The sequence below is a fragment of the Procambarus clarkii genome, chromosome 90, assembly GCF_040958095.1.
Source record: "Procambarus clarkii isolate CNS0578487 chromosome 90, FALCON_Pclarkii_2.0, whole genome shotgun sequence".
Taxonomy (NCBI): Eukaryota; Metazoa; Arthropoda; class Malacostraca; order Decapoda; family Cambaridae; genus Procambarus; species Procambarus clarkii.
Genome location: NC_091239.1, coordinates 19,585,108 through 19,823,316, shown reverse-complemented (window position 1 = coordinate 19,823,316; position 238,209 = coordinate 19,585,108). Strand labels below are relative to the sequence as shown.

The following is a 238,209-nucleotide window of genomic DNA, read 5'->3' as shown; positions in this document are numbered from 1 at the left end:
TCTATTTCTTGTATATGTTAACGACATGTTTACAGGCATAGAGTCCTACATGTCGATGTTTGCGGATGACGCAAAGTTGATGAGAAGAGTTGTGACAGATGAGGATTGCAGGATCCTCCAAGAGGACCTGAACAGGTTGCAGAGATGGTCAGAGAAATGGCTACTGGAATTAAACACGAGCAAATGTAAAGTTATGGAAATGGGACTAGGAGGTAGGAAACCAAAGGGACATTACACAATGAAGGGGAACAGCCTACCTGTGACGACGCGCGAAAGAGACCTGGGTGTGGAAGTAACACCTAATCTATCTCCTGAGGCACATAGAAATAGGATAACGACAGCAGCGTACTCTACACTGGCAAAAGTTAGAACATCATTCAGAAACATAAGTAAGGAGGCATTTAGGGCGCTTTACACTGCCTACGTGAGGCCAGTCTTAGAGTATGCCGCCTCATCATGGAGTCCCCATCTGAAGAAGCATATAATGAAACTGGAAAAGGTTCAGAGGTTTGCAACGAGACTCGTCCCAGAGCTACGAGGGATGGGTTATGAGGAGCGCCTGAGGGAACTGTGCCTTACGACACTAGAAAGAAGAAGGAAGAGGGGGGACATGATAGGAACGTATAAGATTCTCAGAGGGACTGACAGAGTGGACATAGACGAAATGTTCACACAGAATAGTAACAGAACGAGGGGACATGGATGGAAGCTTGAAACTCAGATGAGTCACAGAGATGTTAGGAAGTTTTCTTTTAGCGTGAGAGTAGTGGGAAAATGGAATGCACTTCAGGAACAGGTTGTGGAAGCAAATACTATTCATAATTTTAAAACCAGATATGATAGGGAAATGGGACAGGAGTCATTGCTGTAAACAACCGATGCTCGAAAGGCGGGATCCAAGAGTCAATGCTCGATCCTGCAGACACAACTAGGTGAGTACCACCACTACTACACTAACACCATTACCACACTACCACACTACCACCACTACCACACTACCACCACTACCATCACTACCACCACTACCACACTAACACCACTACCACACTACCACCACACTAACACCACTACCATCACTACCACCCTACCACACTACCACACTATATATCACCACTACCACACTACCACACTAACACCACTACCACACTACCACCACTACCACACTAACACCACTTCCATCACTACCACACTAACACCACTACCACACTACCACACTAACACCACTACCATACTACCAAACTAACACCACTACCACCACTACCACACTAACACCACTACCACACTACCACCACTACCACACTAACACCACTACCACACTACCACCACTACCACACTAACACCACTACCACACTACCATCACTACCACACTAACACCACTTCCATCACTACCACACTAACACCACTACCACACTACCACGACTACCACACTAACACCACTACCACACTAACACCACAACCACACTACCACCACTACCACACTACCACCACTACCATCACTACCACACTAACACTACTTCCATCACTACCACCACTACCACACTAACACCACTAACACACTAACACCACTACCACACTACCACCACTAACACACTAACACCACTTCCATCACTACCACACTAACAGCACTACCACACTACCACACTAACACCACTACCACACTAACACCACTACCACACTAACACCACTACCACACTAACACCACTACCACACTAACACCACTACCACACTACCATCACTACCACACTAACACCACTACCATACTACCATCACTACCACACTAACACCACTTCCATCACTACCACACTACCATCACTACCACACTAACACCACTACCACTACCATCACTACCACACTAACACCACTACCACCACTACCACACTAACACCACTAACACCTTGAGGTTACCATGAGGTGCTTTCGGGGCTTAGTGTCCCCGCGGCCCGGTCGTCGACCAGGCCTCCTGGTTGCTGAACTGATCAACCAGGCTGTTGGACACGGCTGCTCGCAGCCTGACGTATGAGTCACAGCCTGGTTGATCAGGTATCCTTTGGAGGTGCTTATCCAGTTCTCTCTTGAACACTGTGAGGGGTCGGCCAGTTATGTCCCGTATGTGTAGTGGAAACGTGTTGAACAGTCTCGGGCCTCTGATGTTGATAGTTCTCTCTTGAACACTGTGAGGGGTCGGCCAGTTATGTCCCTTGTGTGTAGTGGAAGCGTGTTGAACAGTCTCGGGCCTCTGATGTTAATAGTTCTCTCTTGAACACTGTGAGGGGTCGGCCAGTTATGCCCCATATGTGTAGCGGAAGCGTGTTGAACAGTCTCGGACCTCTGATGTTGATAGAGTTCTCTCTCAGAGTACCTGTTGCACCTCTGCTTTTCAACGGGGGTATTCTGCACATCCTGCCATGTCTTCTGGTCTCATGTGATGTTATTTCTGTGTGCAGGTTTGGGACCAGCCTCTCTAATATTTTCCACGTGTAAATTATTATGTATCTCTCCCGCCTGCGCTCAAGGGAGTACAGATTTAGGCTCCCTTGAGCGCAGGCGGGAGAGATACATAATAATTTACACGTGGAAAATAATTGAGGGGCTGGTCCCAAACCTGCACACAGAAATAACATTACACCACACTAACACTACTACCACCACTACCACACTAACACCACTACCACACTAACAACACTACCACACTAACACTACTACCACACTACCACCACTACCACACTAACACTACTACCACACTACCACCACTACTACACTACCACCACTACCACACTAACACCACTACCACACTAACACCACTACCACACTACCACTACTGCCACACTACCACACTAACACCACTACCACCCTACCACACTAACACCACTACCATCACTACCACTACTAACAACACTACCACACTACCACACTACCACCACTACCACAGTACCATCACTACCACAGTACCATCACTACCACCACTACCACACTACCAGCACTAACCCACCACCACCACACTATAATTATCACACCACACCACCAGACAAGTCCACCACACTACCACACTACCACACCACCACACAAGCGGGCCTGGTAGCCTGGTGGATAGCGCGCAGGACTCGTAATTCTATGGCACAGGTTTGATTCCCGCACCAGGCAGAAACAAAGGGGCAAGGTTTCTTTCAACCTGAATGCCTCTGTTACCTAGCAGTAAATAGATTCCTGGGAGTAAGTCAGTTGTCACGGGCTGCTTCCTTGCGTGTGTGTGTGTGTGTGTGATGTGGAAAAAAAATAGAAGTTAGTAAACAATTAATTGACAGTTGAGAGGAAGGGTTGAAATGAGCAAAGCTCAACCCCCGCAAACACAACTAGGTAAATACACTACCACACTACCACACCTTGTTATCACACTACTACACTATCACACCACCACTATACCATTTCTACCACACCACACTACCATACAACAGCCACGACCACCATCAATCACTACCACCAATTATGACCATCACTCACCACTGCCACCAACCATAACCCACCACCATCATGGATTACATTTTGTGAAAATCAATAAAACTATTTGAACCCACATTTATTATCCTCCTGTTTTATTTTACCAAATGTAGATATGTATTTTTATATTTCTACATGTTTTTATTTATATAACATCACACAAACTACTTTAATGCAACATTTAAGGTTGCCACAATATCTCACAATTGTGTTTGGCCAACGTTTAGTGCCGTAAGTTGTGGCAACTTATTTACAACCACAGACCTTAACATTGCTAATATGTGAAAACAAACGTTGCCACAGCTTTTAAACACTTCCCAGGTACTTACATTGTTTGCTGGGATGAACCCTGCATCAGGTTTATGTGAGGGAAAGTTGTGCTGGGAGTTCACCATCTAGTACGGTTCTAGGTTCGTTCTCTAACAAACACCTGATGTAAACTTCATTGTCAAAGAACAACCACGGGTGCAGAGCTATTGTGGCTGGAGACCAATGGCCTCCAACTATACTATTTTACGCAATTTTGATAATATATTTACCTGTTTCCTGTTCGCGCTGTCTATGCTATGTTTTTGAACTCAAAAGCATTTTTTGACATCCAGCAAAACACGAGATCAACTCAAGACAAGATGAAGACGTTTGTGCGTGCGATCTTTATAGGCCTGGCCTTACTGGGATTTGGGTCGATATGATTTGGGTAGAGAGAAGAGCATGCAAGGTTACAAGCATATTTATTGTAAAATCAATTAGTTGAATGGCGCAAGAGCCAGAGCGGTCTCGCTCATCTCATGAAGCAGGTCATTTAAACCATCAAAATATTCCCTTCATAGCCTACGTGGAGCCTTTCCACTTTCCTCAAGGAAGAACCGGAGCCTGAATGGGGTTCGGTGCCCTTAGTAGGGCCCGTCTTGCGGCGCCAGCAGATGCTACTGAAGGCAGAACGCCTCAAGATTTTCTTGGAAGGGCAGGGTTTGGAGCCCACTACATAACCCCTTCCCTTGTGGTGTCGGTGGGAAAGCGTACTGGTTTTCATTATTATATTTTTAACGTGTTTATACTACATACGACCACGCAAGACCCGCGGATAAAATGAGGAACAGCAGGAAGAACATGGTCTTCATCTTGACGAGGATGAGCTCCGGGGAGAGGTGATTGATGAACACCGTGAAGAGGAGACTGATGAACACCATGAAGAGGAGACTGATGAACACCGTGAAGAGGAGATTGATGAACATCGTGAAGAGGAGACTGATGAACACCGTGAAGAGAATGAAGATATTAATGAAAAGGAAAATAATGAGCCCTTGGACGACAACAATGATTGCGATCCAGCCGAAACACTAAGGTGTTTCGCTCAGGACAAAACAGGCTCCTCACAAAACCCTCTTGCTCCTCTCAAGGAAGAAGAGCTCCCAACGGAGCCAAAATCTCCGACAGAGGAAGTGTCTCCCAGGGAACTGGAAACCATTCACAAGACTGGGTCTCACTACATCATCACCCTGGCTTGTCCAGCGCAAATGTGTGAATTAGTTATCGGGTAACACGGTACTTAGCATCTGGCCTTCGAGACGCGACACAATGTTTAAATTTTCGTCTCTTGTGACACGGAGACGGTAACCATCAGGGGGAAAGATGCTGCAAGGGTGAAAAGCTGCAAAAGATCTGTTAAAGATTTTATATAAGCACATTCTACAGATCCGAAAAAACCTACTCAAATATAAAATAAATCTCCCGCCAAGTCAAAAACGACCCGTCAGAAGGAAAAGCCTCCAACTTCTAAGGATGCGAAAGAGAGCCATATGGTCACCCTGGCCTGTCCCAACGAAAATTATGGCTTGATCATTGGCAAAAAGGGCGAGACCATCAAGTACTACGAACAGCAACATTTAGTACGGATCTAAATGTCTCGAGATAAGGAAGAAGTGGTGATAACTGGGAATGACGCTGCGGGGGTTGAAGGATGTAAGAAAGCGATTAGCGCCCTCTTGGAACAAGGGCGTTCCCATAAACCCAAAACAGCTCCTCCCCAGAAGACAACTCCCACCACTACCAAACCCGCTCTTCACCAGAGGACAGCTCCCCGCACAAGTCAAAGAGAAGAAACGATGCCATGTTCCCTTTGGGATTATGTTGTACAAGACCATCCCAAACTGGATTTGTCTTCCGAGTTGACATCTAAGAGCCAGCCAGACGATTAAACGACGTAGACAACAGAAAGCCAGCTGGCCGCAGACGATTAAACGACGTAGACCACAGAAAGCCAGCCGGCCGCAGACGATTAAACAACGTAGACAACAGAAAGCCAGCTGGCCGCAGACGATTAAACGACGTAGACCACAGAAAGCCAGCCGACCGCAGACGATTAAACGACGAAGACCACAGAGAGCCAGCCGGCCGCAGACGATTAAACGACGAAGACCACAGAAAGCCAGCCGGCCGCAGACGATTAAACGACGTAGACAACAGAAAGCCAGCTGACCGCAGAAGATTAACCAAAGTAGACCAAAGAAAGCCAGCTGACCGCAGAAGATTAACCAAAGTAGACCAAAGAAAGCCAGCTGGCCGCAGACGATTAACCGATGTAGACCACCGACCGCATTATCTGAGGGCCTCTCGCCCGCCGGGTTTAGCGGGCCTCTCGTCCGCCGGGTTTAGCGGGCCTCTCGCCCGCCGGGTTTAGCGGGCCTCTCGCCCGCCGGGTTTAGCGGGCCTCTCGCCCGCCGGGTTTAGCAGGCCTCTCGCCCGCCTGGTTTAGCGGGCCTCTCCTCCGCCGGGTTTAGCGGGCCTCTCGCCCGCCGGGTTTAGCGGGCCTCTCGCCCGTCGGGTTTAACGGGCCTTTGAGCCCGCCGGGTTTAGCGGGCCTCTCGCCCGACGGGTTTAGCGGGCCTCTCGCCCGCCGGGTTTAGCAGGCCTCTCGCCCGCCTGATTTAGCGGGCCTCTCGCCCGCGGGGTTTAGCGGGCCTCTCGCCCGCCTGGTTTAGCGGGCCTCTCGCCCGCCTGGTTTAGCGGGCCTCTCGCCCGCCAGGTTTAGCGGGCCTCTCGCCCGCCAGGTTTAGCGGGCCTCTCGCCCGCCTGGTTTAGCAGGCCTCTCGCCCGCCGGGTTTAGCGGGCCTCTCGCCCGCCAGGTTTAGCGGGCCTCTCGCCCGCCTGGTTTAGCGGGCCTCTCGCCCGCCGGGTTTAGCGGGCCTCTCGCCCGCCGGGTTTAGCGGGCCTCTCTCCCGCGTGGTTTAGCGGGCCTCTCGGCCGCCGGGTTTAACGGGCCTCTCGCCCACCAGGTTTAGCGGGCCTCTTGCCCGCCTGGTTTAGCGGGCCTCTCGCCCGCCGGGTTTAGCGGGCCTCTCGCCCGCGTGGTTAGCGGGCCTCTCAGCCGCCGGGTTTAACGGGCCTCTCGCCCACCAGGTTTAGCGGGCCTCTTGCCCGCCTGGTTTAGCGGGCCTCTCGCCCGTCGGGTTTAGCGGGCCTCTCGCCCGCCGGGTTTAGCGGGCCTCTCGCCCGCCTGGTTTAGCGGGCCTCTCGCCCGCCTGGTTTAGCGGGCCTCTCGCCCGCCTAGTTTAGCGGGCCTCTCGCCCGCCGGGTTTAACGGGACTCTGAGCCCGCCGGGTTTAGCGGGCCTCTCGCCCGCGGGGTTTAGCGGGCCTCTCGCCTGCCTGGTTTAGCGGGCCTCTTGCCCGCCTGGTTTAGCGGGCCTCTCGCCCGCCGGGTTTAGCGGGCCTCTCGCCCGACGGGTTTAACGGGCCTCTGAGCCCGCCGGGTTTAGGGGGCCTCTCGCCCGCGGGGTTTAGCGGGCCTCTCGCCCGCCTGGTTTAGCGGGCCTCTCGCGCGCCGGGTTTAGCGGGCCTCTCGCCCGCCGGGTTTAGCGGGCCTCTCGCCCGCCGGGTTTATCGGGCCTCTCGCCCGCCGGGTTTAACGGGCCTCTGAGCCCGCCGCATTTAGCGGGCCTCTCGCCTGCGGGGTTTAGCGGGCCTCTCGCTCGCCGGGTTTAGCGGGCCTCTCATCCGCCGGGTTTAACGGGCCTCTCGCCCGCCTGGTTTAGCGGGCCTCTCGCTCGCCGGGTTTAGCGGGCCTTTCGCCCGCCGGGTTTAACGGGCCTTTGAGCCCGCCGGGTTTAGCGGGCCTCTCGCCCGCCGGATTTAGCGGGCCTCTCGCCCGCCTGATTTAGCGGGCCTCCCGCCCGCCGGGTTTAGCTGGCCTCTCGCCCGCCGGGTTTAGCTGGCCTCTCGCCCGCCTGATTTAGCGGGCCTCCCGCCCGCCGGGTTTAGCTGGCCTCTCACCCGCCGGATTTAGCGGGCCTCTCGCCCGCCTGATTTAGCGGGCCTCCCGCCCGCCGGGTTTAGCTGGCCTCTCACCCGCCGGGTTTAGTGGGCCTCTCGCCCGCCTGGTTTTGCGGGCCTCTTGCTCGCCTGGTTTAGCGGGCCTCTTGCTCGCCTGGTTTAGCGGGCCTCTTGCCCGCCGGGTTTAGCTGGCCTCTCGCCCGCCTGGTTTAGCGGGCCTCTCGCCCACGGGGTTTAGCGGGCCTCTCGCTCGCCTGGTTTAGCGGGCCTCTCGCCCACGGGGTTTAGCGGGCCTCTTGCTCGCCTGGTTTAGCGGGCCTCTCGCCCCCCGGGTTTAGCTGGCCTCTCGCCCGCCTGGTTTAGCGGGCCTCTCGCCCACGGGGTTTAGCGGGCCTCTCGCTCGCCTGGTTTAGCGGGCCTCTCGCCCACGGGGTTTAGCGGGCCTCTCGCCCGCCTGGTTTAGCGGGCCTCTTGCCCGCGGGGTTTAGTGGGCCTCTCGCCCGCCTGGTTTAGCGGGCCTCTCGCCCACGGGGTTTAGCGGGCCTCTCGCTCGCCTGGTTTAGCGGGCCTCTCGCCCCCCGGGTTTAGCGGGCCTCTCGCCCGCGGGGTTTAGCGGGCCTCTCGCCCGCGGGGTTTAGCGGGCCTCTCGCCTGCGGGGTTTAGCGGGCCTCTCGCCCGCCGGGTTTAGCTGGCCTCTCGCCCGCGGGGTTTAGCGGGCCTCTCGCCCGCCGGGTTTAGCGGGCCTCTCGCCCGCCTGGTTTAGCGGGCCTCTCGCCCGCCGGGTTTAGCGGGCCTCTCGCCCGCCTGGTTTAGCGGGCCTCTCGGCCGCCGGGTTTAGCGGGCCTCTCACCCACAAACACAGGATTGTGGACACAGTGGACAATGTTTCACTGGAATAAATCTACAGGTGATATCTTGGAGGCCGCGCGTCACCAGTAATACTCAGCCAAGCAAAGTAGTTCTTTCTTAGCGGGAGATTGTTAGGAATAATGTGAAGTGGAATAGCCAAACTATATGAGGGAAAAATGATCTCATTGAAAAGCATGCATGGGGGATTATGGTAAATATAGTCAATAATATTGTTCCTGTTTGTTTGGGAATGTAAAGAATGAAGTATTAAGGGGCGATGACGCAAGAGTGGTGGACGCCATCTTTGACTTAAGGATCTTTGATGCCTAGATCATGCTTACTGAGAGTTTTATCTCCGTCAGTACAGTCGGATAAGGTATCATATTTTTTTAGCAGTGTTGGAAGATAAGGTTTGTTGTTGATGTTTAAGATTCACTCCTTGGAACAGAAAGTTCCAAGTAGCACGGGCTATGGTGAGCCCGTAGACTGATGTTAAGATAAGGAAGATTACTCAGGCAGTCTTTGGTGATGTTTTATAAGAGAGAATCCAGGGTTCTTAGAGGTTTATGTGTCTGTACTCGTCAATTTGTACTCACCTATTTGTGTCTGCAGGGTCGAGCATTGACTCTTGGATCCCGCCTTTCGAGCATCAGATGTTTACAGCAATGACTCCGGTTCTATGTCCATGTGTGTGTGTGTGTGTAATTACCTAAGTGTATCACACTTACACTGTTACACTAAGTGTAACAGCGTAAGAAGCTGTTACACTAAGTGTAACAGTTTCTCCCCCGAATCAACCTACCCAGGCTTTGCGCCCTGGTGAGGCCACTCCAGAGCGACAACCAGAGCGCAACTCCATAGTCTCCTGAGACTGATGGATGCCTACTAATTACCTAAGTGTAGTTACAGGATGAGAGCTACGCTCGTGGTGTCCCGTCTTTCCAGCACTGTTTGTCATATAATGCTTTGAAACTACTGACGGTCTTGGCCTCCACCACCTTCTCCCCTAACTTGTTCCAACCGTCTACCACTCTGTTTGCGAAAGTGAATTTTCTTATATTTCTTCGGCATCTGTGTTTAGCTAGTTTAAATCTTTAACCTCTTGTTCTTAAAGTTCCAGGTCTCAGGAAATCTTCCCTATCGATTTTATCAATTCCTGTTACTATTTTGTATGTATTGATCATATCACCTCTTTTTCTTCTGTCTTCAAGTTTTAGCATATTTAATGCCACTAACCTATCCTCATAGCTCTTGTTCTTCAGTTCTGGGAGCCACTTAGTAGCATGTCTTTGCACCTTTTCCAGTTTGTTGATGTGCTTCTTAAGATATGGGCACCACACAACCGCTGTATATTCTAGCTTTGGCCTAACAAAAGTCGTGAACAATTTCTTTAGTATATCGCCATCCATGTATTTAAAAGCAATTCTGAAGGTAGAAAGCGTGGCATAGGCTCCTTGCACAATATTCTTTATGTGGTCCTCAGGTGATAGTTTTCTATCTAGAACCACCCCTAGATCTCTTTCTTTAAACAGAATTCTTTAAAGATTTCTCACATAATACATAGGTTGTGTGGGGTCTATGTTCTCCTATTCCACATTCCATAACATGGCATTTATTAACATTAAATTCCATTTGCCAAGTGGTGCTCCATATACTTATTTTGTCCAGGTCATCTTGAAGGGCATGACAATCATCTAAGTTTCTTATCCTTCCTATTATCTTAGCATCATCAGCAAACATGTTCATATAATTCTGTATACCAACTGGTAGATAATTTATGTAGACAATAAACATCACTGGTGCAAGAACTGAACCCTGTGGTACTCCACTTGTGACATTTCTCCAGTCTGATACATTGCCTCTGATTACTGCCCTCATTTTTCTTTCAGTCAGAAAATCTTTTATCCATGCTAGAAGCTTACCTGTCACCCCTCCAATATTTTCCAGTTTCCCGAACAACCTCTTATGTGGAACTCTGTCGAAAGCCTTTTTCAAGTCCTGATAGATGCAGTCAACCCAACCATCTCTTTCCTGTAATATCTCTGTTGCTCGATCATAGAAACTGAGTAAATTCGATACACAGGATCTTCCTGATCGAAAACCATACTGTCTGTCTGATATAATATCCTTTCTTTCCAGGTGTCTTCCCATTTAGTTTTAATTATTTTTTCCAATATTTTGACTATTACACTTGTCAATGATACAGGTCTATAATTAAGGGGGTCTTCCCTGCTTCCACGTTTGTAGATTGGAACTATGTTAGCCATTTTCCACACATCAGCTACAACGCCTCTAAACAGGGATGCCTAAAAAATCAGTTGAAGTGGAATGCTGAGCTCAGGTGCACATTCTCTCAGAACCCATGGTGAAACTCCCTCTGGACCAACGGCTTTGTTCTTATTTAGCTCCTTGAGCATTTTTTCCACTTCGTCTCTAGACACCTCTATGTGCTCTAAGTTGTTCTCTGGAATTCTTATTGTGTCTGGTTCCCTGAAGATTTAATTTTGTACAAACACACTTTGGAACTTTTCGTTTAATGTTTCACACATTTCCTTTTCATTTTCCGTGAATCTATTTCCTATTTTCAACCTCTGAATATTATCCTTTACCTGCAATTTGTTGTTTATGAATTTATAGAATAGACCTGGTTCTGTTTTACATTTGTCTGCAATCCCTTTTTCAAAATTTCTTTCTGCCTCTCTCCTCACTGCCGTGTAGTTGTTTCTCACATCTTTGTATCGCTGGTATGTTTGGGGGTTTGGCCTCTTCCTGTATTCATTCCATTTTTGTGTCTTTTGGTCTCTGGCCCTCTCGCAATTTCTGTTGAACCAATTCTGTTTCCTAGTTCAGCATCTCTGTTTTGGTATAAAAAATTTTGTGCCTTTATCATATATTTCACAAAACTTGACATACATCTCATTCACTTCCTTGCCTAGCAACAAGTCTGTCCAATTATACTCACTAAAAAAATTTCTAAGGTGGCCATAATGTCCTCTCCTAAAGTCAGGTTTTTCAATTGCATCGACGATCATATTTTCTTCCAGATTATAACGCATTGCATACTTTATTCCCAAAAAGACATGGTCACTTTTACCCAAGGGAGGAAGGTACTAAATGTCAAATATTTCTTCCTCGTTCCTGGTAAATATCAAATCTAGCATGGAGGGAACGTCCCCTTCCCTCATCCTCGTAGCTTGTTTAACATGTTGTTACAAGAATGTTTCCAGGATGAGGTCTACAAATTTACAGGTCCAAAAATCTTCTGTTTTAGCTTCATATGCTTCCCAGTCTATGGATTTCAAGTTGAAGTCGCCGACTATCAACAGTCGTGATCTATCGTTATCCGCTCTCGCTATGATCTCTCTCATTATTGTTATAAGACCTTCTCGTTTACTATCTAGCTCCTCCTTTGACCATGTGCTGCTTAGCGGTGGACTATATGCATTTATGATCATTAGTTTATCATCCACATGGCAGATCTCTAGTGTTATTATGTCAACTTCTTGTGGATTGGCAGTCATTATTTCCTTCACCTTTAGGTGTTCTTTCACCAGCACAGCAACGCCACCGCCTTTCCTGATTTTTCTGTCCCGTCTCCAAATTGAGTAGCCCCTTGGGAATATGACCTCATTTAAAATAACATCTTCAAATAACAGTGTGTGTGTGTACTCACCTATTTGTGCTTGCGGGGGTTGAGCTTTGGCTCTTTGGTCCTGCCTCTCAACCATCAATCAACTGGTGTACAGGTTCCTGAGCCTACTGGGCTCTATCACATCTACATTTAAAACTGTGTATGGAGTCAGCCTCCACCACATCACTGCCTAATGCATTCCATCCGTTAACTACTTTGACACTGAAAAATTTCCTTCTAACGTCTCTGTGGCTCATGTGGGTACTCAGTTTCCACCTGTGTCCCCTTGTTTGCGTCCTACCAGTGTTGAAAAGTTTATCCTTGTTTACCCGGTCGATTCCTCTGAGGATTTTGTAGGTTGTGATCATGTCTCCCCTTACTCTTCTATCTTCCAGTGTCGTAAGGTGCATTTCCCGCAGCCTTTCCTCGTAACTCATGCCTCTTAGTTCTGGGACTAGTCTAGTAGCACACCTTTGGACTTTTTCCAGCTTCGTCTTGTGGGAGGGGGAGCCGCCCACTAAGCCCCCACACGGCGACAACGAGCTGAGCGGGGAGGGGGGAAAGAGTCAGAAGACGACCCCACCTCCCTCCCTTCCTGAGCATTACTCCTCCCACCATAAAGCACAGCACTAATTATCACCACAATCTTGCAATTATCAGAATCTTGGTCATTTTTATCACAGTCAGGGGTCTTCTCTAATAATATCATCACTAAATAATAGCAAGTTCATATACAATATAGTGTTACACTTTTGTTACAGTTACAGCTTGTGAACACGTTATGTTCACAAACTGAACAGCAGCGCTGTTAGCTCACGCTGCATGCACCAGCCTTGGTTACTCACTCAGTACTGAGGCTCTCACACTCGGATATGTTACCCAGAAATTTTTTTTTCAAGATCTGTTTACTATCGGCGGTGGCTGGAATATAGCTGCCCCTATCTCTCGCGGGGTATTTTAAATCGTGCGCGAGACCCTCAATCGAATATGTACTTTGTGCATGATTTTGTGACAGTTACTCCCATCGTATATGTATATATTTCGCGGTTTAAGGGTTAATCTAACAGATAAATTTATGTAGGTAATTTGTAGCAAAATTTATAAATATTACCAGGCACATTGTCAGAAAATTTGAAGAAAATTATTAGGTACATTACAATGAAATTTGAAGATTGTCAACAGGTACTTTGTAGCATAATTTGAGGATTATTTCTAGGTACATTGTACTAATTAAATTTGCATTCAACATAACAACCATGATATAAGATGATGAGAGTGAATACAACAGTGAAGTTGTATGGCTTAGGCATATATTTTAGGAGAGTGGGTAGCACAAGATACAGTGCGAGTTTGAAGCACTAGGTAGGAAACTACGAGGATGAAATTACGTACTTTTTGGTTTTGTTTTTGGATGAAGCAAAAGTTGGACAGCTTTTCCATTCATTAGGGAGTGAGTTCCATAGACTGGGTCCCTTTATTTGCAGAGTGTTTACACAGATTAAGTTTGACTCTGGGAAAATCAAAGAGATATTTATTTCTGGTGTGGTGATAATGGGTCCTATTACATCTGTCCAGGGAGAGTTTCAGAGCATGGTTTGCATTTAAGAACAGGGTTTTGTAAATGTAGTTAACACAAAAGAATGTGTGGACCGAGTTTATCTTTAGTATCTTTAGCAATTTAAACAACGGGGCCGAGTGTTGTCTGAAAGCAGAGTTTGTTATTATTCTGATAGCAGATATTTGCTGGGTGATGATAGGCTTGAGGTGGTTTGCAGTGGTTGACCCCCATGCTGTTGGGATCGAACTGTTGACAACCCAACATATTTAATTTAGGTTTATTCTGGATGTTTATCCTTGGCTTCGTTGTCCCATAACGGGGTACATGAATCTGAACAGGTGTCAGCCTCAGCCGGACCTATTGTCAGGTGCGACACTTTGTGCTGAGGTCTGACAAAGGACAAGAAAATAAGATGGTATGAAACTTCATCATGGATATATTCGGATATATCTCTAATCGCCTTATATACAATATATTACATATATATATATATATATATATATATATATATATATATATATATATATATATATATATATATATATATATATATATATATATATATATATATATATATATAAAGAGGGTTTATAAAAAACCTCTCTATATATATAGAGAGGGTTTCACCTCTCTATTATTCTCTACCCTTACTCTGGGGTGAGCAGTAGTTATGCTCAAGGTAACTCACCGTAGCCCTGTGGGTCTTCACTCGATCCTCACGGCGCCACTGCACGCCAGGAGAGTCTCCCAGTCGATCTTAACGGCCTCTTATTAAGAAAGAGTGAGAACACGACTCGTTCACTTGACTGTCGTGTGCCCTCCCCAACAATCGGGCTCTACGGTTAACCACAAGGTCGCCAACTGGTGTTTTAGGTGGCCAGTAACACCATCAGTGGACTGGTGGAATTAGTGGTAGCCTTGGCAAGGTCACACTCAAAAGATCAGGAATCAGGCAGGTACTTATTGTTATCACTCAATGCTTTCAGTCTAATATAGCCACAAGATCAATGGAGGGAATGATAAAAACACAAAGACAGTTTTGTATTTTACTTAAAATGTATGAAAGATGTCACAAAGGCCAAACAACAACAAATAAATCAACTGATCCTGACGCGGCTGGTAATTCCCACGAATAGTATGCGATCACAAGGGGGCAACACCTCCCCCCCTCATCAAGTGTCAAGAACAGCTGATCGCCTGGCCCCCGCGCAGAAGCTCTTTGCTTGTTTTCAGAATCACGCGCGCTGTTTCTTTAAGTTCTCCAATATTACTATGAACTCGCACACACGATATTGGCTACAATAGCACGTATCACTTGGTTACACTGTACTCAGGCTCACACAGTCTTTTCTACAATCAATGCTATAATGACTCACTGTAATGGCTTTACTTTGTTCTTCACTCAACAATATATTATGAACTATTAACACTGGAGTTTTCAGTACTTTCTCTCGTGGGCGATAACGCAATAATTCACTGTACTCACAAATGACTCATCACTGCATAAACATAGCATATACAATGTAGATACATCAAATATCAATACATGGAAAATAAATGATTTCTGGGCACACAGCCTAACTTTCAAATACTGGCATAATATTATGTATAATTCACCACTATATGTTCATACCAAAATCTATAGAAAGATATACACAACACAGTAAATTTATCACTGGTTCCTGGTGCCTGTACACACCAATAATCAACATGAATATTACAAGTACTCTTGATAGTACTGTCTAGCACACTGGTGCTTTACCGTGACGTGGGTGAGACTTGCTCACGACATATAAAATCCTCAGGCTAGATAATATAGCTAACTAAAGGGGAATGGGGAGGGAACTAGAAACACCTACTTCACCCTATCCTCCGATGAGAGTCGAGATGTAGCTCCTGGTCCTCGTGTCGGGAACGCCCCCACACTACACGTCGTCGTGTCCTATCAGAGCCTCTCGTCGTCCCACCATTTAGCGCGTCGTCTCCGTGCCTCCTCACTGCAGGTCCGTCCTCCTTCTTGACTTCTCGAAGGGTTGGAGTCGGTCTCCTGGCCGTCGTCTTCTCCCAGCAACGGCTGTCGCCTACGTCTCAGCTACAGTCGTCCGGTTTCCCCAAATAGTCCTCTCTTCCTCAGCTACCCAGTGGCTCTGTCTGCCACTACGCTGTCATGAACTGGTGAATTGCCACAGACCCCACATACGTCACTGCACGGCTTCACTGCTTCTTGCACAGCACCTGACTGGAGCACTTGTTGCTCAAATAACCGTCAATTCCCTCTTCTGGTTCAACACATGAACTAGGGAAGACTTCTCAGAGTACTGGCGAACTTCAGGTGACGCGTAAATCCACGGGAGCGGGAAACAACTGTCCAACTGACAGGACCAACCGTCGCACGTCCGACTTCTATGACGTGTCGTGTCTGACTGATGGCGCCAGAGTGGCGCGCGGCCTGGACCCCCTTCCTTCGTGACGTTACTTTCGCTATGGGAAGTTTTCATTGGCTCCCGGTGCCACATTGCTGTCGGTGACCAATCCGGTGCCACTGACGTCACACGTTTTTGGCGGGAGATCAGGGAGGCAAGCGCCATCTTGGCTCCCTAAAGGGCCTAAACCACAGGCCAAAATATTACTATTTCACAAATTTCTCGGCTCTCCGAGAACACTTCACTCTCTCCCATATATCAATTGTAGCCTGCAACGTAGAGAACGCTTGGGAAAAGTAGACATGACTCTTACTGCAGGCGTGGGAGAATAATAAGGGGGGGAACTCCGTCACAAAATATATATATATATATATATATATATAGAGAGAGAGAGAGAGAGAGACACACACACACACACTCTGCGACCACGAAATGGTCTCTAATCCGATTGTTCTTTCCACTTATAAATTCACTTGTCCGTAATTTTGGACCACTATTCGGAAAATCAGCGCGTTACCTCCACGCCGACCTCTAAATCTCAAAGCTGTTATCTTCCATAACTTTCAAAAACGTCGACCATGCCTCGAGGTCCTCTTCCTTCGTGAGGGTGGAGCACACTAACAGTTGGGTCCGTTGGTCACACATCCAAACGCGACGACAGCCTGTTGACTCAATGGAGGGGAGGAGATGTCTGTCTCTTCACATGCTCCGGCCAGCACACGTTACCTTGCCCGGTGGTTCTGATTGGCTAACAGAAATTCCCGCCACCGGACGAGTCATACCGTGCTGACCGTTAACGACCTCCACGGTTGTTAACCTCGTTCTTCCTGTAATAATGAACGTATGGCTTAAATAATCGTGTCTTTGTGCGATGAAATAACACGATACGATATATCGTAACACTCCTCCCCCCTTAAAAAAGTGTTATTTCGGAGCATCCACACTAATTTTCTCTACCGAATGTAGCATTATTCCTTTTTCGTCCATCCTACAAAGATTCAACTCATTCTAGTAATGACATGTCTTATCAGACATACCTTATCATTTATGTAGACATGGTGCCGTACCTACTGACCACTGATCTTTGGCGTACAGGATCTCCTTTGCCTCCGACTGCACACAAAATCTGTTTTAACAACAAATTATCTTTAAGTATATACAAAAAATACATATGTACATTTTCTGAACACACCGCTTTGGACGGTGTGGCTGATGCAAAAGTACTTTCCTGAAGTCTACCGTCCTTCATCACTTCACTCCCTCGTCTTCACCGACGATCCTCCCTTTCGTCTCCTCATTTATCCGAGACCTCATTCTGTTTGACTTCCATCGAGTCCTCGGCCTTCTTCTATTCCTCCATGCTTGCATCATCATCCTCCTCCCACACTTCTCACCTCTATACAACTCCATTTCTTCTCCTTCAACTCTTCTTCGTTCCCTAAAAGTTTCTCCGAGCACTGTACTACAGCCAACAGCACTCGACCGAACATGTCGCTCTACCTCTCCTAGAGTGCTCGTAAGCATCTCTCCACACACACTGTCTCTTCTCCTTTCACTTTCTCGGTTACTACTCTTCTTCACTATCTTTTCTCCACGTTTTCTGTGAAACATGTCAACTCCTGACATCTCAAACAACTTAACTCCACTATCCATATGCCTCTGTGCTCGTGGACAACTTGACGCTCTACTCCCGTCCTCAGTCTGTCCACATCCTTCCTCATTCCTACTCAGCACAGTTGCATTCGCCTTCCGACTCTTAATTTCAGCAGTCTGGGCTCTAGTCAGGTCCGCTCTCTTCACATGATTCTTCTTCGGCTGGGCCATCTTCACTTTTGACCTCACCGAGACTTCATTCTCCTGGGCTGGACCTTCATTAAACAGCCACGCTATATCTACGTCGATATCTTCTACCGGTTAAATCGACACTGTCTTATATTCTCCAGCGTCTCCCTCGTCGGCCACCTCTGCCTTCGTCACTACCGAGACAGGGTACTCAATGGCTTGGCGGTCTCCTGACTCATCTCCTCGGTTGTCAGTCAGGTTCACAATCTCAGGTGTCCCACCCGTGCCGTGGCCTTCTGGGCACTCCTCTGGCACAGTCTCCGCTACGACTCTCGGCAACACCTTTGTCCCACACAAGTCATTCCTCAGGATCACTTGGACTCCTGGAACAGGTATGTCATGGCACACTCCCAACGTCACCTCCGCCGACACATATTCCGACCTTAGCTGGACAGTACAAACGAGCATGGCACTCTCAGAAAACAACCCATATACTTTCATCTTACTCCTGCCAGCTAATCGTCGATCATTCCCAATCAGGCTTCTCGTAATCAAGCTCTGATTAGCTCCGGTATCTCTTAAGATACCAACTTCTACTTCAGGTCGGCCTCCTATACTGATCCAACCTTTACTCATGAACGGCCTATACCTCTCGTTCACTAAGTTCGCTCTCTGTGGTTTGTCTCGGAACACATTAGTATATTTACCTCGGGGGTCACACATGGCCAGGGTCACAACTCTCTTGCCCTGTCTACAATCTCGCATCACGTGACCCAATCCGTTACAATTGTAACATCTCATCTGGGAAAAGTCTCTTCTATATGTACCAGAGTAGCTCTGACTGCCCGCTCGTATTGGAGTTCCTCGGGCCAGACGTACTACTCGTACTCTGTGGAGCTTTACTGGACTCTTGATTCCCTGGATAACGATTAGTTTCTCGTTTGGCTCCTCCATCCTCACTTTCAGACGAAGTGCGCGACCTACTCTTCTGAGTTTTAGGGTACTTACTTTTATCTGCCCATTTATCAAAATTCTTCTCACCCCAGACTACTCTGGGTCTTTCATAATTTCTTCTTCCCCAGACTCCACTGGATCTTCTATTGCTGCAACTCGCCTCACTTCTCACTCTGTTCTCCCTCAAGCTCTTGTATGCTTCCGTAATCATATCCGCCCTATCTGCGGCATCTTTCACCTTCTTTATCCCTGCTTCTTGCACCTTAAACCTGGTGTCTGGAGTCACCATCTCCAAGAATTTTTCAATTAACATCAATTGTTTCAAGTCTTTGAAAGATTCTACCTTTTCGGAACCCATCCATCTTTGGAATCTACGTTCCAAATCTCTGGCTGTTTCAGCATATGTGCTCCTTTGTGTCTTTACCATTTCTCTGAACCGCTTCCGGTAAGCTTCAGGTGTCAGTAGAAATGACCTTAATACGCTGTTTTTCACAGTCCAGTAATTTTTACAATCTTCAAGAGAGAGCTGGGTATAGGCCTCTCTCGCTGCCCCAGTCAATCTTATTTGCACCAATTGGGCCCAATCCTCCTCTGGCCACTGCCTTAGTGTAGCAACTTTTTCAAAATGCTCAAAAAAAGACTCAGACTCTTCTGGACAAAATTGCGGAACCTCCTTTTCACGTGCTTTGTGATCATATGCTGCAGGCAGAGGTGTGCTCTCTGAGTGTACCTCTCGCTCTCGCCTCTGAGCTGCCACAAATTTATTTGCTTCGATTTCCATTTGCTTCGTTTTCTCCTTTTCTAATTCTACACGCGTTTTTTGCTCACTTTCAAGTCGCACTTTCTCTTGCTCCAATTTCAGTTTCTCTAACTGAAACTCTCTCTCTTCCCTCTTAATTTGAGCTTCCAGTTTCAAACGTTCCAATTCATATTCAAACTTCCACTCCTACGAGACGAATTAGAAGACACTTCCTCATTATCTTGTTCCCCACTTTCCTTTGCACTCACATCTAATCCTACCGCTCCGACGTCTTCGCGTCGAGACCTTACTTTATTTCCAAGTTCTTGTCTCATATAGACCACTTTAGTCGACACTAATTCTATCTCATAGTGTTCGGCGATTTGCTTCAGCTGTTCTTTCGTACAGCTCTCCAAAATCAATGGGTCCTTATCCAGCGGCATATGCTAGACTGGCCAACATAAGAACTGCCTTTAGAAACTTGTGTAAGGAATCGTTCAGGACCCTGTATACCACTTATGTCAGACCAATCCTGGAGTATGCAGCTCCAGCCTGGAGTCCATACCTAGTTAAACACAGGACGAAGTTAGAGAAGATTCAGCGGTATGCCACCAGACTGGTCCCGGAACTGAGAGGTATGAGCTACGAGGAAAGGCTAATGGAGCTGAACCTAACGTGTCTTGAAGACAGAAGAGTAAGGGGAGACATGATCACTACCTACAAAATTCTCAGAGGAATTGATAGAATAAACTGAATACATGGGTGGTACTCGAACAAGGGGACACAGGTGGAGACTGAGTGCCCAAATGAGCCACAGGGACGTTAGAAAGTACTTGTTCAGTGTCAGAGTAGTTAACAGGTGGAATGCATTAGGCAGTGATGTGGTGGAGGCTGACTCCATACACAGTTTATAATGTAGATATGATAGAGCCCAATAGGCTCAGGAACCTGTACACCAGTTGATTGACAGTTGAGAGGCGGGACCAAAGAGCCAGAGCTCAACCCCCCAGCAAGCACAACTAGGTGAGTTGTGTCCAGGACCATAATAGTGACGTTGGCACGCCATTAGAGGTCTCTAGGGTTACCGCGACAGGAAGTTAAAACGGAAATTCCAACCATAATTAGTGGAGGGGCGGCGAAGGGTGTACTTGTGTTATTCTTACTCTGAGATGGGCCTACCTGCTAGTCCTCAGTCACTTGTACTTTGGTTCTTCTCAATCTCACTTTGTTTTTTTTATTATATTTAAAGATATATTATTGCCAAGGTAGTTTATATCTTCAGTCAATAGTCATCTATTCGTCCAGTTGATTATAGGTAAGATTGATGGTTCATTGTCTTAGGAGGAAGCAAGGTTAGCAATTCTGGTTGTGAGGGAAGGTAATATTGGCAATCCTGGCCTCCAGGAGTGATATTACCTAAGGTTGGCAACCCTGACCTCCAGGAGAGAGATACTAGCTAGGGTTGGCAACCTTGACCTCCAAGAGAGAGATACTAGCTAAGGTTGGCAATCCTGACCTCACGGAAAGAAGGTTGGCAAGCCTGTAACAACAACAACATCAACCATAGAAAACGAGTCAAAATGTGGAAAAAATTTCAAATTTAAGGGGAAACTCCTTAAATATCACACACCCCCTCGCTGCATTTCTCCTAGCTTTTTCCCCCGTCCATCAGCTGGTGACAGCCCCGGTGACTGGTTGGACGAGGGGAGAGGCTAAAGGGGCTGAGGGGAAGTAATTCGAACACTCTACCTAACGACGTGTCACCACCTGATTGGTGCAGATTGGCTGTTGAAGCCCGTTAGGCAAGTAAGTCTCTCTCTCTCTCTGAACAAGACTGAACACTGAATACCCAATTGGTAATTCGTTAATTAATTGCGAACAAATAGCCTTATTTAAAAAAGTATGCTCTTATATATACGAAATTTACCCTTATTTACAAAAGTATACTCTTTTTACAACAAAAATACCGTAATTTACAAATGTATACAGTTATTTACGCACGAATAATATCTTTATTTAAAATTTTATCTACTTATTTACGAGCAAATAACCTAATTTACAAATGTATACTCTTATTTACGAGCGTTTACCCTTATTTACGAACGAATACCCTTATTTACGAACGAATACCCTTATTTACGAATATAAACATTAATTTACGAACGTAAACTCTCTTGTATCAAACAACGAACTTATACCACTAATATAGGGCTCCCAGTAGTACAGTCGGCTTCGTTCTCGACGCACAATCGAAAATTCCGGAGTTCGAATCCCGGGGGCGCGAGAGAAATGGTTGGGCGCGTTTTCCCTTCACCTCATGTGCCTGTTCACCTAGCAGTGAGTAGGTACCCCAGGAATTAGTCAGCATGTTGGGAGGGGAGACCCAAGGTTTATAAAGGTATATCCAGGTGCCCAACCACTGGGAAGGGGTCAGGATAAGGATTAGGGATGGGACGGGGAGGAAGGAATGGGGCCCAACCACTGGGAAGGGGTCAGGATAAGGAGAGCTCAATCGGCGCACGTCCGCTCTCAACGAAGCGCCAAGTATCTCTGAGCGCCTGGCGCTCTGCAGGCGGCGGGCTGGGTCTCCCGGTGATGTCACAGATCCAGAGGCGGGTTCTGATTGGTCAATGAAGTGTGACCTCAGCCAGCCAATCACCGACCGGCGGGCGCCGCACACAAAATGGTGGATTCGCAGGCCAGAGGGCGCCATTTTATTGAACCCAGGGCGCGACTACCACATTACCACCACTACCAAACTACCACCACTACTACACTACCACTACTACCAATACTACCACACTAGCACACAACCACCACTAGCACACAACCACCACTACCACACTACCACCACTACCACCACTACCACACTACCACCACTGCCACACTACCACCACTACCATCACTACCACCACTACCATCACTACCACACTAACACCACTACCCCTACTACCACACTACCACCACTACCACACTAACCCCACTACCATACTAACACCACTACCACACTAACACCACTTCCACACTAACACCACTACCACACTAACACACTAACACCACTACCACACTACCACCACTACCACACTAACCCCACTACCATACTAATAACACTACCACACTAACACCACTTCCACACTACCACCACTACCACACTAACACACTAACACCACTACCACACTAACACCACTACCACACTAACCCCACTACCATACTAACGCCACTACCACACTAACACCACTCCCACACTACCACCACTACCACACTAACACACTAACACTGGGAGAATTGCCCAGTTGCTGGAAGAAGGCAAATGTCGTGCCGATCTTCAAGAAAGGTGATAGGGAGGAGGCACTTAACTATAGACCTGTATCACTGACAAGCATCCCCTGTAAAATACTGGAAAGAATAATTAGGCTACGACTGGTTGCACACCTGGAGAACATTAGGTTTGTGAACAAACATCAACATGGGTTCTGGACAGGGAAATCGTGCTTAACAAACCTTCTGGAATTCTATGATAAAATAACGAGGATAAGACAGGACAGAGATGGTTGGGCAGACTGCATATTTCTGGACTGCCAAAAAGCCTTTGAAACAGTACCGCACATGAGACTGCTGTTCAAGCTCGAGAGGCAGGTGGGGGTGGGGGGAAAGGTCCTAGCATGGATAAGGAACTACCTAACAGGAAGGAGCCAAAGAGTTACGGTAAGGGGCGAGAAGTCGGACTGGCGAACAGTAACAAGTGGAGTACCACAAGGATCGGTGCTGGGACCAATTCTATTTCTTGTATATGTTAACGACATGTTTACAGGCGTAGAGTCCTACATGTCGATGTTTGCGGATGACGCAAAGTTGATGAGAAGAGTTGTGACAAATGAGGATTGCAGGATCCTCCAAGAGGACCTGAACAGGTTGCAGAGATGGTCAGAGAAATGGCTACTGGAATTCAACACGAGCAAATGTAAAGTTATGGAAATGGGACTAGGAGGTAGGAAACCAAAGGGACATTACACAATGAAGGGGAACAGCCTACCTGTGACGACGCGCGAAAGAGACCTGGGTGTGGAAGTAACACCTAATCTATCTCCTGAGGCACATATAAATAGGATAACGACAGCAGCGTACTCTACACTGGCAAAAGTTAGAACATCATTCAGAAACATAAGTAAGGAGGCATTTAGGGCGCTTTACACTGCCTACGTGAGGCCAGTCTTAGAGTATGCCGCCTCATCATGGAGTCCCCATCTGAAGAAGCATATAATGAAACTGGAAAAGGTTCAGAGGTTTGCAACGAGACTCGTCCCAGAGCTACGAGGGATGGGGTATGAGGAGCGCCTGAGGGAACTGTGCCTTACGACACTAGAAAAAAGAAGGAAGAGGGGGGACATGATAGGAACGTATAAGATACTCAGAGGGACTGACAGAGTGGACATAGACGAAATGTTCACACGGAATAGTAACAGAACGAGGGGACATGGATGGAAGCTTGAAACTCAGATGAGTCACAGAGATGTTAGGAAGTTTTCTTTTAGCGTGAGAGTAGTGGGAAAATGGAATGCACTTCAGGAACAGGTTGTGGAAGCAAATACTATTCATAATTTTAAAACCAGATATGATAGGGAAATAGGACAGGAGTCATTGCTGTAAACAACCGATGCTCGAAAGGCGGGATCCAAGAGTCAATGCTCGATCCTGCAGACACAACTAGGTGAGTACAACTAGGTGAGTACCACCACTACTACACTAACACCATTACCACACTACCACCACTACCACACTACCACCACTACCATCACTACCACCACTACCACACTAATACCACTACCACACTAACACCACTACCACCACTACCATCACTACCACCCTACCACACTACCACACTATATATCACCACTACCACCACTACCACACTAACACCACTTCCATCACTTCCACACTAACACCACTACCACACTACCACACTAACACCACTACCATACTACCACACTAACACCACTACCACACTAACACCACTACCACACTACCACCACTACCACACTAACACCACTACCACACTACCACCACTACCACACTAACACCACTACCACACTACCATCACTACCACACTAACACCACTTCCATCACTACCACACTAACACCACTACCACACTACCACCACTACCACACTAACACCACTACCACACTACCACCACTACCACACTAACACCACTACCACACTACCACCACTACCACACTACCACCACTACCACACTACCATCACTACCACACTAACACTACTTCCATCACTACCACCACTACCACACTAACACCACTACCACACTAACACCACTACCACACTACCACCACTACCACACTACCACCACTACCACACTACCACACTAACACCACTTCCATCACTACCACACTAACACCACTACCACACTAACACCACTACCACACTAACACCACTACCACACTACCATCACTACCACACTAACACCACTACCACACTACCATCACTACCACACTACCACACTAACACCACTACCACACTAACACCACTACCACACTAACACCACTACCACACTAACACCACTACCACACTACCATCACTACCACACTAACACCACTACCACACTAACACCACTACCATCACTACCACACTAACACCACTTCCATCACTACCATCACTACCACACTAACACCACTACCACACTACCATCACTACCACACTACCACACTACCATCACTACCACACTAACACCACTACCACACTACCATCACTACCACACTAACACCACTACCACACTAACACCACTACCATCACTACCACACTACCACCACTATCACACTAACACCACTAACACCTTGAGGTTACAATGAGGTGCTTTCGGGGCTTAGTGTCCCCGCGGCCCGGTTGTCGACCAGGCCTCCTGGTTGCTGAACTGATCAACCAGGCTGTTGGACACGGCTGCTCGCAGCCTGACGTATGAGTCACAGCCTGGTTGATCAGGTATCCTTTGGAGGTGCTTATCCAGTTCTCTCTTGAACACTGTGAGGGGTCGGCCAGTTATGTCCCGTATGTGTAGTGGAAGCGTGTTGAACAGTCTCGGGCCTCTGATGTTGATAGTTCTCTCTTGAACACTGTGAGGGGTCGGCCAGTTATGTGTAGTGGAAGCGTGTTGAACAGTCTCGGGCCTCTGATGTTGATAGTTCTCTCTTGAACACTGTGAGGGGTCGGCCAGTTATGTCCCTTATGTGTAGTGGAAGCGTGTTGAACAGTCTCGGGCCTCTGATGTTGATAGTTCTCTCTTGAACACTGTGAGGGGTCGGCCAGTTATGTCCCTTATGTGTAGTGGAAGCGTGTTGAACAGTCTCGGGCCTCTGATGTTGATAGTTCTCTCTTGAACACTGTGAGGGGTAGGCCAGTTATGTCCCTTGTGTGTAGTGGAAGCGTGTTGAACAGTCTCGGGCCTCTGATGTTAATAGTTCTCTCTTGAACACTGTGAGGGGTCGGCCAGTTATGCCCCTTATGTGTAGCGGAAGCGTGTTGAACAGTCTCGGACCTCTGATGTTGATAGTTCTCTCTTGAACACTGTGAGGGGTCGGCCAGTTATGCCCCTTATGTGTAGTGGAAGGGTGTTGAACAGTCTCGGGCCTCTGATGTTGATAGAGTTCTCTCTCAGAGTACCTGTTGCACCTCTGCTTTTCAACAGGGGTATTCTGCACATCCTGCCATGTCTTCTGGTCTCATGTGATGTTATTTCTGTGTGCAGGTTTGGGACCAGCCCCTCTAATATTTTCCACGTGTAAATTATTATGTATCTCTCCCGCCTGCGCTCAAGGGAGTACAGATTTAGGCTCCCTAGAGCGCAGGCGGGAGAGATACATAATAATTTACACGTGGAAAATAATTGAGGGGCAGGTCCCAAACCTGCACACAGAAATAACATTACACCACACTAACACTACTACCACCACTACCACACTAACACCACTACCACACTAACAACACTACCACACTACCACACTAACACTACTACCACCACTACCACACTAACACCACTACCACACTAACAACACTACCACACTACCACACTAACACTACTACCACACTACCACCACTACCACACTAACACCACTACCACACTACCACCACTACCACACTAACACCTCTACCACACTACCATCACTACCACACTAACACCACTTCCATCACTACCACACTAACACCACTACCACACTACCACACTACCACCACTACCACACTAACACCACTACCACACTACCACCACTACCACACTAACACCACTACCACACTAACACCACTACCACACTACCACCACTACCACACTACCATCACTACCACACTATTACTACTTCCATCACTACCACCACTACCACACTAACACCACTACCACACTAACACCACTCCCACACTACCACCACTACCACACTACCACACTAACACCACTTTCATCACTACCACACTAACACCACTACCACACTAACACCACTACCACACTAACACCACTACCACACTAACACCACTACCACACTAACACCACTACCACACTAACACCACTACCACACTAACACCACTACCACACTACCATCACTACCACACTAACACCACTACCACACTACCAGCACTACCACACTACCACACTAACACCACTACCACACTAACACCACTACCACACTAACACCACTACCACACTAACACTACTACCACACTACCATCACTACCACACTAACACCACTACCACACTAACACCACTACCATCACTACCACACTAACACCACTTCCATCACTACCATCACTACCACACTAACACCACTACCACACTACCATCACTACCACACTACCACACTAACACCACTACCACACTAACACCACTACCACACTAACACCACTACCACACTACCATCACTACCACACTAACACCACTACCACACTACCATCACTACCACACTAACACCACTACCACACTAACACCACTACCATCACTACCACACTACCACCACTATCACACTAACACCACTAACACCTTGAGGTTACCATGAGGTGCTTTCGGGGCTTAGTGTCTCCGCGGCCCGGTTGTCGACCAGGCCTCCTGGTTGCTGAACTGATCAACCAGGCTGTTGGACACTGCTGCTCGCAGCCTGACGTATGAGTCACAGCCTGGTTGATCAGGTATCCTTTGGAGGTGCTTATCCAGTTCTCTCTTGAACACTGTGAGGGGTCGGCCAGTTATGTCCCGTATGTGTAGTGGAAGCGTGTTGAACAGTCTCGGGCCTCTGATGTTGATAGTTCTCTCTTGAACACTGTGAGGGGTCGGCCAGTTATGTGTAGTGGAAGCGTGTTGAACAGTCTCGGGCCTCTGATGTTGATAGTTCTCTCTTGAACACTGTGAGGGGTCGGCCAGTTATGTCCCTTATGTGTAGTAGAAGCGTGTTGAACAGTCTCGGGCCTCTGATGTTGATAGTTCTCTCTTGAACACTGTGAGGGGTCGGCCAGTTATGTCCCTTATGTGTAGTGGAAGCGTGTTGAACAGTCTCGGGCCTCTGATGTTGATAGTTCTCTCTTGAACACTGTGAGGGGTCGGCCAGTTATGTCCCTTATGTGTAGTGGAAGCGTGTTGAACAGTCTCGGGCCTCTGATGTTGATAGTTCTCTCTTGAACACTGTGAGGGGTCGGCCAGTTATGTCCCTTATGTGTAGTGGAAGCGTGTTGAACAGTCTCGGGCCTCTGATGTTGATAGTTCTCTCTTGAACACTGTGAGGGGTCGGCCAGTTATGTCCCTTATGTGTAGTGGAAGCGTGTTGAACAGTCTCGGGCCTCTGATGCTGATAGTTCTCTCTTGAACACTGTGAGGGGTCGGCCAGTTATGTCCCTTGTGTGTTGTGGAAGCGTGTTGAACAGTCTCGGGCCTCTGATGTTAATAGTTCTCTCTTGAACACTGTGAGGGGTCGGCCAGTTATGTGTAGTGGAAGCGTGTTGAACAGTCTCGGGCCTCTGATGTTAATAGTTCTCTCTTGAACACTGTGAGGGGTCGGCCAGTTATGCCCCTTATGTGTAGCGGAAGCGTGTTGAACAGTCATGGACCTCTGATGTTGATAGTTCTCTCTTGAACACTGTGAGGGGTCGGCCAGTTATGCCCCTTATGTGTAGTGGAAGCGTGTTGAACAGTCTCGGGCCTCTGATGTTGATAGAGTTCTCTCTCAGAGTACCTGTTGCACCTCTGCTTTTCAACGGGGGTATTCTGCACATCCTGCCGTGTCTTCTGGTCTCATGTGATGTTCTTTCTGTGTGCAGGTTTGGGACCAGCCCCTCTAATATTTTCCACGTGTAAATTATTATGTATCTCTCCCGCCTGCGCTCAAGGGAGTACAGATTTAGGCTCCCTAGAGCGCAGGCGGGAGAGATACATAATAATTTACACGTGGAAAATAATTGAGGGGCAGGTCCCAAACCTGCACACAGAAATAACATTACACCACACTAACACTACTACCACCACTACCACACTAACACCACTACCACACTAACAACACTACCACACTACCACACTAACACTACTACCACCACTACCACACTAACACCACTACCACACTAACAACACTACCACACTACCACACTAACACTACTACCACACTACCACCACTACCACACTAACACCACTACCACACTACCACCACTGCTACACTACCACCACTACCACACTAACACCACTACCACACTAACACCACTACCACACTACCACTACTACCACACTACCACACTAACACCACTACCACCCTACCACACTAACACCACTACCACCACTACCACACTACCACACTAACACCACTACCACACTACCATCACTACCACGCTACCACCACTACCACAGTACCATCACAACCACCACTACCACACTACCAGCACTAACCCACCACCACCACACTATAATTATCACACCACACAACCAGACAAGTCCACCACACTACCACACTACCACACCACCACACAAGCGGGCCTGGTAGCCTGGTGGATAGCGCGCAGGACTCGTAATTCTATGGCGCAGGTTTGATTCCCGCACCAGGCAGAAACAAAGGGGCAAGGTTTCTTTCAACCTGAATGCCTCTGTTACCTAGCAGTAAATAGATTCCTGGGAGTAAGTCAGTTGTCACGGGCTGCTTCCTTGCGTGTGTGTGTGTGTGTGTGATGTGGAAAAAAAAATAGAAGTTAGTAAACAATTAATTGACAGTTGAGAGGAAGGGTTGAAATGAGCAAAGCTCAACCCCCGCAAACACAACTAGGTAAATACACTACCACACTACCACACCTTGTTATCACACTACTACACTATCACACCACCACTATACCATTTCTACCACACCACACTACCATACAACAGCCACGACCACCATCAATCACTACCACCAATTATGACCATCACTCACCACTGCCACCAACCATAACCCACCACCATCATGGATTACATTTTGTGAAAATCAATAAAACTATTTGAACCCACATTTATTATCCTCCTGTTTTATTTTACCAAATGTAGATATGTATTTTTATATTTCTACATTTTTTTTATTTATATAACATCACACAAACTACTTTAATGCAACATTTAAGGTTGCCACAATATCTCACAATTGTGTTTGGCCAACGTTTAGTGCCGTAAGTTGTGGCAACTTATTTACAACCACAGACTTTAACATTGCTAATATGTGAAAACAAACGTTGCCACAGCTTTTAAACACTTCCCAGGTACTTACATTGTTTGCTGGGATGAACCCTGCATCAGGTTTATGTGAGGGAAAGTTGTGCTGGGAGTTCACCATCTAGTACGGTTCTAGGTTCGTTTTCTAACAAACACCTGATGTAAACTTCATTGTCAAAGAACAACCACGGATGCAGAGCTATCGTGGCTGGAGACCAATGGCCTCCAACTATACTATTTTACGCAATTTTGATAATATATTTACCTGTTTCCTGTTCGCGCTGTCTATGCTATGTTTTTGAACTCAAAAGCATTTTTTGACATCCAGCAAAACACGAGATCAACTCAAGACAAGATGAAGACGTTTGTGCGTGCGATCTTTATAGGCCTGGCCTTACTGGGATTTGGGTCGATATGGTTTGGGTAGAGAGAAGAGCATGCAAGGTTACAAGCATATTTATTGTAAACACAATTAGTTGAATGGCGCAAGAGCCAGAGCGGTCTCGCTCATCTCATGAAGCAGGTCATCTAAACCATCAAAATATTCCCTTCATAGCCTACGTGGAGCCTTTCCACTTTCCTCAAGGAAGAACCGGAGCCTGAATGGGGTTCGGTGCCCTTAGTAGGGCCCGTCTTGCGGCGCCAGCAGATGCTACTGAAGGCAGAACGCCTCAAGATTTTCTTGGAAGGGCAGGGTTTGGAGCCCACTACATAACCCCTTCCCTTGTGGTGTCGGTGGGAAAGCGTACCGGTTTTCATTATTATATTTTTAACTTGTATATACTACACAGGACCACGCAAGACCCGCGGATAAAATGAGGAACAGCAGGAAGAACATGGTCTTCATCTTGACGAGGATGAGCTCCGGGGAGAGGAGACTGATGAACACCGGGGAGAGGAGACTGATGAACACCGTGAAGAGGAGACTGATGAACACCGTGAAGAGGAGACTGATGAACACCGCGAAGAGGAGACTGATGAACACCGTGAAGAGGAGATTGATGAACATCGTGAAGAGGAGACTGATGAACACCGTGAAGAGGAGACTGATGAACACCATGAAGAGGAGACTGATGAACACCGTGAAGAGGAAATTGATGAACATCGTGAAGAGGAGACTGATGAACACCGTGAAGAGGAGACTGATGAACACCGTGAAGAGGAGAATGATGAACACCGTGAAGAGAATGAAGATATTAATGAAAAGGAAAATAATGAGCCCTTGGACGACAACAATGATTGCGATCCAGCCGAAACACTAAGGTGTTTCGCTCAGGACAAAACAGGTTCCTCACAAAACCCTCTTGCTCCTCTCAAGGAAGAAGAGCTTCCAACGGAGCCAAAATCTCCGACAGAGGAAGTGTCTCCCAGGGAACTGGAAACCATTCACAAGACTGGGTCTCACTACATCATCACCCTTGCTTGTCCAGCGCAAATGTGTGAATTAGTTATCGGGTAACACGGTACTTAGCATCTGGCCTTCGAGACGCGACACAATGTTTAAATTTTCGTCTCTTGTGAAACGGAGACGGTAACCATCAGGGGGAAAGATGCTGCAAGGGTGAAAAGCTGCAAAAGATCTGTTAAAGATTTTATATAAGCACATTCTACAGATCCGAAAAAACCTACTCAAATATAAAATAAATCTCCCGCCAAGTCAAAAACGACCCGTCAGAAGGAAAAGCCTCCAACTTCTAAGGATGCGAAAGAGAGCCATATGGTCACCCTGGCCTGTCCCAACGAAAATTATGGCTTGATCATTGGCAAAAAGGGCGAGACCATCAAGTACTACGAACAGCAACATTTAGTACGGATCTAAATGTCTCGAGATAAGGAAGAAGTGGTGATAATTGGGAATGACGCTGCGGGGGTTGAAGGATGTAAGAAAGCGATTAGCGCCCTCTTGGAGCAAGGGCGTTCCCATAAACCCTAAACAGCTCCTCCCCAGAAGACAACTCCCACCACTACCAAACCCGCTCTTCACCAGAGGACAGCTCCCCGCACAAGTCAAAGAGAAGAAACGATGCCATGTTCCCTTTGGGATTATGTTGTACAAGACCATCCCAAACTGGATTTGTCTTCCGAGTTGACATCTAAGAGCCAGCCAGACGATTAAACGACGTAGACAACAGAAAGCCAGCTGGCCGCAGACGATTAAACGACGTACACCACAGAAAGCCAGCCGGCCGCAGACGATTAAACAACGTAGACAACAAAAAGCCAGCTGGCCGCAGACGATTAAACGACGTAGACCACAGAAAACCAGCCGGCCGCAGACGATTAAACGACGTAGACCACAGAGAGCCAGCCGGCCGCAGACGATTAAACGACGTAGACCACAGAAAGCCAGCCGGCCGCAGACGATTAAACGACGTAGACAAAAGAAAGCCAGCTGACCGCAGAAGATTAACCAAAGTAGACCAAAGAAAGCCAGCTGACCGCAGAAGAATAACCAAAATAGACCAAAGAAAGCCAGCTGGCCGCAGACGATTAACCGATGTAGACCACCGACCGCATTATCTGAGGGCCTCTCGCCCGCCGGGTTTAGCGGGCCTCTCGCCCGCCGGGTTTAGCGGGCCTCTCGTCCGCCGGGTTTAGCGGGCTTCTCGCCCGCCGGGTTTAGCGGGCCTCTCACCCGCCTGGTTTAGCGGGCCTCTCGCCCGCCTGGTTTAGCGGTCCTCTCGCCCGCCGGGTTTAGCGCGCCTCTCGCCCGCCGGGTTTAACGGGCCTCTGAGCCCGCCGCGTTTAGCGGGCCTCTCGCCCGCCTGGTTTAGCGGGCCTCTCGCTCGCCCGGTTTAACGGGCCTCTCGCCCGCCTGGTTTAGCGGGCCTCTCGCTCGCCGGGTTTAGCGGGCCTCTCGCCCGCCGGGTTTAACGGCCCAATTGAGCCCGCCAGGTTTAGCGGGCCTTTCGCCCGCCGGGTTTAGCGGGCCTCTCGCCCGCCGGGTTTAGCAGGCCTCTCGCCCGCCTGGTTTAGCGGGCCTCTCGTCCGCCGGGTTTAGCGGGCCTCTCGCCCGCCGGGTTTAGCGGGCCTCTCGCCCGTCGGGTTTAGCGGGCCTCTCGCCCGCCGGGTTTAGCAGGCCTCTCGCCCGCCTGGTTTAGCGGGCCTCTCGCCCGCCGGGTTTAGCAGGCCTCTCGCCCGCCTGGTTTAGCGGGCCTCTCGTCCGCCGGGTTTAGCGGGCCTCTCGCCCGCCGGGTTTAGCGGGCCTCTCGTCCGTCGGGTTTAGCGGGCCTCTCGCCCGCCGGGTTTAGCAGGCCTCTCGCCCGCGGGGTTTAGCAAGCCTCTCGCCTGCGGGGTTTAGCGGGCCTCTCGCCCGCCGGGTTTAGTGGGCCTCTCGCCCGCCTGGTTTAGAGGGCCTCTCACCCGCCTGGTTTAGCGGGCCTCTCGCCCGCCTGGTTTAGCGGGCCTCTCGCCCGCCGGGTTTATCGGGCCTCTCGCCCGCTGGGTTTAGCGGGCCTCTCGCCCGCCGGGTTTAGCGGGCCTCTGAGCCCGCCGCATTTAGCGGGCCTCTCGCCTGCGAGGTTTAGCGGGCCTCTCGCCCGCCTGGTTTAGCGGGCCTCTCGCTCGCCGGGTTTAGCGGGCCTCTCATCCTCCGGGTTTAACGGGCCTCTCGCCCGCCGGGTTTAGCGGGCCTCTCGCCCGCTGGGTTTAGCGGGCCTCTCGCCCGCCGGGTTTAGCAGGCCTCTCACCCGCCTGATTTAGCGGGCCTCTCGCCCGGGGGGTTTAGCGGGCCTCTCGCCCGCCTGGTTTAGCAGGCCTCTCGCCCGCCGGGTTTAGCGGGCCTCTCGCCCGCCAGGTTTAGCGGACCTCTCGCCCGCCAGGTTTAGCGGGCCTCTCGCCCGCCTGGTTTAGCAGGCCTCTCGCCCGCCGGGTTTAGCGGGCCTCTCGCCCGCCAGGTTTAGCGGGCCTCTCGCCCGCCTGGTTTAGCGGGCCTCTCGCTTGCCTGGTTTAGCGGGCCTCTCGCCCGCCTGGTTTAGCGGGCCTCTCGCCCGCCAGGTTTAGCGGGCCTCTCGCCCGCCAGGTTTAGCAGGCCTCTCGCGCGCCTGGTTTAGCAGGCCTCTCGCCCGCCGGGTTTTGCGGGCCTCTCGCCCGCCAGGTTTAGCGGGCCTCTCGCCCGCCTGGTTTAGCGGGCCTCTCGCTTGCCTGGTTTAGCGGGCCTCTCGCCCGCCTTGTTTAGTGGGCCTCTCGCCCGCCGGGTTTAACGGGCCTCTCGCCCGCCGGGTTTAGCGGGCCTCTCGCCCGCGTGGTTTAGCGGGCCTCTCGGCCGCCGGGTTTAACGGGCCTCTCGCCCACCAGGTTTAGCGGGCCTCTTGCCCGCCTTGTTTAGCGGGCCTCTCGCCCGCCGGGTTTAGCGGGCCTCTCGCCCGCGTGGTTTAGCGGGCCTCTTAGCCGCCGGGTTTAACGGGCCTCTCGCCTACCAGGTTTAGCGGGCCTCTTGCCCGCCTGGTTTAGCGGGCCTCTCGCCCGCCGGGTTTAGCGGGCCTCTCGCCCGCCGGGTTTAGCGGGCCTCTCGCCCGCCGGGTTTAACGGGCCTCTCGCCTACCAGGTTTAGCGGGCCTCTTGCCCGCCTGGTTTAGCGGGCCTCTCGCCCGCCGGGTTTAGCGGGCCTCTCGCCCGCCGGGTTTAGCGGGCCTCTCGCCCGCCTGGTTTAGCGGGCCTCTCGCCCGCCTGGTTTAGCGGGCCTCTCGCCCGCCTGGTTTAGCGGGCCTCTCGCCCGCCTGGTTTAGCGGGCCTCTCGCCCGCCGGGTTTAACGGGCCTCTGAGCCCGCCGGGTTTAGCGGGCCTCTCGCCCGCGGGGTTTAGCGGGCCTCTCGCCTGCCTGGTTTAGCGGGCCTCTTGCCCGCCTGGTTTAGCGGGCCTCTCGCTTGCCGGGTTTAGCGGGCCTCTCGCCCGCCGGGTTTAGCGGGCCTCTCGCCCGCCGGGTTTAACGGGCCTCTGAGCCCGCCGGGTTTAGGGGGCCTCTCGCCCGCGGGGTTTAGCGGGCCTCTCCCCCGCCTGGTTTAGCGGGCCTCTCGCGCGCCGGGTTTAGCGGGCCTGTCGCCCGCCGGGTTTAGCGGGCCTCTCGCCCGCCGGGTTTATCGGGCCACTCGCCCGCCGGGTTTAACGGGCCTCTGAGCCCGCCGCATTTAGCGGGCCTCTCGCCTGCGGGGTTTAGCGGGCCTCTCGCTCGCCGGGTTTAGCGGGCCTCTCGCCCGCCGGGTTTAACGGGCCTCTCGCTTGCCTGGTTTAGCGGGCCTCTCGCCCGCCGGGTTTAGCGGGCCTCTCGCCCGCCGGGTTTAACGGGCCTTTGAGCCCGCCGGGTTTAGCGGGCCTCTCGCCCGCCGGGTTTAGCAGGCCTCTCGCCCGCCTGATTTAGCGGGCCTCCTGCCCGCCGGGTTTAGCTGGCCTCTCGCCCGCCGGGTTTAGCGGGCCTCTCGCCCGTCGGGTTTAGCGGGCCTCTCGCCCGCGGGGTTCAGCGGGCCTCTCGCCCGCAGGGTTTAGCGGGCCTCTCGCCCGCCGGGTTTAACGGGCCTCTCGCCCGCCGGGTTTAGCGGGCCTCTCGCCCGCCTGGTTTAGCGGGCCTCTCGCCCGCCTGGTTTAGCGGGACTCTCGCCCGCCTGGTTTAGCGGGCCTCTCGCCCGCCGGGTTTAACGGGCCTTTGAGCCCACCAGGTTTAGCGGGCCTCTCGCCTGCCGGGTTTAGCGGGCCTCTCGCCCGCCGAGTTTAGCGGGCCTCTCGCCCGCCGGGTTTAACGGGCCTCTCGCCCGCCGGGTTTAGCGGGCCTCTCGCCCGCCGAGTTTAGCGGGCCTCTCGCCCGCCGGGTTTAGCGGGCCTCTCGCCCGCTTGGTTTAGCGGGCCTCTCGGCCGCCGGGTTTAACGGGCCTCTCGCCCACCAGGTTTAGCGGGCCTCTCGCCCGCCTGGTTTAGCGGGCCTCTCGCCCGCCGTGTTTAGCGGGCCTCTCGCCCGCCGTGTTTAGCGGGCCTCTCGCCCGCCGGGTTTAGCGGGCCTCTCGCCCGCCTGGTTTAGCGGGCCTCTCGCCCGCCTGGTTTAGTGGGCCTCTCGCCCGCCTAGTTTAGCGGGCCTCTCGCCCGCCGGGTTTAGCGGGCCTCTCGCCCGCCGGGTTTAGCGGGCCTCTCGCCCACAAACACAGGATTGTGGACACAGTGGACAATGTTTCACTGGAATAAATCTACAGGTGATATCTTGGAGGCCGCGCGTCACCAGTAATACAACGCCAAGCAAAGTAGTTCTTTCTTAGCGGGAGATTGTTAGGAATAATGTGAAGTGGAATAGCCAAACTATATGAGGGAAAAATGATCTCATTGAAAAGCATGCATGGGGGATTATGGTAAATATAGTCAATAATATTGTTCCTGTTTGTTTGGAAATGTAAAGAATGAAGTATTAAGGGGCGATGACGCAAGAGTGGTGGACGCCATCTTTGACTTAAGGATCTTTGATGCCTAGATCATGCTTACTGAGAGTTTTATCTCTGTCAGTACAGTCGGATAAGATATCATATTTTTTTAGCAGTGTTGGAAGATAAGGTTTGTTGTTGATGTTTAAGATTCACTAGATTAAGATTCCAAGTAGCACGGGCTATGGTGAGCCCGTAGACTGGTGTTAAGATAAGGAAGATTACTCAGGCAGTCTTTGGTGATGTTTTATAAGAGAGAATCCAGGGTTCTTAGAGGTTTATGTGTATGTACTCGTCTATTTGTACTCACCTATTTGTGTCTGCAGGGTCGAGCATTGACTCTTGGATCCCGCCTTTCGAGCATCAGATGTTTACAGCAATGACTCCGGTTCTATGTCCATGTGTGTGTGTGTGTGTAATTACCTAAGTGTATCACACTTACACTGTTACACTAAGTGTAACAGCGTAAGAAGCTGTTACACTTCCCGAACAGTTTCTCCCCCGAATCAACCTACCCAGGCTTTGCGCCCTGGTGAGGCCACTCCAGAGCGACAACCAGAGCGCAACTCCATAGTCTCCTGAGACTGATGGATGCCTACTAATTACCTAAGTGTAGTTACAGGATGAGAGCTACGCTCGTGTTGTCCCGTCTTTCCAGCACTGTTTGTCATATAATGCTTTGAAACTACTGACGGTCTTGGCCTCCACCACCTTCTCCCCTAACTTGTTCCAACCGTCTACCACTCTGTTTGCGAAAGTGAATTTTCTTATATTTCTTCGGCATCTGTGTTTAGCTAGTTTAAATCTTTAACCTCTTGTTCTTAAAGTTCCAGGTCTCAGGACATCTTCCCTATCGATTTTATCAATTCCTGTTACTATTTTGTATGTATTGATCATATCACCTCTTTTTCTTCTGTCTCCAAGTTTTAGCATATTTAATGCCACTAACCTATCCTCATAGCTCTTGTTCTTCAGTTCTGGGAGCCACTTAGTAGCATGTCTTTGCACCTTTTCCAGTTTGTTGATGTGCTTCTTAAGATATGGGCACCACACAACCGCTGTATATTCTAGCTTTGGCCTAACAAAAGTCGTGAACAATTTCTTTAGTATATCGCCATCCATGTATTTAAAAGCAATTCTGAAGGTAGAAAGCGTGGCATAGGCTCCTTGCACAATATTCTTTATGTGGTCCTCAGGTGATAGTTTTCTATCTAGAACCACCCCTAGATCTCTTTCTTTAAACAGAATTCTTTAAAGATTTCTCACATAATACATAGGTTGTGTGGGGTCTATGTTCTCCTATTCCACATTCCATAACATGGCATTTATTAACATTAAATTCCATTTGCCAAGTGGTGCTCCATATACTTATTTTGTCCAGGTCATCTTGAAGGGCATGAACATCATCTAAGTTTCTTATCCTTCCTATTATCTTAGCATCATCAGCAAACATGTTCATATAATTCTGTATACCAACTGGTAGATAATTTATGTAGACAATAAACATCACTGGTGCAAGAACCTGTGGTACTCCACTTGTGACATTTCTCCAGTCTGATACATTGCCTCTGATTACTGCCCTCATTTTTCTTTCAGTCAGAAAATCTTTTATCCATGCTAGAAGTAAGTAATTATCAAAAGAAGGCACCAAACCGGGAAGGCTATGTAGCACCATCAAATACGCAAAATAATCAGAGGGCGCTAAATATCACCAAGGATGCCAATACGAGAACAAAAACGCATAAGGCGAACGATATCAAAAGTATCCGAGTCACCAAGAATTCTATCGAGGGACAGGTGACCGCGAGGGGCGGTCGGAAAGCAAGACACACGCTCGTCCTGGAAGTCAGGACATTCAAGAAGGACATGCACGACCGTAAGAGGGACAATGCAACTAGGACAATAAGGAGCAGGGCGGCGCTCCATCAAGTGACCATGGGTTAAGCGAGTATGGCCAATACGCAACCTCGCCAGAGCTGTTTCCCACCGCCGGTTACGGTGGAAGGAGGACGGCCACGAGGAAACACAACATTTAAGAGTACGTAGCTTGTTACCAGTAACAAACAACCAAGAAGCCTGCCAACGGGTAAGGACTGAGGAATGGATAACCGGGTAAAAGTCGGAATACGGAATGCCTTTACGAGAGATGGGACAAGAGCGGACAGCTTCCTTAGCGGCAGCATCCGCACGCTCATTTAAAGACACGCCAATATGGCTGGGAACCCAACAAAACTCAACCGACTTAAATTTACTGTGAACGAGAAACAGCCAATGCTGGATCTCGACAACTACCGGATGAACTGGATTAAAGGACCCGAGAGCCATGAGGGCACTACGAGAGTCAACAAAAACCACAAAGGAAGACTGACAACGAGAAAGCAGGAGACGAAGAGCATAGAGAATAGCATAAAGTTCCGCTGTAAAGATGCTAGTCTCCGGAGGCAAGCGACACATATAAGTGCGATCAGGAAAAACAACAGAGTAGTGTTACGGTGCCCTCTCCTATTTCTTTCGTTTGCCGGCTTAAAGAGTCATATCAGCTCTCCCTACTGATTCTCTGAGGTTCAGGGAGTCTAATGATATATGTGGCGACCAGACTGGCTGCCATTTTATGGAAGGAGGTTATATTATAAGTTGTAAATAAAGGAAAATTGGCGCCCTGTTATAAATGAAACAGTATCCCCTACGGCAGATGTGACCTTGTGGAAGGGACACTATGCCGATCGCGGATTGGCCGACGTAGGTCGCGGGCGACAAATCAGGGCCCGCCATGACGTCACCGAGTGCCCCGGGCGGCGCCAACGTCAGAGTTGTACTGACCGTGGAAGCGACAGGACGCGCCTCGGTCTGCTCTCAAGGATTGGAGGCTCTGCAAGCCTTGTTCAGTGGATTGAGCTGGCCTTCGTTGCCCACCATAGTTATTGGAGACCCTGCGCTTCTGGGAAGCAAAAGAGGAACCAAGTTCAGTGAGCAGAGAAGTGCCCAAACTTGGAAAATAGTCGGCGACGACGCTGGGCGGCGCCGCTGGCTGGACGTTGAGGTCTGGAAGGTGGGCGAGCAAGCTAGCTGTGACTGGGGGTCACATCCACTGAGAATCTTTGAAGGACGACACCGTGCCTAGGACAAGGAGCGACGCCCTGTGGGAGAGGCGAGTGTGGGAAAAAAAAATAGTGATTGGCTCAGCGCCCATCGATGAACCAGGATTGGGGCAGCTGAATCTCAGGGATTGGAACGGCGACGACGCGAAGGCTTCACGACACCTGAGGACCTGTGGAACGCCCTGGATCGTCGAGGATCGACCCAAGGAAGCGTGGGAACCTCACACCATCGAGGGACAGGCGTCGTGAGCCAGGAGTGTAAGGTAGATCATTTTTCCCTCCCATTACCCCTTGTATGAGTAGGCTAGTTAGGCCACAATATTTACTTGTGTATGTGGCAGCAAGACTTTATTACTTTAATAGTAGAATAGGCTGCAAGGCAGCTTGTGTCCAGGACTGTCAGAGAGGGCAGTGTGTATGGATGACAGGACAGTGAAGAAGAGGTGCCGACGTGGTGAAGAGGCCCTCCTGTGAGAGTGCGAGACTCCTGTCTTCCTGCCCAGTTGAAGGAGAGTTGGAGGTCGTGGAAGAAGAGGCTGACGATCTCCAGACTCATCATCCATATTCCATATTCATGTATTACTTGTGATTGTGTGTGTGTGTTCATGTAATTTGCGTCAGTAAATCCACACATTTTATTACTGTGTTTGAGTGTGCCTCCATTTGTGATATTTCTCTATGAGCATACATTTCTGGCTACAAACGATATATGATACACCCACTGAACTGCATTGCTGGGGTGCAGATAAAATAACCCAGCTGGCGACCTTGCTAAGAGGAAGATAGAGAAGACAGGCGGGAAAGGAGTTCCTGCAACCTTTTTTTTTGTCTGGCAGGCAAGACTCAGGGAGGTTATGGTTATAGGTAAGCCTGAGTCTTCCTTCACTCCCCCATGGGTCTAGGCCGGAACTGTTAACAGCAGTTTCCCCGTGGTTGACTGAAGGGCTTCCAGGGTGAATCAGTGGCACCCCTTTGTGGTGGAAGCAAAGACCTGCGGAGGTGGGCATTGTTGGTCCTATCTTGTGTGACCAAGGAGACTCCGGTGAATCCAGGGAGTCGGAGGGGCTGAGTATTTGGGCCCTTTGAGCCCCTAGCAGCCGAGTGTTAGCAGAGCCCCGGACCGCCCACCCCCACGTGACAGTAGCCAACACCGTCCGCTGACTTAGACCCATCGGTGAAGACAGAAACGGAGCGGGAGTGAGAAGAAAAGTGCTCGAGGAAAAGGCGTTTTAGAACTGTAGGAGGGGTAAAAGCTTTAGTGATACGAGTCAAGGATGTACAAAACCGCGGAAGAGGGACCCTCCACGGGGGCAAAGAAGGAACAACACGAGGAGAAACATCAGAAATACGAACGGAAAGAGAATCCTGCAGGCGAGATAACCGGACAGAAAGAGGGAGGTGGTGAAGAGGAACAGGAACCGCAGGAGGGGTAAAAGTTAAAGCACGACAGAGACGAGAGGAAGGATGTTGCAAGGACCGCGCAAGATAGCGAAGACAGTAGCGATCACGGCGGTCCTGGAGAGACAGGAAGCCAGTGTCAACATACAAGCTAAGGACGGGAGTCGAACGAAAGGCACCAGAACTGAGGCGCAACCCAGTATGGTGCAAAGCATCAAGACGGCGAAGAGTAGAAGGAGAAGCAGACGAGTAAGCAGGGCAACCATAATCGAGCTTAGACAGGACGAGAGAGGAATGTAAAGCAAGGAGAGTGCGCCTATCTGCCCCCCAAGAAGTATGGGACAAGACCCGAAGGAGGGTAAGGGACTTAGAGCACTCAACACGGAGGTAAGAGATATGGGGAGACCAAGACAAACGAGTGTCAAGGAATAACCCCAAAAGCTTCGCGGAATCTTTGTATTCAAGGGGATGACCATAAAGTGACAAAGAGGGACGAAGAACAACCCGTTTCCGCGTAAAAGTCATGGCACAAGTCTTAGAAGTAGAAAACTTGAAGCCATGACCTGTGGCCCAAGACGACACGGCATCAATCGCAAGTTGAAGCGTGCGGTGAAGGAGAGGCGAATCATCACCCTGACAACAAAGGGTAAGATCATCGACATAGAGAGCGGAGAAGACACCAGAAGGAAGAGAGGAAAGAAGACCATTGAGGGCAACCAGAAAAAGAGTAGTGCTCAGAACACTACCCTGGGGCACACCTTCGTATTGCTGAAAAGGGGGAGAGAGAGCGGTACCAAGGCGCACCCGAAAGGAACGACGAGAGAGGAAGCTGCGGAGAAAGAGAGGGAGATGACCACGAAGGCCAAAAGAATGAAGTTGAGATAGGATATGATAACGCCAAGTGGTGTCGTAAGCCTTTTCTAGGTCAAAAAGGACGGCAACAATGGAGGTCTTCGCAGCAAAAGCAGTACGTATATAGACCTCCAAGTTCACCAGGACATCTGTCGTGCTGCGGCACTTGCGGAAACCAAATTGAGAAGGGGAGAGGAGGTGATGGTGTTCCAGGAACCACATCAGACGAACGTTAACCATACGTTCAAAGAGTTTGCAGACACAACTTGTGAGAGCAATAGGGCGAAAGTCCTTAGGGGAAGTACCCAGAGACCCTGGTTTGCGAACAGGGAGGACAACGGCATCGAGCCAGTCCTCAGGGACTGACGACGACTCCCAGATCCGATTATACAGACTCAGTAAATACTGAGACGTGCTCGGAGGGAGATGGCGAAGCATCTCATAATGAATACCATCGGAGCCCGCCGCCGTAGAACCGCAGAGGGCCAGGGCAGAACGAAGTTCAGAGAGAGAGAAGGGATCATTATAGGGAAGCTGAAGATGAGTGCAGAAATCTAAAGGACGAGACTCAAGGACAGGTTTACGAAGAAGGAAAGATTGGGGAAGATGAAGACCAGAGCTAACAGAAGAAAAGTGGGAACCCAGTTCGGAAGCGACCTGCAACGGGTCCGCCACAAGAGTATCATGGAGGTGAAGGACCGGTGAAACATCGGGAACGAACTTACCCGCTATCTTGCGGATACGCTTCCAGATCTGGGCCAGAGGGGTTTCGGACGTAATTGTCGAGACATAAGATGCCCAACATTCACGTTTAGCCGTACGGATGGCCCTACGGGCCACCGCACTCGCTTTCCGAAAGAAAAGAAAAGAATCGGTCGTCTGCCTACGGCGGTGCTTCTTCCAGGCTGCACGCTTACAGCGGACAGCCCGAGCACAGTCCGCATTCCACCAGGGAACGCACTTCCGTGGACCCCGAGAGGAAGAGCGAGGAATAGAGCGGAGGGCAGCGTCGAAGACAGTGTCATGAAAAAGGAGGAGAGCGCGAGAGAGGGGCAGAAGGGAGAGGTCAGAGAGAGTAGCACTGAGGGAAAACAGGGTCCAGTCCGCCTTAGCAAACTGCCACCTAGGGAAAGAGAGGGAAGGGCGAAAAGAGAAAAAGGAAACAAGGATGGGGAAATGATCACTTCCATGGAGGTCATCAAGAACCTGCCATGTGAAATCTAAGTAAAGAGAAGAAGAGCAGAGAGAAAGATCAAGACAAGAAAGGGTGCGAGTTCGAGAGTCCAAATGAGTGGGCTCACCAGAATTCAGAAGAGACAGGGAAGAAGAGAGGAGAAACGGCTCAAGGAGGCGACCCCGGGTATTCGTCAGAACGTCACCCCAAAGAGAATGACGACAATTGAAGTCACCCAGCAGGAGCACAGGCTCCGGCAAGGAGTCTAGGAGGTGTTTCAAATCAGGAAGAGAGAGCGGGACACTCGGGGGGAGATAAATGGAACAAACTGTGTACCATTTCCCCACAAAGATACGAGCAGCAGAACAATGGAGAGGCGAAGGAAAAAGTAAAGGAATAAAGGGAACATCAGCCCGAATCAAGAGAGCAGAAGAATTAGAAGCCCCAGCAATGGCTGGGGGGGGGGGAGAGAAAGGAATAGCCACGAAAACGACCAGGACGAGCACCAAGCATCGGCTCCTGGAGACAGACACAAAGGGGCGAAAACCGCGAAACCAGAAGTTGGAGTTCGAGGAAATTGGCGTAATAACCTCGAACGTTCCATTGAAGAATGGACAACGACGAGAAGAGAAAGGACAAAAACAGAGAACAAGGAAGAAACAAAGGCGAAAGACCAACAGAGCACGTTAAAGAATATCAGGGTCGGGATCAGGGTCAGCAAAGTCAGGGTTAGGGGGCATGGGTAAACTGAGCAAAGACGGAGGGAAGGAAACGGGAGAACAGATCAGAGGTGGGCGGGCAGGGTCCGGAGGAGGAGGAGGAGGAGGAGGAGGAGGAGGAGGAGACAACGGAGAGGAGCAGTCAAGGACAGCAGCAGGAAGAGGGGGAGTAGAAAGAGAGGAGCGCACCCCAGCAAGAGCAGCAACCGAAAGGGAAGCAGGGGCCAAAGAAACCTCCATAGCAGGAACAGGGGGCGCAAGCACTGAAACGGGAGTGGAAGGAGCAACAGAGCCAGAAGGAGGAGCTGAGGAAGAAAGCGAAGCCTTCTTACCCGCCGGGGAAGAGGAAGGAGAGGAGCCAGGCTTACGCTTTTGACTTAAAGAGACCGGTGTCCCAGCAACTACGTACCGGGCAACGGATTCCAGTGTCTCAACAGGAGAAGCCGAACGAGAGCACACACGACGGCCGTTAGGAGAGCGATGGACATCCGCCCGCACCGACAGGCGGCGGGGAGAGCCGATAGATGGAGGAAGAGGATGGGAAGGAGGATCGGAGGGGGACGAGGAAGGAGACACAGAAGACACGACAGACCGGGTAGAAGGAAGGGGAACCCCAGACAGAGGACCAGGAGGAGGATCCTTCGGGAGAGAACCCAAAGGGACAGAGGAGGGGGCAGTGGGCGCATCAGGGTCCAAGGCCTGGAAACGGTTGTGAGTCTGAGGAAGGCGGGAAGGACGAGGAGAGGAAGAGCGCAACACTCGAGCATAAGAGATATTAGCATAAGGCGGGAGCCGGCGAACCTGGCGCCTCGCCTCAGGAAAAGATAAACGCTCCCGGTGCTTCAAGTTGAGGACGGCTGCCTCAAGCTTGTAATGGACACACGCACGGGAGAAGGTAGGATGGGCCTCACCGCAGTTGAGGCAACGAGCCTGGGGAGAAGCGCACTCCGACTTAGAGTGACCTTCGCCACCACACAAAGGACAGAGAGAGACAGTCCCGGAGCAGCGGAGGGCACCATGCCCAAACCTCCAGCACTTGTTGCAGAGCCGAGGAGAAGGAATGTACTCCTGGACAGAGCACCTGGCACCAGCAAGAATGACAGAGGGTGGAAGGGTCCTACCATCAAAGGTAATCTTCACAACCCGGAGGGGTTGACGGCGACTACCACGAGGGGGACGAGTAAACGTGTCCACCTGGAGAATAGAATGGCCCTGGGCAGCGAGGATATGTCGAATATCGTCGTGGCAGTCGCGTAGGTCCCGAACACCGGTCGCAACATGGGGCGGGAGCAAAATAGTGCCAACACTGGCATTCAACTGGACGTTCTTCGAGACCCGAACGGGGGTCTCGCCAAGGCAGGATAAGGCAGCCAAGCGGGAAGCAGCATCCTGAGAAGGAGCAGCAACGACACGCGTACCGAGACGAGTGGGGTTAAAAGTAATGGAGGCATCCACGGAATCAATGAGATGTCGATGAAGGGAGAAATCGTCAGGAGGCGCAGAATCAAGAGGGAGGAGATCAAAATATTTGGCCCACGAAGCGGGACCAAACAAGGCTTGATAGGTAGCAGAACTGGAAGGAATCGAGCGAGGGCGGCCGTGACGAGAACGGCGGTGAGAACCCCCAGAGAGAGAGGGGTTAAAAGGCGCAGTAGTAACAACTAGAGAAGGAGCCGCGCCAGGGGACGAGGTTGTCACCACTGGGGGCATGGGGCTCGACCCAACCACAGAGGAGGGAGGGGAGCCAGGGGAAGGAGTCAGAGAGGCCAAAGGAGGAGCAAGGTCGGGGCCCAATGCAGCGGAGGCTACAGAGCCCGGTCTTCCAATACGGACCGACTCGGGGGCTTGGTCGCCCACCCCACGAGCCTGAAAAGGTAAGCCAGAAGCAGCCGAAACAGGGGTTATCATCTTGACGAAATTACGAATTCACTCACGAATGTGCCCCCACACCCACCATGGAGCCACAATTAGAGGCAGGACACCCAACAAGAAGCTATCGCCGATCTTGTCGGGGCCTCCTAGGGGTGCGTCGTGAGTATACGCCCCACAAACGCCACCTTAAGAAACCGACAGTCCGTCGAGATCGGGTTCAGTGACGAAGTGGGGATTGACAATAAAAGGTTCCCCTCGCTCTCGACGTCGGGTACTGCAGTTCGACGGGTGCAAGAGTATGCCTCCTCAAGCACCCGGGCGTCAAAGTAGAAGAAGTCCAAGGGAAGAACCAGAACGAGCAAAAGGTCGGCAGGAAACGGCAAGCAGATAGGAGAAGAGGGGGGAGAAAAACGAAACAGAAGGAAAAGGAAAAGATGCCCAGCAGAATTGGAGAGGACGGCAGCAGGAGCACAAGGCTAGAAAAGGACAGAGGACTGTCCCAAGGAGCATCACACTCCGGCAGCCGCCCACTAAGCCCCCAGACGGCGACAACGAGCTGAGCGGGGAGGGGGTCCATGCTAGAAGCTTACCTGTCACCCCTCCAATATTTTCCAGTTTCCCGAACAACCTCTTATGTGGAACTTTGCCGAAAGCCTTTTTCAAGTCCTGATAGATGCAGTCAACCCAACCATCTCTTTCCTGTAATATCTCTGTTGCTCGATCATAGAAACAGTAAATTCGATACACAGGATCTTCCTGATCGAAAACCATACTGTCTGTCTGATATAATATCATTTCTCTCCAGGTGTCTTCCCATTTAGTTTTAATTATTTTTTCCAATATTTTGACTATTACACTTGTCAATGATACAGGTCTATAATTAAGGGGGTCTTCCCTGCTTCCACGTTTGTAGATTGGAACTTTGTTAGCCATTTTCCACACATCAGCTACAACTCCTATAAACAGGGATGCCTAAAAAATCAGTTGAAGTGGAATGCTGAGCTCAGGTGCACATTCTCTCAGAACCCATGGTGAAACTCCCTCTGGACCAACGGCTTTGTTCTTATTTAGCTCCTTGAGCATTTTTTCCACTTCGTCTCTAGACACCTCTATGTGCTCTAAGTTGTTCTCTGAAATTCTTATTGTGTCTGGTTCCCTGAAGATTTCATTTTGTACAAACACACTTTGGAACTTTTCGTTTAATGTTTCACACATTTCCTTTTCATTTTCCGTGAATCTATTTCCCATTTTCAACCTCTGAATATTATCCTTTACCTGCAATTTGTTGTTTATGAATTTATAGAATAGACCTGGTTCTGTTTTACATTTGTCTGCAATCCCTTTTTCAAAATTTCTTTCTGCCTCTCTCCTCACTGCCGTGTAGTTGTTTCTCGCATCTTTGTATCGCTGGTATGTTTGGGGGTTTGGCCTCTTCCTGTATTCATTCCATTTTTGTGTCTTTTGGTCTCTGGCCCTCTCGCAATTTCTGTTGAACCAATTCTGTTTCCTAGTTCTGCATCTCTGTTTTGGTATAAAAATTTTTGTGCCTTTATCATATATTTCACAAAACTTGACATACATCTCATTCACTTCCTTGCCTAGCAACAAGTCTGTCCAATTATACTCACTAAAAAAATTTCTAAGGTGGCCATAATGTCCTCTCCTAAAGTCAGGTTTTTCAATTGCATCGACGATCATATTTTCTTCCAGATTATAACGCATTGCATACTTTATTCCCAAAAAGACATGGTCACTTTTACCCAAGGGAGGAAGGTACTAAATGTCAAATATTTCTTCCTCGTTCCTGGTAAATATCAAATCTAGCATGGAGGGAACGTCCCCTTCCCTCATCCTCGTAGCTTGTTTAACATGTTGTTACAAGAATGTTTCCAGGATGAGGTCTACAAATTTACAGGTCCAAAAATCTTCTGTTTTAGCTTCATATGCTTCCCAGTCTATGGATTTCAAGTTGAAGTCACCGACTATCAACAGTCGTGATCTATCGTTATCCGCTCTCGCTATGATCTCTCTCATTATTGTTATAAGACCTTCTCGTTTACTATCTAGCTCCTCCTTTGACCATGTGCTGTTTAGCGGTGGACTATATGCATTTATGATCATTAGTTTATCATCCTCATGGCAGATCTCTAGTGTTATTATGTCAACTTCTTGTGGATTGGCAGTCATTATTTCCTTCACCTTTAGGTGTTCTTTCACCAGCACAGCAACGCCACCGCCTTTCCTGATTTTTCTGTCCCGTCTCCAAATTGAGTAGCCCCTTGGGAATATGACCTCATTTAAAATAACATCTTCAAATAACAGTGTGTGTGTGTACTCACCTATTTGTGCTTGCGGGGGTTGAGCTTTGGCTCTTTGGTCCTGCCTCTCAACCATCAATCAACTGGTGTACAGGTTCCTGAGCCTACTGGGCTCTATCACATCTACATTTAAAACTGTGTATGTAGTCAGCCTCCACCACATCACTGCCTAATGCATTCCATCCGTTAACTACTTTGATACTGAAAAATTTCCTTCTAACGTCTCTGTGGCTCATGTGGGTACTCAGTTTCCACCTGTGTCCCCTTGTTCGCGTCCTACCAGTGTTGAAAAGTTTATCCTTGTTTACCCGGTCGATTCCTCTGAGGATTTTGTAGGTTGTGATTATGTCTCCCCTTACTCTTCTATCTTCCAGTGTCGTAAGGTGCATTTCCCGCAGCCTTTCCTCGTAACTCATGCCTCTTAGTTCTGGGACTAGTCTAGTAGCATACCTTTGGACTTTTTCCAGCTTCGTCTTGTGGGAGGGGGAGCCGCCCACTAAGCCCCCACACGGCGACAACGAGCTGAGCGGGGAGGGGGGAAAGAGTCAGAAGACGACCCCACCTCCCTCCCTTCCTGAGCATTACTCCTCCCACCATAAAGCACAGCACTAATTATCACCACAATCTTGCAATTATCAGAATCTTGGTCATTTTTATCACAGTCAGGGGTCTTCTCTAATAATATCATCACTAAATAATAGCAAGTTCATATACAATATAGTGTTACACTTTTGTTACAGTTACAGCTTGTGAACACGTTATGTTCACAAACTGAACAGCAGCGCTGTTAGCTCACGCTGCATGCACCAGCCTTGGTTACTCACTCAGTACTGAGGCTCTCACACTCGGATGTTACCCAGAAATTTTTTTTTCAAGATGGCATCTGTTTACTATCGGCGGTGGCTGGAATATAGCTGCCCCTATCTCTCGCGGGGTATTTTAAATCGTGCGCGAGACCCTCAATCGAATATGTACTTTGTGCATGATTTTGTGACAGTTACTCCCATCGTATATGTATATATTTCGCGGTTTAAGGGTTAATCTAACAGATAAATTTATGTAGGTAATTTGTAGCAAAATTTATAAATATTACCAGGCACATTGTCAGAAAATTTGAAGAAAATTATTAGGTACATTACAATGAAATTTGAAGATTGTCAACAGGTACTTTGTAGCATAATTTGAGGATTATTTCTAGGTACATTGTACTAATTAAATTTACATTCAACATAATAACCATGATATAAGATGATGAGAGTGAATACAACAGTGAAGTTGTATGGCTTAGGCATATATTTTAGGAGAGTGGGTAGCACAAGATACAGTGCGAGTTTGAAGCACTAGGTAGGAAACTACGAGGATGAAATTAGGTACTTTTTGGTTTTGTTTTTGGATGAAGCAAAAGTTGGACAGCTTTTCCATTCATTAGGGAGTGAGTTCCATAGACTGGGTCCCTTTATTTGCATAGAGTGTTTACACAGATTAAGTTTGACTCTGGGAAAATCAAAGAGATATTTATTTCTGGTGTGGTGATAATGGGTCCTATTACATCTGTCCAGGGAGAGTTTCAGAGCATGGTTTGCATTTAAGAACAGGGTTTTGTAAATGTAGTTAACACAAAAGAATGTGTGGACCGAGTTTATCTTTAGTATCTTTAGCAATTTAAACAACGGGGCCGAGTGTTGTCTGAAAGCAGAGTTTGTTATTATTCTGATAGCAGATATTTACTGGGTGATGATAGGCTTGAGGTGGTTTACAGTGGTTGACCCCCATGCTGTTGGGATCGAACTGTTGACAACCCAACATATTTAATTTAGGTTTATTCTGGATGTTTATCCTTGGCTTCGTTGTCCCATAACGGGGTACATGAATCTGAACAGGTGTCAGCCTCAGCCGGACCTATTGTCAGGTGCGACACTTTGTGCTGAGGTCTGACAAAGGACAAGAAAATAAGATGGTATGAAACTTCATCATGGATATATTCGGATATATCTCTAATCGCCTTATATACAATATATTATATATATATATATATATATATATATATATATATATATATATATATATATATATATATATATATATATATATATATATATATATATATATATATGCGAACAAGCCTGAATGGTCCCCAGGACTATATGCGAATGAAAACTCACACCCCAGAAGTGACTCGAACCCATACTCCCAGAAGCAACGCAACTGGTAACTACAGGGCGCCTTAATCCGCTTGACCATCGCGGCCGTCAAAAGGAAGTGATAGCCGAGGCTATTCATATATATATATATATATATATATATATATATATATATATATATATATATATATATATATATATATATATATATATATATATATATATATATATATATATATATATATATATATATATATATATATATATATAAAGAGGGTTTAAGTAAGTAAGTAATTATCAAAAGAAGGCACCAAACCGGGAAGGCTATTGTCACGTGGGGGTGGGCGGTCCGGGGCTCTGCTAACACTCGGCTGCTAGGGGCTCAAAGGGCCCAAATACTCAGCCCCTCCGACTCCCTGGATTCACCGGAGTCTCCTTGGTCACACAAGATAGGACCAACAATGCCCACCTCCGCAGGTCTTTGCTTCCACCACAAAGGGGTGCCACTGATTCACCCTGGAAGCCCTTCAGTCAACCACGGGGAAACTGCTGTTAACAGTTCCGGCCTAGACCCGTGGGGGAGTGAAGGAAGACTCAGGCTTACCTATAACCATAACCTCCCTGAGTCTTGCCTGCCAGACAAAAAAAAAAGGTTGCAGGAACTCCTTTCCCGCCTGTCTTCTCTATCTTCCTCTTAGCAAGGTCGCCAGCTGGGTTATTATATCTGCACCCCAGCAATGCAGTTCAGTGGGTGTATCATATATCGTTTGTAGCCAGAAATGTATGCTCATAGAGAAATATCACAAATGGAGGCACACTCAAACACAGTAATAAAATGTGTGGATTTACTGACGCAAATTACATGAACACACACACACAATCACAAGTAATACATGAATATGGAATATGGATGATGAGTCTGGAGATCGTCAGCCTCTTCTTCCACGACCTCCAACACTCCTTCAACTGGGCAGGAAGACAGGAGTCTCACACTCTCACAGGAGGGCCTCTTCACCACGTCGGCACCTCTTCTTCACTGTCCTGCCATCCATACACACTGTCCTCTCTGACAGTCCTGGACACAAGCTGCCTTGCAGCCTATTCTACTATTAAAGTAATAAAGTCTTGCTGCCACATACACAAGTAAATATTGTGGCCTAACTAGCCTACTCATACAAGGGGTAATGGGAGGGAAAAATGATCTACCTTACACTCCTGGCTCACGACGCCTGCCCCTCGATGGTGTGAGGTTCCCACGCTTCCTTGGGTCGATCCTCGACGATCCAGGGCGTTCCACAGGTCCTCAGGTGTCGTGAAGCCTTCGCGTCGTCGCCGTTCCAATCCCTGAGATTCAGCTGCCCCAATCCTGGTTCATCGATGGGCGCTGAGCTAATCACTATTTTTTCCCCACACTCGCCTCTCCCACAGGGCGTCGCTCCTTGTCCTAGGCACGGTGTCGTCCTTCCAAGATTCTCGGTGGATGTGACCCCAGTCACAGCTAGCTTGCTCGCCCACCTTCCAGACCTCAACGTCCAGCCAGCGGCGCCGCCCAGCGTCGTCGCCGACTATTTTCCAAGTTTGGGCACTTCTCTGCTCACTGAACTTGGTTCCTCTTTTGCTTCCCAGAAGCGCAGGGTCTCCAATAACTATGTTGGCGGCGATGGTCAGCTCAATCCACTGGACAAGGCTTGCAGAGCCTCCAATTCTTGAGAGCAGACCGAGGCGCGTCCTGTCGCTTCCACGGTCAGTACAACTCTGACGTTGGCGCCGCCCGGGGCACTCGGTGACGTCATGGCGGGCCCTGATTGGTCGCCCGCTACCTACGTCGGCCAATCCGCGATCGACATAGTGTCCCTTCCAAAAGGTCATATCTGCCGTAGGGGATACTGTTTCATTTTATATCAGGGCGCCAATTTTCCTTTATTTACAACTTATAATATAACCTCCTTCCATTAAATGGCAGCCGGTCTGGTCGCCACATATATCATTAGACTCCCTGAACCTCAGAGAATCAGTAGGGAGAGCTGATATGACTCTTTAAGCCGGCAAACGAAAGAAATAGGAGAGGGCACCGTAACATACCCCTCCCCTTAAAATAAGAGTCATATCGGAAGAGCAGCACTCAAGAGGGCAATCTATACTCTTGCTCCCTCCGTTCCTGAAGTGTCACTCCTCCAGTTGGTGACGTGGCTCGTACCACCTTGCCAGTCACTTGCCTCATTGTATCTCCACCTCGCATAGTACCGGGTGTGACGGGTGTTCCCTGAACACCTAGAAGAAATCCTCTCTCCGTGGCTACGAGTGTACTCCCACGGCTCGTTACCACTGTAAGATTCAGTGCATGCAGCGCCTCCACCGCGTCGTGCACTCCGAGATAGTCTTGCATTTCCATTGCGTCCTACAGGTACTCCATGTTTCCTCCCATGATCTCCTCTTCGCCAATCTTCTCTCTTCTCGGTTCCTCTTCTCCCGTAGGTGCGTTGTCTCCTCACAGTGGCACTTGTAACCTGTACTCCATCCAGCAGCTTCCTCTCTTCCACACTAGGCTTTTGCGATGGCCCAATGCCCCTCTGGTTAGGCTGGCGCCTACCCTGGGTGTACCTATTCCCTGCTTTCTTCGTATTGCCTTTCCTATACCATTCGCTCCTTCGCTCCCGACGAACATCTTCACTCCTCCATGAGATTTTCTTCCCTGCAGACGTCTTCTTCGGTTCGTGGTTGGGCTCTTCCACCTCCCTGTGGCTCACCTCACTACGGTGGTTCGCCTTGCACCTACCACTATTCATCTGGCCGGCATAGGGTGCCTTGCGTCGTGGCTCCTCCACTCTGCCCCTCACTGCCGTTCGCTCATCCACTGAGCTTACTTTATTCACGTTTCTGTATGGAGGGAGTGCGGTCTGCAGCCTCTTCACCGCCCCAGGCGTTTGTACAGCTGCTCCTCGCCACTCCTCCACACGCATCATCAGGCTCAGTCGGAGGACCCCGTCGGGGTTTTCCACAACCTCCGACGACCTCTCTGCACTCTCGCCCTCGTTGTCGTCGTCTCTGGCGACGTTTCCCCTGGCGAAGTCGGCTTCCTCACGATTATTTGGAGCGACCGATACCTCACCTGGCAGGGTTGTACCGCTGCTTGCAACATAGGCACTCTTGGCCCAATCGGGTTGTATCCTGCCTCCTCCGAGGTCATTACCCAGCACCATCTGTACATGCTCTAGGGGTAACTTAGGGGCTACAGCTACTATAGCTTTCTCGACTCCGCAGTCGGCAATCAGCTGTACTTCGTGAAGTGGCAACCTGTATTCCTCCCCCACACTGCGTATCCTCACCACTCCCACAGGTGAATCATTAAATTCCTTGGGGAGAATACTCCTGGTCACCATACTTATGTCAGCACCCGTATCTCGAAGCACGGCAACCTCCACTGGGTCTGACCTTCCAAACTTCACGTTGGCCCCGAAAACGAAGGGATGTTCACCCAACTTCATTTCCCAACCATTCACGTTGGGTCCACTATAATATGGGGTGTGAACAAACACTCTCTCCTCTTCCAACATTAATCCTACATTCCTTTGGTGCTCCTCACACTCGCGGGCATAATGTCCTCTCACACCACAGTTGTAGCATCGGCTGCCTCTCCTGGGCGGCCACTCGCTCGTCACTCTGGCGGTACCACTTGCAGACGTCCCCTGTGTCCTCCTTGGACTCCTTGTCGTCGTATCCGGGACTGCAGCACTTGCTCCCGAGTTAGGTCCACTGCTCACAGCTTGGGGCTTCCTCCCCGCGTCTCTTGAGCTCTTGAACCACGTTACTTCATCGGGCACACTACTCTTGGGAGAGTCCCCACCCGTCCTCGCTCCTCCTGAACTCCTAAAGTTCCCTCCCGACCTGGGGTAAGGCGAGTGTCTGGGCGGCCCCTCCCTCCTGATATGTAGTGCCTCCTCCAGCATGTCGGCTCGATCCGCTGCAGCCTTCAGGTCCTTAATACCTGCTTCTCTCACCCTTACTCGCAACTCAGGATGGAGCACCGACATGAACTTCTCCATCACTATCAGTCGTTTAACATCATCCACCGACTCCGCTTCCTCCGCCTTCAACCATCGTAGGAATTTCCGTTCCATATCCCTGGCGGTCTCGGCGTAAGTCTTTCCCGACGCTCTTGTACACTCTCTGAACCGCTTCCGGTACATCTCCGGAGTCAGCCGGAATGAGTGGAGAACCGCATTCTTAATCGCGTCATAACTAGTACACTCCTCTAGGTCCAGCATGTTATAGGCTTCCCGGGCCTCTCCAGTCAACCTGCCCTGGACCAGAGCAGCCCAATCATCTTCCGGCCACTCCTTCAGAGTCGCTATCCGTTCAAAGTGTTCGAAGAACGCCTCAGCTTCTTGTGGTTCAAACGTAGGTAAGTCACGTTCCCTTACCTTGAGGTCATCCCGCCGTGCAGGTAGTGAGGGCAGACCACGTTCAACGCGACGCAATTCGACTTCTTTCTTTGCCTTTATCTCCTCCAGTCGCAGTCGTCTCTCTCCTTCTTCTCGCTGCAGCCGAGCTTCTCGCTCCTCTCGCTGCAGCTGCAGCCGTGCTTCTCGCTCCTCTCGCTGCATTTGCGCTTCTCTTTCCTCTCGTCGCAGCTGGGCTTCCAGTTGCATCTTCATTATTTCCAGTTGCAGGCTCCTCTTACTACAGCTGGACCTTCCACTGCTCCCATGTTCACTGTGAATTCTCTCCACACTGGTAGGCGCTTGGGGTGGCCCTAGTCGGGACGGTTCACCTTGCGACGGCTCTCCTCGGGACGGCTTCTCTCGAGATGGCTCTTCTCCCGTCGCTTCCTCTCGAGCTGTGAGCTGTGCCATGATCTCTATCCTTCGCTCCGCTACCTTAGTCGTCCTCAACCTGATCCCAAAGTGGTTTGCCACTTGTTGGAGCTGGGCCTTGGTACACTCTTCCAAAATTCTCTCGTCCCTTGTGTCAATAAATTTCTTTACTTTGTCTTCCTCCATCTCTATATCATTGAGCATACACGACAGCACAGACAAGTTAGTAGGCACTAATTTCACCGTTTCAGTCCCTTAGCTGGTTGAGTAACAGTACCACCGAATTCACTGGCCACACTGTATTAGTACCCTGGCAACACTTGTCTTGAAATTTGGTCCACACTGTAGCTTGATCCGCGCTTCCTGGCGAAGTTCCCAGTTCTTGGCTACTGGGGTTCGAATCCTGGCAAGGTCGCCAGTTCTCTTGTCACGTGGGGGTGGGCGGTCCGGGGCTCTGCTAACACTCGGCTGCTAGGGGCTCAAAGGGCCCAAATACTCAGCCCCTCCGACTCCCTGGATTCACCGGAGTCTCCTTGGTCACACAAGATAGGACCAACAATGCCCACCTCCGCAGGTCTTTGCTTCCACCACAAAGGGGTGCCACTGATTCACCCTGGAAGCCCTTCAGTCAACCACGGGGAAACTGCTGTTAACAGTTCCGGCCTAGACCCGTGGGGGAGTGAAGGAAGACTCAGGCTTACCTATAACCATAACCTCCCTGAGTCTTGCCTGCCAGACAAAAAAAAGGTTGCAGGAACTCCTTTCCCGCCTGTCTTCTCTATCTTCCTCTTAGCAAGGTCGCCAGCTGGGTTATTATATCTGCACCCCAGCAATGCAGTTCAGTGGGTGTATCATATATCGTTTGTAGCCAGAAATGTATGCTCATAGAGAAATATCACAAATGGAGGCACACTCAAACACAGTAATAAAATGTGTGGATTTACTGACGCAAATTACATGAACACACACACACAATCACAAGTAATACATGAATATGGAATATGGATGATGAGTCTGGAGATCGTCAGCCTCTTCTTCCACGACCTCCAACACTCCTTCAACTGGGCAGGAAGACAGGAGTCTCACACTCTCACAGGAGGGCCTCTTCACCACGTCGGCACCTCTTCTTCACTGTCCTGCCATCCATACACACTGTCCTCTCTGACAGTCCTGGACACAAGCTGCCTTGCAGCCTATTCTACTATTAAAGTAATAAAGTCTTGCTGCCACATACACAAGTAAATATTGTGGCCTAACTAGCCTACTCATACAAGGGGTAATGGGAGGGAAAAATGATCTACCTTACACTCCTGGCTCACGACGCCTGCCCCTCGATGGTGTGAGGTTCCCACGCTTCCTTGGGTCGATCCTCGACGATCCAGGGCGTTCCACTGGTCCTCAGGTGTCGTGAAGCCTTCGCGTCGTCGCCGTTCCAATCCCTGAGATTCAGCTGCCCCAATCCTGGTTCATCGATGGGCGCTGAGCTAATCACTATTTTTTCCCCACACTCGCCTCTCCCACAGGGCGTCGCTCCTTGTCCTAGGCACGGTGTCGTCCTTCCAAGATTCTCGGTGGATGTGACCCCAGTCACAGCTAGCTTGCTCGCCCACCTTCCAGACCTCAACGTCCAGCCAGCGGCGCCGCCCAGCGTCGTCGCCGACTATTTTCCAAGTTTGGGCACTTCTCTGCTCACTGAACTTGGTTCCTCTTTTGCTTCCCAGAAGCGCAGGGTCTCCAATAACTATGTTGGCGGCGATGGTCAGCTCAATCCACTGGACAAGGCTTGCAGAGCCTCCAATTCTTGAGAGCAGACCGAGGCGCGTCCTGTCGCTTCCACGGTCAGTACAACTCTGACGTTGGCGCCGCCCGGGGCACTCGGTGACGTCATGGCGGGCCCTGATTGGTCGCCCGCTACCTACGTCGGCCAATCCGCGATCGACATAGTGTCCCTTCCAAAAGGTCATATCTGCCGTAGGGGATACTGTTTCATTTTATATCAGGGCGCCAATTTTCCTTTATTTACAACTTATAATATAACCTCCTTCCATTAAATGGCAGCCGGTCTGGTCGCCACATATATCATTAGACTCCCTGAACCTCAGAGAATCAGTAGGGAGAGCTGATATGACTCTTTAAGCCGGCAAACGAAAGAAATAGGAGAGGGCACCGTAACACTATGTAGCACCATCAAATACGCAAAATAATCAGAGGGCGCTAAATATCACCAAGGATGCCAATACGAGAACAAAAACGCATAAGGCGAACGATATCAAAAGTATCCGAGTCACCAAGAATTCTATCGAGGGACAGGTGACCGCGAGGGGCGGTCGGAAAGCAAGACACACGCTCGTCCTGGAAGTCAGGACATTCAAGAAGGACATGCACGACCGTAAGAGGGACAATGCAACTAGGACAATAAGGAGCAGGGCGGCGCTCCATCAAGTGACCATGGGTTAAGCGAGTATGGCCAATACGCAACCTCGCCAGAGCTGTTTCCCACCGCCGGTTACGGTGGAAGGAGGACGGCCACGAGGAAACACAACATTTAAGAGTACGTAGCTTGTTACCAGTAACAGACAACCAAGAAGCCTGCCAACGGGTAAGAACTGAGGAATGGATAACTGGGTAAAAGTCGGAATACGGAATGCCTTTACGAGAGATGGGACAAGAGCGGACAGCTTCCTTAGCGGCAGCATCCGCACGCTCATTTAAAGACACACCAATATGGCTGGGAACCCAACAAAACTCAACCGACTTAAATTTACTGTGAACGAGAAACAGCCAATGCTGGATCTCGACAACTACTGGATGAACCGAATTAAAGGACCCGAGAGCCATGAGGGCACTACGAGAGTCAACAACAACCACAAAGGAGGACTGACAACGAGAAAGCAGGAGACGAAGAGCATAGAGAATAGCATAAAGTTCTGCTGTAAAGATGCTAGTCTCCGGAGGCAAGCGACACATATAAGTGCGATCAGGAAAAACAACAGAGTAGCCAACACCGTCCGCTGACTTAGACCCATCGGTGAAGACAGAAACGGAGCGGGAGTGAGAAGAAAAGTGCTCGAGGAAAAGGCGTTTTAGAACCGCAGGAGGGGTAAAAGCTTTAGTGATATGGGTCAAGGAAGTACAAAACCGCGGAAGAGGGACCCTCCACGGGGGCAAAGAAGGAACAACACGAGGAGAAACATCAGAAATACGAACGGAGAGAGAATCCTGTAGGCGAGATAACCGGACAGAAAGAGGGAGGTGGTGAAGAGGAACAGGAACCGCAGGAGGGGTAAAAGTTAAAGCACGACAGAGGCGAGAGGAAGGATGTTGCAAGGACCGCGCAAGATAGCGAAGACAGTAGCGATCACGGCGGTCCTGGAGAGACAGGAAGCCAGTGTCAACATACAAGCTAAGGATGGGAGTCGAACGAAAGGCACCAGAACTGAGGCGCAACCCAGTATGGTGCAAAGCATCAAGACGGCGAAGAGTAGAAGGAGAAGCAGACGAGTAAGCAGGGCAACCATAATCGAGCTTAGACAGGACGAGAGAGGAATGTAAAGCAAGGAGAGTGCGCCTATCTGCCCCCCAAGAAGTATGGGACAAGACCCGAAGGAGGGTAAGGGCCTTAGAGCACTCAACACGGAGGTAAGAGATATGGGGAGACCAAGACAAACGAGTGTCAAGGAATAACCCCAAAAGCTTCGCGGAATCTTTGTATTCAAGGGGATGACCATAAAGCGACAAAGAGGGACGAAGAACAACCCGTTTCCGCGTAAAAGTCATGGCACAAGTCTTAGAAGTAGAGAACTTGAAGCCATGACCTGTGGCCCAAGACGACACGGCATCAATTGCAAGTTGAAGCCGGCGTTGAAGGAGAGGCGAATCATCACCCTGACAACAAAGGGTAAGATCATCGACATAGAGAGCGGAGAAGACACCAGAAGGAAGAGAGGAAAGAAGACCATTGAGGGCAACAAGAAAAAGAGTAGTGCTCAGAACACTACCCTGGGGCACACCTTCGTATTGCTGAAAAGAGGGAGAGAGAGCGGTACCAAGGCGCACCCGAAAGGAACGACGAGAGAGGAAGCTGCGGAGAAAGAGAGGGAGATGACCACGAAGGCCAAAAGAATGAAGTTGAGATAGGATATGATAACGCCAAGTGGTGTCATAAGCCTTTTCTAGGTCAAAAAGGACGGCAACAACGGAGGTCTTCGCAGCAAAAGCAGTACGAATATAGACCTCCAAGTTCACCAGGACATCTGTCGTGCTGCGGCACTTGCAGAAACCAAATTGAGAAGGGGAGAGGAGGTGATAGTGTTCCAGGAACCACATCAGACGAACGTTAACCATACGTTCAAAGAGTTTGCAGACACAATTTGTGAGAGCAATAGGGCGAAAGTCCTTAGGGGAAGCACCCAGAGACCCCGGTTTGCGAACAGGGAGGACAACGGCATCGAGCCAGTCCTCAGGGACTGACGACGACTCCCAGATCCGATTACACAGACTCAGTAAATACTGAGACGTGCTCGGAGGGAGATGGCGAAGCATCTCATAATGAATACCATCGGAGCCCGCCGCCGTAGAACCGCAGAGGGCCAGGGCAGAACGAAGTTCAGAGAGAGAGAAGGGATCATTATAGGGAAGCTGAAGATGAGTGCAGAAATCTAAAGGACGAGACTCAAGGACAGGTTTACGAAGAAGGAAAGATTGGGGAAGATGAAGACCAGAGCTAACAGAAGAAAAGTGGGAACCCAGTTCGGAAGCAACCTGCAACGGGTCCGCCACAAGAGTATCATGGAGGTGAAGGACCGGTGAAACATCGGGAACGAACTTACCCGCTATCTTGCGGATACGCTTCCAGATCTGGGCCAGAGGGGTTTCGGACGTAATTGTTGAGACATAAGATGCCCAACATTCACGTTTAGCCGTACGGATGGCCCTACGGGCCACCGCACTCGCTTTCCGAAAGAAAAGAAAAGAATCGGTTGTCTGCCTACGGCGGTGCCTCTTCCAGGCTGCACGCTTACAGCGGACAGCCCGAGCACAGTCCGCATTCCACCAGGGAACGCACTTCCGTGGACCCCGAGAGGAAGAGCGAGGAATAGAGCGGAGGGCAGCGTTGAAGACAGTGTCATGAAAAAGGAGGAGAGCGCGAGAGAGGGGGCAGAAGGGAGAGGTCAGAGAGAGTAGCACTGAGGGAAAATAGGGTCCAGTCCGCCTTAGCAAACTGCCACCTAGGGAAAGAGAGGGAAGGGCGAAAAGAGAAAAAGGAAACAAGGATGGGGAAATGATCACTTCCATGGAGGTCATCAAGAACCTGCCACGTGAAATCTAAGTAAAGAGAAGAAGAGCAGAGAGAAAGATCAAGACAAGAAAGGGTGCGAGTTCGAGAGTCCAAATGAGTGGGCTCACCAGAATTCAGAAGAGACAGGGAAGAAGAGAGGAGAAACGGCTCAAGGAGGCGACCCCGGGTATTCGTCAGAACGTCACCCCAAAGAGAATGACGACAATTGAAGTCACCCAGCAGGAGCACAGGCTCCGGCAAGGAGTCTAGGAGGTGTTTCAAATCAGGAAGAGAGAGCGGGACACTCGGGGGGAGATAAATGGAACAAACTGTGTACCATTTCCCCACAAAGATACGAGCAGCAGAACAATGGAGAGGCGAAGGAAAAAGTAAAGGAACAAAGGGAACATCAGCCCGAATCAAGAGAGCACAAGAATTAGAAGCCCCAGCAATGGCTGGGGGGGGGGAGAGAAAGGAATAGCCACGAAAACGACCAGGACGAGCACCAAGCATTGGCTCCTGGAGACAGACACAAAGGGGCGAAAACCGCGAAATCAGAAGTTGGAGTTCGAGGAAATTGGCGTAATAACCTCGAACGTTCCATTGAAGAATGGACAACGACGAGAAGAGAAAGGACAAAAACAGAGAACAAGGAAGAAACAAAGGCGAAAGAGCAACAGAGCACGTTAAAGAATATCAGGGTCGGGATCAGGGTCAGCAAAGTCAGGGTTAGGGGGCATGGGTAAACTGAGCAAAGACGGAGGGAAGGAAACGGGAGAACAGATCAGAGGTGGGCGGGCAGGGTCCGGAGGAGGAGGAGGAGGAGGAGGAAGAGGAGGAGACAACGGAGAGGAGCAGTCAAGGACAGCAGCAGGAAGAGGGGGAGTAGAAAGAGGGGAGCGCACCCCAGCAAGAGCAGCAACCGAAAGGGAAGCAGGGGCCAAAGAAACCTCCATAGCAGGAACAGGGGGCGCAAGCACTGAAACGGGAGGGGAAGGAGCAACAGAGCCAGAAGGAGGAGCTGAGGAAGAAAGCGAAGCCTTCTTACCCGCCGGGGAAGAGGAAGGAGAGGAGCCAGGCTTACGCTTCTGACTTAAAGAGACCGGTGTCCCAGCAACTACGTACCGGGCAACGGATTCCAGTGTCTCAACAGGAGAAGCCGAACGAGAGCACATACGACGGCCGTTAGGAGAGCGATGGACATCCGCCCGCACCGACAGGCGGTGGGGAGAGCCGATAGATGGAGGAAGAGGATGGGAAGGAGGATCGGAGGGGGACGAGGAAGAAGACACAGAAGACACGACAGACCGGGTAGAAGGAAGGGGAACCCCAGACAGAGGACCAGGAGGAGGATCCTTCGGGAGAGAACCCAAAGGGACAGAGGAGGGGGCAGTGGGCGCATCAGGGTCCAAGGCCCAGAAACGGCTGTGAGTCTGAGGAAGGCGGGAAGGACGAGGAGAGGAAGAGCGCAACACGCGAGCATAAGAGATATTAGCATAAGGCGGGAGCCGGCGAACCTGGCGCCTCGCCTCAGGAAAAGATAAACGCTCCCGGTGCTTCAAGTTGAGGACAGCTGCCTCAAGCTTGTAATGGACACACGCACAGGAGAAGGTAGGATGGGCCTCACCGCAGTTGAGGCAACGAGCCTGGGGAGAAGCGCACTCCGACTTAGAGTGACCTTCGCCACCACACAAAGGACAGAGAGAGACAGTCCCGGAGCAGCGGAGGGCACCATGCCCAAACCTCCAGCACTTGTTGCAGAGCCGAGGAGAAGGAATGTACTCCTGGACAGAGCACCTGGCACCAGCAAGAATGACAGAGGGTGGAAGGGTCCTACCATCAAAGGTAATCTTCACAACCCGGAGGGGTTGACGGCGACTACCACGAGGGGGACGAGTAAACGTGTCCACCTGGAGAATAGAATGGCCCTGGGCAGCGAGGATATGGCGAATATCGTCGTGGCAGTCGCGCAGGTCCCGAACACCGGTCGCAACATGGGGCGGGAGCAAAATAGTGCCAACACTGGCATTCAACTGAGCGTTCTTCGAGACCCGAACGGGGGTCTCGCCAAGGCAGGATAAGGCAGCCAAGCGGGAAGCAGCATCCTGAGAAGGAGCAGCAACGACATGTGTACCGAGACGAGTGGGGTTGAAAGTAATGGAGGCATCCACGGAATCAATGAGATGTTGATGGAGGGAGAAATCGTCAGGAGGCGCAGAATCAAGAGGGAGGAGATCAAAATATTTGGCCCACGAAGCGGGACCAAACAAGGCTTGATAGGTAGCAGAACTGGAAGGAATCGAGCGAGGGCGGCCGTGACGAGGACGGCGGTGAGAACCCCCAGAGAGAGAGGGGTTAAAAGGTGCAGTAGTTACAACCAGAGAAGGAGCCGCGCCAGGGGACGAGGTAGTCACCACTGGGGGCTTGGGGCTCGACCCAACCACAGAGGAGGGAGGGGAGCTAGAGGAAGGAGTCAGAGAGGCCAAAGGAGGAGCAAGGTCGGGGCCCAATGCAGCGGAGGCTACAGAGCCCGGTCTTCCAATACGGACCGACTCGGGGGCTTGGTCGCCCACCCCACGAGCCTGAGAAGGTAAACCAGAAGAAGCCGAAGCAGGGGTAATCATCTTGACGAAAGAAGAATTCACTCACGAATGTGCCCCCACACCCACCATGGAGCCACAATTAGAGGCAGGACACCCAACAAGAAGCTATCGCCGATCTTGTCGGGGCCTCCTAGGGGTGCGTCGTGAGTATACGCCCCACAAACGCCACCTTAAGAAACCGACAGTCCGTCGAGATCGGGTTCAGTGACGAAGTGGGGATTGACAATAAAAGGTTCCCCTCGCTCTCGACGTCGGGTACTGCAGTTCTACGGGTGCAAGAGTATGCCTCCTCAAGCACCCGGGCGTCAAAATAGAAGAAGTCCAAGGGAAGAACCAGAACGAGCAAAAGGTCGGCAGGAAACGGCAAGCAGATAGGAGAAGAGGGGGGAGAAAAACGAAACAGAAGGAAAAGGAAAAGATGCCCAGCAGAATTGGAGAGGACGGCAGCAGGAGCACAAGGCTAGAAAAGGACAGAGGACTGTCCCAAGGAGCATCACACTCCGGCAGCCGCCCACCAAGCCCCCACACGGCGACAACGAGCTGAGCAGGGAGGGGGAGTCGAGATGTAGCTCCTGGTCCTCGTGTCGGGAACGCCCCCACACTACACGTCGTCGTGTCCTATCAGAGCCTCTCGTCGTCCCACCGTTTAGCGCGTCGTCTCCGTGCCTCCTCACTGCAGGTCCGTCCTCCTTCTTGACTTCTCGAAGGGTTGGAGTCGGTCTCCTGGCCGTCGTCTTCTCCCAGCAACGGCTGTCGCCTACGTCTCAGCTACAGTCGTCCGGTTTCCCCAAATAGTCCTCTCTTCCTCAGCTACCCAGTGGCTCTGTCTGCCACTACGCTGTCATGAACTGGTGAATTGCCACAGACGCCACATACGTCACTGCACGGCTTCACTGCTTCTTGCACAGCACCTGACTGAAGCACTTGTTGCTCAAATAACCGTCAATTCCCTCTTCTGGTTCAACACATGAACTAGGGAAGACTTCTCAGAGTACTGGCGAACTTCAGGTGACGCGTAAATCCACGGGAGCGGGAAACAACTGTCCAACTGACAGGACCAACCGTCGCACGTCCGACCTCTATGACGTGTCGTGTCTGACTGATGGCGCCAGAGTGGCGCGCGGCCTGGACCCCCTTCCTTCGTGACGTCACTTTCGCTATGGGAAGTTTTCATTGGCTCCCGGTGCCACATTGCTGTCGGTGACCAATCCGGTGCCACTGACGTCACACGGTTTTGGCGGGAGATCAGGGAGGCAAGCGCCATCTTGGCTCCCTAAAGGGCCTAACCCACAGGCCAAAATATTACTATTTCACAAATTTCTCGGCTCTCCGAGAACACTTCACTCTCTCCCATATATCAATTGTAGCCTGCAACGTAGAGAACGCTTGGGAAAAGTAGACATGACTCTTACTGCAGGCGTGGGAGAATAATAAGGGGGGGAACTCCGTCACAAAATATATATATATATATATATATATATATATAGAGAGAGAGAGAGAGAGAGAGAGAGAGAGAGAGAGAGAGAGAGAGAGAGAGAGAGAGAGAGAGAGAGAGAGAGAGAGAGAGAGAGAGAGAGAGAGAGAGAGAGAGAGAGAGAGAGAGAGAGAGAGAGAGAGAGAGAGAGAGAGAGAGAGAGAGACACACACACACACACACACACACACACACTGCGACCACGAAATGGTCTCTAATCCGATTGTTCTTTCCACTTATAAATTCACTTGTCCGTAATTTTGGACCACTATTCGGAAAATCAGCGCGTTACCTCCACGCCGACCTCTAAATCTCAAAGCTGTTATCTTCCATAACTTTCAAAAACGTCGACCATGCCTCGAGGTCCTCTTCCTTCGTGAGGGTAGAGCACACTAACAGTTGGGTCCGTTGGTCACACATCCAAACGCGACGACAGCCTGTTGTGTAAGGAATCGTTCAGGACCCTGTATACCACTTATGTCAGACCAATCCTGGAGTATGCAGCTCCAGCCTGGAGTCCATACCTAGTTAAACACAGGACGAAGTTAGAGAAGATTCAGCGGTATGCCACCAGACTGGTCCCGGAACTGAGAGGTATGAGCTACGAGGAAAGGCTAATGGAGCTGAACCTAACGTGTCTTGAAGACAGAAGAGTAAGGGGAGACATGATCACTACCTACAAAATTCTCAGAGGAATTGATAGAATAAACTGAATACATGGGTGGTACTCGAACAAGGGGACACAGGTGGAGACTGAGTGCCCAAATGAGCCACAGGGACGTTAGAAAGAACTTGTTCAGTGTCAGAATAGTTAACAGGTGGAATGCATTAGGCAGTGATGTGGTGGAGGCTGACTCCATACACAGTTTATAATGTAGATATGATAGAGCCCAATAGGCTCAGGAACCTGTACACCAGTTGATTGACAGTTGAGAGGCGGGACCAAAGAGCCAGAGCTCAACCCCCCAGCAAGCACAACTAGGTGAGTTGTGTCCAGGACCATAATAGTGACGTTGGCACGCCATTAGAGGTCTCTAGGGTTACCGCGACAGGAAGTTAAAACGGAAATTCCAACCATAATTAGTGGAGGGGCGGCGAAGGGTGTACTTGTGTTATTCTTACTCTGAGATGGGCCTACCTGCTAGTCCTCAGTCACTTGTACTTTGGTTCTTCTCAATCTTTGTTTTTTTTATTATATTTAAAGATATATTATTGCCAAGGTAGTTTATATCTTCAGTCAATAGTCATCTATTCGTCCAGTTGATTATAGGTAAGATTGATGGTTCATTGTCTTAGGAGGAAGCAAGGTTAGCAATTCTGGTTGTGAGGGAAGGTAATATTGGCAATCCTGGCCTCCAGGAGTGATATTAGCTAAGGTTGGCAACCCTGACCTCCAGGAGAGAGATACTAGCTAGGGTTGGCAACCTTGACCACAAGAGAGAGATACTAGCTAAGGTTGGCAATCCTGACCTCACGGAAAGAAGGTTGGCAAGCCTGTAACAACAACAACATCAACCATAGAAAACGAGTCAAAATGTGGAAAAAATTTCAAATTTAAGGGGAAACTCCTTAAATATCACACACCCCCTCGCTGCATTTCTCCTAGCTTTTTCCCCCGTCCATCAGCTGGTGACAGCCCCGGTGACTGGTTGGACGAGGGGAGAGGCTAAAGGGGCTGAGGGGAAGTAATTCGAACACTCTACCTAACGACGTGTCACCACCTGATTGGTGCAGATTGGCTGTTGAAGCCCGTTAGGCAAGTAAGTCTCTCTCTCTCTCTCTGAACAAGACTGAACACTGAATACCCAATTGGTAATTCGTTAATTAATTACGAACAAATAGCCTTATTTAAAAAAGTATGCTCTTATATATACGAAATTTACCCTTATTTACAAAAGTATACTCTTTTTACAACAAAAATACCGTAATTTACAAATGTATACATTTATTTACGCACGAATAATATCTTTATTTAAAATTTTATCTACTTATTTACGAACAAATAACCTAATTTACAAATGTATACTCTTATTTACGAGCGTTTACCCTTATTTACGAACGAATACCCTTATTTACGAACGAATACCCTTATTTACGAATATAAACATTCATTTACGAACGTAAACTCTCTTGTATCAAACAACGAACTTATACCACTAATATTGGGCTCCCAGTAGTACAGTCGGCTTCGTTCTCGACGCACAATCGAAAATTCCGAAGTTCGAATCCCGGGGGCGCGAGAGAAATGGTTGGGCGCGTTTTCCCTTCACCTCATGTGCCTGTTCACCTAGCAGTGAGTAGGTACCCCAGGAATTAGTCAGCATGTTGGGAGGGGAGACCCAAGGTTTATAAAGGTATATCCAGGTGCCCAACCACTGGGAAGGGGTCAGGATAAGGATTAGGGATGGGACGGGGAGGAAGGAATGGGGCCCAACCACTGGGAAGGGGTCAGGATAAGGAGAGCTCAATCGGCGCACGTCCGCTCTCAACGAAGCGCCAAGTATCTCTGAGCGCCTGGCGCTCTGCAGGCGGCGGGCTGGGTCTCCCGGTGATGTCACAGACCCAGAGGCGGGTTCTGATTGGTCAATGAAGTTATGTGACCTCAGCCAGCCAATCACCGACCGGCGGGCGCCGCACACAAAATGGTGGATTCGCAGGCCAGGGGGCGCCATTTTATTGTACCCAGGGCGCGACTACCACATTACCACCACTACCAAACTACCACCACTACTACACTACCACCACTACCAATACTACCACACTAGCACACAACCACCACTAGCACACAACCACCACTACCACACTACCACCACTACCACACTACCACCACTACCACACTACCACCACTGCCACACTACCACCACTACCATCACTACCACCACTACCATCACTACCACACTAACACCACTACCCCTACTACCACACTACCACCACTACCACACTAACCCCACTACCATACTAACACCACTACCACACTAACACCACTTCCACACTAACACCACTACCACACTAACACACTAACACCACTACCACACTGCCACCACTACCATACTAACCCCACTACCATACTAATAACACTACCACACTAACACCACTTCCACACTACCACCACTACCACACTAACACCACTACCACACTAACCCCACTACCATACTAACGCCACTACCACACTAACACCACTTCCACACTACCACCACTACCACACTAACACACTAACACTGGGAGAATTGCCCAGTTGCTGGAAGAAGGCAAATGTCGTGCCGATCTTCAAGAAAGGTGATAGGGAGGAGGCACTTAACTATAGACCTGTATCACTGACAAGCATCCCCTGTAAAATACTGGAAAGAATAATTAGGCTACGACTGGTTGCACACCTGGAGAACATTAGGTTTGTGAACAAACATCAACATGGGTTCTGGACAGGGAAATCGTGCTTAACAAACCTTCTGGAATTCTATGATAAAATAACGAGGATAAGACAGGACAGAGATGGTTGGGCAGACTGCATATTTCTGGACTGCCAAAAAGCCTTTGAAACAGTACCGCACATGAGACTGCTGTTCAAGCTCGAGAGGCAGGTGGGGGTGGGGGGAAAGGTCCTAGCATGGATAAGGAACTACCTAACAGGAAGGAGCCAAAGAGTTACGGTAAGGGGCGAGAAGTCGGACTGGCGAACAGTAACAAGTGGAGTACCACAAGGATCGGTGCTGGGACCAATTCTATTTCTTGTATATGTTAACGACATGTTTACAGGCGTAGAGTCCTACATGTCGATGTTTGCGGATGACGCAAAGTTGATGAGAAGAGTTGTGACAGATGAGGATTGCAGGATCCTCCAAGAGGACCTGAACAGGTTGCAGAGATGGTCAGAGAAATGGCTACTGGAATTCAACACGAGCAAATGTAAAGTTATGGAAATGGGACTAGGAGGTAGGAGACCAAAGGGACATTACACAATGAAGGGGAACAGCCTACCTGTGACGACGCGCGAAAGAGACCTGGGTGTGGAAGTAACACCTAATCTATCTCCTGAGGCACATATAAATAGGATAACGACAGCAGCGTACTCTACACTGGCAAAAGTTAGAACATCATTCAGAAACATAAGTAAGGAGGCATTTAGGGCGCTTTACACTGCCTACGTGAGGCCAGTCTTAGAGTATGCCGCCTCATCATGGAGTCCCCATCTGAAGAAGCATATAATGAAACTGGAAAAGGTTCAGAGGATTGCAACGAGACTCGTCCCAGAGCTACGAGGGATGGGGTATGAGGAGCGCCTGAGGGAACTGTGCCTTACGACACTAGAAAAAAGAAGGAAGAGGGGGGACATGATAGGAACGTATAAGATACTCAGAGGGACTGACAGAGTGGACATAGACGAAATGTTCACACGGAATAGTAACAGAACGAGGGGACATGGATGGAAGCTTGAAACTCAGATGAGTCACAGAGATGTTAGGAAGTTTACTTTTAGCGTGAGAGTAGTGGGAAAATGGAATGCACTTCAGGAACAGGTTGTGGAAGCAAATACTATTCATAATTTTAAAACCAGATATGATAGGGAAATAGGACAGGAGTCATTGCTGTAAACAACCGATGCTCGAAAGGCGGGATCCAAGAGTCAATGCTCGATCCTGCAGACACAACTAGGTGAGTACAACTAGGTGAGTACCACCACTACTACACTAACACCATTACCACACTACCACACTACCACCACTACCACACTACCACCACTACCATCACTACCACCACTACCACACTAATACCACTACCACACTAACACCACTACCACCACTACCATCACTACCACCCTACCACACTACCACACTATATATCACCACTACCACCACTACCACACTAACACCACTTCCATCACTTCCACACTAACACCACTACCACACTACCACACTAACACCACTACCATACTACCACACTAACACCACTACCACACTAACATTACTACCACACTACCACCACTACCACACTAACACCACTACCACACTACCACCACTACCACACTAACACCACTACCACACTACCATCACTACCACACTAACACCACTTCCATCACTACCACACTAACACCACTACCACACTACCACACTACCACCACTACCACACTAACACCACTACCACACTACCACCACTACCACACTACCACCACTACCACACTACCATCACTACCACACTAACACTACTTCCATCACTACCACCACTACCACACTAACACCACTACCACACTAACACCACTACCACACTACCACCACTACCACACTACCACCACTACCACACTACCACACTACCACACTAACACCACTTCCATCACTACCACACTAACACCACTACCACACTAACACCACTACCACACTAACACCACTACCACACTACCATCACTACCACACTAACACCACTACCACACTACCATCACAACCACACTACCACACTAACACCACTACCACACTAACACCACTACCACACTAACACCACTACCACACTAACACCACTACCACACTAACACACTAACACCACTACCACACTACCATCACTACCACACTAACACCACTACCACACTAACACCACTACCATCACTACCACACTAACACCACTTCCATCACTACCATCACTACCACACTAACACCACTACCACACTACCATCACTACCACACTACCACACTAACACCACTACCACACTAACACCACTACCACACTAACACCACTACCACACTAACACCACTACCACACTACCATCACTACCACACTAACACCACTACCACACTACCATCACTACCACACTAACACCACTACCACACTAACACCACTACCATCACTACCACACTACCACCACTATCACACTAACACCACTAACATCTTGAGGTTACCATGAGGTGCTTTCGGGGCTTAGTGTCCCCGCGGCCCGGTTGTCGACCAGGCCTACTGGTTGCTGAACTGATCAACCAGGCTGTTGGACACGGCTGCTCGCAGCCTGACGTATGAGTCACAGCCTGGTTGATCAGGTATCCTTTGGAAGTGCTTATCCAGTTCTCTCTTGAACACTGTGAGGGGTCGGCCAGTTATGTCCCGTATGTGTAGTGGAAGCGTGTTGAACAGTCTCGGGCCTCTGATGTTGATAGTTCTCTCTTGAACACTGTGAGGGGTCGGCCAGTTATGTGTAGTGGAAGCGTGTTGAACAGTCTCGGGCCTCTGATGTTGATAGTTCTCTCTTGAACACTGTGAGGGGTCGGCCAGTTATGTCCCTTATGTGTAGTGGAAGCGTGTTGAACAGTCTCGGGCCTCTGATGTTGATAGTTCTCTCTTGAACACTGTGAGGGGTCGGCCAGTTATGTCCCTTATGTGTAGTGGAAGCGTGTTGAACAGTCTCGGGCCTCTGATGTTGATAGTTCTCTCTTGAACACTGTGAGGGGTAGGCCAGTTATGTCCCTTGTGTGTAGTGGAAGCGTGTTGAACAGTCTCGGGCCTCTGATGTTAATAGTTCTCTCTTGAACACTGTGAGGGGTCGGCCAGTTATGTGTAGTGGAAGCGTGTTGAACAGTCTCGGGCCTCTGATGTTAATAGTTCTCTCTTGAACACTGTGAGGGGTCGGCCAGTTATGCCCCTTATGTGTAGCGGAAGCGTGTTGAACAGTCTCGGACCTCTGATGTTGATAGTTCTCTCTTGAACACTGTGAGGGGTCGGCCAGTTATGCCCCTTATGTGTAGTGGAAGCGTGTTGAACAGTCTCGGGCCTCTGATGTTGATAGAGTTCTCTCTCAGAGTACCTGTTGCACCTCTGCTTTTCAACGGGGGTATTCTGCACATCCTGCCATGTCTTCTGGTCTCATGTGATGTTATTTCTGTGTGCAGGTTTGGGACCAGCCCCTCTAATATTTTCCACGTGTAAATTATTATGTATCTCTCCCGCCTGCGCTCAAGTTAGTACAGATTTAGGCTCCCTAGAGCGCAGGCGGGAGAGATACATAATAATTATCACGTGGAAAATAATTGAGGGGCAGGTCCCAAACCTGCACACAGAAATAACATTACACCACACTAACACTACTACCACCACTACCACACTAACACCACTACCACACTAACAACACTACCACACTACCACACTAACACTACTACCACCACTACCACACTAACACCACTACCACACTAACACCACTACCACACTAACAACACTACCACACTACCACACTAACACTACTACCACACTACCACCACTACCACACTAACACCACTACCACACTACCACCACTACCACACTACCACCACTACCATCACTACCACCACTACCACACTAACACCACTACCACACTAACACCACTACCACCACTACAATCACTACCACCCTACCACACTACCACACTATATATCACCACTACCACCACTACCACACTAACACCACTTCCATCACTTCCACACTAACACCACTACCACACTACCACACTAACACCACTACCATACTACCACACTAACACCACTACCACCACTACCACACTAACACCACTACCACACAACCACCACTACCACACTAACACCACACTACCACCACTACCACACTAACACCTCTACCACACTACCATCACTACCACACTAACACCACTTCCATCACTACCACACTAACACCACTACCACACTACCACACTACCACCACTACCACACTAACACCACTACCACACTACCACCACTACCACACTAACACCACTACCACACTAACACCACTACCACACTACCACCACTACCACACTACCATCACTACCACACTAACACTACTTCCATCACTACCACCACTACCACACTAACACCACTACCACACTAACACCACTACCACACTACCACCACTACCACACTAACACCACTTCCATCACTACCACACTAACACCACTACCACACTAACACCACTACCACACTAACACCACTACCACACTAACACCACTACCACACTAACACCACTACCACACTAACACCACTACCACACTACCATCACTACCACACTAACACCACTACCACACTACCATCACTACCACACTACCACACTAACACCACTACCACACTAACACCACTACCACACTAACACCACTACCACACTACCATCACTACCACACTAACACCACTACCACACTAACACCACTACCATCACTACCACACTAACACCACTTCCATCACTACCATCACTACCACACTAACACCACTACCACACTACCATCACTACCACACTACCACACTAACACCTCTACCACACTAACACCACTACCACACTAACACCACTACCACACTACCATCACTACCACACTAACACCACTACCACACTACCATCACTACCACACTAACACCACTACCACACTAACACCACTACCATCACTACCACACTACCACCACTATCACACTAACACCACTAACACCTTGAGGTTACCATGAGGTGCTTTCGGGGCTTAGTGTCCCCGCGGCCCGGTTGTCGACCAGGCCTCCTGGTTGCTGAACTGATCAATCAGGCTGTTGGACACTGCTGCTCGCAGCCTGACGTATGAGTCACAGCCTGGTTGATCAGGTATCCTTTGGAGGTGCTTATCCAGTTCTCTCTTGAACACTGTGAGGGGTCGGCCAGTTATGTCCCGTATGTGTAGTGGAAGCGTGTTGAACAGTCTCGGGCCTCTGATGTTGATAGTTCTCTCTTGAACACTGTGAGGGGTCGGCCAGTTATGTGTAGTGGAAGCGTGTTGAACAATCTCGGGCCTCTGATGTTGATAGTTCTCTCTTGAACACTGTGAGGGGTCGGCCAGTTATGTCCCTTATGTGTAGTGGAAGCGTGTTGAACAGTCTCGGGCCTCTGATGTTGATAGTTCTCTCTTGAACACTGTGAGGGGTCGGCCAGTTATGTCCCTTATGTGTAGTGGAAGCGTGTTGAACAGTCTCGGGCCTCTGATGTTGATAGTTCTCTCTTGAACACTGTGAGGGGTCGGCCAGTTATGTCCCTTATGTGTAGTGGAAGCGTGTTGAACAGTCTCGGGCCTCTGATGCTGATAGTTCTCTCTTGAACACTGTGAGGGGTCGGCCAGTTATGTCCCTTGTGTGTAGTGGAAGCGTGTTGAACAGTCTCGGGCCTCTGATGTTAATAGTTCTCTCTTGAACACTGTGAGGGGTCGGCCAGTTATGTGTAGTGGAAGCGTGTTGAACAGTCTCGGGCCTCTGATGTTAATAGTTCTCTCTTGAACACTGTGAGGGGTCGGCCAGTTATGCCCCTTATGTGTAGCGGAAGCGTGTTGAACAGTCTTGGACCTCTGATGTTGATAGTTCTCTCTTGAACACTGTGAGGGGTCGGCCAGTTATGCCCCTTATGTGTAGTGGAAGCGTGTTGAACAGTCTCGGGCCTCTGATGTTGATAGAGTTCTCTCTCAGAGTACCTGTTGCACCTCTGCTTTTCAACGGGGGTATTCTGCACATCCTGCCGTGTCTTCTGGTCTCATGTGATGTTCTTTCTGTGTGCAGGTTTGGGACCAGCCCCTCTAATATTTTCCACGTGTAAATTATTATGTATCTCTCCCGCCTGCGCTCAAGGGAGTACAGATTTAGGCTCCCTAGAGCGCAGGCGGGAGAGATACATAATAATTTACACGTGGAAAATAATTGAGGGGCAGGTCCCAAACCTGCACACAGAAATAACATTACACCACACTAACACTACTACCACCACTACCACACTAACACCACTACCACACTAACAACACTACCACACTACCACACTAACACTACTACCACCACTACCACACTAACACCACTACCACACTAACAACACTACCACACTAACACTACTACCACACTACCACCACTACCACACTAACACCACTACCACACTACCACCACTGCTACACTACCACCACTACCACACTAACACCACTACCACACTAACACCACTACCACACTACCACTACTACCACACTACCACACTAACACCACTACCACCCTACCACACTAACACCACTACCATCACTACCACCACTACCACACTACCACACTAACACCACTACCATCACTACCACGCTACCACAGTACCATCACAACCACCACTACCACACTACCAGCACTAACCCACCACCACCACACTATAATTATCACACCACACAACCAGACAAGTCCACCACACTACCACACTACCACACCACCACACAAGCGGGCCTGGTAGCCTGGTGGATAGCGCGCAGGACTCGTAATTCTATGGCGCAGGTTTGATTCCCGCACCAGGCAGAAACAAAGGGGCAAGGTTTCTTTCAACCTGAATGCCTCTGTTACCTAGCAGTAAATAGATTCCTGGGAGTTAGTCAGCTGTCACGGGCTGCTTCCTTGGGTGTGTGTGTGTGTGTGTGATGTGGAAAAAAATATAAGTTAGTAAACAATTAATTGACAGTTGAGAGGAAGGGTTGAAATGAGCAAAGCTCAACCCCCGCAAACACAACTAGGTAAATACACTACCACACTACCACACCTTGTTATCACACTACTACACTATCACACCACCACTATACCATTTCTACCACACCACACTACCATACAACAGCCACGACCACCATCAATCACTACCACCAATTATGACCATCACTCACCACTGCCACCAACCATAACCCACCACCATCATGGATTACATTTTGTGAAAATCAATAAAACTATTTGAACCCACATTTATTATCCTCCTGTTTTATTTTACCAAATGTAGATATGTATTTTTATATTTCTACATTTTTTTTATTTATATAACATCACACAAACTACTTTAATGCAACATTTAAGGTTGCCACAATATCTCACAATTGTGTTTGGCCAACGTTTAGTGCCGTAAGTTGTGGCAACTTATTTACAACCACAGACTTTAACATTGCTAATATGTGAAAACAAACGTTGCCACAGCTTTTAAACACTTCCCAGGTACTTACATTGTTTGCTGGGATGAACCCTGCATCAGGTTTATGTGAGGGAAAGTTGTGCTGGGAGTTCACCATCTAGTACGGTTCTAGGTTCGTTTTCTAACAAACACCTGATGTAAACTTCATTGTCAAAGAACAACCACGGATGCAGAGCTATCGTGGCTGGAGACCAATGGCCTCCAACTATACTATTTTACGCAATTTTGATAATATATTTACCTGTTTCCTGTTCGCGCTGTCTATGCTATGTTTTTGAACTCAAAAGCATTTTTTGACATCCAGCAAAACACGAGATCAACTCAAGACAAGATGAAGACGTTTGTGCGTGCGATCTTTATAGGCCTGGCCTTACTGGGATTTGGGTCGATATGGTTTGGGTAGAGAGAAGAGCATGCAAGGTTACAAGCATATTTATTGTAAACACAATTAGTTGAATGGCGCAAGAGCCAGAGCGGTCTCGCTCATCTCATGAAGCAGGTCATCTAAACCATCAAAATATTCCCTTCATAGCCTACGTGGAGCCTTTCCACTTTCCTCAAGGAAGAACCGGAGCCTGAATGGGGTTCGGTGCCCTTAGTAGGGCCCGTCTTGCGGCGCCAGCAGATGCTACTGAAGGCAGAACGCCTCAAGATTTTCTTGGAAGGGCAGGGTTTGGAGCCCACTACATAACCCCTTCCCTTGTGGTGTCGGTGGGAAAGCGTACCGGTTTTCATTATTATATTTTTAACGTGTTTATACTACACAGGACCACGCAAGACCCGCGGATAAAATGAGGAACAGCAGGAAGAACATGGTCTTCATCTTGACGAGGATGAGCTCCGGGGAGAGGAGACTGATGAACACCGTGAAGAGGAGACTGATGAACACCGTGAAGAGGAGACTGATGAACACCGTGAAGAGGAGATTGATGAACATCGTGAAGAGGAGACTGATGAACACCGTGAAGAGGAGACTGATGAACACCGTGAAGAGGAGACTGATGAACACCGTGAAGAGAATGAAGATATTAATGAAAAGGAAAATAATGAGCCCTTGGACGACAACAATGATTGCGATCCAGCCGAAACACTAAGGTGTTTCGCTCAGGACAAAACAGATTCCTCACAAAACCCTCTTGCTCCTCTCAAGGAAGAAGAGCTCCCAACGGAGCCAAAATCTCCGACAGAGGAAGTGTCTCCCAGGGAACTGGAAACCATTCACAAGACTGGGTCTCACTACATCATCACCCTGGCTTGTCCAGCGCAAATGTGTGAATTAGTTATCGGGTAACACGGTACTTAGCATCTGGCCTTCGAGACGCGACACAATGTTTAAATTTTCGTCTCTTGTGACACGGAGACGGTAACCATCAGGGGGAAAGATGCTGCAAGGGTGAAAAGCTGCAAAAGATCTGTTAAAGATTTTATATAAGCACATTCTACAGATCCGAAAAAACCTACTCAAATATAAAATAAATCTCCCGCCAAGTCAAAAACGACCCGTCAGAAGGAAAAGCCTCCAACTTCTAAGGATGCGAAAGAGAGCCATATGGTCACCCTGGCCTGTCCCAACGAAAATTATGGCTTGATCATTGGCAAAAAGGGCGAGACCATCAAGTACTACGAACAGCAACATTTAGTACGGATCTAAATGTCTCGAGATAAGGAAGAAGTGGTGATAATTGGGAATGATGCTGCGGGGGTTGAAGGATGTAAGAAAGCGATTAGCGCCCTCTTGGAACAAGGGCGTTCCCATAAACCCAAAACAGCTCCTCCCCAGAAGACAACTCCCACCACTACCAAACCCGCTCTTCACCAGAGGACAGCTCCCCGCACAAGTCAAAGAGAAGAAACGATGCCATGTTCCCTTTGGGATTATGTTGTACAAGACCATCCCAAACTGGATTTGTCTTCCGAGTTGACATCTAAGAGCCAGCCAGACGATTAAACGACGTAGACAACAGAAAGCCAGCTGGCCGCAGACGATTAAACGACGTAGACCACAGAAAGCCAGCCGGCCGCAGACGATTAAACAACGTAGACAACAGAAAGCCAGCTGGCCGCAGACGATTAAACGACGTAGACCACAGAAAGCCAGCCGGCCGCAGACGATTAAACGACGTAGACCACAGAGAGCCAGCCGGCCGCAGACGATTAAACGACGTAGACCACAGAAAGCCAGCCGGCCGCAGACGATTAAACGACGTAGACAACAGAAAGCCAGCTGACCGCAGAAGATTAACCAAAGTAGACCAAAGAAAGCCAGCTGACCGCAGAAGATTAACCAAAGTAGACCAAAGAAAGCCAGCTGGCCGCAGACGATTAACCGATGTAGACCACCGACCGCATTATCTGAGGGCCTCTCGCCCGCCGGGTTTAGCGGGCCTCTCGTCCGCCGGGTTTAGCGGGCCTCTCGCCCGCCGGGTTTAGCGGGCCTCTCACCCGCCTGGTTTAGCGGGCGTCTCGCCCGCCTGGTTTAGCGGGCCTCTCGCCCGCCGGGTTTAGCGGGCCTCTCGTCCGCCGGGTTTAGCGGGCCTCTCGCCCGCCGGGTTTAGCGGGCCTCTCACCCGCCTGGTTTAGCGGGCCTCTCGCCCGCCTGGTTTAGCGGGCCTCTCGCCCGCCGGGTTTAGCGGGCCTCTCGCCCGCCGGGTTTAACGGGCCTCTGAGCCCGCCGCGTTTAGCGGGCCTCTCGCCCGCCTGGTTTAGCGGGCCTCTCGCTCGCCGGGTTTAGCGGGCCTCTCGCCCGCCTGGTTTAGCGGGCTTCTGGCTCGCCGGGTTTAGCGGGCCTCTCGCCCGCCGGGTTTAACGGGCCTTTGAGCCCGCCGGGTTTAGCGGGCCTCTCGCCCGCCGGGTTTAGCGGACCTCTCGCCCGCCGGGTTTAGCAGGCCTCTCGCCCGCCTGGTTTAGCGGGCCTCTCCTCCGCCGGGTTTAGCGGGCCTCTCGCCCGCCGGGTTTAGCGGGCCTCTCGCCCGTCGGGTTTAGCGGGCCTCTCGCCCGCCGGGTTTAGCAGGCCTCTCGCCCGCGGGGTTTAGCGGGCCTCTCGCCCGCGGGGTTTAGCGGGCCTCTCGCCCGCCGGGTTTAGTGGGTCTCTCGCCCGCCTGGTTTAGAGGGCCTCTCACCCGCCTGGTTTAGCGGGCCTCTCGCCCGCCTGGTTTAGCGGGCCTCTCGCCCGCCGGGTTTATCGGGCCTCTCGCCCGCCGGGTTTAGCGGGCCTCTCGCCCGCCGGGTTTAGCGGGCCTCTCGCCCGCCGGGTTTAGCGGGCCTCTGAGCCCGCCGCATTTAGCGGGCCTCTCGCCTGCGAGGTTTAGCGGGCCTCTCGCCCGCCTGGTTTAGCGGGCCTCTCGCTCGCCGGGTTTAGCGGGCCTCTCATCCGCCGGGTTTAACGGGCCTCTCGCCCGACTGGTTTAGCGGGCCTCTCGCTCGCCGGGATTAGCGGACCTCTCGCCCGCCGGGTTTAACGGGCCTTTGAGCCCGCCGGGTTTAGCGGGCCTCTCGCCCGACGGGTTTAGCGGGCCTCTCGCCCGCCGGGTTTAGCAGGCCTCTCGCCCGCCTGATTTAGCGGGCCTCTCGCCCGCGGGGTTTAGCGGGCCTCTCGCCCGCCTGGTTTAGCGGGCCTCTCGCCCGCCTGGTTTAGCGGGCCTCTCGCCCGCCAGGTTTAGCGGGCCTCTCGCCCGCCAGGTTTAGCGGGGCCTCTCGCCCGCCTGGTTTAGCAGGCCTCTCGCCCGCCGGGTTTAGCGGGCCTCTCGCCCGCCAGGTTTAGCGGGCCTCTCGCCCGCCTGGTTTAGCGGGCCTCTCGCTTGCCTGGTTTAGCGGGCCTCTCGCCCGCCTGGTTTAGCGGGCCTCTCGCCCGCCGGGTTTAGCGGGCCTCTCGCCCGCCGGGTTTAGCGGGCCTCTCGCCCGCCTGGTTTAGCGGGCCTCTCGGCCGCCGGGTTTAACGGGCCTCTCGCCCACCAGGTTTAGCGGGCCTCTTGCCCGCCTGGTTTAGCGGGCCTCTCGCCCGCCGGGTTTAGCGGGCCTCTCGCCCGCGTGGTTTAGCGGGCCTCTCAGCCGCCGGGTTTAACGGGCCTCTCGCCCACCAGGTTTAGCGGGCCTCTTGCCCGCCTGGTTTAGCGGGCCTCTCGCCCGCCGGGTTTAGCGGGCCTCTCGCCCGCGTGGTTTAGCGGGCCTCTCAGCCGCCGGGTTTAACGGGCCTCTCGCCCACCAGGTTTAGCGGGCCTCTTGCCCGCCTGGTTTAGCGGGCCTCTCGCCCGCCGGGTTTAGCGGGCCTCTCGCCCGCCGGGTTTAGCGGGCCTCTCGCCCGCCTGGTTTAGCGGGCCTCTCGCCCGCCTGGTTTAGCGGGCCTCTCGCCCGCCTAGTTTAGCGGGCCTCTCGCCCGCCGGGTTTAACGGGACTCTGAGCCCGCCGGGTTTAGCGGGCCTCTCGCCCGCGGGGTTTAGCGGGCCTCTCGCCTGCCTGGTTTAGCGGGCCTCTCGCCCGCCTGGTTTAGCGGGCCTCTCGCCCGCCGGGTTTAGCGGGCCTCTCGCCCGACGGGTTTAACGGGCCTCTGAGCCCGCCGGGTTTAGGGGGCCTCTCGCCCGCGGGGTTTAGCGGGCCTCTCGCCCGCCTGGTTTAGCGGGCCTCTCGCGCGCCAGGTTTAGCGGGCCTCTCGCCCGCCGGGTTTAGCGGGCCTCTCGCCCGCCGAGTTTATCGGGCCTCTCGCCCGCCGGGTTTAACGGGCCTCTGAGCCCGCCGCATTTAGCGGGCCTCTCGCCTGCGGGGTTTAGCGGGCCTCTCGCTCGCCGGGTTTAGCGGGCCTCTCATCCGCCGGGTTTAACGGGCCTCTCGCCCGCCTGGTTTAGCGGGCCTCTCGCTCGCCGGGTTTAGCGGGCCTTTCGCCCGCCGGGTTTAACGGGCCTTTGAGCCCGCCGGGTTTAGCGGGCCTCTCGCCCGCCGGGTTTAGCAGGCCTCTCGCCCGCCTGATTTAGCGGGCCTCCCGCCCGCCGGGTTTAGCTGGCCTCTCGCCCCCCGGGTTTAGTGGGCCTCTCGCCCGTCGGGTTTAGCGGGCCTCTCGCCCGCAGGGTTCAGCGGGCCTCTCGCCCGCAGGGTTTAGCGGGCCTTTCGCCCGCCGGGTTTAACGGGCCTCTCGCCCGCCGGGTTTAGCGGGCCTCTCGCCCGCCTGGTTTAGCGGGCCTCTCGCCCGCCTGGTTTAGCGGGCCTCTCGCCCGCCTGGTTTAGCGGGCCTCTCGCCCGCCGGGTTTAACCGGCCTTTGAGCTCGCCGGGTTTAGCGGGCCTCTCGCCTGCCGGGTTTAGCGGGCCTCTCTCCCGCCGGGTTTAGCGGGCCTCTCGCCCGCCGAGTTAAGCGGGCCTCTCGCCCGCCGGGTTTAGCGGGCCTCTCGCCCGCGTGGTTTAGCGGGCCTCTCGCCCGCCTGGTTTAGCGGGCCTCTTGCCCGCCTGGTTTAGCGGGCCTCTCGCCCGCCTGGTTTAGCGGGCCTCTCGCCCGCCGGGTTTAACGGGCCTCAGAGCCCGCCGGGTTTAGCGGGCCTCTCGCCCGCGGGGTTTAGCGGGCCTCTCGCCCGCCGGGTTTAACGGGCCTCAGAGCCCGCCGGGTTTAGCGGGCCTCTCGCCCGCGGGGTTTAGCGGGCCTCTCGCCCGCCTGGTTTAGTGGGCCTCTTGCCCGCCTGGTTTAGCGGGCCTCTCGCTTGCCGGGTTTAGTGGGCCTCTCGCCCGCCTGGTTTAGCGGGCCTCTCGCCCGCTGGGTTTAGCGGGCCTCTCACCCGCCGGGTTTAGTGGGCCTCTCGCCCGCCTGGTTTTGCGGGCCTCTCGCTCGCCGGGTTTAGCGGGCCTCTTGCTCGCCTGGTTTAGCGGGCCTCTTGCTCGCCTGGTTTAGCGGGCCTCTTGCCCGCCGGGTTTAGCTGGCCTCTCGCCCGCGGGGTTTAGTGGGCCTCTCACCCGCCTGGTTTAGCGGGCCTCTCGCCCCCCGGGTTTAGCGGGCCTCTCGCCCGCGGGGTTTAGCGGGCCTCTCGCCCGCGGGGTTTAGCGGGCCTCTCGCCTGCGGGGTTTAGCGGGCCTCTCGCCCGCCGGGTTTAGCTGGCCTCTCGCCCGCGGGGTTTAGCGGGCCTCTCGCCCGCCTGGTTTAGCGGGCCTCTCGCCCGCCGGGTTTAGCGGGCCTCTCACCCACAAACACAGGATTGTGGACACAGTGGACAATGTTTCACTGGAATAAATCTACAGGTGATATCTTGGAGGCCGCGCGTCACCAGTAATACTCAGCCAAGCAAAGTAGTTCTTTCTTAGCGGGAGATTGTTAGGAATAATGTGAAGTGGAATAGCCAAACTATATGAGGGAAAAATGATCTCATTGAAAAGCATGCATGGGGGATTATGGTAAATATAGTCAATAATATTGTTCCTGTTTGTTTGGGAAAGTAAAGAATGAAGTATAAAGGGGCGATGACGCAAGAGTGGTGGACGCCATCTTTGACTTAAGGATCTTTGATGCCTAGATCATGCTTACTGAGAGTTTTATCTCCGTCAGTACAGTCGGATAAGGTATCATATTTTTTTAGCAGTGTTGGAAGATAAGGTTTGTTGTTGATGTTTAAGATTCACTCCTTGGAACAGAAAGTTCCAAGTAGCACGGGCTATGGTGAGCCCGTAGACTGATGTTAAGATAAGGAAGATTACTCAGGCAGTCTTTGGTGATGTTTTATAAGAGAGAATCCAGGGTTCTTAGAGGTTTATGTGTCTGTACTCGTCAATTTGTACTCACCTATTTGTGTCTGCAGGGTCGAGCATTGACTCTTGGATCCCGCCTTTCGAGCATCAGATGTTTACAGCAATGACTCCGGTTCTATGTCCATGTGTGTGTGTGTGTGTAATTACCTAAGTGTATCACACTTACACTGTTACACTAAGTGTAACAGCGTAAGAAGCTGTTACACTAAGTGTAACAGTTTCTCCCCCGAATCAACCTACCCAGGCTTTGCGCCCTGGTGAGGCCACTCCAGAGCGACAACCAGAGCGCAACTCCATAGTCTCCTGAGACTGATGGATGCCTACTAATTACCTAAGTGTAGTTACAGGATGAGAGCTACGCTCGTGGTGTCCCGTCTTTCCAGCACTGTTTGTCATATAATGCTTTGAAACTACTGACGGTCTTGGCCTCCACCACCTTCTCCCCTAACTTGTTCCAACCGTCTACCACTCTGTTTGCGAAAGTGAATTTTCTTATATTTCTTCGGCATCTGTGTTTAGCTAGTTTAAATCTTTAACCTCTTGTTCTTAAAGTTCCAGATCTCAGGAAATCTTCCCTATCGATTTTATCAATTCCTGTTACTATTTTGTATGTATTGATCATATCACCTCTTTTTCTTCTGTCTTCAAGTTTTAGCATATTTAATGCCACTAACCTATCCTCATAGCTCTTGTTCTTCAGTTCTGGGAGCCACTTAGTAGCATGTCTTTGCACCTTTTCCAGTTTGTTGATGTGCTTCTTAAGATATGGGCACCACACAACCGCTGTATATTCTAGCTTTGGCCTAACAAAAGTCGTGAACAATTTCTTTAGTATATCGCCATCCATGTATTTAAAAGCAATTCTGAAGGTAGAAAGCGTGGCATAGGCTCCTTGCACAATATTCTTTATGTGGTCCTCAGGTGATAGTTTTCTATCTAGAACCACCCCTAGATCTCTTTCTTTAAACAGAATTCTTTAAAGATTTCTCACATAATACATAGGTTGTGTGGGGTCTATGTTCTCCTATTCCACATTCCATAACATGGCATTTATTAACATTAAATTCCATTTGCCAAGTGGTGCTCCATATACTTATTTTGTCCAGGTCATCTTGAAGGGCATGACAATCATCTAAGTTTCTTATCCTTCCTATTATCTTAGCATCATCAGCAAACATGTTCATATAATTCTGTATACCAACTGGTAGATAATTTATGTAGACAATAAACATCACTGGTGCAAGAACTGAACCCTGTGGTACTCCACTTGTGACATTTCTCCAGTCTGATACATTGCCTCTGATTACTGCCCTCATTTTTCTTTCAGTCAGAAAATCTTTTATCCATGCTAGAAGCTTACCTGTCACCCCTCCAATATTTTCCAGTTTCCCGAACAACCTCTTATGTGGAACTCTGTCGAAAGCCTTTTTCAAGTCCTGATAGATGCAGTCAACCCAACCATCTCTTTCCTGTAATATCTCTGTTGCTCGATCATAGAAACTGAGTAAATTCGATACACAGGATCTTCCTGATCGAAAACCATACTGTCTGTCTGATATAATATCATTTCTTTCCAGGTGTCTTCCCATTTAGTTTTAATTATTTTTTCCAATATTTTGACTATTACACTTGTCAATGATACAGGTCTATAATTAAGGGGGTCTTCCCTGCTTCCACGTTTGTAGATTGGAACTATGTTAGCCATTTTCCACACATCAGCTACAACGCCTCTAAACAGGGATGCCTAAAAAATCAGTTGAAGTGGAATGCTGAGCTCAGGTGCACATTCTCTCAGAACCCATGGTGAAACTCCCTCTGGACCAACGGCTTTGTTCTTATTTAGCTCCTTGAGCATTTTTTCCACTTCGTCTCTAGACACCTCTATGTGCTCTAAGTTGTTCTCTGGAATTCTTATTGTGTCTGGTTCCCTGAAGATTTCATTTTGTACAAACACACTTTGGAACTTTTTGTTTAATGTTTCACACATTTCCTTTTCATTTTCCGTGAATCTATTTCCTATTTTCAACCTCTGAATATTATCCTTTACCTGCAATTTGTTGTTTATGAATTTATAGAATAGACCTGGTTCTGTTTTACATTTGTCTGCAATCCCTTTTTCAAAATTTCTTTCTGCCTCTCTCCTCACTGCCGTGTAGTTGTTTCTCACATCTTTGTATCGCTGGTATGTTTGGGGGTTTGGCCTCTTCCTGTATTCATTCCATTTTTGTGTCTTTTGGTCTCTGGCCCTCTCGCAATTTCTGTTGAACCAATTCTGTTTCCTAGTTCTGCATCTCTGTTTTGGTATAAAAAATTTTGTGCCTTTATCATATATTTCACAAAACTTGACATACATCTCATTCACTTCCTTGCCTAGCAACAAGTCTGTCCAATTATACTCACTAAAAAAATTTCTAAGGTGGCCATAATGTCCTCTCCTAAAGTCAGGTTTTTCAATTGCATCGACGATCATATTTTCTTCCAGATTATAACGCATTGCATACTTTATTCCCAAAAAGACATGGTCACTTTTACCCAAGGGAGGAAGGTACTAAATGTCAAATATTTCTTCCTCGTTCCTGGTAAATATCAAATCTAGCATGGAGGAAACGTCCCCTTCCCTCATCCTCGTAGCTTGTTTAACATGTTGTTACAAGAATGTTTCCAGGATGAGGTCTACAAATTTACAGGTCCAAAAATCTTCTGTTTTAGCTTCATATGCTTCCCAGTCTATGGATTTCAAGTTGAAGTCGCCGACTATCAACAGTCGTGATCTATCGTTATCCGCTCTCGCTATGATCTCTCTCATTATTGTTATAAGACCTTCTCGTTTACTATCTAGCTCCTCCTTTGACCATGTGCTGCTTAGCGGTGGACTATATGCATTTATGATCATTAGTTTATCATCCACATGGCAGATCTCTAGTGTTATTATGTCAACTTCTTGTGGATTGGCAGTCATTATTTCCTTCACCTTTAGGTGTTCTTTCACCAGCACAGCAATGCCACCGCCTTTCCTGATTTTTCTGTCCCGTCTCCAAATTGAGTAGCCCCTTGGGAATATGACCTCATTTAAAATAACATCTTCAAATAACAGTGTGTGTGTGTACTCACCTATTTGTGCTTGCGGGGGTTGAGCTTTGGCTCTTTGGTCCTGCCTCTCAACCATCAATCAACTGGTGTACAGGTTCCTGAGCCTACTGGGCTCTATCACATCTACATTTAAAACTGTGTATGGAGTCAGCCTCCACCACATCACTGCCTAATGCATTCCATCCGTTAACTACTTTGACACTGAAAAATTTCCTTCTAACGTCTCTGTGGCTCATGTGGGTACTCAGTTTCCACCTGTGTCCCCTTGTTTGCGTCCTACCAGTGTTGAAAAGTTTATCCTTGTTTACCCGGTCGATTCCTCTGAGGATTTTGTAGGTTGTGATCATGTCTCCCCTTACTCTTCTATCTTCCAGTGTCGTAAGGTGCATTTCCCGCAGCCTTTCCTCGTAACTCATGCCTCTTAGTTCTGGGACTAGTCTAGTAGCACACCTTTGGACTTTTTCCGGCTTCGTCTTGTGGGAGGGGGAGCCGCCCACTAAGCCCCCACACGGCGACAACGAGCTGAGCGGGGAGGGGGGAAAGAGTCAGAAGACGACCCCACCTCCCTCCCTTCCTGAGCATTACTCCTCCCACCATAAAGCACAGCACTAATTATCACCACAATCTTGCAATTATCAGAATCTTGGTCATTTTTATCACAGTCAGGGGTCTTCTCTAATAATATCATCACTAAATAATAGCAAGTTCATATACAATATAGTGTTACACTTTTGTTACAGTTACAGCTTGTGAACACGTTATGTTCACAAACTGAACAGCAGCGCTGTTAGCTCACGCTGCATGCACCAGCCTTGGTTACTCACTCAGTACTGAGGCTCTCACACTCGGATATGTTACCCAGAAATTTTTTTTTCAAGATGGCATCTGTTTACTATCGGCGGTGGCTGGAATATAGCTGCCCCTATCTCTCGCGGGGTATTTTAAATCGTGCGCGAGACCCTCAATCGAATATGTACTTTGTGCATGATTTTGTGACAGTTATTCCCATCGTATATGTATATATTTCGCGGTTTAAGGGTTAATCTAACAGATAAATTTATGTAGGTAATTTGTAGCAAAATTTATAAATATTACCAGGCACATTGTCAGAAAATTTGAAGAAAATTATTAGGTACATTACAATGAAATTTGAAGATTGTCAACAGGTACTTTGTAGCATAATTTGAGGATTATTTCTAGGTACATTGTACTAATTAAATTTGCATTCAACATAACAACCATGATATAAGATGATGAGAGTGAATACAACAGTGAAGTTGTATGGCTTAGGCATATATTTTAGGAGAGTGGGTAGCACAAGATACAGTGCGAGTTTGAAGCACTAGGTAGGAAACTACGAGGATGAAATTACGTACTTTTTGGTTTTGTTTTTGGATGAAGCAAAAGTTGGACAGCTTTTCCATTCATTAGGGAGTGAGTTCCATAGACTGGGTCCCTTTATTTGCATAGAGTGTTTACACAGATTAAGTTTGACTCTGGGAAAATCAAAGAGATATTTATTTCTGGTGTGGTGATAATGGGTCCTATTACATCTGTCCAGGGAGAGTTTCAGAGCATGGTTTGCATTTAAGAACAGGGTTTTGTAAATGTAGTTAACACAAAAGAATGTGTGGACCGAGTTTATCTTTAGTATCTTTAGCAATTTAAACAACGGGGCCGAGTGTTGTCTGAAAGCAGAGTTTGTTATTATTCTGATAGCAGATATTTGCTGGGTGATGATAGGCTTGAGGTGGTTTGCAGTGGTTGACCCCCATGCTGTTGGGATCGAACTGTTGACAACCCAACATATTTAATTTAGGTTTATTCTGGATGTTTATCCTTGGCTTCGTTGTCCCATAACGGGGTACATGAATCTGAACAGGTGTCAGCCTCAGCCGGACCTATTGTCAGGTGCGACACTTTGTGCTGAGGTCTGACAAAGGACAAGAAAATAAGATGGTATGAAACTTCATCATGGATATATTCGGATATATCTCTAATCGCCTTATATACAATATATTACATATATATATATATATATATATATATATATATATATATATATATATATATATATATATATAAAGAGGGTTTAAAAAACCCTCTCTATATATATAGAGAGGGTTTCACCTCTCTATTATTCTCTACCCTTACTCTGGGGTGAGCAGTAGTTATGCTCAAGGTAACTCACCGTAGCCCTGTGGGTCTTCACTCGATCCTCACGGCGCCACTGCACGCCAGGAGAGTCTCCCAGTCGATCTTAACGGCCTCTTATTAAGAAAGAGTGAGAACACGACTCGTTCACTTGACTGTCGTGTGCCCTCCCCAACAATCGGGCTCTACGGTTAACCACAAGGTCGCCAACTGGTGTTTTAGGTGGCCAGTAACACCATCAGTGGACTGGTGGAATTAGTGGTAGCCTTGGCAAGGTCACACTCAAAAGATCAGGAATCAGGCAGGTACTTATTGTTATCACTCAATGCTTTCAGTCTAATATAGCCACAAGATCAATGGAGGGAATGATAAAAACACAAAGACAGTTTTGTATTTTACTTAAAATGTATGAAAGATGTCACAAAGGCCAAACAACAACAAATAAATCAACTGATCCTGACGCGGCTGGTAATTCCCACGAATAGTATGCGATCACAAGGGGGCAACACCTCCCCCCCTCATCAAGTGTCAAGAACAGCTGATCGCCTGGCCCCCGCGCAGAAGCTCTTTGCTTGTTTTCAGAATCACGCGCGCTGTTTCTTTAAGTTCTCCAATATTACTATGAACTCGCACACACGATATTGGCTACAATAGCACGTATCACTTGGTTACACTGTACACAGGCTCACACAGTCTTTTCTACAATCAATGCTATAATGACTCACTGTAATGGCTTTACTTTGTTCTTCACTCAACAATATATTATGAACTATTAACACTGGAGTTTTCAGTACTTTCTCTCGTGGGCGATAACGCAATAATTCACTGTACTCACAAATGACTCATCACTGCATAAACATAGCATATACAATGTAGATACATCAAATATCAATACATGGAAAATAAATGATTTCTGGGCACACAGCCTAACTTTCAAATACTGGCATAATATTATGTATAATTCACCACTATATGTTCATACCAAAATCTATAGAAAGATATACACAACACAGTAAATTTATCACTGGTTCCTGGTGCCTGTACACACCAATAATCAACATGAATATTACAAGTACTCTTGATAGTACTGTCTAGCACACTGGTGCTTTACCGTGACGTGGGTGAGACTTGCTCACGACATATAAAATCCTCAGGCTAGATAATATAGCTAACTAAAGGGGAATGGGGAGGGAACTAGAAACACCTACTTCACCCTATCCTCCGATGAGAGTCGAGATGTAGCTCCTGGTCCTCGTGTCGGGAACGCCCCCACACTACACGTCGTCGTGTCCTATCAGAGCCTCTCGTCGTCCCACCGTTTAGCGCGTCGTCTCCGTGCCTCCTCACTGCAGGTCCGTCCTCCTTCTTGACTTCTCGAAGGGTTGGAGTCGGTCTCCTGGCCATCGTCTTCTCCCAGCAACGGCTGTCGCCTACATCTCAGCTACAGTCGTCCGGTTTCCCCAAATAGTCCTCTCTTCCTCAGCTACCCAGTGGCTCTGTCTGCCACTACGCTGTCATGCCACTACGCTGTCATGAACTGGTGAATTGCCACAGACCCCACATACGTCACTGCACGGCTTCACTGCTTCTTGCACAGCACCTGACTGGAGCACTTGTTGCTCAAATAACCGTCAATTCCCTCTTCTGGTTCAACACATGAACTAGGGAAGACTTCTCAGAGTACTGGCGAACTTCAGGTGACGCGTAAATCCACGGGAGCGGGAAACAACTGTCCAACTGACAGGACCAACCGTCGCACGTCCGACTTCTATGACGTGTCGTGTCTGACTGATGGCGCCAGAGTGGCGCGCGGCCTGGACCCCCTTCCTTCGTGACGTTACTTTCGCTATGGGAAGTTTTCATTGGCTCCCGGTGCCACATTGCTGTCGGTGACCAATCCGGTGCCACTGACGTCACACGTTTTTGGCGGGAGATCAGGGAGGCAAGCGCCATCTTGGCTCCCTAAAGGGCCTAAACCACAGGCCAAAATATTACTATTTCACAAATTTCTCGGCTCTCCGAGAACACTTCACTCTCTCCCATATATCAATTGTAGCCTGCAACGTAGAGAACGCTTGGGAAAAGTAGACATGACTCTTACTGCAGGCGTGGGAGAATAATAAGGGGGGGGAACTCCGTCACAAAATATATATATATATATATATATAGAGAGAGAGAGAGAGACACACACACACACACACACTGCGACCACGAAATGGTCTCTAATCCGATTGTTCTTTCCACTTATAAATTCACTTGTCCGTAATTTTGGACCACTATTCGGAAAATCAGCGCGTTACCTCCACGCCGACCTCTAAATCTCAAAGCTGTTATCTTCCATAACTTTCAAAAACGTCGACCATGCCTCGAGGTCCTCTTCCTTCGTGAGGGTGGAGCACACTAACAGTTGGGTCCGTTGGTCACACATCCAAACGCGACGACAGCCTGTTGACTCAATGGAGGGGAGGAGATGTCTGTCTCTTCACATGCTCCGGCCAGCACACGTTACCTTGCCCGGTGGTTCTGATTGGCTAACAGAAATTCCCGCCACCGGACGAGTCATACCGTGCTGACCGTTAACGACCTCCACGGTTGTTAACCTCGTTCTTCCTGTAATAATGAACGTATGGCTTAAATAATCGTGCCTTTGTGCGATGAAATAACACGATACGATATATCGTAACACTCCTCCCCCCTTAAAAAAGTGTTATTTCGGAGCATCCACACTAATTTTCTCTACCGAATGTAGCATTATTCCTTTTTCGTCCATCCTACAAAGATTCAACTCATTCTAGTAATGACATGTCTTATCAGACATACCTTATCATTTATGTAGACATGGTGCCGTACCTACTGACCACTGATCTTTGGCGTACAGGATCTCCTTTGCCTCCGACTGCACACAAAATCTGTTTTAACAACAAATTATCTTTAAGTATATACAAAAAATACATATGTACATTTTCTGAACACACCGCTTTGGACGGTGTGGCTGATGCAAAAGTACTTTCCTGAAGTCTACCGTCCTTCATCACTTCACTCCCTCGTCTTCACCGACGATCCTCCCTTTCGTCTCCTCATTTATCCGAGACCTCATCCTGTTTGACTTCCATCGAGTCCTCGGCCTTCTTCTATTCCTCCATGCTTGCATCATCATCCTCCTCCCACACTTCTCACCTCTATACAACTCCATTTCTTCTCCTTCAACTCTTCTTCGTTCCCTAAAAGTTTCTCCGAGCACTGTACTACAGCCAACAGCACTCGACCGAACATGTCGCTCTACCTCTCCTAGAGTGCTCGTAAGCATCTCTCCACACACTGTCTCTTCTCCTTTCACTTTCTCGGTTACTACTCTTCTTCACTATCTTTTCTCCACGTTTTCTGTGAAACATGTCAACTCCTGACATCTCAAACAACTTAACTCCACTATCCATATGCCTCTGTGCTCGTGGACAACTTGACGCTCTACTCCCGTCCTCAGTCTGTCCACATCCTTCCTCATTCCTACTCAGCACAGTTGCATTCGCCTTCCGACTCTTAATTTCAGCAGTCTGGGCTCTAGTCAGGTCCGCTCTCTTCACATGATTCTTCTTCGGCTGGGCCATCTTCACTTTTGACCTCACCGAGACTTCATTCTCCTGGGCTGGACCTTCATTAAACAGCCACGCTATATCTACGTAGATATCTTCTACCGGTTAAATCGACACTGTCTTATATTCTCCAGCGTCTCCCTCGTCGGCCACCTCTGCCTTCGTCACTACCGAGACAGGGTACTCAATGGCTTGGCGGTCTCCTGACTCATCTCCTCGGTTGTCAGTCAGGTTCACAATCTCAGGTGTCCCACCCGTGCCGTGGCCTTCTGGGCACTCCTCTGGCACAGTCTCCGCTACGACTCTCGGCAACACCTTTGTCCCACACAAGTCATTCCTCAGGATCACTTGGACTCCTGGAACAGGTATGTCAGGGCACACTCCCAACGTCACCTCCGCCGACACATATTCCGACCTTAGCTGGACAGTACAAACGAGCATGGCACTCTCAGAAAACAACCCATATACTTTCATCTTACTCCTGCCAGCTAATCGTCGATCATTCCCAATCAGGCTTCTCGTAATCAAGCTCTGATTAGCTCCGGTATCTCTTAAGATACCAACTTCTACTTCAGGTCGGCCTCCTATACTGATCCAACCTTTACTCATGAACGGCCTATACCTCTCGTTCACTAAGTTCGCTCTCTGTGGTTTGTCTCGGAACACATTAGTATATTTACCTCGGGGGTCACACATGGCCAGGGTCACAACTCTCTTGCCCTGTCTACAATCTCACATCACGTGACCCAATCCGTTACAATTGTAACATCTCATCTGGGAAAAGTCTCTTCTATATGTACCAGAGTAGCTCTGACTGCCCGCTCGTATTGGAGTTCCTCGGGCCAGACGTACTACTCGTACTCTGTGGAGCTTTACTGGACTCTTGATTCCCTGGATAACGATTAGTTTCTCGTTTGGCTCCTCCATCCTCACTTTCAGACGAAGTGCGCGACCTACTCTTCTGAGTTTTAGGGTACTTACTTTTATCTGCCCATTTATCAAAATTCTTCTCACCCCAGACTCCTCTGGGTCTTTCATAATTTCTTCTTCCCCAGACTCCACTGGATCTTCTATTGCTGCAACTCGCCTCACTTCTCACTCTGTTCTCCCTCAAGCTCTTGTATGCTTCCGTAATCATATCCGCCCTATCTGTGGCATCTTTCACCTTCTTTATCCCTGCTTCTTGCACCTTAAACCTGGTGTCTGGAGTCACCATCTCCAAGAATTTTTCAATTAACATCAATTGTTTCAAGTCTTCGAAAGATTCTACCTTTTCGGAACCCATCCATCTTTGGAATCTACGTTCCAAATCTCTGGCTGTTTCAGCATATGTGCTCCTTTGTGTCTTTACCATTTCTCTGAACCGCTTCCGGTAAGCTTCAGGTGTCAGTAGAAATGACCTTAATACGCTGTTTTTCACAGTCCAGTAATTTTTACAATCTTCAAGAGAGAGCTGGGTATAGGCCTCTCTCGCTGCCCCAGTCAATCTTATTTGCACCAATTGGGCCCAATCCTCCTCTGGCCACTGCCTTAGTGTAGCAACTTTTTCAAAATGCTCAAAAAAAGACTCAGACTCTTCTGGACAAAATTGCGGAACCTCCTTTTCACGTGCTTTGTGATCATATGCTGCAGGCAGAGGTGTGCTCTCTGAGTGTACCTCTCGCTCTCGCCTCTGAGCTGCCACAAATTTATTTGCTTCGATTTCCATTTGCTTCGTTTTCTCCTTTTCTAATTCTACACGCGTTTTTTGCTCACTTTCAAGTCGCACTTTCTCTTGCTCCAATTTCAGTTTCTCTAACTGAAACTCTCTCTCTTCCCTCTTAATTTGAGCTTCCAGTTTCAAACGTTCCAATTCATATTCTAAACTTCCACTCCTACGAGACGAATTAGAAGACACTTCCTCATTATCTTGTTCCCCACTTTCCTTTGCACTCACATCTAATCCTACCGCTCCGACGTCTTCGCGTCGAGACCTTACTTTATTTCCAAGTTCTTGTCTCATATAGACCACTTTAGTCGACACTAATTCTATCTCATAGTGTTCGGCGATTTGCTTCAGCTGTTCTTTCGTACAGCTCTCCAAAATCAATGGGTCCTTATCCAGCGGCATATGCTAGACTGGCCAACATAAGAACTGCCTTTAGAAACTTGTGTAAGGAATCGTTCAGGACCCTGTATACCACTTATGTCAGACCAATCCTGGAGTATGCAGCTCCAGCCTGGAGTCCATACCTAGTTAAACACAGGACGAAGTTAGAGAAGATTCAGCGGTATGCCACCAGACTGGTCCCGGAACTGAGAGGTATGAGCTACGAGGAAAGGCTAATGGAGCTGAACCTAACGTGTCTTGAAGACAGAAGAGTAAGGGGAGACATGATCACTACCTACAAAATTCTCAGAGGAATTGATAGAATAAACTGAATACATGGGTGGTACTCGAACAAGGGGACACAGGTGGAGACTGAGTGCCCAAATGAGCCACAGGGACGTTAGAAAGTACTTGTTCAGTGTCAGAGTAGTTAACAGGTGGAATGCATTAGGCAGTGATGTGGTGGAGGCTGACTCCATACACAGTTTATAATGTAGATATGATAGAGCCCAATAGGCTCAGGAACCTGTACACCTGTTGATTGACAGTTGAGAGGCGGGACCAAAGAGCCAGAGCTCAACCCCCCAGCAAGCACAACTAGGTGAGTTGTGTCCAGGACCATAATAGTGACGTTGGCACGCCATTAGAGGTCTCTAGGGTTACCGCGACAGGAAGTTAAAACGGAAATTCCAACCATAATTAGTGGAGGGGCGGCGAAGGGTGTACTTGTGTTATTCTTACTCTGAGATGGGCCTACCTGCTAGTCCTCAGTCACTTGTACTTTGGTTCTTCTCAATCTCACTTTGTTTTTTTTATTATATTTAAAGATATATTATTGCCAAGGTAGTTTATATCTTCAGTCAATAGTCATCTATTCGTCCAGTTGATTATAGGTAAGATTGATGGTTCATTGTCTTAGGAGGAAGCAAGGTTAGCAATTCTGGTTGTGAGGGAAGGTAATATTGGCAATCCTGGCCTCCAGGAGTGATATTAGCTAAGGTTGGCAACCCTGACCTCCAGGAGAGAGATACTAGCTAGGGTTGGCAACCTTGACCTCCAAGAGAGAGATACTAGCTAAGGTTGGCAATCCTGACCTCACGGAAAGAAGGTTGGCAAGCCTGTAACAACAACAACATCAACCATAGAAAACGAGTCAAAATGTGGAAAAAATTTCAAATTTAAGGGGAAACTCCTTAAATATCACACACCCCCTCGCTGCATTTCTCCTAGCTTTTTCCCCCGTCCATCAGCTGGTGACAGCCCCGGTGACTGGTTGGACGAGGGGAGAGGCTAAAGGGGCTGAGGGGAAGTAATTCGAACACTCTACCTAACGACGTGTCACCACCTGATTGGTGCAGATTGGCTGTTGAAGCCCGTTAGGCAAGTAAGTCTCTCTCTCTCTCTGAACAAGACTGAACACTGAATACCCAATTGGTAATTCGTTAATTAATTGCGAACAAATAGCCTTATTTAAAAAAGTATGCTCTTATATATACGAAATTTACCCTTAATTACAAATGTATACTCTTTTTACAACAAAAATACCGTAATTTACAAATGTATACAGTTATTTACGCACGAATAATATCTTTATTTAAAATTTTATCTACTTATTTACGAGCAAATAACCTAATTTACAAATGTATACTCTTATTTACGAGCGTTTACCCTTATTTACGAACGAATACCCTTATTTACGAACGAATACCCTTATTTACGAATATAAACATTAATTTACGAACGTAAACTCTCTTGTATCAAACAACGAACTTATACCACTAATATAGGGCTCCCAGTAGTACAGTCGGCTTCGTTCTCGACGCACAATCGAAAATTCCGGAGTTCGAATCCCGGGGGCGCGAGAGAAATGGTTGGGCGCGTTTTCCCTTCACCTCATGTGCCTGTTCACCTAGCAGTGAGTAGGTACCCCAGGAATTAGTCAGCATGTTGGGAGGGGAGACCCAAGGTTTATAAAGGTATATCCAGGTGCCCAACCACTGGGAAGGGGTCAGGATAAGGATTAGGGATGGGACGGGGAGGAAGGAATGGGGCCCAACCACTGGGAAGGGGTCAGGATAAGGAGAGCTCAATCGGCGCACGTCCGCTCTCAACGAAGCGCCAAGTATCTCTGAGCGCCTGGCGCTCTGCAGGCGGCGGGCTGGGTCTCCCGGTGATGTCACAGATCCAGAGGCGGGTTCTGATTGGTCAATGAAGTTATGTGACCTCAGCCAGCCAATCACCGACCGGCGGGCGCCGCACACAAAATGGTGGATTCGCAGGCCAGGGGGCGCCATTTTATTGTACCCAGGGCGCGACTACCACATTACCACCACTACCAAACTACCACCACTACCACCACTACCAATACTACCACACTAGCACACAACCACCACTAGCACACAACCACCACTACCACACTACCACCACTACCACACTACCACCACTACCACACTACCACCACTACCACACTACCACCACTACCATCACTACCACCACTACCATCACTACCACACTACCACACTAACACCACTACCCCTACTACCACACTACCACCACTACCACACTAACCCCACTACCATACTAACCCCACTACCACACTAACACCACTTCCACACTAACACCACTACCACACTAACACACTAACACCACTACCACACTACCACCACTACCACACTAACCCCACTACCATACTAATACCACTACCACACTAACACCACTTCCACACTACCACCACTACCACACTAACACACTAACACCACTACCACACTAACACCACTACCACACTAACCCCACTACCATACTAACGCCACTACCACACTAACACCACTTCCACACTACCACCACTACCACACTAACACACTAACACACTAACACTGGGAGAATTGCCCAGTTGCTGGAAGAAGGCAAATGTCGTGCCGATCTTCACGAAAGGTGATAGGGAGGAGGCACTTAACTATAGACCTGTATCACTGACAAGCATCCCCTGTAAAATACTGGAAAGAATAATTAGGCTACGACTGGTTGCACACCTGGAGAACATTAGGTTTGTGAACAAACATCAACATGGGTTCTGGACAGGGAAATCGTGCTTAACAAACCTTCTGGAATTCTATGATAAAATAACGAGGATAAGACAGGACAGAGATGGTTGGGCAGACTGCATATTTCTGGACTGCCAAAAAGCCTTTGAAACAGTACCGCACATGAGACTGCTGTTCAAGCTCGAGAGGCAGGTGGGGATGGGGGGGAAAGGTCCTAGCATGGATAAGGAACTACCTAACAGGAAGGAGCCAAAGAGTTACGGTAAGGGGCGAGAAGTCGGACTGGCGAACAGTAACAAGTGGAGTACCACAAGGATCGGTGCTGGGACCAATTCTATTTCTTGTATATGTTAACGACATGTTTACAGGCGTAGAGTCCTACATGTCGATGTTTGCGGATGACGCAAAGTTGATGAGAAGAGTTGTGACAGATGAGGATTGCAGGATCCTCCAAGAGGACCTGAACAGGTTGCAGAGATGGTCAGAGAAATGGCTACTGGAATTAAACACGAGCAAATGTAAAGTTATGGAAATGGGACTAGGAGGTAGGAAACCAAAGGGACATTACACAATGAAGGGGAACAGCCTACCTGTGACGACGCGCGAAAGAGACCTGGGTGTGGAAGTAACACCTAATCTATCTCCTGAGGCACATATAAATAGGATAACGACAGCAGCGTACTCTACACTGGCAAAAGTTAGAACATCATTCAGAAACATAAGTAAGGAGGCATTTAGGGCGCTTTACACTGCCTACGTGAGGCCAGTTTTAGAGTATGCCGCCTCATCATGGAGTCCCCATCTGAAGAAGCATATAATGAAACTGGAAAAGGTTCAGAGGTTTGCAACGAGACTCGTCCCAGAGCTACGAGGGATGGGGTATGAGGAGCGCCTGAGGGAACTGTGCCTTACGACACTAGAAAAAAGAAGGAAGAGGGGGGACATGATAGGAACGTATAAGATACTCAGAGGGACTGACAGAGTAGACATAGACGAAATGTTCACACGGAATAGTAACAGAACGAGGGGACATGGATGGAAGCTTGAAACTCAGATGAGTCACAGAGATGTTAGGAAGTTTTCTTTTAGCGTGAGAGTAGTGGGAAAATGGAATGCACTTCAGGAACAGGTTGTGGAAGCAAATACTATTCATAATTTTAAAACCAGATATGATAGGGAAATGGGACAGGAGTCATTGCTGTAAACAACCGATGCTCGAAAGGCGGGATCCAAGAGTCAATGCTCGATCCTGCAGACACAACTAGGTGAGTACAACTAGGTGAGTACCACCACTACTACACTAATACCATTACCACACTACCACACCACCACCACTACCACACTACCACCACTACCATCACTACCACACTAACACCACTACCACACTACCACCACACTAACACCACTATCACCACTACCATCACTACCACCCTACCACACTACCACACTATATATCACCACTACCACCACTACCACACTAACACCACTTCCATCACTACCACACTAACACCACTACCACACTAACACCACTACCACACTAACACCACTACCACACTACCACCACTACCACACTAACACCACTACCACACTAACACCACTACCACACTACCACCACTACCACCACTACCACACTACCACCACTACCATCACTACCACACTAACACTACTTCCATCACTACCACCACTACCACACTAACACCACTACCACACTAACACCACTACCACACTACCACCACTACCACACTACCACCAGTACCACACTACCAAACTAACACCACTTCCATCACTACTACACTAACACCACTACCACACTAACACCACTACCACACTAACAGCACTACCACACTAACACCACTACCACACTAACACTACTACCACACTACCATCACTACCACACTAACACCACTACCACACTACCATCACTACCACACTACCACACTAACACCACTACCACACTAACACCACTACCACACTAACACCACTACCACACTACCATCACTACCACACTAACACCACTACCACACTAACACCACTACCATCACTACCACACTAACACCACTTCCATCACTACCATCACTACCACACTAACACCACTACCACACTACCATCACTACCACACTACCACACTAACACCACTACCACACTAACACCACTACCACACTAACACCACTACCACACTACCATCACTACCACACTAACACCAATACCACACAACCATCACTACCACACTAACACCACTACCACACTAACACCACTACCATCACTACCACACTACCACCACTATCACACAAACGCCACTAACACCTTGAGGTTACCATGAGGTGCTTTCGGGGCTTAGTGTCCCCGCGGCCCGGTTGTCGACCAGGCCTCCTGGTTGCTGAACTGATCAACCAGGCTGTTGGACACGGCTGCTCGCAGCCTGACGTATGAGTCACAGCCTGGTTGATCAGGTATCCTTTGGAGGTGCTTATCCAGTTCTCTCATGAACACTGTGAGGGGTCGGCCAGTTATGTCCCGTGTGTGTAGTGGAAGCGTGTTGAACAGTCTCGGGCCTCTGATGTTGATAGTTCTCTCTTGAACACTGTGAGGGGTCGGCCAGTTATGTGTAGTGGAAGCGTGTTGAACAGTCTCGGGCCTCTGATGTTGATAGTTCTCTCTTGAACACTGTGAGGGGTCGGCCAGTTATGTCCCTTATGTGTAGTGGAAGCGTGTTGAACAGTCTCGGGCCTCTGATGTTGATAGTTCTCTCTTGAACACTGTGAGGGGTCGGCCAGTTATGTCCCTTATGTGTAGTGGAAGCGTGTATCATAAACTGTGGGTTGGTTGGTGTTGTCGTCGTCGATCCTTCTCTATGGACAACCCAACCCACAACTCGGCAGAGTGCTTATACTAGGAGATCACCCTTGGCGCTTCTGGCTCTTGGAGAGGGGCTCAACGTCACACGTTTAGGGGATGCGGCTCCAACACTTAGCCTCGTTGTCACGTGCACACACCCACTCGAGCCGCTGTGACTCCCCACTCTCTCCTTATGAGATATGATCTCCTCAATCCCCTAGGACTTACTAGTATTACCTCTTACCCTGTCCACAGCAGTGGTTCTTGGCTCTTTCTCTCTCTCTCTCCTTCTTCACTACTTCCTGGGAAGCCTCACTAGGACAAGGGCAAACACCAGCAAATTGTGACACATTTACTGAACAAAGCACATACACGATACATACACACATATAATAATAATGAATCCTATACTCTATAATATCACAATCAGGTTGCACTCCAATACCATCAGAACTCTATTATCAGCTTATCAAGTGGTATCCTATCTCCTGGTTCACCACCTGATACTATTAACCTCCTCAAGTTGGTCAAGCCTACACACTGTTGCACCATCAACAAGATAACATATATATATAGAAAATCAGCATTTGAATGCAATAACATATACCAGTATAAATGTTCATTGATACTTCAGTATAAAAACTCCTTGACATAAGGATGCCAACAGTCACTCACCTCTCACTGCGTCTTGCACGCTAATGACAACCAAACACTATCAACTCCCTACTAGTAATCCACCAGAACTTCCCCTTCCACCTCTGGAAGTTCACAACCCTAATATCCTTAGGTTCTTCCGGGCTTCACTACCAGGATCCTCTGCAGCTCCTCCAGGCTGCTATCATGAAGTTTCCTTGTGCAACTACGGTGCTTCACCCTTCTGTTAGGTTCTTCCACAGCTCTCTTGGCTGCTACACCACCTCTACAGAAGCACGTGACACTCCTCTTCACTGCTGCTTCTCCTCACAGCTCGAGGTCCTCTGCTCCACTACCTTGGAGTCTCATCAGCTACATCATCTGCTGGCTTCGAAGTTCTCAGCAACTTCTTCCCCAAAGACAAACCTGCAACCCATCGACGTTCCAATAAAATGTTCCCCTTTAACACATAAACAAAAATAACCACACAATATGCTTGCCTCAAACCTCTATCTGTTCTCTACATACAGTGAGAGTGGACTCCCCCGTTTTGGGCGGGTCCATACTCCACCTCGCCTGCGGCGGTCCTCACTCACTGGGAGGGTCTTCCTCCATCCGGAGCCGGGCTCCCTCAGTCGTCCGCCAGCGCTCAGAGCGGACGGACGTCGCTCCGTGCTCCTCCCTCTTCACTCTCCTATTTCAGGCCTTCTGCCTTATTAAAACATGTCTAACCTATAAATAAACATCGCTACTGTCGCTGGGCACACGACCAACTACAAATAATCACTATGAACTGACGTTTATCGTGCTTACCACAGATTAATTGGTCGAGGGCGCTTTCCCTCTGACGGCGTCTGGTCAGGGCGCTCCACACAGCCCACAATAATGCTTCTGGGCGATTTAATCTGCTCGTCGACCAGGACTTGAGACCACAACGTTCCCAGCTCGATTCCACAGCTGGTACGTCTGCACACTTCTCTTCTCTTAGAGATATATCACTAGGGGATCCCTTCTGGCGGGAGCTCAACGGAGCGCGGCTTCCCCCTGCGATGTCTGGCACTCAAGTGAGGTCAAGGTCCTCCAGAAGCGAGCCTCACGCCTCCAGCAAAATGTCCACATCTCCTAGCCAGTCATTTATCTGTTTTCTTCTTCATTGCCCATAATCTTAAATTGTTCATTGAATCCACCCTACCATTTTTCACATGGGTTATCACCTCAATATTTGCTAGACCTTCTAGTTAGGTCAGGCTTGCTGAATAACTCTCAAGAAGGGAGACTCGTTTCTCCTGCAGGCTGAGATCATAACACTCCCCTCCCCTTATTTTTGAGAGTTATTCCAGTGGCAAAGCTCGGGATAATACATCCGCCACCACACTGTCTCGTTCTTCCCCCCATATACTCTCTTAGGAGTCTGCAATTAATTCGTTGCACCTTGCAACATCTGGCTCACAACTCTCCAGGAACATGTTCTTCTCACAAATGATCTGACCTCTCTGGCACCTCTTGGCTAGGCTGTCCTCCTTGGACGCCTGCACTCCATTGGTCCACTCTACTTACTGTCTCCACCCTCCGTTTCCTCGTCTCCTTCTCTTCCCGTCCAGAGTCAGACATCTACTGTCTGTATCTCCTCTGTCGCCTTCATACTTCCATCTACTGCCGTTATACTTTCGTCTCCTGTCATCATACTTCACTTCCTCGTCTTCACTGACGATCCTCCCTTTTGTCTCCTCATTTATCCGAGACCTCATCCTGTTCGACTTCCATCGAGTCCTCGGCTTTCCTCTATTCCTCCATGCTTGTATCATCTTCCTCTTCCCACACTTTTCACTTCTATACAGCTCTATTTCTTCTCCTTCAACTCTTCTTCGTTCCCTAAAAGTTTCTTCGGGCACTATACTACATCCAACAGCACTCGACCATACATGTCGCTTTGCCTCTCCCAAAGTGCTCGTAAGCATCTCTCCACACATACTGTCTCTTCTCCTTTCATTTTCTCGGCTACTACTCTTCTTCACTATCTCTCCGCCACGTTTTCTGTGAAACCTGTCAACTCCTGACATCTCAAACAACTTAACTCCACTATCCCTATGCCTCTGTGCTCGTGGACAACGTGACGCTCTACTCCCGTCCTCAGTATGTCCACATCTTTCCTCATTCATACTCAGCACAGTTGCATTCGCCTTCCGACTCTTAATTTCAGCAGTCTGGGCTCTACTCAGGTCCGCTCTCTTCACATGATTCTTCTTCGGCTGGGTCATCCTCACTTTTGACCTCACCAAGACTTCATTTTCCTGGGCTGGACCTTCATCAAATAGCCATGCTATATCTACATCGATATCTTCCACCGGTTGAATCGACACTGTCTCATCTTCTCCAGTGTCTTCCTTGTCGGCCACCTCTGCCTTCGTCACTACCGAGACAGGGTTTTCAATGGCTTGGCGGTCTCCTGACTCATCTCCTCGGATGTCAGTCAGGTTCACACTCTCAGGTGTCCCACTCGTGCAGTGGCCTTCTGGGCACTCCTCTGGCACAGTCTCCGCTACGACTCTCGGCAACACCTTTGTCCCGCACAAGTCATTCCCCAGGATCACTTGGACTCCTGGAACAGGTATGTCGGGGCATACTCCCAACATCACCTCTGCCGACACATATTCCGACCTTAGCTGGACAGCACATACGGGCATGTCACTCTCCGACAATAACCCATATACTCTCATCTTACTCCTGCCAGCTAACCGTCGATCATTCCCAATCAGGCTTCTCGTAATCAAGCTCTGATTTGCTCCGGTATCTCTTAAGATACCAACTTCTACCTCAGGTTGGCCTCCTACACTGATCCAACCTTTGCTCATGAACGGCCTATACCTCTCGTTCACTAAGTTCACTTTCTGTGGTTTGTCTCGGAACACATTAGTATATTTACTTCCGGGGTCACACATGGCCAGGGTCACAACTCTCTTGCCCTGTCTACAATCTCGCATCACGTGACCCAATCCGTTACAATTGTAACATCTCATCTGGGAAAAGTCTCTTCTATATGTACCAGAGTAGCTCTGACTCTGTCCACTCGCATGAGAATTCCTCGGGCCAGGTACACTACTTGCACTCTGTGGGGTTCTACTGGACTCTTGATTTCCAGGATAACGATTAGTTTCTCGTTTTGCTCCTCCATCCTCACTTTCAGACGAAGTGCGCGACCTACTCTTCTGAGTTTTAGGGTACTTACTTTTATCTGCCCATTTATCAAAATTTTTCTCATCCCAGACTCTTCTGGGCCTCTCGTAATTTCTTCCTCCCCAGACTCCATTGGATCTGCCATTGCTGCGTCTCGCCTCGCTTCTCACTCTGTTCTCCCTCAAGCTATTGTATGCTTCAGTAATCATATCCGCCCTATCTGCGGCATCTTTCACCTCCATTATCCCTGCTTCTTGGATCTTGAACTTTGTTTCAGGATGCATCATCTCCAAGAACTTCTCCATGACCATCAGTTGCTTCAGGTCAGCATAAGATCCAACTCCAGCAGCCTCAATCCACTTCTGGAATCGTCTTTCCAGATCTCTTGCTGTCTCCGCAAACGTACACGCTCCAACTTTGATCATCTCTCTGAAGCGCTTTCTATAAGCTTCTGGGGTTAACTGAAACGAGCGCAATATGCTGCTCTTTACTGTGGCGTAATCTTGGCACTCTTCCAGTGACAATTGGGTGTATGCCTCCCTGGCTGCACCGGTCAATCTTAACTGGACCAGCTGGGCCCATTCCTCCTGTGGCCACTCCTTGATACTGGCTACTTTCTCAAAATGCTCGAAGAAGCTCTCTGCCTCTTCGGGCACAAACAAGGGAATGTCCTTCTCCCTAACCCTAACATCTGGTGGGTGTGATACCTGGGTGGTGCTCTCTGGCAACCCATGTTCAATCCTTTGCTCAGCCAAGGTTCTGTTCGCTTCTATCTGCATTTGTTTTGTTCTCTCTTTTTCTTTTTCGACCTCTAGTCTTGCTTTCTCTTTTTCTTTCTCTTGTTCCAACTCCAGTTCCCTTACTCTGGTTTTCTCTTTTTCTACTTCCAGTTTGGTTTTCTCTTTTTCTACTTCCAGTCTGGTTTTCTCTTTTTCCTTCTCGGCTTCATTTTTCATCTGGAGTTCTAATTTCATCTTTTCCAGCTGGAACTGTCTCTCCTTGTCCTCACGCTGCATCTGGAGCTCTAACTGGAATCTCTCCAAGCTCCTATTCCGGCTACTCCTGCTACTGCGGCTACTCTTGCTGCTCCTACTCGATCCCTGGGATCTCACTTCATCCTGCCCATCATCCTCCTTTCTACTTTCAGCTCCTTCCTGGGCTCCTTGTTCTGCCGCTTCACTTCTGGCTCTCAACTGCCTCAGGATCTCATCCTTCATCCCAGCTACTTTAGATGCTCTCAACCTGATGCCACATTTTTCTGCTATTTGCTTCAATTGATCCCTCGTGCAACCTTCTAAGTCCTCAGGCTTGCCTGCCTCCACAAACGCTTGCACCTTATCCATCTTGTCCTGTGAGTCTTCCCAAGAGAGAGAGTATACACCTGCGGTCACACAGTTTACCTATTTCAGCAAGGGTGTACAAATCCACTCTTGGACAGGGTGTGGGTGTGTCAGTTCACTATCCCGGACGGGCCCCCCAATTTATCATAAACTGTGGGTTGGTTGGTGTTGTCGTCGTCGATCCTTCTCTATGGACAACCCAACCCACAACTCGGCAGAGTGCTTATACTAGGAGATCACCCTTGGCGCTTCTGGCTCTTGGAGAGGGGCTCAACGTCACACGTTTAGGGGATGCGGCTCCAACACTTAGCCTCGTTGTCACGTGCACACACCCACTCGAGCCGCTGTGACTCCCCACTCTCTCCTTATGAGATATGATCTCCTCAATCCCCTAGGACTTACTAGTATTACCTCTTACCCTGTCCACAGCAGTGGTTCTTGGCTCTTTCTCTCTCTCTCTCCTTCTTCACTACTTCCTGGGAAGCCTCACTAGGACAAGGGCAAACACCAGCAAATTGTGACACATTTACTGAACAAAGCACATACACGATACATACACACATATAATAATAATGAATCCTATACTCTATAATATCACAATCAGGTTGCACTCCAATACCATCAGAACTCTATTATCAGCTTATCAAGTGGTATCCTATCTCCTGGTTCACCACCTGATACTATTAACCTCCTCAAGTTGGTCAAGCCTACACACTGTTGCACCATCAACAAGATAACATATATATATAGAAAATCAGCATTTGAATGCAATAACATATACCAGTATAAATGTTCATTGATACTTCAGTATAAAAACTCCTTGACATAAGGATGCCAACAGTCACTCACCTCTCACTGCGTCTTGCACGCTAATGACAACCAAACACTATCAACTCCCTACTAGTAATCCACCAGAACTTCCCCTTCCACCTCTGGAAGTTCACAACCCTAATATCCTTAGGTTCTTCCGGGCTTCACTACCAGGATCCTCTGCAGCTCCTCCAGGCTGCTATCATGAAGTTTCCTTGTGCAACTACGGTGCTTCACCCTTCTGTTAGGTTCTTCCACAGCTCTCTTGGCTGCTACACCACCTCTACAGAAGCACGTGACACTCCTCTTCACTGCTGCTTCTCCTCACAGCTCGAGGTCCTCTGCTCCACTACCTTGGAGTCTCATCAGCTACATCATCTGCTGGCTTCGAAGTTCTCAGCAACTTCTTCCCCAAAGACAAACCTGCAACCCATCGACGTTCCAATAAAATGTTCCCCTTTAACACATAAACAAAAATAACCACACAATATGCTTGCCTCAAACCTCTATCTGTTCTCTACATACAGTGAGAGTGGACTCCCCCGTTTTGGGCGGGTCCATACTCCACCTCGCCTGCGGCGGTCCTCACTCACTGGGAGGGTCTTCCTCCATCCGGAGCCGGGCTCCCTCAGTCGTCCGCCAGCGCTCAGAGCGGACGGACGTCGCTCCGTGCTCCTCCCTCTTCACTCTCCTATTTCAGGCCTTCTGCCTTATTAAAACATGTCTAACCTATAAATAAACATCGCTACTGTCGCTGGGCACACGACCAACTACAAATAATCACTATGAACTGGCGTTTATCGTGCTTACCACAGATTAATTGGTCGAGGGCGCTTTCCCTCTGACGGCGTCTGGTCAGGGCGCTCCACACAGCCCACAATAATGCTTCTGGGCGATTTAATCTGCTCGTCGACCAGGACTTGAGACCACAACGTTCCCAGCTCGATTCCACAGCTGGTACGTCTGCACACTTCTCTTCTCTTAGAGATATATCACTAGGGGATCCCTTCTGGCGGGAGCTCAACGGAGCGCGGCTTCCCCCTGCGATGTCTGGCACTCAAGTGAGGTCAAGGTCCTCCAGAAGCGAGCCTCACGCCTCCAGCAAAATGTCCACATCTCCTAGCCAGTCATTTATCTGTTTTCTTCTTCATTGCCCATAATCTTAAATTGTTCATTGAATCCACCCTACCATTTTTCACATGGGTTATCACCTCAATATTTGCTAGACCTTCTAGTTAGGTCAGGCTTGCTGAATAACTCTCAAGAAGGGAGACTCGTTTCTCCTGCAGGCTGAGATCATAACACGTGTTGAACAGTCTCGGGCCTCTGATGTTGATAGTTCTCTCTTGAACACTGTGAGGGGTCGGCCAGTTATGTCCCTTATGTGTAGTGGAAGCGTGTTGAACAGTCTCGGGCCTCTGATGTTGATAGTTCTCTCTTGAACACTGTGAGGGGTCGGCCAGTTATGTCCCTTATGTGTAGTGGAAGCGTGTTGAACAGTCTCGGGCCTCTGATGTTGATAGTTCTCTCTTGAACACTGTGAGGGGTCGGCCAGTTATGTCCCTTGTGTGTAGTGGAAGCGTGTTGAACAGTCTCGGGCCTCTGATGTTGATAGCTCTCTCTTGAACACTGTGAGGGGTCGGCCAGTTATGTCCCTTATGTGTAGTGGAAGCGTGTTGAACAGTCTCGGGCCTCTGATGTTGATAGTTCTCTCTTGAACACTGTGAGGGGTCGGCCAGTTATGTCCCTTATGTGTAGTGGAAGCGTGTTGAACAGTCTCGGGCCTCTGATGTTGATAGTTCTCTCTTGAACACTGTGAGGGGTCGGCCAGTTATGTCCCTTATGTGTAGTGGAAGCGTGTTGAACAGTCTCGGGCCTCTGATGTTGATAGTTCTCTCTTGAACACTGTGAGGGGTCGGCCAGTTATGTCCCTTGTGTGTAGTGGAAGCGGGTTGAACAGTCTCGGGCCGCTGATGTTAATAGTTCTCTCTTGAACACTGTGAGGGGTCGGCCAGTTATGTGTAGTAGAAGCGTGTTGAACAGTCTCGGGCCTCTGATGTTGATAGTTCTCTCTTGAACACTGTGAGGGGTCGGCCAGTTATGTCCCTTATGTGTAGTGGAAGCGTGTTGAACAGTCTCGGGCCTCTGATGTTGATAGTTCTCTCTTGAACACTGTGAGGGGTCGGCCAGTTATGTCCCTTATGTGTAGTGGAAGCGTGTTGAACAGTCTCGGGCCTCTGATGTTGATAGTTCTCTCTTGAACACTGTGAGGGGTCGGCCAGTTATGTCCCTTGTGTGTAGTGGAAGCGTGTTGAACAGTCTCGGGCCTCTGATGTTGATAGCTCTCTCTTGAACACTGTGAGGGGTCGGCCAGTTATGTCCCTTATGTGTAGTGGAAGCGTGTTGAACAGTCTCGGGCCTCTGATGTTGATAGTTCTCTCTTGAACACTGTGAGGGGTCGGCCAGTTATGTCCCTTATGTGTAGTGGAAGCGTGTTGAACAGTCTCGGGCCTCTGATGTTGATAGTTCTCTCTTGAACACTGTGAGGGGTCGGCCAGTTATGTCCCTTATGTGTAGTGGAAGCGTGTTGAACAGTCTCGGGCCTCTGATGTTGATAGTTCTCTCTTGAACACTGTGAGGGGTCGGCCAGTTATGTCCCTTGTGTGTAGTGGAAGCGTGTTGAACAGTCTCGGGCCTCTGATGTTAATAGTTCTCTCTTGAACACTGTGAGGGGTCGGCCAGTTATGTGTAGTGGAAGCGTGTTGAACAGTCTCGGGCCTCTGATGTTGATAGTTCTCTCTTGAACACTGTGAGGGGTCGGCCAGTTATGTCCCTTATGTGTAGTGGAAGCGTGTTGAACAGTCTCGGGCCTCTGATGTTGATAGTTCTCTCTTGAACACTGTGAGGGGTCGGCCAGTTATGTCCCTTGTGTGTAGTGGAAGCGTGTTGAACAGTCTCGGGCCTCTGATGTTAATAGTTCTCTCTTGAACACTGTGAGGGGTCGGCCAGTTATGTGTAGTGGAAGCGTGTTGAACAGTCTCGGGCCTCTGATGTTGATAGCTCTCTCTTGAACACTGTGAGGGGTCGGCCAGTTATGTCCCTTATGTGTAGTGGAAGCGTGTTGAACAGTCTCGGGCCTCTGATGTTGATAGTTCTCTCTTGAACACTGTGAGGGGTCGGCCAGTTATGTCCCTTATGTGTAGTGGAAGCGTGTTGAACAGTCTCGGGCCTCTGATGTTGATAGTTCTCTCTTGAACACTGTGAGGGGTCGGCCAGTTATGTCCCTTATGTGTAGTGGAAGCGTGTTGAACAGTCTCGGGCCTCTGATGTTGATAGTTCTCTCTTGAACACTGTGAGGGGTCGGCCAGTTATGTCCCTTGTGTGTAGTGGAAGCGTGTTGAACAGTCTCGGGCCTCTGATGTTAATAGTTCTCTCTTGAACACTGTGAGGGGTCGGCCAGTTATGTGTAGTGGAAGCGTGTTGAACAGTCTCGGGCCTCTGATGTTGATAGTTCTCTCTTGAACACTGTGAGGGGTCGGCCAGTTATGTCCCTTATGTGTAGTGGAAGCGTGTTGAACAGTCTCGGGCCTCTGATGTTGATAGTTCTCTCTTGAACACTGTGAGGGGTCGGCCAGTTATGTCCCTTGTGTGTAGTGGAAGCGTGTTGAACAGTCTCGGGCCTCTGATGTTAATAGTTCTCTCTTGAACACTGTGAGGGGTCGGCCAGTTATGTGTAGTGGAAGCGTGTTGAACAGTCTCGGGCCTCTGATGTTGATAGTTCTCTCTTGAACACTGTGAGGGGTCGGCCAGTTATGTCCCTTGTGTGTAGTGGAAGCGTGTTGAACAGTCTCGGGCCTCTGATGTTAATAGTTCTCTCTTGAACACTGTGAGGGGTCGGCCAGTTATGCCCCTTATGTGTAGCGGAAGCGTGTTGAACAGTCTCGGACCTCTGATGTTGATAGTTCTCTCTTGAACACTGTGAGGGGTCGGCCAGTTATGCCCCTTATGTGTAGTGGAAGCGTGTTGAACAGTCTCGGGCCTCTGATGTTGATAGAGTTCTCTCTCAGAGTACCTGTTGCACCTCTGCTTTTCAACGGGGGTATTCTGCACATCCTGCCATGTCTTCTGGTCTCATGTGATGTTATTTCTGTGTGCAGGTTTGGGACCAGCCCCTCTAATATTTTCCACGTGTAAATTATTATGTATCTCTCCCGCCTGCGCTCAAGGGAGTACAGATTTAGGCTCCCTAGAGCGCAGGCGGGAGAGATACATAATAATTTACACGTGGAAAATAATTGAGGAGCTGGTCCCAAACCTGCACACAGAAATAACATTACACCACACTAACACTACTACCACCACTACTACACTAACACCACTACCACACTAACAACACTACCACACTACCACACTAACACTACTACCACACTACCACCACTACCACACTAACACCACTACCACACTACCACCACTACTACACTACCACCACTACCACACTAACACCTCTACCACACTAACACCACTACCACACTACCACTACTACCACACTACCACACTAACACCACTACCACCCTACCACACTAACACCACTACCATCACTACCACCACTACCACACTACCACACTAACACCACTACCACACTACCATCACTACCACACTACCACACTACCACCACTACCACAGTACCATCACTACCACCACTACCACACTACCAGCACTAACCCACCACCACCACACTATAATTATCACACCACACAACCAGACAAGTCCACCACACTACCACACTACCACACCACCACACAAGCGGGCCTGGTAGCCTGGTGGATAGCGCGCAGGACTCGTAATTCTATGGCACAGGTTTGATTCCCGCACCAGGCAGAAACAAAGAGGCAAGGTTTCTTTCAACCTGAATGCCTCTGTTACCTAGCAGTAAATAGATTCCTGGGAGTTAGTCAGCTGTCACGGGCTGCTTCCTTGGGTGTGTGTGTGTGTGTGTGATGTGGAAAAAAATATAAGTTAGTAAACAATTAATTGACAGTTGAGAGGAAGGGTTGAAATGAGCAAAGCTCAACCCCCGCAAACACAACTAGGTAAATACACTACCACACTACCACACCTTGTTATCACACTACTACACTATCACACCACCACTATACCATTTCTACCACACCACACTACCATACAACAGCCACGACCACCATCAATCACTACCACCAATTATGACCATCACTCACCACTGCCACCAACCATAACCCACCACCATCATGGATTACATTTTGTGAAAATCAATAAAACTATTTGAACCCACATTTATTATCCTCCTGTTTTATTTTACCAAATGTAGATATGTATTTTTATATTTCTACATGTTTTTTATTTATATAACATCACACAAACTACTTTAATGCAACATTTAAGGTTGCCACAATATCTCACAATTGTGTTTGGCCAACGTTTAGTGCCGTAAGTTGTGGCAACTTATTTACAACAACAGACTTTAACATTGCTAATATGTGAAAACAAACGTTGCCACAGCTTTTAAACACTTCCCAGGTACTTACATTGTTTGCTGGGATGAACCCTGCATCAGGTTTATGTGAGGGAAAGTTGTGCTGGGAGTTCACCATCTAGTACGGTTCTAGGTTCGTTCTCTAACAAACACCTGATGTAAACTTCATTGTCAAAGAACAACCACGGGTGCAGAGCTATCGTGGCTGGAGACCAATGGCCTCCAACTATACTATTTTACGCAATTTTGATAATATATTTACCTGTTTCCTGTTCGCGCTTGTCTATGCTATGTTTTTGAACTCAAAAGCATTTTTTGACATCCAGCAAAACACGAGATCAACTCAAGACAAGATGAAGACGTTTGTGCGTGCGATCTTTATAGGCCTGGCCTTACTGGGATTTGGGTCGATATGGTTTGGGTAGAGAGAAGAGCATGCAAGGTTACAAGCATATTTATTGTAAAATCAATTAGTTGAATGGCGCAAGAGCCAGAGCGGTCTCGCTCATCTCATGAAGCAGGTCATCTAAACCATCAAAATATTCCCTTCATAGCCTACGTGGAGCCTTTCCACTTTCCTCAAGGAAGAACCGGAGCCTGAATGGGGTTCGGTGCCCTTAGTAGGGCCCGTCTTGCGGCGCCAGCAGATGCTACTGAAGGCAGAACGCCTCAAGATTTTCTTGGAAGGGCAGGGTTTGGAGCCCACTACATAACCCCTTCCCTTGTGGTGTCGGTGGGAAAGCGTACCGGTTTTCATTATTATATTTTTAACGTGTTTATACTACACAGGACCACGCAAGACCCGCGGATAAAATGAGGAACAGCAGGAAGAACATGGTCTTCATCTTGACGAGGATGAGCTCCGGGGAGAGGAGACTGATGAACACCGTGAAGAGGAGACTGATGAACACCGTGAAGAGGAGACTGATGAACACCGTGAAGAGGAGATTGATGAACATCGTGAAGAGGAGACTGATGAACACCGTGAAGAGGAGACTGATGAACACCGTGAAGAGGAGACTGATGAACACCGTGAAGAGAATGAAGATATTAATGAAAAGGAAAATAATGAGCCCTTGGACGACAACAATGATTGCGATCCAGCCGAAACACTAAGGTGTTTCGCTCAGGACAAAACAGATTCCTCACAAAACCCTCTTGCTCCTCTCAAGGAAGAAGAGCTCCCAACGGAGCCAAAATCTCCGACAGAGGAAGTGTCTCCCAGGGAACTGGAAACCATTCACAAGACTGGGTCTCACTACATCATCACCCTGGCTTGTCCAGCGCAAATGTGTGAATTAGTTATCGGGTAACACGGTACTTAGCATCTGGCCTTCGAGACGCGACACAATGTTTAAATTTTCGTCTCTTGTGACACGGAGACGGTAACCATCAGGGGGAAAGATGCTGCAAGGGTGAAAAGCTGCAAAAGATCTGTTAAAGATTTTATATAAGCACATTCTACAGATCCGAAAAAACCTACTCAAATATAAAATAAATCTCCCGCCAAGTCAAAAACGACCCGTCAGAAGGAAAAGCCTCCAACTTCTAAGGATGCGAAAGAGAGCCATATGGTCACCCTGGCCTGTCCCAACGAAAATTATGGCTTGATCATTGGCAAAAAGGGCGAGACCATCAAGTACTACGAACAGCAACATTTAGTACGGATCTAAATGTCTCGAGATAAGGAAGAAGTGGTGATAACTGGGAATGACTGCTGCGGGGGTTGAAGGATGTAAGAAAGCGATTAGCGCCCTCTTGGAACAAGGGCGTTCCCGTAAACCCAAAACAGCTCCTCCCCAGAAGACAACTCCCACCACTACCAAACCCGCTCTTCGCCAGAGGACAGCTCCCCGCACAAGTCAAAGAGAAGAAACGATGCCATGTTCCCTTTGGGATTATGATGTACAAGACCATCCCAAACTGGATTTGTCTTCCGAGTTGACATCTAAGAGCCAGCCAGACGATTTAAACGACGTAGACCACAGAAAGCCAGCCGGCCGCAGACGATTAACCGATGTAGACCACCGATAGCATTATCTGAGGGCCTCTCGCCCGCCCGGTTTAGCAGGCCTCTCGCCCGCCTGGTTTAGCGGGCCTCTCGCCCGCCGGGATTAGCGGGCCTCTCGCCCGCCGAGTTTAGCGGGCCTCTCGCCCGCGGGGTTTAGCGGGCCTCTCGCCCGCCGGGTTTAGCGGGCCTCTCACCCGCCTGGTTTAGCGGGCCTCTCGCCCGCCTGGTTTAGTGGGCCTCTCGCCCGCCGGGTTTAGCGGGCCTCTCGCCCGCCGGGTTTAATGGGCCTCTGAGCCTGCCGCGTTTAGCGGGCCTCTCGCCCGCCTGGTTTAGCGGGCCTCTCGCTTGCCGGGTTTAGCGGGCCTCTCGCCCGCCGGGTTTAACGGGCCTTTCAGCCCGCCGGGTTTAGCGGGCCTCTCGCCCGCCGGGTTTAGCGGGCCTCTCGCCCGCCGGGTTTAGCAGGCCTCTCGCCCGCCGGGTTTAGCGGGCCTCTCGCCCGCCGGGTTTAGCGGGCCTCTCGCCCGCCGGGTTTAGCGGGCCTCTCGCCCGTCGGGTTTAGCAGGCCTCTCGCCCGCCGGGTTTAGCAGGCCTCTCGCCCGCGGGGTTTAGCGGGCCTCTCGCCCGCGGGGTTTAGCGGGCCTCACGCCAGCCGGGTTTAGCAGGCCTCTCGCCCGCCGGCTTTAGCGGGCCTCTCGCCCGCCTGGTTTAGCGGGCCTCTCGCCCGCCGGGTTTAGCGGGCCTCTCGCCCGCCTGGTTTAGCGGGCCTCTCGCTCGCCGTGTTTAGCAGGCCTTTCGCTCGCCGGGTTTAGCGGGCCTCTCGCCCGCCGGGTTTAGCGGGCCTCTCGCCCGCCTGGGTTAGCGGGCCTCTCGCCCGCCGGGTTTAACGGGCCTCTGAGCCCGCCGGGTTTAGCGGGCCTCTCGCCCGCGGGGTTTAGCGGGCCTCTCGACCGCCTGGTTTAGCGGTCCTCTCGCCCGCCTGGTTTAGCGGGCCTCTCGCCTGCCTGGTTTAGCGGGCCTCTCGCCCGCCGGGTTTAGCTGGCCTCTCGCCCGCGGGGTTTAGCGGGCCTCTCGCCCGCCGGGTTTAGCGGGCCTCTCGCCCGCCGGGTTTAGCAGGCCTCTCGCCCGCCGGGTTTAACGGGCCTTTGAGCCCGCCGGGTTTAGCGGGCCTCTCGCCCGCCGGGTTTAGCGGGCCTCTCGCCCGCCGGGTTTAACGGGCCTTTGAGCCCGCCGGGTTTAGCGGGCCTCTCACCCGCCGGGTTTAGTGGGCCTCTCGCTCGCCTGGTTTAGCGGGCCTCTCGCCCGCCGGGTTTAGCGGGCCTCTCGCCCGACTGGTTTAGCGAGCCTCTCGCCCGCCGGGTTTAGCGGGCCTCTCGCCCGCCGGGTTTAGCGGGCCTCTCGCCCGCCGGGTTTAGCGGGCCTCTCGCCCACAAACACAGGATTGTGGACACAGTGGACAATGTTTCACTGGAATAAATCTACAGGTGATATCTTGGAGGCCGCGTGTCACCAGTAATACTCCGCCAAGCAAAGTAGTTCTTTCTTAGCGGGAGATTGTTAGGAATAATGTGAAGTGGAATAGCCAAACTATATGAGGGAAAAATGATCTCAATGAAAAGCTTGCATGGGGGATTATGGTAAATATAGTCAATAATATTGTTCCTGTTTGGAAATGTAAAGAATGAAGTATTAAGGGGCGATGACGCAAGAGTGGTGGACGCCATCTTTGACTTAAGGATCTTTGATGCCTAGATCATGCTTACTGAGAGTTTTATCTCCGTCAGTACAGTCGGATAAGGTATAATATTTTTTTAGCAGTGTTGGAAGATAAGGTTTGTTGTTGATGTTTAAGATTCACTAGATTAAGATTCCAAGTAGCACGGGCTATGGTGAGCCCGTAGACTGGTGTTAAGATAAGGAAGATTACTCAGTCAGTCTTTGGTGATGTTTTATAAGAGAGAATCCAGGGTTCTTAGAGGTTTATGTGTGTGTACTCGTCTATTTGTACTCACCTATTTGTGTCTGCAGGGTCGAGCATTGACTCTTGGATCCCGCCTTTCGAGCATCAGATGTTTACAGCAATGACTCCGGTTCTATGTCCATGTGTGTGTGTGTGTGTAATTACCTAAGTGTAACACACTTACACTGTTACACTAAGTGTAACAGCGTAAGAAGCTGTTACACTAAGTGTAACAGCTTCTCCCCCAATCAACCTACCCAGGCTTTGCGCCCTGGTGAGGCCACTCCAGAGCGACAACCAGAGCGCAACTCCATAGTCTCCTGAGACTGATGGATGCCTACTAATTACCTAAGTGTAGTTACAGGATGAGAGCTACGCTCGTGGTGTCCCGTCTTTCCAGCACTGTTTGTCATATAACGCTTTGAAACTACTGACGATCTTGGCCTCCACCACCTTCTCCCCTAACTTGTTCCAACCGTCTACCACTCTGTTTGCGAAAGTGAATTTTCTTATATTTCTTCGGCATCTGTGTTTAGCTAGTTTAAATCTTTAACCTCTTGTTCTTAAAGTTCCAGGTCTCAGGAAATCTTCCCTATCGATTTTATCAATTCCTGTTACTATTTTGTATGTATTGATCATATCACCTGTTTTTCTTCTGTCTCCAAGTTTTAGCATATTTAATGCCACTAACCTATCCTCATAGCTCTTGTTCTTCAGTTCTGGGAGCCACTTTGTAGCATGTCTTTGCACCTTTTCCAGTTTGTTGATGTGCTTCTTAAGATATGGGCACCACACAACCGCTGTATATTCTAGCTTTGGCCTAACAAAAGTCGTGAACAATTTCTTTAGTATATCGCCATCCATGTATTTAAAAGCAATTCTGAAGGTAGAAAGCGTGGCATAGGCTCCTCGCACAATATTCTTTATGTGGTCCTTAGGTGATAGTTTTCTATCTAGAACCACCCCTAGATCTCTTTCTTTAAACAGAATTCTTTAAAGATTTCTCACATAATACATAGGTTGTGTGGGGTCTATGTTCTCCTATTCCACATTCCATAACATGGCATTTATTAACATTAAATTCCATTTGCCAAGTGGTGCTCCATATACTTATTTTGTCCAGGTCATCTTGAAGGGCATGACAATCATCTAAGTTTCTTATCCTTCCTATTATCTTAGCATCATCAGCAAACATGTTCATATAATTCTGTATACCAACTGGTAGATAATTTATGTAGACAATAAACATCACTGGTGCAAGAACTGAACCCTGTGGTACTCCACTTGTGACATTTCTCCAGTCTGATACATTGCCTCTGATTACTGCCCTCATTTTTCTTTCAGTCAGAAAATCTTTTATCCATGCTAGAAGCTTACCTGTCACCCCTCCAATATTTTCCAGTTTCCCGAACAACCTCTTATGTGGAACTCTGTCGAAAGCCTTTTTCAAGTCCTGATAGATGCAGTCAACCCAACCATCTCTTTCCTGTAATATCTCTGTTGCTCGATCATAGAAACTGAGTAAATTCGATACACAGGATCTTCCTGGTCGAAAACCATACTGTCTGTCTGATATAATATCATTTCTCTCCAGGTGTCTTCCCATTTAGTTTTAATTATTTTTTCCAATATTTTGACTATTACACTTGTCAATGATACAGGTCTATAATTAAGGGGGTCTTCCCTGCTTCCACGTTTGTAGATTGGAACTATGTTAGCCATTTTCCACACATCAGCTACAACTCCTATAAACAGGGATGCCTAAAAAATCAGTTGAAGTGGAATGCTGAGCTCAGGTGCACATTTTCTCAGAACCCATGGTGAAACTCCCTCTGGACCAACGGCTTTGTTCTTATTTAGCTCCTTGAGCATTTTTTCCACTTCGTCTCTAGACACCTCTATGTGCTCTAAGTTGTTCTCTGGAATTCTTATTGTGTCTGGTTCCCTGAAGATTTCATTTTGTACAAACACACTTTGGAACTTTTCGTTTAATGTTTCACACATTTCCTTTTCATTTTCCGTGAATCTATTTCCTATTTTCAACCTCTGAATATTATCCTTTACCTGCAATTTGTTGTTTATGAATTTATAGAATAGACCTGGTTCTGTTTTACATTTGTCTGCAATCCCTTTTTCAAAATTTCTTTCTGCCTCTCTCCTCACTGCCGTGTAGTTGTTTCTCGCATCTTTGTATCGCTGGTATGTTTGGGGGTTTGGCCTCTTCCTGTATTCATTCCATTTTTGTGTCTTTTGGTCTCTGGCCCTCTCGCAATTTCTGTTGAACCAATTCTGTTTCCTAGTTCTGCATCTCTGTTTTGGTATAAAAAATTTTGTGCCTTTATCATATATTTCACAAAACTTGACATACATCTCATTCACTTCCTTGCCTAGCAACAAGTCTGTCCAATTATACTCACTAAAAAAATTTCTAAGGTGGCCATAATGTCCTCTCCTAAAGTCAGGTTTTTCAACTGCATCGACTATCATATTTTCTTCCAGATTATAACGCATTGCATACTTTATTCCCAAAAAGACATGGTCACTTTTACCCAAGGGAGGAAGGTACTAAATGTCAAATATTTCTTCCTCGTTCCTGGTAAATATCAAATCTAGCATGGAGGGAACGTCCCCTTCCCTCATCCTCGTAGCTTGTTTAACATGTTGTTACAAGAATGTTTCCAGGATGAGGTCTACAAATTTACAGGTCCAAAAATCTTCTGTTTTAGCTTCATATGCTTCCCAGTCTATGGATTTCAAGTTGAAGTCACCAACTATCAACAGTCGTGATCTATCGTTATCCGCTCTCGCTATGATCTCTCTCATTATTGTTATAAGACCTTCTCGTTTACTATCTAGCTCCTCCTTTGACCATGTGCTGCTTAGCGGTGGACTATATGCATTTATGATCATTAGTTTATCATCCTCATGGCAGATCTCTAATGTTATTATGTCAACTTCTTGTGGATTGGCAGTCATTATTTCCTTCACCTTTAGGTGTTCTTTCACCAGCACAGCAACGCCACCGCCTTTCCTGATTTTTCTGTCCCGTCTCCAAATTGAGTAGCCCCTTGGGAATATGACCTCATTTAAAATAACATCTTCAAATAACAGTGTGTGTGTGTACTCACCTATTTGTGCTTGCAGGGGTTGAGCTTTGGCTCTTTGGTCCTGCCTCTCAACCATCAATCAACTGCTGTACAGGTTCCTGAGCCTACTGGGCTCTATCACATCTACATTTAAAATGGTGTATGGAGTCTGCCTCCACCACATCACTGCCTAATGCATTCCATCCGTTAACTACTTTGACACTGAAAAATTTCCTTCTAACGTCTCTGTGGCTCATGTGGGTACTCAGTTTCCACCTGTGTCCCCTTGTTCGCGTCCTACCAGTGTTGAAAAGTTTATCCTTGTTTACCCGGTCGATTCCTCTGAGGATTTTGTAGGTTGTGATCATGTCTCCCCTTACTCTTCTATCTTCCAGTGTCGTAAGGTGCATTTCCCGCAGCCTTTCCTCGTAACTCATGCCTCTTAGTTCTGGGACTAGTCTAGTAGCATACCTTTGGACTTTTTCCAGCTTCGTCTTGTGCTTGACAAGGTACGGGCTCCATGCTGGGGCCGCATACTCCAGGATTGGTCTTACATATGTTGTGTACAAGATTCTGAATGATTCCTTACACAGGTTCCTGAACGCTGTTCTGATGTTAGCCAGCCTCGCATATGCCGCAGACGTTATTCTCTTTATGTGGGCTTCAGGAGACAGGTTTGGTGTGATATCAACTCTTAGATCTTTCTCTCTGTCCGTTTCATTAAGTACTTCATCTCCTATTCTGTATCCTGTGTCTGGCCTCCTGTTTCCACTGCCTAGTTTCATTACTTTGCATTTACTCGGGTTGAACTTCAACAGCCATTTGTTGGACCATTCACTCAGTCTGTCTAGGTCATCTTGGAGCCTCCTACTATCATCCTCTGTTTCAATCCTCCTCATAATTTTTGCATCATCAGCAAACATTGAGAGAAACGATTCTATACCCGCTGGGAGATCATTTACATATATCAGAAACAGTATAGGTCCAAGGATTGACCCCTGCGGGACTCTACTTGTAATCTCTCGCCTCTCTGAGACCTCGCCCCTCACACTGACTCTTTGTCTCCTGTTGCTTAGGTACTCCTTTATCCTATGGAGTACCTTCCCTTTCACTCCAGCCTGCATCTCCAGCTTTTTCACTAGCCTCTTGTGTGGCACTATATCAAAGGCTTTCTGACAATCCAAAAATATGCAGTCTGCCCACCCTTCTCTTTCTTGCCTTATTTTTGTTGCCTGGTCGTAGAATTCAAGTAACCTTATGAGGCAAGACCTGCCATCCCTGAACCCATGTTGATGCTGTGTTACAAAGTTCCTTCGCTCCAGGTGATCCACTAGCTTTCTTCGCACAATCTTCTCCATCATCTTGCATGGTATGCAGGTTAGGGACACTGGCCTGTAGTTCAGTGCCTCCTGTCTATCACCTTTCTTGTATACCGGGACTACATTAGCTGCTTTCCAAATTTCTGGCAGTTCCCCTGTTGCCAGTGATTTGTTATACACTATGGAGAGTGGTAGGCACAGTTCTTGTGCTCCTTCCTTTAGTATCCAAGGGGAGAAACAATGAACAAAGCAACAATGGAACAGAGAAACATTGGAACAAAGCAACAACGGAACAAAGCAACAATGGAACAAGGCAACAATGGAACAAAGCAACAATGGACCAAAGCAACAAGGGAACAAAGCATCAATGGAACAAAGCAACAATGGAACAAAGCAACATTTAAAAAAAAAACAATGGAACAAAGCAACAATGGAACAAAGCAACATTGGAACAAAGCAACATTGGAACAAAGCAACATTGGAACAAAGCAACAGTGGAACAAAGCAACATTGGAACAAAACAACAATGGAACAAAGCAACAATGGAACAAAGCAACATTGGAACAGAGCAACAATGGAACACAGCAACAGTGGAACAAAGCAACATTGGAACAAAGCAACAGTGGAACAAAGCAACAGTGGAACAAAGCAACATTTTAACAAAACAACAATGGAACCAAGCAACAATGGAACAAAGCAGCAATGGAACAAAGTAACATTGGAACAAAGCAACAATGGAACAAAGTAACATTGGAACAAAGCAACAATGGAACAAAGCAACATTGGAACAAAGCAAGAATGGAACAAAGCAAGAATGGAACAAAGCAGCAATGGAACAAAGCAACAATGGAACAAAGCAACAATGGAACAAAGCAAAAATGGAACAAAGCAAGAATGGAACAAAGCAAGAATGGAACAAAGCAACATTGGAACAAAGCAAGAATGGAACAAAGCAAGAATGGAACAAAGCAGCAATGGAACAAAGCAACATTGAAACAAAGCAACAATGGAACAAAGCAACAATGGAACAAAGCAACAATGGAACAAAGCAACAATGGAACAAAGCAACAATGGAACAAAGCAACAATGGAACAAAGCAACATTAAAACAAAGCAACAATGGAACAAAGCAACATTGGAACAAAACAACAATGGAACAAAGCAACAATGGAACAATGGAACAAAGCAATAATGGAACAATGGAACAAAGCAAGGGAAACATTAACTGACCGGACCACCACAACAAGAGATGACAACTCCTCATGTCACATTATTGTATAACATATAGTCACACTGACATCCAGTATACACCCAGTATACACACAGTATACACACAGTATACATACAGTATACATACAGTATACACACAGTATACATACAGTATACACACAGTATACACACAGTATACACACACACGCGCGCGCGTGCACGCCCTCACCCAAGCCACCCCTGTAGGCTATATTTACACAAGTCAGACAGTTCTTCACTCGCGACGCCCACAGAAAAAAAATATGTCGGGAAAAAAACAGCCCCTGGCCGCCCCCGACCCCTCCCCCCCCCCCTACCACAACTACGCCCAGGCCCACCCACGCCCACACCCCCTCACCCCCCCCCCCCCCCCCCTTCCCCACCATTTACAGCAAACAGCGGGAATAATTTAGCTGTTGTCTGCGGTGAAATGAGTTATATTCCCGTTTTCTTCGGTTTGTTTATCTCACTCGGAGATTAACCGACGGTAGGGACTATATACGGACCTGTCAGTTTTTTCTGTCTAGTTTTTCCCCCTTTTCCTTTCCTGTCCCTCTGTCTGGCCCCCCTCTTCCATCCTCTCTCTCTCTCTCTCTCTCTCTCTCTCTCTCTCTCTCTCTCTCTCTCTCTCTCTCTCTCTCTCTCTCTCTCTCTCTCTCTCTCTCTCTCTCTCTCTCTCTCTCTCTCTCTCTCTCTCTCTCTCTCTCTCTCTCTCTTTCTCTCTCTCTCTCCCATCTCTCCCGCAGCATCAGTAATCTACAACACGCTAAATCCCTTCACATAGTTATCTTATCAACACAGTCCCGGTCCGACCATGTTGGGCACCTACCCAACAGCAATTTAAAGATTTAGTTTCAATTGTATTTTCTTAGTTTAATGTCGACAACCTGTCCGCCTACGAAGAAAATCGTGTTTCCATCGTAGGCGTCACATAACGCTCAAAAATGGTCGTACTAGAAAATGGAAGCGGCTGGCGAAAGTGGCGCACTGTTCCGTTTTCTGTTGTGGGTCCTCTGGCAGGTTAGGAGAGACCACTTTAAACTGACCGTTTTCTGTTGTGGGTCCTCTGGCAGGTTAGGAGAGACCACTTTAAATTGACCGTTTTCAGGACGTTTAACGAACCTTAGGACGGACTGTGTCTTCCAAAGACCGGACCAATGTTTACAATGGTGACTGGTATGTTTACAACCACTTATTGGGGCTGGACGGTAGAGCGACGGCCTGGCGTCATGCAGGTCGGCGTTCAATCCCCGACCGTCTACAAGTGGTTGGGCACCATTCCTTCTCCCCTTCCGTCCCTAATCCTTATATGCTGGTGTTCTGTTGGTGTGCTCCATTACCCTGTTGGTGGTGTTCTGTTGCCTGTTGGCAACAGAACATATCTGTTGAACAATCTTCTGTTGTTCTGCTGAAAGTGTCCACTTCGATACAGGTCTAAAATGTATATCTTACCTTCATGTTCCCTCTAACACAATGAGTTATTATTTATTTGGCCAGAACTAAAGTCTCAGTGTATATACATCGACAAGAGGGAAATACACCTTTTGGTGTATATATATATATACACCACAAGGTGTTTGGTGTATATATATACACCGATGAATGAGTATTTGTGTGATATAGTTCCTCTAAACTGCCGCACTCCGTTAGAACAGCACCGCCTCGCCCCGCTCCGCCAGACGGAGAGGAACTTGGCAAATGCACAAGTTACACGTCAGAGTTCATGAATGAAATACCATTTTCTTTGGTATGTGACACTAGTTCATTTTCTATGTTTGTGTTGCAGCGGTAACTAAGCCAAAACAAAGATTTGAAGATTTCTGTAAAATCCTAACTGAGTTCCCTCTCTCTCTCTCCCACAGGTACGTGGTACCTCGTCACGGTACGCGTGGTACAGCCTCCTTACAGGTACGTGGTACCTCGTCACGGTACGCGTGGTACAACCTCCCACAGGTACGTGGATCCGTACCTGTGGGCGCGGTACAGTCCTCAGATTGGAGGATTAGGCGCCGCAATGCTGTACCCTATGGTACAAACCTGCTCACACACGGTACACACCTGCTCACAAACGGTACACGCCTGCTCACACACGCTACAAACCTGCTCACACACGGTACAAACCTGCTCACACACGGTACAAACCTGCTCACACACGGTACAAACCTGCTCACACACGGTACAAACCTGCTCACACACGGTACAAACCTGCTCACACACGGTACAAACCTGCTCACACACGGTACAAACCTGCTCACACACGGTACAAACCTGCTCACACACGGTACAAACCTGCTCACACACGGTACAAACCTGCTTATGAACGGTACAAACCTGCTCACACACAGTCCATCAACAAAAGTTGATGCTAGTACAAGAACTAGTACATACAATGCCTAAAGCCACTATTACGCAAAGCGTTTCGTGCAGGAAAAACACTAAAGACTAAAACTTAATACTAATTGAGATTAAAGTATAAAATATGTTGAGAAAATATAAAAATAAAAAAGGAGGGAATATGGCAGAAAAACAGCAAAAATACAATTTGGTTGACAAACAGCATTGTTTAAAAATAACAGACATGGGTTGACATTATTGGGTTAAGATAGGTTACAGGGAGTTAATTAGGTAGTGCTTAGTTTTTATCTTAAACTAATTGAGAGAAGTACAGTCTTTAACATGATTGGCGTTACGACCCTGGGTTCCTCAGTGGAAACCAGAGGTCAAATTGAGCTCTAAAATAATTTACTTTACATTATTTGGTGTGCTTGTTGATGTGCGTTCCTATCTTCCTTGCCAGACGTAAGACGAATCTTGTTCGCACAGAGCATTCAGACTCCTGAGCTTGTTGTTGATTATCAATTATTAAAATAGGTATCAACTATGTTTACAAATGATTAGAAAGCATTAGTAAAGTCTGAGTAAACTTGGATTGAGGGCTGCTGTACAATTAGCTGAGTAGTCGCCCGGCAGCGATTCGCTGGAGAGAGCTCAGACTCCAGGACCTAGATTCAGGAAGCTCTGTGTATTTCTTCGTAAGTGGGTTTGCTAGGAAGGTTCCTAAGTGTGCCCTAAGAAGATGCTTAGGTGCAATTCAATAACGTCCACTTAGGAAGAAAATTGTTGGTTCACCTGCGTGCCGATACAGGTCACTACTGTGTTTCGTTTGGCCAATCTGCTATTAGCCCCTGCTATTGCTTTGCTCTTCAACAAGTCACTTGAACTCCAAACCTTTCCAGATATTCTAAAAAAAGCGAGAGTAACGCCTGTCCACAAATGTGGTGACCCCACAGATGTTAACAACTACAGACCTATATCAATCCTGCCAAACTTGTCAAAAAATTTTGAAAAACTTATATACAAGCAGCTTTACTCATATCTAGCCAAACTCAATATACTTAGCCCTTGCCAATATGGCTTCAGACCCAAAAAAAGCACTAACGATGCACTTATTAGTATGCTTAACTCGATTCATACAGCTCTTGATAAAAAGGAGCTCCCTGTTGGGTTATTTGTGGACCTGCGTAAAGCTTTTGATACTGTCAACCACCATAACCTTCTTCTTAAATTACATCATTATGGAGTCAGAGGACACTCCCTACAATACCTCGAGTCCTACCTTACTGACAGGCTCCAATATGTTTCTGTGAATAATACAATTTCTCCCACCCTACCCATCAACATTGGTGTTCCTCAGGGCAGCATACTTGGCCCTCTCCTCTTTCTCATCTACATTAATGACCTTCCAAATGCCTCCCAACACCTCAAACCAATTCTATTTGCTGACGACACAACCTTCATTTACTCCAGTCCTGACCCTCTTGCTCTAAATGCCACAGTAAATACTGAGCTAAATAAAGTCCATCTTTGGCTAACTGCCAACAAACTCACCCTTAACATTGACAAAACCTTCTATATTCTGTTTGGCAATAAATCCTCTAGTCTTATAAATCTCAAAATAAACAATACCCAAATTTGTAACAAATTAGATGGCAAATTCCTTGGCATTCTCATTGACCACAAGCTGAATTTCCAGGGTCACATTCTAAATATATCAAAAAAAGTTTCAAAAACTGTGGGCATTCTTTCTAAGATCAGATATTATGTACCACGCCCTGCTCTGGTGACTCTCTATTACTCCCTTATCTATCCTTATCTCAACTATGGTATTTGTGCTTGGGGTTCTACTACCCAAAATCACTTACGTCCTCTAATTACCCAACACAAAGCCGCTATTAGAACAATATCCAACTCTGGCCCCAGACATCACTCGGTACCCCTACTCAAATCTCTTAATATGTTAGATATTAAGTCACTGCACATTCTCTCATGTGTATTATACATATATAAAACGCTAAACTATAATGCCAATCCTGATCTTAAAAGCTTCATAGAAGGTTGTAACAGAACCCATGAGCACCACACCAGAAATAAATACAGTTTTGATATTCCTAGAGTACGTCTTAATCAAACTAGAAATGCTCTGCAAATCAAGGGGCCCAGAATGTGGAATGACCTTCCCAACCATGTTAAAGACTGTACCTCTCTCAACCAGTTTAAGATAAAAACTAAACACTACCTAATAAATTCCCTGTAATCTACCTCACTCCTCTATTGTCAACCCATGTCTGTTATTTTCTTTTTTTTACTTTTTTTTTAATCAACACTGTTTGTCAACCTATTGTATTTGTGCTGCTTTTTCAGTCATGTTCCCCCTTTTTTTTTATCTTTATTTGTATTTGTTCTCAACATCTTTTATTCTTTATGCTCAATTAGTATTAAGTTCTAGATATTAATGTTTTTCTTGCCCGAAACGCATTGCGTAATAGTGGCTTTAGGCATTGTATGTACTAGCTCTATCTATATATCAATCCATTAATGTAACATCACTTGTATGTATATACCTTACCTGAATAAACATCTGAATCTGAATCTGAATCTGAAATCAGAGAGCAGCAACATTCTTCATATTGAAGATTTAGCGCTGGCTTATCGGAGCTCTACTGCCTCCTATTTACGTCGAATTTTCTTATAAAATTAGTATATTTCGAAGTAAAACAATGATTTTTCAACTTCTACAGCCAGCACCGACATTGTAGTTAACAAATATGTTACATTTGTTGTTTACCTACGTAATTCTAAGAGATACTGTGTAGCTGTCCTTGTTGCTCGGAAGGTGCGCTGACAATTATTGTATATATTTACTAAATTTACCCAAGGGCCACTAACTATCTAGTGACCTCGAAGAGGACAGAAAGCCGGCGGCTTGTTAAAGGGCCCGCCAATTGTCTTAATGATATTTTTTAGCTGGAATTTGGCATTTACGACTTCAGCGGGTAGGCGGTTCCATGGGTTTATAGCCCTCTTGGTGGAAAAAAAACATCTGTTTTCAGTCCTACTTGAGAGAACATACTCTCCAACACTATATCTGTGATTGCCCTGTTATCAGTGACTTCATACCAAATGGTATGAGGTATTTTGAGCTCTGTAATTACTTTCTGCCCGAAACGCTTTGCGTAATAGTGGCTTTAGGCATTGTATGTACTAGCTCTTTCTATAAAGCCAACAAACTTTGTAAAATCTCTTTATGTATGTACCTTTGCCTAAATAAAAATTATTATTATTATTATTATCATACACTCAGGAATATTGGAAGATATTCTTGTGCTGCACCCAGATTTTGCCATTGTAGGCTAATAGATCAGCATTAAGTATTTTGTTCTCTCCTAATTCCATGTATGACTGGCCATCCTGTGAGGTGAGGATGTTGGATGAGCTTGTAGCTGGTTTTTGATCTACACTGTGTGGTCCTTTATACAGAATCCATCACTCTTTGTAAAATCTCTTGTATGTATGTACCTTACCTAAATAAACATTTGATTTGATTTGATTTGAGAATAGGGAAGCAGCACATTGCTGTGTATACCTAATCATGTTTAAAAATACATTGTTTGAGAGGAGTCTTGTAGAAACTGGTAAGAGTAATTATAATATAATGTTTCCATGACTCAGTGCTTACCTCTTGTGAAAATTGCTTAGAGTTGTTTAGTCAGAGTTGATTTGTTTTTTGTATTGAGGCTGGTATTTTCTAAATTGATTCCATGTACAGTATGTCTAACCATCCTGTGAGATGGGAGTATTAGATAAACTTATAGCTAGTTTTTTATCTACACTGTGTAATATTCCATATAGAATAGGGTAGTAGTACATTGCTGTGTATACCTAATCTTCTTAATAAAAAAAATCAGTAATAAGGATTTTAAATTATAGTTTGTATTATTACAAATTCAGTACTGTATTATCCTTATTAAATCATGTTGACCATGGATCATTAAGATCTCATGTTGATAGTCGGTCGGCCGAGCGGACAGCACACTGGACTTGTGATCCTGTGGTCCCGGGTTCGGTCCCGGGCGCCGGCGAGAAACAATGAGCAGAGTTTCTTTCACCCTATGTCCCTGTTACCTAGCAGTAAAATAGGTACCTGGGTGTTAGTCAGCTGTCACGGGCTGCTTCCTGGAGGTGGAGGCCTGGTCGAGGACCGGGCCGCGGGGACACTAAAGCCCCGAAATTATCTCAAGATAATCTCAAGAAGATATGTAATAGTCATATTTCTTTTGAACTGCTAATCCATGCTAATCATTCATTAAATTGTGCATTATGTCTCAATTTTTCACTTCCTTGGATATACTGTACAGTACAAAAAGATAGGATAAAAATAAACCAGTAATATTTCTTTCATTATATTTTTCATTTAAATAACTGCATCAATATTTTTACAGCTGACAGGATTTGTTTTACCATACAGGTGCATTATTTGTTAAAAAAAAAATTGGTTTATTGTTACACACAATGGTGCTACATAGCCTTCCCAGCTTGGTGCCTTCTTTTAATGCTTACTGATTAAAAAATAAATAATAAATACATTTTATTCAGGAAAAGTACATACAGTTGATTTACAAACATAATGTTGGATTTATAGACAGAGCTAGTACATAGAATACCTAAAGCGACTAATACTCATAGCATTTCGGGCAAGGTGTGGGGGGGAAAAAACACAGACTAAAACTTAATAGTAATCGGGATTAGGTATAAATTGTGTTGAAAGAAGGAATAAAAAATACGAAAAGGGGGGGTTAACATAGCATAAATCAGCAATTGCACATGATGGTGAACAGCGTTGTTTAAAAAATAGCAAGACATGGGTTGACATTTAGGAGGTAAGTTAGGTTACATGGAGTTAATTAGGCAGTACTTGGTTTAACTCTTAAACTGGTTGAGAGAGGTACAGCCTTTGACATGATTCGGGAGGTCATTCCACATTCTGGGTCCCTTGATTTGTAGAGCACTTCTAGTTTGGTTACACACAGCCAAATTGAGTAACAGGAAGAGGTCTTGGACACAAATTTGTTCTATGCTAAATGTAGAGGAATCAGCTGAGTATTCCTCAAATAAAATAAGTTGCCTCAGCTTATAAGGTAAATAAAATAAGCATTTCTCAAATAAGTAGCTGCCTCACCTCACTGCCTTACTGCTACATAGCCTTCCCGGCATGGTGCCTTCTTTTGATAATTACTTGTTCCACACCCAAATTGTATAACAGGAAGAGGTCTTGGACCCCTACTTCCCTCTCTCTTTTTTAATAATCTATATAGTCATAATTACAGCTTTAAGTATTCAATGAATAAAGTTTTTGACATTTTTACCCTTCTCCTTACCTAACATCATTTGTGCAGCATATTTTTATTTTATGTCACCCAGATTTAATTTCAAAATAAAACCAAACTAAATAAATTAGAAATGGGTATGTATAGCTAAGGTACACCCTTACTACTAGGTGAACAGGGGCATTTGGTGATAGTGAATGATTCCATCAGGCAGGGCTCATCACCTCTCATTTTTCATGTTCACCAGTGTTTATTTACTTAATAACTACTGGTATAATATCTTGCTATTATAAAACTAATTCTACTATCATCAAACACATATTTACTTCAAGTTTCAAGCAGAGAATGCATATATAACTAACACGAAGGACTCCTCTTCACTAGATTCACCAGCTATAATATTTTGGTCATGTTCCAATATCATAAATCGATCCCAGTGTTATGTAGTAAAGAAAAAATGACTTATATCCAGTTTACGTAAAGCTACGAGTGGTCGAAACCACACTTAAATCCCGGAATGAACTTACGAAGGTTTTTCCACTTAGTGTAGCTACTTGAATACCGACGTAGCCGCCACGAAGGCGCTAAGAAGAAAAACGTTCTTAGCTAAGAGGAAAAACCTTCGTAAGTACCTTCCTGAATCCGGCCCCAGGCTCACGCTCTTCTCTGGTCTGGCGGTGTGGTGTCAAGATATAACTGTAGGGCTCTGCCTTGATTCTCCTCCTCCTTCTCCCTATCCTTACGTTCCTGTAACTACAAAGTTAAGTACCTTTATGTGTAACCGTACTACTGCTTGGCTTGTAGGAGATTTACAAGCTGTAAATCTTGTATGGGAGATAATGAAAAATGGGAGATGTAGGACCAGGCTTGCACAAAATCTGGAATGAGTGCGCCGAAAGTTCGTGAGACCAGCGTGACATTCGTGGGCATTTTGTTCGCTTCTTAAAGATGTGTGTCAACGCTCGATGGTCTGTGTAAATTACAAAGTGCCGCTGAAATAGGTAAGGCTCGAAACACCTAACTGATTCTACTACTGCCAGTGCCTCCCGATCCGTATCTGAATAACGAACTTCAGGTCCTTTGACCTTTCTACTGAAATAGGCTACCGGATGGGGTAAATTATCCGCATCTCGCTGAATTAAACACCCGCCAATAGCTATACCGCTGGCGTCAGTGTGCACCTCCCACTCTTTCTTAAAATCAGGAATAACCAATACCGGTGTCGTGATTAGTTGGTCCTTCAGCTTGCGATAGGCTTCGTCATGCTCAGATTTCCACACAAACTTCGCATTTTTCTTTGTCAGATCAGTTAGGAGTGCTGAAATGTCAGCGAAACCTTCAATATGACGACGAAAATATCCAGCCGCCCCCAAAAACCTACGCACGTCCTTTGCTGTCCTTGGAGTAGGCATGTCAGCAATGGCGCGGCAAGAATCTGGGTCAGGTCGGATACCGTCTGGGCACACCTGGAACCCCAGAAATTTGAATTTCTGAGCCGCCAGGGTGCATTTCTGAGGGCTTAGTTTGAACCCTGCCTGATCTAACAACGTCAAAGTCTCAGTTAAGTCCCGTAGGTGTTCCTCAAACGTCCTGGAATATATCACAACATCATCCAGGTACGCTAAGGAATGCCTACCCAGGACCGGATTAAGTATGAAGTTTATGGCCCTCTGAAACGACGAAGGCTCTGTCTTTAAACCAAATGACATCCTACCGAATTGATAAGTGTGCTTACCATCCGAGAATGCTGTTTTATCCCTATCCTGTTCTGTCACCGGAATCGCCCAATACGCCTATTTCGCGTCAAGAGTTGAGAAATACTTAGCAGCACCAAATTGATCTATTATCTCCTGTATTCGGGGCAACGGATACACATCACCCTTAGTTATTTCGTTCACCTTCCGGTAGTCAACACAGAAACGATAACTACCGTCCGGTTTCCGAACTAGCACAACAGGAGAGAGCCACGGTGACGTACTAGGCTCTATCACGCCCTGTCTCAACATCTTCTGGCACTCCTCCCTGATAACGTTCTTTGCCTGTTCCGGCAACCTCCACTGTCTCGTGTACACAGGCAAATGATCACCAGTTGGAATGGTGGGCTCAATCTTATCAAGGAGACCAATCTGGTCATCCTCTGTCGCAAATAATTTAGGGAATTTTCGCAAAACTCCTCTCAGTGCTTTCCTATCCGCCTGTGTAACATGTTGCAGATCAAGTGCTGAAATTAATTTTTCTACCTCCTCTACATTACTTGCAACATTTCTCTTCTCGTATTGTACTTTGGATGGTGTTTTATTCTCTATCATGTTCAATGCACTACATTGTGCAGTGACGGTTGGCATCTCAGCTGACTCATGGTGAAAGATTTCTGTGTCCTCCACCATGGTTCCCTGAGATACCCTATCACCTGCCCTGAAGCGAAACGTCTTGTGAGAAAGATTGACAACTGGCATGAGTGCACCAAGGGGAGCCGAGCGGACAGCACACTGGACTTGTGATCCTGTGGTCCCGGGTTCGATCCCGGGCGCCGGCGAGAAACAATGGGCAGAGTTTCTTTTACCCTATGCCCCCTGTTACCTAGCAGTAAAATAGATACCTGGGTGTTAGTCAGCTGTCACGGGCTGCTTCCTGGGGGTGGAGGCCTGGTCGAGGACCGGGCCGCGGGGACACTAAAGCCCCAAAATCATCTCAAGATAACCAAGATAACCTTTATCGAGCACTACAATTAAGTGATGAGGAATTAATAAGCTATTACATCTCCCAGCCACCTGAAGGGTGGTACCTGGTTGGATGTGACGTCCCACGGCTACTTTAATAAATTTAACAGAATGTGGTGGGCAACTCTGTTTGGTCAATGCATGCAATGCACATGACCTCCTAAATGTGTTTGGAAGAGACTTAAAAATTAATTTTGGATAGTGCGCATTATATTTTTGCTTCCTCGTAATTGAAGCTACAACTGGGGGATGGTCGATCATCTCCACTGGGTAGGAAGTCTGTCCCAACTGCAACCTGCAGTTCCTAGCCCCTTTTTGAGCAGACAAGGAATAATCAAATCGAGACAGAAAATCAGTCCCCATTAAGATGTGGCCAGGAAAATCAAGGTTCTCTACGATCGTACATGTGTGAGGCTGCAATTTCCCATCAATCTCAAAATTAACTGTACCTTGACCTACGATCGCAATCTTTTCCCCATTGACCGTTGTTAATGTCTTTGCGCAACGTTTAAGACGTGCATACTTAAAATCGCTGAAGGCTGACTTTTTAATTACAGTTGCCTGGCTTCCTGTATCAACAAAAGCTGTCAATCTTACACCTTCCACTTTCACCTCAAAAGTAGGCCTACCATCACTAGGGGGCCTTCTTTCATTCTTTCGTACTAGTGACTTTACAGTCCCTCTGGATGTGTCCGCGCTTCCCGCAGGAGTAACATCTCCGCGGGTCCCTCCCTATTGGTACCCCGCGCAGGGTGGCTCGAACGTGCAGCTGTGGTCTGCTTCCCGCCTGACGAACCCGCGCCACAGTTACTCGGCTTGTCCCCCTCGCCTTTACTTAACGCCTCTACGTATGGGGACGACTGAGCGCCCGACTTCTCCGTGCGCATCTGTCTGTCTAAGGCTGTGGCAGCCTGTTGGACTAGTTCTTTATAACTCACAAACGCTCCCTCCGCAACTAAAAATGGCCCCAAAGCAGAAGGTAACGTTCTGCAGACCAATTGTTTGGCTAATCGCTCTGCCTGACTCGAATCTAGCCCCAGTTCCGTAGTAAGATCGTCAACCCTACTCTTCAATAGGGTCCCGAAATCTTTGATGGTGCTGCGATCATCCTTCTTAAGTGACTGCAGGTAAATCTGAGCTTCATCTTCTGACACCTTTTCCTTAAATCTGTCCCTAATCACTTGGACAAACTGAGGCCAAGTCGTCAGGTGCCGAAACTCTGTCAATCTCGCCAGTGGACCGGCTACGTCCACGCAAGCCCACATAGCGAGAGTAATTTTCAAACTATCCTCTGGGACAGCCTCCAGCATCGCACTAACCTGCCAAAGCCAGTCTTCCACTCGGCGGTTGCGTTCCACCTTATTAGACGGCAACTCCGTACCTCTGAGTGTCGGCAGAGTCAACTTGGGAATCAGACTCATAATTCCCAATTTGTGTGACGCGAGGCTACTGGAAGTGGGTGAGCCCTGGGGCTGGGGTATGGATTGAGGTTGGGGTTGGGGTTGAGGTATGGTGTGGGTAGCCTGGGGTTGGGGTATGGATTGAGGTTGGGATTGGGGTTGGGGTTGAGGTATAGTGTGGGTGGCCTTTGGTTGGGGTATGGATTGAGGTTGGGGTTGGGGTTGAGAAAAAGGTAGGGGTATGGCTTGGGTGGTCTGGGGTTGGGAACAAGGTAGGGGTATAGCTTGGGTGGCCTGGGGTTGGGAAAAAGGTAGGGGTATGGCTTGGGGTGGCCTCGGGTTGGGGTATGGATTGAGGTTGGGGTTGGGGTTGAGGTATGGTGTGGGTGACCTCGGGTTGGGGTACGGATTGAGGTTGGGGTTGAGGTATGCTGTGGGTGGCCTCGGGTTGGAATAGGTATGGGGTGGCCTGGGGTTGGAGTAGGTATGGTGTGGCCTGGGGTTGGGGGAAGGGTTGGTATAGGAATTGAGGTTGGGGTTGGTATAGGAATTGAGGTTGGGGTTGGTATAGGAATTGAGGATGGGGTTGTTATAGGAATTGAGGATGGGGTTGGTATAGGAGGTGGGGTTGGGGTTGTTGTAGTGACGGGTGAGGTGTACGTAGGTGTTGTGGCCAGGAAAATCAAGGTTCTCTACGATCGTATATGTGTGAGGCTGCAATTTCCCATCAATCTCAAAATTAACTGTACCTTGACCTACGATCGCAATCTTTTCCCCATTGACCGCTGTTAATGTCTTTGCGCAACGTTTAAGACGTGCATACTTAAAATCGCTGAAGGCTGACTTTTTAATTACAGTTTTTAATTACTTTTTTAATGACTTTTTAATTACTTTTTTAATTACCCCTAACTGACGCCCCCTGTCCAGCTCCCTGTATCCCCTGTTGGCATGGCGTCGATGTTGTATGTGGGGGGAACCCAAGACGGCTTCCCTCGCTCTTGGGACGAATCCTCGCGAGATTCCCCACTCATGTCAATAACCGTATGAGTACTCAAATGGGAAGATACCCCCGACTGCCCAGTCCTATGCAGAACCCGTGACCCCGTCGCCTCAGTCCCACTGATTCCACCTGTGACGTCAGCTGAGCTGCCTGAGCGGTCCACCAAGTCCCCCGTGGTGTCGGAAGGGGTGCTACCCTCTAAACTTTTACTCCCACTGGTCCCTACTGATTGGTCACTGTCTGGGTTAAACATTCCCTGTGGTCCATGCCTCTTGTGACTACCCTTTAATTCACCCTCGACCCGGACTCACTACAACCGTGATCTTACACAAAAAACACAAAAAAACATTCACACACCTCTTTTCCAAGAGAAAACCAACGAAATTCCCAAAATAGGAAATACAACGATTAATCGAGAGAATCGCTGAAGTGAATTCAATGAATGAGCGTCTGCCTTGCACTCGTGTCCGATCGTGAAATAATCCGCAGTTCTATTACTGAAAACTAAGTCCTTTACATTAAAAAAATTAAAGAATCTAATTTATGTATAAATAATTAAAATGATGAAATAACTAACGCGCAGCACTCATGATGGATTAATAAAGAGTATTTACTGTACTTGAACACTAGACGCACAAGAAGTAAGCAGAGTGGCCACAGATGACTGGCGAAGCGGGACCAGCTGCGCTGAAAAAAAAAACAAGTCCCGCGCTTTTTCGCTTAAACGCTTAAAAATCAAAATCTTTTATTCTGAAGGAAAATAACTAGTTTTACGTTAATAAACCGCTCTAGCGATTAATATAGACACCCAGGACATATATTTGCTTGCCAAAATTGAATTTTCACCAAAAACTGCGTTTTTTCTCAATGCTGGACTCTGCCAATTTTCCTGCACCCGGAAAAAAAAAGTCTATCACCCCAAATATCGCAAAACTCCCTTAATTCGCAAAAATGGGTTTTTCGTTCACAGATATAAATACGCTGTTATTTAATACTGACGCTGTATACAGAACAACACTGACACCTCGGGCGGTTTCGACACTCAATAAATCGAATTTTCATCAAAATCCGAGGTTTTCACCTCAACTGGACTGACAAAAAGACAACACGATTTACTCGAAAAATAACTAAATTCGGCAAAAATGTAATTATCACTGTTTAATGCTTAAGAACAGAATTACGTCCGTTGCGCGCACTAGAGAATAATTCTAGCCCTAGAATATACACAAAACATGAAAATTCAAATTTTCGCAAAAAAGTCCGATTCTAGCCCAAGCTAAACTTAGAAAATTTTCCACCTACGTTTCTACCAAAAAAAAAAAATCTATGTCGAAAACGCAATTCTATCGTCTTACTGGTAAAAACTAGAAAAATACCACTCACATCGACTGGGGAATCCTAATGATACCCAGATCATATACGTGACCCACGAATACCAATTAATGACAGTTAACGACTTTCCGACTTTGACTTAGCCGAAAACTTATCCCAAAATACTTAGAAATATTTCCACAAGCTCTATCAAACATTTACAACGAAAATTACTATTCCTTAACAAACTCCTTCACTAACTATAGTGACCGACATATAGTCCTAAGTCCAGAGGATTAACTACGCTCTAGAAAACCATGCCTCTGACTTAGACTAATACAATAGGGAATAGCAATACTTAATGTACAGACTTTGCCTAATGTACAAGAAAAAGAATGAACACTTGGGAAAAAAATTTAACCTGGGATTGAATTTAGGGAAAAAAAATTAATCTCTAGAAAACACAAATAAAAGGAATTACCTTACATACATTAAATTATACTTAATTCGAAGATACACTCGATATAATCCTATAATCGCTCCTACCGGCGCCTAGCCTAGTGGTCTCGACCATCTAGGTTCTAACAGAGCGACACGCAGCTTTCAGCAACAATTAAGACTAGGGACGACTCAACCTCCACTAAGTGTGCGATCACTTAGTCGTTGAATCGCTGCTAGGCAGGTTACTAGTCCGTCCCTCGGAGGCCGCAACGCCCTTCACGGATTTACGTTTTCCCTAGCGTTTTGGGTCGTCTAACAACGCCCTCGGATAAATCTCCTGACGTCCCACAGATAAATCCGCCCAGACAGCCCACAAGGAACTGTTGTTGTTGTTGTTTAAGATTCGCTACTCAGAACGATAAGTTCCAGTAGCACGGGCTATGGTGAGCCCGTAAGTGGAGGCTCTTTGGAGCCATTATCTGTATCAGTGGCTGATACTAGAGATGTGGCGATGGATGGGGGGTCTTCATGATGGTTTTCAGCCTGGAGGGCTGGCTATACTAGTTATGGAGCTGGTGGGGTTAGTGTAGACCTCTAGGTTTTCCGTTTTTTCTTTGCCTGCGACTTTGGCTGAGCAGTGCTGTCGTTTGAGTTTGGTGACGTGGCCTCCATGAGGAAGTCTTGAACCGTGTAGGTGTCGTATATGTGATGCGGCGGTGGAGCTCCTACTATGATTTCCTCGTCTGAGGAGTCCGAAACCTCCGTAGTGGGCGTTTTTGTCTTTCGCCTCGCAGCCTTAGGTAGGCTTAGGTGTCGTTGATTGGTGGTTGTAGCTATTTCAGGAGCGCTGGTGATGCTGTTATCGTTTGTAGACAGCACGTCTGCTAGCGCGGCTGCTGAGATAGTGATGGTAGGAGTGTTGGGAACTGGAGAAGGAATTACCTCTGTTTGTGTCGCCCGGGTCATGGGCGGTTCTGGAGTCGGTGTTGAAGTTGACTGCATGGTCGTCCTGGTGGTAGTCTCCGGAGTGGTAGAGGAGGCAGTGAGATTTATGCTAGTGGCTATGATGGGGGCCAGGCCATTGTCTATATATAATGCGTTTAGTTCACTGACAAAGCGCTGGTTGTCTGGTCCTGCAAGCCTTTCCGCTAGTTTAAGAAGACCAGGGATAATGCCTGCACGTGATGCAGGGGGCTGTGAAGGAGCCTGTGGGACCTTGGGGACCTTGGGTCCCCAATGAGAAGGCTGTGTCGCCTGCTGGGAGGAGCCACCTGTTGGTAAGACCGGAAAGTCTTCTGGTCGACTAGTGAGAGCTAAGGTGGTGAGTTGAACACTTGGGTCTCTGGTCGAGGAGGTAGACGAGTTGTTTCTTTTGGCTTCAACCTGGGCCTTGATGATTTCCTGTCTGCGGGGGCAGCGGTAGGAAATTGCGGGGTGATTGCCATCACAGAGCAAGCAGTGATGGACTGTTGCCTTGCATATGGAGTAGTGATGGTCCAGTGCGCACAGGCTGCACCTCTGGACAGGGTGCTGACACTTGTTGGTCGGGTGGGAGAGCTAGTAGCACTTAAAGCACTGCTGGATCTCATGGTATCGTTCCTTTTTTATTTGGTGGGGTGGTATTTTTAGGCCGAAGCAGTAGAATCCTTGTGTGGCAGCCTGGGTGGCCGCAGCTATGGTGGTGAACGTAATCTTCATTGATGTTTTGTCGGTGTTGCAGAACTCTAGGTTGAATACCGACAGGTTTGGATTTTCGTCCTCGATATTGTTTATGATATGATGTTGAGGTCGCTCAGCGATCCACCGGCTACCTGGTTGATGGGGTACTGGGAGTTCTTCTACTCCCCCAAGCCCGGTCCGAGGCCAGGCTTGACTTGTGAGAGTTTGGTCCACCAGGCTGTTGCTTGGAGCGGCCCGCAGGCCCACATACCCACCACAGCCCGGTTGGTCCGGCACTCCTTGGAGGAATAAATCTAGTTTCCTCTTGAAAATGTCCACGGTTGTTCCGGCAATATTTCTTATGCTTGCTGGGAGGACGTTGAACAACCGCGGACCTCTGATGTTTATACAGTGTTCTCTGATTGTGCCTATGGCACCTCTGCTCTTCACTGGTTCTATTCTACATTTTCTTCCATATCGCTTACTCCAGTACGTTGTTATTTTACTGTGTAGATTTGGTACTTGGCCCTCCAGTATCTTCCAGGTGTATATGATTTGATATCTCTCTCGTCTTCTTTCTAGTGAGTACATTTGGAGGGCTTTGAGACGATCCCAATAATTTAGGTGCTTTATTCCGTCTATGCGTGCCGTATATGTTCTCTGTATTCCCTCTATTTCAGCAATCTCTCCTGCTCTGAAGGGGGAAGTGAGTACTGAACAGTACTCAAGACGGGACAACACAAGTGACTTGAAGAGTACAACCATTGTGATGGGATCCCTGGATTTGAAAGTTCTCGTAATCCATCCTATCATTTTTCTGGCTGTCGCAATATTTGCTTGGTTATGCTCCTTAAACGTTAGGTCGTCAGACATTATTATTCCCAAATCCTTTACATGCTGTTTTCCTATTATGGGTACATTTGATTGTGTTTTGTACTCTGTATTATATAATAATAATAATAATAATAATAATAATAATAATAATAATAATAATAATAATAATAATAATAATAATAATAATAATAATAATCTTTATTTAGGTAAGGTACATACATAAAGAGATTTACAAAGTTTGTTGGCTTTATAGATAGAGCTAGTACATACAATGCCTAAAGCCACTATTACGCAAAGCGTTTCGGGCAGGAAAAACATTAATGACTACAGCTTAAAACTAATGGGTAAAAAGAAAAGATGTGATGAGTACATATAAAAAATAGAGGTAAAAGAGGGGGGAACATTGTTGAAAAAGCAGCACAAATATAATTACAAATTATTACAGAAAATTACATTCAAACAGCGTTGATTTGAAAAACAAAAAAACAAAAAATATACATGGGTTGACAACAGGGGGGTAAGGTGGGTTACATGGAATTTATTAGGTATAGCTTCGTTTTTAACTTAAACTGGTTGAGAGAGGTACAGTCTTTAACATGGTTGGGAAGGTCATTCCACATTCTGGGCCCCTTGATTTGTAGAGCATTTCTGGTTTGATTTAGTCGTACTCTAGGAATATCAAAACTGTATTTATTTCTGGTGTGGTGCTCATGGGTTCTGTTACAACCTTCTATGAAGCTTTTGAGATCAGGATTGGCATTATAGTTTAGCGTTTTATATATGTATAATACACATGAGAGAATGTGCAGTGACTTAATGTCTAACATATTCAGAAATTTGAGTAGGGGTACCGAGTGATGTCTGGGGCCAGAATTGGATATTGTCCTAATAGCAGCTTTGTGTTGAGTAATTAGAGGACGTAAGTGATTTTGGGTAGTAGAGCCCCAAGCACAAATACCATAGTTGAGATATGGATAGATAAGGGAGTAATAGAGAGTCACCAGGGCAGGGCGTGGTACATAATATCTGATCTTAGAAAGAATGCCCACAGTTTTTGAAACTTTTTTTGATATGTTTAGAATGTGTCCCTGGAAATTCAGCTTGTGGTCAATGAGAATGCCAAGGAATTTGCCATCTAATTTGTTACAAATTTGGGTATTGTTTATTTTGAGATTTATTTGATTAGAGGATTTATTGCCAAACAGAATATAGAAAGTTTTGTCAATGTTAAGGGTGAGTTTATTGGCAGTTAGCCACAGATGGACTTTATTAAGCTCAGTATTTACTGTGGCATTTAGAGCAAGGGGATCAGGACTGGAGTAAATGAAGGTTGTATCATCAGCAAATAGAATTGGTTTGAGGTGTTGGGAGGCATTTGGAAGGTCATTAATGTAGATGAGAAAGAGGAGAGGGCCAAGTATGCTGCCCTGGGGAACACCAATGTTGATGGGTAGTGTGGGAGAAATTGTATTATTCACAGAAACACATTGGAGCCTGTCAGTAAGGTAGGATTTGAGGTATTGTAGGGAGTGTCCTCTGACACCATAATGATGTAATTTAAGAAGAAGGTTTTGGTGGTTGACAGTATCGAAAGCTTTACGCAGGTCCACAAATAACCCAACAGGGAACTCATTTTGATCAAGAGCTGTATGAATCGAGTTAAGCATACTAATAAGTGCATCGTTAGTGCTTTTTTTGGGCCTGAAGCCATATTGGCAAGGGCTAAGTATATTGAGTTTGGCTAGATATGAGTAAAGCTGCTTATAGATTAGTTTTTCAAAAATTTTTGACAAGTTTGGCAGGATTGATATAGGTCTGTAGTTGTTAACATCTGTGAGATCACCACATTTGTGGACAGGCGTTACTCTCGCTTTTTTTAGAATATCTGGAAAGGTTTGGAGTTCAAGTGACTTGTTGAAGAGCAAAGCAAATTATATTTAAGGTCCTCATTTTTATCGTACCTGAGTACCTGGAATTTATCACTGATAAACATCATGTTATTTTCTGATGCCCAGTCGAAAACTTTATTAATATCAGTTTGAAGTTTTTCAATGTCCTCAGCCGAGGTAATTTTCATACTGATTTTTGTGTCATCTGCAAAGGATGATACGAAGCTGTGACTTGTATTTTTGTCTATATCTGATATGAGAATAAGGAAAAGCAGCGGTGCAAGGACTGTACCCTGAGGTACAGAGCTTTTCACTGCACTTGGACTAGATCTTATATGGTTGACAGTTACTCGCTGAGTCCTGTTTGACAGAAAACTGAGTATCCAGCGTCCTACTTTACCGGTTATTCCCATTGACTTCATTTTGTGTGCTATCACGCCATGGTCACATTTATCGAAAGCCTTTGCGAAGTCCGTGTATATCACATCAGCATTCTGTTTCTCTTCTAATGCCTCAGTGACTTTGTCGTAGTGCTCAAGTAGCTGTGAGAGGCACGATCTTCCCGCTCGAAATCCATGTTGGCCTGGGTTGTGAAGGTCATTGGTCTCCATGAAATTGGTGACCTGACTCCTAATCACTCTCTCAAATACTTTTATGATGTGCGATGTTAGTGCAACTGGTCTATAATTTTTTGCCAATGCTTTGCTCCCTCCCTTGTGTAGAGGGGCTATGTCTGCTACTTTAAGTGCATCTGGTACCTCCCCCGTGTCCAAGCTCTTCCTCCACACTATACTGAGTGCCTTTGCTACCGGCACTTTGAATTTCTTTATAAATATTGAATTCCATGAGTCTGGACCTGGGGCCGAGTGCATGGGCATGTTTTCAATTTCTTTTTCAAAATTTAGTGCGCTCGTGTTTATATCAGTTATATTTACAGGGGTTTGAGTCCTGCTGGTAAAAATAGTTCTTCCGGCCAGGAACTGACGTGGGAAGTGAGGGTGTAGGTAGTGCTCTTTGCGAAGAAAGGCATCGTTAGTGAGGAGTTTTTCTAGCTCATCTTCACATGAAAAGTAGAGCACGATATCTTCACCTTCCTGACTAATGTCAGCGGGTTTGAGGCCAGTTACGTCCTTCAGGACCTTTAAAGTATTGCTTCTCCCGATAGCATGACCGTCAAGTGGAGTAGCTCTGACCTTCAGACGTTTGGGTCGCATTGTGACCACACTGCGCCTTGTGATGTGTTGGCGGGAGATGTCTCTCCCGTCCTGCACAAGGAACTGCTGTTGAGAGTATATATATGGTGGCTCCCAACACCTCTGAATCAATTGCAATGGGTCGAGTAAGATACCCAGTCCAATCAATTCGGAGCGGTCTCCTACTCAATAAATCTTAATAGCCTAACTTACTAACTAATCCTTAATCGTATCAGCCCGCACGACCCCAAGATTCGCCAACCCTCACTCAACCACAATGTTGAGAGGCGCACTGCTAATCCTGGCCCGCAGCCTGTGGCTGACCTCCCTAGCATCTATGCACGTATCCGAATGGCTTGACGCGTGAGCCTTTCAACAATTTCAAACATAATTGTTGAAACCACCACTGTGCACCATTGTAACACGGGGGGGGGGGGGGGTATTCGTATTGTAGGGCGTTCTCTCTACCCCTCTCTGTACCCGTATTCTACTTTATTTAACTCTCTACCAAGGGACCCCAAACTTTTACTTGAGCCGACCCCACGCCACGTGGTCTTAAGACGATTGACCGACTTAAGATTCTACAACCTTATGACGTAGAAACCGACTTCTAGCAAAACTCTAGAATCACCTTGCGCCGCCATCACCAGACCAGTAACACTGAGCCATGACCGAGGTCTGGATCGATCATGCTAAACCAATAAACCTTGGGGCTTGATCCCCACTAGTAATGTATGGGAGGGATGTATTTTTACGTTAAGTGTGGAATTAATTAACAACCAAGGGGATAATGAATTCTGATTCGGTGTTAGAATCGGCGCCCAACTCAACTCGGCCTCTGAGCTACCCACGTGGTACGGGACCAAACACAAATTACATAAAATGGAAATTAATAAAAAAGACAATTTGGTTTTAAATGGTTTATTCAAAAACTAAACAAAATCTAAATCAATGCACTCCCTAAACTTATCATGCCCTGACCTTACCAGCAATGAGTTGACCTATTCCCTATAACAACACTCTTAAAACAACTCTACCTTTTTGGCGACCAGCTAGATGTTAGTGCTAAGGTCTTGGGAAGAGGTGGAGTGGACACCTTCCTTGTGTTGCTCCGGATCCCACACTGTCCTCCTCTGATGCTCCTCTACCCAGAAGCCAGAGCATCAGAGTATTCTTCCGCCTAGTTTACCAAGTTGCTAGCAAGGCTTAAGTTGAACAACTCATCACTGTTGCACTGACTGACCCAGATTGGTTGAATTATTTTAACTGAACTTAATTACACAAACATCTTAGGGAAGATCTATTCTCAATTACAAAATGGCTATTTGACCTTTGAGAAATAGTGGACATGGAAACTCTGATGACCTGTGACCGCTGAAGTCACCCAAATTGTTCTGCGCCGAGGTCTAGTCACGGCTCGTGACGTCACTGATGGTGACTTAACTCATTCTTCTAGCAAACAGGATACTCTTGATACTATAACCAGGAATATTATACAATTTGAATGAAAACTAATTTCTCTAAATTAGTGAATTGTGTAACATAATTCATTATATGAAACTGTGAACAAAGGCGCCAATTATTTTCACCGCCACTCCCCGCCCAGGGGGGTGCGATCATGTGCTCGGGTCACCACACGAGGGTCCAGCTTCCCATTCTCCCATGCGTAAATAAAACATTCTAGATCATTCCTACAACAGCTAGTTTGTTACATCACCCCTAAATGTCAGCCCATGTCAACCCATGTCTACGATTTTAAACAATGCTGTTTGTTGACCAAATGGTATTTTTGCTTTTTTTCTGCTATGTTCCCCCCCCCCCTTTTTTCATTTTTTTCTGATTTTTTCTAAACACAATTTATACTTTAATCTAAGTTAGTATTAACTTTTCGTCATAGTGTTTTTCCTGCCCGAAACGCTTTGCATAATAGAGGCTTTAGGCACTGTATGTACTAGCTCTATCTATAAATCCATCAACTTTTGTATTTCACCTTGTATGAATGTACTTTACCCCGAATAAATATTTGCATTTGTATTTGTTTAAAAATTAATACTAATTGAGATTAAAGTATAAAATGTGTTGAGAAAATATAAAAATTAAATAGGGGGGAACATGGCAGGAAAACAGCAAAAATATAATTTGGTCGACAAACAGTATTGTTTAAAAATAACAGACATGGGTTGACATTATAGTGGTAAGGTAGGTTACAGGGAGTTAATTAGGTAGTGCTTAGTTTTTATCTTAAACTGGTTGAGAGAGATACAGTCTTTAACATGATTGGAAAGGTCATTCCACATTCTGGGTCCCTTGATTTGTAGAGCATTTCTAGTTTGATTAAGTCGTACTCTTGGAATATCAAAAAGGTATTTGTTTCTGGTGTAGTGCTCATGGGTTCTGTTACAACCTTCAATGAAGCTTTTAAGGTCAGGTATTACAGTATTACATTAGTATTACAGTTCAGCGTTTTATATATATATATAATACACATGAGAGGATGTGAAGTGACTTAATATCTAACATATTCAGAGATTTGAGTAGGGGTACCGAGTGATGTCTGGAGCCAGAGTTGGATATTGTCCTAATAGCAGCTTTGTATTGAGTAATTAGAGGATGTAAATGATTTTGGGTAGTAGAACCCCAAGCACAAATACCAAAGTTGAGATAAGGATAGATGAGGGAGTAATAGAGCGTCACCAGGGCAGGGCGAGGTACATAATAACTGATCATAGAAAGAATGACAACAGTTTTTGAAACTTTTTTTGATATATTTAGAATGTGTCCCTAGAAATTCAGTTTGTGGTCAATGAGAACGCCAAGGAATTTGCCGTCTATTTTGTTACAAATTTGGGTATTATTTATCCTGAGATTTATTTGATTTGAGGATTCATTGCCAAACAAAATATAGAAAGCTGTGTCAATGTTGAGGGTGAGTTTGTTGGCAGTTAGCCAAAGATGGAATTTATTTAGCTCAGTATTCACTGTGACATTAAGAGCAACGGGGTCAGGACTGGAATAAATGAAGGTTGTGTCGTCAGCAAATAGAGTTGGTTTGAGGTGTTGGGAGGAATCTGGAAGGTCATTAATGTAGATGAGAAAGAAAAGAGGGCCAAGTATGCTGCCCTGAGGAACACCAATGTTGATGGGTAGGGTGGGAGAAATTGAATTATTCACAGAAACATACTGGAGCCTGTCAGTAAAGTAAGATTTGAGGTATTGCAGGGAATGACCTCTGACTCCATAATGATGTAATTTAAGAAGAAGGTTTTGGTGGTTGACAGTGTCAAATGCCTTACGCAGGTCCACAAATAACCTAACAGGGAACTCATTTTTATCAAGAGCTGCATGTATCAAGTTAATCAACCTAATAAGTACATCATTATTGCTTTTTTGGGGGTCTGAAGCCATATTGACAAGAGCTATGTATATTGTGTTTGGCTAGATAAGAGTAAAGCTGCTTGTAGATTAGTGTTTCAAATATTTTTGACAAGTTTGGCAGAATTAATATAAGTCTGTAGTTGTTAACATCAGTGAGATCACAACATTTGTGGACAGGGGTTACTCTCGTTTTTTTAGAATATCTGGAAAGGTTTGTAGTTCAAGTGACTTGTTGAAGAGCAATGCAATAGCAGGGGCTAAAAATCTGGAGGCTTTTTTGTAAATTAAAGTTGGTATCTCCTCAAGGGCACTAGACTTGGTTTTAAGGGAAAGGATTATCTCATTAACATCAGTGGAATTTGCAGGCGTTAGGTACAGAGACTGTGGATAGTTACCTGTAAGATAGTCCTAAACATCAGTACTGGAAGATGGAATATCATTTGCAAGGGATGTTCCAATGGAAGAGAAGAACCTATTGAACTCAATAGCAGTATCAGAGGCTGTAAGCTGACCATCGTTCCACATTCTGTGGATGGTCATTCCACATTCTGTGGAATGACCTTCCCAATCATGTTAAAGACTGTACCTCTCCCAACCAGATTAAGATAAAAACTAAGCACTACCTAATTAATTCTATGCAACCTACCTTACCCCCTAAATGTCAACCCTTGTCTGCTATTTTAAACAATGCTGTTTGTCGACCAAATTGTATATATGCTATTTTTCTGCCATGTTCCCCCTTTTTTTATTTTTTTATTTTCTCAACACATTTTATACTTTAATCTCAATTAGTATTAAGTTTTAGTCTTGGTGTTCTTCCTGCCCGAAACGCTTTGCGTAATAGGGGTTTTAGGCATTGTATGTACTATTTATTTATTTATTTATTTATTTATTTATTTATTTATTTATTTATTTATTTATTTATTTATTTATTTATTTATTTATTTATTTATATACAAGAAGGTGCATTGGGATTGTGAGGATACATAGCATAGTAATTACATTCTTTTAAAGTCACTAGTACGCACAGCGTTTCGGCCAGGTCCCTAATCTAACAAAATTTTAAGTAGGAAAATACTAGCAAATTTTATAAAATTGATAACAGGTACATAGCAAGAAAAAATGGAAGATGAGAGAAATTTGAAGATATATTAAAGCACATAGGTTGCTCAGATTGATTGCATTGACAACTTGAATGGTAGTTTAACAGAAATTAACAGGCACAATACAGCATATGGCTAGCACATAAAAGAAGAAAGCAAGGAACATAATGATAAAGTTGTTTGGATTAAGTACATAAAGATTGGGAGATTGGGTAACACTAGATACAGAGCAAATTTGTAGCTCAATGTAGGAAACTATGAAGACGAAATTAGGTTTTTTTTTTAATGAGGCAAAAGTTGGACAGCTTTCAATTCGCTAGGGAGTGAGTTCCATAGACTAGATCCCTTTATTTACATAGAGTGTTTACACAGATTAAGTTTGACCCTGGGGATATCAAAGAGATATTTATTTCTGGTGTGGTGATAATGGGTCCTATTACATCTGTTCAGGGAGAGTTTCAGAGCATGGTTTGCATTTAAGAGCAGGGTTTTGTAAATGTAGTTGACACAAGAGAATTTGTGGAAGGAGTTAATATTTAGAATGTTAAGGGATTTAAACAAGGGAGCTGAGTGTTGTCTGAAAGCAAAGTTTGTTATTATTCTGATAGCAGATTTTTGCTGGATGATGATTGGCTTTAGGTAGTTTGCAGTGGTAGACCCCCATGCACAGGTACCATAATTAAGATAGGGATAGATTAGTGCATAATATAGTGAGAGGAGAGCAGAGTTAGGAACATAATATCTGATTTCGGAGAGTATACCAACTGTCTTAGAGACTTTCTTAGTTATGTGTTGAATGTGGGTGCTGAAGTTGAGTCTCATGTCTAGGAATAGGCCAAGAAACTTGCCATCATTTATATTACTGATGTTAATGTTGCCTATCTGTAGCTAAATTACATTCGATGATTTGCCTCCAAATAAGATGTAGTAAGTCTTTTCTGTGTTTAGTATTAGTTTGTTAGTAGACAATCATAAGTGGATTTTTTTAATTCATATTAACAACATTATTTAAGAATATTAGAGACATTAGGCAGATCATATAAATGGTCAACTATGGTATTTGTGCTTGGGGTTCTACTACCCAAAATCACTTACGTCCTCTAATTACTCAACACAAAGCTGCTATTAGGACAATATCTAACTCTGGCCCCAGACATCACTCGTTACCCTTACTCAAATCTCTGAATATGTTTATTTATTTATTTATTTATTTATTTATTTATTTATTTATTTATGCATATACAAGAATGTACATAAGGAATGTAAGGATACAAATATGGTAATTACAGTCTTGTAAAGCCACTAGCACGCGCAGCGTTTCGGGCAGGTCCTTAATCTAAGAAAATTTTAAGGAGGTAAATACTTGCAAAGTTTATAGACAAAAAAATGAAAACAGATTACATGGAATGAAAAAAAAAGAAGATAAGAGAAAATTATAGGTACAGTATATTAAAGCACATAGGTAGCTATGATTGATTGCAATGACAGCTTAAAATGGTAGTTGACAACAAATTGGTAGGCACAATACAGCAGAAACAATATATGATTGATTGCAATGACAGCTTGAATGGTAGTTGACAAAAATTGGTAGTCACAATACAGCATATGGCTAGCACATAAAAGAAGACAGCAATGAACACAATGATAAGGTTGTTTGATATTACATAAAAATTAGGAGATTGGGTAACACTAGGTACAGAGCAAATTTAAAGCTCAGTGTAGGAAACTAAATAGATGAAGTTAGGTACTTTTTGGTTTTGCTTTTAAATAAGGCAAAAGTTTTACAGTTTTTCAATTCACTAGGGAGTGAGTTCCATAGACTAGGTCCCTTAATTTGCATAGAGTGTTTACACAGATTAAGTTTGACCCTGGGGATATCAAAGAGATATTTATTTCTGGTGTGGTGATAATGGGTCCTATTACATCTGTCCAGGGAGAGTTTCAGAGCATGGTTTGCATTTAAGAACAGGGTTTTGTAAATGTAGTTGACACAAGAGAATGTGTGGAGGGAGTTGATATTTAGCAAGTTTAGGGATTTAAACAAGGGAGCTGAGTGTTGTCTGAAAGCAGAGTTAGTTATTATTCTGATAGCAGATTTTTGCTGTGTGATGATGGGCTTAAGGTGGTTTGCAGTGGTAGACCCCCATGCACAGATACCATAATTAAGATAGGGGTAGATTAGTGCATAATATAGTGAGAGGAGAGCAGAGTTAGGAACATAATATCTGATTTTGGAGAGTATACCAACTGTCTTAGAGACTTTCTTAGTTATGTGTTGAATGTGGGTGCTGAAGTTGAGTCTCTTGTCTAGGAATAGGCCAAGAAACTTGCCATCATTTTTATTACTGATGTTAATGTTGTCTATCTGTAGCTGAATTGCATTTGATGATTTGCTTCCAAATAAGATGTAGTAAGTCTTTTCGATGTTTAATGTTAGTTTGTTCGTTGACATCCATAAGTGGACTTTTTTTAATTCATTATTCACAACATTATTTAGTGTATGTGGGTTGAGGTTTGAGAAATTAGATATTAGATATTAAGTTCCTGCACATTCTCTCATGTGTAATTTATATATATAAAACACTGAACTGTAATGTCAATCCTGACCTTAAAAGCTTCCAAGAAGGTTGTAACAGATCCCATGAGCACCACACCAGAAACAAATACCTATTTGATATTCCAAGAGTATGACTTAATCAAACTAGAAATGCTCTACAAATCAAGGGACCCAGGATTCAAAATTCAAATTCAAATTCAAATGTTTATCTAGGTAAAGTACATACAACAAAGGGGTGATACAGATATTGATGAATTTATAGATAGAGCCACACAATGCCTAAAGCCACTATTACGCAAAGTGTTTCGGGCAGGAAAAACACTAAAGACTAAAGCACTAAAGACAATTACAACATTATGGAGTCAGAGGTCACTTCCTGCAGTACCTAAAGTCTTACCTTACTGACAGGTCCCAATATGTTTCTATGAATAATTAAATTTCTCCCACCCTACCCATCAACATTGGTGTTCCTCAGGGCAGCATCCTTGGCCCTCTCCTCTTTCTCATCTACATTTACTCCAGTCCTGACCCGCTTGCTCTAAATGCCACAGTAAATACTGAGCTAAATAAAGTCCATCTTTGGCTAACTGCCAACAAACTCACCCTTAACATTGACAAAACTTTCTATATTCTGTTTGGCAATAAATCCTCTAATCAAATAAATCTCAAAATAAACAATACCCAAATTTGTAACAAATTAGATGGCAAATTCCTTGGCATTCTCATTGGCCACAAGCTGAATTTCCAGGGACACATTCTAAATATATCAAAAAAAGTTTCAAAAACTGTTGGCATTCTTCCTAAGATCAGATATTATGTACCCCGCCCTGCCCTGGTGACTCTCTATTACTCCCTCATCTATCCATATCTCAACTATGGTATTTGTGCTTCGGGTTCTACTACCCAAAATCATTTACGTCCTCTAATTACTCAACACAAAGCTGCTATTAGGACAATATCCAACTCTAGCCCCAGACATCACTCGGTACCCTTACTCAAATCTCTGAACATGTTAGATATTAAGTCACTGCACATTCTCTCATGTGTAATATACATATATAAAACGCTGAACTGTAATGCCAATCCTGACCTCAAAAGCTTCATTGAAGGTTGTAACATAACCCATGAGCACCACACCAGAAATAAATACAGTTTTGATATTCCAAGAGTACGACTTAATCAAACTAGAAATGTTCTACAAATCAAGGGACCCAGAATGTGGAATGACCTTCCCAACCATGTTAAAGACTGTACCTCTCTCAAACAGTTTAGATAAAAACGAAGCACTACCTAATAAATTCCCTGTAACCTACCTTACCCCTCTATTGTCAACCCATGTCTGTTTTTTTTAAACAACGCTGTTTGTCGACCTAATTGTATTTGTGCTGCTTTTTCAGCCATGTTCCCCCCTTTTTTATCTCTATTTTTATTTGTTCTCAACACATTTTATTCTTTATACTCAATTAGTATTAAGCTTTAGTCAATAATGTTTTTCCTGCCCGAAACGCTTTGCGTAATAGTGGCTTTAGGCATTGTATGTACTAGCTCTATCTATAAATCCATCAATCTTTGTAAAATCTCTTGTATGTATGTACCTTACCTAAATAAACATAAATATTTATATATTTATTTATTTATTATTTATTTATCTTGTAAAGGCACTAGTACGCGCAGCGTTTCGGGCAGGTCCTTAATCTAACAGATAATTTTAAGTAGGTAAATTCTAGCAGAATTAATAAATAAGTATATTAAAGCACATTGGTGTATTAAGCCTCTGGTTGATTACATTGACAACTTGATTGGTAATTTAAACAAGATTAACAGACACCGTACAGCAGATTGATAGCACCTATAAGAAGACAGCAATGATCACAATGATAAAGATGTTTGGATTGGATACATAAAGATTGGGAGATTGGGTAGCAATAGATACAGTGCAATTTTAAAGCAAAAGGTAATAACTATGAAGATAAAATTAGGTACTTTTTAGTATTGTTTTTGAATGACGCAAAAGTTGGACAGCTTTTTAATTCATTAGGGAGTGATTTTCATAGACTGGGTCACTTTATTTGCATAGAGTGTTTACACAGATTAAGTTTGACTCTGAGGATATCAAAGAGATATTTATTTCTGGTGTGGTGATAATGGGTCCTATTACATCTGTCCAGGGAGAGTTTCAGAGCAGGATTTGCGTTTAAGAACAGGGTTTTGTAAATGTAGTTGACACAAGAGAATTTGTGGAGTGAGATTACATTTAGCATGTTTAGGAAGTTAAACAAGGGGGCTGAGTGTTGTCTGAAAGCAGAATTTGTTATTATTCTGATCGCAGATTTTTGCTGGGTGATGATGGACTTGAGGTGGTTTGCAGTGGTTGAACCCCATGCACAGATACCAAAATTAAGATAGGGATAGATTAGTGCATAATATAGAGAGATGAGAGCAGAGTTAGTTACATAATATCTGATTTTGGAGAGTATACCAACTGTTTTAGAGACTTTCTTAGTTATGTGTTGTATATGGATACTGAAGTTGAGTTTCTTGTCTAGGAATAGGACGAAAAACTTTCCATCATTTTTATTGCTAATGTTTTCATTGTCTATCTGAAGCTGAACTGTATTTGTAGATTTACTTCCACATAAAATGTAGTAGGTCTTTTCTATGTTAAGTGTTAGTTTGTTGGTTGACATCCATAAGTGGACTTTTTTTTTAGTTCATTATTAACAACATTATTTAGTTTATGTGGGTTGGGGTTAGAGTAGATGAGGGTAGTATCATCAGCAAACAAAATAGGTTTCAGAATGTTAGAGACATTAGACAGATCATTGATGTATATAAGAAATAGGAGAGGTTCCAAAATGCTGCCCTGTGGCACTCCAACGGTTATTGGTTGAGTGGGAGAGGTTATATTATTAATGGCTACACATTGGTGTCTATCACTAAGATAGGATTGGATATAGTCCAGTGTATGGCCTTAGATTCCATAATAATGGAGTTTACGTAAGAGGTAATTGTGATTAACAGTATCAAAGGCCTTTCTCAGGTCAATGAAGAGTCCAGTCGGAAACTCATTTTTGTAAAGGGCTGAGTAAATTATATCAAGGAGACTAATAATTGCATCGTTGGTACTCTTTTGAGAGCGGAAGCCAAACTGAATGGGGCTAAGAATGTTGAATTTTACGAGATAGGAGTAGAGCTGTTTGTAGATAATTTTTTCAAATATTTTTGATAGAATGGGTAGGTTCGATATTGGTCTATAGTTGTTTATGTCTGACGGATTACCTCCTTTATGAACTGGCGTTACTCTTGCTTTTTTAAGGATATCAGGGAAGGTATGACACTCAAGGGATTTGTTGAACAGCAGAGCTATAGGTGGCGCAAGGGCATGGGAGGCGCTCTTGTATACAAATGGATGGGATTTCACTGATGTTCCCAGCTTTGGTTTTTAGTGAGTGTATGATGGACACAACATCTGTCGGGCTGACTGGTGAAAGGAGAAGAGAGTTTGGATAGCTGCCTGAGAGATATGTGTCTGAGTCTGTGGGATTTTACTGGGATTTTAATAATAATAATGAAATAATAATGAAAATAATAAATAATAATAATAAATAAATAGTCTAAATCAAAAACCAGCTACAACCTCATCCAATATCCCCACCTCACAGGACGGCCAGTCACAGTGTTCAAGAGAGAACTGGATAAGCACCTCCAAAGGATACCTGATCAACCAGGCTGTGACTCATATGTCAGGCTGCGAGCAGCCGCGTCCAACAGCCTGGTTGATCAGTCCAGCAACCAGGAGGCCTGGTCGACGACCGGGCCGCGGGGACGCTAAGCCCCGGAAGCACCTCAAGGTAACCTCAAGGTAGGTAAGGTCATACCTGGAATCAGTGAAACTTCATACCTGGAAGAGTGAAACTAAAGTAATGCAACTAGGCACCCCACAAGGAGGAGTACTCAGTCCTACCTTGTTTAATGTTCTAATTAATGCTTTACTAAAATCAATCCCAACTAGTCCGGCAAACATTACTATCAGCTATGCAGATGACATCCTTGTACATACTAAAACCCACCGCGAAATGCAAACGTTCTTAAATTGTACACATACAGCTTGTGAGAGCCTTGGTCTTGTAATCGACGCTGCTAAAACTAAGGTATTTAACAGACAAATTGGCAACCGCAAAAGTGGACCACGAAAACTTAAGATAGATAACATACCAATAGACTATGTCTCTTCTTTCAATATACCTTGGAGTCTATGTCCCTTGTACCTCAACTGCAGTCAATAAGTTACATCAACAATGTAGAGAAAGACTCAAGGCTCTCAGAACTGTAGTGGGGTACAGCCCGAAATATGGTGTTAATATTAGAATAGCAAGAATGATGTATTTAGCGTATAAAAGGTCTCTGATAGACTATCATGCACCAGCTTTGGTCCTGCAAAATGGCAAAAGTATTGATAGACTGGAAAAAAATGCAAAATGAAGCACTCAGAATTATACTTGGCTGTCCTATGACTACCAAAGTTCTCAACATGCGGAAAGAATTAAATATACTTAGCATTAGAGATAGAATATTTGAAATTAATCTTATGATGGGACTAAAGCTTCTGCGTGATAACAAAAACAACATTGTGTCAGTTGCTCTGTTAGAACACATACGAAATGGAACTATAGTGAGTCTAAATGGATTCAAAGAACAGCCACTCATATTAAAATGATGGGACTGCACGATGTATATACAAATGAAAGAGTACAGCACTTCCTTCCACCCTGGCAGATAGTACCTTTTGACATCCTGACCCCTGCATACCCCACCAAGAAACTAATCACAAACAACCCTCATGCTCAGCTTGCTGCTAAATTAAGCACCATAGAACACATTCACAATATACAAGCTGAAAACAACATTGCACAGACCATATACACTGATGGGTCACTCAGTACAGCTACAGGGAGGCCAGGAAGTGCTGTTATTGCTCATCAGCCCGATGGCAGCACAATTCAAAAGAATATCTGATTTAGTAACTGGGCGTCCACAATGCAAGCCGAGTTGGTAGCACTCGAAATTATTGACAACACTGAAGTAGACAGCTTAATTATTTCTGACTCCCTTTCCTCACTACGAGCAATAAACAGTTTGCAATCAAGTAATAACGTGCTTGTCTTGGAAGCTAGACGTAGATATATAAGAATACTTAGCAAGAGGGTAAATATAAAAATGTTGTGGATTCCTTCTCACATTGGCATGCAGGAACATGACAAAGTTGACGCCCTTGCTAAGGCGTAAATAAAGACAGTATTGAACGGAATCTTGAGTTATCAAATAGGCCCCTTAAAAGTGTCATTAGACGAGAACTCTTGGATGAATTTGAAGAAAGTAGAACTGTGCATGCTGGAACTAGTAGGTCCATTGTTCATCACAATGAAATGTGTGAAGTAAAACATGTGTATGGGGCAAGTAACAAAGTCAGTAGACTAACAGATGTTGTCACAGCTCGTATAAGACTTGGCTACAAGTATCTCTGGCAGTTCGGCTTGTATAGGGATCTAGATGAAGTAAAGTGTAAAGTGTGTGGACATAGGCAGGGACACACACTCGAACACTATATCTAGGATTGTAGTAAAATTGAGCCATTTAGAGATAAATCTAAGCTCACTCTGTATGATATGGCAACCTATCTTATTACCATGGATAAATTACCTGAAATCCTTGCACTGTATCCACATTTCGCTTCCAGTTGATGAACGACATATGAGATTCAGAAACAAGTAGTGTATTGTGTACTAATAATAAACAGAAGCTCCCCTATGACTGTTGTGTCCCCATTGGTCAAACTATTATGTATTAGCGATAAGACCTACCATTAATGTATGATGACTTACTGTAAATATGTAGCTCTTGAAATAGCCCTTTCTCTGTAACTAGCTTACATTGTAACTATAAGGATAGATGAAATTGTGAAGGATAGATGAAATTGTTTATGAAATAATCTAAGATGAGGTCTGATAAAGACCTTTTGTGCCCTCTGTAATGCTTTTGCGCTACCACTCACAGGATGAGTATGGGGTGCACAATAAAGTAGCCGCCTTCGGCGGCAACAATCAAATCATACCTGGAATCAGGAGAGAACAAAATATGGAAGGCTGATCTATTAGCCCCCACTGGCAAAATCTTGGTACAGCACAGGAATATCTTCCAATATTTCTGGGTGTATGAAGTAATTACAGAGCTCAAAGTGCCCCATAACATTTCAAATCAAAAATCAAATCAATCAAAAAAATCAAATGTTTATTTAGGTAAGGTACATACATACAAGAGATTTTACAAAGAGTGATGGATTTATAGATAGGGCTAGTACATACAATGCCTAAAGCCACTATTAAGGCAAGCGTTTCTGGCATGAAAAACTTAAATGACTAAAGCTCAATTGATACTAATTGAGCACAAAGAATAAAATGAGTTGAGAACAAATAAAAAAAAAGAGATAAAAAGGGGGGAACATGGCTGAAAAAGCAGCACAAATACAATTCGGTCGACAATTTGGTTTGAAGTAACTGATAACAGGGCAATCACAGACATAGTGTTGGAGAGTATGCATCCTCTCAAGTAGGACTGAGAACAGATGTATTTTTACCCAGATATCTAAAACCCATGGAACAGCCTACCCGCTGAAGCTGTACATGCCAAAATCCAGCTAGAAAATATCATTAGGACAATTGGCGGGACTTAACAAGCCCCCGGCTTTTTGTCCTCGTCGAGGCCACTAGATAGTTAGTGGCCCTTGGGTAAATTTAGGTAAATATATACGTAAATAGATACCATCGCTTATCAAGTCTTAGGAGCGACACAGGGAGCTATACACTAACTCTTAGAATTACGTAGGTAAACAAAATATATAACATATTTGTCTACTGCAATGTTGGTGCTGACTGTACAAGTTGAAAAAACATTGTTTTACTTCGAAATATACTAATTTTATAAGAAAATTCGACGTAAATATGTCGCAATTGCATCACGGATAAGCTCCAATATGGCAGCGTTGTGATTGGCTACAGCTGTAAGATGAAAAATGGAACCTTCTCTCTGATTTGCCAAACTAAAGGCTTAGTGACATCTAGCGAGATCGAAGTGAACTACTTAGCAATCTTCGTAAGTTTAATTTTCTGAATCGCCCTTTGGCGCGTTACAAATAATAAATAAATAAATAAATAAATGTTTATTTAGGTAAGGTACATACATAAAGAGATTTTACAAAGTTTGTTGGGTTAATAGATAGAGCTAGTACATACAATGCCTAAAGCCACTATTACGCAAAGTGTTTCGGGCAGGAAAAACATTAATGACTAAAGCTTAAAACTAATGGGTAAAAAGAATAAAATGTGTTGAGAACAAATAAAAATAGAGGTAAAAGAGGGGGGAACATCTTGAGGTTATCTTGAGATGATTTCGGGGCTTTAGTGTCCCCGCGGCCCGGTCCTCGACCAGGCCTCCACCCCCAGGAAGCAGCCCGTGACAGCTGACTAACTCCCAGGTACATATTTACTGCTAGGTACCAGGGGCATCAGGGTGAAAGAAACTTTGCCTATTTGTTTCTGCCTCGTGCGGGAATCGAACCCGGGCCACAGAATTACGAGTCCTGCGCGCTATCCACCCCTCGTAGCCTGGTGGATAGGCGTAGCCTTTTTCAACATGGTTGAAAAAGCAGCACAAATACAATTACAAATTATTACAGAAAATTACATTCAAACAGCGTTGTTTTGAAAAAAAAAAAAAAACATACATGGGTTGACAACAGAGGGGTAAGGTAGGTTACAGGGAATTTATTAGGTAGTGCTTCGTTTTTATCTTAAACTGGTTGAGAGAGGTACGGTCTTTAACATGGTTGGGAAGATCATTCCACATTCTGGGTCCCTTGATTTGAAGAGCATTTCTAGTATAATTAAGTCGTACTCTAGGAATATCAAAACTGTATTTATTTCTGGTGTGGTACTCATGGGTTCTGTTACAACCTTCAATGAATCTTTTGAGGTCAGGATTGGCATTACAGTTCAGCGTTTTATATATGTATAATACACATGAGAGAATGTGCAATGACTTAATATCTAACATATTCAGAGATTTGAGTAGGGGGTACCGAGTGATGTCTGGGGCTAGAGTTGGATATTGTCCTAATAGCAGCTTTGTGTTGAGTAATTAGAGGACGTAAATGATTTTGGGTAGTAGAACCCCAAGCACAAATACCATAGTTGAGATATGGATAGATGAGGGAGTAATAGAGAGTCACCAGAGCAGGGCGGGGTACATAATATCTGATCTTAGAAAGAATGCCAACAGTTTTTGAAACTTTTTTTTATATATTTAGAATGTGTCCCTGGAAATTCAGCTTGTGGTCGATGAGAACGCCAAGGAATTTGCCATCTAATTTGTTACAAATTTGGGTATTGTTTATTTTGAGATTTATATGATTAGAGGATTTATTGCCAAACAGAATATAAAACGTTTTGTCAATGTTAAGGGTGAGTTTGTTGGCAGTTAGCCAAAGATGGACTTTTTCTAGCTCAGTATTTACTGTGGCATTTAGAGCAAGGGGGTCAGGACTGGAGTAAATGAAGGTTGTGTCGTCAGCAAATAGAATTGGTTTGAGGTGTTGGGAGGCATTTGGAAGGTCATTAATGTAGATGAGAAAGAGGAGAGGGCCAAGTATGCTGCCCTGAGGAACACCAATGTTCATGGGTAGGGTGGGAGAAATTGTATTATTCACAGAAACATACTGGAGCCTGTCAGTAAGATAAGATTTGAGGTATTGCAGGGAGTGTCCTCTGACTCCATAATGATGTAATTTAAGAGGAAGGTTTTGGTGGGTGACAGTGTCAAAAGCCTTACGCAGGTCCACAAATAACCCAACAGGGAACTCCTTTTTATCAAGAGCTGCGTGAATCAAGTTAATCATACTAATAAGTGCATCGTTAGTGCTTTTTTGGGTCTGAAGCCATATTGACAAGAGCTAAGTATATTGTGTTTGGCTAGAAAAGAGTAAAGCTGCTTGTAGATTAGTTTTTTCGAATATTTTTGACAAGTTAGGCAGGATTGATATAGGTCTGTAGTTGTTAACATCTGTGTGATCACCGTTCTTAGCCGGCCCTTAGGAACCTTCCTAGCAAACCTACTTACGAAGAAATACATGGAGCTTCGTGAATCTAGGTCCAGGAAGGTAAACTTAGGAAGATATTTGGGTTATGGGTCTGGTTCACCTGCATGCTGACAGAGGTCACTACTGTGTTTCGTTTGGCTAATCAGAGAGCAGGTAACATTCTTCATCTTGAAGATTTAGCCAATCACGATGCTAGCTTATCGGAGCTCATCTGCGCCCTATTTGCGTCGAATTTTCTTATAAGATTAGTATATTTCGAAGTAAAACTATGTTTTCTCAACTTCTACAGCCAGCACTGACATTGTAGTAAACAAATATGTTACATTTGTTGTTTACCTACGTAATTCTAAGAGATACTGTGTAGCTGTCCTTGTTGCTCCGAAGATTCGCTGACAATTATTGTATATATTTTGAGATATTGTTACGACCCTGGGTTCTCCAGTAGAAACCAGAGGTCAAAATTGAGCTATTAAACTTTCTGGTAGTACAGTTGAGTGCATCACAAGCGACAATTGTTTGTATCTTCCCTGCCAGACGTAAGACTATTGTTGGAAATTTCCAACACTAAATACAACACTGTTGTATTCTCATTAATTATTATTAATTCTACTAATCATTGTAGTGATTAAAATTAACCCAACGTAGAGTTCACATGTACTAATAATTACATCTGTACAATAAGGCTAGAATTCTTACGTCACCCGACGCCAGTATTGCGTCAGATTCCATTGTAATAAACACATTTATATCCAATGTGTCTGAGAATTGAATTTGATTCTCTATAAACAACGGTGTTCTGTGTGATAATTGATTACAGATAAACTGATCTCCAACTAAAGCCAAATAGAGCGTTTATAGTTATAGCTGTTATCTAGCAATTAACTAGATAACATAACGTCACGTGTGAATGCCCTGGAGAGACTTTAATTCTTCTCCATTGTTCGTTTACTATCATAAAACGGGCAAATAATAATATTTAACTCCTCCAAATAATAAACCCGTCCTAACCCGAGCATTTCAAGCACAAATGCGAGAAATGACAATATCCATAACAAATAATTTGTTTAACAAACGCGGGACGCGGAGCGGAAGAGACGCCAGTCCACATGTTGAAGCGCTCACGAGTAGATGTGTTCACGTGGTGCTCACGAGGAGACGCCATTACCCAGCCATCAGGGTAGACGCTATCAAATCTCCAGAAGAAAGTCGCCACTGTGAGGTGTGAAGAACCCTTGCAGACAATACCTTCACCTGGTGTCAGTGTCATTTACTGAACCTGTTAAATTTAGTTCTATGTAACTCCACGTGACCGGCCAGTGAAGCGCGTCAGTATCTAGGATAGGCTAGACCAGAGCCTAGGACGCGACCTTCGGCAAGCCTTAACTTACACAGTGCCCATATTAGCTAAGTACCTTGATCCTTGTTTGATGCATCAGATAGGGGGTGGGTTTATAGCTGGGTAGCTTGTCGTGACGACGTATGACAACTAAAAACCACAGGTTATTATTTTCCTGATGTTTAATCACGTTTTCTTGAATATAGATTCCTAGTAGTTTAATTTGTTACTACTGAAACTAATTTGATTTACAGCGTGGGTGAAGAATTCTCCGAGCTGTCATTTCTCATGTTAATCACCTCCCAGTGTTCCATGACGAGTCCAGGGGAATCAGAAGATGAGTCATAACTAACTTCTAAGGAATCGTCATTAAGCTAAGATTTCTTTGTATTCCTTGATTATTATCTGTACTCTTTTACATGCAGAACCCTGTTCATTGGATTAACATGTGTTTATTATAATTATTATTATACATATTCATAATCTATGTTCCCATTAATGATAACGATGTTGATTTCATAAATATTCATAGGATTAGATTATTATACATTGGACTGGTGAACGAACCACACTAGTTCCTGGACATACTGAGTTCCAGTAATACCCCCCCAATGTAGGTGTTTGAGGCTTTGATTCATTTAATTATACAGCCCATTAATTATTTCAATGATCATATTCTCTAGTATTTTATCCATAGTTACTGGTTCATCTAGAATTTTCTAATGATCATATTTTCTGTTTCCCTCTTTTACTATAAAAGTGGGTGGTCCTTCGTAATTGAATTTACTATATTAATATTTAAATAATTAGATTCAAGCCCCAAATGTCCCACATTATGGTCCTTCGAACCGGATAGGCATTAAATTTATAACTACAAATACTAATTATTAATAACTAATCCTTGTCTGATATAAGCTAGACTAACTATTTAATTAATTGTGTCAACCAACAGTGTAACACATCAGTTAGTCTAAGTCACACCAACATATCGCAACTTTCACCTCATGTATAAGGTAGCTTTAGTGGGTCACAGCCAATTACCCACAACACTTAGACCTATACCTCACACAGAAGTGAGAATCTTTAGGTCACCAGGAGCAACAGCTCATAACTTTTATAACAACTCCACGCTAACACCTGCGTTAGAGTGGCCTCACCACCTAACCATTATTTACCTAGGTGGCAATGACATCCATCCCACTCGTCATCCAGCTGAGGTGATCAAACACCTTAAAACCATAATTTCTTCTTTCAAGCTCATCAGTAATTCGGTAGTATTCACATTAGTGGAACCTCGCCAACCAAGTCAAGATAATCGTTGGGGAGTAACCCCAGAATACTACCAGAGAGCTGCTAAGTACATAAATTTCAGGCTGAAAAAACGAGTGAGATTGGATGCCACTTATATCCAATTTACAGCCAGACCTTATAGACAAAACCTGACTAGAGATGGTGTACACTTGTCAGGTGAGTCTAGGTTGCATGTGGTTGACAAGTTAATCAACACCACCAACCATCACAAACGGCTGTGGCTAGCAAGCCAAACTTAACTGTACATAATTGTTTCACCTGTGTGTACAAGTGCACTCTAATAAAAACAAAAAACCCAAAAATACAGCACAATTATATTCACTTTACTGCACCACAATAATCTTTACCAATATTATTAGGTAGAATTTAGGCTGAGATTGTGCTGAATTTGGTACAAGCCCAGACTAAATAAATTTATAGTTCTTAGGAATTATCACGACTAGACCTAAGCTAGTCAGTAGTGTATGTATTATACTATTTGTGCTGACCCTATACAGGGTGGGATTAAAACTTTGAGATAACTCTGATTGGAGTGTCTCCATAATATTTCTCTTGTATTCATTATTTTGTGTATCTATTTTGTGTATTGCTGGATAATCTCCATTAACTCTGATGGTGATATAGAAGAGCTAACCGAACCAGAACTAATGGTGAAGTTCAGACAGTGCACAAAATATCTAGCTACTTGTTGTTAGGTAGGTACATTTAACCTCAAGTGAGGTAAAGCATAAATTAGCCACCTTAAATTAGGCTACATTTAATGTTACTTGTCCACTAATGAACAAGTACCCAAGCTTCATTAGTAATACATATACTAACCCCATGAAGTTTGGACCCAAGCCCAACATGGCTACTCCTGAGCAGTTAAGGAGAACCTACATTGGCCTTAAAGGTCATTTGACCAGATTAATTAACAAGGCTGAGGGCTTATCTAAAGATACTCCCATTGACTCTTATCACTTAGAGACATCAGTTAGAGTGGCTGATCTGAAATTTGATCAAGTCAAATCTGCAAGTAAATCTTATCTTGATCTACTAAATACTGTAGAAATCGATCCTGAGGAAGTAAGTCAAATTGTAGACGACATCTCCCAGTATGAAGATGAAACTCAATCTAAATTAGCAAAACAATCTGGATCCAATACCAGTAACACAAGGTCTCAATTCAATAACCAACTACCAGAGATTCGTTTACCTACTTTAGACTTACCTACATTTTCAGGATTAGATACAGAAAATTGGGACAATTTTTGGACTTCATTTGAAGTTCACATCCATAAGAAACCGTCATTGGACAAGGTTTCTAAATTTTCATACCTACTTAGTCTTCTCAAAGGAGAGGCTAAAAAGGTCATACATAACCTCACTCTTGACGAGAGTAATTATGAGGAAGCTATAAAACTCCTGAAGTTGAACTATTGCAACAAAGAGTTAAGTATAGCTACCCTCTATTATCAATTGCTAGATCTGAATGCACCAAATAGTAGACCAGAGTCACTTCAAAGCTTCAGACTAGAAGTAGAGTCTCTAGTAAAGGCCTTAGGTACTAAAGTTAATATACCTGCTTCAGAATGGTCTATCAAGTTACTATTGCAGAGGAAATTACCTCGAAATGTCTTGACAGAGCTCTGCTCACATTATAATACCGAGTTTCTCACTCTTGACCAAATATTCGAGGGATTGAGGATAACGGTTAACAGGTTGAAGACTCATGATAAAATTAAACCTGAATCCAAACCAACTAATACTGACTCTTCAGTCAAACCTAAACAGACTTTGAATAAGTCTAATAAATGTAAATCCAAAACTACTCCATCCACTGGGAAAAGGAGTGGAAATGTAGGTACATATTCGGTGTCTCCTTCTGAGATAACCAATGACTTGTCTACTAAAGAGACCAAGTCTATTAACCAGAGAAGGTGTCTGTTCTGCAATCAAGGACATGCCACCTACCAATGCTCTGTTTATCCTACTTATAATGTTAGGGTTAAAAGGTTGCAAGAATTACACAAGTGCACCAAGTGCATGGGCTCTCATGATCCCCAAAAATGTGTAATGCAGCTACGTTCCTGCAACCGATGCAACCAAGGTGTACACCACTACGCCTTATGTAGAAAATCTTCTACACCAACCATGACCACTGGGGAGAATTCCACGAATTCTACCGCAGTGCAATATTGCAAAGTGCATCAAGAAGTAAATGTACTTGCTACTGAGTCAGGCAATAATACTACTTTGCCTACAGCTCAACTTAGACTAATAAATCGAAGATCTAGAATTAACACTAGAGGTCTTTTTGACCAAGGTTCACAGAAAACCTTCATTACACAACAGTTGGTAGATGAGTTAAATTTAAAACCTGCCAAAAGTGTGAGGTTAAATATTTCTGGTTTCTTGTCAAATAGTGGACCTCGTGACTACAAGGTAGTTAAGGTATTAGTGAGACTCGGATCTTCTACTAGTCCAATACAAGCGGTAGTAGTAGATAAACTTCCTACAGACCTGCAGGTCACGGGGTTAGCTCGCACTGCGAGACATCTTAAACGAAACCCGCATGAGGCTAGCAGATTATAAAATAAATTCTGACTGCCTCACAGATGTTGGAATACTTATAGGCGCGGATCATTATTACAAGTTTATAACTGGATGCACTAGACAACACAGAATGAATCTGTTGTCGTCCGCAGGAGGCAAATTGCTTACGGGACCGGTGCTTTTCAGACAAAATCCAGCGTCCACAAACCAACAATCTAATAACATAATAGTGGCGTGACTAGGCTTGGAACAGTCACCCCTACGTTTCAGAGAAATATCTGAAGATATTGAGTCTGACCCACCAATACATCGTTTGTGGGATTTAGACACTTTAGGTATTATCCCTGAACAACCAAGTCCTGGTGATACGTGGACTTACCAGCAATACCTGGATTCAGTTGTCTATAAAAATAAACAATACTGGGTAAGACTCCCATGGAAGTTGGATCATCCACAACTTCCAGTAAATTATTTTATGGCAGCCTCACAATTGCAGTCTCAATTAACACGACTACAGAAGCAGCCAGACAAACTGAACATGTATCATCAACTCATCCAACAACAACTTAACAGTAAATTTATTGAGGTTGTTGATAACGATGACCGAAAAATAGGTCATTATTTACCTCATCACGCTGTGGTGAAAGACTCATTGACAACACCTATTCGTATTGTCTTTAACTGTAGTGCTAAAGTAAAGCCAAGCAGTGTGTCTTTATATGAATGTCTCCAAACGGGACCTAGCCTAACACAAAGGCTACATGATGTGCTGTTACGATTTCGCACTGGTATCTTCGCCTACACTGTTGATATCAGCAAGGCTTTCCTCCGAGTAGGTTTGCAGGAGGAAGATCGTAACTACACAAAATTCCTCTGGATTAAGGATCCACTGGATCCTAACAGTGAAGTTATCACATATCGTTTTGCCTCAGTATTATTTGGAGCTACGTCCTCACCGTTTCTTTTGCAAGCAACATTAGACACACATTTGAGGAAATCAAACAGCCCCTATAAGGCAGACATTAGCGACAACTTGTATGTCAACAATTTCCAGGGAACCACTAATGATCAAACTGATCTGGTAGAAATCTACCATGAGGCTAACCGTGAACTGTTAGGAGCCAATATGCCACTACAGTCATGGGCCTCAAATAATGAATTGCTCAACCAGGTAATCGAGAAAGAATTTCCAGGTTATCAAGTACCCAGTCAATTAAAGGTTCTAGGTGTGGAATGGAACACCAGTACTGACGAGATGAATGTCAAGTCAGTACAAACTGATAACTCAACCCTTACCATGAGAACACTGCTCTCGTTTGTCAGTCAACCATTTGACCCTTTAGGCCTACTTAGTCCTATATCAATAAGGGGCAAACTCCTAATGCAGGAGTGCTGGCAGAAACATATGGGATGGGATGATCCGTTACCAAGTGAGTTACAAGCTAAATGGCAGTTACTCTCAACGGATTTTAATCAGTTAGGCGTTTTGAAATTTCCTCGTAATGCTTCAGGACCGAACTTACCCACCAATTTGCACGTTTTCTGCGATGCCTCTGGCAAAGCATATGGCGCAGTAGCCTACTTAGTTAATAGTGCACAATCAATTTTGCTCACATCTAAAGCAAGAGTTGCTCCCATTAAGAAGAGATCTTTGCCTCAAATGGAGTTGACTGCATTGCTGGTGGGAGTAAGATTGGCTCATTGCCTGACAAAGACACTCAATAATATCCACTTTGGTGAGATTGTAGTGTGGTCAGACAACGAGGCAGTCTTACAATGGGTAAGAAACAACAACAACAAGACTCCCTACGTCAGTAATCGCGTCAGGGAGATTCATGAGTTATCTGTTGGATATAAATTCAGACATGTTCCTACTAAGGACAATCCTGCAGATTATTTATCTCGAGGATTAACACTAAAACAACTTATCAAGTCTTCGCTGTGGTTCAATGGACCTTCATGGCTTGTTGGTGGTCAGTGGCCCAAACAAAAGCCACAAGTCATAGTGACCAATATCACCACTCCCATGAAAGAACCAGAACCTCGACGAATATTAGCCATTGATCCTCACAATTATTCTAACTTAAGCAAGTTATTAAGAGTAACTGCACATGTGTTTGATTTTCTTGCTAAGATAGGAATTCGACATAAGTTTCCCAATCCTATCCTCTACTGGATCAAACGTGCACAACAAGAGACATATGGAAGCGAATATGAAAATCTTCCAGATAAATTAACTAAGTCTCTAGGTATCTGGTATGATGCCAACACTCATAATATACTACGATGTGGAGGACGTTTGCTTCATGCAAAAATTGATTTGGACACAAAGAATCCAATTCTTCTACCTCGTCACCACTAAACTTCTTGTTTTACATCACCATCAATATGGTACTTTACATGGTGAAGTGTTAGATACTCTCACCGACCTTAGACAAAGGTACTGGCTTCCTCAAGGTCGTCGGACAGTTAAGTCAATTATTAAATCTTGTGTAATCTGTTGTTATAAAATAATAGTGTGTTGGGCTTCTATGGGGAACTGGTACTATTAAGGGGTAAGGGTAGTTAGAAGACAGAGTATCAAATATGGGAGAGCTAAAAGGCCCGGCCCCCAATATAAACTATCTACAATAATAATACCTTGCTACTAGACCATATATGTCAGTCTAAGGGTTGATCAATGCACTCCCACACAGGAAGAAGGGATACTCCATAATTCATGTACTTATTTATTAACCCCTTAACAGCCCCCCATATACACTCACACCAATAACAATAATAATAATAACTTTACCACACTACCTTACGTTAAAAAGCCTTGGTCCACTTAGGCAGGATACAAGGTTTACACTAAGAACAAGCTAGGGTAAAGTACTACTGGATAAGCACTGAAGCTGGATGCAGCTTAGGGTAGAGACACCACGTGGTACCCTAATACACAACACAACACTTAGGGGTACCCAAAACACTGGCAAATACTACCCCCAGGTCTCACCAATCGTTACTACCAGAGTAGGCACACTTTTAACACACCATACAGTATTTAACTTAATAGTACAGGAACTTAAGGTAAGGGAAATAAGTAAGAGAAGGGAGGAGAGTAGGGGTGCAGCCACAGAGTAGGTCTCGTCCCCACGAACGCCAGCACAGAGAAGAACGCTCCTAGCGACCAGCTAGGCCTCCCGCATGTCGTGGTGCCGGAAGGAGCCTAATTGATCGTGCAGCTAAGCACATTAAAGATCTTCCCCTATGCAACGTATTGTTACTTTACAAACGATTAGAAAGTATTAGTAAGCAAAGTTGGTGCCTATGTTATTATTTAATAATCAACCCCCCAGCTCAGTCTTTAAATGCTCTTTGAGAAACAAGAATAGTCTTACGTCTGGCAGGGAAGATACAAACAATTGCCGCTCGTGATGCACTCAACTGTACTACCAGAAAGTTTAATAGCTCAATTTTGACATCTGGTTTCCACTGGAGAACCCAGGGTCGTAACACTCCTCCCCCCTTCAGAGAAAAAAAAATGTGACTACTAGAATAGTAGTCATATTTTTTGTAAGAATATACAGAGAATAAAAAGAAAAAACATGACAAAAACAAAAAATCAATCAAAAACAACAATTTCTCTGCAAGAAAAATACAAAGGAGTTCTCTAAAAGAAAAAAAAAAACATACACAAAAAAACAAAAAAACAGGGAAGTAAATAAATTGGACACGGAATATATAATGTCACAGGAGAACCTAAAAAAAAAATAACTAAAGAATGACAGTTGGTAAATGGCTTCCTGTGGCCTAGAGGAATGTTATTCCGGCAACCTGGACAAAGCGTCGGCCATCACGTTGAGTCGGCCCGGTAGGTGGGTAATGGAAAGATTGAAGTCCTGTAGGTACAACGCCCACCTGAGGATGCGTTTATTCTTACCCTTCATCTGAGTCAGGAAGACTAGTGGGTTATGGTCCATGTACACTTCCACTATATTACCTGTGAGGTAAACTTCGAACTTTTTACATGTTAACACTAGCGCCAACGCCTCTTTTTCTACCACTGAATAATTGTGTTGCGCCTTGTCGAATTTCACAGAGTAATAATATACTGGGTGTTCCACTTGATCATCCCCAGTTTGCAACAACACTGCACCAGCACCCGAGTCAGGCGCGTCCACATGAATTTTAAACGGTCGATCGAACCTTGGACTAGCAAGCACTGGGGCGGAAGCTAAGATCAATTTCAAATTTTTAAATGCCTCTGCACAGTCTGATGACCACTTAAATTTAACGGTTTTCCGCAACAAGTCTGTGAGAGGAGTGGCAACACTGGAAAAGTTCTGACAAAAACGTCGATAGTACGCACACATACCGATAAATCTTTGAACGTCCTTATTAGACTTTAGTACTGGATACTCCAGAATGGCACTGATTTTATCTTGCCGAGGTAACACTTTTCCTTGGCCCAGTTCATAACCGAGGTACGTCACTGTGCCTTGGCCAAAATGACACTTTTTAGCATTTAAGGTAAGATTTGCCCTTTTCAAGATTGCAAACAACTGGCGTAACCTAGCTATGTGGTCAGCCCAATTACTGTCAAAAAGCACGATATCATCTAAATACGCCCGACAATTTGGCACCTTAGCGAGCAGAGAGTTCACGAGTCTCCGGAACGTGGCAGGGGCATTATGCAAGCCGAATGGTAACACTTGATACTCAAAAACACCCTCGGGTGTCACGAACGCAGTTAGTTGTTTAGCACGTTCAGTGAGTGGGATTTGATAATACCCCCTCGAGAGGTCAAATTTCGAGACGTACTTGGCATTTCCCAGCTCGTCGATGCAGTCCTCGAGGAGGGGCAGCGGATAGGCATCCACAATGGTCACCTTGTTGAGCTGCCAATACTCGGTGCATAATCGCCAGGAGCCGTCTGGTTTGGGGACCAAAAGGCAGGGCGAGCACCAAAAGCCCTGGCTCGGCTGGATGAGGCCGTGCTGGAACAAGAAGTCGACCTCCTTCCGTACGATGGCCTTCTTTTCTGGACTCATCCGATAGGGTTGAAGGCGAATGGGAGTGTAGTCCGTCAACTCGACATCATGGCAAATGGCATCAGTCTGGGTCGGGACCTCCCCGAACAGACTGGAGAATTCATCAACCAACGACTGCACCTCTTCACGTTGGGCCATCTGCAAATGGGACAGTCCCTCCTCCACAGCATTCACAGAACTAGAATTATTGAAAATGAGATTAGTTGGGTCCCCAGAACAATCATCCCCTCTCTCACTGGAAATGGAAACATTGGTTAGTGCAATGGGCCTGGGGCCCTGGAACTTCTTCAGTCGATTTACATGTATGAGCATTACCTGGTTACGTTTGTCAGAGTGCCTCACTTTGTACGTGAGGTCCCCAGTCTTTTCTGTCACAATGTAGGGGCCTTCGTACTTGTGGGACATAGTGTTCCCTAGTCGAGGCTTTAATACCAGGACAGGGTCGCCAGGCTGAAATACCCGTAACTTAGATTTAGCATCGTTACGTTCTTTCATCTTTTCTTGGGCCTTGCCAAGATACTTTAATGCAGCCGCCTTGCAGTCCTTGAGTCTCTGGTGGTGTTGCGCAAAGAAAGCCGAACCTTCGGTTAACGTTACGTTCCTTAACAGATTCTCCTGTAACATTTGCAAGGGTCCACGAACTTTATGGCCAAAGACTAACTCAAAAGGAGAACAACCCAGTGAACTTTGTAATCCCTCTCAAACCGCAAACAAAACATACGGTAAATTCTCATCCCAGAAGGTGTGGGAATTCTCGCACGATGTCTTCAACATCTGCTTCAGAGTTAGATGGAAACGTTCAATTACCCCCTGACTCTGTGGATGGTATGGGCTGGAAACCTTATGAGTTATTCCATGTTCCTTACAAAATTTCTCAAAAATATCGGACTTAAAATTAGTTCCATTGTCAGTTTGCACGACCCGAGGCAGTCCAAAAGTGGAAAAAAATTGCAACATACGAGCAACAACAGTTTTTGCTCGGGTGTTCCTTACAGCAAAAGCCTCTGGGTAACGAGTAGTGATACACATCATCGTGATTAGGTAAATATTACCAGACTTAGTTCTAGGCAATGGTCCAACACAGTCCATTACCACATGAGAAAATGGTTCCTCTGGCACGACAATAGGCCTTAGAGGAGCTTTAGGTGGAGTCTGGTTTGGTTTCCCAACCAGTTGACAAACAATACACGCATTACAAAATTTTGCCACATCGCTTTTCAGCTTGGGCCAGAAAAAATACTTTAAAATTTTGTGATACGTAATATTTATACCTTGATGTCCCCCCATAGGATCATCATGAGCAGCTGCCAAAACTCTTTCTCTATAGCAGGTCGGCAACATAACCTGGTGGACTACCTCCCACTCATTTGACAAGGGAGCACTCTGTGGTCTCCATTTTCTCATCAAAATTCGATCATTGTAGTATTACCCAGTTGCTGCGTCTACAATTTCCTCCATAGAGACGGCTGTCTCATGACAATCTGCAAGAGTGGGGTCAGCTTTCTGTAACTCACTCAAGGAGGCATCTAGGCCTTGGTCAGATGCCATTGGCCGAGGCTCAACAGTGTTCTCCTCCACCTCCCCACTACTCTCGGTAGATGGCGGTGGCAGGCTCTCCACAATGTCCTCGGCCACGTCATCGAGTCGGGCCATGAATGTGTCCGCGAGGTCCACTTGGTTTTCACCACTCGGAAAGTTCCTTGTGTCCTCGGGATTTACCACCTTGGCAAGCACAGGGCTGCCCTTACATTTAAGTCCCATAGACCTGGTCACTGCGCACGCAGGGTACACAACATTATCCTCTGCGGCGGGTGGATCCAGGCAAACCTTAGGGGTAGGCAACATAATAGGCAGTCTGGAGTCCCCTACCTTATCCCCTGCTAAATCATTACCAACTATTACATCAACATTAGGGAAAGGTAGGTATGAAGTGACTCCGACTGTACAAACACCCTTGTGGAAATCAGATTCCAGGGTAACCTAGCTTATGGAGGGGTACTGCTGGAGTATCACTAGTGACACCCTCGACCAGTACCACCTCTCCAGTGTCGAGAGTGTTGGCACCTTGCAACGCACTCTCTAAAATTAAAGTCTGGATGGCACCGGTGTCTCGGAAGATCACCACGTCCTTCCAGGAAGAACCCTCAGACAAAAGTAGTCTCCCTTTCGATAAGAATGGGGTAAGCAAGTCCAACCACTGTGGGTTGGAGGTCTTACTCCCTAACCCTTCCGAAGGCCTCAAGCCCTGTGTCACAACTAGAGCATTGGGTCTTTTTTCCAGGTACAGTTGCCAACAACGGCTAATAGTGTGGTTTGGACGATTACAGTGACCACAAAAACGTCGGGGAGAAGAGACATTACTAACAGAATTACCTTTCGGTTCACCCTTAGGTGCCGTGGGGCTAGACACTTTAACAGGGTTAGTTATGTCTGAAACAGAAGGTGCATTAGGTAAAGGGTTAGAATGAGCTGGTCTGGACTGGCTGTGGGTATAAGTTTTGCTACTCTGTGGGGTATAATTATTTTTATTGGGCCTTTTGCCCGCCAATTGGTAGTTTTCTGCCAACTTGGCCAAATCCCCTATTTTAGAATTTACCTCTACCCTTCCTCTAATGTAATGTGAAACATTCTCTGGCATAATATCTATAAAATGCTATATTAAAATTAAGTTCCTGAGAGCCTCGTATGTTTCGGCTTTCGCCGAGCGAATCCATCTATCAAACAATCGAATTTGATCATTAACAAATTCAGTGAGCGGTTGGTTGTGAGTAGGCCTAAGGTTGCGATAAACTTGGCGGTGAGCTTCAGGAGTAATTTCATATGCCCGCAAAATACATTCCCTGACTTTATCATATTCAAAACACTCGTCGTCAGGCATGTTTATAAAAGTATCTTGTGCTTTACCCCTAAGTCTTCCCTGTAGGATTTTCACCCACTCTTCCTTTGGCCAGTTCATGGACATGGCCAATCTCTGAAAATGGTTGAAAAACCTTTCAGGGTCTGACTCGGAAAATTCAGGCAAATTATGCTTTTTCTCATAATGCCTGGGGTTTGAATCCCCGGCAGGTGGAGGTCCAGTGGCATTCGCTCTAATTCTAGCCTCCTCGGTTTTGAGTCTTTGATCCTCTAATTTTATTTTTGCTAACTCTAAAGCTAATTCTCTATCCCTATGAGTTGCACTTTCTGCTTGGCTAGGCTGGCATAAAGGTGTATCACTTGCCAATAGTTCTTCATCAATACAATGTTGTAATATTTCATTCACCAAAGTCCACTTTTTATCCACGTCATTTAATTCTAGGCCAAATTCCTTGCCTAACAATACTAAATTAGACGTGGTAAGTTTCTTTATCTCTACTGCTGAAGGCTCCCTTGCCAGTCTCTGCATTTCAGATGACATCACTAATAATTTTAGCTCCCAGCCAAAGAAAAAATTAAAAAATAAAAATTGGAAAAAAACAAAAATTTGCACGGCCCCTAACACAAGGCCACACTAACCTTAATCGTGAAGGGATCCAGCTGGGTGTCCAGTCAGTGCAAGAATGTCCTTTGCTAGATGAGCTGGACCCTAGGCTAGCACACAACCGTTCTGCGGAAAACAAAAAATTTTAGTTTTGGCACTCAAAAATTTAATTTTTTACAGTTTACTGTTCATCCCGGACAGGCCCCCACTTGTTATAAAATAATAGTGTGTTGGGCTTCTATGGGGAACTGGTACTATTAAGGGGTAAGGGTAGTTAGAAGACAGAGTATCAAATATGGGAGAGCTAAAAGGCCCGGCCCCCCAATATAAACTATCTACAATAATAATACCTTGCTACTAGACCATATATGTCCGTCTAACGGTTGATCAATGCACTCCCACACAGGAAGAAGGGATACTCTATAATTCATGTACTTATTTATTAACCCCTTAACAGCCCCCCATATACACTCACACCAATAACAATAATAATAATAACTTTACCACACTACCTTACGTTAAAAAGCCTTGGTCCACTTAGGCAGGATACAAGGTTTACACTAAGAACAAGCTAGGGTAAAGTACTACTGGATAAGCACTGAAGCTGGATGCAGCTTAGGGTAGAGACACCACGTGGTACCTTAATACACAACACAACACTTAGGGGTACCCAAAACACTGGCAAATACTACCCCCAGGTCTCACCAATCGTTACTACCAGAGTAGGCACACTTTTAACACACCATACAGTACTTAACTTAATGGTACAGGAACTTAAGGTAAGGGAAATAAGTAAGAGAAGGGAGGAGAGTAGGGGTGCAGCCACAGAGTAGGTCTCGTCCCCACGAACGCCAGAACAGAGAAGAACGCTCCTAGCGACCAGCTAGGCCTCCCGCATGTCGTGGTGCCGGAAGGAGCCTAATTGATCGTGCAGCTAAGCACATTAAAGATCTTCCCCTATGCAACGTATTGTTACTTTACAAACGATTAGAAAGTATTAGTAAGCAAAGTTGGTGCCTATGTTATTATTTAATAATCAACCCCCCAGCTCAGTCTTTAAATGCTCTTTGAGAAACAAGAATAGTCTTACGTCTGGCAAGGAAGATACAAACAATTGCCACTCGTGATGCACTCAACTGTACTACCAGAAAGTTTAATAGCTCAATTTTGACCTCTGGTTTCCACTGGAGAACCCAGGGTCGTAACATCTGTAAAAGATACGATGCTAGAGTATGTCCTTACCCAAGACCTCCACCACTCCCTGAAGAAAGAGTGGTTCATCTTCGTCCCTTTGAAACCACTGGTGTTGATTACACAGGAGCCTTACTTCTCACTGGCAACCCAGATAATATACCAGTGAAAGCATACATTTGTCTCTTTACGTATGCTACAACCAGAGGCGTACATTTAGAAGTCACTTCAGACATGAGTGCTGAAGCCTTCATCCAAGCCTTCCGCAGATTTGCTGCTCGCAGATCTTGTCCCAAATTAATGATATCGGACAATGGTTCCAATTTTGTGGCAGGAGAAGCTTGTTTATGAGAAGTCTGGAACCACCCAGAAGTACAGTCGGTCCTACAGAGACGACAATGTCACTGGAAATTCATAGCACCGAGAGCCCCTTGGCAAGGTGGGTTCTATGAGCGAATGGTAGGCACAGTCAAGAAGTGTCTAAGGAAAATTTTACACAGACAAAACGTCAGTTACTCCGAACTCCAAACTATTGTTGTGGAAATCGAGGCGCGAGTCAATACCCGCCCAATAACCTACCTGTCTGATGATTTCACCCAGAGAGAACCTCTGAGTCCCTCACTCTTGATCCATGGAGGTCTACTGAGCCCTCTCATCCCTTTAGCCGAAGAGGACCCCGTAGACCCGTGACATGTGACTAGAGGTGACTTGGTGGAAAGCTACCAGCATCTCTCCAGAGTTATTAACAGGTGGAATGAGGTGTGGACTCGAGAGTACCTCACAGCTCTACGAGAGTACCACTACGGAGCTTCGAGTCCTTACAATAAAGTGCAATTAAAACCAGGGGACCTAGTACGTCAGTTAGAATCAGTCAGATAGAATCTACCCATTCTATCAAAAATATTTGAAAAAATTATTTACAAACAGCTCTATTCCTACCTCGTAAAATTCGACATACTCAGCCCCTGCCAGTTTGGCTTCCGGTCCCAAAAGAGTACCAATGATGCAATCATTAGTCTCCTTGACATTATCTACTCAGCCCTTGACAAAAATGAGTTTCCGATTGGACTCTTCATTGACCTAAGAAAAGCCTTTGATACTGTTAATCACAACTACCTCTTATTTAAACTCCAGCATTATGGAATCCGAGGCCTTGCCCTTGACTACATCCGATCCTATCTTAGTGACAGACACCAATATGTAACCATCAATGATACAACTTCTTCCACTCTACCAATTACCGTTGGAGTGCCACAGGGCAGCATCTTAGGACCTCTTCTATTTCTTATATATATAAACGATCTGCCTAATGTCTCTAATATTCTCAAACCTATATTGTTTGCTGACGATACTACCCTTATCTACTCAAACCTCAACCCACATACACTAAATAATGTTGTGAATAATGAATTAAAAAAAGTCCACTTATGGATGTCAACGAACAAACTAACATTAAACATCGAAAAGACTTACTACATCTTATTTGGAAGCAAATCATCAAATGCAATTCAGCTACAGATAGACAACATTAACATCAGTAATAAAAATGATGGCAAGTTTCTTGGCCTATTCCTAGACAAGAGACTCAACTTCAGCACCCACATTCAACACATAACTAAGAAAGTCTCTAAGACAGTTGGTATACTCTCCAAAATCAGATATTATGTTCCTAACTCTGCTCTCCTCTCACTATATTATGCACTAATCTACCCCTATCTTAATTATGGTATCTGTGCATGGGGGTCTACCACTGCAAACCACCTTAAGCCCATCATCACACAGCAAAAATCTGCTATCAGAATAATAACTAACTCTGCTTTCAGACAACACTCAGCTCCCTTGTTTAAATCTCTAAACTTGCTAAATATTAACTCCCTCCACACATTCTCTTGTGTCAACTACATTTACAAAACCCTGTTCTTAAATGCAAACCATGCTCTGAAACTCTCCCTGGACAGATGTAATAGGACCCATTATCACCACACCAGAAATAAATATCTCTTTGATATCCCCAGGGTCAAACTTAATCTGTGTAAACACTCTATGCAAATTAAGGGACCTAGTCTATGGAACTCACTCCCTAGTGAATTGAAAAACTGTAAAACTTTTGCCTTATTTAAAAGCAAAACCAAAAAGTACCTAACTTCATCTATTTAGTTTCCTACACTGAGCTTTAAATTTGCTCTGTACCTAGTGGTACCCAATCTCCTAATTTTTATGTAATATCAAACAACCTTATCATTGTGTTCATTGCTGTCTTCTTTTATGTGCTAGCCATATGCTGTATTGTGACTACCAATTTTTGTCAACTACCATTCAAGCTGTCATTGCAATCAATCTTATATTGTTTCTGCTGTATTGTGCCTACCAATTTGTTGTCAACTACCATTTTAAGCTGTCATTGCAATCAATCATAGCTACCTATGTGCTTTAATATACTGTACCTATAATTTTCTCTCATCTTTTTTTTTTTTCATTCCATGTAATCTGTTATCATTTTTTTGTCTATAAATTTTGCAAGTATTTACCTCCTTAAAATTTTCTTAGATTAAGGACCTGCCCGAAACGCTGCGCGTGCTAGTGGCTTTACAAGACTGTAATTACCATAATTGTATCCTCACATTCCTTATGTACATTCTTGTATATGCATAAATAAATAAATAAATAAATAAAAGTACTAGTCGACAGTGATGGACCAAGGTCAGAGTGGCCCATAGGCAAAATTGTTGCCATTCATCCAGATCATCAAGGTGTCCTAAGAGTAGTGAAAGTTTTATGCCGAGGCAACACTACTCTAAAAACTTTAGAGAAGCTGGTTCCTCTTGAATTGACTGAGCGAGAATATCAGCCAGATCCAGCTTCCCCAGTAATTTCCGAGGACAGTAATTCTGATCCTCAGAGCAACCGCCCCACTAGAGCTGCTGCTCAACAATGTAGGCGAATCTGCAAGCCTATTACAACTCTGAATAAGAGTAATTCCTTTTACACCCAATTTAGATAACTATGATGATACTGTGGTTTGATGTCAAGTAATAAACCATTACAAGTCACTATGACCCAAGATATTCCCATCACAGTAGATTCTGTTGTTTAAATCATGTGATTTAAATCTTTAATTATTGTGTAGGCTATAAATAACATGTTTCATTTGACATGAAATTAGCAAGACTTAAGTTTCTTGCAAGTCCTTGACAAATACGGGACATTCGTTATGTGTGTACTAACATACTAACATACTAATATACTAATATTAATATCAACTTCGGGATAGGTGTCAGTACTCCACATTACACTACGACCCTAGAATCCTCCCCCCGGAGTTGAGTGCATCACGAGCGACAATTGTTTGTATCTTCCCTGCCAGACGTAAGGCTATTGTTGGAAATTTCCAACACTAAATACAACACTGTTGTATTCTCATTAATTATTACTAATTCTACTAATCATTGTAGTGATTAAAATTAACCCAACGTAGAGTTCACATGTACTAATAATTACATCTGTACAATAAGGCTAGAATTCTTACGTCACCCGACGCCAGTATTGCGTCAGATTCCATTGTAACAAACACATTTATATCCAATGTGTCTGAGAATTGAATTTGATTCTCTATAAACAATGGTGTTCTGTGTGATAATTAATTACAGATAAACTCATCTCCAACTAAAGCCAAATAGAGCGTTTATAGTTATAGCTGTTATCTAGCAATAAAATTAACGTCACGCGTGAATGCCCTGGAGAGACTTTAATTCTTCTCCATTGTTCGTTTACTATCATAAAACGGGCAAATAATAATATTTAACTCCTCCAAATAATAAACCCGTCCTAACCCGAGCATTTCAAGCACAAATGCGAGAAATGACAATATCCATAACAAATAATTTGTTTAACAAACGCGGGGCGGAAGAGACACCAGTCCACGTGTTGAAACGCTCACGAGTAGACGTGTTCACGTGGTGCTCACGAGGAGACGCCATTACCCAGCCATCAGGGTAGACGCTATCAAATCTCCAGAAGAAAGTCGCCACTGTGAGGTGTGAAGAACCCTTGCAGACAATACCTTCACCTGGTGTCAGTGTCATTTACTGAACCTGTTAAATTTGGTTCTATGTAACTCCACGTGACCGGCCAGTGAAGCGCGTCAGTATCTAGGATAGGCTAGACCAGAGCCTAGGACGCGACCTTCGGCAAGCCTTAACTTACACAGTGCCCATATTAGCTAAGTACCTTGATCCTTGTTTGATGCATCAGATAGGGGGTGGGTTTATAGCTGGGTAGCTTGTCGTGACGACGTATGACAACTAAAAACCACAGGTTATTATTTTCCTGATGTTTAATCACGTTTTCTTGAATATAGATTCCTAGTAGTTTAATTTGTTACTACTGAAACTAATTTGATTTACAGCGTGGGTGAAGAATTCTCCGAGCTGTCATTTCTCATGTTAATCACCTCCCAGTGTTCCATGACGAGTCCAGGGGAATCAGAAGATGAGTCGTAACTAACTTCTAAGGAATCGTCATTAAGCTAAGATTTCTTTGTATTCCTTGATTATTATCTGTACTCTTTTACATGCAGAACCCTGTTCATTGGATTAACATGTGTTTATTATAATTATTATTATACATATTCATAATCTATATTCCCATTAATGATAACGATGTTGATTTCATAAATATTCATAGGATTAGATTATTATACATTGGACTGGTGAACGAACCACACTAGTTCCTGGACGTACTGAGTTCCAGTAATACCCCCCCAATGTAGGTGTTTGAGGCTTTGATTCATTTAATTATACAGCCCATTAATTATTTCAATGATCATATTCTCTAGTATTTTATCCATAGTTACTGGTTCATCTAGAATTTTCTAATGATCATATTTTCTCAGTTTCCCTCTTTTACTATAAAAGTGGGTGGTCCTTCGTAATTGAATTTACTATATTAATATTTAAATAATTAGATTCAAGCCCCAAATGTCCCACATTATGGTCCTTCGAACCGGATAGGCATTAAATTTATAACTACAAATACTAATTATTAATAACTAATCCTTGTGTGATATAAGCTAGACTAACTATTTAATTAATTGTGTCAACCAACAGTGTAACTCATCAGTTAGTCTAAGTCACACCAACATATCGCTACTTTCACCTCATGTATAAGGTAGCTTTAGTGGGTCACAGCCAATTACCCACAACACTTAGACCTATACCTCACACAGAAGTGAGAATCTTTAGGTCACCAGGAGCAACAGCTCATAACTTTTATAACAACTCCACGCTAACACCTGCGTTAGAGTGGCCTCACCACCTAACCATTATTTACCTAGGTGGCAATGACATCCATCCCACTCGTCATCCAGCTGAGGTGATCAAACACCTTAAAACCATAATTTCTTCTTTCAAGCTCATCAGTAATTCGGTAGTATTCACGTTAGTGGAACCTCGCCAACCAAGTCAAGATAATCGTTGGGGAGTAACCCCAGAATACTACCAGAGAGCTGCTAAGTACATAAATTTCAGGCTGAAAAAACGAGTGAGATTGGATGCCACTTATATCCAATTTACAGCCAGACCTTATAGACAAAACCTGACTAGAGATGGTGTACACTTGTCAGGTGAGTCTAGGTTGCATGTGGTTGACAAGTTAATCAACACCATCAACCATCACAAACGGCTGTGGCTAGCAAGCCAAACTTAACTGTACATAATTGTTTCACCTGTGTGTGCAAGTGCACTCTAATAAAAACAAAAAAAACAAAAATACAGCACAATTATATTCACTTTACTGCACCACAATAATCATTACCAATATTATTAGGTAGAATTTAGGCTGAGATTGTGCTGAATTTGGTACAAGCCCAGACTAAATAAATTTATAGTTCTTAGTTAGGAATTATCACGACTAGACCTAAGCTAGTCAGTAGTGTATGTATTATACTATTTGTGCTGACACTTTACAGGGTGGGATTAAAACTTTGAGATAACTCTGATTGGAGTGTCTCCATAATATTTCTCTTGTATTCATTATTTTGTGTATCTATTTTGTGTATTGCTGGATAATCTCCATTAACTCTGATGGTGATATAGAAGAGCTAACCGAACCAGAACTAATGGTGAAGTTCAGACAGTGCACAAAATATCTAGCTACTTGTTGTTAGGTAGGTACATTTAACCTCAAGTGAGGTAAAGCATAAATTAGCCACCTTAAATTAGGCTACATTTAATGTTACTTGTCCACTAATGAACAAGTACCCAAGCTTCATTAGTAATACATATACTAACCCCATGAAGTTTGGACCCAAGCCCAACATGGCTACTCCTGAGCAGTTAAGGAGAACCTACATTGGCCTTAAAGGTCATTTGACCAGATTAATTAACAAGGCTGAGGGCTTATCTAAAGATACTCCCATTGACTCTTATCACTTAGAGACATCAGTTAGAGTGGCTGATCTGAAATTTGATCAAGTCAAATCTGCAAGTAAATCTTATCTTGATCTACTAAATACTGTAGAAATCGATCCTGAGGAAGTAAGTCAAATTGTAGACGACATCTCCCAGTATGAAGATGAAACTCAATCTAAATTAGCAAAACAATCTGGATCCAATACCAGTAACACAAGGTCTCAATTCAATAACCAACTACCAGAGATTCGTTTACCTACTTTAGACTTACCTACATTTTCAGGATTAGATACAGAAAATTGGGACAATTTTTGGACTTCATTTGAAGTTCACATCCATAAGAAACCGTCATTGGACAAGGTTTCTAAATTTTCATACCTACTTAGTCTTCTCAAAGGAGAGGCTAAAAAGGTCATACATAACCTCACTCTTGACGAGAGTAATTATGAGGAAGCTATAAAACTCCTGAAGTTGAACTATTGCAACAAAGAGTTAAGCATAGCTACCCTCTATTATCAATTGCTAGATCTGAATGCACCAAATAGTAGACCAGAGTCACTTCAAAGCTTCAGACTAGAAGTAGAGTCTCTAGTAAAGGCCTTAGGTACTAAAGTTAATATACCTGCTTCAGAATGGTCTATCAAGTTACTATTGCAGAGGAAATTACCTCGAAATGTCTTGACAGAGCTCTGCTCACATTATAATACCGAGTTTCTCACTCTTGACCAAATATTCGAGGGATTGAGGATAACGGTTAACAGGTTGAAGACTCATGATAAAATGAGTCTCGGGGGGGTGGGTTCTCGGTAGGGCTTGGGGGGGTGGGTTCTCGGTAGGGCTTGTGGGGGTGGGTTCTCGGTATGGCTTGGGGGGTGGGTTCTCGGTAGGGCTTGGGGGGTGGGTTCTCGGTAGGGCTCGGGGTGGGCTCTTTCTGGATCGGGATAGGCTCTCGGGCTTGGGGAACCTTTGTAGGGCTCGGGGTAGGTTCTTGGTTTGCTCAGGGTGGGTTCTCAGTAGGGCTCGGGGCGGGCTCCAGGTACTCAACTGACAGGTTCCAGTTCACTCAACTTTTAGGACATCTAAATTAGCAAAACAATCTGGATCCAATACCAGTAATACAGGGTCTTGTTACGAACCCGGATCCAGCGTCCGAGCACGGAGCAGTGACGACCACGCCATCTGTGGGTCAGCCCCCGAAACCCCCTCCAAACGGACGACGACACCTGGTGAGGACGACGAGTACTGACCACAAGGGCCGGTTTCCAGTCCTGTGCAGCTCACAACACAGCCGCTGCTGACCTCTGGTGAGGTGAAGCTCAGACAACTGCGCCATCTATGGAGCGCATAGGTGGGCGTTTGTGCCTGAGCCCGTAAGTGAGGTGTTTTAGTGCCCCCGTTATTGATGACGTGTCTGCTTACAGAGTCGACCTGGGACTGCTGTGATGGAAGTTGAGTCAGTCTACCCAAGGCAGCCGTCTCCATACCTTGTGCTTTGCTGCAGCAGCTGTGAAGTCGTCCCCCGGAAGAACACTGTGGTGTTACCCTGCCAGTGGAATGGCAGTAGAAGGATTACCCGGGACCGACTGCTGGAGACGATTATCCACTGGGGTATTGAGGACAGGAGAGTGATTTGTGGTATCACACGAGGCTCTTGACTAGGGCGCTACCCTAGTATCGCCCGTGGAGTGGCCTGACCAGCGTGGCTGATCCTGAACCTGCCAGCAGACCTGCTGGACTTGTGGTTGACGGCCTCCACGGCGGTGCCCCCAGTGGACCTGTGTTTTGGCTGGCCTGTGTTTGGGGTAGACTCAGCTTGGTCGAAGGATTCGTCAAGAGACCACGAAAGCACCAAGGACTCAGCACCGAGAATTGGGATCCAGAGTCTTCAGGAGAAGACGTTTGTGTACAGTGTTAATACCCCTCCCCCCGTGTAATCTTTTTATATATTATTTATTGGTGGTGGTCAATATATTATATTAAGTTCTTGCCTTTATTTCCCTTCCCCTTTAAGTTACTTGCGTCACGGATCTCATCCCTTGAAAGCCACTACTGGCTTGGGGCCAGATACAACTTCCTCTAACAACATCAGAGTAAGAACCCCGTTGCGTCCCGAGAGGGCCGTAACATAATTGGCATCCCCAGCGGGATTCGACCCCTTGTTAAGTATGTTTGACAGGGGTGGTGAAGTGGCGTAATCCCTGTATATAATCCCCCCTGTGTGTGACGATTGTGACGTTATACGTCCTGTGCGGTGCTCAAGAGTGATTAAGTGCGATATTGTGCAGTGCGGTGCTCGCTGTGATTAAGCAATTAAGTGCAATATTGTGTAGTGCAGTGCTCGGTGTGATTCAGCGCAATATTGTAGAGCGAATTGTTCGCTGTGATTCAGTGCAATATTGGGTAGTGTGGTGCCCGAAGTAATTATGTGCAATATTGGCAAGTGAAGCGCCAGGTGCGATAAAGTGCAATATTGGCGTAGAACAGTGCTCGGTGCGTGAAGTGCTAACGTGAAAGCGGTGTGTTAAGTGCTAGTTAAGTGTTCCATCTGTGACAATGGCAGAAAAAGCAACCATCGATGATCTGGACGATGTTCAGGCTTTTCTGAACAGAGAGGACTGTCTTGCCAGATTAAAATATCTGAGCAAACCAGAGCTTGTACTAGTGAGCGCCTACCTGGAGATCAAGATCCGTGCCAGTGATTCCCGTGTGGAGATCTTGTCCAAGGTTCACCGGCACCTGAAGGCAGAGGAGAAACAGGAAGGCGAGACTCCTAGTATAAAGGAAGGTGAGGAAATAGCTTCCACGGAAAAGGAAGATAAGGGCAGTGACATTGACAGTGATGCAGGTGAGCTTAATATTAGCTTTCTTACAGTCAAAATGCGTGCCCTAGAGATAAATCGTGAGATAGAATGGAAGAAATTAGAAATGGAACGAGAGAGACAAGATAAAGAATTAGAGATGAGACGTTTAGAATTAGAAGAAAGGAAAGCAGAAAGAGAAAGAGAAGAGAAACGAGAAAGAGAAGAGAAACGAGAGAGAGAAGAACGAGAGAGAGAAGAGAAACGAGAAAGAGAAGAACGAGAGAGAGAAGAGAAACGAGAAAGAGAAGAACGAGAAAGAGAAGAGAAACAGCGAGAGAGAGAATAAAAAGAAAGACAGAGACAACATGAACTAGAAGTATTGCGATTAGGCGGTGGTCGGAGGCTAACAACGGACACCAGCGGTTTCGATCCGGTAAGAAACATCAAAATGGTCCCCAAATTCAACGAGAGGGAAGTTTCAAAGTTTTTTGCAGCCTTCGAGAAAGTCGCTGCCTCTTTGGAGTGGCCAAGGGAGAATTGGGCCATCATGATACAGTCAGTCTTGACTGGAAAGGCCCAAATCGCCTACTCCACGCTATCCCTTGACGACTCCGGCGATTACGACCAGGTGAAGAAGGTTGTGCTCATGGCGTACCAATTGGTACCTGAGGCGTACAGGCAGAAGTTTAGAAACCTGAAAAAGACCTCAGAGCACACTTTCACCGAATTCGCCACAATCAAGGAGCGACTTTTTCAGGAATGGTGTGCCTCTCGGAAGGTGGAGACCAAAGAAGACCTCGAGCAGCTTATACTGCTAGAGGACTTCAAGGATTGTTTGTCTGGAGACCTGAAGACGTACTTGGAGGAGCAGCAGGTAGAGACCTTGAGTGCGGCAGCCACCATGGCTGAGGAGTACATCCTGACGCATAGGCCTTCTGCTAAGTACGTCCCGAGGAATTACCAACGCCGGTTCGACAGACCTCATGACGAAGAGGAAAGACCCGTCCCACGAAGCGCTAAGAAGACGCCCCCAAGTAGCCCTCGAAGGACTAGTCCTAACAGTCCGAAACACCGGAGTCCAAGGAGGAATGTGGTGTGCTGGACCTGTGGGCAGAAAGGGCATGTAGCTGCTATGTGCCGAGGTAGAAGAGGTGGCAGCGCACGTAGGGAGGTGATGATGATGAGCTGTGTAATACCACCAGCAGGAAGCCAGTCGACGACGACGCAGGAAGAACCCAGATTGTTTTCCCCTCACACTTCAGGCGGGTATGTATCGAGTGGTCATACTGGTAGATCAGTTGTAGTGCTCAGAGATAGTGGAGCAGCCCAGTCCCTGATCGTGAAGAACTCGTTACCCGAGCGAGTAAGTGTGGATGGGAGACCAGAGGTTGTCCTAGTTGGGTTTCCGAGAACGCAGTATATCGCCCCCTTAGTGCCGGTACATCTCGACTCGCCTTACTTCAGCGGCACATGTGCGTTGGCAGTAGTCGATACCCTCCCTGTGGCTGGGATTGACGTGGTACTAGCCAACGACTTGGTGACAGATTGGAGCATCAATCTTCCCAAGGTCGCGGACGAGTCAGCCAGAACAGCAAGGTCTGAGGTAACGACGGGCCGTGGTAATATCCAGGTAAAGGCAGACCCGGATTCAAACAGATTTAATTTGTCCTCTCGCCTACAGATTGAGAACGTTCTAGCAGTGTCTCCTGAATTTTCTCTCGACAAGGAACATGAGGTTACGATGGCAGAAGAACCTGAGCAAGAAGAGAGGCCTTGTGTGCAGGCACCCACGGATACCAACGAGTCTGGAGCGAAGGCGGGTGTGTACTTGCGGTATGGCATTGTACAGCGTTCATTGAACCGGCCAGAGATTCCCCAGACGTCAGAGGTATGTGAGGTGTGTTCGAAAGGTCTAGTGCCCTCTTTGGTCCAAACCAGGCTAGTGGATATAGCCGGTTATGGACATGACAGGCTCGGGAAGCTTATCCCTCAATTGGCCCCATGTTTCTTAGCGATATTTTGTTTGATTCTCGTGTGTGTCCTCAGTAAGGATCAGTGGACGACCCGAAGGATGATGGCTCCCTTGAACATCGTGAAGAGATCCCAGGGATTAGAGACGTGCACTATGAGTGTTGCAGTCGAAGAAGGGACCTGGAAGGTGATGGTTGATACAGGAGGTACGAGATATGATAATGTGAGTGACTGTTTCCGACAGGTTGGCACCCCCCACGTGACTGCTGAGCCTCAATGCAGCGTTATGTGGAACGTTGGTCGACCTGACGGTGGCAGAGCGAATGCCATCTGTGACGTACGAACAGCCCCGTTGGGACTAGGTGTGGACCTAGTAGAGTATGGTGTAAGTACTGTTTTACCCGCTGTCGCTGTCACTCTGAATTATCAGACCCCTGTATTCCAGGTGCCCGACTCCCTGAAGGACCGCCGGATCGGTACCAGAAATGCCGTCTGTGTCCAGCCATCATCGGTGCCACGACATAGGGAAGTGTCGAGTCGCCCCAGATCGTGTCCACACCGATCCTTACTTGAGAGATGTGAGATAATGCCCCTGCTTGACATCGCAGTGGAGATGTGGAAAATTACATCAGGCAGGTCATCGCCTGCCATTTTCAAGTTCCCTTTGTGCCAGGGTTTCTCCTTAGTACAGTTCTGTGGACGAGACAGCCTCGCCGTGCCAGTTTACAGTAATTGTGAGTCCATTTGGAGATGTGTCGCCGTACTAATTTGGTTTGTGTCTCTTTTTCTAGAAACCCAAACCAAATTCTTTTGGTGGGGAGGTGTTTCGAACCCGGATCCAGCGTCCGAGCACGGAGCAGTGACGACCACGCCATCTGTGGGTCAGCCCCCGAAACCCCGTCCAAACGGACGACGACACCTGGTGAGGACGACGAGTACTGGCCACAAGGGCCGGTTTCCAGTCCTGTGCAGCTCACAACACAGCCGCTGCTGACCTCTGGTGAGGTGAAGCTCAGACAACTGCGCCATCTATGGAGTGGATAGGTGGGCGTTTGCGCCTGAGCCCGTAAGTGAGGTGTTTTAGTGCCCCCGTTATTGATGACGTGTCTGCTTACAGAGTCGACCTGGGACTGCTGTGATGGAAGTTGAGTCAGTCTACCCAAGGCAGCCGTCTCCATACCTTGTGCTTTGCTGCAGCAGCTGTGAAGTCGTCCCCCGGAAGAACACTGTGGTGTTACCCTGCCAGTGGAGTGGCAGTAGAAGGATTACCCGGGACCGACTGCTGGAGACGATTATCCACTGGGGTATTGAGGACAGGAGAGTGATTTGTGGTATCACACGAGGCTCTTGACTAGGGCGCTACCCTAGTATCGCCCGTGGAGTGGCCTGACCAGCGTGGCTGATCCTGAACCTGCCAGCAGACCTGCTGGACTTGTGGTTGACGGCCTCCACGACGGTGCCCCCAGTGGACCTGTGTTTTGGCTGGCCTGTGTTTGGGGTAGACTCAGCTTGGTCGAAGGATTCGTCAAGAGACCACGAAAGCACCGAGGACTCAGCACCGAGAATTGGGATCCAGAGTCTTCAGGAGAAGACGTTTGTGTACAGTGTTAATACCCCTCCCCCCGTGTAATCTTTTTATATATTATTTATTGGTGGTGGTCAATATATTATATTAGGTTCTTGTCTTTATTTCCCTTCCCCTTTAAGTTACTTGCGTCATGGATCTCATCCCTTGAAAGCCACTACTGGCTTGGGGCCGGATACAACTTCCTCTAACAACATCAGAGTAAGAACCCCGTTGCGTCCCGAGAGGGCCGTAACATAATTGGCATCCCCAGCGGGATTCGACCCCTTGTTAAGTATGTTTGACAGGAGTGGTGAAGTGGCGTAATCCCTGTATATAATCCCCCCTGTGTGTGACGATTGTGACGTTATACGTCCTGTGCGGTGCTCAAGAGTGATTAAGTGCAATATTGTGCAGTGCGGTGCTCGCTGTGATTAAGCAATTAAGTGCAATATTGTGTAGTGCAGTGCTCGGTGTGATTCAGCGCAATATTGTAGAGCGAATTGTTCGCTGTGATTCAGTGCAATATTGGGTAGTGTGGTGCCCGAAGTAATTACGTGCAATATTGGCAAGTGAAGCGCCAGGTGCGATAAAGTGCAATATTGGCGTAGAACAGTGCTCGGTGCGTGAAGTGCTAACGTGAAAGCGGTGTGTTAAGTGCTAGTTAAGTGTTCCATCTGTGACAATGGCAGAAAAAGCAACCATCGATGATCTGGACGATGTTCAGGCTTTTCTGAACAGAGAGGACTGTCTTGCCAGATTAAAATATCTGAGCAAACCAGAGCTTGTACTAGTGAGCGCCTACCTGGAGATCAAGATCCGTGCCAGTGATTCCCGTGTGGAGATCTTGTCCAAGGTTCACCGGCACCTGAAGGCAGAGGAGAAACAGGAAGGCGAGACTCCTAGTATAAAGGAAGGTGAGGAAATAGCTTCCACGGAAAAGGAAGATAAGGGCAGTGACATTGACAGTGATGCAGGTGAGCTTAATATTAGCTTTCTTACAGTCAAAATGCGTGCCCTAGAGATAAATCGTGAGATAGAATGGAAGAAATTAGAAATGGAACGAGAGAGACAAGATAAAGAATTAGAGATGAGACGTTTAGAATTAGAAGAAAGGAAAGCAGAAAGAGAAAGAGAAGAGAAACGAGAAAGAGAAGAGAAACGAGAGAGAGAAGAACGAGAGAGAGAAGAGAAACGAGAAAGAGAAGAACGAGAGAGAGAAGAGAAACGAGAAAGAGAAGAACGAGAAAGAGAAGAGAAACAGCGAGAGAGAGAATAAAAAGAAAGACAGAGACAACATGAACTAGAAGTATTGCGATTAGGCGGTGGTCGGAGGCTAACAACGGACACCAGCGGTTTCGATCCGGTAAGAAACATCAAAATGGTCCCCAAATTCAACGAGAGGGAAGTTTCAAAGTTTTTTGCAGCCTTCGAGAAAGTCGCTGCCTCTTTGGAGTGGCCAAGGGAGAATTGGGCCATCATGATACAGTCAGTCTTGACTGGAAAGGCCCAAATCGCCTACTCCACGCTATCCCTTGACGACTCCGGCGATTACGACCAGGTGAAGAAGGTTGTGCTCATGGCGTACCAATTGGTACCTGAGGCGTACAGGCAGAAGTTTAGAAACCTGAAAAAGACCTCAGAGCACACTTTCACCGAATTCGCCACAATCAAGGAGCGACTTTTTCAGGAATGGTGTGCCTCTCGGAAGGTGGAGACCAAAGAAGACCTCGAGCAGCTTATACTGCTAGAGGACTTCAAGGATTGTTTGTCTGGAGACCTGAAGACGTACTTGGAGGAGCAGCAGGTAGAGACCTTGAGTGCGGCAGCCACCATGGCTGAGGAGTACATCCTGATGCATAGGCCTTCTGCTAAGTACGTCCCGAGGAATTACCAACGCCGGTTCGACAGACCTCATGACGAAGAGGAAAGACCCGTCCCACGAAGCGCTAAGAAGACGCCCCCAAGTAGCCCTCGAAGGACTAGTCCTAACAGTCCGAAACACCGGAGTCCAAGGAGGAATGTGGTGTGCTGGACCTGTGGGCAGAAAGGGCATGTAGCTGCTATGTGCCGAGGTAGAAGAGGTGGCAGCGCACGTAGGGAGGTGATGATGATGAGCTGTGTAATACCACCAGCAGGAAGCCAGTCGACGACGACGCAGGAAGAACCCAGATTGTTTTCCCCTCACACTTCAGGCGGGTATGTATCGAGTGGTCATACTGGTAGATCAGTTGTAGTGCTCAGAGATAGTGGAGCAGCCCAGTCCCTGATCGTGAAGAACTCGTTACCCGAGCGAGTAAGTGTGGATGGGAGACCAGAGGTTGTCCTAGTTGGGTTTCCGAGAACGCAGTATATCGCCCCCTTAGTGCCGGTACATCTCGACTCGCCTTACTTCAGCGGCACATGTGCGTTGGCAGTAGTCGATACCCTCCCTGTGGCTGGGATTGACGTGGTACTAGCCAACGACTTGGTGACAGATTGGAGCATCAATCTTCTCAAGGTCGCGGACGAGTCAGCCAGAACAGCAAGGTCTGAGGTAACGACGGGCCGTGGTAATATCCAGGTAAAGGCAGACCCGGATTCAAACAGATTTAATTTGTCCTCTCGCCTACAGATTGAGAACGTTCTAGCAGTGTCTCCTGAATTTTCTCTCGACAAGGAACATGAGGTTACGATGGCAGAAGTACCTGAGCAAGAAGAGAGGCCTTGTGTGCAGGCACCCACGGATACCAACGAGTCTGGAGCGAAGGCGGATGTGTACTTGCGGTATGGCATTGTACAGCGTTCATTGAACCGGCCAGAGATTCCCCAGACGTCAGAGGTATGTGAGGTGTGTTCGAAAGGTCTAGTGCCCTCTTTGGTCCAAACCAGGCTAGTGGATATAGCCGGTTATGGACATGACAGGCTCGGGAAGCTTATCCCTCAATTGGCCCCATGTTTCTTAGCGATATTTTGTTTGATTCTCGTGTGTGTCCTCAGTAAGGATCAGTGGACGACCCGAAGGATGATGGCTCCCTTGAACATCGTGAAGAGATCCCAGGGATTAGAGACGTGCACTATGAGTGTTGCAGTCGAAGAAGGGACCTGGAAGGTGATGGTTGATACAGGAGGTACGAGATATGATAATGTGAGTGACTGTTTCCGACAGGTTGGCACCCCCCACGTGACTGCTGAGCCTCAATGCAGCGTTATGTGGAACGTTGGTCGACCTGACGGTGGCAGAGCGAATGCTATCTGCGACGTACGAACAGCCCCGTTGGGACTAGGTGTGGACCTAGTAGAGTATGCTGTAAGTACTGTTTTACCCGCTGTCGCTGTCACTCTGAATTATCAGACCCCTGTATTCCAGGTGCCCGACTCCCTGAAGGACCGCCGGATCGGTACCAGAAATGCCGTCTGTGTCCAGCCATCATCGGTGCCACGACATAGGGAAGTGTCGAGTCGCCCCAGATCGTGTCCACACCGATCCTTACTTGAGAGATGTGAGATGATGCCCCTGCTTGACATCGCAGTGGAGATGTGGAAAATTACGTCAGGCAGGTCATCGCCTGCCATTTTCAAGTTCCCTTTGTGCCAGGGTTTCTCCTTAGTACAGTTCTGTGGACGAGACAGCCTTGCCGTGCCAGTTTACAGTAATTGTGAGTCCATCTGGAGATGTGTCGCCGTACTAATTTGGTTTGTGTCTCTTTTTCTAGAAACCCAAACCAAATTCTTTTTGGTGGGGAGGTGTTTCGAACCCGGATCCAGCGTCCGAGCACGGAGCAGTGACGACCACGCCATCTGTGGGTCAGCCCCCGAAACCCCCTCCAAACGGACGACGACACCTGGTGAGGACGACGAGTACTGGCCACAAGGGCCGGTTTCCAGTCCTGTGCAGCTCACAACACAGCCGCTGCTGACCTCTGGTGAGGTGAAGCTCAGACAACTGCGCCATCTATGGAGTGGATAGGTGGGCGTTTGCGCCTGAGCCCGTAAGTGAGGTGTTTTAGTGCCCCCGTTATTGATGACGTGTCTGCTTACAGAGTCGACCTGGGACTGCTGTGATGGAAGTTGAGTCAGTCTACCCAAGGCAGCCGGCTCCATACCTTGTGCTTTGCTGCAGCAGCTGTGAAGTCGTCCCCCGGAAGAACACTGTGGTGTTACCCTGCCAGTGGAGTGGCAGTAGAAGGATTACCCGGGACCGACTGCTGGAGACGATTATCCACTGGGGTATTGAGGACAGGAGAGTGATTTGTGGTATCACACGAGGCTCCTGACTAGGGCGCTACCCTAGTATCGCCCGTGGAGTGGCCTGACCAGCGTGGCTGATCCTGAACCTGCCAGCAGACCTGCTGGACTTGTGGTTGACGGCCTCCACGGCGGTGCCCCCAGTGGACCTGTGTTTTGGCTGGCCTGTGTTTGGGGTAGACTCAGCTTGGTCGAAGGATTCGTCAAGAGACCACGAAAGCACCGAGGACTCAGCACCGAGAATTGGGATCCAGAGTCTTCAGGAGAAGACGTTTGTGTACAGTGTTAATACCCCTCCCCCCGTGTAATCTTTTTATATATTATTTATTGGTGGTGGTCAATATATTATATTAAGTTCTTGCCTTTATTTCCCTTCCCCTTTAAGTTACTTGCGTCACGGATCTCATCCCTTGAAAGCCACTACTGGCTTGGAGCCGGACACAACTTCCTCTAACAACATCAGAGTAAGAACCCCGTTGCGTCCCGAGAGGGCCGTAACAGGTCTCAATTCAATAACCAACTACCAGAGATTCGTTTACCTACTTTAGACTTACCTAAATTTTCAGGATTAGATACAGAAAATTGGGACAATTTTTGGACTTCATTTGAAGTTCACATCCATAAGAAACCGTCCTTGGACAAGGTTTCTAAATTTTCATACCTACTTAGTCTTCTCAAAGGAGAGGCTAAAAAGGTCATACATAACCTCACTCTTGATTAGAGTAATTATGAGGAAGCTATAAAACTCCTGAAGTTGAACTATTGCAACAAAGAGTTAAGTATAGCTACCCTCTATTATCAATTGCTAGATCTGAATGCACCAAATAGTAGACCAGAGTCACTTCAAAGCTTCAGACTAGAAGTAGAGTCTCTAGTAAAGGCCTTAGGTACTAAAGTTAATATACCTGCTTCAGAATGGTCTATCAACTTACTATTGCAGAGGAAATTACCTCGAAATGTCTTGACAGAGCTCTGCTCACATTATAATACCGAGTTTCTCACTCTTGACCAAATATTCGAGGGATTGAGGATAACGGTTAACAGGTTGAAGACTCATGATAAAATTAAACCTGAGTCCAAACCAACTAATACTGACTCTTCAGTCAAACCTAAACAGACTTTGAATAAGTCTAATAAATGTAAATCCAAAACTACTCCATCCACTGGGAAAAGGAGTGGAAATGTAGGTACATATTCGGTGTCTCCTTCTGAGATAACCAATGACTTGTCTACTAAAGAGACCAAGTCTATTAACCAGAGAAGGTGTCTGTTCTGCAATCAAGGACATGCCACCTACCAATGCTCTGTTTATCCTACTTATAATGTTAGGGTTAAAAGGTTGCAAGAATTACACAAGTGCACCAAGTGCATGGGCTCTCATGATCCCAAAAAATGTGTAGTGCAGCTACGTTCCTGCAACCGATGCAACCAAGGTGTACACCACTACGCCTTATGTAGAAAATCTTCTACACCAACCATGACCACTGGGGAGAATTCCACGAATTCTACCGCAGTGCATCAAGAAGTAAATGTACTTGCTACTGAGTCAGGCAATAATACTACTTTGCCTACAGCTCAACTTAGACTAATAAACCGAAGATCTAGAATTAACACTAGAGGTCTTTTTGACCAAAGTTCACAGAAAACCAATACAATCCACACCAATACATCCACAGTCTCCGTGGTGTAGTGGTAAGACACTAGCCTGGCGTTCCGCGAGCGCTATGTCATGGGTTCGTATCCTGGCCGGGGAGGATTTACTGGGCGCAATTCCTTAACTGTAGCCTCTGTTTAACGCAACAGTAAAATGTGTACTTGGATGAAAAAACGATTCTTCGCGGCAAGGGATCGTATTCCAGGGACCTGCCCGAAACGCTACGCATACTAGTGGCTGTACAAGAATGTAACAACTCTTGTATATATCTAAAAAAAAAAACAAAAAAACTTCATTACACAACAGTTGGTAGATGAGTTAAATTTAAAACCTGCCAAAAGTGTGAGGTTAAATATTTCTGGTTTCTTGTCAAATAGTGGACCTCGTGACTACAAGGTTATCTTGAGGTTATCTTGAGATGATTTCGGGGCTTTAGTGTCCCCGCGGCCCGGTCCTCGACCAGGCCTCCACCCCCAGGAAGCAGCCCGTGACAGCTGACTAACACCCAGGTACCTATTTTACTGCTAGGTAACAGGGGCATAGGGTGAAAGAAACTCTGCCCATTCTCGCCGGCGCCTGGGATCGACCCCAGGACCACAGGATCACAAGACCAGCGTGCTGTCCGCTCGGCCGACCGGCTCCCTTTAGTTAGTTAAGGTAGTTAAGGTATTAGTGAGACTCGGATCTTCTACTAGTCCAATACAAGCGGTAGTAGTAGATAAACTTCCTACAGACTTACAAGTCACTGGGTTAGCTCGCACTGCGAGACATCTTAGACGAAACCGCATGAGGCTAGCAGATTATAAAATAAATTCTGACTGCCTCACAGATGTTGAAATACTTATAGGCGCGGATCATTATTACAAGTTTATAACTGGATGCACTAGACAACACGGAATGAATCTGTTGTCGTCCGCAGGAGGCAAATTGCTTACGGGACCGGTGCTTTTCAGACAAAATCCAGCGTCCACAAACCAACAATCTAATAACATAATAGTGGCGTGACTAGGCTTGGAACAGTCACCCCTACGTTTCAGAGAAATATCTGAAGATATTGAGTCTGACCCACCAATACATCGTTTGTGGGATTTAGACACTTTAGGTATTATCCCTGAACAACCAAGTCCTGGTGATACGTGGACTTACCAGCAATACCTGGATTCAGTTGTCTATGAAAATAAACAATACTGGGTAAGACTCCCATGGAAGTTGGATCATCCACAACTTCCAGTAAATTATTTTATGGCAGCCTCACAATTGCAGTCTCAATTAACACGACTACAGAAGCAGCCAGACAAACTGAACATGTATCATCAACTCATCCAACAACAACTTAACAGTAAATTTATTGAGGTTGTTGATAACGATGACCGAAAAATAGGTCATTATTTACCTCATCACGCTGTGGTGAAAGACTCATTGACAACACCTATTCGTATTGTCTTTAACTGTAGTGCTAAAGTAAAGCCAAGCAGTGTGTCTTTATATGAATGTCTCCAAACGGGACCTAGCCTAACACAAAGGCTACATGATGTGCTGTTACGATTTCGCACTGGTATCTTCGCCTACACTGTTGATATCAGCAAGGCTTTCCTCCGAGTAGGTTTGCAGGAGGAAGATCGTAACTACACAAAATTCCTCTGGATTAAGGATCCACTGGATCCTAACAGTGAAGTTATCACATATCGTTTTGCCTCAGTATTATTTGGAGCTACGTCCTCACCGTTTCTTTTGCAAGCAACATTAGACACACATTTGAGGAAATCAAACAGCCCCTATAAGGCAGACATTAGCGACAACTTGTATGTCGACAATTTCCAGGGAACCACTAATGATCAAACTGATCTGGTAGAAATCTACCATGAGGCTAACCGTGAACTATTAGGAGCCAATATGCCACTACAGTCATGGGCCTCAAATAATGAATTGCTCAACCAGGTAATCGAGAAAGAATTTCCAGGTTATCAAGTACCCAGTCAATTAAAGGTTCTAGGTGTGGAATGGAACACCAGTACTGACGAGATGAATGTCAAGTCAGTACAAACTGATAACTCAACCCTTACCATGAGAACACTGCTCTCGTTTGTCAGTCAACCATTTGACCCTTTAGGCCTACTTAGTCCTATATTAATAAGGGGCAAACTCCTAATGCAGGAGTGCTGGCAGAAACATATGGGATGGGATAATCCGTTACCAAGTGAGTTACAAGCTAAATGGCAGATACTCTCAACGGATTTTAATCAGTTAGGCGTTTTGAAATTTCCTCGTAATGCTTCAGGACCGAACTTACCCACCAATTTGCACGTTTTCTGCGATGCCTCTGGCAAAGCATATGGCGCAGTAGCCTACTTAGTTAATAGTGCACAATCAATTTTGCTCACATCTAAAGCAAGAGTTGCTCCCATTAAGAAGAGATCTTTGCCTCAAATGGAGTTGACTGCATTGCTGGTGGGAGTAAGATTGGCTCATTGCCTGACAAAGACACTCACTTTGGTGAGATTGTAGTGTGGTCAGACAACGAGGCAGTCTTACAATGGGTAAGAAACAACAACAACAAGACTCTCTACGTCAGTAATCGCGTCAGGGAGATTCATGAGTTATCTGTTGGATATAAATTCAGACATGTTCCTACTAAGGACAATCCTGCAGATTATTTATCTCGAGGATTAACACTAAAACAACTTATCAAGTCTTCGCTGTGGTTCAATGGACCTTCATGGCTTGTTGGTGGTCAGTGGCCCAAACAAAAGCCACAAGTCATAGTGACCAATATCACCACTCCCATGAAAGAACCAGAACCTCAACGAATATTAGCCATTGATCCTCACAATTATTCTAACTTAAGCAAGTTATTAAGAGTAACTGCACATGTGTTTGATTTTCTTGCTAAGATAGGAATTCGACATAAGTTTCCCAATCCTATCCTCTACTGGATCAAACGTGCACAACAAGAGACATATGGAAGCGAATATGAAAATCTTCCAGATAAATTAACTAAGTCTCTAGGTATCTGGTATGATGCCAACACTCATAATATACTACGATGTGGAGGACGTTTGCTTCATGCAAAAATTGATTTGGACACAAAGAATCCAGTTCTTCTACCTCGTCACCACATCATCACTAAACTTCTTGTTTTACATCACCATCAATATGGTACTTTACATGGTGGAGTGTTAGATACTCTCACCGACCTTAGACAAAGGTACTGGCTTCCTCAAGGTCGTCAGACAGTTAAGTCAATTATTAAATCTTGTGTAATCTGTAAAAGATACGATGCTAGAGTATGTCCTTACCCAGGACCTCCACCACTCCCTGAAGAAAGAGTGGTTCATCTTCGTACCTTTGAAACCACTGGTGTTGATTACACAGGAGCCTTACTTCTCACTGGCAACCCAGATAATATACCAGTGAAAGCATACATTTGTCTCTTTACGTGTGCTACAACCAGAGGCGTACATTTTTTTATTTGTTATTTGTGGTTATTTGTGGACCTGCGTAAAGCTTTCGATACTGTCAACCACCAAAACCTTCTTAAATTACATCATTATGGTGTCAGAGGACACTCCCTACAATACCTCAAATCCTACCTTACTGACAGGCTCCAATGGGTTTCTGTGAATAATACAATTTCTCCCACCCTACCCATCAACATTGGTGTTCCCCAGGGCAGCATACTTGGCCCTCTCCTCTTTCTCATCTACATTAATGACCTTCCAAATGCCTCCCAACACCTCAAACCAATTCTATTTGCTGACGACACAACCTTCATTTACTCCAGTCCTGATCCCCTTGCTCTAAATGCCACAGTAAATACTGAGCTTAATAAAGTCCATCTGTGGCTAACTGCCAACAAACTCACCCTTAACATTGACAAAACTTTCTATATTCTGTTTGGCAATAAATCCTCGAATCAAATAAATCTCAAAATAAACAATACCCAAATTTGTAACAAATTAGATGGCAAATTCCTTGGCATTCTCATTGACCACAAGCTGAATTTCCAGGGACACATTCTAAACATATCAAAAAAAGTTTCAAAAACTGTGGGCATTCTTTCTAAGATCAGATATTATGTACCACGCCCTGCCCTGGTGACTCTCTATTACTCCCTTATCTATCCATATCTCAACTATGGTATTTGTGCTTGGGGCTCTACTACCCAAAATCACTTACGTCCTCTAATTACTCAACACAAAGCTGCTATTAGGACAATATCCAATTCTGGCCCCAGACATCACTCGGTACCCCTACTCAAATCTCAGAATATGTTAGACATTAAGTCACTGCACATTCTCTCATGTGTATTATACATATATAAAACGCTAAACTATAATGCCAATCCTGATCTCAAAAGCTTCATAGAAGGTTGTAACAGAACCCATGAGCACCACACCAGAAATAAATACAGTTTTGATATTCCTTGAGTACGACTTAATCAAACCAGAAATGCTCTACAAATCAAGGGGCCCAGAATGTGGAATGACCTTCCCAACCATGTTAAAGACTGTACCTCTCTCAACCAGTTTAAGTTAAAAACGAAGCTATACCTAATAAATTCCCTGTAACTCACCTTACCCCTCTGTTGTCAACCCATGTATGTTTTTTGTTTTTTTTGTTTTTCAAATCAACGCTGTTTGAATGTAATTTTCTGTAATAATTTGTAATTGTATTTGTGCTGCTTTTTCAACAATGTTCCCCCCTCTTTTACCTCTATTTTTATTTGTACTCAACACATCTTATTCTTTTTACCCATTAGTTTTAAGCTTCAGTCATTAATGTTTTTCCTGCCCGAAACGCTTTGCGTAATAGTGGCTTTAGGCATTGTATGTACTAGCTCTATCTATAAAGCCAACAAACTTTGTAAAATCTCTTTATGTATGTACCTTACCTAAATAAAATTATTATTATATTATTAATATTTAGAAGTCACTTCAGACATGAGTGCTGAAGCCTTCGTCCAAGCCTTCCGCAGATTTGCTGCTCGCAGATCTTGTCCCAAATTAATGATATCGGACAATGGTTCCAATTTTGTGGCAGGAGAAGCTTGTTTACGAGAAGTCTGGAACCACCCAGAAGTACAGTCGGTCCTACAGAGACGACAATGTCACTGGAAATTCATAGCACCGAGAGCCCCTTGGCAAGGTGGGTTCTATGAGCGAATGGTAGGCACAGTCAAGAAGTGTCTAAGGAAAACTTTACACAGACAAAACGTCAGTTACTCTGAACTCCAAACTATTGTTGTGGAAATCGAGGCGCGAGTCAATAACCGCCCAATAACCTACCTGTCTGATGATTTCACCCAGAGAGAACCTCTGAGTCCCTCACACTTGATCCATGGAGGTCTACTGAGCCCTCTCATCCCTTTAGCCGAAGAGGACCCCGTAGACCCGTCACATGTGACCAGAGGTGACTTGGTGGAAAGCTACCAGCATCTCTCCAGAGTTATTAACAGGTGGAATGAGGTGTGGACTCGAGAGTACCTCACAGCTCTACGAGAGCACCACTACGGAGCTTCGAGTCCTTACAATAAAGTGCAATTAAAACCAGGGGACCTAGTACAATTATAGACCAATATCAAATCTACCCATTCTATCAAAAATATTTGAAAAAATTATTTATAAACAGCTCTATTCCTACCTCGTAAAATTCGACATACTCAGCCCCTGCCAGTTTGGCTTCCGGTCCCAAAAGAGCACCAATGATGCAATCATTAATCTCCTTGACATTATCTACTCAGCCCTTGACAAAAATGAGTTTCCGATTGGACTCTTCATTGACCTAAGAAAAGCCTTAGATACTGTTAATCACAACTACCTCTTACTTAAACTCCAGCATTATGGAATCCGAGGCCTTGCCCTTGACTACATCCGATCCTATCTCAGTGACAGACACCAATATGTAACCATCAATGATACAACTTCTTCCACTCTACCAATTACCGTTGGAGTGCCACAGGGCAGCATCTTAGGACCTCTTCTATTTCTTATATATATAAACGATCTGCCTAATGTCTCTAATATTCTCAAACCTATATTGTTTGCTGACGATACTACCCTTATCTGCTCAAACCTCAACCCATATACACTAAATAATGTTGTGAATAATGAATTAAAAAAAGTCCACTTATGGATGTCAACGAACAAACTAACATTAAACATCGAAAAGACTTACTACATCTTATTTGGAAGCAAATCATCAAATGCAATTCAGCTACAGATAGACAACATTAACATCAGTAATAAAAATGATGGCAAGTTTCTTGGCCTATTCCTAGACAAGAGACTCAACTTCAGCACCCACATTCAACACATAACTAAGAAAGTCTCTAAGACAGTTGGTATACTCTCCAAAATCAGATATTATGTTCCTAACTCTGCTCTCCTCTCACTATATTATGCACTAATCTACCCCTATCTTAATTATGGTATCTGTGCATGGGGGTCTACCACTGCAAACCACCTTAAGCCCATCATCACACAGCAAAAATCTGCTATCAGAATAATAACTAACTCTGCTTTCAGACAACACTCAGCTCCCTTGTTTAAATCCCTAAACTTGCTAAATATTAACTCCCTCCACACATTCTCTTGTGTCAACTACATTTACAAAACCCTGTTCTTAAATGCAAACCATGCTCTGAAACTCAACCTGGACAGATGTAATAGGACCCATTATCACCACACCAGAAATAAATATCTCTTTGATATCCCCAGGGTCAAACTTAATCTGTGTAAACACTCTATGCAAATTAAGGGACCTAGTCTATGGAACTCACTCCCTAGTGAATTGAAAAACTGTAAAACTTTTGCCTTATTTAAAAGCAAAACTAAAAAGTACCTAACTTCATCTTCTTAGTTTCCTACACTGAGCTTTAAATTTGCTCTGTACCTAGTGTTACCCAATCTCCTAATTTTTATGTAATATCAAACAACCTTATCATTGTGTTCATTGCTGTCTTCTTTTATGTGCTAGCCATATGCTGTATTGTGACTACCAATTTTTGTCAACTACCATTCAAGCTGTCATTGCAATCAATGTTATATTGTTTCTGCTGTATTGTGCCTACCAATTTGTTGTCAACTACCATTTTAAGCTGTCATTGCAATCAATCTTAGCTACCTATGTGCTTTAATATACTGTACCTACAATTTTCTCTCATCTTTTTTTTTTCATTCCATGTAATTTGATATCATTTTTTTGTCTATAAATTTTGCAAGTATTTACCTCCTTAAAATTTTCTTAGATTAAGGACCTGCCCGAAACGCTGCGCGTGCTAGTGGCTTTACAAGACTGTAATTACCATATTTGTATCCTCACATTCCTTATGTACATTCTTGTATATGCATAAATAAATAAATAAATAAAAAGTACTAGTCGACAGTGATGGACCAAGGTCAGAGTGGCCCATAGGCAAAATTGTTGCCATTCATCCAGATCATCAAGGTGTCCTAAGAGTAGTGAAAGTTTTATGCCGAGGCAACACTACTCTAAAAACTTTAGAGAAGCTGGTTCCTCTTGAATTGACTGAGCGAGAATATCAGCCAGATCCAGCTTCCCCAGTAATTTCCGAGGACAGTAATTCTGATCCTCAGAGCAACCGCCCCACTAGAGCTGCTGCTCAACAATGTAGGCGGAATCTGCAAGCCTATTACAACTCTGAATAAGAGTAATTCCTTTTACACCCAATTTAGATAACTATGATGATACTGTGGTGTGATGTCAAGTAATAAACCATTACAAGTCACTATGACCCAGGATATTCCCATCACAGTAGATTCTGTTGTTTAAATCGTGTGATTTAAATCTTTAATTATTGTGTAGGCTATATATAACATGTTTCATTTGACATGAAATTAGCAAGACTTAAGTTTCTTGCAAGTCCTTGACAAATACGGGACATTCGTTATGTGTGTACTAACATACTAACATACTAATATACTAATATTAATATCAACTTCGGGATAGGTGTCAGTACTCCACATTACACTACGACCCTAGAATCCTCCCCCCGGAGTTATGTTGGAAATTTCCAACACTAAATACAACACTGTTGTATTCTCATTAATTATTACTAATTCTACTAATCATTGTAGTGATTAAAATTAACCCAACGTAGAGTTCACATGTACTAATAATTACATCTGTACAATAAGGCTAGAATTCTTACGTCACCCGACGCCAGTATTGCGTCAGATTCCATTGTAATAAACACATTTATATCCAATGTGTCTGAGAATTGAATTTGATTCTCTATAAACAACGGTGTTCTGTGTGATAATTAATTACAGATAAACTGATCTCCAACTAAAGCCAAATAGAGCATTTATAGTTATAGCTGTTATCTAGCAATAAAATTAACATCACGCGTGAATGCCCTGGAGAGACTTTAATTCTTCTCCATTGTTCGTTTACTATCATAAAACGGGCAAATAATAATATTTAACTCCTCCAAATAATAAACCCGTCCTAACCCGAGCATTTCAAGCACAAATGCGAGAAATGACAATATCCATAACAAATAATTTGTTTAACAAACGCGGGACGCGGAGCAAGGCGGAAGAGACGCCAGTCCACGTGTTGAAGCGCTCACGAGTAGACGTGTTCACGTGGTGCTCACGAGGAGACGCCATTACCCAGCCATCAGGGTAGACACTATCAAATCTCCAGAAGAAAGTTGCCACTGTGAGGTGTGAAGAACCCTTGCAGACAATACCTTCACCTGGTGTCAGTGTCATTTACTGAACCTGTTAAATTTGGTTCTATGTAACTCCACGTGACCGGCCAGTGAAGCGCGTCAGTATCTAGGATAGGCTAGACCAGAGCCTAGGACGCGACCTTCGGCAAGCCTTAACTTACACAGTGCCCATATTAGCTAAGTACCTTGATCCTTGTTTGATGCATCAGATAGGGGGTGGGTTTATAGCTGGGTAGCTTGTCGTGACGACGTATGACAACTAAAAACCACAGGTTATTATTTTCCTGATGTTTAATCACGTTTTCTTGAATATAGATTCCTAGTAGTTTAATTTGTTACTACTGAAACTAATTTGATTTACAGCGTGGGTGAAGAATTCTCCGAGCTGTCATTTCTCATGTTAATCACCTCCCAGTGTTCCATGACGAGTCCAGGGGAATCAGAAGATGAGTCGTAACTAACTTCTAAGGAATCGTCATTAAGCTAAGATTTCTTTGTATTCCTTGATTATTATCTGTACTCTTTTACATGCAGAACCCTGTTCATTGGATTAACATGTGTTTATTATAATTATTATTATACATATTCATAATCTATGTTCCCATTAATGATAACGATGTTGATTTCATAAATATTCATAGGATTAGATTATTATACATTGGACTGGTGAACGAACCACACTAGTTCCTGGACGTACTGAGTTCCAGTAATACCCCCCCACTGTAGGTGTTTGAGGCTTTGATTCATTTAATTATACAGCCCATTAATTATTTCAATGATCATATTCTCTAGTATTTTATCCATAGTTACTGGTTCATCTAGAATTTTCTAATGATCATATTTTCTCAGTTTCCCTCTTTTACTATAAAAGTGGGTGGTCCTTCGTAATTGAATTTACTATATTAATATTTAAATAATTAGATTCAAGCCCCAAATTACCCACAACTATTCTTGTTTCTCAAAGAGCATTTAAAGACTGAGCTGGGGGGTTGATTATTAAATAATAACATAGGCACCAACTTTGCTTACTAATACTTTCTAATCATTTGTAAAGTAACAATACGTTGCATAGGGGAAGATCTTTAATGTGCTTAGCTGCACGATCAATTAGGCTCCTTCCGGCACCACGACATGCAGGAGGCCTAGCTGGTCGCTAAGAGCGTTCTTCTCTGGCTGGCGTTCGTGGGGACGAGACCTACTCTGTGGCTGCACCCCTACTCTCCTCCCGTCTCTTACTTATTTCCCTTACCTGAAGTTCCTGTACCATTAAGTTAAGTACGGGGCATTTTTAAGTGTACCTACTCTGGTAGTAACGATTGGTGAGACCTGGGGGTAGTAGTTGCCAGTGTTTTGGGTACTCCTGAGTGTTGTGTTTTGTATTATGGTACCACGTGGTCTCACTACCCTAAGCTGCATCCAGCTTCAGTGCTTATCCAGTAGTACTTTACCCTAGCTTGTTCTCAGTGTAAACCTTGTATCCTGTCTATGTGGACCAAGGCTTTTAACGTAAGATAGGGTGGTAAAGTTATTATTATTATTGTTATTGGTGTGAGTGTATATGGGGGGTTGTTAAGGGGTTAATAAATAAGTACATGAATTATAGAGTATCCCTTCTTCCTGTGTGGGAGTGCATTGATCAACCCTTAGACTGACATATATGGTCTAGTAGCAAGGTATTATTATTGTAGGTAGTTTATCTTGGGGGCCGGGCCTTTTAGCTCTCCCATATTTGATACTCTGTCTTCTAACTACCCTTACCCCTTAATAGTACCAGTTCCCCATAGCAAGATCACACACTGTTATTTATAACAAGTGGTTGGCCTGTCCGGGAGAAACATTATAAGTGTAAAAAATTAGATTCTTGAGTGCCAAAACTAAAATTTTTTGTTTTCCGCAGAACGGTTGTGTGCTAGTCTAGGGTTCAGCTCATCTAGCAAAGGACATTCTTGCACTGACTGGACACCCAGCTGGATCCCTTCACGATTAAGGTTAGTGTGGCCTTGTGTTAGGGGCCGTGCAAATTTTTGTTTTTTCCAATTTTTATTTTTTTAATTTTTTCTTTGGCTGGGAGCTAAAATTATTAGTGATGTCATCTGAAATGCAGAGACTGGCAAGGGAGCCTTCAGCAGTAGAGATAAAGAAACTTACCAAGTCTAATTTAGTATTGTTAGGCAAGGAATTTGGCCTAGCATTAAATGACGCGGATAAAAAGTGGACTTTGGTGAATGAAATATTACAACATTGTATTGATGAAGAACTATTGGCAAGTGATACACCTTTATGCCAGCCTAGCCAAGCAGAAAGTGCAACTCATAGGGATAGAGAATTAGCTCTAGAGTTAGCAAAAATAAAATTAGAGGAGCAAAGACTCAAAACCGAGGAGGCTAGAATTAGAGCGAATGCCACTGGACCTCCACCTGCCGGGGATTCAAACCCCAGGCATTATGAGAAAAAGCATAATTTGCCTGAATTTTCCGAGTCAGACCCTGAAAGGTTTTTCAACCATTTTCAGAGATTGGCCATGTCCATGAACTGGCCAAAGGAAGAGTGGGTGAAAATCCTACAGGGAAGACTTAGGGGTAAAGCACAAGATACTTTTATAAACATGCCTGACGACGAGTGTTTTGAATATGATAAAGTCAGGGAATGTATTTTGCGGGCATATGAAATTACTCCTGAAGCTCACCGCCAAGTTTATCGCAACCTTAGGCCTACTCACAACCAACCGCTCACTGAATTTGTTAATGATCAAATTCGATTGTTTGATAGATGGATTCGCTCGGCGAAAGCTGAAACATACGAGGCTCTCAGGAACTTAATTTTAATGGAGCATTTTATAGATATTATGCCAGAGAATGTTTCACATTACATTAGAGGAAGGGTAGAGGTAAATTCTAAAATAGGGGATTTGGCCAAGTTGGCAGAAAACTACCAATTGGCGGGCAAAAGGCCCAATAAAAATAATTATACCCCACAGAGTAGCAAAACTTATACCCACAGCCAGTCCAGACCAGCTCATTCTAACCCTTTACCTAATGCACCTTCTGTTTCAGACATAACTAACCCTGTTAAAGTGTCTAGCCCCACGGCACCTAAGGGTGAACCGAAGGGTAATTCTGTTAGTAATGTCTCTTCTCCCCGACGTTTTTGTGGTCACTGTAATCGTCCAAACCACACTATTAGCCGTTGTTGGCAACTGTACCCGGAAAAAAGACCCAATGCTCTAGTTGTGACACAGGGCTTGAGGCCTTCGGAAGGGTTAGGGAGTAAGACCTCCAACCCACAGTGGTTGGACTTGCTTACCCCATTCTTATCGAAAGGGAGACTACTTTTGTCTGAGGGTTCTTCCTGGAAGGACGTGGTGATCTTCCGAGACACCGGTGCCATCCAGACTTTAATTTTAGAGAGTGCGTTGCAAGGTGCCAACACTCTCGACACTGGAGAGGTGGTACTGGTCGAGGGTGTCACTAGTGATACTCCAGCAGTACCCCTCCATAAGCTAGGTTACCCTGGAATCTGATTTCCACAAGGGTGTTTGTACAGTCGGAGTCACTTCATACCTACCTTTCCCTAATGTTGATGTAATAGTTGGTAATGATTTAGCGGGGATAAGGTAGGGGACTCCAGACTGCCTATTATGTTGCCTACCCCTAAGGTTTGCCTGGATCCACCCGCTGCAGAGGATAATGTTGTGTACCCTGCGTGCACGGTGACCAGGTCTATGGGACTTAAATGTAAGGGCAGCCTTGTGCTTGCCAAGGTGGTAAATCCCGAGGTCACGAGGAGCTTTCCGAGTGGTGAAAACCAAGTGGACCTCGCGGACACATTCATGGCCCGACTCGATGACGTGGCCGAGGACATTGTGGAGAGCCTGCCACCGCCATCTACCGAGAGTAGTGGGGAGGTGGAGGAGAACACTGTTGAGCCTCGGCCAATGGCATCTGACCAAGGCCTAGATGCCTCCTTGAGTGAGTTACAGAAAGCTGACCCCACTCTTGCAGATTGTCATGAGACAGCCGTCTCTATGGAGGAAATTGTAGACGCAGCAACTGGGTACTACTACAATGATCGGATTTTGATGAGAAAATGGAGACCACAGAGTGCTCCCTTGTCAAATGAGTGGGAGGTAGTCCACCAGGTTATGTTGCCGACCTGCTATAGAGAAAGAGTTTTGGCAGCTGCTCATGATGATCCTATGGGGGGACATCAAGGTATAACGCTTTGCGAAACGCTTTGCGTAATAGTGGCTTTAGGCATTGTATGTACTAGCTCTACCTATAAGTCAACCAATCCTTGTAAAAAAAATTTGTATGTATGTACCTTACCTAAATAAAATTGTATTGTATTGTATTGTATTGTATAAATATTACGTATCACAAAATTTTAAAGTATTTTTTCTGGCCCAAGCTGAAAAGCGATGTGGCAAAATTTTGTAATGAGTGTATTGTTTGTCAACTGGTTGGGAAACCAAACCAGACTCCACCTAAAGCTCCTCTAAGGCCTATTGTCGTGCCAGAGGAACCATTTTCTCATGTGGTAATGGACTGTGTTGGACCATTGCCTAGAACTAAGTCTGGTAATATTTACCTAATCACGATGATGTGTATCACTACTCGTTACCCAGAGGCTTTTGCTGTAAGGAACATCCGAGCAAAAACTGTTGTTGCTCGTATGTTGCAATTTTTTTCCACTTTTGGACTGGCTCGGGTCGTGCAAACTGACAATGGTACTAATTTTAAGTCTGATATTTTTGAGCAATTTTGTAAGGAACATGGAATAACTCATAAGGTTTCCAGCCCATACCATCCACAGAGTCAGGGGGTAATTAAACGTTTCCATCTAACTCTGAAGCAGATGTTGAAGACATCGTGCCAGAGTTCCCACACCTTCTGGGATGAGAATTTAAAGTATGTTTTGTTTGCGGCTAGAGAGGGATTACAAAGTTCACTGGGTTGTTCTCCTTTTGAGTTAGTCTTTGGCCATAAAGTTCGTGGACCCTTGCAAATGTTACAGGAGAATTTGTTAGGGAACGTAACGTTAACCGAAGGTTCGGCTTTCTTTGCGCAACACCACCAGAGACTCAAGGACTGCAAGGCGGCTGCAATTAAGTGTCTTGGGAAGGCCCAAGAAAAGATGAAAGAACGTAACGATGCTAAATCTAAGTTGCGGGTATTTCAGCCTGGCGACCCTGTCCTGGTATTAAAGCCTCGACTAGGGAACACTATGTCCCACAAGTACGAAGGCCCCTACATTGTGACAGAAAAGACTGGGGACCTCACGTACAAAGTGAGGCACTCTGACAAACGTAACCAGGTAATGCTCGTACATGTAAATCGGATGAAGAAGTTCCAGGGCCCCAGGCCCATTGCACTAACCAATGTTTCCATTTCCAGTGAGAGAGGGGATGATTGTTCTGGGGACCCAACTAATCTCATTTTCAATAATTCTAGTTCTGTGAATGCTGTGGAGGAAGGACTGTCCCATTTGCAGATGGCCCAACGTGAAGAGGTGCAGTCGTTGGTTGATGAATTCTCCAGTCTGTTCGGGGAGGTCCCGACCCAGACTGATGCCATTTGCCATGATGTCGAGTTGACGGACTACACTCCCATTCGCCTTCAACCCTATCGGATGAGTCCAGAAAAGAAGGCCATCGTACGGAAGGAGGTCGACTTCTTGCTCCAGCACGGCCTCATCCAGCCGAGCCAGGGCTCTTGGTGCTCGCCCTGCCTGTTGGTCCCCAAACCAGACGGCTCCTGGCGATTATGCACCGACTATCGGCAGCTCAACAAGGTGACCATTGTGGATGCCTATCCGCTGCCCCTCCTCAAGGACTGCATCGACGAGCTGATAAATGCCAAGTACGTCTCGAAATTCGACCTCTCGAGGGGGTATTATCAAATCCCACTCACTGAACGTCCTAAACAACTAACTGCGTTCGTGACACTCGAGGGTGTTTTTGAGTATCAAGTGTTACCGTTCGGCTTGCGTAATATGCTCCTGCCACGTTCCAGAGACTCATGAACTCTCTGCTCGCTAAGGTGCCAAATTGTCGGGCGTATTTAGATGATATCGTGCTCTTTGACAGTAATTGGGCTGACCACATAGCTAGGTTACGCCAGTTGTTTGCAATCTTGAAAAGGGCAAATCTTACCTTAAATGCTAAAAAGTGTAATTTTGGCCAAGGCACAGTGACGTACCTCGGTTATGAAGTGGGCCAAGGAAAAGTGTTACCTCGGCAAGATAAAATCAGTGCCATTCTGGAGTATCCAGTACTAAAGTCTAAAAAGGACGTTCAAAGATTTATTGGTATGTGTGCGTACTATCGACGTTTTTGTCAGAACTTTTCCAGTGTTGCCACTCCTCTCACAAACTTGTTGCGGAAAGCCGTTAAATTTAAGTGGTCATCAGACTGTGCAGAGGCATTTAAAAATTTGAAATTGATCTTAGCTTCTGCCCCAGTGCTTGCTAGTCCAAGGTTCGACCGACCGCTTAAAATTCATGTTGACGCGTCTGACTCGGGTGCTGGTGCAGTGTTGTTGCAAACTGGGGATGATCAGGTGGAACACCCAGTATATTATTACTCTGTGAAATTCGACAAGGCGCAACGCTATTATTCAGTGGTAGAAAAAGAGGCGTTGGCGCTAGTGTTAACATGTAAAAAGTTCGAAGTTTACCTCACAGGTAATATAGTGGAAGTGTACACGGACCATAACCCACTAGTCTTCCTGACTCAGATGAAGGGTAAGAATAAACGCATCCTCAGGTGGGCGTTGTACCTACAGGACTTCAATCTTTCCATTACCCACCTACCGGGCCGACTCAACGTGATGGCCGACGCTTTGTCCAGGTTGCCGGAATAACATTCATCTAGGCCACAGGAAGCCATTTACCAACTGTCATGCTTTAGATATTTTTTTTTAGGTTCTCCTGTGACATTAAATATTCCGTGTCCAATTTATTTACTTCCCTGTTTTTTTTGTGTGTGTATGTTTTTTTTTTTTCTTTCAGAGAACTCCTTTGTATTTTTCTTGCAGAGAAATTGTTGTTTTTGATTGATTTTTTGTTTTTGTCATATGTTTTTTCTTTTTATTCTCTGTATACTCTTACCAAAAAAAATATGACTACTATTCTAGTAGTCACATTTTTTTTTGTTTCTCTGAAGGGGGGAGGAGTGTTACGACCCTGGGTTCTCCAGTAGAAACCAGAGGTCAAAATTGAGCTATTAAACTTTCTGGTAGTACAGTTGAGTGCATCACGAGCGACAATTGTTTGTATCTTCCCTGCCAGACGTAAGACTATTCTTGTTTCTCAAAGAGCATTTAAAGACTGAGCTGGGGGGTTGATTATTAAATAATAACATATAGGCACCAACTTTGCTTACTAATACTTTCTAATCATTTGTAAAGTAACAATATGTTGCATAGGGGAAGATCTTTAATGTGCTTAGCTGCACGATCAATTAGGCTCCTTCCGGCACCACGACATGCGGGAGGCCTAGCTGGTCGCTAAGAGCGTTCTTCTCTGGCTGGCGTTCGTGGGGACGAGACCTACTCTGTGGCTGCACCCCTACTCTCCTCCCTTCTCTTACTTATTTCCCTTACCTGAAGTTCCTGTACCATTAAGTTAAGTACGGGGCATTTTTAAGTGTACCTACTCTGGTAGTAACGATTGGTGAGACCTGGGGGTAGTATTTGCCAGTGTTTTGGGTACTCCTAAGTGTTGTGTTTTGTATTAGGGTACCACGTGGTCTCACTACCCTAAGCTGCATCCAGCTTCAGTGCTTATCCAGTAGTACTTTACCCTAGCTTGTTCTCAGTGTAAACCTTGTATCCTGTCTATGTGGACCAAGGCTTTTAACGTAAGATAGGGTGGTAAAGTTATTATTATTATTGTTATTGGTGTGAGTGTATATGGGGGGCTGTTAAGGGGTTAATAAATAAGTACATGAATTATAGAGTATCCCTTCTTCCTGTGTGGGAGTGCATTGATCAACCCTTAGACTGACATATATGGTCTAGTAGCAAGGTATTATTATTGTAGATAGTTTATATTGGGGGCCGGGCCTTTTAGCTCTCCCATATTTGATACTCTGTCTTCTAACTACCCTTACCCCTTAATAGTACCAGTTCCCCATAGCAAGATCACACACTGTTATTTATAACAGATATATACAAGAGTTGATTCATTCTTGTACAGCCACTAGTACGCGTAGCGTTTCGGGCAGGTCCCTGGAATGCGTTCCCCGCCGCGAAGAATCATTTTTACAACCAAGTACTCATTTCACTGTTGAGTTAAACAGAGGCTACAGTTAAGGGAATACTTAAATCTATTAATAAAAAACATGACCTTGAGAAGAAGTATAGGTTAGGAATTGTCTCCAAAGAATTCTCAAAGAATTACTCATTATTGCTGTCTAAGATAATTAGACGAGCCAAAACTAAATACTACGAAGATAAATTTACCCAAATAAAGAGCAACATTAAACAAACTTGGAGAACAATTTCTCAAATATTGGGATCAAAGAAGTCTTTAAATAACAAACCGACTCTCCTGTCTAATAACGATGGTCAGCTTTCAGCCTCTGATTCTGCTACTGAGTTCAATAGGTTCTTCTCTTCCATTGGTTCATCCCTTGCAAATGATATTCCATCTTCCAGTACAGACATTAATGACTATCTTTCAGGTAACTATCCACAGTCTCTGTACCTAAAGCCTATTAATTCCACTGACGTCAATGAGATAATCTTTTCCCTTAAAACCAAGTCTGGTGCCCTTGAGGAGATACCAATTTTAATTTACAAAAAAGCCTCCAGATCTTTAGCCCCTGCTATTGCTTTGCTCTTCAACAAGTCACTTGAACTCCAAACCTTCCCAGATATTCTAAAAAAAGCGAGAGTAACGCCTGTCCACAAATGTGGTAATCTCACAGATGTTAACAACTACAGACCTATATCTATCCTGCCAAACTTGTCAAAAATTTTTGAAAAACTAATCTATAAGCAGCTTTACTCATATCTAGCCAAACTCAATATACTTAGCCCTTGCCAATATGGCTTCAGACCCAAAAAAAGCACTAACGATGCACTTATTAGTATGCTTAACTCGATTCATACAGCTCTTGATAAAAATGAGTTCTCTGTTGGGTTGTTTGTGGACCTGTGTAAAGCTTTTGACACTGTCAACCACCAAAACCTTCTTCTTAAATTACATCATTATGGAGTCAGAGGACACTCCCTACAATACCTCAAATCCTACCTTACTGACAGGCTCCAATATGTTTCTGTGAATAATACAATTTCTCCCACCCTACCCATCAACATTGGTGTTCCCCAGGGCAGCATACTTGGCCCTCTCCTCTTTCTCATCTACATTAATGACCTTCCAAATGCCTCCCAACACCTCAAACCAATTCTATTTGCTGACGACACAACCTTCATTTACTCCAGTCCTGATCCCCTTGCTCTAAATGCCACAGTAAATACTGAGCTAAATAAAGTCCATCTGTGGCTAACTGCCAACAAACTCACCCTTAACATTGACAAAACCTTTTATATTCTGTTTGGCAATAAATCCTCTAATCAAATAAATCTCAAAATAAACAATACCCAAATTTGTAACAAATTAGATGGCAAATTCCTTGGCATTCTCATTGACCACAAGCTTAATTTCCAGGGACACATTCTAAACATATCAAAAAAAGTTTCAAAAACTGTGGGCATTCTTTCTAAGATCAGATATTATGTACCACGCCCTGCCCTGGTGACTCTATATTACTCCCTTATCTATCCATATCTCAACTATGGTATTTGTGCTTGGGGCTCTACTACCCAAAATCACTTACGTCCTCTAATTACTCAACACAAAGCTGCTATTAGGACAATATCCAATTCTGGCCCCAGACATCACTCGGTACCCCTACTTAAATCTCTGAATATGTTAGACATTAAGTCACTGCACATTCTCTCATGTGTATTATACATATATAAAACGCTAAACTATAATGCCAATCCTGATCTCAAAAGCTTCATAGAAGGTTGTATCAGAACCCATGAGCATCACACCAGAAATAAATACAGTTTTGATATTCCTAGAGTACGACTTAATCAAACTAGAAATGCTCTACAAATCAAGGGGCCCAGAATGTGGAATGACCTTCCCAACCATGTTAAAGACTGTACCTCTCTCAACCAGTTTAAGTTAAAAGCGAAGCTATACCTAATAAATTCCCTGTAACCTACCTTACCCTTCTATTGTCAACCAATGTCTGTTTTTTTCTTTAAAGAGCGCTGTTTGTCGACATAATTGTATTTGTGCTGCTTTTTCATCTATGTTTTCATTCTACTCATTATGCTCAATTAGTATTAAGCTTGTCATTTAAGTTTATCATGCCCGAAACGCTTTGCGTAATTGTGGCTTTAGGCATTGTATGTACTAGCTATACCTATAAGTTAAACAATCCTTGTAAATATTTATTGTATGTATGTACCTTACCTAAATAAAATTGTATTGTATTGTATTGTGTACTCTAAGCCTCTACAACCTTCATTGTCCCCTTCTTACAAAGCAAGTAACTGACAAAAGATTAAACAATCCATGGCTCACAAGTGGCATTCTCAACTCAATCAACAAGAAACATGAATATGAAAAGAAAGTTAGGATTGGCCTAGTTTCAAAGGAAGTAGCTAAAAGGTACTCATCAATGCTTACCAGTATCATAAGAAAGGCAAAACTTGCATATTATGTGAATAGATTCAATGAAGCAAAAGGCAACATGAAAAACACTTGGAAAACTATCTCTAGTATCCTAGGAACTAAACAACACTCACATAACCAAATAAAACTCTACAAGGATGGGGATATACCGTCAACTGATTTAGAAATGGCAAATGAATTTAATAGTTTCTTTTCATCGGTTGGTGCTAATCTTGCCAGTAAAATCCCACAGACTCAGACACATATTAACACATATCTCTCAGGCAGCTATCCAAACTCTCTTCTCCTTTCACCAATCAGCCCGGCAGATGTTGTCTCCATCATACACTCTCTAAAAACCAAGGCAGGGAACACCAGTGAAATTCCGTCCATTGTGTACAAGAGAGCCTCCCATGCCCTTGCCCCACCCATAGCACTACTGTTCAACAAATCTATAGAGTGTCACACCTTCCCTGATATCCTCAAAAAAGCAAGAGTAACGCCAGTCCATAAAGGAGGCAATCCGGCGGACATAAACAATTATAGACCAATATCAAATCTACCCATTCTATCAAAAATATTTGAAAAAATTATTTACAAACAGCTCTATTCCTACCTCGTAAAATTCGACATACTCAGCCCCTGCCAGTTTGGCTTCCGGTCCCAAAAGAGTACCAATGATGCAATCATTAGTCTCCTTGACATTATCTACTCAGCCCTTGACAAAAATGAGTTTCCGATTGGACTCTTCATTGACCTAAGAAAAGCCTTTGATACTGTTAATCACAACTACCTCTTAAACTCCAGCATTATGGAATCCGAGGCCTTGCCCTTGACTACATCCGATCCTATCTTAGTGACAGACACCAATATGTAACCATCAATGATACAACTTCTTCCACTCTACCAATTACCGTTGGAGTGCCACAGGGCAGCATCTTAGGACCTCTTCTATTTCTTATATATATAAACGATCTGCCTAATGTCTCTAATATTCTCAAACCTATATTGTTTGCTGACGATACTACCCTTATCTACTCAAACCTCAACCCACATACACTAAATAATGTTGTGAATAATGAATTAAAAAAAGTCCACTTATGGATGTCAACGAACAAACTAACATTAAACATCGAAAAGACTTACTACACCTTATTTGGAAGCAAATCATCAAATGCAATTCAGCTACAGATAGACAACATTAACATCAGTAATAAAAATGATGGCAAGTTTCTTGGCCTATTCCTAGACAAGAGACTCAACTTCAGCACCCACATTCAACACATAACTAAGAAAGTCTCTAAGACAGTTGGTATACTCTCCAAAATCAGATATTATGTTCCTAACTCTGCTCTCCTCTCACTATATTATGCACTAATCTACCCCTATCTTAATTATGGTATCTGTGCATGGGGGTCTACCACTGCAAACCACCTTAAGCCCATCATCACACAGCAAAAATCTGCTATCAGAATAATAACTAACTCTGCTTTCAGACAACACTCAGCTCCCTTGTTTAAATCTCTAAACTTGCTAAATATTAACTCCCTCCACACATTCTGTTGTGTCAACTACATTTACAAAACCCTGTTCTTAAATGCAAACCATGCTCTGAAACTCTCCCTGGACAGATGTAATAGGACCCATTATCACCACACCAGAAATAAATATCTCTTTGATATCCCCAGGGTCAAACTTAATCTGTGTAAACACTCTATGCAAATTAAGGGACCTAGTCTATGGAACTCACTCCCTAGTGAATTGAAAAACTGTAAAACTTTTGCCTTATTTAAAAGCAAAACCAAAAAGTACCTAACTTCATCTATTTAGTTTCCTACACTGAGCTTTAAATTTGCTCTGTACCTAGTGGTACCCAATCTCATAATTTTTATGTAATATCAAACAACCTTATCATTGTGTTCATTGCTGTCTTCTTTTATGTGCTAGCCATATGCTGTATTGTGACTACCAATTTTTTGTCAACTACCATTCAAGCTGTCATTGCAATCAATCTTATATTGTTTCTGCTGTATTGTGCCTACCAATTTGTTGTCAACTACCATTTTAAGCTGTCATTGCAATCAATCATAGCTACCTATGTGCTTTAATATACTGTACCTATAATTTTCTCTCATCTTTTTTTTTTTTTCATTCCATGTAATCTGTTATCATTGTTTTGTCTATAAATTTTGCAAGTATTTACCTCCTTAAAATTTTCTTAGATTAAGGACCTGCCCGAAACGCTGCGCGTGCTAGTGGCTTTACAAGACTGTAATTACCATAATTGTATCCTCACATTCCTTATGTACATTCTTGTATATGCATAAATAAATAAATAAATTGTAAGGATTTGCGCCCATTAAATCCACCCCCCGGCGGTCCATAGAATTACCCAAATCGACCCAAATCGGCAGAAAAGTACCAAAATCCTCCTAGCATTACGTAAGTAATGAAGAAATATGGTATATTTACTTACTATAATGTTGGTGCTACACGTAGAACATGATCAAACCTATTTTTACTCTGAAATAATCTAATTTCATAACGAAATTAGACGTAAATATGTGGCAGGTGACGCCATAGGAAGTCGACGGTCCAAGCGACAATTTTGTGGAGCGACTTATCTAAGATATATGGTCGCCTGGAGCGGTCCGTCTAATTACCACAAGCTACACAAGCTTCAGAAAGCTTCCTGGCAATACGTTAGTAATGAATAAATATGATATATTTACTCATTATAATGTTGGTGCTGAATGTACAACACGAAAAAACATACTTTTTTTCTGAAAAATTATCTTTTTATAAAGAAATTAGACGAAAATAAAAAGCTGGTGATGCCAAATGAAGTCGACGATCCAAGCTTCGGTTAGGTTAGGTTTGGTTTGGTTAAGTTAGGTTAGGTTAGGTTAGGTTAGGTTTGGTTTGGTTAGGTTAGGTTAAGTTAGGCCAGCCTAACCTAACATATCATATTTATTCATTACTAACGTATTGCCAGGAAGCTTTCTGAAGCTTGTGTAGCTTGTGGTAGCTTGTGGTAATTAGACGGACCCGTTCCATGGGTTTATAACCCTCTTGGTGGAAAAAACATGTTTTCAGTCGTACTTGAGAGGACATATTCTCCAACACTATATCTATGATTGCCCTGTTATCAGTGACTTCATACCAAATGGTATGAGGTACTTTGAGCTCTGTAGTTACTTCATACATTGGAAGATATTCTTGCGCTGCACCCAGATTTTGCCAGTGGGGGCTGCCAGAGTATTTTGCCAGTGTATGACGGTCCATAGAATTACCCCAATCACCCAAATCAGGCCAAAACTACCCAAAACGTATTAGCATTACGTAAGTAATGAAGAAATATGGTATATTTACTTACTATAATGTTGGTGCTACACGTAGAACATGATCAAACCTATTTTTTCTCTGAAATAATCTAATTTCATAACGAAATGAGACGTAAATATGTGAGAGGTGACGCCATAGGAAGTCGACGGTCCAAGCGACAATTGTGTGGAGCGACTTATCCAAGAAATATGGTCGCCAGGAGAGTGTTTGCTGCCATATCAGCCTCCTGTACACAGTGATCCAGTCCTTTTCGTTCATTGAACACCGAACCCTACACGCCCTGATGTTCAGATTCAGATTCAGATGTTTATTCAGGTAAGGTATATACATACAAGTGATGTTACATTAATGGATTGATATATAGATAGAGCTAGTACATACAATGCCTAAAGCCACTATTACGCAATGCGTTTCGGGCAAGAAAAACATTAATATCTAGAACTTAATACTAATTGAGCATAAAGAATAAAAGATGTTGAGAACAAATACAAATAAAGATAAAAAAAAGGGGGAACATGACTGAAAAAGCAGCACAAATACAATAGGTTGACAAACAGTGTTGATTACAAAAAAGAAAAAAAAAAAGAAAATAACAGACATGGGTTGACAATAGAGGAGTGAGGTAGATTACAGGGAATTTATTAGGTAGTGTTTAGTTTTTATCTTAAACTGGTTGAGAGAGGTACAGTCTTTAACATGGTTGGGAAGGTCATTCCACATTCTGGGCCCCTTGATTTGCAGAGCATTTCTAGTTTGATTAAGACGTACTCTAGGAATATCAAAACTGTATTTATTTCTGGTGTGGTGCTCATGGGTTCTGTTACAACCTTCTATGAAGCTTTTAAGATCAGGATTGGCATTATAGTTTAGCGTTTTATATATGTATAATACACATGAGAGAATGTGCAGTGACTTAATATCTAACATATTAAGAGATTTGAGTAGGGGTACCGAGTGATGTCTGGGGCCAGAGTTGGATATTGTTCTAATAGCGGCTTTGTGTTGGGTAATTAGAGGACGTAAGTGATTTTGGGTAGTAGAACCCCAAGCACAAATACCATAGTTGAGATAAGGATAGATAAGGGAGTAATAGAGAGTCACCAGAGCAGGGCGTGGTACATAATATCTGATCTTAGAAAGAATGCCCACAGTTTTTGAAACTTTTTTTGATATATTTAGAATGTGTCCCTGGAAATTCAGCTTGTTGTCAATGAGAATGCCAAGGAATTTGCCATCTAATTTGTTACAAATTTGGGTATTGTTTATTTTGAGATTTATAAGACTAGAGGATTTATTGCCAAACAGAATATAGAAGGTTTTGTCAATGTTAAGGGTGAGTTTGTTGGCAGTTAGCCAAAGATGGACTTTATTTAGCTCAGTATTTACTGTGGCATTTAGAGCAAGAGGGTCAGGACTGGAGTAAATGAAGGTTGTGTCGTCAGCAAATAGAATTGGTTTGAGGTGTTGGGAGGCATTTGGAAGGTCATTAATGTAGATGAGAAAGAGGAGAGGGCCAAGTATGCTGCCCTGAGGAACACCAATGTTGATGGGCAGGGTGGGAGAAATTGTATTATTCACAGAAACATATTGGAGCCTGTCAGTAAGGTAGGACTCGAGGTATTGTAGGGAGTGCCCTCTGACTCCATAATGATGTAATTTAAGAAGAAGGTTATGGTGGTTGACAGTATCAAAAGCTTTACGCAGGTCCACAAATAACCCAACAGGGAGCTCCTTTTTATCAAGGGATGTATGAATCGAGTTAAGCATACTAATAAGTGCATCGTTAGTGCTTTTTTTGGGTCTGAAGCCATATTGGCAAGGGCTAAGTATATTGAGTTTGGCTAGATATGAGTAAAGCTGCTTGTATATAAGTTTTTCAAAAATTTTTGACAAGTTTGGCAGGATTGATATAGGTCTGTAGTTGTTAACATCTGTGGGATCACCACATTTGTGGACAGGCGTTACTCTCGCTTTTTTTAGAATATCTGGAAAGGTTTGGAGTTCAAGTGACTTGTTGAAGAGCAAAGCAATAGCAGGGGCTAAAGATCTGGAGGCTTTTTTGTATATTAAAGTTGGTATCTCCTCAAGGGCACTAGACTTGGTTTTAAGGGAAAGGATTATCTCATTGACGTCAGTGGAATTAATAGGCTTTAGGTACAGAGACTGTGGATAGTTACCTGTAAGATAGTCCTTAATGTCGGTACTGGAAGATGGAATATCATTTGCAAGGGATGAACCAATGGAAGAGAAGAACCTATTGAACTCAATAGCAGAATCAGAGGCTGAAAGCTGACCATCGTTATTAGACAGGAGAGTAGGTTTGTTATTTAAAGATTTCTTTGATCCCAATATTTGTGAAATTGTGCTCCAAGTTTGTTTAATGTTGCTCTTTATTTGAGTAAATTTATCTTCGTAGTAATTAGTTTTGGCTCGTCTAATTATCTTAGTTAGCAATAATGAGTAATTCTTTGAGAATTCTTTGGAGACAATTCCTAACCTATACTTCTTCTCAAGGTCGTGTTTTTTGTTAATGGATTTCAGTATTCCCTTTGTAAGCCAAGGATTGTTAAGCCTTTTGCTTGTGACTTGTTTTGTAAGCCTAGGACAGTGGGTGTTATAAAGGCTAAGAGTTGTTTGTAGAAAAGATTGCACTGCTAGGTTGATGTCCCCTATGTTACCTAACTCGGACTCCCAGTTGACATTATCAGCAGCAGTTATAAAATTGTTTATAGCAGTTTCATTGTGCAGCCTAAAGCTTAACTCCCTTGTTTCTAGAGGTGGTTTGCTAATGTTAGTTAAGAGAAATGTGGGGTAGTGGTCTGTAGTGCTATCGGTGATTATACCTGAAGTAAGCGGAGAGGTTATGTTGGTCCAGATGTGATCTAGAGTCGTGGCAGTGCTATCAGTGATTCTAGTAGGTCTAGTGATTAAGGGTATGAGGAGGCAGGAATTCATACAGTTGAGGAAGCTAACAGCAGTAGGGTGTTCTGGCTCGCAGAGGTCAATATTAAAGTCCCCTGCGATAATTAGGTGGTTTTTGTTCAGTCTGTTATCAAGTATTAGATTTCTAAGGTTTGAGTTGAATACAGACACATCAGTGTTGGGAATTCTATAGACTGCACCCACAGACAGGACAGACTCAGCACCCTTGACTCTGAAGCTGGCGAAGATATACTCCCCATAGCAGTCTCTAGTTCTAATTTCTTTTAGGCATGTTAGTTCTTGGTGGTAGTAAAGAGCAGTGCCACCACCTCTCTGAAGTTGACGACAGTTGTGAATTGCTGAGTAGTTAGGCATGTTAAAGAGTTGAGTAGTATCCTCTTTCAACCATGTTTCAGTAAGTATAATAAAAGAGAATTTGTTGCCAATAGTTTCAATCAAGGCACTAACATCATCGAAGTGTTTACCTAGGGATCTAACGTTCAAATTGATTACAGAGATATTGTGATTATGAGTTAATACATTGTTTACATCATGTGCTGCAAAATATCTGCAATTTAGATCATGAAAGTGATTATTGTCATAGATAGTGGATAAGAGGTTAAGTTCTGGGTCTAAACTTGACTGCATAAAAGAAGCTGATTGTAGAATCAGAAATAAGTAGAAAAAAGCTATAAAATAGGGAAAAAAAATACACAATACTGTACAAAACAAACACAAAAGGGGCTTACAGGGGTACAATGGAGTAAGGGAGTATGGCTAGGCTAGGCAACCTAGGCAATTAATGAGATTAAAGAAAAAACATGTAAACATGGACTATACAAAACACAAGATATGGAAATACAAAACAAAAAATATAAGCAAGACTAAGCAATACAAAAAAAAAAAAAAAAAATCTGATATATTGCTTAATTAACAAATATTCACAAATAAAGATTATATTTGTATATGTTATCAGAAAGGCAGATATAAAATAGTTTTTGTGAATCCATCACAGAGATTATACCTTATTAGAGAGGAAAAATATTCATACTTTAAACAAGGCTTCATGGCCGACGCTCTCCTTACCGATATGGGAACTATGACCTTCCGAAGATCAATGTTAATTTAATCTAGATATTGTAATAAACGAAGTTTTCTATGTCATCATAAAGACATAAATATAAGCTGCATGTTAATACTTTGGCATAAATATAACTGAATTGAAAGTCCGGACACATGAATAGTCGCATTAGGTGAAAGGAAATGTACCCAACCATTTCCATTTACCCAACCAGTTTGTGCACCCTATACTCATCCTCTGTGCGGTAATTTATTGTGCATCCCATACTCATCTTGTTACCAGTAGTTTGTGCAACCCATACTCATCCTGTGACCCGTAATTTATTGTGCATCCCATACTCATCCTGTTACCGGTAGTTTGTGCAGCCCATACCCATCCTGTGACCTGTAATTTATTGTGCAACCCATACTTATCCTGTGACCTGTAGTTTATTGTGCAGCTAATACTCATTCTGTGAGTCATAGGACATTGCGCAACCCTTTCTCATCGTGTGAATCTTTGTTTACTTTGCTCTCCATATTCATCCTCTGCGCGATAGTTTCTTGTGCAACCCATACCCATGATGTGAGTGGTAGTTTATTGTGTACCCTATATTCATCCTGTGAGTATAGGGTTCACAATTCTTGTTTGGATTCTTGTAATGTTATTTGTCTATTTGTAGTCACAGTATTTGTGCGCCCCTTGAGGGACTTGAATTAGAGGGGGGTTGAAATAGCCTAAGCTACTCTATCCCTTTGAGATTTATTTATTGCTTATCTCAATAAACATACTTGAACTTGAACTTGGGTACACAATGAGTTCATTTGTACTCCATACTCATCATCAAGAAGTGTATTTTACCAGCATTGTAATATAAATTAAGAATAAAAGCTTAACTGGATTACAGACCCATAATCAAAATAAGAGTCATCACTAATTATCATGACAAATTCTCTAGGCTACACTTCCGCCTTCGACAAGCTGCCGCCGGATGTGGGTATAGTTTATTGTACACCCCCGCACCCCCAGTCCTGGAAGGGCGGGCATTGGGATGTGGACATGTGTACCATTATTCCCCCCCCCCCCCCCCCCACACACACACTCGATCCTCTCCTGTTAATAATAATACTAATAATAATAAAAATTAAAAATAATAACGTTAATAAATATTATAATTAAAACACTTACTGTAATACCCTAGTGCTTGAATGAAGGTGAAGGAAATACCCAATAAATGTGTAAGTGTATTAAAAACCAAATTTTCGTTGGGTGAGCTGGCAGGTGAGCACCACTTGCCAGCTCACCCAGTAATGAACATCACCTGCACACTGCACCGAACCACTTGCCAGCAGGTGCAGAAGTACGATGGAGAGAGCAAAGTATACCATATTTCAAGTATAATATTAAAGATATATTTAGGATTTAATGTTTTCGTATAAAGTTTCAATAATACCTTTATTTGATTTTTTTGTATTATTTTCTACCACAGACGTGGCCACACATTAACAATGCTAACCATCATATATACATTTTCTTCAGTCCGCCATGGACTCTAACCCTTTCCACTACCGCCCACAAGATGGGTATATGGTGCATAATATAAGAACTAAACTAACTCCATTGATAGGGTTAGAGATTTGTTAAACATATAGTTCAGGGATTTATTGAACAATCAACCACATAAGGTGATTGTAGTGTTTTTAAAATGCTAGGCTAAGCTACATACGTAAATACATAAATACACAGATTTACGTATGCCCTACATAAAGTGTTCGATGTGTCTTTTACATAGTGTCATTAACGTGCATTTACAAAGGTGAAATTGAATTCTGAACACATACATACACATATATTTGTCTCTTTTACTCTGACAAGGTGAGATAACTGATAGAGAAACTAGTGTGCAATTAAGCACTTAATCACTGAAGGTGATTAAGGTGCTTTCACAAGCTCAGGTTATAGAGTTACATCACATACATTCATTGTATAATTGATACGTTACATCGTCAATCTAGGGTACAAGTTCAATATATCATCAAGTGTTCCAGTACTCAAATAGTAATTACACAGTTTAGCATAGCGCTTCATTCATGTATGTAAGAGAGAAGATTGTTCAAATATATTACATGCACATCCGGTACATCGTCCACCTTCTTCTACAGAACCGTCGGTATAGCACTGATACACATCGTTACCCATACTCTGAGTACTTTCAGTGATGCTTCACAGTGTTAACTGTTTTAATAATGTAGAGTGTACATTATCTTTCTTGGGTGCATTTACAAAATCAACTGCTAGATCCAAGTTATCCCATGGAGTAATTGGTTGATTAATCGTTAATTGAGTTGGGTACATATTTAATATTTTGATGGAGTTGGCTACCTTGTAGAACCAAAATGCATTCACGCCGAAAACTGTGCTAATAGACAAAATTATGGTAGAGATATGGGTCTATAATTATCTGAGTGTGCTTTGGGGATGGGAACAATGACACTGTCCAATCATCAGGTAATACTCCTTCACTTAAACTCATTCTGTACAACACTAAAAGTGGATTACCTAGTACTTGTGAGACTAATCTCAGTAAACTGTAAGTAATACCGTCCTCTTCAGGAGCAGTTGACTTATTTGATTGTGCTACACAGCCTTCCCGGCTTGGTGCCTTCTTTGGTAATTAATTATCAAAGGCAGCTCCATACGAGGAGCTGCCTCGTATGGGCCAATAAGTCTTTTGCAGTTACCTTCATTCTTATGTTCTTACTTACATTTACTGATCTTTATCATCATCATCATCATTTACAGAAAGAAATTAACATAAAAAGTAGTCATTTTAATACACAAAACAGAAGTAGATATTATGTAAATTATGATGCAGGATAGGATCACTATTAAGAACTTAATTATAAACCACAATATGTTTTATATCGTCAGAAATTCTGATACATACCATATATTTTCAAATATTTACAATTAAAGTATTTATTTAGGAAATAAGTATTTTAGTTACCCTAGTTAGCTCTGAGAACACACATTGTTGCAGCAAGAATTTATTCCCACTAATCTGAGCGATGCTAATGACCCATTGGACTTGTCATGAACAACAATCAACTACAGCACCATCTATATCAGAAGATATTCAAAATATTCTTGATGTCATTCAAATTGTCAATACGAGAACAGAATACATAAGAGTTAGTTTAGTGATGTCAAAGGAATCATATTGACTGACCGAGCCCCATTGTAAATATCCGTGGCTTCCTGACCATAAAGGTACCGCCGCGGATAAGGGTAAGGAGGGTACCGTCGAGGGTAAGACACCGGATGTACCCCATATACAAGCCACACTAGCTATTAGTTCATATAAGCTGACAACTTACCCAAATAAACATTACTTCCTAATTATATATATATACATATATATATATATATATATATATATATATATATATATATATATATATATATATATATATATATATATATATTATGTAAATTATGATGCAGGATAGGATCACTATTAAGAACTTAATTATAAACCACAATATGTTTATATATATATCCTACTCACACTCATCCTAGCACAGTAATTTATTGTGCAACCCATACCCATCCTGTTACCAATAGTTTGTGCAACCCATGCTCATCCTGTTACCTTTAGTTTATTGTGAAACCCATACTCATCCTATGAATGGTAATTTATTATGCACCTCATACTCATCCTGTGAGTCATAGGACATTGTGGAACCCTTTCTCATCGTGTGAATCTTTGTTTACTTTGCTTTCCATACTCTGCTCTCCGATAGTTTCTTGTGCAACCCATACCCATGATGTGAGTGGTAGTTTATTGTGTACCCTATACTCATCCTGTGAGTATAGGGTACACAATGAGTTCATTTGTACTCCATACTCATCAAGAAGTGTATTTTACCAGCATTGTAATATAAATTAAGAATAAAGGCATAATCTTATTATGTACCCATAATAAAAATAAGAGCCATCACACTATAATTTTCATGACAAACGGCCTAGACTCCACTTCCGCCTTCGACAAGCTGCTGCCGGAGGTGGGTATAGTTTATTGTACACTCCCGCACCCCCAGTCCTGGGAAGAGGGGCATTCGAATGTGGACATATGAACCATTACCCCCAACCCTTCCCTCTTAATAATAATTGAAACACTACACTACACACTATATGTTCATTTAATATTTCAAGTATAAGACTCAAGATATATTTAGGATTTAACGATTTAACATTGTCTCAATCATACCTTTATTGCACTTTATCATCATTATTTACAGAAAGAAATTAACATAAAAATGTAGTTAATTTTAACATACAAAACCGAATTTGAACATTGTTAATTTTGATGCAGGATCACTATTAATAAGAACTTAATTATAAACCACAATATGTTGTATATCATCAGAAATTTGGAAACATAATATATATATATATATATATACATATATATATATATATATATATATATATATATATATATATATAAATGGAAATTTAGCACATTTAAATAATGTTATTAAGCTTAAGAATAAATTACATAAAATTAACATAGTAAAATGACTGGGATACAGATGGATCAGTAATCACATTACAAGTCCAATTATTTCCTAACTGAAGTCTGTAACGCACTATCATGTCATATTTCATAATACAAATTAGGTAAGAGATATGCAATATCAACACAAAATCGTCAGCTACTATTTCCAAAACACATTTATTATATAGCATTAAACTGCTCTTTCACTTCGGGGGCGCTTACGCTGATATGGTTTTTTATCCAATTTATCCAATTCCAATTTATCTTAAGTTCCGACTCAGCGACGAGCCATGAACAACAATTAAGAGCCTTTGACCCAGTTTCCGCCAAGGTTATAAATTAACGGTCGTAATGTAAACCGAAAATATAAATGATACATACATTGATTTCAGTACTGTAATATACCAGTTATTGGAGAGTTGAGAAGCGGGACCAAGAAATGCAGAATCTCAATAACCGAAAGAACAATTAGGTTGTACTGAAATTAACGTGGTGATTTATATAGTCTGTAAACAAGTACTATATCTATAAAATATAAAACTTATTTTAATTATCCTGCACTTCAAGAGACCACAAGCATTCTTACTCTCATTTATTTTTGTAGCAGAAATGTTTTGTCTATATTTATTTTATGGAAATTAGTGGTGTTTGAGCAAGCTAATCAACGTCAAAAATGTTTACGTTGTTGTTCTTCATCTGTAGTACTGAGCTCTACACATATGGGTAGCTTTGCCGCAGGCTGTTTACTGCTCTGAGAAATAAACATAAATCATCATGCCTGGAGCCCGCGGTGCCCGGCGCCTTGCTGTGGGAAGTCAGAGATGTTTATGATTCTGGTCTAGGAATACCGTGGGATTTCACCAAAATGTGTTGTATACAATGAAATGATTATACATTGCTATGTTGTGAACATTGTATACAGTACCTCAAGATATAAATCCCAAACCACTTAACTAGCTACCAGATACCTAATTAATTCCCTACTCTCTGTAAATGTCTTCCTGGTGTGTGTGTGTGTGTGTGTGTGTGTGTGTGTGTGTGTGTGTGTGTGTGTGTGTGTGTGTGTGTGTGTGTGTGGTGTGTGTGTGTGTGTGTGTGCGTGTGTGTGTGCGTGCGTGTGTGTGTGTGTGTGTGTGTGCGTGTGTGTGTGTGCGTGTGTGCGTGTGTGTGTGTGCGCGTGTGTGTGTGTGTGTGTGTGTGTGTGTGTGTGTGTGTGTGTGTGTGTGTGTGTGTGTGTGTGTGTGTGTGTGTGTGTGTGTGTGTGTGTGTGTGTATACACCCACATATGTGTTGTATGTGGGTGCTGAAGTTCAGTCTCTTGTCTATGTATAGGTCAAGGAACTTTCCATAATCATTATTGCTAATGTTAACATTGTGTATCTGAAGTTGAATTTGGTTTCAGGATTTACTTTCGAACAAAAATAGTAGTTGGTCTTTTTTATGTTTGATGTGAGTTTGTTAGTTTACATCCATGAGTGGACTTTTTAAATCTATTATTTTCATTATTATATAGTGCGTTTGGGTTGGGGTCTGAATAGAGGAAGGTAGCATCGTCAGCACTTATGTTTACACTTATTGGAAGTATCTAAGTATCAACTAAAGTATCTTCACACTTGACTTAAACTTTAGTAGCTATTTTCTGGACCATTCCTCAAGTTTCGGAGGTCAACGAAGATGGAATTCACATGAAATGGCTTATGTTACCATCACTAATAATGTTGTGTTTTCTGTCTAGCTTCAGACACGGTTATGTTACAATTGTGTCTTAAAGAGTTGCGCGCAATTAAGCATGATAGAAATCACTTACAATTAATGCAGGATGGTAGAAAATCACTTACAATTAATGCATCAAGTTTGGAGACTTGAATTGAAATTGAAATTGAAATAAGTTTATTGAGGTAAAATACACACAAATGGATGAGGTAGCTCAAGCTATTCTCACCCCGTTCAGTATATCGTGTTAATACATACATAGACACACACACTTGTACACATTTTAGTATAACAAGCAAGGCAAATAGTTCTGTCTGATGGGTAGAGGCAACTGCACTTGCAGCTGCACCCGTGTGGCGGTGTAGGAAACCATCAATGTATATGATTTGAGAGAGAGAGAGAGAGAGAATGATCTGTGGACAGAGCATCAATATGGCGTAAGGTATTGGGCTTTGCCTCAAGATGAAGCATAATAAAGAACCCGAATATCAGGAGAAAAAATTACATTAAAAACTGTCCACATGATACATATATATAATCATGTTTTAAACATTTTAATTGTATTATTTGCATATATATATATAATTAGGAAGTAATGTTTATCTGGGTAAGTTGTCAGCTTTTATGAACTAATAGCTAGTGCGGCTTGTATATGGGGTACATCCGGTCTCTTCCTCGACTGCGGCGGTAACTTTATGGTCAGGAAGCCAAAAATATTTATAGTTCAAGTTCAAGTATGTTTATTGAGACAAGAAAAAAATACATCTCAAAGGGATAGAGTAACTTAGGCTATTTCTACCCCCTCTACTTCAAGTCCCTCAAGGGGCGCACAAATTCAGTAAGTACAAATAGACAATTAACATTACAAGAATCCCATTTAACATTGCAGGTTAATATAGTAAGTACAGCATACAATTGTTACACTCTTGGGGCAAAATTTTTGTAGCTCCTAAGTATACTGTCTATCATACCATTATCACACATACAAACAATTTGATGTGGTACATTACTTATTTCCTTATTTCTATAGTTATCAATAAGTTGACACTATAATACATAATGTTCTAAGGTGTGGGCGTGCGGCATACTACATAATTTACACTCCTTATCTTTTTCACTGACATCAACTCCGTATTGCCAGATATATTTGTATCCTAATCTTAATCTCATGTAAATTGAATCCTTCCAAGTTGACTTTCCTTTATCATAGGTGAAGGACGAGTTTGTATTTATTACTGAATAATTCTTAAGTGTGTTACTACTATCCACTATTGCCATTCTTTTTATCATTTCTTCATCTTCATTTCCTCTTATTATTCCTCTTACATCTGTCTTCATTCTGAAATAAAAACCTTTGACGTTACTTTGCATATATGTACATTAATTATAAAATTGATTGGCTTGTGTGCAGGCCTTCACACTCCCTGAGCGAGCCATCAAGTAACTATAAAAAGGCATATATCTTCACTTTCACTTCAGTTATATTTATACCAAAGTATTAACATGCAGCTTATATGTCTTTCTGATGACATAAAAAACTTCGTTTTTTATAATATATAGATTCAATTAACATTGATTTTCAAAAGGTCATAGTTCCCATCGAAAGGGAGAGCGTCGGCCAAGAAGCCTTGTTTAAAATATGAATATTTTTCCTCTCTAATAAGGTATAATCTCTGTGATGCATTAACACAAACTATTTTATATCTGCCTTTCTGATAACATATATAAATATAATCTTTATTTGTGAATATTTGTTAATTAAGCAATATATCAGAGAGCATGTAGGGTTCGGTGTTCTATGAACGAAAAGGACTGGAGTAGTTTAAATAGCGAACGCATACCAACGAATAACGCTAGTATCTATATAACAAATTTATTGTCATGTGGAATTTATTTAACTTCCAGACACTTTTTTTTAATAAATATTAAATATTTTGTGGCTATTTATGAAAAATATTATTATAAATACACATTCTACTTGTTAATATTACCAATTAAATTTGCGACAATTTGAGCCATGAAATACGACGACTGGATCACTGTGTACAGGAGGCTGTTATGGCAGCAAACACTCTCCAGGCGACCATATATCTTGGATAAGTCGCTCCACACAATTGTCGCTTGGACCGTCGACTTCCTATGGCGTCACCTCTCACATATTTACGTCTCATTTCGTTATGAAATTAGATTATTTCAGAGAAAAAATAGGTTTGATCATGTTCTACGTGTAGCACCAACATTATAGTAAGTAAATATACCATATTTCTTCATTACTTACGTAATGCTAATACGTTTTGGGTAGTTTTGGCCTGATTTGGGATGATTGGGGTAATTCTATGGACCCGTGTATGACTGGCCGTCCTGTGAGCTGAGGATGTTGGATGAGATTGTAGCTGTTTTTTTAATCTACACTGTGTAATCTTCCATACAGAATAGGGAGGCAGCACATTTATTTATTTATATACAAGAAGGTACATTGGGTTTGTGAGAATACATAGCATAGTACAGTAATTACACTCTTCTAAAGCCACTAGTACGCGCAGCATTTTGGTCAGGTCCTTAATCTAACAGATAATTTTAAGTAGGTAAATTCTAGCAGAATTAATAAAATGATAACAAATACAGTGCAAGAAAAAAAATGAGATGAGAGAGATTAGTAAGTATATTAAAGCACATTGGTATATTAAAGCTCTGATTGATTACATTGACTGCTTGGTTGGTAATTTAAACAAGATTAATAGACACCATACAGCAGATTGACAGCACAGATTGGGGCCTCGTAGCCTGGTGGATAGCGCGCAGGATTCGTAATTCTGTGGCGCGGGTTCGATTCCCGCACGAGGCAGAAACAAATGGGCAAAGTTTCTTTCACCCTGAATGCCCCTGTTACCTAGCAGTAAATAGGTACCCGGGAGTTAGTCAGCTGTCACGGGCTGCTTCCTGGGGGTGTGTGTGTGTGGTGTGGAAAAAAAAAAAAAGTAGTAAACAGTTGATTGACAGTTGAGAGGCGGGCCGAAAGAGCAAAGCTCAACCCCCGTAAAAACACAGCTAGTAAACACATATATGAAGACAGCAATGATCACAATGGTAAAGATGTTCAGATTGGGTACATAAAGATTGGGAGATTGGGTAGCAATAGGTACAGTGCAATTTTAAAGCAAAAGGTAAAAAACTATGAAGATGAAATTAGGTACTTTTTAGTATTGTTTTTGAATGACGCAAAAGTTGGACAGCTTTTCAATTCAATAGGGAGTGAGTTCCATAGACTGGGTTCCTTTATTTGCATAGAGTGTTTACACAGATTAAGTTTGACTCTGGGGATATCAAAGAGATATTTATTTCTGGTGTGGTGATAATGGGTCCTATTACATCTGTCCAGGGAGAGTTTCAGAGCAGGATTTGCATTTAAGAATTGCTGTGTATATACCTAAGCATGATAAAAAAATACATTGTTTGAGAAGAGTCTTGTAGAAACTGGTAAGAGTAATTATAATATAATGTTTCCATGATTTAATGCTTACCTCTTGTGAAAATCATGAAGTTGTTGATTAGTCATAGTTGATTTATTTTTTGTATTGAGGCTGGTATTTTCTCCCTTGATTCCATGTATGCCTAACCATCCTGTGAGATGGGAGTATTAGATGAACTTATAGCTAGTTATTTTATCTACACTTTGTAATCTTCCATATAGAATAAGGTAGCAGCACATGGCTGTGTATACCTAAGCTTCTTAATAAAAAAAAAGTAATAAAGATTTTAAATTATAGTGTGTATTATTACCAGTATTATCCTTATTAAATCATGTTAACCATGGATCATTAAGATCTCATGTTGATATGTAATAGTCATATTTCTTTTGAATCATTCATTAAATTGTGTATTATGTCTCAGTTTTCACTTCTTTGGATATACTGTACAGTACAAAAAGATAGGATAAAAATAAACCAGTAATATTTCTTTCATTATATGTCTTTCATTAATATAATACATTATATTCTTTCACACAATGGTGCTACATTACTGCTTTAAACCAGTAATATTTCTTTCATTATATGTCTTTCATTAATATAATACATTATATTCTTTCACACAATGGTGCTACATAGCCTTTCCAGCTTGGTGCCTTCTTTTGATAATTACTTACTGATTATATTTTTATTTAATTTTTATTTATTTGTATACAAGAAGGTACATTGGATTTGTGAGGATACATAGCATGGTGTTAACATTCTTGTAAAGCCACTAGTACACGCAGCATTTCGGGACTGGTACACACACACCCAAATTGTGTAACAGGAAGAGGTCTTGGACAAAAATTTGTTCCATGCTAAATGTAGAGGAATCAGCTGAGCATTCCTCCAATATATATCTTACAATATATCCTCCAATACAATGTTATCCTCATGTACCTAGTAATCCTTGTTTCATTAATGTGTATTGTTATTATTGTGTATTATTCTAATCTGCTTTTGTCAAAATTTCTTCAATGTACCTGTAAACATTTTTTATTAATCTTAATATAATTATTCTGCTTAAAATTATCTGTACCTGTAAAGTTGTAGTACCTGTAAATTTTTTTTAGCAATTTTACTGTTAATTTATCTAAAAACTTTGTTAGTTTAAGGTCTTACCCGAAAGATATGCGTGCTAGTGGCTTTACAAGACTGTTAATTCAACTTAATTTCTATATTCTCTGTTAACCCCCAATGTACCTTCTTGTATAAATAAATAAATAAATAAAATAAGCTACCTCAGCTTATAAGGTAAATAAAATAAACTGCCTGAGCTTATAAGGTAAATAAAATAAAATAAGCTGCCTCAGCTTATAAGATAAATAAAATAAGATAAGCATTCCTCAAATAAGTAGCTTCCTAACCTCACTGCCTTACTGTTATACCTGTATAGCCTTCTCGGCTTGGTGCCTTCATTTGATAATTACTTGTTACACACACCCAAATTGTGAAACAGGAAGAGATCTTGGACCCCTTCTTTCCTCCCTCTCTTTTTTAATAGTCCATATAGTCATAATTATAGGTTTAAGTATTCAATGAGAAAAGTTATTGAAGTTTTTACCCTAACTTCATTTGTGCAGGATATTTTTCTTTTATGTCTCATCCAGATTTAATTTCAAAATAAAACCAAACAAAATAAATTAAATTGGTTATGTATGTATAGGTAAGGTACACCCCCTTACTAGGTGAACAGGGACATTTTGTAATAGTAAATGCTCCCACCATCACCTTCTCTCATATTTCACCTCTCATATTGAGAAGGATCATCACCTTCTCTCATATTTCATGTTCACTAGTGTTTATTTACTTAATACTGGTATAATATCTTGCTATTGTAAAACTAATTCTACTATCATAAAAAGACATATTTACTGCAAGTTTCAAGCAGAGAATGCATATGTAACTAACACGAAGGACTCCTCTTCACGAGATTCGCCAACTAAAATCTTTTGTTTATATGTTTATATTAAAATTGATCCTCCATGTTGTGTAGTAGAGAAAAATTTAGTTATATCCAGTTTACGTAAAGCTACGAGTGGTTGACAGAACTCTTAGCCCGACGGAGCAAACTTACGAAGATTTTTCTCTTAGCTTGCCTACCCAAATACCAACGTAGCCGCTACGAAGGCACTAAGAAGAAAAACATTCGTAAGCTGCTTCGTGAATCTGGCCCCAGGAATCCGGCACTGTCAAAAGTACTCCCCCCACCTCCCCCGTTTGCCTTGATGAAATGCGATTTTGTATAGCTACATAACCATTATCATTTTAGTGACCACTAAGTGCTCATTAACTGGTACCTATGTAATCTAGTGATTTCTGAAACATCATAATAATGAAATTACTTTGCCATCTGCAGTATGTTTTAAGTAGACAAGATAATGTTTATTCAGGTAAAAGTACATACTGTACATTCAAAATGAGTTACAAACATAATGTTGGATTTCTCGATAAAGCTAGTACATACTATGCCTAAAGCCACTAATACACACAGCGTTTCGAGCAATTCTGTTAGCTGATTCCCCAATTCCTTTAATGGATATAAACTGACTCAAACAATACTGGGTTTCTCAGTGTAGAATTCTCATTGGATAAACAAACAATTTTATATGAAGATCATTTATGTATTAAATAAAAGAACACTCTTGGTTAAGTAAGAGAGACAGTGACCTTTTTATATGTTTTGACAATTACCATGTAATTTTTTTATAATAATTAACAGGTCATAAGATAAAAAAAATTACAATATAGGGCACATTACTCCTATACCTGATAACATAGGCCTATAATTATTATTCATACAACACTAATTAAACAAAAAATAAAATTAGGCTTATACATAAAAAATTTATCCCACTAATTATAAAGCAAACATTCTTTAAAACTACAATATGTCAGATTTCGGCATCTGATATAAATACAAGCAGTAATTAAGACCAGGCTTAATTACTGGTAATTTCATACCTTGCATGAAATATTGCTCAGAATAATATAAATTCTGGACTCGTACTAATATAAATGAAAAATACAAGTTAAAAAATTCCAGGTTCAGGATAATATGATTGCTAGAGTCAGGTTAATATAATTGTCAGTCAGGATAATATGAATGCCAGGTTCAAGGCAATATTATTGCCAGAGACAGGCTAATATAATTGTCAGTCAGGATAATATGACTGCCAGGTTCAGTATGCAGTAATATGATTGCCAGAGTCTGGCTAATATAACTTTAGACCAAGATCAATCCTGCCATCTTGTCCAAATTATTGTAAAAGATAATGTACAATCAGCTTTACTCCTACCTAGCTAAACATAGTATAGTAAGTTCTGGCAAATACGGCTTCAGACTAAAAAAAAAAAAGATGCTTTAACATGTATGTTTTAATCACATGCTGCTCTTGACAAAAATGAGTACTCCATAGGTCTATTTGTTGACCTATGTAAGGACTTTAACATAGTTAACCACAATAATCTTTTCAAATTGCACGACTATGGAATTATGCACACTCCCTTCAGTACTTTGATATTATCTTGGTGACCAGCTCCAGTATGTTTCTGTGAATAATGCTCTCTCTCCTACACTGCCAATTAACATTCGCATTCCACAGGGTAGTATACTTAACAAACCCCCCTTCTCTCATTTACATCAGTGATCCACAAAATGATATGAAACACATGAAACCAATTCAATTTGCTAATGACACAATCTTCATTTCTCAAAGGTTTCTTTTTTTTTATTAACAAGTTTAGGTATATACAGCAATGTTCTGCTATCCAATTCTATATGAAAGGATACAGAGTGGAGATTAAAAACTAGCTGTAAGTTCATCTACTATCCCCCTTCTCACAGGATGGTTATTCATACATGGAATCAGGAGAGAACATGAAATCGGAGTTTAATCTAATTTACCTGCACTAGCAAACTCTGGGTAAAGCACAAGAATATCTTCCAATATTCATGAGTGTATGAAGTACAGAGTTCCTCATAGCATTTGGTATGAAATCACTGATAACAGGACAATCAGAGATATAGTGTTGGAGAGTGCAGTATATCCTAATTCTTGTGCACATAGTTTACAATTGGAATATTCACCATTGGGGATTCAATGCCAGCCAAATTCTGTCATTGACAAAGTCACACAATCCAGTGGATATTTTATGTTGTTTGTACATACAGTTCTCAGTTCTAAACATATCATAAATATACTTGCGATTTCTTGTCCACTAATTCTAACTGTCATAGTGAACACCAAACTAAAAAGAAAATACTGACAAACTCTGCCTTAACAATGGAAAGATATATTACAAATTGTTTGGAAACAAATCAACCATCCAAACTGAACAATGAGTTAACTATATCGAAATTGAGAGCAGAATAAATAAATACCTTGGTGTTAAATTGATAAAATAAATTTCCATTGTCATATATAAAATATTAAAAAATGAGCGTTGAATGTAATGAAACATCATTTTCTGGGCGAGTCCCGGAGGCTTCCCTCAGCTATCCAGGTTAAAAGAATATGTATAACTTTCTGGCATCAGTCTATGTGCATAAAGTTCTTACCTACCGGGAACCATGAGTCAGAACTTGGACCCCCTCAGAGCTGTGCGAGGAGCACTGGCCTATAGAAACCCCCATGTGGTTGGGAGCATTCTATGTCTGTCATCGACTGGGTCTGACACCCAGAAAAGTAGGAGTCCCAAAACAAACCCCTATTCTGGTGAGACTATTGCTACCGAAAGCCGAACGAGTGGACAGAACTCCCCAAACGAAAATTAGCAAACTAGCATGACGTCATCACATTGCCGCACCACTGTCTGCGCAACCCCTCCCAACCCGGGAAGGGGAAGCCCCAGACCCTCACGCCAGCGATCCAACCAGCAGTTCTTAGGCTGGATGTCAAAAAAAAGAGAAAACACCGCCGACTGGAGGGAAGGATGCCAGGGGAGGTTATCTTGAGATGATTTTGGGGCTTTTTAGTGTTCCCCGCGGCCCGGTCCTCGACCAGGCCTCTACCCCCAGGAAGCAGGCCGTGACAGCTGACTAACACCCCAGGTACCTATTTTACTGCCAGGTAACAGGGGCATAGGGTGAAAGAAACTCTGCCCAATGTTTTTCGCCGGCGCCTGGGATCGAACCCAAGACCACAGGATCACAAGTCCAGCGTGCTGTCCGCTCGGCCGACCGGCTCCCCCAGGGAGCCTCCGGGACTCACCCACGAAATGGTGTTTCATTACATTCAACACTGGTTTTCTGGCACTACCTCACCAAAGATAAGGAAAAGAGGGAAGGACCCAGGAGGAAGACGCCACGCACCCTAACCCACAAACAAGACAACAGGCCAAACCAAAGGACCCTGCAGACGACCCGGGAGATCTGAACTCTGGAAAAGGAAAGAAAGAAAGAAAGGAACCTGGGCAAACCAAAGTGCGCCCACTGCCACAGAGGTCTAGACAGGCAGAGAACAGCAAAAAGCTGCAACCGAATACAACACATGATGCACCCCCGGCCCAACCAACCAAGCATCAATGATCTAAGGACCCCTCCAGAAAACAACAGAACCAAACATCACCAGAAACAAAGGAGACTGCTGCAAACAAACTAACCTACCACCAGGATCAAACCAGCAGAAAACCTGTGTGCCAAAGGAGAGCCGGAAACGCTCCGACCAGACCCCGAGACCAACACCAACACGAAAACGAGACCTGGAAAACAAACCTGAACCAAAGGGGCCATGACAAACTGAGGAGAAGAAAGAAAATAGAGAACCCGGGGACAACAACCAGGACGGCATCAAAACCGCACGAGCAGGCCGGAGATGAAGCAATGCACGAGACAGCTTGCGGAACGGAGCAGAAGTAACATCCACAATGAACGCAAGCTGGAGCAGCTCCAACAGCCCCGTACGAAAAAAGGCAACAGTATTCGGCATAAGAAGACGGTCCTGGAACAGCCCCGAAAGGAAGGACAAGACAACCCTAACAAAGACCGAAGTACACCTACACAAGGAAAGGAAAACTGGAAGAACCGCCAGGAGTGTCATACTGCCGCCAAAGATGAAGCACACAAGTGGGAGACCAACAACGAAGCCACCTGCGCTCATACAAGGAACGAAAAATTCGAGTCAGAAACTCCAGACGCGATGCGAAGAACGAATCAGCCTCGTACCGGGCTGGACTGATCTGCTGAAAGAGGCGAAGCCACGGGAAGACCCTCAGGTTCGGACACCGAGCAAGTAGTGCCTGAAACCAAGGATGGGCCGGCCACCAAGGAGCCAGAAGGACAACTCTCCTCTGGAAAGTCTCTAGGCGAGCCAGGACCTGGAGCAACAGCGAAACTGGGAGAAAGAGGTACAGGGAACCCAACCTTGCCCTGTCCTGCCTGAAGGCATCGACCCTGATGGCCTCGCAGTCGGGGAAGAGCGCTACGTATACCGGGAGACACCTCGGCCATGCCGACTCGAAGAGATCCATTTCTGGAGGCCCGAATGTCTGGCAAAGCTAACTGACCGAGTTGGCATCAACCGCCCGTTCCGTGGACAGGGGAATGAACAGGGACAGGCCACATGCCAGGACGGTGAACACCCCAAACGTGAACCGCCAGGAGAGCCAAACCATGAGAACTTAGCAAACGAGTCACCCGAAGCAATCAGCCCAAAAGAGCCAAGGATCGCATGGAACCCCACGGTTCAGACAATGAACCACCGGGGAACAGTCCAAATGAAGCCGGATCGGTGACCCACAAGTGACCCGAACCCTCCGGAGTGACATCCACACAGCCGTGAACTACCGCACCGTGTTGTGAGCCCGACGGAAAGACGGACCCCACCGTCCCTGGCCGGCCCGGTGAGCAATGGTCACAAAGCCCCAGCCCAGAGACGATGTGTCTGTGAACACAAAGAGCAAGGGCTCGGGTAGGTGCCAAAGCACTGAACCCCGAAAACTCCAAAGAGGAAGCCGGCGATGCAGCAACCGACACAAAGTTCCCGGAGGCCGAACACAGCGGTCGCGAGAGAGGCAGAAGGGACGTCCCTGAAGGAACCAAAATAGCCGACGAAGCCACACCTGACCTGGCGGGTAAACCACCATGGCAAAGTTACAAGCTCCCACACAAACCCTTGAGCAACCGCCGCATGACCCGGGAGCCCCTCAGGAACAGACGATGGTGGGAACACAGGCAAAACAGAGCTGCTGGAGGAAGAGACAAGGAAACAGTGCGAGCGCCCCACACAAGACCCAGCCAAGACTGAACCTGAGAGGGGAACCAGATGGGACAACTGGGACGCCCAAGCAGATTCCAAGGAAAAAGCAAGCACTGCCTGTCGACACACGAGTCGAGAAGCAAGAAACCATGAAACAGCATCCCTCAGGAGCGGCACGAACAGCTTCAACAAGGCAGACAAAAGACGCACTGCCGAGGGCAGTGCACCAGACCCAGAGGTGGCCCCAAGCTTCTCCACATCCAACTCAAGCCAAGCCGAGGAAAGCTCGGTGAGGGAGAATAACCGCAGGGCCGAAGCCAGCAGGCCACGCGTATGCAAATCCTCTGCGACCAAGACAGCCAAAGGGAAGGAACCCGTACATGAAGCTGCATAACACCAACATCCCGTGGAAGGGCAGGGGCGAACTAACATGCATTGAGATGCTCCAATTCGCCCCTCCTCCCCCCCCCCAAGGAAAACCTGCAATGCTGTTGGAGCCTCCCTCCACTCAAACACGCGAGGCCGACAGAACGTATGCTAAGTCTCAAACGAGAAAAGCGGGCAGGCTGCCAACCAAGACGACTCTGAAACTTCCTAATGAACCCAGTACAGACATGAAGATCCTTACACAAATGAGTAATCCGGGTTGCGCAGGAGGTAAACTGCAAGATCTTCCCAGGACAGGACGCAGTAAGCCGAAAAACCTCCAGAAGGACGGGACTGAGGAACCCATGGCATCACGAAACCGAACCCTGAGAGGAGTAGACGCCAAATCCAAGTTGTACAAGGAGGGAGTGAAGAGAACCCCCTCACCTTGCAATCCAAGCCCCACTCCAAGGGTATAAAATCCCAGGCAGGGACCAATGGGGCCTAAGGCCCCCATGTCAACCTCTCCTCCACCCCGGGAACCTCAAGAAGAGAACCCGGAGCTGAGCAGTCCAAAGCCCCAGCTTCCCAAGAAAAAGCTGGACCAGCCGAAAAACACAAAGAAAGGGGGCCCACTGGTCAGACCCTTACGCATCGGCAGGGGGAACAAGCTTGAGTGCCCCCTGCCACCCCAGAAGGGGACATCCCCGAAACCACCCGAGTCTCAACACCAACGAGACCCTGCCCTAGCCCCAAACCCGCTGGAAGGTCGGAGCTGGAAGCTAGGGCGGGGGGAACCGAACCCACAAAAAGGGAAGGAAGGAGGAACGCGAAGCGAACCCCACTCCCAAGTCCGTTACCCGAAAACCAAAATAGGGCATGCTCGAGGCATCCGAGGAAACAACAAACCTAACATGCAATGCTTCTGCTGCCTGCACCCCTCATATCATGTACAACAGCCAGGGTGAACTGGAGCACGTACAAAGAACAAACATCACTCAACTCCGGGTCAAAGAACACTGACCTGACAGGAAGCATGATGTGAGCACAAATGGTGAGTGTCACCCTGAGACAAAGGGACAGAACAACCTTCAAGCTCACATGAAGTGAAAGGGGATTCAAGGGTCACATTCATCAGACCACAGAGCCCCCTGCAGGGTTTCCCAGGGGCCTCTTAGCCTTGGTTACACACTAATGGAAACCCAGGCAGAGTACTGCGAACCAGCGCCCAAGTCTACCTAACGAACTTCTAAAAGCTGTACCCCCGGGACGTGTCCACTCTCGGGGACCTAGCGGGGAAAACCACCAATACACAGAAGTGAATAAATTATGTAAATCCCGCAAGAGGACAACATACCCAGGTGGAACAGAGCCAGCCGCTATAAGAAGTGATAACTAGCTGTGTAGTACCCTGCGCCACAACCAGTGACGAAAACTACTGCCTACCCAGAGACAAACAAGAGCAACAAAACCCCAGCTGACCCCAAGGGCGGCCAAATACAGAGCAGTAAAAGACAGAGTGGAGGTGGATCCCAAGGTGACCTGTGGAAGGATGCCCCAAGCCCCAAGGGCAGTACTTACCGGGCACCTAGGGAAGGGAACCCTAGGCGCATGCAGCTCGAGTACTGTAGAATATTACTCCTGGGCTCACACACCACCTATAGAGACAGACCACACCACAAGGCACAGAACTGAGACAAAAAGCATGAGCCAGAGGCACAAGACTACACCAGTATCGCATCAGCCAAAAACTGCTGGTTGGATCGCCGGTTCGAGGGTCTGGGGCTCCCCCTCCCCCCTCCCGGGAAAGGTGGGGTGCACAGACAGTGGAGCGGCAATGTAATGACGGCATACTCGTTTGCTAATTTTCGTTTGGGGAATTCTGTCCACTCGTTCGGCTTTTGGTAGCAATAGTTTCACCAGAATAGGGGTTTGTTTTGGGATGCCTACCTTTCTGGGTGTCAGACCCGGTTGATGGCAGACATAGAATGCTCCCAACCACATGGGGGTTTCTATAGGCCATTGCTCCTCGCGCCTCTCTGTAAGGGCCAGGTTCTGGCTCATGGTCCCCGGTAGGCAAGAAATCCATGCACATAGACTGATGCCAGAAAGTTATACATATCCATTCAGCCTGGATAGCTCCAAGGAGCCAATGGGGCTCCCCTCAGAAAAGTTTCTATAACTGTATGCATTCTCTAAAAAATCTGTTACTATGTACCTCATTTGGCCTTTATAATGCTTTAGTATTAATAACAACACTGCAAACCACACATGACAGGGGAGATCTCACAGAAACTTTTGAAATACTGAATAAGTTGGAGGATATTACTCCAGACCACTTCTTTAAAAGGTCAGCTGTAACACAAACAAGGAACAATGGTTTAAAGCTCAACAAGCCAAAATACAGGACAAAAAACAGGAGTTGCTTTTTTCACATACTTGGTTATACCCACGGAACTGCCTACCCACAAAAGATGTGAAGGCCAAGACATTACTGCAATTCAAAATCCAGTTGGAAAAAGAGTAAGCAATTATCAAAATAAAGTACCAAGTCAGTTGGAAAAAATCCTCAGCAAAAGTAGGGTGCCTTTGAGAAGCTTCCAGTTTCCTGTCCTTATCGAGGCCACTACATGGATGGTGATCTTCAGGTATGTTTCTCTCTCCGTATCTCACCTATCGTATTTAAGCCTGGGGAACTATGACTTAAAGTTACATTGAACTGAATGTAATTGAACCATAATCACTCATCATAAATAAGCTATTAAAACACTACCAAACTCCAATCCTGGACAGCCATTCAGCATCCATACTGAAATCCCTGAATATGTTTAGTATTAAGTCACTTCACACTCTCAAGTGCACTAAACAACTATAAAACTTAACTGCAATAGTAACTGTGACATTAAACACTTCCATGAGAGTTGTATCAGAATCCATAGGCACTACATGAAAAATAAATATATATTTGATATATACTTGGAGACTTTGATCAACCAATGCAGAAATGCTACGCAAATTATGGGTCCGAAACTGTGGAATCACTTTCCAAATGAAATTAAAAGCTATACTTCTCTCAACCAGTTCAACAGAGAAACTAAGAAATATCTAATTAACACCATATAACGAACTTAACTCACATTTCCTCATTCAAAATTAGTAAATATGCTGTTGATTGATATTGTAAATACAATACTGTATTAGGTAATGCTGTATATCCATAGTTGATAAAACAACAGATTTAAAATTAAAGTAGTGGATGCCTTTCATCATTATCACATATAATTTGTACAGTACTGTACATTTAGTTGCTAAATTTCTTGAACAATTCATATATGTTACTTACTTCACATTTATTATTAAATGTTTTACTACAGTAAACCAATAAACAGTTCAATTGAATTATTTTAAGTTATACTGGACATGCTTTGTTTATTGCCTTTATTAAATAGCCCAATTTTATAAAAATTAATTAACCAGTGAATGCTATTCTTCTGTATATTTTTTAAATGTACAGTATATATTATTATTATTAGTGAAGAAACCTACTACAGTGCCATAGTGCTTGCAGTAAACAAGCATTTGCTGTAAACAATGTTTACAGCAAGTGCTGTAAACAATGCTGTAAACAATGTTTACAGCACCTTGATAGAGGATGTAAATTTCATTTGACAATTTGGCTTTAATACATTTAAACAGTGGAACCTTGGTGTACAATTGCACCAAATTTTCTGGAGTACAACAAAAATTTAGTAAGAAATATGTCCTGGTGTAGGACATTCACTTCAGAGTATAAACTGCTTGTTCATATTTGTCTGAGTTGGTAAGATCAGTTTATGCTTGTAACCCACCTAATAATAACCACATTTCTCTCTGAACAATTTCATCGGTTTTGTGCTTTTTTGTTCTTAAACATAAAAGTTCTAATTATACAGCAAATGATGGGTCTCAAGAAAGTCAGTGGTAAAGTTCCATGTAAGAAAATTGTTGTGAGGATGACAACTGAAGAGAAAAAAAAAGGACAGATCATACGTAAATATAAAGATGGTGCGCAGTTGATCTGGCAAGGAAAATGTGTGCAGTATGGGAAGAACTGCAAAATTTTGCTGAAAAGACTCACCTCCTCTCCCCTCCTCCTCACTGTCTTCCATACACTATCAAGAAACTTCAATAAAGGTGAAGTGAGGTTAAATGTTCATTTATTTGTTTTACAGTTTACCTTTATTCTGGATTAATTGAATTGACATTACTTCTTATGGGAAAATTCACTTTGGTGTACGAATACTGTATTTGGGTTACGTTGCATTTTTTGGAATG

At 45.1% G+C, this 238,209-nt stretch overlaps 6 protein-coding genes and 3 long non-coding RNA genes across 10 annotated transcripts; 4 read left to right on the top strand and 5 right to left on the bottom strand.

The window, feature by feature from the left end:
* Positions 1-17,020: 17,020 nt before the first annotated feature.
* LOC138359436 (golgin subfamily A member 6-like protein 1) lies at positions 17,021-20,145 on the bottom strand. The gene is made up of 4 exons (XM_069318576.1): positions 20,014-20,145; positions 19,136-19,909; positions 17,303-17,340; positions 17,021-17,054 (listed from the first exon to the last, which is right to left on the bottom strand). Exons 1-4 carry the CDS (start codon positions 20,143-20,145, stop codon positions 17,021-17,023), a joined length of 978 nt encoding a protein of 325 aa, XP_069174677.1.
* A 194-nt stretch (positions 20,146-20,339) lies between these two features.
* Positions 20,340-77,094, top strand: LOC138359435 (glutamic acid-rich protein-like). Its single transcript, XM_069318575.1, has 5 exons — positions 20,340-20,396; positions 31,232-31,857; positions 32,577-32,994; positions 76,249-76,695; positions 76,933-77,094. Exons 1-5 carry the CDS (start codon positions 20,340-20,342, stop codon positions 77,092-77,094), a joined length of 1,710 nt encoding a protein of 569 aa, XP_069174676.1.
* Positions 77,095-90,226: 13,132 nt separating this feature from the next.
* LOC138359434 (caldesmon-like) lies at positions 90,227-93,102 on the bottom strand. Its single transcript, XM_069318574.1, has 2 exons — positions 92,092-93,102; positions 90,227-90,298 (listed from the first exon to the last, which is right to left on the bottom strand). Exons 1-2 carry the CDS (start codon positions 93,100-93,102, stop codon positions 90,227-90,229), a joined length of 1,083 nt encoding a protein of 360 aa, XP_069174675.1.
* Positions 93,103-99,295: 6,193 nt separating this feature from the next.
* LOC138359294 (uncharacterized) lies at positions 99,296-101,911 on the bottom strand. Its single transcript, XR_011225917.1, has 2 exons — positions 100,404-101,911; positions 99,296-100,016 (listed from the first exon to the last, which is right to left on the bottom strand). It is a non-coding gene; the product is annotated as an uncharacterized lncRNA (long non-coding RNA).
* Positions 101,912-104,616: 2,705 nt separating this feature from the next.
* Positions 104,617-106,208, bottom strand: LOC138359295 (uncharacterized). Its single transcript, XR_011225918.1, has 2 exons — positions 105,725-106,208; positions 104,617-105,337 (listed from the first exon to the last, which is right to left on the bottom strand). It is a non-coding gene; the product is annotated as an uncharacterized lncRNA (long non-coding RNA).
* A 4,505-nt stretch (positions 106,209-110,713) lies between these two features.
* Positions 110,714-112,096, top strand: LOC138359433 (aspartic and glutamic acid-rich protein-like). Its single transcript, XM_069318572.1, has 3 exons — positions 110,714-110,788; positions 111,251-111,697; positions 111,935-112,096. The coding sequence occupies exons 1-3, from the start codon at positions 110,714-110,716 to the stop codon at positions 112,094-112,096; spliced, it is 684 nt and encodes a 227-aa protein (XP_069174673.1).
* Positions 112,097-119,051: 6,955 nt separating this feature from the next.
* On the top strand, positions 119,052-119,456 carry LOC138359432 (A-kinase anchor protein 5-like). The gene has a single exon (XM_069318571.1). The coding sequence runs from the start codon at positions 119,052-119,054 to the stop codon at positions 119,454-119,456; it is 405 nt and encodes a 134-aa protein (XP_069174672.1).
* A 74-nt stretch (positions 119,457-119,530) lies between these two features.
* Positions 119,531-119,902, top strand: LOC138359431 (uncharacterized). Its single transcript, XM_069318570.1, has one exon. It carries the CDS (start codon positions 119,531-119,533, stop codon positions 119,900-119,902), a length of 372 nt encoding a protein of 123 aa, XP_069174671.1.
* Positions 119,903-222,322: 102,420 nt separating this feature from the next.
* On the bottom strand, positions 222,323-225,789 carry LOC138359293 (uncharacterized). Of its 2 annotated transcripts, none has more exons than XR_011225916.1 (2): positions 225,100-225,789; positions 222,323-224,160 (listed from the first exon to the last, which is right to left on the bottom strand). It is a non-coding gene; the product is annotated as an uncharacterized lncRNA (long non-coding RNA). The 2 variants fall into 2 exon arrangements; XR_011225915.1 differs by lacking the exon at positions 225,100-225,789 and adding an exon at positions 224,813-225,093.
* Positions 225,790-238,209: the final 12,420 nt, after the last annotated feature.

Bases quoted from the DNA above. Each gene is read 5' to 3' on its own strand.
- LOC138359436 (XM_069318576.1), bottom strand. From the start codon at position 20,145: ATGCCGCTGGATAAGGACCCATTGATTTTGGAGAGCTGTACGAAAGAA. The intron at 19,910-20,013 runs GTAAGGTCTCGA...TTCGTCTCGTAG, and splicing joins GACAAGAACTTGGAAATAAA to GAGTGGAAGTTTGAATATGA. The intron at 17,341-19,135 runs GTGAGAAGTGAG...TTTTGTGTGCAG, and splicing joins AGAGCTTGAGGGAGAACAGA to TCGGAGGCAAAGGAGATCCT.
- LOC138359435 (XM_069318575.1), top strand. From the start codon at position 20,340: ATGAGCTACGAGGAAAGGCTAATGGAGCTGAACCTAACGTGTCTTGAA. The intron at 31,858-32,576 runs GTAACACGGTAC...CGTACACCACAG, and splicing joins ATGTGTGAATTAGTTATCGG to AAAGCCAGCCGGCCGCAGAC. The intron at 76,696-76,932 runs GCTTGTCCAGCG...TCTCCCGCCAAG, and splicing joins CTCACTACATCATCACCCTG to TCAAAAACGACCCGTCAGAA.
- LOC138359434 (XM_069318574.1), bottom strand. From the start codon at position 93,102: ATGCCGCTGGATAAGGACCCATTGATTTTGGAGAGCTGTACGAAAGAA. The intron at 90,299-92,091 runs GTGAGAAGTGAG...TTTTGTGTGCAG, and splicing joins AGAGCTTGAGGGAGAACAGA to TCGGAGGCAAAGGAGATCCT.
- LOC138359433 (XM_069318572.1), top strand. From the start codon at position 110,714: ATGTTTTTGAACTCAAAAGCATTTTTTGACATCCAGCAAAACACGAGA. The intron at 110,789-111,250 runs GTGCGTGCGATC...GAGGAACAGCAG, and splicing joins AAGACAAGATGAAGACGTTT to GAAGAACATGGTCTTCATCT. The intron at 111,698-111,934 runs GCTTGTCCAGCG...TCTCCCGCCAAG, and splicing joins CTCACTACATCATCACCCTG to TCAAAAACGACCCGTCAGAA.
- LOC138359432 (XM_069318571.1), top strand. From the start codon at position 119,052: ATGGAACAGAGAAACATTGGAACAAAGCAACAACGGAACAAAGCAACA.
- LOC138359431 (XM_069318570.1), top strand. From the start codon at position 119,531: ATGGAACAAAGTAACATTGGAACAAAGCAACAATGGAACAAAGCAACA.